Below are 280,492 nucleotides of genomic sequence, written 5' to 3'. Positions count from 1 at the left end.
GAGGTGGTAGTGTGTTTCCGGTTCAGTGTGAATAAATCCTCAATAAATCCTCTCCTTTGTGCTAACTGCTAACATCAACTGTTGTCTGTGTAGGGTTGTGGGGCTAGAGCCTATCCCAGCATGCACTGGTACAGCAGGTTTTACATCTTACATCTGGTGCAAAGCAACGCACAGTGCAGTACAGCTGTAATCACTATTGTCAGATTGCTGTAGTTGTCATTTGCATGGCTGGCACAAGCCGAATGTACTTCTGTGTGCCCATGGGCGTGTAGGTGTTAAAATGAGGTGTTGACAGATGCATTGTTCATAGATTGTTATTCTGAGGCAGCAGAAAGTGATTATACAATTGAACAATAAAAACCTCAAGTCAGAAAGGTGGAGCAAGATGGTGGATTCACAACATGCATATTCTGCTTGTTACAGATGATTGAAATAATTCATCATTAATGAGGAAAATATTAATTAGATTCTCTAAAACGTGAACATAGCAGAGAGCAGAGCAGAGCTGCTGAGCTTCTGTCCAGCTACCCATTAAAGTTATAGTTGGTAATCCTGTTCAGAAACACTTTTTGTTATACTGGGTGAAATGGTCCTTCCATCCTGAGAGTAGTCAATACATAATGTGTTCAGAAAAAGGAACGAAAAAAATCCGACCTCTGTGGCAGCTGCAGGCCTGTAAAAACTCTGACCAATCCCAGCCTCCCGGTGCGAGTGGAAAGAACCAATCAGATGCCTTCATGTCTCGTCCTTATATATTGCTCTGGTCCTGCCCACACCCCCCTCTGTCCCTCCCTCCTCCCTGCGTGCACTCATGTGTCACCGTTGCCGGAAATATTCAGCACACTCCTCAGCAGAAATACAGAGTTAGCAGGAGAATAAGTTTGCTTAACAATGGCAGAGAAAATGCAGCCAAAAGTACCACTTCCAGTGTTACTTGTAAAGGCTCGCCCCGCTATACAGGCTAAGAAAAGAAAGTCGGAGGCAGAAAAGGCTGCGACGAAAAAGGCTTTGGATAAAGCGAGAGGACAAACCAGAGTCAACATCGGTGCAGCTTTTGAACGGTGGAGACAACTGAAGGAGCTGAAGGGCCTGAAAAGTGATGCAGAGGTTGCTATCTTTCTGTTGGACAGGTAATTATTTGTTTTGCTTCGGGGGGATTTGTTATTTTCATGAAATATGTAACGTTAGCCAACTTAGCTACTTTTGTAGTTCGTATTAGCCCAATGCTAACATTAGCTTCTCTGTCGGTGTACTGCAGGATGCGCGTTCAAGTTTGTGGGGCTGTGGCTTTGCACGGAGCACTGACGGGAGGGGGAGGAGGGTGGTGGAGCTTAGAGGAGGTGCCACTTTCAAATCTTGCTAGCTCTCCAACATTACCAACTATAGCTTTAAGAGAGTAGCGTAACTTAATTCATTATTTCAGAAGCTAAACGTTTAGTTCTGTCAAGTTTATAACTGTAGCTTTAAGTTTTACTGCTTAAATATCCCACAATATTTGACATTGTTGTTCTTACTGCATTGCTCTCAGCGGGAAACTGCTTGCTTCTCCAATTTGCTGAATCCTCCCTGTAAATAGCAGTGTGTCAGTTGCAGACTTACCTGGCTTTTAAAGGGAAAGGGAGATGACACTGATTGATTGTATATTCATTATGCCCAAAACCCATCTGTAATTAATACTCTGCATCCAGATTATGCACCATTTAACTGGTAAAAGTGGAGTTGGACATGCCCAAACTGCACTGGTGCCATGCACTTTCGATCATGTGCTATAAATTGTTTAAATAGGCCTGTTAATGTTTAGAGACACAAAAGTCCCTCTGACATTATCATACACTGTATGGTCAATTTTATGTATCCTAGTCCCATTAAGTGCGTAGATTGTTAGAAACAATTTTTAAGTCCTGAACTCTGCACAGATAATCATAAAATGAAGTCACGCAAATGTCAGAGAAGCATTTGTTTTCTTTTCCAGGGAAACGATGCCAGACTGGATCCTAGTAAAAACAGCATGACTGAGTCATGGAGCCACTCCATGATCTGACCACACAGCTTACTGCCAACACTATTGTGTAAGATCATGCAGTTGGGGAAGCTTTTGACTGCTTCCCTTTTGGTGCAATAATGCAGCACCTGCATGCATTCCAGTCTGCTGCAGCTCCTGCTGCATGAAAAGGGACTGCACTGCTGAGGCATGACATTCAGTTTAAACTAATACTGGCCTTTCCTGACGAAGCCAAAGTAGCTCAAAGGCAACTGGAGAAAACCCTCTAAATTCATCCACTGGGGAACAGAGATATGCCATTATTATTTTTTCCCCAAAAGTCACTGCCCTGCTCAAATCAGCGAGGAGGACAATACCCAGAGTGTTTGGCTTTAGCTTCCTCTGAGCAACACAGAGGAGTGTGTTGAGCTCAGTAACTGCACTGTCTTTGGCAACACTTACCCTGTATAAGTTGTTAACATCGATCCCAGATGATGCACCTGCGTGTGGAACTTGCAGGGGATTATAATAGTATATCATAGTTAGAGGCAGTGTCTCAAAGGGGAATCTCATTACAATTTATCCATGAAAAAAGGCGGCAATGATAGATGAGCAAATAATGCACACATCCACTTTCAGTCTCTAAATTTGGCAACAAGGATGCTTTATCTTTATTTTCCTGCTGTACTCTAATATTCTCAATATATTTTTATGGTGGATAATCTGTTGTATATGATGTACGTTTTTTGCACTGAGCACATCAGTTAAAATACCAGCTGCTGCCCATTTATGGGGCAAATTAAATTTTGCTATTGAAATTATAGATGCCTGTATAATGCAGGTAGTATCCTTTTCTCACCACATTGACAGTGCACACACATGCAGCTATTCAATCAATGTTTTTCTTTTGCTCATCTGACAGTTGTGTCTGGGTTTATAAGCGTGAGTAAGAGTCTCCCACTGTGCTCCAAGGACTAGCTGACGTTTTGGAAAGTATTCAGGTTATCTTTGGTAGAAAGGGTAACATTTGCTGGTGCAGAACTCGAGGTACACTTAAATAAACGGTGTCAGTTTAAACAGCTACAGCGCACTTGAATATTCTGTCAGTCCATGAGTTTTTTTGCATGGGTTCAGATAACAGTGCAGATGCTCATTATTGTGTTTCTTTTGCATGACAGATCGGTGTCAAAGTATCTAATAAATAATCAAAAACAAACAATTTAACACCAATTATTATCCACAATGTGTTACATCATAGCGGCAAGATAAGAAAAGAAATCCAAAATGCTGTCCCACTTATATTTTTCCTGGAAAGCACGCATCCACCTACCATCGCATTTCTCATGCATTTTTTAGAGTCAACTGTTCTCATGCCAGGATGCACTTGAAAAAGCCTATCTGGTCTTTGTGAGAATCCATCTGCATGTCTTTAAAGTCCTCTATTAGAAAGTTAAATGAGCACATGAATATCCCTGGAGATCGTTTACCTGCATTGGAAAGAAAATAAGATTTTTATGGTGGAGCAGACATTACTGTGCAGCCACAAAGTAGAATGGATAGCCTTGGTCCAAAGCTTATTTAACACTTGATGTCATGCGGCTACATCATTTGTGCAGGCGGGATAACTCATTTGGAAAATGAAAAGTCCCTTGGAGTGATGTGCGAGATCTAATCAGCCGCAATATTGTATGGTTTGTAGATTACTTCCTTGTCAGCCACTTCACCGGGTGCAAAAATGGTTGGTTAATGTGTCAGGCTGGATTGTCTGAGGGACTAAGTATGGCTGTATAAGAGGCTGAAATGTGTTTTGAAAAAAAAACCCCATCTCATTACAAAGATATATTCTTCATCTGCCATAAAGCTACAAGAAATACAAAATACAGGGAAAAGCAGCAACTGTGAAACAGATGATAAGTCACTGCTGTTCACCACCCAGGCGTCTCGATACCATACAAAACCCCAACAAGCACATTTGTTGTTGCAGTTATGCATATTGGCCAAAGGATGGAGCCCAAAGACAGAGCTTTCCAGGGCTGTTGCTGGTCACTTCAAGGGATTCAGTCTGTGAGGTTTATGCATGGAGGCTGAATAAAACATGATGCTGCTCCTGTGCCTTAAGCAATGTAACAACATCAAGACTTCATTTCATCGCTGTCTGGCCAGAGTTGCATTTGATTATTATTTTGTTTTCTTTAAGCATTGCGCTTTTTCAAAGGCTACTCAGAGCAAGGTCTCAGATTTTGTTGTGAAAATTGAAAGCTCCAAGGCAGTCCCTATTAATATAGGTCAACAAGCTACTAATAGAAACAACAAGGGGGAAAACATTTACGGCAAATTTACTGGTCTCTTTCTTTGGTGAGTCATCACATTTATATCTGGAGGCAGCTGTGTTTTCATGTGGCTCAGGTCTTTCTGGAGCTGTCCGCCCACTCACTGCTCCCATGTAAATACAGTTGTTTGTTATGAGCTATAGTTCCAGCTAAAGGTCGGAGGCACTGACCTCAGTCCAGCTCTAATTAATCAACGGAGTGGTGCAGCGTCCCACACCATTAACCTTACAGGAGTGAGAGGTTCATAAATGGCCCGGCCCGACCCACAAGACGAAGCCCGCTAATTTCATAAAGTCTGTCTCTGTGTTTTCAGCTCAGCTGTTACATCAGAACTAATCTATATGTATCACAATTGAGAGCAATGTAGTCTGAGTTCTGCAAGACACTTGTCCTGTTTACATAATTTGAGACTATCCTCACCAGAAAAATGCTGGCATTAACTGTTTGTTTAAACGGCCCAAAATGGCTGATCTTTATATTTTGGTGTTTTGGTATTGTTTTGGTATTTTGGCCTATCTAGAAATATAACTCTGTCAGCAGATAGAAATGTTGATACTGGAGGATTTGGCAAAACCCTAGATTATGTTCAGTGATAATGTGTTATTCTAACATTCAGTGCCAATGTTTTTACAGTTAGTTTTCCAATATCGCTGCATGGCAACTGTAGTATGAGTTCAAAGTTCCCACAATATCAAAATAGATGTGTCAGTAGTTATTTTTAATCAGAATCGTCTTGCTCTGAACGTCACCTATATGCCATTATCTGGCGCAATTACAAAGAAGTCATTTTGTAGGTATTCTCAATGGTATTTTAGAGTTTTTAATTTCCTGAAAACAATAAAAAAATGTTGATGACTCATCCTGCACTCAGGGGCGTATACCCATTTTGCACAGTGATAATATAATGCTAATAATATAAATACAAGCCTACCACTGGGATTCATCAGCCGTTGTCTCTTTCACCAACAGCGCTACCGGCTTCCGATTTCAGCTGTAACATGTATGACCGCTCTCCATGACTGCTCTCTTTTGCCTTTGTTTCATCCCTGTCCGAATCAGCAGGCGGACGAGATAAAGGTAGCAACAAGTCCTTGACAACAGAGGGCACGCTGTCCTCATGGCTACTATCCATTTGAGGTAGTAGCTATTGTCAATCTGAAATGTTGCGCCAGGGCTATTGTTTAATGTAAACACTACTCTGCTAGCTCTTTCAGGAGAACTTTAAGGATAGGGAAAGATTGTGGTAAATAAAAAGTGCATGCAGAAATTGCCGGTCTGTGACAGGAAGTGAAGATACCACATGGCATTTACCACTCTGACCTGCACACCCTTGCTTTCCCCTTTGTTTGGTTGAAGACACATTTCTTCCAGCATTGGCACTAAACTTTGGCATTGGTTATAAATCATAAAGTGCAGAAACATCCAATATAGACAATACCAAGGGATTCTGGGCTGAGAGATGACAGCCTTGGTTGTTTGTTCAAGCAGGTTTAACTAACATAGAGAATGTTTTAGGTCAGTAGTAAAGCAGGAAGTAGAGTGATGTTCTTACACCAATCTAAAAGGTCTTGACCAAAATTCCCACTAACGGCTAAACATCATTATCCGTTCACTCCACATTATCTCCAATCTCCATTTTGAACTCACTGTCTGGGTGCTCAAAATGGTCTCAATGAGAAGTACATAAGAAGAAAACTGAAGGATGTAGTAAACAAAACATGTTCGTAATATATATAAAGTAGGTGATTTGCGTGATTTGAATGGCTTCCCTCTGAGGTCACATTTCACTTGGCAGAAAAATGGAATCTGTTGTGTGTCACATGCTCTTCTCAGAGTTGATTGATACATTTGTACACATGAAAGTGCATCTGTTCTGAGAGAAAGACAAATGATGGACGCCTAATATGATCCAGAAACCCTTAAAAATTGCTGGTGGTGTGGATTGCTCTTAAAAGAGGAGGTCGTGGTGGGTGGTTGGACGACCTGTCTCCTACCAACACTCACTGGTGGTTTCCTTTAACCATGACAATCTTTCCCTAATCTTAACCAAGTGTTTTTGGTTTCATAACCATAATTTTTTGGCCACGACCACAATCATATGTCTTCGTTTTCTGATCATGGTGCCAGATCAGCAAAATGCTCTTATGCGTCATTTTGGAACACGCTGACAAACTATTCTGTCATTTAGGTGTGAGGAATTGTCTGTTTTATGGAATCACATTAATAAGGGTGATGTAATTCTGTTATAACTAAGTGCACATAGAGGTGCTACGATGAACCATTTAGTTGATCAACAAAAAAACTGTTGGCAAATTTTTGATAAGTGATTAATTGTGTGTCAATTTTCAAGCAGAAATGACAAAAGAAAAGTAAATTGAATATTTTTTGTTTTTGACTGATGGTCGGAGAAAACAAGACATTTCAAGACAGACTCTGACCCCATCAGCTATCGGTCTGATGACTAAAAGCCTCTAGGGGCAGCAGCCAATACTTCAGGAGTTCAGGTGTGGCCAGCTGATATCAGGGCCAAGACTTCTCTTCTGCGCCGGTCATTTCAGCTAATCTCTATAAACACAGATCTGCGTGTGCAGAGATAAATAAAAAAGCTAAATTGTTATCAGACAATACCAGATAGGTTGTGAGATTGCCTTTCAGCCAATGAGTTCCACCTCTTTTGTTCTCCACACAGACTGTTTACCTGCCACTCAAACACAATTGGTCAATAGAACTTGGACTACAAATGGAAACCAGAATGCAAAATCTTGTATCAATGCCTAGATTCTGCATACATAAGCAGATATCTGTTTATAGAGATTGGACTTAATTGGATGTTTTTGTTCTCTATTTTCTGACATTTTATAGATAAAAACAAATAATCAAGGGAATAATTAGCTGATAAATCGCTTAAAATTAAGTTGTAGTTCCAGCCCTATAGATGCACGCATTTGAATCTGTGAGCTGCTGTTGAGCAGCTCCACCAGTTGGAGTTTGAGGCTTGTTGTCTTTCTCTTCAGCAGTTGAGCAGCACTTATGGTGAAATGGGAGACAATTTCACTTTGCAATCTGCTTCTGAATTCAAACATAGTCCTTCCAGTCACAAGTCTACTTTTCAAAGGTCAGAGAATATCTGGAAGAAATAACCATCTGTTTCACAGTTGTCTTGTGTACTCTGTTTGGGGATGTGGAGAAAGAGAAAATACAACTTGCCATGTGCAGAGCAGAGAAAGGTGCACTGTCAAGTTGAAAAAAAAAAAAAAAACTAAACCTGAAAATCAGTGAAGCATCAGCTTGTGCTCTACTTCACTTTTTGATGATGAGAAAACCCAGTTTTCCATCTTTGGCTGTGCGTGCTTATCTGCAAGAGCGTAGTTGTTGCTGATTTGAATTTGCTTCATGAAAACACTGTTTATGTATCAAGCAGTCATATGTTGTATATCAAAGTTTATAGAAGGTGAGAAAATGTGGGAGCAGATGGTTACATCTACCAGAGACTCTCAGAAATAAAGCAACAAATGTTAAACATAATAATGTTAAAGGGATATAATGGTATAAAGGGGTGGCTTGATATTTTTTAATTTCAAGCTGATACTTTTTCTTCATTAACTTCTCATCATTTCGGTTCTTATATATAATGGAAGTCAATGCTTGTGCAGCAGACCTGATTCAAATTCAATTTCAAACACTGATAATTCATTTTGTAACTCTCACAGGCTTCTTTGGTTGGGTCTCTGGTAAAGGTGCTTTAATCTACTTCAACCAGCACCACCGGCCACTAGCAAAGCCAGAAAATATACTGTGGGTCTGCAGAAGCACGTCCACTCCTACAGGGTTGCAGAATGTAAAATTATGCCCATATCCACAGTTAAACAAAGAGTGTAAATTTGATGTGCATGCCAGCACTAGTCCAATTTAGTTGTTTCTGTTTCAGGGAAAGCGTGAGTAAAGTTGTGTGTCACCACTGATGATCTGATGTTAGATTTTATCTGACCGACAGCTGAGCAGAGTGATATGACTGTACAGTTTGTCATCTGGGCTGTCCACAGGCTGTAGGACACCATTTATCTTTGGTAATATATCACCAGGGCATAACTCTGCGTTATTTTATCTGGAAGGTTTCATGCTCACAGGTTGATTTGTGACAAAATCAGCATCTGAATTTGTCTTACCGTCTGAGAAGGGAAGTATCATGGGTCACGGTTAGGGCTGACCCAGACGCTATGAATCTTGGTTTGCTGACATAGTAATTGACGGCCAAATTGGTAGTTGAATGGCTTGTTACTCCAAAAATCTCAAATAGCCCATAAATTAAGAAACAGTAATCCAACATTATTCATTATGCATCAACATTAACTATTATTAGTTATTCTCAGACAAAGACACTTAAACTTGGTGTTAGCTTTGTGACTCCAGCTTGTTCTCATCTCATGTCAGTCACCATATGTACAGCATTACTGAAACTTGAACGGTTTGACCACGTGATACACAACCAAGATATTGAAAAACTCAAGTATCTGGAATAGTTTCAAAATGAGCAAAGACAACACCTAAAAAGTTAAGTGCCAAATCTACAGTAAGCTTGCAAATTACCTGAAAACTTAAAGGAAGAGCTTAGCCGTCTTGCAAAGTATGATTTTATTTCCCCCTAGCTTTTATGGCTAATTTTACTGCAACTCGCATGCTAACAAAGTGGCTTATTGTTAACCTGGAAATCCAGATGCCCCGCCCCCAGCAAATTCATTTGCTCTGGATTATGCCCCGACAAGCAGAGCCTGGTGAATTGCCATCGGACCAATCAGATCAGTCTATCTGACAGAGGCAGGCTCTGGGCGGGCGTAACATGATGAAGACAGTGCTGTGCCGTAGGAGTCGAAAAGTGAACAGCCAAGATGGCAGCTGCCGAAGGACCGTGTCCATTCAATTTATCTTTGGAAGAAACGCTAAGCCAACTACACTTATCTTTTTCCTTGAGAGAGGAACAGAAGACTGCCCAAGAAGCCTTTGTTTCCAGGAAGGACATTTTTGCTGTTTTGCCGACGGGATAGGGCAAAAGCATAATATATCAATTAGCCCCACTGTTCAGCAAACCAATGGGGCTTAGTGCAGTGAATATGTCACCTTGTTTTTTGCTCTGATTGGCTATCGTACTATCAAATTCAAATTAATATGCCTAAATTAGCGCCACCCCTAGGGTAGGAAGGGTGTATCGGTGAGGGCCAGACTCAAAATCTTTCTAGATTTGAGTCTGGATTTCCAGCCTAGCTTAATGTGGCATCATTCTAGATGCACCTAGTGAAAACTGACATAAAAACTTTGACTTATGTCATGGTGAAGCTTTAAAGGGCCAGTGTGTAATATTTGGCATGGTTTATTGTCAAATCTGAATCTGAATTTGAATATTCTACCCATTAATATGTTTATATAAGTGTATAATCGCTATAAAATAAAATTCGTTTGGTTTTCGTAGCCTTATAATTATGTTTTTATATATATATATATAGCAAGGGCCTTGCTTTAGAGAGGTCGCCATCTTGCGCCGCCATGTATGTACGGCAGACCGAGTGGACAATCCAGCCAGCCAGAGAATGCGTTTCGCGTGTATAAATGAACCAACGAAGACAGCGGAAAGAAGGAAGAAGGAGGAGGAAACAGTAGAGAGTGTTAGTAGTTCGTTGACAGAGAGTAGTGAAAAGTTTTTTTAGTTATAAAGTTTGTGAATGGACCACACTTACCATGCAACAGGAGAGAATGAACCCGAACGTCATCTGCAAGGAAAAGAAGACACAACTTCACTCCTTGTGATGCACTCTCTGCGGCGCTTTTCCTCCTGATGATATAGCTCCCCAACGATGGTAGCAGAGCACCGAATCCCATTCTGTGCAGCCAAATGGGAGCGGAGGATTCAGCCTCTCTTCTCGCCCGCTCAGCATCCAAGTTCCTCATCTGTATGCTCCGGCTCAAACAGGTATGGCTCTGGGTCTGTGTCCGCTACAAGAAACTCTTCAAAATCGCATTCAAAGTCGTCCATTGCAGCTACTGTAGTCCGGAGATATTGCTAGGCTAAATAAACAGCTGAGCTCTGTTTACAGGCTACGCTGTCAGTCAGTGTGCGGGCTGGAGATTGGTGGAGCAGAGAGGGGAGGGGGTCCCCACTCGGTATTGTAAATGAGAATGTGTGTATGGAGTGTGTGTGTTACACCAGAAGAGTCAGAGTTTGGGATGGAGTCTTCTACCCCCTGGAGTGTTACCAGAGTTTTTGGAGTGCTCAAATAAACTGGCCTTTTTCCCGAACGCTACTCTGGTCTCCTGCTCGTGAGTGATTCCTTACAATATCGTAACATGGTTTAGATTTCTAAAAAAACATTCACCTTGTCGCTAGATAGACCTATTCCTGAAAAACTCATGTCTGCGCAAGGCTTTTTGTCCCTACGAGGCCACCGTCATTTACCCGACAGGAGGGGTGAGCGAGTGAGCCCTGCAATCTAGAATTTGACCACTGATGTCACTGTTTTCAACGGTTTTCAACCCATTTTACACAGTGGCCCTTTAAGTAGCATATCCAGACAAACGTTTAAAAAATTGTTACTGACTGTTATTCATTGATTTAAATTTGACCCCAATTTATGTTTAAAGCCCGTTGATTTGGTGGGCCTGTGGCTGATGACTACATGTATGCCACTCACAAAACCATGCACACAAACACACATAAAGTACTGTCAAGGTTAGTAATGAAGGACAACAGGAATTAGACCCAAATGCTGATTGTCGGAGACAGCAGGATGAAAAGTATAATAGAGAGGCGGGACGTGACACTACAGCAAATGCACACACAGACACACTAGATGCAATGGACGTGACTTTGATGCAAGAAAACAAACATCTAGCAGTAGGCCACGGAGGAGCCCTGTACTCATGGCTGGTCCCAGCATGTTGGCGACGTCGTTTTTGACATCAGATAATCTCTGCTGGTCCCCTGCTCTGCTGAGTGGCAGGTTTCATATGCGGGGGATGTTGCATAATGTGACAGGAGGTAACACCCTGGAACTAATTTATTCTCCTCTTAAGGGAAATTTCATTTCTTGTCTGCCTGTTGCGCACTCAATAGTACATATCGTGTCGTTAACAAATTATAGAAACGTCTCATCGGCTGACCAGTGTGAGAAATGAAGTGTTGCTCTGTATGTATTGAATCCGCTTTGGCGATGTAGCAATTATTTCAGTGTAACGAAAAATCTCACAGTGATACTTGGAGTAAAGCATGAGGTAGTAAGCTCATTCTCGCAGTGACTGCAAGCATAGGCTGATGGCACAACAGGTAAGCACGTGAATAAATGGATGTCACTTTAATAAATGTATCAGACTGTGAAATCAATTATAATTGATCCCCCATTTATGAAACTTGGCAGGGACATTTATTAAGCCTCTAAGGGGTTGGGGTTTGATTAAATGGGCTGTACGGCAGGGTCTGTTTTTTTCATGCCACAACAACATTTAGTTTGTAAAGTACTTTAATAATGTGTCACAGTAACATTTATTCGCCAGTTGTGTCTTGTCAGCTTGTTGACAGGTGTTGTCTGTTGTCTGGGTATAAATCAGTGTTGGCAGTCCTCACCTTTTGAGGTATGATCCTGTGGAGCTACAATATTGTTTCAGCTAATTATATTTAGAAAACAATACAAAAATGACAATTAACTGCGTATCGCGCTCATGCATTGTACGTGTGCACAGTTTGGATTACAAATAGATACAACCTCTTGTTTGTTCCAGCATCATAGCCCAGAGCTATTGTTTGTCACTACTTCTGTGTTTTTGCAGCTATTCTTCTGTGGCTTGTTTCTGTCACATGGGTGGCAATTTGACTATGCAAGTCAACAGCCTTTAGTCAGCTCAGCCAATCAGAAGTAACATATTAGTGAGCAATTCATGGGTGGTTACGTTATTTTGTTGGAAGCATTACTTATTTGAGACGATGTTAAACCCCAGACTGGATCAAATGTATTTTCTACAGTTTAGATTTAAAACATTACAGTCAAGATAAGCAATGAATCAGCCTTTAGTGGTATTAGATTTGCATTAGTGCATTAGATTGCATTTGAGTCTCCCTCACTTCCTTTCTCTCTCTCCCCCACACACGCTCGCACACACACACATACTACCTACAATTCAATTTCAGTAATCAGATTTATTTTCACCAAAGACAATGCTGTTTCCGCCAGAAGCCAATGCTGGGACCTTTCATCAACATCCTGACACAATCACAAGTCAGATGTCTAATTTACATTTGGCCACATGCCACTGAGCTAATTAAAGATTTAAATCCGTTTGGATGGAGAACACAAATCAATAGTTCTTCTCTGTAGACACTTTAGTGGAGTCATCAGTTGGAAAGTTTAGCACACAAGTTGGTTCGAGAGGCCTCAAATCTACAGTAAAGGCTTGCTATATTTGAATATCACTCCACCTTTCCCTGTGGCTTCCCCAACTCCCCATGACGCAATGGAAAGGATGAAAGGGGCAATTTATTTCCTCTCTCTTTCACTTTAATTGTCGATGAATGTGCTGTAATGACATCTCTGTAATTATGGCATCACTTGGTGTGATATGAAAAATGTCAGATGCAGACAAAATAAATTAAAGGAATGAATTCAGGTGGCGGCGTACTTTTATTAATTCATTTATCATTCACTCATTCACTCGGCGTTCTCTCTGTTTCAACTCCACTTTAATTTCTTGACATTTTAATTGCTGACATTGAGCAAAAGTTTTACGGATAAGGAAGCTGTAAATGCATAACATTTTCATCACAGTAAATCGAGGTTGTAAGGTTTGAAGAATTTAGGATTTTAAAACAAGCACCTTGAGAACAAGTGCTAAAATTCACTGATTACACGTTTGAGAAATGCTGAAATATTGGTGGGGAAGTAGCTGATTTTATTTCATTTTACAAGACTTTATAAAGCAATGGTTTAAAGCCCGAAAGTCTTCCATGCCGCTCTGCAGAACTTTGTTACCTGATCATTTCATGTCAAGTATGTCCAGCAGTTAGTATGAGAGCTAATGGATTTTATATTGTGACCCTCTCACCTGGGAATCGTCTCACTTCAGCTGTGCTCTCAGATATGGCTTTAGTTTCAGATGTTTGCCCTTTTCAACTCCCAGAGCAGGCTGCTCTGTGCTGCATTCTGAGCAATGGCAATGTGAGTGGAATCAGTGCGACCTCAGCAGCAGCAGTTATTGCATTGATTTGGATCATGTTGTCTTGTACAATATTGGGTCTTTGCACCAAAATAACATAGTGTAATAAATTTGTACCTCAACACCCCAGCAGAAAATTGTAGCCTGTAATGCCTGAATAAAACTGGAAATAGGAAAGGTAGAAAAAAAATATCCAACAAATGTCAACAAAACTTGTAAAAGCAAAGTGACTGTGTTACATTTAAGATGTTGAGATATCCTGCTGCTCGCAATGAATAAACATTTTAGTCTTGTCACTAAGATTTATTTGGCTTTCTGCTTTGGATTTTATCCCAGTGGATGATTTCCAAGTATAAATACAAGGCTAATCAATGTTAATTCATTCATCGATGCTTGAAATCTTGCAGACAAATGTATTTTCAACTTTGGGGGTGGACAAAAAGCAAACTACATATTTACTCCATTATTTGTCACTTTGTTCGAGCCTGAAAGAGTAAATTATTCTAACTGCAGGAGACTCTACAAACATGACAACAAAGAAAAATAAAGTCTTTCTTAGCTTTGTGTTCATTATGTCCATGATCTCATAATACAGTTTGGTGTTGCTTTGTTGAATGCTGTGATTTTGCAGTGTCTAATATGACAGTGCAAGTTCCAGTGTTTTATTGTATCAAATAAATATTCCCTTATTCCCAGAAACTGCCCTTCTTGCCGTCACTTTAAAAAAGAAGTCTTTGTTATTTTAGTCTCTAATGAGCAACTCAGTTTTTAAAGCCTGATGGCATCACAGGTTTGAGTCACACAGCTGGTTTCCAGCTTTGGGAGAGAATTCTTCATGGTTGCAATTAATATCTGGATGGTTTAAGGCAAAGCGAATAACGAGAGGATTCAGAAATGGACTTGAGTTCCCCTCCACTGGCTCCAGACTGGTTATGAAACAAACTTTTTGTGTGACATGTTGAGATGACGGCGCTGCGTAAATAAAGTGAAGCAAGATCTTAACTGTTGAACTAGTGTGGATGAAAACAGCAAAATAAGTAAGTTGATTGTCAGGACTTTAACCTCTGCTTCACTTTATCAGCTGGAATCCAAAGAGATAAGAGCGCAGAGCGGGGAAATTATGAAATGTGTCACTGTAAAACAACTTTTTGAGTAGACAAAAGTGGTTTCATGTCATTTGGACTTTACCCTTTAAAAGTTTTTGAGAGTACCACAAAATGGCAAAAGAGTAATTATGGAGCAAATACCATCCACAGACCCTCTACTCATGATAAATGACATTCATATCACTTACAGACTGTAGCTCACCCCAGATAACACATTAGGGTTTCAAAGAAAATAGCTCTTTGATATTTCTGTAACTGCTAGTTCAGGGGTTCCCATACTTTTATTTGTCAAAGACGTCCAAGTAGAAACATTTTAGATCAAGAGCCCTTAATGTTTTTTCACTGTGACCTAGGAAGAACCGATCAAAGTCACAAAGAACACGTTATTGAACGCACCTGAACTTTTATCTGTTGTTTTCAGGGGACTGCTTACTGCAGGTGCACCTTGCCTTCAAATTATGCAGCTCTAATTTGGGACACAGCACCGTATTCAGGTTTTAGATGAGACAATCAAACTTGAACAGACTCCTCATAAGAACAAGCACAGCAATCGCTTACTTTCCTTGTCCGTGTCCTTTTCAATGACATTAGCCTTTGTTACATGAGCCCAACTACCACTGCTAATCTAGTTGTAAAGCTATGACAATAATCTAAATGTTGCTTGTTTCTCTCATAAACCTCTTGCTCTTGCTGACAGTCACAGATGTGTGCTGTCTGATCACGGTCTTGCCATGCTCATGTCACACAGTATCCAAACCATAATTCCAAGCAGCCGAGTCGGAAAAAACATTTATGCGAGCCTCCAAGGTGAAATTCTGAGTCGAGATGTTGGAATTTCTGACAGCAGCCATGGGTCCAAGTGTATTTCCTACTGGAATGTTAATGCAGTAGCTGACACGGAAACTATTAAAGAGAGAGAGGTCATGATGTCAGTGAGATGTCGAATTTAGCATTGAAGCCAGAGTTTGGAGCCACTTCTCTTGAAGTTGGTGGGGGCAGGCACAACAAGTTCCAAATCATATCTGTGCTGTTTCACCTTTGACTAACAAATGCTTCCACCAGATCACAGGCCAGCTAATCACCATCTTCAAGTGTACCTGCCTTGTTGGTCCTGTGGTAACTTGCTTGCCTGCCACACAGGAAACCTGGGTTCAAATCCTGCCTGAATACTTGCTGCATAAGTGATTTACATTTTCGTTGATTATAGTGCCTCCTTTGGTCGAAGCGGTATGATACTCACAGCCTGGTGTCGTAAAATCTCAACTGCAACCGGCAATTACTGCATGCATTTGTTTTGGAGAGCGAGAGGAAAATCATAAATGTTCTGGTGTAGCTTTGAATTTCTTAGAAACTGAGGACAACTGCCTGCTGTATATTTGTGTTCATGGTCACAGTCACAGATAATTTTGTGGTGTTTGTTGTAATGTTACTAGACAAAAGCGGTTCACATCAGCTAACGTTACATTTAGCTTGCTTATAACTTCCATGTCGTCATATATTGAAGTGAAACAACATCTAACAAGTTGCAGTATATTCTCTAAATAAAAAACAAAAATTACATACCTGTCGATTAGGAAAAGGGCCAACTCGGGATCAGTTTTAAAACCTTTTAAATCTCTCATCTTCTCCTGTTCTTTTTCTTTTAGATGGTGCTCCTTCTTTATCCGCCATGACATCGAAAGTACAACCAAGTCCTTATAGATACATCTGGTAAAACTGTTATGTGTTCAGCAATGCCCGTTTCATACCGCTTACTCGAAGAACACTCTCTGTAAACACGGCTCTTCTTCTTCTCTCAATTTATTGGCGGATCGCAAACAACTTCCAGGTGCATACCACCACCTACTGTACAAGAGTGCGCAATGTGTCCGAAATCATTCACCACTCCCTACTACATGTCATTTAGTCTGTTTCTTAAATCCTACTTATAAACACGGCTCCTTCTTCTGTGGTTTAATGGCTGCGGGCTGCTGCGGGCGTGCAGACTTACTTCCACCTCCGGGTGCCGTATTCTGGTTTGCTGACTTCCGCTGTGTCCGACCCGACCGAGGCTACGCTAAATAGCCATATAGAGAAAAGCCTTTTTGTCACTGTTGGGTTCAAATAAGTATGCGGATCTTCAAGGGGGGGGGTGATACGAACTAGGGGCAGTTTTATAAATGGTAAAAAGTTCCGCACAGCTGCTTTAATAAAGACTGTTGCTACTGCTACTGGTGCATTTGGGTTGCATTTGCCATACACTGTGACAATGTGCACATTTTCCTTGTTATTAGTCTCCAAACAGATCATGGCTCTGTCCAACGATAAGACTCCGGGGGCAACTGCCAATATTAGGGGGGTTAGGGGGGCATATCTGGGCCAAGACCTCTTCTTCTGTGCACCCATCATTTTATTTATGCAAATAAATGCAGATAAATAACATGAAAAAGCTAATAAACGCTAAATTGTCATCAGACAGTAGATGATGAGTTCCAAGATTCCATTTTGGCCAATGCATTCCAACTCTCTCAATACTACTCAGATTACAAACAAGAACCAAAATACTTCTGATACAAAAATCTTGCTTTCAGATTCTGCATACATTTTGCATATTGTGCATACAGAGATTACAACTGATTACATTATATCCAATGTAAACACTTATACATTCACTTCAGCAAATTAAAAAGGAGCTATACATTGTGTATATACTCACTGGCCACTTTATTAGGTATTTATTTATTATTTATTAGGAACTCTAACTAATCAGTCATCACATCGTAACAACTCAATGCATTTAGGCATGTAGACATGGTCAAGGCAACCTGCTGAAGTTCAGAATTGAATGAGGAAGAAAGGTGATTTAAGTGGTTGTTGGTGCCAGACGGGCTGGTCTGAGTATTTCAGAAACTGCTAATCTACTGGGATTTTCACGCACGACCATCTCTAGGGTTTACAGAGGATAGTCTGAAAAAGAGGAAATAAACAGTGAGCGGGAGTTCTCTGGGCAAAAATGCCTTGTTGATGGCAGAGGTCAGAAGAGAATGACCAGACTGGTTCAAGATGATAGAAAGGCAACAGTAACTCAAATAACCACTCATGAAAACAAAGGTGTGCGGAAGACCATCTCTGAACCAGGGTGCCTCTCCTGTCAGAGAACTGAGGCTACAAACTGCACGAGCTAACAAAAATTGACCAGTAGAAGAATGGAAATGTGTTGCAAGCAAGGTGTCATTTTCCAGTGGGTAAGTCTAAACAACCAAGTGTTGACAATTAATTTTCTGTCAGCTGACAAATCGATTACTTGACTAGTAATTTCAAAATTCGCTAAACTGTCTTGCAGTGCTTTACATTCTGCACAGAATACTATCCCTAGAGCTTCAGTCTCTGTAGTCTGGGGAACCACTGGATGATTCAAGGTCAGGTTACCTCCGTGCATTGTTTCATCAAACCCTAGAGACACTGATATTCTGCCCTAGACGTTGTAAAATGATGGTAATTATCCTCCTGGGAATAAAAAAAAAGAAAGAAAAGCCATCACAAAGGAACGATTCCAACCCTCCATATTGTCTGTGCTCCTCTCCCTCAGTGAGATGGTGGACTGTTTCCTTTATCCAACACTCCTCTGCAAACTTTCCGTTGACATTGTTTGCCTTTTTCTACCTCATTAATGTAATTGGAGCGCACATAAATGCATTCATCTCATTTTCACAGCATTTGCATCTCTGAAAAGGATACCCTAACCCGAGCGGCGATGTTGTAGAATCCTGCAGAAGATAAGATGTGTTGTTATCTGAGTCCCCTTTAACACTCACAACCAAACATGGCTGTTTGCGCTGGTACAGGAAAAAAACAATAGACTTCAGATGAGCTTTTTAGTCTTGAATATAGTACTCAAGGTCAAAGTATACCTCAGCTTCCAGAGACCTTCAGAATAAAAACTTCCAATTTGTAAACATTTTCCTCATCCATGACCAGCATCATATTGATTTAGTTTTACTTTAGCAAACAGCAGCTGGCTGAGGCATGTGGAGTAAAACGTTACCTATGTAGTGTATAAAATGGTCAAACTCTTAAAGAGGCTACTTAAAAACAAAGCTTTTTTTTTAATCGCTTGGACTATGTGAGGCTCTTCATGGCACACGTACTAAATGTAGCATTTTATTAGGGCTCACATGTGACATTCTCATCTGTGGCCTCCTGCAGGGTTATATAACTCAAACATCCCTGCAGCCAGTGAGACAGAAAATGTCGTCTTCAGTTCACTGAGGCATACCAGCCCCTGACAACCATTACTGTGGCCCCGTGCTTCCTCTACATTGTGAGCATGAATACATTTCAATGACTCCCACATGCTCAATCTTTCATGACAGGGATGTGTGTGAAATCTTCCTACCTCCCCTACCTATAGTGTAGTGCCAGGTGCACAGCTAGCAGCTGCATCAGGATACTAAGCTGACTGGCAGAGGAAGAGGCATTTCATTTTTTACACACAGTTGCAGCTTTCTTCCCTAAAATCCTGCAGGATTGTTTAAAAGGAATAACCCATCTTTTATAGAAAAATTGTCAAAAAAAAAAAAACAAGCACAGGATAAAACCTTTGCAATGACAAAATCAAGAGCTGGGGATTTGGTTCCGTCCACATTAATAAGTACAGAAGATCTTTCTACTGATAATTGAATTTTTGGGGGGGGTTTAATAGTCAGATAAGAGCGGAAATTAACTGTAAAGAAAAGTATCACAGTCTGAGCACTAATCATCCCACTGTGCAGAATCAATTGTAATGCCATCTATTGCCACATGGATGGTGCCAGCACTAAATATGCAAGAAAGAGTGGAGGCTAATAATGCTTGCCAATGGGGGCTTGAGTTGATATTATAACAGATTGCACTTCAGTCAGGGTCTAGCCAGTGGGAGAAAGGAGCAGCTTCTTTATTCATGTAGAAAATTGCGAGCACAAAGAGGAGAGGTAAACGTCATGGATGGGAGAGAGTTGTTTACACTCTAAGGGAAATTTTACACTTCAAAGGATTAACTGTGTCTCAGTTTTGACAGTGAAAGATAAAGGTTATTTGAAATACATTTTTTTCCCCCTTTATAGTTTCCAATCCAGGAAGCCATTATTGGTCCTGTAAGTATCTCAGTCATATATATTTTTTTGGAAGGCTTATCAGAGCGCTCTTGTGATGAATTTGCAAATTTGAACAATAGTGTGTCCTCATCTGTGAATGTTAACTTTCCCTTTCAATCCTCACATCCTGCAAGCCCCACATACTGTGTGGCACATCAAACAGACAATGTGGATGTGGGATTCTTATTAAAAAGAATGACAAATGTGGAGGAAAGATTAAGTTCTGGGATATACAGTTGCTGGCATGAAGGATGGTGCAGTGGCTGACAGGAACAAATGAAAAGGATCTAGATTTATTATCAGAATGATACATACATATCATAAATTTCTCTAAAAAAAATGTTTGAAGCAGCACTTGCTGCACATTTTCCTCTGATGCAAGAGACTGTCACCTGTAACTTCGGCCAGAAATGTCCCCCCTCAGCCCATTTATTTCAAATGCTGGACTGGAAATTCATCAAAATATTACACAAATCAAAAAAGTTTAGGAAACTCTGCTGTCATCTGTCACAAAGATGAATTTGCCTCAAACGGATGATGTCTTGCAGCTACAGTGCTCGAGTCACTCAGCTCACAGAAAGAAAAAAAAACATACTCTTCGAATAATTATGACTCACGTTTGAAAGCGTGTATATTTGTATTCACACCACTTTCGCTCCGAAACTCAGTGCAGTTGCAAGCTGTTACTTGGATGATTCGTCAAATAAGTTGTCGTTTTCTTTCTTTTGATGTGCAGTGTTTTTACGTCTTTCTGTGGGAGCCCTTTTTTTAGATCTCGCTTTCAAAAATCTCCGTCTGAGCTAATAAGATGAAAAGTGGTTGGAGGCATAGCTAGCATAAACATCCTCTTTGCTGAGATTAAAGCACTGTTTCTATGATGAAAGTGCATACTTAGATGTTTTGCTAATTTTCATCTATTTTGTTCTCAGCACTGTCAGCTCCCATTGTTAGGATTGTGTTGGTGTGGCAAATTTGAATGTCTGGACCAAGTATGGTGCAGAATGAGCAGTTGCTAGATCTGCACAAATGCTCAAATGCTTTAATCTAAAAGTTAAATGGTAACATTGCATGACTTTGAGTAATTGAGTTTTATGACAGGGTACTTTAGGTGTGTGTTGCTGACTGGTGCTTTCATGTTCCAGAGTTGCTAATCTAATGTTGCCTCACTCTGATTAAAAAGCTTCATGAGAAAGCAATTGCAAAAGCACTCCACTTTTCCCACAGGGATGTCTTAAGTTCTGACCCTTTTTTGACCACTCACACTGATTTCCTCTGTGTTCTGCTAAAATGTTCATGTCCGACTTCATCTCTTACCTCTCAGTGTTTTTTTTCTTTTTTTCCCTTAAAACATCTTGGGCTTGTATATTTGACATAAGCAAATGGAGGTAGAAGGTAATGAGCATGTTACAGTTCAGTGTATCCCGAGTGTCTACAAGATCTCATTTTTTTATCCGGCTCTCTTTTTTTGTCCTTGAGCAATATCAGTGTGAGGCAATAAAACATCCAGGTACACCTCAGAGAAGTAAAAAGAAGAAAAGAAATTGCCTTGTGCTCAGTGGGCCATGGACAGGAAGGAAACAGAGGCTCATCGCTGCTGCCTCTTTGTACTAGTAATGTGTGTTTACATACACGTCCTCTCATCTTTGGGGGTCAATCCTCTCAACAACTAGAAAAGCTCATAGTAGAGCTCTGCCAGCACATTTTCCAACATGCTGCTATACACAAAGGCATCATCTTGTTCACTTGAACTATGTGGTCGACTGAATTCTTAACCTTGCAAACGTACCTTGAGATTCCATTCCTGTAGTTTCAGAGTTTAAGAATGTCAATTGATGTAACAGGTTTTGTTTTATGTGATCACGAAATAACCCCAGCCATCTTCTATCCAACTGTCTACAACCCAAACGACAAAATAAATGTTGGCATTCAGCACATCCAAGTATGGGGCCATTTTTCTCTGCCTCCTGTGGGTTGGTAAAGAGTTATAGCCCCAAGCGTAGGAATTCAAGTATTCCGAGGTTTTGTTCACGAGTGAGCTTAAAATGGAGCATGAGATGGATAGGTGGTTTGGCGCACCGTCAGCAGTGATGCGGTGCTACAACAGACTGTTGTGGTGACGAGGGAGCTGAACCAGAAGGCCTTGGCCTTTGCCTGTGCTGGTCCATCGATGTCCTAACCTTCTCCAATGGCCATGAGCTTAGGGTAGTAACTGAAAGAACGAGATGGTGGATACAAGCGGCCAAAGTGAGTTTCCTCCATAAGGTGTCAGCCTCATAGGGTAAGGAGTTCAGACACCTAGAGGGAGCTCAGAGTAGAGCCGCTGTTCCTTCACAAGGGCCCGGGAGCCGACCCAGAACGTGCTGGGTAATATGGGGATAATATATCTCATCTGGCCTGGGAACACCTCCGGATCCCCCAAGGGATGTTTGGAATACTTTGCTCAGCCTGCTGCCTACGCAACCCAGATGAAAATAGATGAAAGAATAGATTGTATATTTCTGCAAACCATGGATTTGTAAAATATGTACATTATTATGTAGTGGATCTGCTGACTTTTTGTTTCTTTACAGTTCAACAACGCTGTGGCCAATGTATGGTTAAGTATAGGCACAAAAAAAACACTTGGTTATGGTTTAGAAACAATTAAGTTTTGGCCCCCAGAACACTCTTTTTTTGGTGGCACAATTGCTGCTGGAAACACAGTGATGTGTCACTGAAAAAACTTTTTTTTTTTGTTTTTTTTTCACTGTCTCTCACAGTCGTCTGGAGTCTGCAGTTTGGCAGCGATCTCATCTAGGTGTCATGCCATCCTCCGTCTCCTCCACCTCCCAAAGATAAAGTCAGATAATACACATGTATTTAGAAGTCACTTAAGAAAACGTTGATATGATACATAAGCAATGTACAAATGGAACATATCTGTAGTTTGTAGAAATGTACAATGCCAACATTTACTTCTGGTGGCAAGGTTGTTTCCATAGTTTTGCAATTGATAGATAAACTGTTATGTTCATATTACAGAAAAAAAACATAAGAACTGTAATATTCCTATGGGGACTGATGGGTCCCATAGGAATATGGGCACTGTGGTAGTCAATTAAAAATATAGAGACCTTAAATTAGACATAAAGCTGACAGATTTTGGTGTAATCATAAGGAAATACAGCTGAAAATCTGTCAGTCATTCAACTTTCCTTTGAATAACACAACAGTTTTAACCCAAATCCTTTCATACATGAGGAGCTGTTACACTGGCAGAAATGTGATCCACACTGAACAAAAGTATAAATGCAAATCTTTTGCTTTTGCTCCCATTTTTCACCAGTTTAAATTAAAGATGTATGACTTTTTTTCTATGCAAACAAAAGAGTTATTTCTCTCAGATTTTGCTTTCAAAATTTGTTAAAATCCGTGTTGATGAGCCCTTCTCCTTTTCCAAGATAATCCATCCACCTGACAGGTGTGGAATATCAAGATGCAGATTAAACAGCATCATTACTACACAGGTGTGAGTTAGGATGGTCACAAGAACATACCACTCTAAAATGTGCCGTTCCATCCTGGAAAAATGTGTTATCTCACATTACAAGTGCTACAGAAATGCTTTCCTTTCATCACAGATAGCACAAAGAATCAGTATCTGGTGTGACCACCATTTGCCTCATGCAGTGCAACACATCTCCTTCACAGAGAGGTGATCAGGTTGTTGACTGTGGTTGGTGGAACGTTGGCTCGTTCCTCTTTAATGGCTGTGTGGAGCTGTTGAATGTTGGCAAAAATTGGAGCACGCTGTCCTACATGCCGATCTAGAGCTTCCCAGACATGCTCAATGGTTGACGTGTCTAGTAAGGACACAGGCCATGCAAGAACTGGGATGATTTAAGCTTCCAGGAATTGTGTAGGCTACAGATCTTTGCAAAATGGGACCGTGCATTATCATGCTGCAACGTGAGGTCATGGCAGCAGACAAATTACATGAAGTGGTTCTCAGGGTCTCGTCACAGAATCACTGTGCATTCAAGCTCTCATCAATAATATGCACTTGTGTTCGCTGTAGGTAGGTTATGCAAGCCCAAACCATATCCTCACTGCCACCATGGGGCACTCTGTTCACAGCGTATGCATTAGCAAACCACTTGCCCACACAGCGCATACACGCTATCTGCCCAGTACAGTGTAGACCAGGATTTATCTGTGAAGAGAACCTCTTTCCAAAGTGCATGAGCAGTTGTTCTCTCAAGTTGGTTATAATGACAAACTGCTGTCAGGTCAAGACCCTGGTGAGGACAGTGAGCACACAGAGGAGCTTCTCTGAGATGGTCTCCAACAGTTTGTCCAGAAATTCTTTGGTTGTGCAAACCAATTGTCACATCAGTTGTTCAGGTGGATTGTGTCAGACTGCAGGTGAAGAACGTGGGCGTGGGGGTCCTGAGCTGCCGTGGTTGCACTTGGTCTGCAGTTGTGTGGCCGGTTGGATGTACTAACAAATTAACAGAGACAACACTGGAGACGGCTTTTGGTGGTGAAATGAACATTCAGTTTACGAGCAACAGTTCTGGTGGATATTTCTGCAGTCAGCATGCCAATAGCACGCTTCATCAAAACTTGAACAGCCCAAGGCACAACTGTGTCAAAATCAATAGGTGATTTTAGGGGGGATGAGGAGGGATGTCATCTCCTAACAAGTCGCCTACTAGTAGTAATCATGAGAAGTGTTCACTACCATGGATTTTAACAATGACAGAAATAAGGCTTTTGTGTGCATAAAAAAAGTCCTAAACCTTAATCTAAATGCGTGAAAATGGAAGCAAAAACAAAGTGTTGCATTTATATATTTGTTTGATGTAACAGATGAAGGTAACCACAATATCAGAGATCCAAGCCTGATAAACAATGTTCCTACAAAAAACCTGTGTTGATAATGCCTCATGTATTTCATTATCATCATATCTAATCAGTCAGGAGTGCATGAAATTAGATTCTAATTAAGTCACTATTTTCTGTGGGTCCTCAAATGTCAGCGATATCAGAGAACACGGTGAAGGCTGTTAAATGTGATGTGAAAAGAGCGTCGACATACTGACGTATGCATCCCACAGAGATATTCAGAACACTCACACTTGCCTGTAGTTGGGCAATTATATGCAGTACTGTAAGCTTGCAGGAAGAGCTGGAGTGGAGCTGCCCACGCTCTGTAAACCAAAGAGGGAAGAAAGAGGAGAAGAAGTAAAAACATACATGCTGTAAGTCTTTCAAAGAGACTTCAGTCTGGAGTGACCATGAGAAGACACCAACAGCAGCCTGGAGTGTTTGTTGAAGAGCAAAAACCCTGCAATGGGACGAAAACTGAAAAGCACTTCATGGTTCTAGCAAGGCTGCACAAATTGGTTAGTTTTATATTTAAAAACAGTTAGATTTTTTTTAAATCTGCACTGTGATTTGCATCAAATACAAAGAGTGATGCAGGTTATCTGACTGCTGCCACCATTCTCACAGTATTTAAAATCTGACAGCATATAGTCATATTTTTGTACAAGGATGAATTGTACAACATTTCATCTCAAAGTCAAAGCAATGATAAATGAGATATGGCCATTTGAATTTATCACATTGCTGAAGCAACATCTACAGATGAATTTCTATTGCTTAGGTTACATGTGTGTACGTGTAATCAAAAATTTGATCACAAGTGCACAATGTGTTTAACACTGATGGCAGAGCATGTATTTATTATCATGAAAACCTGGCTGACATTCGTAGGAGGAGTGAAGAAAAATAACGTAAGACAATCTGTTATTTCAGAAATGTGTGAAGCCAGTATTGACGATCACATGGAAAGAATTAAAATCGGGCTATTCTGCCTGATACTGTTTACCAAACTCGTCATTATGTGCTTGGACATTTCTTCTCCACACCACTTTCACTTGGCTCCATCTTTTTTTCCTCAGACCAAAACAACCTGCTTAACAGTGAAGGTCCTCCAGTATTGAGTTCACCTTCAGTTACTAAAAGTTTGTTGTTAGAAAGATGTGCTATCAGTCTTTGATTCCTGGGTTGCTTATCAAGCTTTGTTAAATACGTAATAAAATGTGCTGCGTCCATGCGAATTTTCAAAATGACCTCATGATAAAAGTGCAGAAAATGTTTGTATTTAGTAGCATTATTAACACTATATGGAGTAAAGGGCTACCACTGCATACACATTAAAATACATTTATTGTGAAGCATATGCAGAAAGTGGGGAAGTATCAGTGGAAGCTTTAGGCAATATGTATTGCCTAAAGTGTATGGCTAATTTCCACGCTCATGATAACTGCAAAGGGGCTGAATTTTTATATAACCTGTCTATTTACATCAGGGGTGTGCCAAATCATTGCATTCATGATAATACCGGTCTAATTTATTTCTTATAATAATTCATATTGTGATACTCACGATAATTCAACATGTTGACATATTGACATTATACTGTTACCCATGGCAACAACAAGCATGGCTGAAAGCAAAATTATTACCGACTCTGCAGTGGTTCCAAAAAGAGGAGAAGCTTCAGTAGAAATCAATAAACTGTGGTGTCGTTTGGCCCGGGCGTCCTGAATGTTTCATGAACAGCCCCGGACTTCTCAGACTCTTTTAGCGACTTATCATTCAGAGGGAACTCCTTCAACGGCTCCTCCGGCAGCAGCACACATATAAGTCGGTGCCATCAAGTAATTTTGTCATAAACCTTTGATAATGTAAACCTACATGCTGCTAACGACAAAAAAACTACATATATGTGAATGTCACAACAGCCTGCCACAGCGTAATGATTGGAGGAGAAATGGCAGAGCATAAAGGTCCAGGTGAAAAAAACCAACAACTTAATCATTTATGATTTTGCTTAAAGAGCAGGAAATCACCTGTTGATTTATATGTATAGATCCATGGGTACATTTTTTGTATTTGGGAACTGCTTAAATGTGTAATTTGTGGTAGATTTTATTTTGTTGAGCTATTAATATTGTATACAGAATCTTAATCTCACTCAATATATATATATATATATATAATTTTTTTTTTTTTTACTAATTTGTCATATTGTCAAGAATATCATTATCGCAAAAATACCCTGAAATATTGTAATAGTATTTTAGGGCCATATCACCACCCCTAATTTGCATTTTCTGAAGGCTTAAAGTTATGCATAATTAAGTACAGTACAGGCCAAAAGTTTGGACACACCTTCTCATTCAATGCGTTTTCTTTATTTTCATGACTATTTACATTGTAGATTCTCACTGAAGGCATCAGAACTATGAATGAACACATGTGGAGTTATGTACTTAACAAAAAAAGGTGAAATAACTGAAAACATGTTTTATATTCTAGTTTCTTCAAAATAGCCACCCCTTGCTCTGATTACTGCTTTGCACACTCTTGGCATTCTTTCGATGAGCTTCAAGAGGTAGTCACCTGAAATGGTTTTCCAACAGTCTTGAAGGAGTTCCCAGAGGTGTTGAGCACTTGTTGGCCCCTTTGCCTCCACTCTGCGGTCCAGCTCACCCCAAACCATCTCGATTGGGTTCAGGTCCGGTGACTGTGGAGGCCAGGTCATCTGCCGCAGCACTCCATCACTCTCCTTCTTGGTCAAATAGCCCTTACACAGCCTGGAGGTGTGTTTGGGGTCATTGTCCTGTTGAAAAATAAATGATCGTCCAACTAAACGCAAACCGGATGGGATGGCATGTCGCTGCAGGATGCTGTGGTAGCCATGCTGGTTCAGTGTGCCTTCAATTTTGAATAAATCCCCAACAGTGTCACCAGCAAAACACCCCCACACCATCACACCTCCTCCTCCATGCTTCACAGTGGGAACCAGGCATGTGGAATCCATCCGTTCACCTTTTCTGCGTCTCACAAAGACACGGCGGTTGGAACCAAAGATCTCAAATTTGGACTCATCAGACCAAAGCACAGATTTCCATTGGTCTAATGTCCATTCCTTGTGTTTCTTGGCCCAAACAAATCTCTTCTGCTTGTTGCCTCTCCTTAGCAGTGGTTTCCTAGCAGCTATTTGACCACGAAGGCCTGATTCGCGCAGTCTCCTCTTAACAGTTGTTCTAGAGATGGGTCTGCTGCTAGAACTCTGTGTGGCATTCATCTGGTCTCTGATCTGAGCTGCTGTTAACTTGCGATTTCTGAGGCTGGTGACTTGGATGAACTTATCCTCAGAAGCAGAGGTGACTCTTGGTCTTCCTTTCCTGGGTCGGTCCTCATGTGTGCCAGTTTCGTTGTAAAGTAATGATGGCCACTCGTTTTTCTTTAGTTAGCTGATTGGTTCTTGCCATAATATGAATTTTAACAGTTGTCCAATAGGGCTGTCGGCTGTGTATTAACCTGACTACTGCACAACACAACTGATGGTCCCAACCCCATTGATAAAGCAAGAAATTCCAGTAATTAATCCTGATAAGGCACACCTGTGAAGTGGAAACCATTTCAGGTGACTACCTCTTGAAGCTCATGGAGAGAATGCCAAGAGTGTGCAAAACAGTAATCAGAGCAAAGGGTGGCTATTTTGAAGAAACTAGAATATAAAACATGTTTTCAGTTATTTCACCTTTTTTTGTTAAGTACATAACTCCACGTGTTCATTCATAGTTTTGATGCCTTCAGTGAGAATCTACAATGTAAATAGTCATGAAAATAAAGAAAACACATTGAATGAGAAGGTGTGTCCAAACTTTTGGCCTGTACTGTATGTGGCTGCTTTGAGTGGTAGGCTGTGTGCAGATACTGTCTCAGGTGGCTCTGGCTCTCAGATAGACCCGCCCTTCATTTCTCCACAGCTCCACCCTCTTGTATAAATCTGGTAACTCCTGGACAGGAGTCCACAAACCAGTGACTGATGTCATGGCGGCCACGTCCGTTATTTATACAGTCTATGAAATGAATGAAGGAACAGGAAACTCCATTTGATGTGGCTCTGTGTTGTTTGGCGGATACTAAATCCACTTAAGGCAAAGATACTAATCTACCCAAATTTAACTGTAGACTGTAAAGTGTTCTCTGAAATATCTTGTTAACCACTGCAACATACCCACCTTGGAGGTGTTAATAAAAAATGTAATCTCTTTGCTGGAATCTGCTGTGATTTCTAGCTGAAAGAGACAGACGGAAGGATCAGACGCGTTGTTCATTAATGCCACTGTACTGTTATTATGAGAGATGGGGAATACATTTATTTCACTTTTAAGATTCTTTCACATCAGCATACAGTAAATAGATTTTTAGGATGGAGGTGTTCATTTTAATATCCCAGGCCATTTATAACCACGAAAGCAAGAGCTGCTCATCAGCATTTTGAAAAATTATATAATCTTGCAGGAGAATATGAAGAGAAGGTGCTCACACTCTGTATATCACCCTCTAAAGCTTGAAGCATGCTCAGTGACACCTTGATTCCTTGATCATTTTCAGTGCTTCTTTACTTAGCAGCAGTTGACCCAGGAACATTTCAAAGGTAACAACAGGGAAAACAACTTCTCTGTGTGTCTTCTCCATCCTTCCTGTGAAGTCCTCTTACTGTGAGCTCATTGAGGACAAAGCTTGTTTAAATTGGCCCACAGATGTTTTGGCTTTTTATAATTCTTTGATGGGTCTGCTCTACTATGTAAATAAGATTAACATCCAAACATAGCTGTTTTTTAAGTGTAATTTACATATTGCATTTAAGTATTTGTAACCATGTGTGTAATTCCAGTGAAATTGTGGAATCTGTTTTTCTATGGTGAAATAGAGTATTTATGTTGTTTCAGGAAGCTTCTTCTGAAAAACTACCATGTAAAATAATGCAGTTCTGCTGTTAACATGTCCATAAATACCAATAGAGTGTGATGAGCACAACCTCTGGGTGATAGGCAGTTGTATAATTTAACGAGCTGCAATTACACAAAGACATGTCCTGCCAATTTGCAACTCCCACAGTTGTGCCATCTTTGGATTGTATAAGAGGAACAAGTTTTACATTTGAATTGATGTCAACCAATGAAGTTACTCCTATAATCAGGAAAGTCAATATGCTGTTTTGCTCAAATGCTAGCATTTAGCTGAGTTTATTGAATTCAGTCAAAAGACATTATGTAGTTATTCCGTGGAGAAATAATTTGTCTGCCTCCTCATTTTGTCGCCTTTGTTGAAGTTTTGCACATCAGCACAAATGATTTAAAACTGAGCTTATGGTGTGCTTTTCAACTTTATGTATTTGATGTTCATTTCAGGTATGTATTTATTAAAATATTACAGTGGCAAGAAAGCTTTGCATAAGGAAAGCCTTGTTAATGAGAAACGACAATGATGGCAGGACATTTAGACGTGGTTTTTGAATGCCAACTTTTGTGTTATGTGCAGCACAGCACGCCGCGGTCCCCTCATACATTTGCAAGGATGAATGTTTTCCATTACATCTATTGTGCATTGCTTATCCACAGGAAGCCACTCAAGGTCTGAATAGCATTGACCCGTGATACCAGAACCTGCTATCATGAAATTTCTTTATGAATCTTTCACCGGGTTGAAACAATATTTCAATGTCACGCCACGCAGTTTGGGAGTGAGGAGAGAATGGAAGCGTGGATACAGTCTAAAGGAATAGTTATTATCAAACTTTAAAAATGCTATGTATCGTAAGGTTCACTCACCACAGGGACAAACTGTTTTCCCTTGAGACACATACGCACACACACATACTGTAACTTGAATATTTTCACCAGATAAACACTGTTATTATTAGAGTTCGTACCACTATTATTGTTATTACTCAGATGGGCCTCTGTGCTAGGATCCAAGGATATTTACTCCCCTGTGCTTCTGGGCATGTTTGTCATAGAGTTTGTACCTTTTTCAGTTTTGACACCCTCTTAAGAGACAGGCAACATTTACAGTTCAACTAGATTCAATTGTATCATGAGAAAGTTCAAGTCAGTGAGCCCCATAGATTTACTGAGAGAGACATGATACAAATAGAGGGGGAAAATAGATTAAAACATATAATAAAATACTACTACTGCTACTAATAATTAATAAATAAATAAGCAAAAAAAGTAAAATTCAGTTAAAACTGCAGGCTAAGATAAGATAAAACAGCCATCAGTTAAACATACATTTCAGGAGAAAGCACTGCTTAGAAGATTTACCACCCAGAATGTAATTAAGGTCTAAGTTTACAATAACCAAAATTGGGAGGGAAAAAAAGAGCTGTCATCAGTGACCTACAGTTAGACACAATTTTGCCCAAATGTTGAATGTAACATAAAACATGACTTTTTGTGTTGTGATGGAGACCAGGGTAGAACAGAATTTGAAAGTACCTGGTGTTTGCTGGCATGTTTTCTTAGTCTTTTCTTGGTTATTTTGTGTTTCTGACACTGCATGTGATTCCACTGCCTTGATTCCCATTGTGCAGGATTTGAAAAACTTTTGCATAAAATACACAGAGCCTCATATGCAGTGCCTCGTACCGGTTTCAGCCACGCTGCAAAATCTTGGTTAAATAGCCAATTTTTGTTGAATTTTCACTTCCCCATGTTGTCTGCTGTTGGCTTCGTTATTCTGATCTGTGTGGTGTTATCCACGATTGCTAAGACAGGCTTAATGAAACTGGGATGCACTTGATCTTCATCATCACCTTCTTAGCACAGCAGAAGTCAGCGGAAGTCTTGCAATACGTTGACACATTTTCACTGGTTTCGCCCATTTTTCACAACCTTTTTCAAAACAGTTAATGCAGAGCTCATAGAAAGACCCAAACTCTATTAGATTAACCGTGTTTAACAAACTGAAAACAACTCCTCACAGCTGATAGAAATTACTTGCACAGCTGTAAATATCTAATGCACCTGTGTGAAACTCTTTTGCACAACTCCTCAAACAGCAATCAGTCAAACTCTGTGTTGGCACGTACAAATGAATAGTAACTGTGATTAAATTAACAAAGACAACTTTCATAAAAAAGTTTCCATGGGAAACTCAGATTTGATCATAGGCACGTGTGTATGTTCATGAATTCAGTCGTTAACTGACAGGGTGCTCCCACTTGTCAGCAATTAGCACATGTCCCCGCCCATGAATAGCCAGTGACCACCATATATGGAAGTGATAATTACTATGGATAGATACATCCTGTCGACCTGCGAACATGGCGCAAACAAAGAGAGAGAGAGAAAGAAATACTTCTCTGAAGCTGAGATTTCAGTTATTTTAGGTGTAGTGGGCTTGTGAGAAACATTTTATTTTCTTCTGTTCACAGTGGTGTGACAGGGACAGGTAAATTAAAGGCCTGGAAGGAGGTAATGGGTGCCATTAACTACATGTCCTCTGTTCTAAGAACCAGTGAAAATGGTTTGATATGAAACTTGATGATAAAATATACAGTACATACACACTTCTCTCTGCTGCAGATGAGTGCATTGCTTGCATCATCGGAGAGACCCCTCTGTCATGAGAAACAGCGCCATACTTCCATTGGACCAGTCCACAGCAAACTCAGAAGGTACGGTGATGGCACGTGCACAGATAGACCCCAGGTGGTGCTCAAGCACCTGCCCTCTGTCTAGATAAGTGGCCTCTTTGCAAGACATGCTTTTTTTCTATTTCTTTTAAATCATTTCTTATTTTTTGCCATACAACTGCATTTGAGTCGAATCTCTGCCTCTCCCCCTCCAGCTTCCCTTGTGGCAGCCACATGCAAATCAAGTGCCCTGCAGAGCAGCACTGCTGTCATGGACAGCCAGGCAACAGTTACTGCTGTAAGCCTTGGCATTCTTTGTCAATGTTGTGAAATTAAACCACAATAAAAACATCTTAATACAGGTAGTCTCATGTAGGCAACAAGCCGCCATTAAGTTTAACAACAAGTAAGCTAGTCTGGTGTAAAACCACACCGTCTCCCTTCAACTCTGACTGATTCTGGTTCACCAAGTGCCCAGTGTGAGCGGAGACAGACGCCAAATTGCTTTCACACGTCCACAAGTCTTTTTAAACCAAAACTCAATTTTAAATAATGTTCATGTCCGTCATGTCACGTCTCTGATAACTAAATTAAACAATAATGAGGACATGCAGTTTGGGGCTGCGCTGCATAAAGAGGCCAGAGGAGAATTACATGTAAATTTCCTGCTGCAAATAGTTTACACACAAATTTGTTCTGCTCATGTTTCATCAATGAGACCAGTTGTCTTTAGGTGTGAGAGGGTGTCAGACTTTTAAAAGTACTGTCAGTCTTTTAAAAGTATTGTCAAAGTATTCCAGTATGATAGGCATTAATCCCTTATGAAGCAGGATATGTTCTTTTAAATGCATGAAAATGCTTCACATTCACTAAGTATGTACTTAATGATAAGTTATGATACTTCGTGGACTATTATAACATACAATTTAAAGTGTATTTATTTAGTGTGGCTGCACAAGCATCCACACTAACAAGCAATGTTGTACTCTCTTCACTATGTAGCTCATTTTAACTGTTACCACATGCAGTGTGTGCCTACAGTAGCATGTGATTAAGAGAAAATACAATGCTTCAGTAGCCACTGAGCCAGACTGCTAAAATGTATAGAAACCTGATAATCCACCACTTTGAACACAGATCTGTTTAAACCAGTTAAAGCTCAGTTGAGTCTGTTTTCTGCTGATGTGTGTTAGACATACCTCTGCTCGCCTTGTTTTTCTTTTAATCCCTCCGACTTGCAAGAAAAATAAAACGCACGAAAACATAGATCCTTTTTAGTCAGTTTCTGCTGACGTACTGCATTACCTCTGAACACCGTGCACCTTCATCTCAGTGTTGGTTAGGACTACGGCACATGGAGAATTGAATTTGCAGTGTGAATGCCTCTAGCACATTAATTGGAAAACAGCGTAATCAAATCTAGATTACATTAATGTGACATGATTTATGCTGCTCTGCATTTTGGGCTGCAAGAAAGCATGGAAATACTGTTTTGACATCAGAAATATAAAATATCAAAACCTGCTTGTTTGTGCCAGCAGTTCTGCCAAATGCAAGCTGCTGTAGAATATGATTCTAGTTATCATTTATTGCCACAAACCCTTCAGTCTGAGAAGCACCAGAGGTCATATTATGTGAGGAAGGTGCCGTTTGGCACTACCACTCTTTTTAATGATTAAAAACACAGGCACATAAATCGTGTTTGCCTAGTTGTGCGGGGATTGGAAATTGAATATCCATTCCAATTACACAGAAACCAATTACACAATTTAATTCATTACCTTGATGTTTTTTATGACTCAACAGTTCATCACTAATATGATATCTTCAACGTTGCAGGTGTGAAACCAGAGGGGGGTTAACTTGTAGATAAAAAAAAAGAAAAGACACATAAATGGACTCACGTCAAGGTCAGACTTGGTGTATATAGGCCTTGATTTACATATGTACAAATAAACCTTGTACGTGCTTTTGATGGAACTGTAAACATTGAGGGTTGAGCTAGTTCATGGCAGCATGTAAAAGCTGACCGAGGCAGCAGCACTGTACGGCACATAAAGCAGCACTCCACAGTAGATATACTTTATATTTACACTAGAAGCCTGAATCATAAAATAGAGCTGCAATGGAGAAGAAAGTGTCATCTCTGTTAAAGAGAAACTTTGGTATTTTCAACCTGGACCGTATTTTCTCATGTCTTTATGTCTGAGTTGCTGATTGAGACAACAATTTTTGAGACTGGTCTAGTACTCAGAGAGAGCGCTGCAGGCACGGTGGTGGAACAGGCTGCAGTGTAATCCCTATGGGCAATTGTGCACTGTCAATTTACCTCCATTAAAAGTGCTTGTTTTTGCCACTGATAGGCTGAGATTGTTATAAGAAGTGTCTGACAACATTATGGAAAGGACCCTACAGAGACATGAAACATTTTTTCTTACCTTTTATTAGTCTGTTTGTTATTGTGACCAAGCTTGCGCAAGGAGTCTCATTCTGAAATCTCACGAGAGGGGTCTTGTAGGAAAAACAATGGTGGAAATGTTACTGAGAGTTGGAGGGAGGAGTGCTCAAAATATTGTGTTGTGTTGGAGTACAGCAAGCATAGCTTAGTGTTATTTAAAAGATTTTAGATGGCATGGCCTAACATTTCGATGATTTCAACAAGATGGAAAAGTTTGTGAGATTTCAGAATGAGACTTCTCTTTAAGTGAGACTTGGTTATACACAATAACAAACACACCAGATCAGTGAAAGGAAAAAAAAAATACATTTGTTTTTCTGTAGAGTCTTTTTTTTCATAACGTTGTCAGACACTCCTAATAACAAGCACTTTTAATAGATTTAAATTAACAGTGCACAATCGCCCGTAGGGATTACATTGCAGCCTGTTTCGCGGCTGTGGCTGCACCAATTGCAAAAATTGTCTCCATTAGTTACTTAGACACAAAAACAAAGGAAAATAGGGTCCGGGTTCAAATATACTGAAGTTTCTCATTAATTCAGACCCTTCAGATTTCCTTACATGAAGTTTTGGAGTATGATGTGACTTCCTCTCCACACACAGAACAAAAACAAAAACAAATCAAAACTCCAAATGAAATCCAAAACTGTTGCCTGGAGCTGTACTCAAGACTCTGTAATGCCGTCTCTTCTGCCTCCCGCGTCCGCTCAGTATCTTTTGGTATAAAGTGATCACAGACCAGCCAGGTTGGTAAACACAAGCATGCTGTGTGCAGTTTACTGTCAGGATTTTTGGATATTCAAGTTAGAATTTATTCAAAAATGTGCTTCCTGTTGCCATTCAGAGCCTGAAAAGTTGCCGAGTGCAGCTTTATGTCAAAGTCTAAATTGGCCCCTTAAGGAACGAATGAAGGGGACTGTACTTAAATAAGCTATTAAACCAATGCACACGTGTGAGAATATGAAATGGCATTTTCAAATCTGCGTGCCTCATTTTGAGTGGAGAACACACTCTGCAAAGACCATTTGGCCTGCGGGCACAGGTGGCAGAGCCTCCATTATACATTCATTTCTGTTTTTACTCAGGTTTCCGGATCACATAAAAAAACAGTGGGACATGACATAAAGCAAAACAAAGAGATGAGGAAAAGCTTCCTATGCTGCCACTGGATGATTGCACGTTATACAAATGTAAGAAAGCACTTACCCCTTATGTTGATTAAACCCATTAGATATTCAGACAAGCTACAAGGGATAATTGTAGTCATCATCTTGTCAGTGGTTCATTAAATGCTGTTCTAACCATTCTGTGCTGAGGTCCAGCATTTAAAAAAAAAAAAGTCACAGTTTCACCCATGACTGACTCTCTTGAGGTTGTAAAAGGCCCAACAACAGCTTAAATCACAGAGCAAACTTCCCTGGCGAGTAATTGCAACAAGTTATCTGATCAGCAGGATGCAGAATATATTTTCTGTTGGTTCTGCCTCATCACACTCATCTTTCTCATTGTTGTGGAGGTGATGTTGAAACAGAACCAGATTAGAGGGTCCTCTGATGAATGCTTAGGAGATACCACCTCACAGGTACCGCTTTACACAGAATTACAAATATGTCGAGGCAGCTTGTGACAGGGCAACAGTGTGGCTAGCGGTGTGCACCCGAGTGATACAAAATACAGCTAGATAGTAAATCACTGGCTATGGCTCCTGGGCTGAGAGCACCGGTGGCAGTCACACTGTTGAGCTGCATCGGGGATGAGGCACTGTATTGGCAGTGAGCTGAGGATGTGTTTGAAGTGATGAATAGTGGAACCCCAACACACAACATATCTGGGCACATCCTGTCTCGCTTAGTATACAGCCAGGGTTTGCTTTGCTAGATAAAACAGATTCATCTTCTCAGCCCAGAAGCAAAGCCCCTGTGTTTTCTTTGCGTCCTGTGTCTCTGCTCAAATGCGAACACTGTCTGTACCTTTTCAGATTTGAAAATCTTGTGTGCTGTAAATTCTGTATAGAAATGCAGTCCTTTAGTAGTGGCACTCAGAATGATTCTTGAGTGATACTTTGTACCCATTTTACAGTTTGGAATACCTCCCCATTCTTGGCACAATCCATATTTGTAGTCTACCATTTACTAAAACATCAAACAATCAAGAGGTAAAGCGAGAATCTGCCTAGTCTTACTCTGCCAAACCATGTTTCACTGCACCAGTGGAGATGAACCAGCTGCAACTTTTGTGATTGGTTAATGCCAAAAAAATCAAATGATGTTGTTCAGCGTCTTTGCCGGCGTGGGCCCTGACATGGTCACCATGTTGTTCCAAAGCAGTCTTGGAGAAAAATGTTGTTGTAGAATAGCATAGCAACAGCTTGCATGCCTGAGAAGAGTTAAGCCATCACCTGTATGTTGTAGTGGCCTTGGTGAGTGCTCAACCAAAGGGACAGAGGGACATTTGAAAAGGTAACGCAGCCAAAGAGGAAGGGGGCTGGGTCAGCAATGGAGACAGCCAACAGACTGAATCACAGTTTCATCACAGTTTCATCACATCACTGTTTGTTTATATAACTTCCAGGTAGAAAATCTCCACCTCACATACATACATACATCACATACATGAAACAACAACTGAACAAATGTTGCCTCAGTTGGTTTTAGCCACCTAAAAAAGCCCACCTGAAAAAATCAGCATCAGTTTTAATGTCCAGTGTGTAGGATATAAGAGGATATACTGACAGAAATGGAATATAATAGGTATGTTTTCTTTAGTGTCTAATCGCCTGAAAATAAAAGTCAAGCCAGTCCTTGTCTACAGAGATCACCATGTTGCACCACCGTGTTCCTACAGTAGCCCAGGATGGACAAACAAAACACTGACTCTAGATAGGGCCATTCGCATGTTTGTGTTGGCCAAGAGTGTCAGAAAAACACTTAATTTTTTAAAAGCAAAAGTGCTTTATTTAGTGTTTTACAAATAAACCCTCAAATACAAGGTTTATTTGCACTTAAAAAAAAAAAATCACTGGGTCCATTTGTTTTAAAAGGAAGAGACCTCTGTGGATAATCCAGCTCCGAGTATAAACCTCTTGAACATGTGGATCTTAAGTTATCAGACAAAAAAAGAAAGCACACATTACGGCCCGTCTCAGCCATGCTGAACAACATTGGAGAAACACTGATCTGTAACATGAAACTGCTTTTTTAGTGTTTTTTTCTGGTTGAAATCACCTGGTCTCTTTGTTTTGGAGAGGAAGAGACCTCTGTGGATAATTCAGCTCCCAGTTAAAACCTCCTGAATGTCTGGATCCAAAGTTATCAGAGATATAAAGGTGAGCACACATCACCAGTAAAACCTCCTGAACAATAAACACTGAAGGAGTTCTAACCTTGAGAAGTTTCAGCTGGTAGCAATCTATGATCCTCACTAAATCCCCCTAAATCTTACACACCGGACCTAAAAGTGCACTCTACATTGAGAATATTTTCACCGCCTTACCTTGCTGCCAGACAGCTCTTTTTCAGACACGGACTTGAAGCTGTTTTCTCAAAACCACCAGTCTTTATTGACAAAATCAGTAATTTTACTTCACAGAGCACTGGAGTTTCTGGTCTAGCACTGCATCGAGTGGCTGGTTTGTAAGATAAAATGGAGAAAATATTCTAAATATGTTATACATTTAAACTGATATTGATTTTTTTGCTGCGGCCCCCGATCACAGCTATACATTGCTTTGCTTCTGTGCCGGTAGAGCTGGTTTAACAAAGATGCTGCAAAAGCAACACAGTACATAAAGTAAGCACAGCAGAAACACCAGGTCAGATCAACATATTCAATTCTATATCTTTTAAACGTTACAGTTACGGCTGAAAATGACTGCAGAAATACACAAATTTGCCAATTTCACATATCTCCGCAACTGAAATCAAATCCAGTTGTCTACCTGTAAGTGGTTTTCGCTGTTAGCATGATGTCACTGTGATTGGATTGTCTATTGGAAGATCTGCCCAACACAATGCATAACTAAAGGCTTAAACTTTCCAGAAGCTGTCTGACACCCAACCTAAAAAGAAAAACAATCCTAAAAATGTGTTTTTCTGTTTGTAGTCTGAGTCTTTAAGTCTCTTGGCTACACTACAGCGAGAGGAATATTGTAGCTATAAATGAAAAAGAGCCCACATCCAATGTCAATACATGAGAGCCAGAGTTTGTGCTCCTTGCTCTCACTGTGCGCCTCTTTGAAGAAATAAGAGGGAATGTAAAAAAGTACATTTTGTAGACCTTGTCACAAGGGATTAAAGAGTATTGGAACATGATACACAAATATGACAAACTTGTGATAACAGTGACAGAATGGAATTGGATATGTTGTACCCAGTTTAGAAAATTCCTTTTATATCGCACCAATACCCACCCTGCTGTCAATGTAATACTTTCAGTGCTTGGCTGTGCTTGGGAATATTAGAAAAGAGTCCTAATTCCTCTTTAGGAAGTGAAGTAATTTCTCTGTCCTGGTATCCAAGTGGTACAATTCTATCTCCATCATATCACCACACCATATTCAATGACATGACATGCAGCTATTATCAGTTTAGTTCAGTGGACCAGCAACATCATCTGTGTCTTAGACACAATCATCCAAAACATTTAATGATAGTCTGCATGTGTTTTCTAAGGTCATGGTACAAATTGCCATCTGAATTCACATCTTCAAAACATTTCTTTCATCTTATTTGTAATTTATCTGTGTGACAGGTGAGTGTCACTGGAGGGCTCAGAAAAGTGGACAGGCACTGACTGGCAGGTGAAAAGATTTATATTCCAATAACAACGAACTTCTAAGAAAATCAAGTTGCCATACGGGTCGGTACATGTTCATCCATCTAAACAGCATGTCTCTCTGGGCGCACAGCTCTCCACTCTTTTGTCTTCCTACGCGGCATCTGCCTCTTGCCAGCCTGCATGTCATTAGTGTGTCAGACCCAGCTACATTGTGGTATTCAAGCATGTTATTGCAGTCTGCCTAGCAGATCAACAATCAGGCCTAATACTCAGAGGTGCTGCTGGCCCTCTCTTCACCTACAGCTGTTGCCCAACCACACCCACACTATTACAATCTGGTTTAGTGATGGACAGTTCAACCCAAAATCAAAAATATACATTTTTCCTCTTAGCTGTAGTGCTATTAATTAATCTAGATTATTTTAATGTAAGTTGCCGAGTGTCTGTAGTGATATAAAGAGTTAAAGTGTTTGTAAGGAGGCAGTGGATGGGTCAAACAACACAGTACTTTCCCCCAGGAGACTGGTGTTTGTTATTTTAAGATAAGTTGTCACCTTAACCTAATCATTTAACCTTACTTGCCTAAATGTAACTTAAATGTTAAGTCTGTAACTTTACGTCATGTACGTAACATGATGACAGCTATCCCGGGGCGCTTATTTGTATGAACTGTTGTAGGGGGATACGCTGAGCTATAATGTTAGCTAGCTCAGTGATGCTGGGTGAGTTAGTAACAAATGTAGGCCTCCTTTTGCTCAGTGATACGGTTAGTGAGTGTACTGCGGTAGGCAGAAAATAGTTCCTACATGAAACGGCTCAGAACAAGGTTTGTGGATTATTTACAGTAACCGGGTCATGATTTCTGATAAGACACATTACTACTGAGTTTTTCAAATGCATTTTGGTTCTTTGAGCACCACACGCTGAGTGCCATCGAGTTCCATTATGTTGGAGAGAAGGCAGACATCTCTATGGCTGATATCTCCAAACTTCACACCTCCAACCAAAGCAATCCAGATTGATAAATAGCACTACAAGTAAGAGAAAAAAATATGCATTTTTTTTATTTTTGGGTCAACTGTCTCTTTAACTATAATGTTCAGTATTTTTAATGATGTTATCATCAACGCAAGAAAAGACATAAACAAATATTCTGACCCAGTTATATACCGGACAGATAGGGTGTCATTAAATTAATATGGATTAATTAACATAATTATTTAAACACATTATAATATCAGCCCTAAATTCTGCTCACTTTTAATGGGATAATAGATTGTGTACTGGGTTGTAATTTTAAGAGCCATATGGCTGTCACTTATGAATTAATACATTTCCTTTATATCTTTGGAAAGGTGGGCCTACTCTAAATTGACATCAAAATACAGCATACACAGAGCTCTTGGATCACCCTGCTGTTCTCATTTCACTGCAGTTTACCATACTTCCTGTGCTACTGTCTCTGTAAACACATTTACATATTTTTTTAAGGTTGCACACACAATCACTATTCCAGCCTTGCTTATGGTTTGATACACAATTTATTCTGCTGCACATTTCCCTCAGGGTCGAAGAAGACAACATGTTTTCCACATATGTATCTTTTTCGCTCAGATATGTGCTGTATGATTGGCACAAGTTTATAATAATATGAACTACAGTTCAGAGATATATTATCAGCAATCAGCGAATACAAATAATAAATGCCTGCTTTATTGTTCCCTGATTAAAAAAAAAAGTTAAACACTTCCCACACGGGGCATGTGTGAAGGATGTACATTATCTTACTACTCTGCAGTCTGCTTTCTTGGCTGCCTCATCAAACAATGCCATTATCCCAGATCAGCATGTGCTACATGGGTAGATAAGAACTTGTAAATTATACAGCAGTTATATACTGCAAGAGGCAGACAGTAAATTCTCCCCAGCAGCTACATTAAATCAGCTCCCCTCAATAGAAAGGTGCCTCCTTTGGTGTGAACTCATGTATAAGTCTTTGCAGCATGGTGCCTCATCTCCCTTTTAAAACACCTCTCACTTGTCCTCTGTGGAGGTTTGCAATGTCCTGCAGCACGTATTACTAAACAGTGGAGTGCATGGATGGACTCCTTTGGAGATCCAAATTCTAATTATGTAAATGAACGGGACTTTATTTTAAGATTGAATGCTGATAGTGAACTTTCCATTTTTTGGTAAAACTTGATTCCGCTCGCCTGGAAGGTCAGCCTCTTTTTTTCATTAAATGTCCGGCCTTGAGGTATTGCCGACAAAGTATAATCACTATTCTGCATTAATATGCTGATCAAATCCTGGGTTCCAGGCATAGACATGGCTTTTCATCCTTGCCATCCTGCCCCCACATTTCCCATCAAATATTCAACATCAAATACGCATCATCAATGCAGTTTTGGGCACACTGTACCTGCTACAGGGTTACTTCCCGACATCACACAGAGGATTGTGCATCCTGACTGCCCATTTAAGCATGAAGGGACGGCTCTCGTGGCTACGCCTGGCTGCAGACATCATCTACAATCTGTTTGGGCCGGGGTGTTATGCATTCTAAATGCATTTTGCAGAGGGAAATCACCTCCCTCTGAAGAGTGCTTAACACACAATCCCTCATTCATTTTTCCTGTAAAATATGAAAATTCCCCATAATGTCCTTCTATTTCAAGTAAAGACAGTAATAGCTCCCTCCACCAGTTGATCTAATGCAGCTATAGTTTATGAGATCATTGCCAGGGTGTAATGGTAACCAGTTAGTTATCCGCCTTTCTGCAGGTTTTCTGTTGCCTTACTCCATTTTTCTGTAGGAGCATTGTAAAAACTTTTCAGCAAGTAACCTTGCATTGCTTTGCATGAAAAATTATATCTTTGTAGACGTCCAGTGATGCTGATGCAGTCAGAACAAGCACATCATACCTCGCAGCATCACTGTCATACCCATAATCACAGTAAAGATCGTCCTCTCTCCGCTATCATTCCTCATAAGAACTGTGTGAAGAAACGCCAGAATGGTTTTACATATGATCTACACTCCAACACAAAGAGCAATTACAGTTCATCTTGTGTATTGAAAAACAAGTTCTTTATGCCAGCATAAAAATCTGACTTATTTAGTAAATGTACAACATTTGGATTGGAAAATAAAGAAAGCCTCCACAAAGCCTTCAGAAAAATAATGCCAGTGGTGATTTTCATAATTCAAATATTCAGCCAAAACACCCGGTTTATCTGAATAATGTTGAACACAGTTACAAGCTTCAGTAAACCCTGCTGTGTTCCAAGATTTGTACTTCACAAACTCACAGTACACACAAATCTCTGAGCAGTGATAACTGTCATCCTGAAGGTCAAGATTTTCAATTTGGATTGAGATAGCCAAGGTATGAAGAGATGGAGATAGAGTAAGAAAATATGATTATAGTGGAATCTGGCATTTTCTGGATGAATGCACTTTGGCACTCAGAGACTGATTGTGAGTGACACTCTATGACCAGTCCAAGCCTTTCTGTGCATCTGTGCTGTCAGAGACAGAGAGGGGAGGTGGGGGATCTGGTTGTGTTATCATGTGGCTGTTATTCTCTTGTTGAATAACTTACAGCTAGAAGATTATATTCGACAACGGTATACAGAGAGAATAAGTAGTGTTGGCATTTCTTCCTTTTGCAGCAGAGGTCTGTCAGGTGATTTACACACCCCTGGCATCCATATTGGAGGTCCTTAGCTCTCAGCTTCAGTGGTTTTTAACAGCTGATTGTGTTTCTAAACAAAACGACAACTTTGTTGTCTCAACTAAATTTATTAGACATGGGAAACTGTTTTGCCCCTAATGAATTTGATTGATTTTTGGTCAGCTTGTTTGCTTGCAAACCATATTGTCTGCTAACATCACTGTCTCAGTCTTAACACATCGGGTTTTCACACCAGATAATTAGAGCTGCCAACACTCTGGGACTGGACAGAATGTTTCCCTTGCTGTCCTGGAAAGGAAAAATAATGATTCTAAGATTTTCTGATTTTTGAATCTCTTAAAAAGTCAATTGTTGATTGTTTTAAGAAACAACTGGGGTGTGTCAGCATGAAAGGGACATATTTCATGGTTGATATTTACTATGTGATGAACATTCACATTCGATGGTCATGTAAGCTAGTGAGGCCTTTTGGAAATTAAATGAAAATATATAAGCTGTGCCTCTGGCAAGAATATAGTGCAAATCATGTAGTTTATATTATTTTTCCATGTGTGTTTCCAGGTGAAAGAGAAAGATCAGCATTAAGGGCCCAAGGCTATAAAAAATAAATCACACTTTATTTATATTCCCCTACTTGTAGCTGCATTGAAATATCAGCTCTATGATAGCTTCAGCGCTGTAGCTTACACAGCAAGCATTATAATGCTAGTGTTAACATACAGGTAGCATCTATGGCTAGCTGTATGCTAACATTAACATACTAAATAGCTTGTCAGCCAGTTTGTAAATAAATATGTATTTATTCTTTTGCAAGGTTTTGTATTTGATTTTGAACAATCCTAAATTAAAACACCAAAAGTTTAACTTCTGGAATGTAGCAATGCACACTGCATGTCATGTGATGAGGAAAAACCAATCACAGCTGGTCGATATCTTCCCTTTCTCCCGTAATATCAGTCCGTGATAAATATAGAGAAGACGTTGACCATTGTAGTGCAGGGCTACTCAGAGTTTTACATAATTTTAGTTCTGATACAAACTTAAAAATACTTAATAAGATCAGATTACTGGTAAGTATGCTCTGATACAGTGCCGGTTATAGTTACTTACCAACTTGGGATGCAACCTGCTTCCGCGTCCTTGATATGCACAAGAGTAGCACCCAGCGCGGAACCTTGCATTTCCCAGCTGGTAAAAGATGGCCTAGCCCTTGCCCTAAAACCAACAGTGAACAAAATAAAACAACAATTAAAGCTACTATTACCTTTCTTGCATTTCACACAGCACTTTGAACTTTCAAACTTTTCAATTTGAACATCCACAACTCCCGCCTCCCTCCAAAGTCCCATCCCCCTCCTCCTGCAACTCCACCTCCCTTCAAAGGCCTACTACCCCCTCCTCCATTACGTCCTCATGACGTCTGATAGACGTAGGCGTTGGCAAGGTAACGTTAGATACATGGAAGAGGAACTGGATTATGGACATGGACATTAGCAACTGGATGATGTGTTGTCATATAGCGCAATATGTTATAGCAAACTAAACATAACGTTACCTGTCCTAGGTAAGTGTTGCTTTAAATGATTAATAAATAATATTGTCAACAGCATGCAGAATCTGTCCCTTTTAGCTAAATGCTATTGGAACCAAGAGTAAGTATTATGTGTAAACATTGGGATGGTATCAAATTACTTTGTATTTTATGGTCAATAATGATAAAAGCTATAAGGGACTACACAACAGACTACACAACATGTTGGCCACACGAGGACATAAAATACCACAAAAGTACATTTTTACTTTTCAAATATCCAAAAACCTACAAAGTGGCTTTCTGGAAAGATGAAAAATGATACTGTGTCGCACATGCTGATTCAATTTAAACACCATCTCTCTTTGCCTCCTCACAGCACTGGCTGTCTTTCATCTTTCACCAGTTGATAGAAAGAAATTCTACATGACAGCACTTTTTCTCAGGGACTTTTATTTTTCCTGATCTGGCTGTTTGGACAGTTTTTCAGCAGTCCTCTACGATGTTGACAGTCGTGGCTGCCTGGAGATTTATGATGCCATTGCACAGCATCTATAACAATATGAGTTTGGTAAACACTGAGGGCATCATTTAGTTTAAATTTCTGAGATCTTATGTGCCTATAAGGAAAAGTCATTGTTAAATGTTTGAATATATCACCCTTTTTGCTCATTAAAGAAATATCGATGTCCTCTGAAGCTTCATTGTGGTCGCGGGAGATAACATATTTGAAACCGTGATCTGATCGGAGTGCACATGAGCTGCAATTGTGGCCAGCTGCAAGAAACAAAGATTTTCTGTGGCTGAGGGAAGCAGTTAGGTTGCTTTTGTTCTCTCTGCAAAGCTCCTGTTGGCTTGACCTAAGTCAGGATGACATGTTCACCTCCTATCCTCAGTACCTATTTCTGGATGACTGTAACTTACTCTGACATTGCTAGGGGCAGCACTTCCTCTGTATTACTCACAATATAAAATCTCACTAATATATTTTGGCTGTTATTTATCTCAGGCAAAAAAAAATACAACCCATTTCTGAGGGGTAAAATGGAATAAAACATGTTTTTGGACCAACATAGCTAATATTATGATGTGCATAAACATTATATCTGCATTTCTGAAAGCTTTAAACAGGAAGCAGGTTATGAATTAATTTGTTTTGTTCACATTCAGCAGATGTCAGACTGAATTAAAGGACACAGCAGCAACAAAGCTAGCGCTCCAAAATATGTAAGAAAATCAGTTTTGTGTTTTAGGTGATTCACTGAGCTATGATTCAATATCTCTAAGACAAAAAAAAAATCCATCACAGAAGAGTAAAGGTTGTCTCATAAGCACAAACGCACAATAAAAATAGATGAGATTCTATCTGCAACAACCTGCAAGGAATACAATTCATGCCACAGTATGAGATGCACTGAAGGAGCAACCAGGATTTGCTTGTTTACAGAATGCATACAAGTCATGCACACACGCAGGGACATGTGTGCTTTATAAAACAAGGCTTCAAATGCTCAAGCATCTCTATCAAACATGGGTATGTGCAAGTACCCTTAACAATACAGGTCCATTGTTTTTATAGGATTACGAGCTTTTCCTCTCTCAGCCTAGTGAAGCATTTTATTTTTGTAATATGAAAGCGTTGTCTGCTATTCAGTCCTAGAGAAAGCACTACTTCTGCATTTTAAGTAGGAATAAATTGCCAAAAATGATTACAAATTTCCGATGACATTTCACAATGTTAGTGTCATTTCCAGTTGAAGTGAATCTGTAAATCAATAAACATTATCTTCAAGAACGTCCCAAAAGGTACTGTGAAGAATTTATATGATTGATTGGGTTGTACGTACTTCAATCATTGTGCTGTTTAGTGAATGATGTAGAAATATGAAGTGTATCTGCTACTCCCACAGGTCTAAGAGGGCCTCAGGGCAATATGCGGTCAGGCAAAGGGAGGTTAGAAAGAGGGAAGAAGAGTCAACTGGAAACTCATTTTAATCAACCTTTTCTCACCACACATAATAGGCTACATTTTGCTATCTAGTCCATCAGGATAATCACCTTTGGTTTCTCATGGTGCAATCAGTTTGACTCTGTATCAAAATTTAAATCGCAGAACGCAGCACAAAGAAGTCTTTCAAAGGTCTGATAGAGAAGGAGGCTTCTGGCGACACGACTGTTTTGAATAAGATATGCCTCATGATTAAAACCAGCTTTTGCCATTTAAAGTGAAACAGGGTGGAATTTCAATAGTCAAAGGTGCTCTTATGAATGGCCGTGTGCTTTGCTTCAGATTGGAGTTGGATTTTTATTTTATTTTTTCTAAGCAGTAGAGGAAAATTAGAGGGACACAGATAACGTGCATCAAAGGCAGTCACTTATACTCAACGCTGTGATGTTGTAGTGTTGCCTGCTGCACTGCCAACAGCATCCAGGACCATTTCATTTTTTAATGTTCTCCATCTCATCAACTAGAGCAACTAGAAAATATTGCCAATCAAGGTAGTTCAAACATAAACTCCAAGTCAATAAATCTGCCTTTAACAGTGAGCAAAGCAAACACTATTTCAGGGTTGTGAATCTCACAGCTTGTTGTCTAATATTGACTCGACTGTGGGAATGCAGGGATAACGAGCGAATTGTCAAATCAAATGTCATACCCCTGTGATTGAGACTAAAAGTAAACAAAACACATCCTATCATTTTTACGAAGCTATGTTTCTTTGTTCAGCGTATTGCTGCATTTCAGAGCTTAAACCTGTAGCAACTGCCACGATGCAGTCAGATCCTGAGCCCGGCTGAGAGCTCTGTTCTATTTATAATGCACAGAGCACTCGCCTGTCCTCATGAATAAACCTTACTGGGATGAATGCTTCCCATTGGGACTACAAAATGGGAGCGAATGGAAGGGTAATGTCCGTACTTCCATCACACCAAGACAGAATACATCAACAACTTCAGCAAGTAGGAAATTAATAGATTCAATCACAAGTGGAAGATACTGTGAGATTTTATACTATGCACTCTTGAAATAGACACTAACCTCTAAATGTTGAGGGTGTTGTATTCTTTTTTTTCCTAAATGATTTGGTGAATTAGGAAAAAGCATTTCTATACCAATCATATAATTCCAATACATTACTTTATTTTGCAAAAAACATCAAAAGAATTCAAAACTAAATATAGTAATGATATCAAAAAAACAACCCCACAACCTTCTGTGAAGTGGTTGAAGGGTTAGCGCTAGTTTTGCAGTGCTCCTACCTTGAAAAATGGTGTTTGTAATAATGCAACTTATCTTCATAAAACAGTTCATATGATATCCTACAAATTAGCCACCCATGAATGACATTACATCCTTAACGTAAAGTTAGTCTACGCAATTAATGTAAAGTTAGTTAGGTTTAGGTTAGTTTTATACAAGTGAAGTTACCGTGGTTAGGTTTAGAAAAAGAAATACGGTGGGGACGTATCTTAAAATTGCTCAAAGTTCATTCAAAGTTTCCACAGTTACGAACATGCATGTCATGGGGAAATCCTGGGGGTCAGCGCATTGGTAACATGATCGCAGCCTTCCAAAATACATGGGTTATGCACAAATTACTGGCTCATGACTACATGGGATATGCAAAACTGTGGGTGCATTACTTTAAACGCAGGAAAACATATGAATAGTTTATGACGCCAGCCTGAATAATAGCTTGTTATCAAAAATAGGCCCACATGTTGTGTCATTGATTTAATTATTTGAATAGGTGAACTATATGTTACTTCTGCATTTGGCAGGATTATTGAGAGCTCAACTAATTTGCTCTGAAAACAAATAGGTCATGAAAAAAAGAAGAAATTGAAATGTTGTTGTTGAATAGACAGTTTAAAATAGTTAGCTTACAGTAACAGATAAACCGTTAATAGTGTCACTGAAATAGTTAGCTTAAAACAACAGATATACTGTTTGAAATAGTTAGATTAAAACAACAGATATACTGTTTAAACTAGTTAGCTTAAAACAATAGATACATAGTTTAAAATAGTTATCTTAAAACAATATACTGTTTGAAGTAGTTAGCTTAAAACAATAGATACAGAGTTAAAATAGTTAGCTTAAAACAATAGATGTAGCTACTATTTGAAATAGCTTTAAATATACTGTTTGAAATAGTTCAAAACAATAGATGTACTGTTTGAAATAGTTAGTAGGGTTGGGAACGATTAACCAATACGACCAGATATCCGGTTTGACAAGCGAGAGATACGGCTGCGTCGGTAGCAGCCTCCTCAATCGATACGAATCAGGCATGAATCCTTAGATGAATCGATTGTAGAGTCATGGATTGGGTATCGCGAGACTAGCAATCGGTTGACTGGCTTTAACAGTTTGCATCTCTAAAACAACACGAGAGCCGGCGGCATGCTCCATGGCAGGCATTACTGACAACGATAATGGATGTAAACATCAGCGCCAGCTTGACCGGTGGAGCTGAGGAACAGAAGCTAATGCTGGTTGGATAAACCAGGGAGCAGCCAAGCCGCAGCAGAAACTAACGGCTGGGGTCCATCAGGCACGTCAGCGGCGTGACATGTCTGCAGCGCGAGTCCCGTAGCAGCTCGCCCCCGTTAATCAATTACAGCGGCTCCACCGGCAACGGGAGCGGTGCGAAAACCCCCGCCTGCCGCGCGACAACTCTCTATTTTACGCGGCTCTTCTATTTTTGTCGCGCTACGCTCCCCTACGCGACCCTCCAGCAGATAAAAACTACATGAAATAGTGTGCTAAACGAGCACAATGTGTTTTTAAATGAATAAACCATTATCAGAGGTGATATGTAATGATTTTTTCTCATGCATTTACCCATGTTTATCCGTGACATTGTGTAAATGTCCGTGGCGGACATTTGAAAGAGTAGATGACAAACAGTACAGTAAACTTGTAGATAACTCAAATACATGTAGGCCTAATAACTTAGGTGGAAAATGCTTTAACATTTCATGCAGCCTACATGCAGCCTCTCGGCTCAGCAAACGGTAAACAACCCCGCTGGCTTCTCTACGTGTTGCTTCAGTACGCAGTCAGTGGAGCCCAAATGAATATGCCGCAACGCTACGCTGACATGACGCTTACGTTTGGAGCCAGTGGAGCCCGGCTGTAAAGGCGAATCCTGCCAGTTGTGGGTTGAACGGGGGTCACAGACACAGACAGAAATACGTATTCCTGTCAAATACGGTGGCCATAGTGCTCCGCGGCGCAAGATAACGGCTTACCGGCAACCGAGAAGCCCGGCTCCAGGTCCAAGAAGTCTTCGTCGGTGTCATGACTGCCCAAAAATACCTGAACAGCCGAGCCGTGGCGGCACACAGGTATGTGACGTGTCAGTGGAGAAACGAGCTGTTCACATTTCCACAAACCTCACCGCACTTTAGGGACTGTTCTTTACTTGTCAGGGGAGGAGGGTGGCTGGTTGATTTTTATTTTATTTTTTTATTTTATTTTGATCCCCCCTATGTTAATCACTTATTGATGCTGTTTTTGAAGTATGAATAAGTCAATAAGTAATTTATTCCATTGAAATATCATTGATGTATTATAGAAAAGTTATTTATCTTTTTATAAATGACAAACACAGAGTGTAGCAAACACAGAGAAATAGTCTGACATGCTGTCAGTGATAAGCTGCTAGTCATCACAATCCATGATATCAGTCAGATTCTGCCCCTACATTGCATGTTATTATTTTATTCTGCTTTATGTTTATATTGTACAGCATTATGATAAACTTTATTCCAGACTCAAGTCCATATAAGATACATACAAAAACACAGACAATGTGTGATTTTGTTGTTGTTTGTCTTTTTATTTTATTTTTGCCAGTGCCATACAGCAACAGTGCTTGGGGATGTGGTCTTTTACAAATTTGAAAATACTGTAAGAATGTCACTTGTATAGAACTGGCTTCTTTATTTTATAATATATGATTAATGTCTACATCAACAAATGTTAACCATAGAATCATATCAAATCGTATTGAAACGTAACGTTCCTACACTGTATCGAATCATATCGAATTGTATCGTTCCTACACTGTATCGAATTGTATCGAATTGTTCTGTATTAAAAATATATCGTTTTTGAATCATATCGTAACCCGTGTATCTAGATACGTATCGAATCGTCTATCACAGAGAGATTCCCAACCCTAATAGTTAGCTTAAAACAATAGTTAGCTGAAAACAATAGCCTACTGTTTGAAATAGTTAGCTTAAAACAATAGATGTACTGTTTGAAATAGTTAGCTTAAAACAATATACGTACTGTTTGAAATAGTTAGCTTAAAACAATAGATACACTGAAATAGTTAGCTTAAAACAATGGATACACTCTTTAAAATAGTTAGCTTAAAACAATGGATACACTGTTTAAAATAGTTAGCTTAAAACAAAAATAGTTAGCTTAAAACAATAGGTAGGCTACAAAGTTTAAAATAGTTAGCTTAAAACAATAGATAATAGTTAGCTTAAAACATACAGAGTTTAAAACAGTTAGCCTAAAACAATATAGAGTTTAAAATCGTTAGCTTAAAACAATAGATATATGGTGTGTCTCAAATAACATACTTCCGTAGTACACTTCCATGTGGTATACTATGTGCACTATGTACTGGCGTAGTGCGCGAATTTCAACAGGTTAACTAGTGTTGTCTCAAACCAAACACGGCCGTTGTGCACTTACTGGAAATGGCGACCTCAAATTTCGACCTCTTCTTCTTCTTTTAATGCCAGCTGTTAGCTAGTTAGCAAACTAGCATTAGCATTTGGTTATCGTTCGTGATGCCAAATCATTACAGACTGCTAAATTAACCCAATAAACTGCTGGCTTATATCCGACAACAATATAGTGGTGCTTAGTGCAAAAAACACATGTATAACTTACATTTCTACAATGCAGTGACGTTCACGGCTATTTCCAGTTTGAAAAGTGGTCCCTCCCCTTCCGCTATGTAGCCAAGATGGTGACCATTGAGAGAGAGATAAGTGTCCATAGTTTCACACTCAAGTTCCTGACTGTTTTGAGTGCACCATCCGGGTACTCATAGTGCACTGCATTTTTACATACTTTTCAGTGTGAACACACTTATGCACTCAAAATATTAAGTGTAAGTACAGAAGTACGCGATTTGAGACACAGGAATACTGTTTAAAATAGTTAGCTTTAAACAAAAATAGTTAGCTTAAAACAATACCCTGTTTAAAATAGTCAGCTTAAAACAAAAATAGTTAGCTTAAAACAATAGACCCTTTTCAAAACAGTTATCTTAAAACAAAAATAGTTAGCTTAAAACAGTAGCTATAGAGTTTAAAAAAGCTTAAAACAAAAGGTAGAGTTTAAAATAGTTAGCTTTAAACAATTTGAAATAGTTTGCTAAAAACGATAGATAAACAGTTTAAAATAGAAAAAAAAATTGGCAAAAATTCTTAAACAATTAGCAAAAAACAATGGATAAACTGTTTGAAGTGGTTATAAAACAATAGATAAAAAGTTTGAAATAGTTGGCTTAATGGAACTCTTACCTTTCTTGCATTTCGCACAGCACTTCAAAAAAATTTGAACATCCACAACTCCCGTCTCCCTCCAAAGTCCCATCCTCCTCCTCCTGCAACTCCACCTCCCTCCAAAGGCCTACTCCCCCCTCCTCCATTACGTCCTCATTACGTCTATGGTAGACGTAGGCTTTGGCAAGGTAATGTTAGATACACGGAAGAGGAGAGTGAGTGTAATTTTACAAGACAGTCAAACGCAACCCCGGAGTTTTAAAACTCAACCGGAGTCAGTGATGACTGATGAGTTTTAGAATAAGGTTACAGTGCTAACGTTAGATAGTAGCGTTAACGTTAGTTAACGTTATGCACAAGGAAGAAAACATTAATGTTTCAGAGGCTACGCTAACGTTATGAGCTGAACTGAACTTCTTTATTTGTCATTTTTATGCAAAAAAACAAAAACGAAGTGACGTTTCGCATACCCCAAGCAAAAAGACATAAAACATATAAAAACAATTTGTGCAACATATAAGAAAGAACATATAGTGCAATAGTAAGATGAAAAGGGTCGATATTTCACAGTCAAAAACTCCTGAGAGCAGGACTGGGAGATCCTCTTCACATCACAGCACCATATTTGTTTGTGTAGGCTATACACCACAGAGCTTACCAGATGATGCAGCCTCCCTGTCTGCTCTATGTAGTGTTAGCCCCGTTAGCTCAATGTTGCTAAAGTTACTATTCATCCATGTCTCAGTGAACACAAGGACGCAGCAGTCCCTCACTCCTCGGTGAGTGGATCTCCACAGTCGGGAAGTCCACAGTTGCAACCCATTTTCGTGTCCAGCGAGCACATGGGCGCCTAACTTTGTGTAAAATGGGGGGGCAAAATATGACCTGAGTACGGATGTGCGAAAAACCAGAAACAAAACATTCCAATTACAAAGGCAGAAGTTACACATTTTTTTTCAACTGTCCAGAGCAACATAATGCTGGAGGGCTCTGCATTAACGCTGCATTGGTCACAACTGTAGGTAGGGTGACTAGGTCCCAATAAACCAAATGTGGGACAAGGAGTAGGTTTGTGAGGGACAATGTGGGACACCCGCCCCCAGCGCGAAGTTTAGTCATCAGAGACTAAATACATTCATCATAAACTATATGTAGTCTACTATATATTAACACTGGACTGTTGTGTTTATTTAAGTATTTAGCAACACAGAGACTTGTGGTCAGTGGGATTTGAGGATTCTTATAATAACATCTGTAGCCTACAGATGTGAAACTCTAACTGTATCTGACTGATCTTTAATGAAATCTGTTGTCTTGTATTTTTTTCCTGAAAATATGAACCTTACAGTCAAACACAGTTTATTTAGCTTGTGTAGCTGAGGGGACAGGTCAAACTGATATGATGCTGGAAATTGTCCAACTTCACCACAGCTTTTTATCACTGGCGCCGCTGTGGCCGCCTGCTCTCGTTTACTTTTCAGGCGAGGCGCAATTCATCTCCAACGAGCCTATTAGCTAACGAGTGTCACCTGTTGCGATCAAGGAGGTTGAAATAGTTGCTATATGGGGCGGGAGGGGCGAGCCCTAGGGCTTAAACGCACACGCGGTGTTACTATGACAATAAACAGAGAGCCTACGTGGGCCGGCCGCTGCATGCAGCTTCTACTCATTGAGGATGAATGCAAGCGCAGGTGACAACTAATCATGCTGGACATGGTCTCAATTTGCGTGATGCGTGAAAAGAGACAGAAATGCTGTGCAGTCCCACGCAATGCGGGACGTCTGGTCACCTCACATGTTTTTTTCCTTATCTTATTGTTCCATAAGTAATGGATAGTTAGCTGGCGCTTCATGGTTGGTTTTTCATGTACCCTACAGTCTGTGGCACACTGTACCATCAAATTCTGCTACAGAGACTGGAACACTTAATTGGCCTAAAAGGTTCTGCACTAAGCTGGTTTAAATCTTATTTATCTGATCGTTTTCAGTTTGTTGACGTTCATAATGAATCATCCTTACGTACTAAAGTTTGTTTTGGAGTTCCGCAAGGTTCTGTGCTCAGACCAATCCTATTTATTCTATATATGCGTCCTTTATGCAACATCATTTGAAGTCACTCTATAAATTTCCATTGTTATGCGGATGATACACAGTTGTATTTATCGATGAAGCCAGAAGAAAGTATTCAATTAACTATACTCCATAACTGCCTTAAAGACATAAATACCTGGATGAGCACCAATTTCCTGATGTTAAATTCAGACAAAACTGAAATTATTGTTCTTGGCCCCAAACAACTCAGAGACTCTTTATCTGATGACATAGTTTCTCTAGATGACATTGCTCTGGCCTCTAGCACTACCGTAAGAAACCTCGGAGTAACATTTGATCAAGATTTGTCTTTTAATTCTCATTTAAAACAAACCTCACGGACTGCATTTTTTCATCTGCGTAATATTGCGAAAATTAGGCCTATCCTGACCCGAAAAGATGCAGAAAAATTGGTCCACGCTTTTGTTACCTCAAGGCTGGATTACTGTCTAATGTATTAATGTGTAATGGATTACTGTCTAACTCTCTATTATCAGGTAGCTCTAGTAAGTCCTTAAAAACTCTCCAGCTAATTCAGAATGCAGCAGCACATGTACTAAGAAACGAGATCATATTTCTCCTGTTTTAGCTTCTCTGCACTGGCTCCCTGTAAAATCCAGAATTGAATTTAAAATCCTACTGTTAACTTATAAAGCTCTAAATGGTCAAGCTCCGTCATATCTTAGAGAGCTCATAGTGACTTATTATCCCACCAGAACTCTGCGCTCTGAGAACGCAGGGTTACTCGTGGTCCCTAAAGTCTCCAAAAGTAGATCAGGAGCCAGAGCCTTCAGCTATCAGGCTCCTCTCCTGTGAAATCATCTTCGTGTTGCGGTTCTGCCTCCAGGACCGTCTCCACATTTAAGACTAGACTTAAGACTTTCCTCTTTGATAAAGCTTATAGTTAGGGCTGGCTCAGGCTTGCCTTGTACCAGACCCTAGTTAGGCTGACTTAGGCCTAGTCTGCTGGAGGACCCCCATAATACACCGGGCACCTTCTCTCCTTCTCTCTCTCTCGTATCCTATTACTGCATCTTGCTAACTCGGCCATTCTGGATGTCACTAACTTGGCTTCTTCTCCGGAGCCTTTGTGCTCCACTGTCTCTCAGGTTAACTCATATCGCAGCGGTGCCTGGATAGCGTGACGTGTGTGGTTGTGCTGCTGCCGTGGTCCTGCCAGATGCCTCCTGCTGCTGCTGCTGCCATCATTAGTCATTAGTCATACTTCTACTGTTATTATACACATATGATTATTGTCACACATGTATACTGCCAGATACTAATATATACCTTCAACATATTGTACCACAGTAGCCAGAACTATAACTATAATATTATTACTTTCATTAATGTTGTTGTAAGCTACTGTCATTACCGTCTGTCCTGCATCTCTCTCTCTCTCTCTCTCTCTCTCTCTCTCTCTCCCTCCCTCTCTCTCTCTCTCTCTTTCTGTCTCATTGTGTCATACAGATTACTGTTAATTTATTATGCTAATCTGTTCTGTACGACATCTATTGCACATCTGTCCGTCCTGGAAGAGGAATCCCTCCTCAGTTGCTCTTCCTGAGGTTTCTACCGTTTTTTTCCCCGTCAAAGGGTTTTGTTTGGGGAGTTTTTCCTTATCCGCTGTGAGGGTCCAAAGGACAGAGGGATGTTGTATGCTGTAAAGCCCTGTGAGGCAAATTGTTATTTGTGATATTGGGCTTTATAAATAAAATTGATTGATTGATTGATTGATTGTACCGGACTGTACAGCTTCTGCTGCAGTATGCAGAGAGCAGCGCCAGATGTCCGGAGTGAAACATGCAATCAGACAGGCAACTGCCCATTGGTTTTACAGCCCATTGGTTCGACATCCCATTGTTCCGACCATATTAAACTCATTGTTTCGAAGTCTGTTCCGAAATCATCATGATGCCCTGTGGTTAAGGTCTGGTTAGGTTTAGGCACAAAAACCACTTGGTTAGGGTCAGGAAAAGATGGGTTAAAAGATGGGTTAAAATGAAAAAGAAAGTGACAAACACATAAGCTGTGAGCCTGCTCCGCCTCAAGCCGGTCGCGGCGCACCATACGCCCGCCGCAAGCCGTTCAGCACCGCGGACAGTCGGACTAATGGGATGTCGAACCAATGGGCTGTCTAACCAATGACAATGGACCCATCAGACAAGCTCCTTCTCCACATCTTTCCCGTTTTTATCATTAATGTGTCTCAAACTACAATGGCGAAAACGTGAAATGCATCCACAACTAAAACAGGCAAACTAACTACCAGTATTTGAAAGCAAATTTACAGAAATACAAAGAATCCAAACTCCTTCTAGTAAGCGGACATGGCAACCATGGTGCACTTGCTCCATACTGCCTGGAATATGCCACTTGGATTGAAAATGGGGTGCAGAATAATTCAAATACGATTATTTAAATGTAAATAAGATTAATTTATTTAATTTTTAATTACATTTTATATTGAAAATAGTCAGTTAAATATTATGCAACAACGTTTTGACTTAAAGAGTTGAAAAAAGTGTGGGGGGGGGGCAAAATATGAGTTTTGCCCCCCCCACCTTGAAAAGTGGAGGGGCATTTGCCTTACTTGCCTATAGGCATAGGCGCCAGTGAGCGAGCGGACATTCGCCAGAAGGACACTGGGAACAGCTGGTTTGATGGGGTTAGCTCTCAGCCTAGAGCTAACCCCTCCGCGCTTCCCCCGCTTCCACATCCTGTCACAGCGCTGCCGGCGTCTCCCCGTCAGCACAGCTCCAGGCGAAACCACGGTCATCTCAGGGCTAGCTCGACGTAGCAGGCCAAGCTTGCTATCCTGAGCTCTCTCGGTTGTAGCCATAGATCTCTGCAGCAGTTTCCAATGTTTGTTAGAAACTCGCGACTGTATTGCACTGAAGAATTTACCTCTTGTTGCACCGTGTTTACTTTGCAGGTGTACGCAGAGGCTGCCGCAAGCAATGGTTGCGCTGCCATGTTGATTCAAACTTAGAGGCAAATTAAAAATACCTGTACAGCAGAAGCTCTGCGACTGTCTCGTCCCTTTTTTATATCCACAAGCGTCCCTGTTACTAGTTTATGTCCACAAGCGTCCCTGTTACTATATCCACAAGCGTCCCTGTTTATGTCCACAAGATCCCTTTTACTAGACAGGAAAGGAGAAAAGTCCGACCAATCATTGCATTCGGTCCAAATGCAATGATTGGTCGGTTGGTACGGTGATGCCGTGATTAGCATTACTACCTCACAGCTAGAGGGTTTTTGGTTTCGAACCCGGGGTGGGGAGCCCCTCTGTGCGGAGTTTGCATGTTCTCCCAGTGTCAGCGTTGGTTTTCTCTGGGCTTCCTCCTACAGTCCAAAGACATGCAGGTTAATTGGTGACTCTAAATTGGCCATAGGTGTGAATGTGAGTGTGAATGGTTGTCTGCCTCTATGTGTCAGCCCTGTGATAGTGTGGCGACAGTCTGTCCAGGGTGTAACCCACCTCTCGCCCAATGTCAGATGGTATAGGCTTCAGCAGCTCCTAACAGGATAAGCAGTTATGTGGAAAAAAAATAAAAAAGGAACTGATAAAGAGTAAACTCAAAACAATGGATAAACAGTTAAACTAATGAGATAAAAACAATGGATAAACAGTTTTTAAATGGTTTAAAGAACAATGGATAAACGGTTTGAAATCGCTAGTTTAAAATACTGGATAAATTGTTTAAAAATAGTTATCTTAAAGCAATTAGATAAAGGGTTTCCAGTTTTACTACAAAGAAAACTTTATTAAAGCAACCTAAACATGCACAGTTCAGTCATAATATTACAACAATATCCACTTTTATGTAACTAGTTTTAAATAACATCTACTTTACTGCCAGCTCTGGACATAATTGTTCCAGATGAAGGGGAACTTGAGCCTGTCTGACAGGGCTGTGAGAGTACTCAGACAAATACAGGTTGGGAACCACTGATTTAAATGATTTAAAGTTCTGCACTTTGTGTTAAAGCATTTTATGTGTTTAGGATTTTGTCTTTTTGCATCTAGGTCTGACTCTGCGGAAAGAGTTTACTTGTATAGAACATACAAATAAACTGCTGTAATCTCAGTGAAAACAATAGCAGGATGCAGTTACATTTTGTTTGTGATGATAAATAAGCTTAGTGACCTTTGGATAGCGTCGTAGCAGAAAAGCGATGACTCAAATGTGCAAGCAGTGTGATTCAGGAGGATACTGTGACTCTAGCTATGAACTGAATATCCTGTCTTTGTATTGTTAGTTGATGATATGCGTGTCTCTTAGTGGCACCTAGAAAATTGCTCACCCTCAAATCACAGCCAGTATCCTGCTTAAATTGGCACGCATGCATTACATGTGTAAAAATACACCTCAGTAAATCACCATAAAGCCTGCATAAGAGTCTCCAAAATGTCTTTTAAAACAACAGAAAAGTCCAACGTAATTGATTGATACCAAAGCAAAGCAGCTTGTTATTCGGGCCGAGAAAATGCCAGTCAAATTTCACATACACGTCACCTCCTCTTCATATTTAATACCACAACAGCAGCCCCAATTTACTTTTTAATTCCCATCTCCGACAAAGAACAAAACAGGCAGCAGAATTTGTAAACAACTGTCTCGGTTTTTTCCAACTCAGTGCTTTGATGTGACCCTAAGGTGATGCCAATGGGATTGAGAACACGCTCCTGCAGGGCTTTTGGATTTGGAATAAATCACCGAGACAGGCCCTACCCTCTCGGTGTTGTGCTCCTGGACACTAATATATCTCCCATATAGCTCACTGCCCCAGTCACTTCGTTCAGATGAGAAAAACGACAAGGTGCCTTGGGGGAAATGAATTGCATGCATGCAATTTACTAATACATGGGAGAAATAACACCTCATAAATGTCGGTAGGTAAGGGGGAGACGCTGTAGATTTGACAGCGATTAATTTATTCCCAACAGCTCACTGCTTTAAATACAGAATGAAGGTGTGAGACATCCCAAACTTAAATCAAAGTAAATGAAGTCAAAACAGCAACAAATGAGAGACACAACAAAGAGAGAAGATGTCTGATATCATACTTTCAGATCAAAAGACCATGAACTACAAATGCAGAATAAGGTCAATGATGGGTTCCTCATATCACCTGGCAGAAAAATAACGAGCAGTTATAATTTCATATCATTTGGAGTATGGCTCTATAGTCTTATAACAGCTGTATAATTTAACAGTGTCAAATTTAAACAGCGACACTTTAAAGCCATATTTGGAGCCGTTCTTCAGCAAAGGTGCCTCTGGAATTTGTCATTCGAGCCGTCATGCATAAGAAAATGAACCCTTGATATTTTGTGTGTGTTTTGTTTGATTAGGTTTCACCAGAAACGGTCGCAGCAGGGGCTTGCATATTACATTACACCCAGATTAATGCAAAACCAGTTGGCAGATTATCCTATGGGTGCATCACATCTTATTTCACGGGTAAATAAAGGATCAAGAACACATTAGAGACTACTCGCGTATTTAATCAAGTTACAGCCGAACATTATTTGCAGACATGACATAATAAAATGTTTCATTTCAAGTGGTTGTTAAGCATTTATGCCACAAATCACATGACCTCTCAAAATATCTCTGCCTTTTTCATATTTTATGCCTCCTGCCTAATTTAAAGGAAGGAATTAGAGCATAAAATTACTTAGCTCTCAATGGGGGAGGAGCAGGGGACACACACATGACATTAGGCGCTATCCTTTTCCTCACCCCGAGCTGATGTCAACAAAAGAGATATTTCTTTTATTACAGGATGTAAAAGTCTTTAATTTCAAAACATCCAGTTTCTTAAGGAAGACGTGGCACTTCACTTTCATGTATTAAGATGTTCAGCAGCAACAGATGCAAACGCATTGATATTCAAACCCAAACATGCGGGGTTGGGGGGTGAAGGATTACATGTTTCAGAATCACAATAACCTGATTAATTCAGATGTAATCTGTTGCCAAAAATGGAGTAGATCACGCTCATAGTGGAATAACAAATTCCTCATTCAGGTCATTTAAAATGCAGAAATGGAATTTTTAATTACAGCACTTTGAGCACAAACAACGCCGTTCACGCTGCACTTTGTAATAAACTGTAAGAAGTTGTCCATCATATCTCCAGTTGAACTGACAACTTGTTGACCCGAAAGTGACAGAAATCAAATCATATGCCGAATTTGAGTTGTCCAGTGAATTATGTATATCAATTTAAAGAAGCTGCACTGCCTAAAACCAGATTAACTGCATCTGTGAGTCATTTTTAATTTGGATTATTTTCAGTCTTACACAATTAACAAAAAAACTCTGCTGTCTTTAATATTTAATAACACCACCAGTTTTTCTTCAACACTGAAATACTGTGTACCCTACTCTGCACCAAAATAGCATGGTGTTGATCAGAAAATGGTTCAAAGTTCAGACAAAGAGCAAAATCCTCTCTGACCACTCTGGCTGAAGATAATACAGTGAGCGCACACCAGGGATCAGTATCTCGGAGGATCCTGAGACGCATTAGTTAAGGCAGTTCTGACATTGCTTGTATACACACTAAGTCTGACACACAGCCTACTTTTAGTTCAGAACTACTCCAGATAACAAGCTACACTGTGTCTGTATCATTTCATTCACAACAAATAGAAATAGGGATCCCAGTGGCAGAAACATGTTGATGTCAATGTGTTAAAAATACAATACGGGCTCTAAAGGTTGCAATAAGAAATGTGTTTTTCCACCAGCTGTGCCAGTGACAAAACAACCAACCTAATTAATTTCCTAAATAAAGGATCAAACTCTGTGAATCGTCACCTCATTAGACATTTAATATCGGTGTGCTTTGTGACCCCTACTTAACCAGACAAGTTAAATGAGGACAGTTCTCTCTTCAGTGCAACGGCCCGCTTGGGGGAACAGTTGAAGGGAGATGCATTTGCACAGACAGACCCACCGAGCAGCGCATACAACCACACAAACAGTATACACACAGTGTACAATGACAGCCTTATATCCCCAATGACAAATGATACATTTGCTGCCTGATATGCTGTAGCCCTGTAATCGTAATCTTTCTCTTTCAGATTTCTTTAATGTCAGTACATGAGACATGACTGCAGCTGGCACACTGCGCGGAGTGTACATGAGGAAAGGAGCCTTTATTATGGATGTAGGGGAAAAACTACTGCCTCATCCCTACTTTCTTTTATTCAAAGCAAAACAGAGGTTCAGTATTTCTGAGAGTAACAGTGAAGCTGCAGTGTTATACTGAGTGGTGTGTATTTTTTCATCTTTTGCCAAGTATTTAATGTAAAACCCACTGAAGCTACATTTGCATCCACCGACACACACACACATGCTCGAGAGCGCGTTATTGTATGCATTGTACGATTTATTAAAAAGTAGAGCAAAGGCATTGACCTCTACAAGAGGCACCACTTCTCAGCCTCCAGAGGTTCTATAGCCCAATCTCACAGCAGCATAACAGGATGTAAAACATGCATGAGTAGCTCGTAGCATCATGGGGAGTGTTAGCTAAGCCAGCCTTGACATCTCTTATATAATGCTAATAGGGAATCCAACGGTGGGATCTAAGTAGTCTTTTGCTGTCTCATGGCGATTCCACTGCAGCTATTTCAACAACAAAAAAATTCCATTTCACCTCCCTTGTAATTCTGCCTCGTCTGTATTTCTTTTATTATTCTTTTTTCCTGCATAAATAAAATGAACGACCTGTGTGCCACAAATGGACTTAAATGCACTGCCTTGCTCACACCAGATGCACATAGTGCTCATTGCTCAGTCAGTCATTTCAGATGTAGAAAATTCATTACACATGCATCATTGATTTTAAGCTGCATTTGCATTGTGTGGAGCCTTAGGTGTTGACTGGGGAAAGGAACTGTTTTTACTGGCAAACAAAACTCCAGCTAAAGCAGACACTAAGCACTTTGTTTTCTACCTCTCTTTGAGGGTTTCATTATAACATCTTTCATGAGTTAATAAAAGCAGGAGCAGATGAAAAATGGCATTTCATACTATAGCTGCTTTGATTCTCTCAGACCAGCATGTTGGAGATTATTTGATTTAGTTCCAGAGCCAGAACATTACATGCACAGTGATAATCATTTCTAAAACTTTTAAGGAAATGCAGCAAATTTTGTCAGTTTCACAAATCAGGTCTTACACAGGGTCTTTCTTTTAAGCTCTGCAGTGTCTGTTGGGGTGCATGCACTGCTGGATCAACACTGTGATCACAGTGTCACATTGTGGGATGTACTGCATTCATTTAGAAGTCAAATGTGGCACAGCCTACAGCTGCACTTCTGAACCTGTCTGGCTGGAATCCTCCGAAATCAAAGCGACAGCCACACTTTGGTGCAGTGGAATGAATTAATTGTCTCGAACAGAGCTACTTCATTTAAAGAAAAGGTGGAATAAAATCTAAGGATTTGGTTTCTTTAACAGAAAGGGACTTTCATCACAGAGAGGTGAGACACCAATTATAAATGTGTTTTTTCTTTAAGTTCACAACTCGTGCTGTTGTTTTCAGAGCTGTTGTTGAGCTGGTGACAGGAGTTCCATTTCCTGATTGCATCCACATAAGATTTATTTGCATTTTGTTCACAGCAGACACTGACGATGTGACTCCAGTGACCGTGACATTGCCTCTCTGCAGGCTGGCGTAGTAGGAAGTTGGGAGACTATCCTTAAAATAGGCTCAAGTGACAGCAAGCATGCAAGCTACTGAAGTGCCCTTGAGCAAGACACTGCAACAGCTCCAGGCATGCTGTTCTGTTGCTGGAACAACACAGTGACCTCTGTGGATAAACAATTTCTCTTTCAGGAATCTGTAGCCTCTCATGCATAAAGAAAATCCAGACTGTGGCAGCTCTCCTCTTTGATTACATGAATAAAATACAAAATATACAGAAATATTTGCAACTGAGCTCAATTCATGGAAAAAAAGTCTCTCTTAAGATATGAAAAGGTTTCAGTAAATGCAAATTGCACTTGACTGTTGCAATGATTAGTCTAATCAATGCCAGCCGTAATTACAGAATGTTGCAATGTCTGTTGCTCTGTGGCTTGAGAAAATGTTTTCCTATTTCCCCCTACACCCATCACATTTTATTTTGTCTGTGGCTTTGGAGGACATAAAAAACTGGGCTGTTCCCTACCAGAGGGAGAGGACGGTCTCCGGGGAGAGTTTGCAACAGACATGATTATCATCCATCTGTTCAATTAACTGTCAGCTTTCCCAGAAATGAATGAAAAGGGCGCAAAAATAAAGTACATTGATAAAGTCAGAAGACAAATTGAAACAGTGGCCTCATGCATTTGAAAGCGTGAAATATGAAAATGGACACATAAAATGCAAACTGGGAAAAAAAAAGGGAGGATTTAGCTAATTTCCGAGAAGAGCCTCACAAAATATGCATAATATCGATATCTCGCCTCCCTGACAAGTGATAAGGATAATGAGCTTTTCTTCTTCCTCTGCTGGGTTCAAGGAAATCACATTCTCTCTGTTACAGATGTAAGTCTCATTATCTGACCTGAGTTTCTTCACTTCAATTCCCACAGTCTTTGCTCACTAAGCGCATCAGGCTGATTAAAGAACTTTTTCTAGGAGACTAAGCCTGTTTTATGCGTGGGTCCCGTGTTATCACACCACAAGCACAGCCCTGTGCTCTGGCGGCCAAACAGATAGTGTAGCCTACGCATCCCAAAGCTGGCTTTAACTCAGACGGCAGCTCATCACCTTCCTCGATTCCTCAGGTTCCCTCTCCTTCAAACAGCATCACACACACACACACACACACACACACATACACACACAAACATACACAGTGTGGGACCATCAAAGCATTCATGCAGTGAACTGTAGAGCACTTTTGCAAAGCTATACCAAACAGAATCACACAGCATCTTTCAGAATGTTTGGTTTGCTCAGGTTAACATTCACACACTTTTTTATATTCTTATTGGGAGCAATACAAGTTTATGTGCAGAAACCATAATAACTTATCTTAGCTGATCGACAGGAAATGAATTGTCAATGACAATTGATAATTGAATAATAACACTTCAAACAAAAAAAACTGCAAAACATTCATTGGCTCAAGCTCCTCAAATGGTCAACATGCTATTTTAATCTTAATCTTCACATTATATATTGATTCAATGATCATTGATCCAGTGTTGTTGATGCAGAATAAAAACATTGATATATTGTCATCTTTAAAGCCCTGTTTCCACCAAACACTTTCAGTATGGTACCTTTGGAACCAAAAGTAACCCTTCAGACATGGTACCTAGACCCTAGCTCTGCTTAGCGTTTCCACTGCAAACAGTAGCTACTCTTACAGTAAACGTAGGCGGTGTTGTTGTCACTCACTGCTCCATCCAGCACTCACTGTATTTCCTCATTACCGGTGACACGGATGGAAGTCTATGCCTCGTTTATCATCCACAGAACAAGGTTATGCACCGATATCTTCAGAACAAACTAGAACAGGCTGCAGAGTAAGCAAGGCAAGCTCAGGGATTTAGCGTTGTTAAGCCCACAGGAATGACGCTCCACAACGATTTTTTTTTTTTTTTTCCAAGTGAGGATTGGGATATATGCCTTGCCGAACAAAATTAGTTTATGTAAACGCTTGAAGATCCACTCATTACTAAAAGTCTCTAACTAATTGAATGGTGAAAGTTGTCAGTGAAATTTAAGGTGTGTTGACTGATTCATGTTGTCAGCTCATACATAGAGTAACATTACAAGTTGACGTTCCACCTTAAAAGTCGGTGGCAGTCAGCCAAATGAATTAAGTTATTTTTTTCTGACTACAGCTGCTCATGCATTTTATAGCTACAGTCTACCAATAAAACTCTCCACGGTATGAACAGTGGTTACATGAGCTTCAAAATCAGCCACAACTCAGCTCTGAGCAGAATGACCGTCCGCTATTGACCAATCAACAGACTGCAGTGTTCACAGCTCCACCTTTTAGTACCAGATCTGTGTGCTAGGTACCCCAACACCAGTGACCAAAATTGGTAAGGGTACGGAACAGTTCCATCCACAACATTTCATGGTGGAAACAGAAAACGCATACCAAACTGAAATGTACCATATTTTACTGCTCGGTGGAAAAAGGGCTTATGATATGCTTTTATTTTGAAATTACCACGGCATATTTGTGTCACCATTTCTGCCAAGCACGTCATAAACATCCAAATAGTGGCCTAGTGCCAGGTAGATAATGTCAAGCAGCCAAGAAAAAGACGGCGAGGGTATTTACTGATATTGTCTCATATTGATTGTAGGTACCTGAATTCAACAGAAACTGAAACTGTGTCTTGGAAGACTTTGTGATATCAGCAAATATTGTGTCATTGTCCAGAGAATCAATATAATATTGTATCATGATGAAATTTACACCCCAACTGAAAATCTTTCAAAACCACCAGCACTGGACATTTCATCATCCAAATATCAGTTGAAAATAATTAAAATAATTATCAGCTGCATCAACTACAGATTAGATGGTTTACACTGTACATGACATCCTGGGATATACATCCTGGTTATTCTATAAAGTGAACCTATTTATAACCTCAGAAACTTTTTGCCTCAGAGATCAATGTGAGGGCATCAATACTGATGCATTTTTAATATGCATTCATCAAATGAAAACACTGACAAGCTTCTTGTGCTCCCAACACACCTCTTGTGAAAGCTGTATGTGTCTATGATGTCTTTTATCACTTTAACCTTTATTCATACACAAACAATTCCAATGGGAATCAGTCTCTTGCAAGTGTGTACATGTTTACATCCATCTCAAGTGTTACCTTTGTATTCATATGTGGTACACTCTGCTTGAAACACACCGTTTAAACAGTTAGTTTTGCTATTACATTATCACCAAGCAAAAATTCAATAGATTTCTTAAGATATGAACATTAATTAATTAATTTCCATAGGATTTTGTATGATAACAAATTGTGTTAAACACCAAAATGGGGTTAATACTTTAAAATACTTTAAAAATATTGTAAATGTGTAACATAATGCGTCCTTTTATAGAGGTCTCTCTATTTGGAGAGGTCATTATGCAAATGTAAGTCTGACTTCTAAAGAGGACACTGTTCCTGGGTGAAATGATGTTTGAGATCCTGTTTGATCGAGCCAGTGTGATGGCTTCTTCCTCCTTCCATGGGGAAAGTAAAAATATTGTCAGGTCGACTTATCATCAAAAAGAGCCTCAGACTATGAGCGTCTGGCAGCCTTGTGGGACTGGCTATTTGGCTATGTTTCCATGACAACAAAAATGATATATAAATATATATATAAATATATATTTCTTTTATGAGTTGTGTAGTTAAGGGGGTTTGCTTTGTGGTCATTTCCATGCTGCATCCTTCAGTTACATAACTACTATCGCTTGGTGTACAGGCTGGGAAGAGTAATTTTCGGACAACACATTGATTTCAAGCCCATTAGTTCAGCCAGTTTCAAAGGCTGAGAGTTGTCTGCACAGAAACAACAACGCCTCCAAAAGTGAATTTAACTTTTTTCTCTTTTTTCAAACCCTTTTATTTGGTAAATCACATCAGATCTATTCCAATACATTTCATGGGCTTTTGAAAAGATGCTGCTACTTTTCCGATTTCCCCCAAGGACAATACGTTCACCTCTCTTCCATCAGGAGATATAATTATGTGTGTTTACGACAAAAGGACCCGGTTTCCTTTTATTATAACAATACCACCCATTCGGTGTGCATTTCTTTATAACAAGTTGAAAACACAGCATGACACTTTGTTACGATGATTTCTGCGGTGGTGGCAGGATGCCTCTTTTGACCATACAGGCCCAAATGCTTTTTGTTTTGACTCATCACTTAGTTTATGTATGCTGTGTTATTTATTTCACTCTCTCTAAGGACTTTGTATGTTTGAGCTGCCTGTCTCTGCATCTATGTACACTTAAATATATATATACTCTGTTTATCAAGATAATCTGCACGCCTATTATGTCTTGGCTGGTTTGGAGGAGTCCTGGTGGCAAGGCACCAGTCGTGGGTGGATCAGTGAGACAGGCTAGGCTTCAGCTAGGCCTGTCTGGCCCACGGAGAGGCAGGAATGGCTGAAATACTGTAATTATACTGCCACTTGTTTTGGGAAATAATGGTTTATTTCAGCCTAGTGTAGTTCTCATGTATGTGACTATTGTGACTCTATAAGTTGTGCTAACTTCGCCCTTTGTAGAGATTTGGAGAAGGCTTGCGTGAAACAATGTAAATCAGGGTAAGCTGCACAAGCCTCCTATTGGTCCAATTAAATGGGATTTTCACATTAATTCAAATGCTTGTGTTTGAGTCCAGCTGAAAGTAAACTCAAGAAAGTGGCCACCTGAAATAGGCATCAGGGCTAACTGCATTGGGCGCTACAGCCTAACTAATCTCTATAAATAGATTATACATATATATATATACAGGCAGCAGGACAAGATTTTGGTATCTAGTCTGATTGTAGTCCGAGTAGTGTTGACCAATCATGTTTGAACTTCAGATAAACAGTCCGTGATAGTGCAGATACCTGCTTACAGAGCTTAGTGGAAATGACCATCACATGGAGGAGAAAGGTAGAGCTCCAAGTGGAGCAGCTACGTGACCCGCCAACCATCAGTCCACGATCAGCTCCCTTCACCCCTAGGTCCGGAAGAGGAAGTCCTCAAGAAAATGCTAAGTTAGCGTGTAACTAGCTATGAAGTGTGAGGTTAAAAGAGAGGCGGCTCAAGTTAGTGTTATATCTTGTTTCTTGTAAGGTGAATCATGTCTTAACAAATAAAGCAAAGAATAGATGGGCTATTGCCATGTTTGGCCTTGTATTTATTCATGACAATGTTGCGCTGTATCAGAGAGTTCAAATACCCTTTGCATTAATGGGTTTATTTTGTACTGGTGGTGGGCGTGGTTTCTAGGGGTATGTCGTGTAGGCTTCAAATTGAATGTGGCTGCAGCTTGAATTGTTGGCTGCTGCCAACAGAGGCTTTATCATTCTGAGACGATAGCCGATGGGTTCCAAGATTGCATCCTCACCACAATGCATATTAATCCATGCATGTCTGTATGTCTGTGTTTGTTTACATATGTAAGACTTTCACTGTGGTTATGCTGTCTTCTAGGAAACTCTAAAAGCTAAATGTAATGCTGAGTTATCCCATAGACTATAAAAAGGCTAATGTGAGTCATTTCCCTTCGACAATGCTCATTTAAGCAATTTCTACAAGTATTATAATAGTGCCTGATACTGTTATAGCTTTATTGCCCCTTTATTGCTATTAGAGCATTTTGTATGTTTTACCTTTATAGCATCTAATATACGGAAGGTGCAAACTGAATCTTGTTATATAATGACAAGACAGATATTTTGTTCTATTCTATTTTATGACCAACCGTATCTCAAGATTTGGATTCTGTGATGTAGCTCGTAGGTCATTTTGTCCAGAGATGCAGTTCTTAACCTGCAGAAGCTGTTTGCAGTGAATTTGAATAGACTGCCAGATCTTGTCAGCCTCGGGGCTGAAGAGCACCAGCGTCCCAATCGTCACCAGCTTGTACACTCCTCCTAGGAGGGTAGAAGCCTGGGGGGATGTGCAGGGAGCAGCAGGGGATCATGCCTCATTTCTCCCATACATGTCAGACACATGCAAGGAGAGAAGTACAGTGATGGATCAGTCAAGGAAATCACTATCACTCTCCTGATCCTGCTCCAAACCTGTAGAGCCCTTTAGTGGGCATCCCTGTGACCGTAGAGCTTCAGCTACAACATGAAATTAAATGTTATTTTTATAGCAAAGTTAAATATTTAGAGTAAATGCTGAAAGGCGTGCAGTGATAGCTGAGTTTTGTCAACTGGCCCTCAGCTCCCATCACGTCCCAAAAGTGGCCCTTGAACTAAGCTATTTGATTATCACAGATACAGGATGTTATAAGTCAAAATCCATTCCTCTCTACTGTATTGTTCAGTAGATTTTGGTTAGATCAGCAAAATTCACATGCTGAGGAAAACAGGCTGTAATCAATTTCACCATCCTGAAGTCTTATCAGCTCCAGCAGATCCTCTTTTCTTTATTTATTTCAGTTATCTCCGTATTTTCAAATGTTGCTTCCTTGGCTGAAAAAAAAAAAACAAACACTTTTTCACAACAACTTTATAAGACAGGTTGTTACCAGGAGGTGATGCTGATAACCCCCTGGCATGCTCAGAGGGTATTATTCAAACTCATACAGGCAAAAAGACATCAGAGATAGGCTGGTGGACTGTTGGGGTTTCAAACAGGAACATGAGACCAACATGACAGGATCACGTTTTTTTCCGATTGATGGTGTGGATTTATTAATCCGTGGCTGTTGACTGGGTTTTATTTTCTGTTAGACGACTTATGTTCCTGCAGCACACTTGTTCCTTTTGAATCAGATTGCACCTTATCAGGAGAAACAGACCTCGCAGAGCTATCTTAAGATACTGCGGCAGGCTGAGCTCTCGATCCACGTGTCGCTCGATAGGCACATTAGCCACATCATTATTGCAGGCCCAGTGACACTGCCGCTACTTTGAGGTAACCCCCTGTTGTCGGGCTTGCTAAATATCTAATTGAAAACCAGATGTTTCTCTCACATAAGCATTAAAGAGGATTGATCCGGAGCTGATTCCATGCCCCTACTGTGATAATGCGAAAATAAACAAGATGCACTGGAGTACTCCAGATACAAACAGCTCTCCATCCTTCTGTCAAACAGAATGTGTGTTTTTCTTGGTCTTTTACAAAACAAAACATGTAACACCTGAATGTGTTACGTCTCTCTGCCTCAGACGAGAGATGATAATCCTTTAAGTTCCATGACTTATTTTTCCGGTGTTTCAGCCATAATAAAATGTGCGATGGGACTGGCTGTTGCCCGCAGCCAGAATTTATTCAGACGGAGGAGACGACAGAGTAATTTTGTCTTGTGTGCACCTCCAGAATGGTCTCTGTGATGAGCCCTGTGTCACTGCCCACCCATTTGCTGATAGCCCACTGGTCACTCACCAACTCTCTCATTTTCTCTCTGCAGGCCTTTGAAGCCTGAGACTGAAATTAAAGATCTCCTGATATAATCCTTTCCTTGCAGCTCTTGGGTCTCCTTTCCCCATCTTGCTCAGCAGTTTGCCACGCACATTAACATGTATTTTTGTGCAGCATCTGTATCTTGAATTGTGTTGTATGGTATACATGACGTTTAATTTACAAGCCTGAATCTGCCACCAATTTTTTTTAAACAATGGAACATTTTTACTTGAATACCTCAGTTTCAGTGGACACCTCCTACAGCACAGCCTTCCAGTGGTGAAATATTTAGAAACTAAAAGATGTACTTTGCTATTTTAAAACCAGCTTTGTATCATAATAATGTGAGTAGGTTGTTTAAATGAACTGTGGTAAACTTCCCTCCATCTATTTGAATATTGCAGGAGATGTGTCCCCTCCAACATACATTATAATTCCTGCCCATGGGTTTAACTTTTCTCAAATAGCCTCTCGTTTCAATAACACATTACATCATGCAGTCATAGATTTGCAATATGATTTTAGCTCCATATAACGATGAATTATAATTTTCCACTGTTCAAGTGATTGCAGTGTCCATTGTCTTTTTTAAATGAATGCATGGTATTCTGAGCTCTTAAACGTTTTGGCCTGCTGAGCCAAAAGTACCTTTTTGCTGTTGCTAAAACTTTTCTCATGCGCTGAGTTTGTGACTGCCAACCACAGATAATAATCCCACTCAAATGACAGAATAAAATATATCTCCTGCCTGCAGTGCATTTCCTGAAAGCTTAACATAAGAGCTATTGATTGAATTTGGATGCACATCTGATGGCTTTTATAATTGTTAATATTGATGGCAGTGCAGAATGTTACAATGAAATTTGCAAGAACACAAGCAGTGAAATTACTTTCTGTCTGCTGCCATGCTGTTAAAAGCATTAAAGTGTATTTATGGAGTGCAGACATTGTCTGTCATCCTTATTATGTGTATGAATCAGCAGACAGTCTCCTCTAAAAAGTCAAATGCTGCATTGACTGATTAACCTTTTTTCTGCTCTGAGTTTCCTATTGTTGTAAAATGAGACAAATTAGGACATTTTCCTTTGTTGCGATGATGTCAGGCAGCTATAGCAAATATATATATCGTCAAACTTTATAACACCAACTCTAAATGCAATCCAACTTATCATACAAACAAAACTTTGAATACAAAACACATACAGGTATACAGTGACTCAGCACTGTGACATCTGTTCCATGATCCCTATTAAATTTTTGGAGCATGATGGCGACCAGCCTTAAAGTTTATTTTCACACTCTGCTGCTCCTGTTTCCAAATGCCAGCGTATTTAACTCTTTTTTTTTGGCATCAATGCAAAACCAAGAGTGGCCTTTTGTGTCACTCCTTCCTGATAAATTTATGCTAATAACCTGCTGGTAAATAAATCATGAAATATAAATAGAAGTTAACAGGCACCAACAGAAAGCATGTGTCTCTCTGCAAACACTTTTAATGATGTATTTCTTTGAAATAAAGAAATGAAATCACCCGCCTCGGGCAATAGTCTGGAATAGCCTGAGCATGATGCAGTCAGCATTTCAAAATGTCCAATCAAGGTTTTTGTACATTTACTTTGCATTCATTTACATAGTCCAAGAAGAACAACATTTCCTATAAATCAATTTCTTTCTGTCATCACCCAGTGTTTGTTGGTTGGTTGGTTTGGATTACTTGCAGTCAAAAGCACAGAAATGGCAATCTGTGATAAATATAACGGTAAACAAAGCCTCTTACTGCAATAACTGTTATTTGTTGTTTACAAACAGCACATTGGGGGTGTGCTGTGTTGTGGAAACATTCACTCATCGAGGGGTTGGATTTAATGATCATGTCGTAGGTGACACAGCAGATGATAGACAATATAATTACAAACAAGCAATTTGGTTAACTTATTGCTGAGTCATCAAGCATCCCAACTGGAGGATTGAGACTCTGATAGTAACATAGCAGCTGTGCCACCTTTGGGTGTCCTTCTTGGAGTCTGACAGATGGAGATTTTGTTTCCTGTTATTACTTTGTAAAACTGCTGATGTAGTCTATATGTTGACAATGCTGTGGAAGTTTTTTCTACATTGCTTTTCGACCTTGTAGATATTTGCATCGCCTCTTTGCTCTCTAGATACTGGAGGCTAGAGGTGTGGTTGGTGGGTGTAGCCGACTTTAAATTGTCCTTAAATATTCCTGTAGTGTCCTGGAGCCAAGGTAACGGAGAGTCTTTATTTTCTACAAGGAGTCGTGCAGCACTGCTGGGGTTGTTTTCCAGCGTGCTAAATCCTTGTTGTATAGGACCAGGAAGGATGTCAATTATATTAGGCATTTTATCAGACAGGACAGGCCTGGAACATTTTCTGCAAATTTGTGAAGCACATGTGCTAAACCGTGGCTTTGAATGTTGGCACAAAAGCTGGATTCAATTCGTTCTCCATTCAGCAATCAATTCAGCAAAGTGGATATTCTTCAAAATTCAAAACAGTGAAAAGCTTTTGGCATGAAAAGGTTGTCATACCAAACCAGGAGATATCTGAGTGAATACTCGACCATTAGCAAATGAGGCAGTTTCTATTTACAATTTGAACTGATTGGATTGAAAGCGAATCAACCCCGGCTGGCACACATGGACACTAGTGACAGTAACCTGCCTTCCACAGCTTTACAAGGAACAGTTATGCTCAACCTCGTCTATTTTTAGCACTGATGAGTGAAATAAATGTGGCTTATTGCCATCAGGAAGGTACTGTGATTATGAATCCGTGAGTGATTTAGGGATGGCTGATAGCACCCTCAGAATAATAATTCATTTTTCATGTGGGGGGGTGAGTCTGGTCGCTTTTGTATGAGAGCAGAAACATCCACATTTTAACAAGACAGCCAGTCAAAGTGGAGACAGCCTAGCCAGGCTATAGGAGGTTGAAGTGGCTTGAAAATGAGCCCGTTGATAGATAGTTAAAACCATGTAACTTAGCAAGTGCTGCCATGCATGTGATCCATCTCATTATCCTCCGAGCAGAGATTTTATCCTGCTGCCACTGCAAAAGCGCCTCCGTGCTGAGATGTAGCTGTTGGATCCACAGTTTGCAAAGATTGCAATCACAACACTTCTGCACAGATTCACCTCGAGCTGAGAGCCGCAAAAATCAAGGGTGAATGGATTAGTATAGCTTTAAATATGGGAAAACATAAACAATCGGAAATGTGAGGGAGTAAATTTCTACTCGAGAAATGGTGGGGCAGATTCTAGTGCCAAAGAACATCAGTTACACTCATATTTCAAAGTAATAATTTGGTTTTAAATCCTAAAGATGAAATTCTAAAGTCAAAAACACATTAAGTTCCCACTTTATTGTGATAGTTTGTCAGATATATTGTTGATGAGCCAAAGAGAAATGTCTTTTCTGTCAACTCAGCATTCTGCCACAATAGCTCTCTCTTTGTTTACTGGCACATAAGGCTAATGCTCACTCATTAGTGGCAGCTAGCTAGCAGATAGAGGTCAATTGTATCTCTGCAGATGTAACTGTGGCAATGCAGTACACTGTGAGCTGTTATTCCCTCATTTGCCAGCTTCCTAGTTATCTCATCTACTGTAGTAGGTAAGTAACAAGATGTGACTTCAGCTACTTTATTAGAGATTGATTTCCTCTTTAAATTGAAAAACTGGCATTTTCCTAAATGTTCCCTGAAGGAAAGAATCATCCAAAGTCTGTCTCTCACATTCGCATACGCACACACACACCCACATGCACAAGTACATCATCCTTCCTTGTCTTGTAACTGAAACACAGGCTTCATGAATAAAAGACTGAATACCTGCTCAGTACGTGCAGTATGAAATGCTGCAGGCTACAGTACATCGTCTGTGTTTCTCTGGTTAGCCATCATCTTTGTGTTTTAAAACAAAAAAAGCACAACAGCACTAAACTATGGAAGCATATTGCGTTGGGCTTGACAAAGAAAAATCACCGGGCTTTCTTGCTGTAACAAGGTCTTTTGTTATGATTAGGAGATATTTTCTTTTTATTACAAAATCTGTTTCCATTCTTATGAAAAAATGATCTAGTATTATCAAGGTTTTCTCTCTCATTATTAAGCATCTATTTGAACCCTTGTCATACCTTATTAAACAGTGCTCATCTCTTTAACCATGTATTTCAGTGAAATCTACTAATTGTCAATAACGGTGACATGCTGGTGATAATAGTAATCATTTTTGTTAAAGACCTGATCAGTGAAACTATCAGTTTTAAAGGTCAAGTGTGTCGGATGTACTGGCAGAAGTGGATTCAAATATAATGAGCATGTTTTCTTAAGTGTATAATTACTTGAAAATACACACTCTTGCGTTTTTGTTTCATTAGAATGAGCCATTTATATCAACACAGAGAGCAGGTCCTCATCCACGGAGCCCACCATGTTGCATGCCGAAAAGCGTTGGAGAATGTGGACAATCAGCTCCCAGCAAAAACCTCCTAAACGTCTGGATCAGAAACAGGTGAGCACATGAGCAGGTACTGGGCTAACGGCCCCTCTGTGGCGTGTTGAACAGCGGAGAGAAACACTGATTTGTAAAGTGAAACTGCTTTATTCAGTGTTTCTACTAGCCTGATCTGTGATCTAGCAAAAGCATCCTAAAAATTAACGCCGAAGGAATCCTAAGCGGGAAAAGTTTCAGCTGGTTGCAATCTGCAATCCTAACCACTAGATGTCACTAAATCCCCCTGAATCTTACACACTGTTCCTTTAAGCTGATATTTTTTTAATTTTCTGCATAGTGATGCAGTGGTTAGCACTGCTGCCTCACAGCAAGAGGATTTGCGGGTTCGAACCCAGCAGCCTTCTGGGGTCCTTCTGTGTGGAGTTTTGTTGTGTCCAGGTTCTCCAGCTTCTTCCCACAGTCAAAAGACATGCAGTTAAAGTTAATTGGCGAGTGTTAAATTGCCAGTGAGCATGAATGGTTGTCTGTCTCTATCTGTGTGTTCCATACTACCATACTATATAGTGTCCAAGAAAAAGAATTTATTATGTCCCAGTACATAGTATGTTAAATGCATTATGCCAAATATAACAAGATTTTCTACTACATCTGGTCCATTTTTGCAGTATGCAAGCCTGCATGCTTTTCTGGCTATTCTGACCCATAATCCTCTGCACAGCGGACGATACTTCACATTAACTGAGCTACAAACAGATGAGAGTTTGACAGGTCATTGACAGCTGATTGACAGCTGTCAGAAGTCGCAATGATGGATGACAGCGCATTAAAGTAACTGATGACCATTTGCAAAGTACTAATAGGTTAATTGATTGTTTAAGTGAACAAAATAATCATATATAATACAAACAACAACAGCAACATTTCCCTGTTGCAGATATAATATGTTAGAATCTACAATATATGCAGTTATAACTTTAAAGTTAATATACATAGATTGCAAAGCAACAACAGCAGAGCTCTCCGGGTTGGTCATATCCTCGGGGAACTCAGTAATTGGAGTTGTTTTTATCTCCGAGGTAATGGATATATAAGCAAGAGGGTCAAAGGTCAGGGTGTAATGTTATGAGAAAGTAGTATGTCCTGATTGTGTGCGTACTGCATGCAACAGTACATATTATTAAGGGCAGCTGCAGTACCTACTATAAGTAAAAAGAAATGGTATGCGAGTGAGGTGTACCCCGCCCATTGTCAACTGGGATAGGCTCCAGTCCACCCCCACGATAAGTGGTCACAGATAATGAATGAATTTATATAAGAACTCAGATTTTTTTTTTCTTTGGGGGGTGAAAACTACAGGCTATATTTTGTGGAAAATGCCTTCCTTAATATAGACAGAAACAGTAGTCCAAGTATAAATACCTTTTTCTATGTTGAATGTATTGTATAATGCTACTTATTCTAAAATGTCAAGACTGAATGTGGAGACCATAGATGCCATATGAGGGTGTTAAATAGTATCAACTTCATTCTTACATGCCAGTACAAACACAGAGATCTGTTAAAGGTGAAATTTACATACATGTACATTTCCATCAAATATGCAACATTAAACATCTCATATGACAGACAGCAGAGTCCAGATGTTTCCATTTGCATATTTGTCCATTTGAAGCGCAGACCGTAGACAAAGGTCAGATATCAAATGTATATATGCATATTTAATATACCACATCATTGTCCACTGTTAGAAACCTCATAAAACATTCATCATTGGCCACAGAGGTATTTTCCCTTCAATTTGTCCGACACCGAGGCACCAGAGGTGAGAGGAGCATCAATGACTTGTCATGTAATGTTTTCTTGGCTTTTCCTGGGCCCCCGCTGAGAGTTAAACTCTCTAAGACTTCTTCTTTTCTTCTTCCAGTGATTTTGGAGCACATGCTGCTAATGCCAGAGAGCCAATTTCTGTCCCTTTGATTGGTATTTGAAGAAAAAAAGATAATACTTTGTCAATGAAAACACTGTAACAGGTTGATAAGACCTTTCCGTTCACTCTAAAGGAGATTAGCTGCCTCATACAGTGCAGTGTTGGCTTTTCTCTGCTATGCTGTGTTTGTGTGTATTCGGAAACATGTTACCAAACATCTTCATGGTATGTCCAGCATAAATTAAGTCTCCTACAGCGAGTCATTTGTTTCACATGTCTTTCATGTTTTAGCTCTGCTGGCTGCATTGGTGGCAAATTATCTCTTAGCTGGTTACCACTGTGGTCCAGTTTAAGTAGGAGCTGCAGGCTGTTATAATGTTTGTCCCTTAATTATGTCTATAAATGATCCATAATCATCTGTGTACCTGTCTATCAACAGCTGGGAGATTGGACAACACTTGAAAATTAATCATTCAGTAGTTCAAGTTGTTGCTTCTAGAGAATTGAAGACATTACCAGCCTAAGTCTCTTGGGTGAAACAATTACTACCCACTGTATCAAGTCATTACTTTATGGTCAGTAATTTGTTTGCAATATAATTGCACTATATTAAATGATGAGGCAAATCAGTTAACAGCAGCCCTGCAGGGGTGTTTCCACATGTTAATATGAGAATCATCTTTGGTATCACATGACTTCCATGTTCAGAGATAAACAATTATTTCATTTAATTGAACTGTGTAGATGTGTCTCTGTTCAGAACAAATACAGTTTCTATAGGACACAGATTTCTCTATCACATGTTTTCCAGGCCAGGGAAACTAACAGTTTTGGATCAAAAAGGGTTGTCTGCTCTCCAGGGAGGCAGACTTGGGTCAGGCCCAATGCAGATTTCATGCTATTCTGGACTGCTAAAAACCTGGATTGTGCTTTGCTCATCAGCACGTTGCCAAACTTCTGCCATCATTTTTATGCTCGCAATTGCAAGTTTGTGACAGCTTACATTAGGTCACCAATATGACAGATGCCGTGTTCTATAAATCAATGTTTGCATCACTGACAGAGGTGATGACAGAATGTGGGACAGAGGCAGATTAGACTCAAACCCTACTTCACACTTACAGATAGATGACATAATGTAGCTATTATTGATTGAACTATCATCGATATATGACATATTGTAACTGAACTGGGGTGTTGTTGATGTCTAGTAAATGTGCCCATTACGTTTTATGGGATTGTAATAAATAAGATTTTATTAATTTTTTTTCACTCAAATTGAAACAAGATGCCATAATCTGATTCAACACGTTATCTGCTTCTGTATTTGTTGTGCTAAGATTCAAGCAGGCACTTTATTTCGTATCCTTCCCACTATATTTCTTTAAGGTCCACTGTGTAGGATTTAAGGGCATCTATACTGGCAGAAAATAATATTCATAACTATGTTTTTATCTGTTTATAATCATCCAAAAATAAGAATCATTGCGTTTTTGTTATCTTGGAATGAGCTGTTTATATCTATAAATGAAATGGGCCGTGTTCCAGAGTCACCACTTGTCCTACAGTAGCCCAGAATGGACAAATCAAACACTGGCTCTAGAGAGGGCCATTTGCATTTTTGTTTCACCCTCCATACAGTAGTTCTCCCTTAAGCTCGGCACAAGTGAGAAAGTTTCAGTTCTGCAACTTCACCACTAGATGTCACTAAATCCTACACACTGGACCTTTAAATAAATACATTTGCAATACTGGCATGAGCAAAATATCACTACTTTCTCTCTGTTTGAAAATAATCATCACCATTTATACGACAATGACGTATTAATCAGAAACCTTTCATCTATACTGGGTCTACAATTTAGCCACTGCTATTTTTCTCCTTCATCTCCAAATATTCTTTATGCAGAACACTTCCTGTATCTCCACATTGGCTCGCGCCCGGCCTAGAGCTCTGGCACAAGCTGTAGTTCAGAAAGAGTGTATCAGATTTCATCAGCCTGCCTGTAAATCAATCATAACCTCAGCTGCTCAATGAAGGGGGCCCTGGAGTTAATGCATCAAAGGCAAGGGTCACACCTGGAGTTTTTTAGCTATTAAGTGTCACAAGAAGTTTGGCCGAGCGTGGGAGCTTTTTGTCAGGAGATTTCAACTCAGACAGCTTCATACGCTTTCTGTTTGAGACCACTGCTGACCAATGAACTCCTGCCACTGGAGCAAATACTTGTTAAGTGCCTTGCTCAAGGGCACACTTAAGGTAGTTGCCCTTGAAGAGAGGATTTTATACTCCCTTCCTCCCTTCCAAATTTTCCATCAGATTAAGACTGCTACCCATCTCTTAATAGCCCCAGGCTGCTGCTGCTCTGACCTTTCAGGGTTTATGAAGTAAAGTGATTATCCTCTGAATGGTAAAACGTAGTGTAAAATTGGCATTGTTAATTCATACTGTATACTTTATTCATAGCCCTGGAAATACTCCTGCTATCTAGCGTGATACCCGTGAGTTTTCTCTTTCTATGTGTGCCTTGTCAGTCTATAGTAATTCAGTTCAGCTGCAAATGACAGAGTACATCAGAGTTTAAGCTAAACATCATTTAGCTTAAACCGCTACTTTGGGTTAAGCATGAAGAATTTCAAGCAGCAGCCACTTCATTTTTCTTCACAGCTTTTATTTGACAAAACAAAATGTCAGGTCTTACAGAGTTTATCTGTATCCTCCCAGTCACTACCGATGCACTAGTCTGGTTTCATTGCGTTTAACAGGATTGTAGGCATGTTTATTAACTGCACATCCTTCACTTAGAAAGGATAGCGTATGCCGCGTGTAGTTTCCCACTTTAAACAGCATGATTTATGTCGCTGTGTCCCAAACACTACACTGACCCTAATAACCAATTGGCCCTGTGCTGTTTTGTCATGCCAGGTAATTTCTCTTGCTGTTCAGCAGATAATTCTGCAGCGCTGATAGTGAATCATGACCAAAGACTGGACTTTGAACACGCGCAAGCCTGCAAACTCCAAACAACACAATCGACTCAGTGATATTAAGCATGGTCTGTTGTAATTATCTGCAGAACTACTGTCCACAAGAGGGAAGTGTTATCACATTCATCCTCCCATTCATTTCCAGGCAGTGCCTTCACAGGCCTGATCCTGTTTGGTCACTTCTGGGGAAAAGGATGAACTGGCTCAGGAGTGACGAGGAAGGAAGGAAGGAAGGAAGGAAGGAAAAAGGGGGGCAGGGTATGGTTAGTTAGCTTTCACAGCTGGTTCATGAGGTGATATAGATCCCTCTCTCCCACGCATATACACTCATGTATTGTTGAAGATGTAACGACCATCTTTCAGTGACTTTGTTTTCCCCTCTAAGATCATCATCCAGTGTTGCTCCCCTTATTTTTGATTTACAAAAAGTTACCTCACTATGAGAATATGTTGGGATGACTGTTTGGATCATATTTTAGCATTCACTGCCCCACCCTGACATGTTTGTTATTAGATTTGTGGTTAACATGAGGTCTGGGGTGCTTCAGGGGCCATTGAGAGGATCTCTAGTGGCGCCTTGCATTTACCTAATTTGAAATATAATAACTGGTAAATGTCTGTTTCTTGGGGGTAGGCTATATCAATGTAAAATGTGACATGCTCTTGTGGTCACTGGACATCAGTGAGATTAGTTTATTTCAATTATAATTTAATTCAATTATGAGCTTTTATTTGGGAAACATTTTGAGAAAACTGACATGAAAAGATCAAAATCTAGAATTATTTAGTCACTGATTGCTTCTCGCCTGTGGACCTGTCAGTGCCTGTCAAAGTGAGGCTCAGGCAGCTTCCTCAACATAAGTGAGGTAGTGTTTTTTAAATATAGCAATTTCTCTAAGTGCCAGTTTTGGTTTTGCCTCTCACTTCCCTCCAGTCTCAAAGGTTTCGGTGTCTCAGTGGGGGCCTGTGGGGTTTCAGCATATGACTGGTGTTTCACAATGCATTATTTCACTTCAGCATGACTGTACACGCTGTTATTGTCCTCGTCCCCCACATCCCCACCCTGCCTCTTCGACGGATCTATCTCAATCCTTCCAAAATTGTTTTTCCTTTGCGCACAATGTGATCACCATCTGCTCCAAACTACTCATTTTAAACACCCTGTACGTGCTCGAAAAGTTTGAGAGTCACTTCCTAGGGGGCTATAGGCTACTGTAGCTTTCTGTTTTTTTTTCTCCCAGGCGATGCTTTTGCTTTTTGCAGGACAATCCAGGCTCCTCCCTTGCACAACGTCACCGATCCCGATCTCTCCCAAAGCGTCAGCGATAGTCAGCAACACACTGTGGTGGCAGATCAGCGGGGCGGTGCGCATAGTGGGATAAAGAAACACTGTTTCATCCACAGGAAAGAAAAACGAGGAAAAGAGGGGGGACATCCCACCATTTCCAGAGTTGCAACAACTTCACCTGCCTGGTGTGCTGATCTCCGGCTGGCCGTGGCTGCAGACAGGGACAACCGGGAACTTAAGGAACTAACGCCGGGACGGTGCCAGCAGAATATCTGTTAGGTGCTGTGTCAGTTTTTGCGGACGGAAGACAACATTTCCCCGGCGGAACTCTCCAAGTGTTGGAAACTTCCCAGCGCAGCATCGATCGAGGACCTCCCGCCCACTTTACCTCTGATCCACAACCCTGGAAGGAGGGAGAGAGTTGTGCAGCCGCTGCGGTGGATGGAGAAACAAAGGCTCCATGGTTAAACTAGAAGAGCTGCTTTGATAACTCTCCTTCTTCTCTATATTTGCCTGCTGTTTCCCAACAGACTCCATCATCCACACGGCACATCTGCAGCCGCTTGGATCTCATTTTGGGGACCCCGGCCAGGCTCGACTTAGTGCAAACTCTCCGCCAGAGCAAAGAAACGCCGCAGACGTGCCATTGATGCTTTGGTACGGAGAAGCGCAACACCGATCCTCTAGTTTTACGAAAGTCTCCTACTGCTCAGTGAGGGAGTTAGACTAGTTCGGATCCGAAGTGGGATTTGCAGAAGTTGCATGCTTGGTCTTTGTCGTCTCGAGTGATCCCCGTTCATCCACTCTCAGGTTATCAGACGAGATCCGGATAGTTGAGGTGCCATGGCGATGTGTGTGGGGATATGGATACTCCTGTTAGCGCTGCACGTCCAAGGTAAGCTGCAGGGAATCATCTGAGACGTATGTGCTTTATTTTATCATCACATCCCTGCTCCCCACTCTGTGTGTGTGTGTATGTGTGTGCTGCTTGATGTTTTTGCAAGACTTGATTAATGCATGAATGGGTGGATCGATTTGATGGCGCGGTTTGTGTTTTGGAACAAGATGTGCAAATGAGTGAGAGAAAATTGGAAAGTGTTTTCAGTCCTAGAGTCAAACCCACGGAAAACGGCTGCAGAATAATTATTGGGCTGCAAAAATAATGAAGTTACCCGAGCAGCAGGCAGATGGCGATATGTGCGAACCGTGCAGGGCCAGCAGACTCCCAAGTTTTCCAATATCTCATTGTAATGGCAACTCGGAGCCACACAGTGCTCCTGAATGATAATTGAAACCTGTGGCCTGTTCTGCTCAGCTCCTGTCTGCTAGGTAAATATTGTAGAATTACTTGAAGGACTCATGATGTCTGAATCCTTCATTTTAAACTGTTCATCAAATCCACAGGCCTTTGCTGCTTTTCATATTCACTCATGATGTTTCCTGAGGAAGAGTGACTCAGGACGTGGTGACATTTGTCTTCAACCTCTGTCATACTTTGAGACACTGTCCTGAATACATAATAGATCACAGAGAAAGAGAGGTGGTGTGTGTGTGTGTGTGTGTGTGTGTGTGTTTTGGGTGGAGGATTGGAGCACTGGTGGTTGATAAATGGAGTGATAATTTGACATTGATCATCCTGGCATTAAAGCTTCCTTGAGTGGGTCTAATCATTCAAACACATGCTTAATAAGTGTATTTGACTGCTATCGGATGGAGCATCATTATTCTGGTTATATTGACAACTGTCTAATTGGGAAACAAAACGAGCTAGTTTTGTGTGCCTACGCCTGTGTTTGTGTGTGATCCATTATCCGGGGGGGGGGGGATTTAAGGCTTAGCTGAAAGTTTACTGGTTTGTTTACATCACGGACAAGTAAATTCTGTCTGGCGCCCCTATTTTAAGAAAGGAATGGACGAGGGTCAAGTGTGGTCAAGGAATGTCCGATGATGTTTTGAATGGGACTGGGATCCTCATTTTCTCCGACAGACTGCAGCTTGTACACTCTAATCTTATGTTTTGGTGGTCTTTTTCTCGTCTAATGCATCTGTACAGGCGCATATTTTATGTCACATCTGAGTTGTTTTTCTCCCACCTCCCTTTGAGCTCAAGAACAACCAAGATGTTGACCTTGTTCGCAGTGAGGCTCCTTGTGGCGTCATGTGTTTAAGACTGATTGAATACTTTGATCAAAAGCCCTGTCTGATTTACATTGAGATGATCCCTTTGCTTGTGGAGAAGATCAGGATTAACTGGTTCCCTTGGGATTCACGGTGGAAATCTTTTGAAGCTGTTCAATCAAGGGAGTGGAGAAATGTCTCAAAAATTGCTCTTAAAGCGTCCTGGAAACGTCTTATTTGAGTAAAGCAGGAGGTGTTTTCTAAGCCTAATTAGACACCGTATGAATAACTTGGCTCTTCTGTCTCTTTTTTTTTTTTTTTTTTTTTTTTTTATTAGTGTAGTTTATTTAACCAAAGTGACTGCACAATTTGTGCTTTCAGACATCACTGTGAAGGGAAGGGCTTGGAAAATGTTTTATTTCAGCATCTGTTTGGACCCGTTTCTTTTGACATGCAAAAACAAGAATCTGGTCTTTCACCCTGAGGTTAAAGGGTGTTGCCATAAATGCCCACTGTCTTTGATGGCCTAATTGATATACAACATGTTCCAGACTCTCTCCTCATTACAGAAGCACAAACAAGTCGGAGAATGGCCCTAACAAATGCAAGTAGCAGCAAACCCTGTTGCAGTTATCCATCAGGGAAAGCCATTTGTGCTTGTCATGGTAATAACCATTTGTAGAAAACACAAGAGTGCCAAATTCATAAACAGAAAATATTCCGAGCCGCTCGCCAAATAGATTATCAAATAAAAGGAACATTGAGAATAATGCATCTGTGAATAAAAACGGCAGCTCTGTTCCTGCTTTCTTATATTAACACTCAGTCTCTCCAGTCTGATATTTAATTGAGTGTGGATTGAGTTAGCAACCAGGTGGTTGTTTATGGCTTGGCTCCATCCTCGGGTCCTGGTGCTGTTCGAGCCCATATAGATATCACTCTCAGTGGTGGGATAAAGAGATTTTCCAGCTCTAATTCCACATCTTAGTTGGATTAAACATTGGGGAAATGAATGCTGAATGGTGGACGAGCATCAACTTTGAATGTACAATTATTCAGGAAGGGAAATTGTGCAGTCGTGAATTATAATCTTTGTAATGACTTGGCAGCGTGCGGGCGAAAATCACTCTGCTGGAGACCCCTGTTGTTCGGTTCTGTCAGTCATTTCATAGCAGTCAGTCAGAATAGTTTCATCTGAATGTTTGCTGGTAAGTTTCTCTGCTATACAACACAGCTGCATTATTTTGCGTGTCACTGCCCTTTAATTGTGTTTATTTGCTGTGTGAGTCTCACATGACATTTCCTGAAGGATGCGAACCACGGGTGATGTTTCCTGTTTGCTTTTGATAGACAGCTTTATTGTTTGACTCTTTAGGGTTAATTGCGAAGCCAACAGCCTGATTTCTATGCACAGGCTTGTCACCGAAGTCTGACGCACAACAGTTCATTTTGACTCATGACAACTGGTCACATGCTGTGCTGCTGGAGTGTGTATTTATTTTCCAAACGCATTCTGCACACTGAAGTCTACCTTTGTGTATGAAATGTCACGTACTTCAGTTGGATTGATTGACTGAACAGTCGGGGGGTCTGAGCACAATTGCAGGCATGTTCATGAAATGTGTTGAAATAGATGTTTGATGTTGAGCGCTGAAACAGGCAGGAAAATGTTTCCTCAGATGGGTCATGGAACAAATACTGCTGGAACATTGCAATTAGCATTTTGACTTTCCCTCTTTTTGAAGAAAATCTGTAATTGCTATTCCGTGGCATTTTACATTTCATTTGGATGACAGTTGTGATATAGTGTAATGGAGAGCGTCACTATGGGATTGTTGGGCCTTGATGGTTCGAGTGTGAATGCAAATTGCTCTGATCCTCATTCCTTTGGGGAGTCTCCCTTTGGTCCCTGCTGAGGTGATGGATGGGAGAGAGAGCAGCGAGTCCTGGGAGACTAGCTTGAGGGGAGCTGACAGGAGATTAAGCTTCGTTTTTGCCATAGAAACTAATGGAGGTACTTGGCCACTCAAACTTCATCTCTTAGAGCATTTAGCTCATTGTACTTGTGCTGTCAGCTCTTTAGCAAATCCTTCTCCAATGACTGCATGAAATGTCTCTGTAAAATGTAGTTTCTCCTTTTTTTATGTGTCTGCTTTGATTGTGTAAATGGAGTTGCCCTTCATTAATTTCAGTGATTTCTCTTTTCTTTGGTGAAGTATTTGAATTAACTAAGTTTTGTTCCCACACCACAGCAGTTAATGTAAAAAGCACATTCTCAGTTTTCTTTTGTTAGTTCACGATGCACATTACCAGCCCCTTGGTCTCTGCATAAATGCTGCAGTATCACAAAATAGATTAATAAAACATGACAATAAGCGCTGAACCTAAATAATGGAAAGGTTATGCCAAAATGGAGTGTTCTCTGCGTGCAGACGACGGCACAAATACTATTAAAGGCTGAATGAATTAGCTCTGCAACTAACAGTTATTTTCATTATTGATTAATCCGCCCATTATTCTCTCAGATAATCGTTTTGTCGATAAAATGTCAGAAAACAGTAAGATATGCCCTGTTTAATTTTTCCAGAGCCAAAGGTGACGTCTACAAACAGTGTATTATATCCAGCCTATAGTCTGGCATTGTATGTTTCTGCAAACCACAGACAGTGGTTACATTTGTATGTTTCATACAGATCATATCAACGATTCTAAAGCGATGTAGTTCTGATTGTCCGTATATGAGCTGACTTTTACATCAGGAGGTGGAAGGGATGGTGGACGGCGTGGCACCTGGGCGAGATGGTTTCCATCCATAGACCACTGTTCTAGACCGGAGAACAACAAAACCAGTGCTTTTTAGCGAGACATTGGCTACATTTTCATTGATGCCACCATAACTGGATGTTTAAGCCAAAGCTTGATCTTTTCCTAATCATAACCTTATGGCTAAACTTGACCACACATTAGCCACAGTGTTGTTGAAATGTAAAGTTTACACATATCTGCAAAAAAAAAGCATGAAACCAGCAATTTTTTTGCTTACTTACTCAACTTACTACCACAGTTATTTGGTTATCAAAAAAGTCACCAATGACTTTTCGGTCAATTGACTAATCGATTAATAAACTAGACCTAATTGTTGCAGCTTCAGAATGACTGTTTAGCTGTTTTCTCATATGAACTCTAGAAAATGTCCAGAGAATCGGGTCTGGACATTGTTCAGAGTTCAGAGTTTCCCTTTCACACATGCAGGAGATTGTCTGTGTCAGAAGCTCTCTCACCTTCATGAAGTACTTTGTTTATCTTAAGCGAGGGGTGTTACCTTGGTAGAGCATGCAGGAAGCAGGACATAATGCAGATTACACAGCAGTCACATACCCGATTCGTAATTCGCTCATAAACAACCGAATGTCTTGCCGTTCCTCGAACTTGTCTGACGATTCCAGCTTTAGCCCTTGCGGACGGAAGTTTGCGAATCTCATCATCGCCCCAGCTAGACATTTTTATTGCCATCTTTGTGTAAATTACTCTACTTCTTTATCCTTGGATGTTTGTTGTCTTCCAGCTTCGTGTGAGCTGCATGATAGAAACATCATCAGTGCGCCCACTCGTTCATTGTGAATTCGCCAGACAGCAATATATAAATCCGTTTACTGTCCGATCCAACTGATTGAGACATTTGCATTCTCACATACAGCTCCTTTGGGTAATGTCTAGATAATTTCAGGTTTGCAGTGCATGTGTTAGAGGGGCTTTAAATGAAGTTAACCTTTTTGATGGTTTGGAGTCGGTAGTTTACATGCAGGGTTTTAGTCTTGATAAGGAATTAATGAATGTGTCAAGGCCTCGAGTGAGGAGCTTACAGCTGCATGTCTCTGTGATGATGAAACACTTTGGATCACTGGATGAAGCTATTTTAGGGGATATGGAAGGATAGTCAAATATCACAAGTAATGTTTGTCCCAGACACCGGCTGTCTAAGGTTACCAGACAGCTTGTTTTGTCAGAACATGCAGTTCGGTATCATATGCAGTGTTTTGATTTGGTTGTTATTTTGGTGTATAGTGTCTGTTAGGTGTCCTCTCCTGCTCCTTTGCTTTCTTCACACCAGACAGTCACCATGTTGGATCAGGACGGAAAAGACGTTTATCAGGAAACTGCAGCTGCAATTTTCTGCTTTAAATCCTTGAAATTCGTCTCTGTTTCAGCTCGAATCGCAGAATCAGCAAAGTAAGGAAAAAGGAAATCAATAAAGGGGATCAAATCTCGCCCTGAGCTTTTCTGATTTGGCATTAATCTGTCGAGTCGTTTTCTTTCTATTTAGCCGATCCTTGTCAAGGGATTAAATGGTTAAATTCCTGCTCTGCTCTTGAGAATGAGAATGGCATTGACTGACTACACTTGTTCCATATTTTCCTTGCAGTTTGTCAGATAGCTGTTCCAGCATCAGAGGATAGGCTTATTATGGTTCCTGAGTTGATGTAAATCTTCTCTGAAGAAAAAACAAATAATCTCACATGTTGGAGGGATTCTGACAGTCTGCACTGTTTTTATGTGCCTGCGTCTTGGCTCGCCAATAGCTTGGAGAGTTTCTTTGCAGTATTTCTCCCTTAGAGCTCAGTTACTATAGTTACTACCTGTAATCAGTCATTTCAGTAACGGCAAATCATATTTATTTCTTCACAGGAACTGCATCCATTTCTGTGTTTTTTCGAGCTGCTGTGCAAAGGAAGCGCTGCCTTTTAAATGCATCATTTTTATTTTTTTTGTGCAGTCGTCTTGTATTTTCTGCTTCACTGGTTAAAAAACAAGAAATCATAAGGGAATACCATGCTTTGCTCATTGTGTCTGGCTTTACAACTGGGACATTTAGTCACAGGCTGATCTGGGATTGAGAGAGTGGATAATTCCTGGTCTTCCCACAAAGGCTGTATGCCTTTAAAATAAAGCAGATCTGATCAGGGCAGCCCCCACCCCCCCGTGACTGCCTGAACAAGTCAATTTACAACAGGCAGCTGGGCTGATGTGCCTCCATTAAGGAGCACAGGAGTCCTGATAACCAGTCAGTGAACAACCTGCTGAGTTTGAAGATGAAGGGGAAAATGGAAGCTGTAATGTAAAAAGACAAAGTCTGTCAATAGCAGAATTTTGACCTGACACCAGTGTTAAAGAAAAACCATCAAGCAGTGTCTCAAAAACAAATAAATAAATAAAAAAACTGTGTATTTTCTGTCACCTGTTTGGCTTGATTAGCTCTGAGGTTTTGTTCCATTGGCTGTGTATTGCACTCATGGCTCTTCTCTGAACTAGTTGAGGTGGACTGGGATTCAATTTAAAACTTGATGGACTAGTTGTTGCTGTTGCCATGTTTTTTTTGTTGTTTGACTCAGTTGAATTTTGTGCTGACTTGTGCAGTCTGTTGACAGGAGCTGGCCTGCAGCTCTGCCTCTTCCTGTCCTGGGTCAGACCGATGTATCAGTTTGCTGATGTATTGCGCCAATAAGGGCCTTAAATTAGGGATTTAATCGAAGTTTCTCCTTGACAACAGTGTCAGTCTGATGTTGTTCTTTGCCACTATTTTAGACAATTCCACTGCTGAGATCTAATATTTCCAGGTTCAGTATGTAAGATTTAGGGGCATTTAGGGGCATCTAGCAATGAGGATTGCAGATTGCAACCAGCTGAAACTTCTCCCAGTTAGATTTCCTTCAGTGTCATTTAGGAGGGTTTAACTGCATGATAAATTATCTGCAGAGGTCTCTTCCTCTCCAAAAGAAACACCTGGTTGTTTTTAAACCAGTTAAAACACTGAATAAAGCAATTTCGAATTTAAAGAATCAGTGTTTTGCAGATGCCGCAGAGGGGCTGCTAATGACAGTGGCAGACACTGAAATGCATTTATCCTTATCTAGAGATAGTGTTTGGTTTGTCCATTCTGGGCTTCTGTAGAAACATGGAGGTGCAACATGGCGGACTCCATGGACGAGGACCTGCTCTCTGTGTAGATATTACTGGCTCATTCTAAGGAAATGAAAACACAATTCTTATCATGTTCCATTTCTGCCAATATAAATCCTTCACGCTGGACCTTTAATTGTTTTATAATTTAAGTATAATACATTTTTCATAGCCAACAATGCCTTTCCTTGTCTAAGTTTCTTCCATCCTGCCCTAAATATTTGAAAGAGCCATTTTATTCTCGATTTTATTGGAGATTTCTTATGCCTTTGACACCCGCCTGCTGAATAAGAGGCTTTTCTATCCTTTGAAAGCAAATTCTGCTGAAAATTCCGACACTTTTCTGAATTTGTGACCTCAAGCAGGTCAATTTTATAAGACACTGAATATTTACACAAACTGCCTCCAACTTCTGACTGCAAACATCTGTACCACCTTCAAAAACCATATCTGTCAATCCCATTACAAGCCTTCCAGCTCACCCACTGCACATGCCATCCACTGATAAATACCCTCCAGGGGTGAATCTGAAATGGAACATTAGCTTGCCGAGCACATCCGAATGAAGATATCGAGCATTTCTGAAAATTTAGCAGTGGTTTCAATCCTTAGTTGTGGAAATGTTCAGAATCAAAGTGGTATCGAAATTTCCGTCATTGTTACAGAGCACCCGGGGTTTCGCGAGGCTCAGAGCTGATTTCCTGCCAGAACTTTACATTTTTCTCTTTTACTTTCTACAAACTTGGGTGCACCCCCCCTTCCCCTCTATCCCTCTTCTCCCCTTTCCCCCTGTCTCCTCGCTCTGCCTTTGAGGACGGTGCTTGCTGAGAGTCGGCTTGGTTAGCACTTGATACAAAAGGGGGTTTGTTTCATGAAATGTTTCCCTTTTTAATGAGTGATGGTGTTCGCTCATTTAATATTCCGCACTGATATCTCTCCGGGAGCTGACTGTGCTTCAAAGCAACAGCGTGGTTGTAAATGGGAGTGGGTGAAGGGGGGGCAGCAGCAGCAGCGGTGGTGTTGGTGTTAAAAGAGAAGGGGTGGGGGGGGCTGCGTAGAAAACACAAACACAGGTTTATTTATTCTCCCTGACATATAGCTAAGCTTCCCGTGTGCTGCAGCTTTTTGCAAAGCTCCTTAGTGCCCTCGTCCTGTGCAGACAGACTAGCAGAATATGACTGATAACAGGTCAGCTCTGTGTCTGTCATATTTCTCTCCATGTGCACCTTTCATTCATGTTTGCACCTTTCCCTGCTGTGATCGACTTAAGAGATAATTGCTCAGTTCAAAAGGATTTCAATTGCTTATATGCCATCATTTCTCAGAATATATTAGCTATAATTTTTCACTTCGCCTACAGCAAAATGGACACCATATAGTTTAACAGCGCTGGCTATTATACTGAGATTGAGGTCAGCCTACACGAGTGGTAGAAATTCTTCATATTGCCTGTTTGTTAGCGCACATGTTTCAACTTTGCTGTGAATGAGATAAAGATAAACACAGAGATGGCCTGCAGTTTGGCATCGATCCTTCCGTTTTGTTAGTAGGGTCTATTCCAAAGCAACTAATGTAGTCTGCTATTGATTCCCCAGTTTCAAGCCTGGCTGAATTTGACTTCAGTTTTGCATTGTTTTTAGAAAGCCAGGTGTGCCAAATGGCCTCCTTCCTGTGTGCCCTGTCTGTTTTTTTTTAAAAAAATTGGCATGGCACTGGCTGTGGCTGTCAGTAGATTTTATATTTAAATGTGTGTGAAAAAGAGGTGGGCGAGTGAGTAATGGAATCACTAGTCCCACCCCAAAGCAGGGAAAGGGGTTGTGTTTATCCCTTTATCTCGAGCTGTACCAGACGGAGTCTGCGTCAGCACTGGAACTACTTAAACTATTGACTTGTATGCAGAAAAGCAAAGCTGTAGAGTCTGGCTTTGTTGTGATTTACCTATATTTCCTGCTCTGTAGGCAGCACACTGTGTCACAAATTCAGTACGTCATATGCCGGTAAAAGGAAAAAAACAAGGGGAACATGCATTAAGATCTTTTCAGTTGAGACTTTGATTCTATGAACATGAACCAAAGGGACTTCCTTGCACATCCCCTTCACATTTGAGGTCTCCATCACAGGGAGTGAGCACAGGGCTGCTGCACTATCCCTAATGTATTATTTCAGGGACTGACAGGCTGGAAAGCAGGTTTCCCCCATGAGGTCCTGCTGATGCACCTGTCTGTCCTCTTCCACCCTTTGTCTCTTCTTACGAGGTCCATGTTTATATTTGAAAATATGTGACACAGTTCTTTAGGGATATATCAGCTGACATTTGCTGCTTGTTTACATGAATATGACATAAGCTTAAGATTTTGGCAAGGGTGCATCAAAATAATTTTGAATTGCAGTAATGATATGTCTAAGACAGGACATTGTAGAGTTGCAGAAGAAGTGCTAGTGCGAAATATGACAGCAGATATAAAATAAAAGCACATTTTGAACAGTAAGCCATTAAAATTTTATGCAAAAAAACTTAATTTGCCAAACATTAGGGCGAAATATAAATAAAAATGGATCCCACTAAACTTTATGGCTTACATCAGTTTCTTTTTGTCTGCCAACATACAGTATTTCTGTGATGCCTGTCTCTTATCTTCTATAGATTATGTCTATTGGCAGCTACTTTGCATTTACCCAACTTGATATTTTTAGTATCAGACAGAGGGATCACATTTCCAGATCTGCAAAATGTTCAGTGATAATGTCTTTGATTTGATATTTGTGTTACAGCAGCTCATGGCAACTAAAATACAGAGTTTAGGTTAGGAGAAAACCACCAAGGCAACTGAAGTAAGGTTAAACCATGGTTAAGTTTAGGCAAGGAAAAAACTAGAAATTCATTGCTTGCGGTTATAGAATGTTCCAGATCATAGATGCCCTGGATTTGACTACTAGTCGGCATTGACTTTTTGTCTGGGTTACTTTTTACTATTTGCCCTAAAGGTAATCCTTTCTAATGGAGAATAGTTGCATATAAAATGCCTGCTGTACCCCCCATCCACCTCTCTCCTCCTCCTCACTTCTTCTTACCTCCTCCAGCTTAATAACTTTGCCAGGGGTTTCCACATGGGAGCTTCCACTCTGGCAGCACACGTCTTGCTTGGCTACAGGTTTGCAAGTGGAATTAACCAGTCAGGAATCTGGAAAAGGGCTTTGATACCAGTAAAGGACTCACGCAGGGCCATTTTGTAGTTTACAGCAATTGTCAGCTGAGCCGTGACGATGCCAAATGTCACTTCAGGACAGAGAAACAGACGGTTTGGGGGTCAAGGCCCCCCCCCCCCCCCCCGCCCCATCTCCCACCCACGTGCCAAACATATGAGTTGTAACATTTATATGATGGTAAGTTATGCAGATATAAGTGGCCACAAGAACACCCACTCACTGACCCTGCACCCACGTAGTCCATAGTCTCACAGAGTGAGAGTGAACAGTGCAGTTTCCTGCCTTTATTGATGCATCTAAGTTCCTTTGCCACTTTAACCATATGTTCTGTTTACATTGTGCACAAGCATAGAAAATATTTATTTGAGATGGATACAGGGGCTTGTGATTGTTTCCGGGGCTTGTACCTCCTTCGTCAGCATTATAAAACTGAAAATAGACGCTAAAGAGGAACAAATGTTGGAACTAGAAATTTGATATAGAGGCTGTTTAATACCGCAGCAAAACCGTTAAAATACCTCCCCTCCTCTGGCCCCGCAGACTCATACCTCTCACGATGCCAAGTTTCAAATTGTTCTGCAGAATGGGTCTAAGGATTGTACCTTCATTTATAAGTCGTGGAAGAAAATTTGCAAGGGAAAATAACTGCCTACATGTAAAGAGGAAAAGGGGAAATGGAGATTTACATGTAGACCCTGCGGGGGATGAGAGTGTGCACAGGGTCATGCTGTTCCTGAATGAGACTATGTTCCAAGGGTGATTCTTGTTTGCCTTTAAATAGTGTTCTTGGCTGTAGTTGTATTTAGGCTCATTGGGGCTGCTCGCTAGAAGAAAAGACTTGAGCAAATAAAAGTTCATTCAATTTTTTCCAGCTCATTAGGCCTTTTTTCTTTTCCTATGCGGGAACCCCCCCCCCCCGACACACACACACACACACACACACACCCCAACTCATATTCTCCATTAAAGCTATCTTCAAACAAATGCCTGTTGCATAATTGTAAGAATATAATGACACATAAAACAGTAAATTAAATTAAAAGCTCCATGATGTGCTAAAGATCATATTGTCCGCTGAATTAGTTTAATTAAAGCCTCTCTTAATTTGAGTAATGAGTGATTCAGAAGCTCAATCAGATCTTTCAGAACAAGTGGGTTCAAGTCAAGATTAAATTGAAGTCCTATGTTTCAATAGAGTGCTCAATATGCTATGAAAGTAGTCACGGGTTGAAACTGATTGGATTTACCCCACATTGCCATGGGTGTGTTTCATCCCTGCTGTTTGTGAAATTTTGGTGAGGCTGAAAAAATAAGAAGCAATTCCTGCCAGAGTGAGTGGCGCTCCAGTGGAAGTAATCCAAATAACAGGGGGCTTATTCTGTATGGCATGTGGGATTTATAGGGTTAATCCTATTGATTGGGTTGTGGGATTTGCCAGTGTAATTCTGGTGGAAGTTTTTCTGACTTCTTGCCGTTGGAGGGATTCGGTGTGTGAGATTCAGATGCCCTAACCCCTCTTTTGCACAATTGACGTTTCCTGACTGGCGTGGGGTGGGTGTTTGTTTTTCCTGGGAATACCCGGGAAGGGGTTCACCGAGGCATGAACATGTGTGTGTGTCTCTGTGTGTGTCTCTGTGTGTGCGTGTGCTCCGTAGAATGCGCAAATGCATACGTCTGTGCGCAGGCCTGCGGCAGAGGCAGCTTCACGTTGCCGGCCCTGCTCCCCCCTGATCCTGACCCACTTTCTTTTCCCCGCTCGGCACTCCCTCTTTAATTGCCGCGCGGCACACTGAGGCCATCTGCTCGACTGAGGCCCGTCGCCATGGAGATGCTGGGAGGCTTTTCGGATTTGCTGTGGACTGACCAACAGGGAAAATAGAGGTCAGGGAATGGGGGTAGGGTGTTGGGCAGTCATAGGGGCACCAGATCTGTGTTATCAAATACTGACAGTGCAATAGTACACCTTTATGATACATCTGAAACTGATTCTGTCACGTCCTCTCAGTGCTTTTTTTTTAAATGATATGTTGCTGGGCAAAATCAGCTTTTCAGGATGTTTGGTCCAATGGATTCAATGGGGCCTGAGGGGCTCTCCTAAATCTGAGGGGAATGGAACATTTTAATCCCCCAATTTAGGCTGAAACATGAAAATAATGACATTTTGAATTACATGGATTTGATCCGACACCAATAGCAAGCTACAATGTCCCAAACCGTAAAAAAACAAAAAGTTTATCTGAAACTTTTTCACATGCAGTTGTATTTATTGAATCCAGAGGGGGAAAAGTTTCTGAATATTACAAATTACACATTTCACTTTTGCTATGAGGGCATTTTTTTAACAAAGGGCTATTCATCTGTGTTAAGATTACTGCGTTGCCCCAGTCAGATGTGTATTTAGCGGCGTCTCATCTGCCTGCTCCGATCATATTGAGTTGTGTTCCTTTATCCTCATGAGTGTCTTTGTATATTTTGCTGCTCCTGCTTATTTCCTTTCCAATGACACGCTTCAGTGAGGAAGCAGTTGTGCTGTGTTTCCAATTAACACTCAGGCATATTTCAGAGCCGTGGTCGGCGCGGCTAGGCTGCCTCTTGCTCCTCAGTCTGTCAGCTACACTTGCGTCAAGCCTGCCCCGCGTGTTGTTTAAACATTCAGGTATTCCATGCTGGTTCCACGGGATCATTCGGCCAAATAGCCAGGCTTTTTATTCCAGGAGAATGTTTTACTTAAATGGCTCTAATGGAGTCTTGGTATTGACCTCTGGCACATGCACAGTGCTGAGCTTTGGGAGACACTCTTTATATTTACTCCTCTTTTAAAGGTCAATATTGGTAGCTGTCATTTCTGAAGTGCCATTTATAGGTCAATACCTCATTAGTAATCTGGGGGAGTTTGGATCAAATGCAGCTGCTGTCTTGTCTGCAACCATTTCCACTTTGCAGTTCAGAGCAAAGCCACAGAATTATTTTGCACAGATGCAGAACCCAACATGTTTAATTTAGTTAAGATAATGGGGCTTATTTCATTCTGGAGCTGGATTTAACAATTATTTACCCTATTTTTAGCACAGGAATGTTTTAATTATTTTTCAAACTGTTTGATCTATTAAATGGAAGAAAATAATGAGAAGCTGGAATGTTTTTTGGTAGTTTTGCTTGATGAATGACTTAAATTAGGGGTGCACCAATTGTGAAATTCTGGGCCCATACCAGTGTTTAAAGCAACAATTTGGCTGATAGCCGATATTGATGTTTTTGTTGTTGTTGTTCTTATTTATTTCCCCCTTTGTGCAATGGTAACAAAGAAATCGTCATTATAAAAAAAACAACAGTTTTAAAGTCATTCAACCCTTCATTATGCTCTGTTTGAAGGAACAGAAATTCAGTCCCACAAATCTTTGAAACTGCCTTTAATTTGACCTTTCTTTCACCTGAAAATGTGTTTTTAAAAACTGCTTCAAAATACTTCTCACTTATACAGTACAGGCCAAAAGTTTGGACACACCTTCTCATTCAATGCGTTTTCTTTATTTTCATGACTATTTACATTGTAGATTCTCACTGAAGGCATCAAAACTATGAATGAACACATGTGGAGTTATGTACTTAACAAAAAAAGGTGAAATAACTGAAAACATGTTTTATATTCTAGTTTCTTCAAAATAGCCACCCTTTGCTCTGATTACTGCTTTGCACACTCTTGGCATTCTCTCCATGAGCTTCAAGAGGTAGTCACCTGAAATGGTTTTCCAACAGTCTTGAAGGAGTTCCCAGAGGTGTTTAGCACTTGTTGGCCCCTTTGCCTTCACTCTGCGGTCCAGCTCACCCCAAACCATCTCGATTGGGTTCAGGTCCGGTAACTGTGGAGGCCAGGTCATCTGCCGCAGCACTCCATCAGTCTCCTTCTTGGTCAAATAGCCCTTACACAGCCTGGAGGTGTGTTTGGGGTCATTGTCCTGTTGAAAAATAAATGATCGTCCAACTAAACGCAAACCGGATGGGATGGCATGTCGCTGCAGGATGCTGTGGTAGCCATGCTGGTTCAGTGTGCCTTCAATTTTGAATAAATCCCCAACAGTGTCACCAGCAAAACACCCCCACACCATCACACCTCCTCCTCAATGCTTCACAGTGGGAACTAGGCATGTGGAATCCATCTGTTCACCTTTTCTGCGTCTCACAAAGACACGGCGGTTGGAACCAAAGATCTCAAATTTGGACTCATCAGACCAAAGCACAGATTTCCACTGATCTAATGTCCATTCCTTGTGTTTCTTGGCCCAAACAAATCTCTTCTGCTTGTTGCCTCTCCTTAGCAGTGGTTTCCTAGCAGCTATTTGACCATGAAGGCCTGATTCGCGCAGTCTCCTCTTAACAGTTGTTCTAGAGATGGGTCTGCTGCTAGAACTCTGTGTGGCATTCATCTGGTCTCTGATCTGAGCTGCTGTTAACTTGCGATTTCTGAGGCTGGTGACTCGGATGAACTTATCCTCAGAAGCAGAGGTGACTCTTGGTCTTCCTTTCCTGGGTCGGTCCTCATGTGTGCCAGTTTGGTAGTAGCGCTTGATGGTTTTTGCGACTCCACTTGGGGACACATTTAAAGTTTTTGCAATTTTCCGGACTGACTGACCTTCATTTCTTAAAGTAATGATGGCCACTTGTTTTTCTTTAGTTAGCTGATTGGTTCTTGCCATAATATGAATTTTAACAGTTGTCCAATAGGGCTGTCGGCTGTGTATTAACCTGACTTCTGCACAACACAACTGATGGTCCCAACCCCATTGATAAAGCAAGAAATTCCACTAATTAACCCTGATAAGGCACACCTGTGAAGTGGAAACCATTTCAGGTGACTACCTCTTGAAGCTCATGGAGAGAATGCCAAGAGTGTGCAAAGCAGTAATCAGAGCAAAGGGTGGCTATTTTGAAGAAACTAGAATATAAAACATGTTTTCAGTTATTTCACCTTTTTTTGTTAAGTACATAACTCCACATGTGTTCATTCATAGTTTTGATGCCTTCAGTGAGAATCTACAATGTAAATAGTCATGAAAATAAAGAAAACGCATTGAATGAGAAGGTGTGTCCAAACTTTTGGCCTGTACTGTATATGATATCATAATTCCCTTTAACTTCGATTTTATGTTGCTGTGAAAACCTCAATGAATTTCTCCTTCAAACAGCTGGGTTTATTCAAGTTTCTCAGCAAAAACTAAATTTTACAAAAGTACATTTGAATATATTATAACGTTAAAATTTACCTTCGCCTAAAAGTAATTTTTACTGAATAGAGCTTGAACGCATCATAATGTAACTCAACGTAACCTCTGTTAGCGGCTACCTCCAGCCACAGGCAGCTAACAGCTAATGTTAACTAGCTCTCCTCATGCCAATACAACACATATTGTTATTCCCAATGTAGCATTATCAGGGAAACAATAGGGTGCGTCATCTGACGCATTGATAGGGAGTTAACTGCACCCTTTCGTCCTCAAGGCGTCCCCAGGGAAGATCTCTGTTTGTCCCAAATATGTTTTCTATTGTCCTCGGTTGATTGGATGCCGTTAATCTTGAGCCCTGCTTTTTTGCCTGCGCAAAATTGATTTGGCGCAACGCAAAAACATTGGCCACTGCTATCACTGAATATTATCTTATTTGCCAGTAGGCCGATGGTAGTCAACAAGGCAAATATCTGGCGATATCAATGTTTGACCAGTAAATCAGTCCATCACTTACGGATTAATAAATTAACATAAATGTTGTCAATTAATTTTTTATAACCAACCTGCATTAATTGACTCATTGTTCCAGCACTATTACAACCATTAGGCTACAGTCATGCTGTTGCTGTAGGATACAATAGCTTTAGTAGGTGTTTATGCGATCAGTAATGTGTGTTGTGTGTGTAGTCAGCATGTCACGGCAGACATACTTTACCGAGAAGGCAAGTGTGCACCTCTTCCATGAAATTCTACTACATTGTGGTGTCTGAGTAACAGTGTGTTCCTACCAGATTGCTTAACAAGAGTCAGACCTCCTACGAAGGCTGTCAGAATACGCCGACTTTGATGTCGTCACTATCTGCATAGATGCCTCAGACAGCTTATTTTGCTCCTCCATCACCTGCCAGTGACAGAGTAACACTGGAGGCTGTGACAGCGGAAAAGGTAGCTCTGTCAATTTAAACTCCAGTGAGCGCTTGATCTCTGAGCTGCCCAAATGTACAGTCGAGCTGAAGTTAACAAGACAATGTACCCAGTGCCTGTAATTGGACCAGGCCCTTTTCAGAAGTCTGGAGAAGATAGAGAGACCGTCAGTCAGCCTGCTCTCCAGTCAAGGTCACGATGTCGAGCGCTGGATGTGTTGTATTTGCTACCATGCCCTTCGTCCTATCACAGCTTATCTAGCTGCTGCTGTGCAGAGGTGGGGTGAGAACTGCTGCGCTCTGTGGGCAGCACCCTAGATTATGTGCTCAGAGAGATTAATCAAATCGTATGATGTTATGCTATGAAAGAGTGACCAAGTAAAGTTTCATCCAGCTAGTTTTACCCACATTTACCCCTTAAGCTGCATTGAATGTTGTTTTGTTTGTCCGTCCTGCCTTTGCCAAAGGGGCACTACATTTATAGCTTGACATAAACTGCTGCAGTGATGAGAAATAAACTGTCTTTCCAAAGGATTATGTCACGGCCGTGCACTGTGGACAGACCTAGTTAGCTGGAGCGATTTTCATAGTCCTTGTTGTGCCAAACTCCTGATTGCAGTTTGAATGGGGGCCACGCTAAAGGAGGACTCTAATTACCCCTCCTCAAGTGCACATGCTGACTGCGCAGTGGTGCCTTTTTGATTTGTTTAACAAGGGCCGCCTGCCTCCTCTCTCCTTACTTGAACTGAGCTTTACCGCTACTTTTAGTACCATCCGACTCTGAACTGTCCTCTGCAACCGTGTCTGTGGCTGCTTATGCTCAGAAGCCTATACTAAAAAGAATTTTATTCCCTTTTTATGGACAGCAGGAGGAAGAAAGGTTGTTCACTATTCAACAGTATGCAATCCACTCCACCACTCAACGGAATATTTATTTATTTACCCTCCCGATGCCATTTTGGTCTGCAGAATCCCTGGAGAGGAAAATGCATTAAGCCACTCACTGTATTTACTTGTGTTGGATTGATGCTGATGTGTGAGGGCAGGCCAGAGGATGGAGGATGGGAAATTGATCATCGGTGAATGAGTGTCAGGGGAATCTTGACATCCACAACTGCTTTTCACGCTTTGAGCTCGGAGAATCCATCAAGCAGAAACTCCGCGCCATCTGAGAATACATCTACTTACCAAATAGATTAAGACATTGGTGTTTGTCGAGGCATACACACTAGTGATGCGCTTATTTGATTGTATGAGATAATTGACTCGCTGTGCTTGTTTGCACCTTCCAGGTCATTATGGTAAACCCAAACACACACACACGTCATGGTACTGAGCCCCGGTACATTTGTTAATGTGTTTCCGCTCACTTATAGTGACGATATGCTCATGCAGTGTGAAAATAAGACCATTTTCCATAGTTACACTTTCTCTAAAAATATAAATAAATGGATGGATTGCAGACTTACAAATCCCTCCAGGAGTTTATGGCATTGATCTTGAAACACAAAGAAAAACTTGACACAAAAAAATACCACCAAAAATCAGCAATATTTGCACCGGTCTTATGAACATCCCAGTGGTTTGCAGCAACGGTGTTTGCCTGCATAGAAGCTGTCGATTTTATAATTCCTCTGCAGTACATCAACGCCAAATCAACAAAACACTGGCCTTTGACTCACTGTCGGTTGCTGCTCTTGTGCCAAGGATAAACACAGAAAATGTCTTGATACATTTCACAACAATCTGCAGCACAATTAGCATCTTCAGTCACAATCACCACAAGATCAAGATAATCATAACAATCACAGCAGGAGGAACTGGTTAAGTACAGCCGGCTGTGAAGATGGCCACAGTGGTATTATGTTTGAAAGAAAGTGAGCTGTTAGATAACTGAAGGCTTGTGGTATTATTTTGTTAAAAAAATGTCCAAGTGATGGGTGGATTAGCAGTTTTTTGCACTCAAATCGAAGAGCGCCGAACAAAATGCTCTGTGTAATAGTTTGGGCCTTTTGTGGAGGATCTCTCTATTGAGTATGGGAATGACAGTCATGCATTTGAAAGGTAATCCCTGGAGCAAAGGTCTGGTTTATTTAACATTTACACAAAGAGCACCTCCAAACTAAGCACAGCTAAGAGTCTGTATTCTGCAAATACAGTTTGAATAATGAATGATATCCTTTTAAAATTCCCTGCGAGATAAACAAAAGCCAGGAATGAAAGGCTTATCTATGTGCCTTTGAGGTTTGCCTTCCCACACACCTTGAACAGAGTTCTCATCTGACAAATCTTTTTTTTTTTGTTTTAATTTGAAAGGCCTGGAGAAATTTAAGAGGGGAACCAATGAAAACTACCATTAAAGGCTGTGTTATATTTTGAATTAAAGGCATTTCAAGGATGGGTAGGAAGATCTCCTAGTCATGAATGAGCCCTTTGTGCTGCATGTGTAGACTCATTTGTTTAGCTCGTCTGGATGTAGACAGTAGTGATTTTCATGCGGTGGATGAGAAATTAGACTTCATGAATAACGAGAGGATTACAGGCATTACTGTTTCATGATAATGCAAGTTTACTTGAATCCACATAATTGTCGATTATTTCATGATCTTTGCGGGGAGAGTAAAACTTGCTCCCACAGGTTTTTTGATGCCTGAGCATATTTCGGCGGTATTTGCTGAAATTACCAAGTCATTATTGTAAATCAAATTTTGTTCTGAGCTGATTTCCCTGGCTAAACAAAGGTGTAATTAAAAACTAAAAGCTGCACTGAATTAATGTACATATTGTGATGCAGTTACTTTCACACAAGTTGGGACTGAAACATCATCATGCCCATTCTCTCACTCAGGTGATGTAGCCAGGGGCGGGGGAGACAACTTCCTGTACTAGTTTATTCAGAGGATTAATTAAATTTAGTTAATTAATATTCTTGACTGGTTATGTATTTCAGATTATTCACCACCATGCCTTGAACCTTAGATTTATGATTAATATTTATAAGAGACTGTCAGGAGCTGTCAGCCTCCTATGAATCAACAAGGCTTCGAAACTCAAGAGCAAGTTGATGTGCTATAAATCAAAGGTTGAGAGGGGAAAAATCCCACCAAGATGAATAAAAAGGATCCATTAAGAAATGTGTAACCTTTCTGCAGTGAGACTTACTCTCTGATTTATTAGTACAAAGCTGTTTGCTCCTCCTCCTTCTATTATATGTTTTAAGTATTGGAGGAAATGAATATGTTGGAGAGACTGAATGAGTTCCGGCAGCATGACTGCAACTCATGCATCACAATGGAGTGTGTAGGCTTCTCTTTCATGCAAAGTCGCCTCACACACAAGCACACTCACACAGTGCTGAGGTACAACTATACTATCCAATCCCTCCGGAGCTTGCTTGCATGTGTGTAAGTATTTTTAGCAGCACACATGCACACACAGCGGTCTGTGTTTCCAACGCGATGTGTCAGGGCGGCATCTTGTTAAGGATTCAGTCAGATGGTCCTTAACGCTTCGCCCAGAGCTCTGCAGAAGGGATGTGTTTGTACCCAGCACTGGAGGGGGGTCACGTGCTGACCTCATTGTGTGCACGAGTAAGTGCACTCTGCAGCATCACTGTGCAGCTCCCCTCCACATAATGAGAAAGCGACTTATTTCAGCGCTTTTAGCTAATAGATTGATTTCCTTGGCACAAATATCCTAGACAGAAACATTTTTTTACCCTCTCAAGTCGGCGAGAAAGGCAAAGGCGGCAGTGAGAAATGAAAATGGACCCCTTCTCTGAAAACGGAAAGATTTAATATTTTTATCCCTAGAAAGGAACTGACACGCTTTATTACTCTTTGCCTCACCACCCCCGCCCATCCCTCATAGGGAGCTGTGTGCTACAGTAGTGCCGCACTGCTATGGAAAAGCACTTTGCAATGAAAAAAACACATTGCTCCTTTCGTAAACACAGAGGTTAATGTCTTATTTACAAGCTGCAGCCCCCACGGTTGACGTGTTGGCACAAATGTCTCGCTGTCTTCTTGAAACAGCGCAGGCAAAGGTGATCCAAGACAGACAGATCCATCTTCCGCCATCCTCTTCCTGGTGTCTTGGCCTCACGGAAGTCCCATATCCCCCCTCCTGGACCTTCAAAGATTGCAGCTGGCCGGCTTTCTTTCACCGGTACATTAACTCCTGCAGCCTGCGTTACTTCACTGGAGCAGATGCAGCCAAAAGAAAACAAAGCTAGCAGGCCAGGGGGTTAATCACACTCATCTAGAGGTCTGTCGCGCCATTGCCAGGTGTGTCACACTCAAAGTACACTTGGCTTCCTTTTGTTGCTGCTCTTTGACCTCTGCCTTTCACACCAAGTGCAGGATGTGTTTGTGAGCTCGTAAAAAAAAGCAGGATCTATTCAGGATCCTGAGCCTATGGATTTTGTTACAGCCTATATGTCAAGTTTACATGCAAGAATGGGCAGGAAGTGAATTAAGCAAGGATGCTAAAACCTCTCAGTGGTGTTGTATATTTGGAAAAATGTAGAATTTAATTGCTGGAAAGTAAAAAAGTACAGTGGTCAGGAAACACTTGGAATATTTTTTTCTCTGGTTTTCACTGAGGCTCATCAAACAGCCCTGAATTCTAGTCTCTGAGGGCCGAATCGTGTGAGCTGACAACAACAAAATACCACTGTAACCAAAGAAACACGAAACACCTTCAATTTGTTTCACATATCTGCATTAGTGCTTGGTGGCAAAATTTGCGGTTGGTTTCAGCTATTATGTTTTCCGTTACGACTTTATGACATTTGATTTCACACAGTGTTCCAGTTTTTATTCCATCTCCCATACATTGTCATACAATACACCAGGGCTGCCTACATAGAAAATAGTTATTCCTTCTCCTTCACTGATTTGTGGCATTCACATTGTAACTCAGATTGTATTGCTTGTGACAGATTGTATTTGAGTAAGGCCAGAGTTGTATATCAGTATGCTAGTGAGATTTCTATTATGTTGGCTCTTGGCAGCATATTAACTTTGTTTGCATTTGTAACCTGCAGGGAAAAGACATTTCTTTAAAAGAAGGACCTGTGAACGGCTATTGTTGGCATACTGAATCATTTGAGAATGAGGTTGATACCTAAAGAACATCAAGGTTGTCTCTTAGCCTTGTATTGTCTCAAAACATAATGTGGAATTTTCCAAGCTGGTGTTGCTGCGGTTGAATTCTTGCTAAGTCTGTTACATGCTTATCATTTCTCTCAGTTCCCAGTGATGCATTTGTGTGGTAAAATGCCAATTCCCTCTTTTGAATGCCTCTCCTAAGACACAGCTGCCTACTTAGATAGCTAATGGCTGTGTTTTGTGCTGCAGCGCTGTGAGCCGAGTGTGGCGTGATGGCATTTGTTCTGTCTGCCCAAGGCCTGGTCTGTCATGGCGGATCAGGCCGGCCAGTGGCCATGACTCACACATGAACCCTCTGGGTGCTGAAGCTCACCAAGAAGACACAGGAGTTTAATGTTCAGCACCCGGAAATACATTTGTCGGTGTTTGGGGAGGGGAGGGGAGGGGTTGCAGGGGCAGTGCTGATGAGGAGGTGTTAGTGAATATTTTCTCATCATAACAGCTGGGCCTGCACAGGTATTCTCACTGCTGAAGGTGTTCCTTTTTTTCTCCGCATCTTGATCTCAACAAAACGGTCAGGATTTTGCTCTGCATTTGCTGGAGTTCCCTCTGCAAGCAAACAGCGTGTCCAGCTCTGTGGCATCTGCTTCCTTGGATTTTCTGTTGATTTAGTTGATCTGTTTAGGCATTGGCCTTTTCTTTGTCTGCTCAGTCACAGTGCTGCTCATGCTAACCCCCCCAGCTCTCCTGTTTATTCTCAACAAACTATTGTTTTCTGCTTTTACAAACTTAAACCACATTACTTCCTGCCCGCTTCCCCAGGAGTGACACGGCATTTAGCACGGCAAATGTAAAATCTTTCACAACCTTGAATGGATTGCTTTAGTTTCTTCATGAGTTAATGACAGAGAACAGCAAAACAAACAATAAAAAACATGTAAAATGTCACAGATAATTACTTTAACCCGGGTCCCTGAGATGTTTGCTGATATCGCCAGGTTTCTGTTTTCGTTCCCTTTGCCTGCCTTGCTGCTTCCTCTGATGGCTTCATCTCACAAGCTGACGTATTTTCAGAATCATATCCATCAATGGATGTCAGTGAGCGGCCCCCCGTTCACTGACAAAAACAGTGGCCGTTGTATAACATCATCTATCATCCTGGGGCCTTTGTTCAGCATCCTGTCTCATATGGGGGCTAGCAGCCAGTGCGAGGGTGGCATTCTATTTGACAGGCCAGTGCAGATGCTAAATGACAGTGACACAAAGAGGGGGCCCACCATGCAGGTCCTGACAGGGCTGTTTTCCATAGAGAAGAGGCTTGACTTGACTTAAAGGCCCAACCCAAAATCAGATTACAGCACCGCTCTTGACACCTCTTTGGCCCGGTTTTGATGTTTGTAATTTCCCTCGATAGGAAACACTTTTCATGTGAGCGCTGAACATCAGATTGAAATGTACTTTGAAGCTCTTGGTGGTTTCTTTGCCTTTGTGTTGCTTGGAAATTATATTCATCAAGTGTCTTTGTGTATACTTATGATTGAAATGGGTTAATAGAAATGTCAATTCAGCTTTTAAGGATTAACTTTAGTTTCAAAGTTGGGAGTTGAACCATTAACTTGACACGATTCTACTACAACTTCTCCAACATGTAACATTAACTTGTATCCTGTTGAAGTGTCCTAGAGCTAGAAACTGAACCGCTGTCAATTCTCTTATTGTAGTCATCCTGGATTAGAGCGTTTGCCAAATGCCTCAAGAGGAAATGTAACGATAGTATTCATTATAGTGTTTCAGTTTACCTTGTATCCATTTTCTCTGATGCCCTGTAGGAGAACTGCTGCTCTGAAAACTTTTGTTAGAATGCAGGATAAAGTGCATCCATATCTGTGGTCATATCTTTTGTTGGGATATGGGTAGAGAAACATTGCCCTACTGTAGTCAGATTACACAGAGTTGCCATTTGCAAAGTTGTCTTTCTTGACTAGGTGTGTCAAGGCTGGTCTTGGATTCACAACAGTTTTGTTACTGTACCAGCTGAAGGCTGTAATCTTCTAGGATTAGTGCCTTGTAAAATAATTATTGTCCCCTGTATTGTTATTTTCACTGTAGCTGTCATGTGACACTGGCTCTCATGTGTACAAAATGCATTGCAAATTACGGCAAGTTTACTTTTCTGGATATTAAAGGTATCTGCAGAGCGCTAATGAAGAAAAGTTATTTTGGATGATCAGAAATGTACAAATTTACCATCACAATGTGTTGCAAACATGTATCCAGAACCAGAAAGAGAATAATTACATTAATGGGCTGATTTCAAAGCTCTTTCTATGCAACTTTGATGTCCAGTCAGTCTCATTGTGTGGGATCCATTAGGGAGAAGGAAAGATTGCCTTGATTTGCCTCTAGTGAAATAAATGAAATATAAATGCAGGGTATTTATAGATCTGAGGTGGCTCTGCGAGGATGTGGCTCTTTGAACGCGACAGTGACGAGAATACAGATAAAAGCACAGGACATGCTGTGTTACATGTTCACAGGTGACTGATTGTCCACCTGGAACCAACACGTTGGTACATGCGTAAGACTAACAGACGGTTGTTACTCATGTTTGTGCTGTGTGGTGGTTGCAGGCATTCTGTGGAGCTGAAGTCACAGTATCTGTCAGCAGGATATGTTTCAGATGTAGCTAAAGGTTAGATCATAGGCTAAGGACTAATTGTTAGTTTTGGGTGCAGATCCAAATCTGTTTGAATCCAAGGATTTCAAAAAAGGTCTTTAAAGGGGACCTATTATGCTCACTTTTAGGTTCATACTTGTGTTTTGGCTTTCTCCTAGAACATGCTGATGTGCTTTAATGTTCAGAAAACACTATTTTCCTCATATTGTCTGAGCTGAAACACCTGTAGTCATTCTCTGTCTGAGAGGGCTCCATTTATATACCCGTCTCCGGAAAAGGCCCAGTCTGCTCTGATTGGTCAGCGTGTCTGGGTCTTCTGTATCTTGGCGTCTCTGCACTGTCGTTGCAGCTGGGGAATGACTATTACGGAGAAAAGTTGCACTTTCTACTGTTCAAAAATTCCCCATTAAAGTTTCTAACACAACTGGCCATGTTCCAGCAGGACTGTGATCTGAAATCGGGGAGAAATTAAAAACTTTGACAACCATATTTATGTGTTTCCCTGATGTTAGCATGTAGCTTCATGTAGCAGTGTAGGCTACCTAATGTGAGCGCGCCAGAAGCAGACGACCATGTAAAGAATTCATCATGAGCTGACATCATATTGTAGACAAAGTATAAAAACCACTGAAAGCAGAGTGTTTAGAACGTACTGTATGCTGAGGTTTTTGCTCACAGGGTCACTCCCTCATACGTTAACCTTGTTATTCGAAAATTTGGCTGCATTTAATGTGTACATCCTTCATTGTAATAATATTATGCAACAGAAGATAAGGAAAAGCATAATTGGTCCCCTTCAAACACTATGAAATGGGTTATTTTTAACACCGGTGCTATTTTCTAAAGAACTCCTGCCCTTGTTTAAATGGAAATATTAGTAAAGGATTGTGCAGCCTTGGTGGTAGTATGCGCACTTTGAGTGCTCTCTAGGTAAAAATGCATTAGGTAATTTGTGACCTTTATTTACTTTATTAAAGGACATGCATTACATCTATATAAGACCTTGTATTTTCTACAAGCCTCTTTATCAGGTAACCTGAAGTAGGTTTAAGGACCTGAATGTTGTATCTTCAATTAAGTTTATTGCAAGTAAAAGGACATAGTGGGAGACTTCTCTCTACTCTTGCCTGTGGGTATTTTTCCCTTTGCACCTGTTGACAAGAAACTGGAAGTGTGCACGAGGCTTTACAGTCAAAAATTGAGGAACTGTAAGAGAAACATTTTCTAAAGGCCCATGATTAAACACACCTGGAAAAATACAGCTTGCTTTGCACACAGTTTTGTGGCCTTGATTGCATGTAATGGAATTGTTGGTCTGACCTAGCTTTGGAAAAACGGGGTTGAAATAATTCAAATGAATTGTCCACCTGTTTAGTCTGTGAGTGACCACTTTTATGATGCACACTGCCAAAAACCATTTGCAAAGGAGTGGCACTGAGCTTTTGAAGCTGGAGGTCCAAACAGACGACACAGAGACACTGATGGCTTGTAAAGCTGTCATTATCTAAAGGGTTAAAGGGACACCATGAGAAGGGGAGGGGGCTGCATTCACAGAACATGTTGTTTTAACTCAGTGCAGCTAGAAGGACGCCTTTTATTTAGTTTTGAATGGGTTTACCCATGTCTTAAAAGGCAGACTCGTGGGTTGGTGGAATATCTGACTACATTGTCTGTCTCCTTTCCGTTGGTAAAAAAAAAAAGAAACTTGCCTTTAACTGGCCTATTTAATGGCAGCATTTCAGACACCATCTTCGGGTATGACACAGCCAAGTTTCTTTTCAAAAGGGTACTTCACACTTGCCATTATAAAAAGATATGGATTTAGTGCGCAACCTAGCGATTCACTATCTAGGAAAAAGCCTCAGTATCTCCAGAGGAGTGCAGGAATTGCAAGTGTCAGCTTGAGCTTTTAGTAGCCTAAATGCCTGACATTTGCTTCAGCATTAGCCTCTTCTGTGTAGCAGTGTGGACTACAGGGATAATGCACCAGAGAGTTGAATGCTACAGGTCCTGCCATGATGTGAACTTACTATAGAAATGCTGAGAAACTAAACACTCTTCATATCCTGTTCACCACAGGGAAGGCTGACTCATCGAAAGACGGCTCAGTTTCCTCCTTGGGGTAGAAGTTAACAATTTTGTTCGTCCGGCCTTCTGTCGTTTATTTATAGTAATAACCTGGGGAGACTTTGTAGTCTAGCTTTGTGTCAGTGCGCATCACCTGATCCTTAAACTGTAACAGCATCCCTCTCTACACCTTGCCATTCTTTGCTGCAGAGCTGAAATTCCACCCTGCTTTCTTTCTGAGAGCTCTCTGCTGCAACCGTTTTTTATACGTCACTGCACACTTCATCTTCTACATAAATAAGACACTGAGCAAGCAGTAAATGTTATTTTTAGAGCAAAACTATAGGTAATTAAGGAGGCATCTTAAATAAAATGCTAACAAGCTAGCTTTTTTATTTCAGGAAATGAGGATTTAGCAAATTCCTGTCACAAGGCTCTAATAGGCGACAGGCGAGAAGCGTCTGAGAAGCCTGCTGCCGAATGCAAGCTGTTTCCTGTGACAGCTTCATCTGTGAAACCATATTCTCCAAGGGCTCAAAGCCTGCCCAGGGATCACTGAGACCATTTAAGATTACATGTCTGCTGGCAGGGAGCAGCAGATAGGTGAAAATAATTGGCTTCGTCACTATCCGCCCCTCCACCTCCCCTCCCCTTTTACTCCTCGCGGTGACGACAAACGGAGTGACACGGCGAGGTAAAGGGAGCCCAACCTCCCAACACCTACCTGAGCTGCTCGTCTTGTGTGCACTGAAGCCGTTACCCGGTTCCTGTGGCATATAATCAAGAGAGGGAACCCTCCTGCCCCCCACTGATTGGGTGTAAAAGAGGTTGCAGACCTAGTTTCATGCAATTAGTGGAGGAATGCCAGACGCTAATGGAACACAGAAGTGTTGGCAAAGCATTATGATGGGATTGTTGGGGCCACGGGAAGTAAAAAAAAGAGGACATTTGCCCAGAGGAAGAGTAGCACTGTACAGTATATGAAACAATAAACTGGAATGGACTTGGGGGAAATTATCCACACACAGCATGCTTTTGGGTCCGGGGCTTATTAAGGAGGGGCATTGTGGGAAAGCGAGGCTGCTCAGTATAACATGATAAATATTATTGAAGTACTGCAGATGGTTAGGCGCAGGGGAGCGCTCTTGAGGGAAACAATAGTGAATGGGTATTTCTGTAGTAATTAAGCTCTAATTTGTGTTGACGGTGGATGCGCCGTTGATGCTTTTGCGAGACTCTCAGCCAAATCTGATTGGTGACAGCAGAGGGGAGGAGACCTTTTGTGTTGACACAAAGCACCTCAGAGGGGAAAGAAGTAGAACATCAGAACTTGGGGATTTATCCTGAATGCTTTAAATGTCACGCTTTGAATGTGCATCAGAAAAATAGTGATGCTTAAGATAGGTTGAATGTTAATGCTCTACTTCAGAGTCTTAACAAGACCGGGCAGGTTTCCAGATTGTGTAAAATTAGTGCCGAAATACTCATGTGCAAGTAATTTGGCTTGTTTATGTACTTTAGCATTAACAAGGCACCCTGTTGAGTCAGCTAGGCAATCAGTTTGTTATATGTTGGAGGTAACTTTGGAGTTGAATTTGAAAGGATAAAAACAAGGGCTGCATCATTTTCTTTATTGATTAATCTGTCAGCTATTTTACAATGAGTGGATTAATCTTTTAGTCCATAAAGTGTCAAACAAAAGTGAAAAGACCCATTACAAAGTCTCAGAGCCTTTAAAATGTCTTGTTTTGCCCAACAAACAGTCCAGAATCCAAATATATTCTTTTTACAGTGATATGAAACATAAAAAGCAACAGAACCAGCAAATGTTGAGCATTTCTTAAAGGAGCAGTGTGTAGGATTTAGTGGCATCTACCGGTGATGATTGCAGATTGCAACCATCTGAAACCACTCCTGTGTGCCAAGTTCGAACTCCAGATTAGAATTACTTCAGTGTTCATCGTTCAGGTTTTTACCAGGAGCTGAATTATCTGCAGAGTTCTCCTCCTCTCCAAAACAAACAGGCCAGGTAATTACAACTGGTAAAACACTAAATAAAGCAGTTTCACATTACAAATAGGTGTTTTCCCCGACACTGTTAGGCTCATTGGACACGGGCTGCTAGCCCAACACCTGCTGTTGTTGTGCTCACCTTTTGTCACTGATAACTTAAGATCCAGACGTTCAGGAGGTTTTTACTGGAAGCTGAATTATCCGCAGAGGTCTCTTCCTGTCCAAAACAAATGGACCTGCTGATTAAACTGGTAAAAAGACTGAGTAAAGCACTTTGATGTTAAAAATCAGTGTTCTTGCGATGCTGTTTGGCTGCTAAATACAGTAGCTGGCCCAAAAAAGGCTGGCCCTATCTAGAGCCAGTGTTTGGTTTGTCCGTTCTGGGCTATCGTAGCAACATGGTGGGCTCTGCGGAAGAGGATCCGCTCCCTATGTAGATATAAAAGGCTCATTCTAAGGTAGCAAAAACAAGTCAATAACAATTCTTGTTTTTAGGAGATACACAATACAGGAAACATACTTATTCTATTATATTCCATATCTGCCAGTATATCCCCCTAAACCCTTCATATTGGACCTTTAAACGCTAAATTGCATATCAGAAATGTTGGCAATTGATTTTCTGTCGAATGACTTTAGCCTCAGCACTAATATAAACCTTTGAGATACAGGGTGGGGATTTCAGACAAGAAGAGAAAGCAGACAGAAAGCCATCTTTCAGCTTGATTGTGAAAAGTGTTACTGCTGTGTGAGGTTGATACCTTCTTAAACCTCCAATGTTTTATTCAGGTCATGTCTATCAACAAGAAGTCATACAATGAGCAGGCGTTGCAGAAATAAAGATGCACCCTGGGACAAAAGTGGAACAGTGCTAGTTCAGCAGTAGTCGGGTCGAGGAATGCATCTTGGTTGGCTCGGTGGCATCCCTGTTAGCGAACCAATTAGAAGACACAAACCATGACGGATCACATGAAAGCAGCACAGATAAATTGGGAGATTTCTGTAAGTGCAGCAGATGCTCGGAGTTAGAGGGGATTGTAATGTCACCACCCCCGAGTCAGTTTGCAGCTACGGGGAGATCTGAACAATTTCTCCGGCAGTCTCTCGGGTTTTCTTCTACTTTTTTTTTTTTTTCTTTGTTTGCCCTTCACCCTCAAGAATGTTGCGCTGCCAAAGTGTCACTGGGGGTTTTTAAATAAATAATCACAATATGCACTTATCAGATGACAGCTCTGCATTCTGTGCACCAGCCACACTCATCTCCTGGAAGTTCAGGTTTGAGCTGTGACAGGAAGGACAAGTCCCTGCCTGCACCTACAACGCCAAACCAACTGTCTCTGTTGAAACAATTACTCATAATACCAGGGGCTCAGCCCACTGAATAAGGCTGTTGTTTAGCTGTTGCCATGTGAACATTCCTCACATGAATCATTCTTGATATTTCCGAACCTACACAGTTTACACAGACCTTGACATGTTGTCAGTTCATAGATATTGAAGGAAAAAGGTTGGATCCAACATAGCTGTCACCTTGTGGAGGCCCTAAGAAAAACGCACAATAAAGCCATTTGCTTGGAAGAAAAGGAGCAAACAGATGGGCGAGTGAGGGAAGAGGAAGGTGCTTCCCCCACAGTATGGCTCTGTTATAGCCTGCACTGTTTTTCCTCCAGAGGCACAGTGTCCTTGGTACAGATGTTGGGGATTTCATGTGTGGTTAGATCACTTTCATAGCCTTTCAGACACACTGCTCCTTGTGGACAATGGCAGGAGACGGGCACAGAGTGGCTGTCAAACCTTGGAGCTTGTTTGCACAAAGCACGGGGTGAGGCCTGTTTGGCTGGTGACGGCGTTCGCTGGGGTTTCAAACGTCTCATGTTGGCCATGTCGTGGTTTGGGAAATGTGTAGAAATTACATGTGACTCTGGCCAGAGAGTAAGCTGCGGCAGAGGCGGCCACACCCGGCTCGCCCACATGTCTGCGCCAAACTGAAGGAGGAAAAAAAAAAAAGAAGCAGCATGGTTGACATCAGCTGTGGACCGAGCTGTTTAACCGGTCTGTGGAAGGGAGTCGTAATCTAGAAAAGCCGTTAAACTCACCCTCAGGTGGTTTGGACTGGTGTGTATATGTGTACGTTTGCTAAAGAGGGAGTGTTTGTATAGTGTGTATTTCCATTAGGGATTTGTTTGAGTTTGGGAGTAGTGTATTGAGTGTGTTATTTAGACACTGTGAAAGCTGGGGATTAGTGTGGTCGAGTTTGCACAAGTGGACCCTGCCATTGCTAAATAGGGTCACATACATATGAAGGGGAGGTAATCTCTGTTTCTGATTCACCGTCATGCATGCAAGCAGGAAATGCTCTGAATAGTAATACTGCTACTACTGTATGTCCTTAAGATCATCCCGGGTGGAGGAGGTTTAAGGAAACAAGAAAAGGACATTTTAGAGCACAACTCCCCAGAGGTGTGGATTTGAGTCACATGACTTACACTAGTCAGACTTCAAAAAAGACCTGGAACTTGTCTTGGACTTTAACACTTTAACACCAATGACTCATGACTTCACTTGTACTTGAAACTTTTGACTTGAAAATATTTGATACCTTCCCCCAAGCCCAAATATTAAAAAGTAAGTTATTTAAAAACTGTGCCACTAATCAGTTCATTTCCTGAAACAACCAAGGCTAATCATTCCCAGCAGGTCAGCGCTCAATGATCCACTTTATTTGAACCAATCTGACGCATCCAATCAAATTGCAGGAGAGAACTATGAAGAACTGTGACGACTTGAATCTTGTTTCAACAACTGAAGTTGCACTAAGAAAGAGGGAAGAAGTTGAGGCTTAGATTAGCATAGTTAGCGAGCTAATGTGGGTGCTATGAGCTAATAGTGGTACTAATTAATAGTTCTATATGCTCTGAAAGTACAACGTCATCACTCCTTTTTATGATTAAGTGGGGCAGGGCAATTAACCGAAGCCAACATTCAGAACTTGTAACCGACGTAATCTTGCCCATGTCAGTATTATTTTTTTGATTTTTATTTGTTTTTAAATTTTGTTAATACTTTCCCCACTGTGTGTTTTCCTGTACTGTCCCCCTCAAAACGTACCACTGTGTGTGTAGTCACGTGACTCCGCCCCATCCAGTCCCCCAACCTGGAAGCAACATAGAGGAGAACTCAAACAGCGAGCCAACTGAGCAACATGAGCAGCTTGTACCAAAGAGAAATGCTGTGTCCGTCCTTTGGACACATTTGGGTTTTGTAAAGACAACACTGTACTGAAAAAAATCAAATGTAAACCCTGCAGGCAATCCATTACAAAATATCTAAATTCAGTAAATAACAATAAAGTGTTGTTCTGTGTGTGTTTCCTTTAATTAATAAAAATCCCAAAGATAGGATATGCACTCTTTAATTAGAAAAAATATCCCAGCTTTAATAGTTGAGCATATTTACAGTACTAAGCTTGTCAGTGAACTATGAAGGCAAAATACAAAAACAAAATAATCATTCATTAATCCTAATTGAGGTCAAATGTTCAATTAATCGCAATACTATTTTGAGTTCATATCACCCAGTCCTGTGATTAAGGTCAGTTGCACTTGTTTTAACAAATAAATACAAATTTTTAGAAAGCATTCATGATTTTTGGCATTTTGGTGAAGAGCACATTGTGACTAGTTTAGGACTGGAAACTCAAAGTTTAGCACTTGGGAACTGACTTGGGGATTGTCAGTCTTCACTTGTGACTTGAATTGGTTATCAACTGCCTTGACTTGAGTGCACTGACTTGAGACTTACTTGTGACTTGCAAAAACAATGACTTGGTACCACTCTGCAACACCCTGAATAAGACGATTTTTCCTTAAAGATTTGATCGACAAGTGCAAATTTCAGTGACTACATTAAACTGTGTGGTTAGAACCTGCTTCACTCTGCATATAGGCAGTGAAATGCTGTGAAAGTGACAGTTATATGTACCCCAGAGGTCTAAAAATCACTCACTTTCATCCAAATTTAGCCCAGTTTTAACCTAGACACCCAGACATCTTTTGACCTGCCAATCATCGCGAATTTCTGGGTTTCCTCTTACTCCCATTTGAATCCGCCGACTTACAAAGCTGCGATGTGCAGCTTTGATTATACAAGAAACATTACCCATTTACCCCCATTAAAGAAGAAGTAAAATTAATATTTTACATGTCGTACATGACACCAATAACAATGCATGTTTTTTTTTTCCCAGCTTGCAGTACTGTGTCAATGCCAGGCTGACTGCTGTGAACAAATATGTCTTATTATGGGAGTAAGAGGATCAGGGACGAAAGACTGCATTTTAATAGAATCATTGAGGTAGAGCCAAAGGCAACATGGACACATTTATGCACTTCATTATATCCAGTCATAGTGCTGATATGTTTACCTGAAACATTCATTTGGGAAACGTGGCAAGAAAACACAATGCATTTCCCTCAGCTTTGACGGGTATTCATGTCAGGACTGAATACATATTTTTAGTGTCTTATTATTATTATTGATATCACTTGCCTTAAACCTGAAAGATATAGATGCTTTTTCTTCACAGATCTTCAAAATGAAATATTCACAGAACTCAAATTTGGTGCTTAATGGGAATTTCACTACAAAATCATGTGGCTTTTGAAAGTGTGATCGGTTCCGACTCAATTACCTTACCGTTCTGAAATATCACAATTTCACACTACAGACCATGAAACAGCCTTATCACACCAGCCAGCCCTCGCGTCTGCTGCTGTTAGGTGTGCACTGCTCTCCTGTCTCATCCATAGTCCAAGGATTTTTTTTTCTACTTCAAATTTATTGATCTTAATAGAAACTTTAGGAATTTACATTTGATGTATCATGCTTTCTGTATTGCATGTCCTGAGCTTTTGCTCTATAGCCTCTTTCCCTGTCAAGCAGCCCTCAGTGTATTGCTTTATTGACCTGCGCTGAACCAAAGGCTGCCTCGTCTTGGAGTTATTGAACAAGGGGAGAATGAAAGGAAAAAAAAAGGAGTGGACATGCCTCCTTGCTGTTCTTGCACCGAGTGCTGGTTGTTCACACATTTTATTGGAGCAAATTATTAAGCATCCTGCCTACAATTTAATAAACTTGTTTTATGTCTGTGATTATTGTAATCCTGTGGGCTGTTTATTCATTCTTTTTACACCCACATTACAGAGCGCTATTTCTTCTCAATGGCACATCTGCTAACTGCATCTGTGAAGTGGGCGCCAAGGCTGGAAACCAGGTGTGCTGCCGAACAAGACCCGAGTATTGCACGGAGACACCTCATTTCTCAGGCAGAGCGTTCTTCCCTCCCTCACTTATGGCTGCAGACTCTCTCAGATATGCACTGCAATCTGGAAACGCTCTGCCAGGTTAACGTGTTGGCCTTGTTTTTGAAAAGGACTCGGATGCATATATTTTGTTGGATCAACGTTTCACCTTTTTTTTTTTTCCTTTTTTTTTTTTATTTCTTGACAAGGCTGTCTTTATCAAACTCCAGCGAAGACAGCCTTGTCAGAAAGGATGACAAACGCTTGTCAAATGTCAGTTTAACCTTCTACTTATTTGTTTATTTCACATTTGTTGCCAGCGTGCTCCTTTCACCAGGTGCATTTTCACATCATTCATGGTTTTTTTTTTCCCATTTGAAAAAGACTCTGCAACATTTTCTATGTACCTCAAGTATAAATAAACGCAGTCACAATGCCAAGGAGAGCATGCTAACAATGTCCTTGGAAGATTGGACTCCAAAGAGAGACTTGGGTGAACCTAACAAGCCACCTTCATTTATAAAACTGGCTGAAGCTTTGTGGTTTGTTGCAGTAAACTCACCTCGTACATACATACATGCTTAAGTTGCCAGGTGTGCCAGATAACTTCATATGATGCAACCATCATGGCTTTATCTGTAGCAGTGACCCATGTGCGAAAAGCAAAAGTTATTACTTTCTAGGTAGTAGATAAACACAGTTACAGTTCATGCCTAAAAGGGAATATATATCCTTTTTGCAGTGTATGAAGTGTGTCGACACATATGCTTCTGTCATGAACATAAGACCTGCAACTAATAATCAATTTATAGATAAGTTGTCAGCAACAAGGAATGCACCGCATGTAATATTCTGGACCAGTTCTAAATTGTTATTACTAAAAATAACAATTTGGGTGATAGCTGATACTGACACTGATGTTTTTTTTTCTTTCTTTTTACTGTTATTTTATTTTTGTTGTTATTTATTTACCCTTTTGTGCCTTAGAAACAAAGAAGTCTTTATAACTGAAATAACTGAATTGTTTTAGTCATTCAGCCCTTTATTACACTATCTTTGCATGAGCACAAATTCAGTCATACACACATATGACCTTTAATATAATCTATGTCATATGAAAAACATCTTTTACTGAATCATAGTTCTCTCACTCTCTACTATCTATTTTTATTGCTGTGAAAACACCAACAATAGCATCATAATGTTACTCAAGACAACCTTGGTTAGCTGTTAGTTACAGCAACCGGCTGCAAACAGGCTAATGCTAACTAGCTTTCCTACTGCTGATTTCAACACGGATTTGTAGCTCACAATGTAGCATTTTAGAGGACTATAGGGTGCGTTCCCTGATGCGATGATAGCGAGTTAACTGCAACCTTTCATACTGATGGACTCTGGGGGAAGATCTCCCAAATACATTTTCTGTTGTCCCTGGGAAGACGGGATGCCATTAGTCTTAAGCCCAACTTTTTACCCTGCACAAATATGATGTGACACAACAGAAAAACATTGGCCACTGCCATTGCTGATAGGTTGATGGCAGTCAACAAGGCGAATATCGGCCATTACAGGTGTTCAGATGATAAATCAGTGCATCCTCATCGGCAGCTAATTTGATAACTGATTAATCGGTTTGAGAATTTTTTTTATTATGAAAGCACCATCTTGTGAATATTTTCTTCTTTCTCCATCCTCTTTGACAGTAAACTGAATATCTTTGCGTTCTGTACAAATCAAGATATTTGAGGGCGTCATCTTGGGCTTCAAACACTTTTCACCATTTTCTAAACAACTAATCAGTTAATTGAGAAAATACTCAACAGATTAATGGACAATGAAAGTAATAGTTGTCTGCAGCCCTTGTGAGCACTGAAAACATCCTCCAAGATTTTTTTTCTGATCATACCCAGGAGGACCACACGTACACGTCTGTGAATACGGGCCTTGTTTACAATCAACACTTCCAGCTCTGACATGTTGGTTTGTGTGAGCATTTTGGCAATGATCTCCATGGAGACATTCCAGCACATGTTTGCTCAACAAAAAAGTATAAACAACACACAACACTGGAATAAGACTCGCACTTAAAACTGTGCATGGGCGTATTGATTTGTGCCTCGCTCAGTTATTGTTAATGTGTGCATAGAAATGGATGACATGTAGGTATAGATTGAAATATAATGTGGCACATTCCGGAATAATTGCACGCACATTACAATCTAAATACATATTTTGCTCGATGGCCCTTCACTGTCCTTTAATTAGCTTAATTAAATCATTCAACTGTGTTCTCATCATGGTCTATAAATATGCCGCATTTTTATTCAGCTGTTCCTCAAGGATATTTTCTGCTGCTTTGGTTCCATAATGCAGTTCTAAGCTGTGCACTGATGCTCGTATGAAAATTTGATGCACTACACGCTTGGTTCTCCCTCATCGCTGCACAGGGGCAAAACAAGCCTCTCCCTCGCTCATTCCCATTTGATCTGGCACCCCAGCTGTTTCTCTGCTCTCTGTCCTCTCCATCTACCTCCTGGTCCTTCGTCCTTTTCCATTCTGCTCGCCGCTTCAAATGTGGAGAAATTGAAAATTTCTGTGACATCGGTGCGGCACTGTCGGATTTCAGAAAGGAGCCAGTGAGAAGCTTATGTGTGCTGTTCATGAAGAATTCACCCTTGGCTGACCTTTTAGGTGTCAGGAATCATAGAAGCGCAGGAACATGGCTTCTGGGTGCTTTTAAGAAACTACCTGGGGAAAACTTCTGTGCTGTCCTAAAGCCCACTTAGTGTGGTCACTTTGTGTGGCTTAACCATCGATTCCCAAAGCAAAACTGAAATCAAAATAGAGTGACGTAAATAAATAGCAAACAAACACTCCTAATTCCCCTTTTAAACTGTCGGTGAGGTGTCTTTGAAATGACTTTGTAGTCCTTCCTAGAATAGTCCCTCACAATTTCTCTCTCCCAAACACCAATTCCTTCATCAGGAACTTCACTGTTTACAGTGTGGGCGTCGCACGTTCACAAGGTAGAGTGCAGTATCTTGCTAAACACATAAAAGGAGACAAAGGAGACAGAGCAAATGGAAGCGCCGTCTGATAAAATGAATCTCTGAGGAGTGAAAGTGCTCATCTCTGTCTTTCGCTTTCTCATCCCACTGTTTGTCTATTTTCGTGTCTCCCCCTGCCTTCTTATAAAACTCCCCTGCCTCCTTTCATTCTCAAAGTATTCTATAATAGTAGTAGGTTACTCTCACCCTTGGATGTGACAGTGTTTTGGACGTGTGAATGAAAATTAAAACAAAGATCTTCTTCTCTGTCATCTTTTGGAAAGAAAACAGTTGGGTTTTTCACAGCTGGAGATGGCCTTTTTGTTTATCTGTATTTTTCGGTTTCTGTGTTCACTCGTCCTCCTGTCAGCGGCCCCTCTGAGGATCTGCTACATGACTCTCTGAGCCATACAGAGCAGGCCATATAGTAAGTGTAAACATGTCAGCACCAAGTCTCAGGGTGATAGCCTCAGCAAGGTCAGTCAAGGGCGGTGTTGTCTCAAGGAGAGGACACACGAACACACCGCGCAATAATGCTGAACTGCTATTTTATTCATGCTCTCACTGAGTTGAACATATTGAATATTTGGACAAGATGAAATTTAAATGTATCCCTGCTGTTGTTTTTATTCATTAGGGGCTCAAGGTTTAGAAGCAGGCCATTTCAGGTCAATGAATTCTAAATAGAGTAGAACCTTATTTTCCCCGACTTTAATCCTGTCTGTAGGCGTTTGAATCTAAATGACTCTTTCACTGAATCATGAACTGCATGTAAAATATTCGACTAATTTCTGAATTAAGTGCAGTTAATCTGTAGCAGCACTGAGAGTACTACCTGAAATCTGAACACTCTGTTCTTGAAAAGTCTGGATTAATGTGGTGGGTTTTTTTTTAGACAGCAGCAGCTTCAAGGGCATCTCAGCGAGATCTTCAAAGAAGAATCGAAACAACTCTTCAAGAAAGAATAGAAATAATAATCAGTTCTTAGTTCGTGGCATACTGTTGTGATAAGGCAAGAGTTAAAGTGTCAAGCAAGTGACAGCAACATGTCTGATTACTTTAACCATCAGCGTGGCTAAAATAGAAATGTCAGCTTCACTTGTTAAAGTGCTCGGGCTCTCGCAGTAGAAAACTCTTCAGACTTGGCTCACTAACTCAGGACTCCCAGCACTTAGGGACAGACCGAGGCTCATTTTGCCTTTGTAATCATCAGTACATTTAATACGGAAAGCTTTCATATTTTATGTGGTAGAAATTATATTCTTGTGAGTTAATTTATCTCTCTGGCATTTGGAGACTGCAGACAATGTAGCTCCCATAGATTGCAGGAGTAGGTGGCTTTTTAAAATAAATGCAGCAATTTTTTTATTGCCAAATTATTTTTATGCGCTTGTATTCCTCAACAATATAACACCATTTCTGTGTGTATTTTAGCTTTGTATTAATGCAGTTTTACTTTTAGTAAGTGGTTCTCCTTTTATAATGGCAGCTCTATTTCTGCGTAATAGAGGTGTAAATCACAGGTTTCATTTTGATACAATATTTTAATACTATTCTTATGCGCTGTACATATACCTAGGAAAGGAAAAGCACCGCAATTCATATATAACCCATGTAATCATGAGCCACTAAGTGGTGTAAACACACGTCGGGAGGCTGCAATATTGTGACCAGTGTGCTGACAGAAGTAAAGAAGGAAGTAGTACACCAAGCCAAAGTCCACATAACGAGGCAGGTGGTAGATGGGTCAAACAAACATGTGACAGTCCTGTACAGGATTGGTGTTCAGGACCGTGTGAAACCAAGTGAGCTATGAGTTCTTTTAGGTACATTGTCACTGTTTCTTTTCCTAGACTTAACCTACAAAACTTTACTTGCCTAAACCTTAGCTACGTAACATTATGTCAAGCAGGCCTACAGAACGTTACGTTAAATGCGTAACTTGACGACGCCCAACCATCTTTTCCCAAACCTAACCTACATAACTTATGTGAAGTACATAATGTGATGATGCCATTGGTGGGGTATTAATTCGTTAGATAGCATACGAACCATTGTACCACCAACGTACGAGGAAACGTTATATTGATTATTTGGGTAACAATAGGATATTTGCTGAATCTGGTATCACAAATTCTGCCACAATATGATTTTTGATTCAATTCAGGGGCCTGTTAGGAGACAATATCAGTGACCTCATTGTCTTTTTCTTGGCTGCTTGCCATTGTCTGCCTGGTGCTAGGTTGCTAGCACTGTTTGAATGTTAAGGAAGGAGGCATGCTAGGAAGGAAATGGTGACACACAATTTCAAAATGCAGGTGAATCTTAAAGATATGATATGCATCAATGTTTGCACTTAGTATTGATAATATTGGATATTTCTGGGGGCTTTTTACCTTTATTTGATATGACAGAAATAGCGTGAAGGGGGGAGAGGGAGGGGGGATGACATGCAGCAAAGGGCTTTTTTTGTGCATGGGGCACCTGCTCTGTCAGGTGAGCCAGTGGGCGCTCTATAATATCAATCACTGAATTGATATATTGATCCAGATTGATGTTGTGACACCCCTACTGTTTATCACACTCAGTTGTAGCTAGAACACAATGCAGACCACGCGTCAGTGCTTTGAAACATCACTGATTTTCATCATTTTTAACAACATGCTGCTCTGTTACAGTCTAGACTGTATTTGGCCAGTCACATCAATGCAATGCAACACTCAAGAAGAAGAAAAAGAGGACACGCTTTTGTTTTCCTGCCACAAGCAACTCAGAGCAGCTGAGATTTACAAGGCTGCATGGAAAATGTGATATTTTTAGATTTCAAATGAAAGTCAATGAGAGTTAGTGCTTTCTCTTGGACTTTGAAAAGCATTCCAGCCACAGATGTGTGCACCTACATTTATGAAATACTGCCTGTGTAAGCCCTGGTCTTGTAAAATACATTGACTCTAGTATATTTGAGGATTTTTGTACAGGAAGGTGCCACTTAACACCCAGTGTTAAAGCAAGGCCATATAATCCTCACTGTAAGATGGCCACTGCAGCCACGAGTGACAATTACAGGATGATGGTAAAAGGTAAAATGTAGTGTAACAGTCGCACAAAAAGAGAAGAGTCATAAAGTCAGTGAACTGACTTAATAACATCAGTTTTGCAGCAATATAAAGATTGCGAACATTAGCTACCATAAAGCACTCATCACAGCAGAGCAAGTGAGACTGCAGCACCTTTCTCAAGCTACACAGTCCCACTTTAACAAGGCCAAGAGCAGTTTTCTTAAATGGGCTTTAAGTTTTTTTTGCATCTTACAGTCATTCAAAAAAATATTGATGTATCTATTTCAACATTTCACAGATTATTACGTAAATTACGGCCTCTTGCCTCTGTCAGACACTTGTATAATCACACAAATGAATAGGCTCCTTTTTTGTACACAGATAGCAGCCGTCCAACTGTTATCCGATCCAATTATACTGCCATCCACCCTACGGCTAATCAAACTTTTAATTCTCTCATGGTGCCTCATTCTGTAATTGGTTTACGTAGGGAAACCAACAAACAGTGCACATCTTGACTAGTAATCCCCTGATAGCTACACATGCTGACTCTGCTAAATTAGCTCTTAACAAATCAACAAAAAAAACTTGAGAAAAGTTTAAGGAAATCCGACCCTTGTTAGTTGGATGTAGAGGGCCAGCAGGGACCTGTCAGGGAGTGTTTGGAGAGGGGTTAACGGTAACTCTGAAGGATGAAGTACTAAGCCAGGAGAACCATTATACAGTAAAATGGTAGATTGCAACATAATTGCTTTACTTGGTGCTTTTCTTACCGTCTGTCTGCCTAGTTTGAGTTTTACAACCTGCCATCACAGAGGAATTAGTCATTTTCTTTGTTTTGAAGTGAAGGAGTGATAATGTTAGTTATTTGAACATGAATGGCTGCCTCCTGTAATCACTTGGATTAACTGCAGTTGTGTGCTGAACTTTGAATGCGTGAATATAAACCTGTCTCCATGGACATCGACTACTTAAAGATCCAAATGGTTGCTGTTTTGAGATGGTCCCTGCGGTTGGCTTTGTGCAGTTTACCTGTTGTTTTAGAGCGCAGTAATAACACAGTGGGTGTAAGCAAGGTCTTGGATTTAAATACTAGGTGTTTTATCCCTTTAAAATGGTTAAAAGCAAGAACAACAAGGGAGTTGTTTGCATGAATTTCACTCTTCAAGAGGCAGCTACTGAAAAAAACATGTTCGACATAGACAGAAATATGTTCTCCGTGCCGTAACATGAACAAGAATTCATCTTGTGGGAATTCATCTCACCATTTTAAGAGGGCTCTTTGTATAATAAGCATGCAGAGGTTTTGGCTGCCTCTCCCACTATGGGATTTTCTCAAGCTCCCTGCAGAAATGTACAATGGCCTCACCGATTGCTTTTGCAGCAGCCCCTTCATGACCCCCGGCAGGGTGAGCGTTTATGGTGCTGCTGGATTCTATTCCAGCCAGTGTGAAGGAGATCTCGAAGTATACTGACATGAGGTGTTGTATGTTTCTGACTTGCAGAGAGTTGGAAGAGCACTACAAAATAACAACCACCCCAACACACAGGGCCTTTTGTAACACCTTTTAAGTTGTGAGGGGAGAATTATCACAAAACTACCAGCGGAAAGCTCCACAGTGTGCTTTGAGACCCATAAATGATGGTGATAGGCTCTCTGGCTGAGGTAGAGATGGCCTGTAGAAGTGATCTGAATAATGATTTTAAAAAAAACAGCAATCTCTTCACACACACTCACTCAGAAACTGTTGTTTAGACTTGTGAAGCAAGTTCCCTGGAGTTTGAGTACTCCATTGTCTGCGATCACAGGACTGACTCATTTTAAGTTGTGCAATGTAAATCATGTCTGGGCAGGTTTGTGGCGTTGTTTATGCTCTTCTTCTTGTATTGAAACATAAGCAGCTGGCTGTACGGCCCGCAACTCTTACATCCTGACAGTGAGGATCCTTCAGGTGTTCACTGGAGTGTGTCACGGGTGCAGCCGAGCCAGCTGATACGAAGGTTGAGAGCCATCAGCAGAGTTCAACAATGTTTCACACTCTTGCTCTGACTGGCTTGCCTGGTGAAAGGAAGAAAAAAAAGCAGCACAAACAACCTTGGAGTTGTGTCCCGTCACAGTTCATCAGCCAAGCAAAGTCAAGCTGGCTGAGCTGTGGGAAAGAGGGGAGCGTCACCTCAGCCTGTCCAGGCCTGCTCACCCTGCAGGGGAGTGGCAGCACATTAACAAAGCGCCTCAGCCTCCTGCAACGAAGAGCCGGAGCAGCCAGGGTCTGTCCTTCACCCACCTAATCAGCCAAGGAGTAGGACACAGACCTGGCTGCCCCGCACCCTGCTAACAAACTGTCGATAAGGATCCCCGTGCAAAATATCATGCTCGGCGCGGCCGTTTCTGCATGGCTAGTCTCACGTACAGAGGGCGAGCCCGGCTTTGTCATGTGGCATTCTTCTAACTAGGTCACAACAAGTTTCATTTTAGTGCAGCCAAGCGAGATCCGCTTGTAGCTAGAAAATGGCTATATAAATATTAAAGTTTTTTTTATTCAGGCTTTTTTTTTTTTCCTCTCTCCTCACAATAACAGGATTAAAAAAAGGGGACGAGACATTTGTATTCATAAAGTAAATTCCATTTCAAAACTATAGCAAAATTATGGTGTGCATGATAATTGCTAAATAACTAACTGTTTGGGGAGTAGGAACACAACGCAGAGTTAATTGCTTCGCACCATCGATGTTCCCACCTCCCAGGAATCTAATGTCTTTGATCATTGCTGGAATAAAAAAGATATGCAGTTAAATCTAAATGCATCTGCTGTTAATGCTAGTTTGTTGGTTAATCCACTTTCATTAGGAACAATAAGCTGACATATTAATAAGCTACTGTTGCTCTACTGACTCACAATGGCTCAAGTGGAAAGTCAGGATTGATAGATCTGCAATATTTAGGATCATTTTTTTTTTTCATTTTTTGCAGCAACAAGCTTTCCATCAGTTAAAATCTTTGATCCTAACAGTCACCATTCAAGAAAAACATTAACTCAACTAAATTCACATTAGCAAGTGAGTGATACTTAACCAGTGAGATACAATATCAGCAATCATTCTTTCAGATGTTGTCTGATGCAAAATGGCGTCATCATTCGCCACTTTATTAGCATGACAAATGTAACCTGCGTCACTGGAGAGGCTGCTGATTGGTATAAAGCACTCAGGCCTGGCAAAACATTCAGAAAAAAAAATATCTCTTATTGTCTCGGCCATGCATCAACCCCTTAGCCTCTAGCTTGTGCAGCTCCATGGACACCAGCACATGTATTATGTATGAAGAGTCGACTGTGTCACTGTACAGCATGTGAGCATACATTGCAGCTGAGCTGGAGCAGATAAAAACAGCTTTAAGAGCCCAGTTTCTGTAGAAATCCTTCAGCCCACCACTAGCCTTCATCAGTCAGCGATTTATTGGATTTTCTTCCAAGACAGTGACAGTGTGTGATGGGTTAGCATACATTTTGGGGCTGTAAAAGGTTTTTTATTGCAATCCTCTGTGTCAAATCTAGCTGTGTTTGTATTAACAGTGTCCCCTTGCTATTTGAGCCAGGATTAGCAAAGCTACACTTCAGCTGTTTTATTGTAACTTAGTTGCCTCTGTGGCTGTTGTATCTGCATAGCTGTCACAAATAGCTCAAGTCTACCCCGAGATAAAGTGATTAATGTGATTATTTGCCCCGTTTTCTTTTCTTATCCTAAACATATCCATCATTCTGAAATTAATACGAGCTGTAATTACCACCCTGGTATGCATGACGGAATAATGCACAACACAATCTAAAATTATAAATAACTTTTAACAAGATTAAACACAAGATTATGCCCACAAGGAATACCCCTGTCACAGCTCACTGCCCTTTATTTCACTCTGGCCTGCATTAGCCCATATGTCGAGCCTTGTTCCAGCATCCATTCACAACACTTACGTGTGTGTTGCAGTGTGAGCATCACCAACTTTGAATGCACAAACGCACGTTTTGTCAGTCGTCGAGACACTCAGCTCATTTCGGCTCAGATGTTTTCTCGCATCTCGGTGAGGTTGGGATTGCAGGTGAGTGAGTGCGGGAGCCCAGGGTACACATGCAATCTGTGAAGGGCACAGAGAAGATGAGACATTTTCACCCAAGATACTGTCATTTGTAGGCAACAGATATGTGCACTATCTAATGCACTGTGGCTAAAAAACACCGACATTTATAATCCTGGTGGCAGGAAGTGTTCCCAAGGTGTCTATAAAACTACCCAGGCTGCAAGGCAAAGCTGTGATCCTTAACTAATGACAAACTATCTAAATCTCATTCTTCTGATTGTCACTGGTGCTCAATGATTACGCTGAATGCCACAAGTAACGATAGAGAGAGGATGAATTACTGCATGGTTTTATTTGTTGAAAAATGCAGTGTTTTCTTATAAAGATTTTATTTTCTTCACGCATCATGCAAAATGTCAAAATTGCAGCACTGTTTTTTGACAGCAGAATGATTGTGAAATATTGTGCCGTACGTCTAAGGCTGGGTATAATTTGAATCTCAGTTCATATCAGTGCGATATTTGGGTTCCATTAACAAGATATGTATGTGTTGTTTTGAAGAATACAAACATAGTTTTCTTCAAACCCCTTTTATTTGGCATAAAGGAAAATAAAATTGTGCTTTGAATCAGTAAATGTCTGAATAAAGAATAAGTAAATACGAATAAAAATCTGAGCATGCATTCAGTACCATTTTGCAATATAATACACATTTCAGTACCAAGAAAGTCGTGAGGTTTGATACCCAGTCATAAAGTGTCTTTCAAACATTCACCACAAATACCATATAGATTTGTAGCACCTAAACATTACAACTCGTCTTCCCTCTTGTCCCTCTGACCTTGTCTGAGACCATCGCTTTAGAATAAAAGGAAAAACATTCATACATAAGAAAGGGCAAAGGAGCAGCTGCAAATGGAGATGTGACCTCGCACTTCACCAACACCTTCACCCTTTCCTCCTGCAAACCCACTTTCACACCTACTTGGGAACACTACTAGAGAAGTGTGAACTCTTTCACCTTGCGCTTGTGCTACATCTTCATCAAATATCTAAATGTGGAAACACATAGTGTTAAAGTGTGGTTCCCCAGATCAGTCGTGTATTGTTGCTCCTTATGTGGTGTAAAAAGTCATTAAGCACTTTATAAATAACCCCAAACAGCGCTGTGTCTTTGTAGTCCAGCTTTGTAGGCAAACACTGAAGCGTTTACAGTTAATCTATTTTTATCAAGTTAACAGTTTCTTATCTTTTGCGCTCATTAGTGAGATGATAACGATGAAATTATGACATTAAAGGCTCGAGTAATGATTCCCTACAGAGGGACAGATGAGGAAATGAGCAGGTCTGATGCTTTGATAATGTTTGTTTGGCAGTGTCTTAAAACATCTCTTTGTTATGCAAGTCAGTTTAGTCAGCGACTTTATTTTCTCACAGCAAACAGAAACACGATTACAAACCATATTAATGTGATAGAAAAAAAAACTGCTGCACAATGCACCTCTGTGTTCAGCCACTGAATCATATCAAGAAAGACCAGCTAGGTCACTTTGTGGGTGAGGGATCCAGAAACCTGGGAAACTCAAGTACTCTGGAGATGAAAGTAGTGATGAGTGGTGTGTGGGACACGCTTCGAGATATCTTTTTGGTGAAAGTCACCCATCCCTTGAAGTCTTATCCCATGGCTAAAGCTATGGTATTAGGTTTCATTTTATAGATTACTGTGAGATACAATGTCAAAAGAAGAACATTTTCTCTTCTCTGAGTGGAAAGCCTACCAGAGGGGATGAAACCAGTAAGGTATCCAGGAGCAGGTATCTTAATTCACTGTCATCCAAACTCAGGCTCAAGTAAATTGAAATGTCCATTTCTGGATTATGACTCCAGAGAGCATGACCAGCTGTTGCAGTGTGTGAAACCATCTTTTTTTTGAAAGAAAACTGGTTACAGCGAGTGAGAAAACGTGTGGCCAAGGCACAATAAACCGTGTGATTCAAGAAACTTATTTGGAGGGACTTCAAATGAACTTGAAACATCTCTTTAATGATCTATAATCCCTTGGCAAATCTTCAGTGGGCAGCCAGGCTTTCAAAGTTATTTTTACCAGGATGTGGAAATCCATGATGAAATTAAGTCTGAAGCTGGGAAAAAAAATAAATACATCGCAGTGTGTGCTTGTTGCTCTACATTTTATTCTGGAGAGTTTCTTTTTTTATATATAGCAAAGGCTACTTGATGCCCTTGGTTGTACAAAAATATGTTCATCTCCAACTAAAAACAGCACTTTCCCTTTCTCATATGACGAGAAGCAGAGGGAAGGAGGAAAGAGGAAGAGCCAGGTGAAAGGTTCTTTGCAAGCCAAAATAGCGCTGTCAGAAAAAAAAGAAAAAAGAAAAACGTTGGGTCTTAATGGAGCCATTGATCCTGCGCCAATGGAGGACACACCCAGTAGGGGACTGGCTCACAGTGAGGAGACAGGTGTTCGCTCGATATCTGTCCCACTTCTCTGACCTTAAAGCTTTTAATCAGCTCTGCCAGGGAGCTTGTCAATCCTGTCAAACAATGAGCAGCCCACAGTATAGACACAGTAAGGGAGGGCAACGCGAGGGTAAGAACTCCAAATAATACTCCTGCAGCCCCGAGGAAAAAGCCTGTACATGCAGTGTACAGCTATTTTGTCCAGGCTCCCACTGGACGGGCCGCGGTGTCTTTCAGCCAGCTACAGTGGTAGTCTGAACCATGTCAGCAGATTTCAAAGGCTATTAATGTCAAAGTATAGGCGTTCATGTGAGTGATTTCATCTGGGATGAAGTTTGTTTGTGGCTACAAAAAGCTTTGGGTTGACTTCCATACCATCACTTAGAGAGACGCTGGCACCATGGGAGATGGGTCCCTCGCCTGCTCACAAGCCTAGCATGCTAACCAGACTTTTTTTTTCTCCTCGCAAAAATCATTTCATTGCTCCATTGGTTGAGTGAGTGACAGGGATTTCAATATGGCCTAATTGAGTTGTTGAATCTCCTCGTGACTGCCTGCTTCACTTTCCCTGCGTCTGATCAATAGTAATACACTATCAGGATTTGTCAGCGATACTTTTTTTTTGTGTTTCATCAAAGCCCTACGAGCCAGAAGCCGTCCCATTCTCACATGCTCATTTCACTGCATCCTTCTGCATTTCGAGTCCGAATTGGCACGCGGTGAAGTTTAACTACAGAATATCTCTTAACACGGAGGGTAATTATTGTGCTGGTTTGATTGCAGTTAATAGCACAAGCTGTCAGCAGAGCAGTCACACAGCAGTCACACAGTTACAATTTGGCCACACTGAAATTGCATTGAACCGCACAATTATCTCCAGTCACTGGCAGCTCTCTTCGCCATTGTTCATTTTTATCTGGATGCTTCTTCGTATCAAGTTTTAAATGTTGAGATCAGTAGCGAGTGATTGTTGATCCCACTGCTTGTATTCTGGGTTCAGTTTTCTTGAGGGCTGAACGCGTTGAATCCCACTCCTTGATTTCCAACAGCAGCAGCCACACATAGAAAAAAAAAACTATGAGTTCATTTCCTGACTTTTTTTTTTTTTTGTATGCCCACAGCCCACCCACTGCGGTGTTTTCTCATGAAACTGAGAGAGACCCAGAGTCACTGTGTGATTTTTGATTCCTATGATTGATTGCTGCTCCATTCTCTCTCTTCCCTGTCACATTTCAGAAGTGCCTGTTCTCTTTTTCTATCCGTGTACATCTTTGAGAATACACCAAATGCTTTTTTTTGTGTCCTGGGTCTCTGTGTCAATACACATTGTTAGACATCCAGCGACCAGTGGAGACTGGAGTAACTCATACCACCCGACTCAGCTTTCAGGCTGTTCCTTTCCCCTTGCTGTGGCTTTGTGGTTCCCTGCTCATGTCTCCAAGCCAGTTGCTTTTCTCTTGAAAGGCCAGTTGTGAAATGTGCAGACATTTAAGTGCTGTTATTTCATGGGTTCTTTTAAAGCGCTCCATCAAAAATAATGTCACAATATGAACAATGAAAGGCACGGATACCCTGAAAAATAAATATCCAGAAAATTGTTTCCCTTGATATTATCATTAAGTCTTTAAAAGTAGCTCAGTTTGCCAATATTGTGTATTCTGCCGACAAGTTGGCACACAAGAGAAATGGGTGTAGTGTCACAATGACATATAAGCTGAGATCCAAGATATTTCTCAATATCCCACATACTGGTGTAGAGCCTGATGTACTGAAAGCCCCGCATGGAAACATACTGAGCTGTGAGAGAGTAATGTATATGGTGAGGCTTGGAGACGGGTGGGAAAGACAATACTCGATCACAGCTGGAAAGCACATGCAGCAGAATATGAACATGGTCCTGAGATGTGGTGAGCATTCCAACGGTTGTATGTATGTGGAACATGGAGCCCTGCTCGCCTTGGAAAGATAGCCTGTGGTCGTGGTTTAGGAAATGGTTCAGTCCCGGTCTCGGAGTTCTGCCGAGAACCGCTGGATTTCGCAGAGGTTTATGATCAAAACACACATGAAAAAGGGGAATTTGGCGAAGGCCAGAAGCCAACATTTATGCTGAGACCCTGCGTGTTCCCATGTAGCCATCTCTGCCACATGTTAGCATCAATCTTGTCATTTTGTTTACATGTCATACTCGCTGTTGGTGCTTCTACTGTAATTTCTGTGGCAGTTTTTACAAGGAGCTGGTTCAGAGTCAAGGTTACAGAGATTTCAGGGCAGAATGATGCTGAACAAAAAGCCTGGCAATTGTGCAGTGTGTGTTAAACCAGAGCAAGGAATACCTGATAAAAAATGTACATGCATTACCAACGTGAAAAATTATTTAAATAACAAGATAAGATAACATGTTCAGGCATGGAATAAGTGTAGCATATCTAACTTTATCAGCTTAAGTAACTGAGCACATTCATTTCTCCAGTGATGAAAACAGGATACTAATCCATGCCTAAATGATGTGACTGCAAGGCAAAATTCATAATCGTGTTTATTTGTACTTAATTCCTTCCACACGTGTACAGAGATGCCTGCTTCGTTACAGTATTAGGTCGATGCTACTGGTGAGCTGATTTTATTGCCTTCAGTTCGCATGAGATGTTCCATGTGATGCGAGGGCTGGTAATCAGCTAAAGATTTGCCATTGTGAAAACACTTGTTTTGAGCAAATGCATGGCATTTGTCAGAGTCCCATGGTGATCATGACTCAGACACATACTAAGTGCGCTTGTTAATTGATAGCAGACTGGGGCTTCAGCCCACTGCCCACTCCAGCTGGAGTGTGAATTCCCTCTCCTATATGTTAATGGATCCGCTGTATAAATGGCCTGCGCCAGCAATGCTGGTGAAAAATAGCTCTGTGCGACACACCAACAAGCTGTGTGCACATTGCCCCTGCTGTCCTGTTTATGTCCCTACGACAATTAGAGATGCACTTTGATGACAGCCGGTTCTTCTGTTTTTTTCCCCACGTCTTTAAAAATGCATGATATGCACAACATTAATTTATTTCAAGAAATCTTCGGAGGCTGCTCCATCATAAGGCAGGGTGGAAATGTTTGAAAAAAAAAAAATCACAAGTGACTCTAATCAAATATTGATTGCATGTTCTATTTTCTTGGTTTAATAAGCCACTGGTCATGCAACAGTGCTTCCTGCTATACTGAAGCTATTTACCCCCCACAGGCGTCCTCCCTCCTGCAGGACTGTAAGATATCAGCTGGCCTTTGTCAAAAAAAGGCATAAAAAACTCCACCAGTAAAGGTCGATACAGGTCAGATGCCAAAAACGATATTGCTTGCTTTCACTGAGTATTTCTAAAGGTCACCTTGCATGGGGTGTATGGATTTACACCCATCTGATGTGTTTTCACTGAGCGTGCTAAGCAGAGGGTCTCCACATCACGTTCATTTCTGTACGTACAACAATTGATCATCCAATTTCAGCCGTAGAGTGGTTCGATTTTTGAAATCTTAATGTTTTATAATGTATCCAACACAAGTGCTTGGCATTATCACATGGAAGTATTCAGTGTTTGTACTCTATGCAAGACTTATCTTTACTTGTGGACAATGGAACAGATGGTGTGAGAGAAGGATTTGTCATGCATGGTTGTCCAGGGCCAGACTCTTTCTCAGCACTTTTTGGCAGGACTTTATATGTGTTTCATGCTGTATTTGCTGAGTGCTTAACAGAGGTATAGGGTACTGCTGTGGTGCTGGCTCACACTGAGCCACCCCCATCCTATACGTCCCACTCCAAAGCCATTCTTATAGATAATCCTGGGTGCTTCATTGTCCAATGCATATTCAGTGAAGATATTTGTGGTTCATACTTTGATAAAAAAGCATTAACACTGACTCATGGAAGCAAAACGAACAACCATCACTACCAGCAGGGATTAGGGGGGCAAAAAAATATTATTTTTATTACCAATTACTCTCTCAGATATTTTTCATATGAATTTTGTAATATATAAAATGTCATAAAATGGTGAAAAATGTCCAGTACAAGTATGCATGCCCAAGAGGCTGTCTTCCAACCAACAATCCCAAACTCAAAGGCATTCAATGCTATGAAAAGCAACGAATCCTCACACTAGGGAGGTGGATTAGCAAATGTTGTCTTGAACTGCATCCGCACTTTAAGATTTTTGTTTTGCTGTGTTTATGCCATGCATCCACACTACTCTGGCATTTCCAAACCCCTAAATTGGAGATCTTTGAAACACTGCTGACCTCTTTTTAGTTTGATTGCCTTTTGGACTGGACAGGCAGAAACAGAGTATTTTGAAAACAATGATACAGCCGCCAGCATTCACTTCCTGGTTCTTATCTGTGACAACATCTCAAGCCAAAAAATTAAAGCTAGGCCTACATACTTTTGGTGGTTTCATCTTTCTTGTAAGGGTATTTCATTTTACATTGCCATGGCTTCATCCAGAGATGGATAAATGCTCCTGATGCCGCTCTAAAATGTTGCTGTATTTCCTTTACAATGTCTGTTCTCTGCTGCTTGACCTCCTTATACTCATGTGTTACTTTCAATAACACCTCCACCTTATCGTCGGTCCAGGCAAAGAAATCTCTGGTCTTACTTCTCCTCTGTTGTATTTTCTTTAACTAAACAACCAACTGCAGAGTAGACAATCTATTTCCTGTTTACATTGGTACGGGAATGATCATGTGATAAGCATTTTCAGGGGTGTTAGTGTGGACAGAGATCGTTTGCATTTGAAAAGGCTGTTTTTAAATGTAAACATATTAGTGTGGATTTACCCCAATAAACAAGTCATCGATAACCCAAATTTGTGATTTTTTTCTTTACCCATTGATTGACTCTTTCAGCAGATTTGTGCAAGTGAGCAGGTGTCAACTGGTACAGTCAGGGTGTTTACAGCTCCTTAAAATGTCGTAAAATGTCCTAAATTCAATTCTATAAATATTAGGCCATAAAATAGTTTTGAATTTAAAGTTGTGAGGTTTTAGTTGCCACAAACTTTTATCTAATTCAGTTTATCAATCTTTTAGTGTCTTTTTGTCAAACCCTACCTCTGCTTGGGATCATTTATATACTTATCCCTATACTTACCTACAAGTCCTTATAATGACAAGATTATTCGTCCAAAAATCAGTCTTAATTTGGATAAAATAAGGTCTTTAAAAGCATTAAATTTAAGTTTCTGCTACCTGTAGACACCTGAGGCACAGCAGACCAAGGTTTGACTGTGTGGTAAATAAGGGAGCCTCAGCCCACCTTTAAGCATCAAATTACTGTAGATCTAAATTAATTTTCCTTGTAATATTCCATTAAGAAGATTTCAGTCTAATCCTCTCTGACCTTTCCCACGAGGGTTGCATCCTAACCTCAGGCCATGAGGCGAAGCATGCTCCTGCAGCAGTTGTGTTGTTGTAGCTTTATGTTGACTGTGTCAAAAGAAATGTGCACATAGCCCCTGTGTCACCCTGCGCTAATACTGAGATTTCCACGGGAGGTGTGTTGCCTGCAGCATCGTCTCTCCTCCACTTTAATATCCTGAGTGCTATAATCTGCTCACCACGTCTGACCCGCTGCATGTCACTCTCACTGCTTACCCTCCCCCGTAACTCCCCAAAATCCTCTACATCACATTTATGTAACCCCACCCCACCCCTCAACTGCTCTGCGCTTTGAGCCTGTACCTGCAGCCCCCAGGGTTTGGCCTGTCTCAGACCATAATGCATCACTTTGCAGCGTGCCGGTGGCCCCCTTTTTATTTATTGATCAGCTCTTTCCTATTAAGACGTGCAACAGCTGCCCCCGTTTGAAAGCCTAGGAAAACTTTTGCATTATTGAAAAACAACCATCATGGTGTGCTCGGAGCCCATTCTGTGGATGAGATGCTTTGTTGACTAATTGTCTGGTCTGTGTAAGTGCTCCACAGTGTCTTGGCTTGAGATCTGTCTCATAAAGCATATTATTATCTCGCTGTTATTGCTCTCGCACCACAACATTACATTTCTGATCCCACACTCGCAGTACCTGGATCTGTGCCCTGTTTTCCCCCAGGTTTCAGTCAAACAAGCACAACTGTAACTTTTACAGTCATTCATTTACCAGGTGGGGTGGAGGGGGGGGCTCTCCCTCCCTCCTTCCGCTTTTGTTTACTGACAGTTGCTTGTTATCTGGTATCAGTGGGTGATGTCATCTCGCCATTTGGTCAGGTAACGTCAGTGCTGTTTATTTTGTGTCGTAAAACCGAAACCGTGGTGGCCTTGTTTAGTTAAGCTGCAGGGGGAGGGAGGAGGGTCAGAGCTCTCTGATACTGTGTTTACACTTGGTACGTGCTATACTCTACTCTCTCTCTCTCTCTCTCTCTCTCTCTCTCTCTCCCTCTCTCTCCCTCTCTCTCTCTCTCTCTCTCTCTCTCTCTCTCTCTCTCTCTCTCTCTCACTAGGGTAAAAGCCTTATTTTATTTTTGGCCCAGCTTTATTTGTCATTGCCGCGGTCAAAGACAACTAAAATCCCAGATTACTGCTAGCATGTTTCCTGTTAGACTAGAATAAAAAAGAGGCATTAATTACAGGAGATCCACAGGCACAGTTACCCACTGTATGTAATAAATTCAAAGAATTATAGGTAGAGGTTCTCAAAAAGGGCATGATATACTCCACTGTGTCATCTCTGTTTGGTTCTTTGAAATAGTCTGATAACAAAATGGAGTAGCGGTGTTTTCCAGTGTTTTATTCATGGATGAATCATTATCACGCTGAACTAAGATGAGAAGCTCTGTTGCAGGCGAACTGATGCATCCCCTTGACATTTGAAACGCCTTAAAGCTGCTCGAGGGGCGTATGTGTGTGTATGTGTGTGTGTGTGTGTGTGTGTGGGCTCGTGCTCTGAACCTCTCGTTGCCTCAGAAACGATGGATGCAGCTACATTAGGTGAGAATTGGTGCGTACGGTTGACTGGCCTATGCTACGCGCCGTCAACCCGAAAGTTGTAATTTTATAACCCATGTGGAAAACACACGACTACTGTGCCGCGGCGCTCAGTCATTACGCCTCTCTCTCTCCCCCCCAAACAAAAGGCCGTAGGGAATAGTTAAAATGAAATGCACAGCGCAGTTCATGGAGCAATCCCAGATTGGGAAGTTGCCTAACATAATAAATATTCCCGATAATCATTAACATTTACAGAGCAGCAGATGTTACATTGTCCTCAATGAACGAGTGTGTTGTACAAAGACTATTTCAAATTTGAAGCAGATAGTGGAAAATTAGGAACAGGTCTACTAACCATCTGTTCCAGCGAGGTTTCGCTTGCCTCTGCAGTTGAATGTTTGCTAGGGGAGACAGAGGGTAAAGAGAGCTGGTTTGGCAGGTACACCATTGTTTACCCAAGAGACCCAGCTGATGCACCATCAAATAGTGTCTGAGTGAAGATTAAAACAAATTGTCTGACACATACTGCTCCCATCTCAACAGGCTGAACGGCCACGCTCAACAAAAAGCAACATTAAATATAGGATATGGCTTCTCCTGCTAAATGAAGTGCCCTATCTGGATGTATTAAAGCCTCCATCAGAGTGAGGGAGCTCCCAGTTATGCCTAAGAGTAATACCATCGCTTATTCCATAAAGCATTTTGAAAAGCACTTGTGTCTGTTGATAACATGAGGAAAATGCCACTGGTTGAGCTCCAAAATACTGACTGACGACAAAAAGAATATAAAATGTTCCACCAGGGGAATAAACAAGCAACTAATGGGTGGTTGTTGTGTGTGTGTATGAGACAGAAGATTTGGACTCCCCCCTTTGAACACCCCATGTGTGGTCATGAATAGGGGAGCACAGAGGCCTGTGCCATTGCCGTGGGAACTGGGACTACATTAAACAGTCATTATCCCGAGTGGCTCAGGCCATGTTTTATCTCTCAGCATCCCACTTAAGGAACAATGGGGCAACCAAAGCATATGAAGCATGAGGAGATGATGTGTCTTCATGTGATGAGCTTTTGAAGCTGCTTTTGGCAAGAAGTTTATACCAAAATACGCTGCTTTAATCACAAAGTGCAGCTGCAGTTGACAAGACTGTCGCATCTCTACAAACTCAGATGTCATAGATTTGACCTATTTGCCTAAATTAAATTTCAGAAGCAGGAGCTCTGCCCTTTCTACTGGAAGAACCTAGAGAGTGGTCGGCCCAGTGAAAATGGAAACTCTTCCCTCTCTCCTCCTCTCGAAACCACTGAGAAGTCGACATTTAGGTCCAAGACGGGTGCAGTTTAATGACATCACATTACACATTTTCTGGGGTTTTGAAGTCTTCTTCAAACTTCAAACAGAGACATCTCGCTGCCATTTGGGACTGACAGTGTGCCAAGTTGCCTTGTGCAGCTTTAAATAGAAGACATTAATGAGTGCCTCTTCTAAAATATGCATTGAGTCCCATTTAATCTTTGCCTTCCTCACATTGCTGCAGCTAGAGGTGAATTATTCTGAACTTTATTTGACTCAGGCACAAATGGATTTCTCTTGGATGAGCTTGGCCCAAGCATTGGTAAATGAGCCAATAATTGTCTTTTGAAATATTGTTGGTTGTGGGCCAGTTCAGCTAAGAAAAAAAAAACAAAACAACAGACAATAGTGTTACATATCCATTGCGAGATGAGTTGCCAAGTAGCAGTTGTTTTATGGAAAAGAAGCTTCCTAGGCTTTTAGGGAGGCGCCCTGGTTTTCAATTTAGGGTTTTATGGTGTTGTTATTGTTTTATATGTAGAGCGAGGTCTGGTTCTACATTGTGCTGAAGAATATCTGGGATTAAACAGATGGATGAATGTAGTATATTTGGCGTTGAAACTTTAATTTGATTTTTTTGTCTCTCCGCAGCACAGACAAAAAAGCAAATATTAAATGTTAATGTCGTGTTTCTCATTCATTTTTGATTTGTTACAGAAAGGAATCAAGCTTCTTTTTTTTCATATTTGTGTTTGCTTTCCCACATGGGTAATAAAATGTCTGCTTGATTTAAAAACATTCAACCCTCAGCTTTTGTGTTTAAAACCCTTTGCAGTGGAGATAGCCCTGCAGGTTTGTATTTTCCTGGATATTGTCCACACACCAGAGGAAGCCCATTTGACTGAGGGCTGTTATTTGGTGCAGCATGCCCTGTGCATTGTCCAATGTGCCATATGCAAACAACACAAAGCACATGCTTTTCCTTGCTGCCTGAACGGCCAGATCTTATTACAGTTGAATGTTCCTGTGCACAGCTCTGTGCCGCGGCCTTGGGAGTCTCTTGCTATCAGTGCAGGGCCAGACGGTACAGCAGCTGTTTTAATAGGGCCCCTTATGTCCCCCTTGATCCAAGTCAGCTCACCTGGTGTGAATCAGACCACTTTTTTTTAAATATTTTGCCAGCTTGGGCATACTTTGTTTGTTTGTCCTATTGCTTTTCCTTCCAGAAATAGGACTCCTCTCTCCACTGGCAACTCTCAAGGCAGTGTCTAGCCTCAGGTGTATTAGAGCATGACTACCCCCCCCATCCAAGTCACCCTCTTCAGTGTGAGAACAAAGCAGCAGCAGCATAAGCCACAATGCCAGCCAACCTCAAACCCGCAGCACACCTACAAATCTCCCCTAAGCTCCGCCTTCCTCTTTGTCTCCCTCTCACCAGTTCTGCATCTCCACTACTTTGCCTATCTTTTTTTCCTCTCCCTCCTCCGTTTCTGCACCACTGGCTCTCATAACTCCCACAAAATCCACCTTCTTAATGCCTCTTGCATCTATATGGCTCTGCTCTTCTACAGCTTTGCCGCTCTGTGGTGTAGTCTGTAATTACAGCTCTACTGTGAGCTCAGCCAAGGACTCCACCAGTCCTTGAGTGAAAGGGGTCCCCGTGGGCGCCCCCGGTCCTTTACGGAGGGGATTTGGGCTCTGTGGCTGTGTAATTATGCCTATTCCTCTGGTTTCCATTTGCGTGAGCTGCTGTTTATTTGGTTCAATCTGAGTGGGGAGCATCGGACTCAAAGGAGGAAGGGCAGAGGGAGGGAGGGAGGGAGGGGCTGCAGCTTTCCACACAGCCAGCCCCTGCCAGTATTGTTTTAGCATTCAAGTGGATGAGGTCTGGCCAGGTACATATTTATGAGTTTTTACAGCCCTCCTGAACACACACACACACACACACACACACACACACCCACTTCGCTCCAACTTAAGATTAAACTTTAACTAGTGTTGTCACACAGTAAATTGTGTTTGCTATTTCAAAAAATATCATACTATAGCTGCCACAACTGGTAATCTAAGCTGTGATAAAATGGAGTTAAGCATTGCCCTGAGGTGCACAAGGACACAGGTGTTTCTGAAGGTACAGATGACAAGGTTGCCAGTCCTCCCTGTCAAACTGTATTAGTAAATCAATCTGTCATCGTCAAATCCCCCAAGTTTAAATCTCTATAGAGAGGGTCTTGCTGATGTGGTCCGAAGGAAATGAAAGATGATGTGCACTCAGTAACTTCAAAAGGTTGTCACTTTGTTTTTTTATATGATTTGATGTAGGCGGTGGAGGCTGTACTTGAGTGAGAGTATATAACAATGGATAGAAATTGCCTTTCTCTGGTAATGCGCTGCTTTCCAGCATAAGCCATTCAACCAGAGAGTTGTGTGCCCGCCGTTCAAGATGGAGAGAAATACAATGTTCATTGTAATGGTCTTCTAGCCAGAGTCTGCACCAACTATTTCTTTATTTTCGTGCATGTATTGTGCCCCGGTGTCCACCGGCTGACTACCTACACTTTTCATAAGAAACATCTTCATAGCAGTCGCTGTCGCTGCTTAGACAGTTTGACAGCCCTGAGGCACATCTCCCCCTCCTCACTGCTTCACATTCATGTATAGTTGAAGATAGAGTACATCAGATATTTTATTCAGTGGGTGTATACGTAAGTGGATCTCTCTCTCACGTATTCTTACACATTTTAAAGCCCCCTGTGGAAACTTTATCTCTGAGCACGGCGATTATCCATCATTGTGATGCAGTTACTCAGCGCTAAAGAGCTGCTCTGTTTGTGGGGCATGCGTGTAGGCCCCAGTCCTCCACTTGAGGCCACAACATATTTTCTCTCCGTTTATGACTTTATTCACTGGTGGCTTTATGAGTCCAGTGTGATTAACGGAGGAATTTCACTCTTTCTTCCTGTGGGTCTCCGTCTATCCATAGAAGATAATTATAGTTGTGACTGGTTGTAAATACAGGCCCCAGCCAGGGGTTGTCGGACCGGGAAATGGGACATCATCAGACTTCACCTGGAAAGGAACATAAATCAGAGCCGGAGATAACAAAGATGTGTCGGAGACAACAGGATGCTGGAGCCCTGCAGCAGTTCAATGACGTATCTGTTCAGACTGCAGTCATTCCAGAGCCCAGATCAGGTGTAAATGAAAGTCGTTGTTTTTCTGCACTCTTGACTAGAGCTGCACTATTATTGCCAAGACGATAATCAAGACTATTTTGATCAGTATTGAGATCACAGTTATTCATTGATTTTAGGGACAAAATGTTTGTGTTGCTCTTTCATATTTAAATAAATAGAGCCTTGCTTTCACTTCCCTGTTGTGCTGCGTTCCTGCTAATTTGCAACCCTTGTACAAATCAAAATAAGACTGGCTTTATTCACAGTGCATCTCCTAAAAGCAAAATATAAGTATTTAAAATGAAAGTATTTATTGGACCCATATCTTTGGCCAAATTGAATGTGATTGCATTGGTTATTACAGTCTGTGTTTGGAAGCTGGATGGATACAGTAATATGCTGCATGGCATCACTGCGATGGATGTCTGAGTTGACACTGCAGCCGGGATTCAGTGAGGTAACATTAGTGACATTAGTCTTCTTGCCCTTCATGTATTCATTGTACTGCAGAATTTGGTGGGTTTTTTATAGGTGGTTTAACAAGTTAGAGGTATTGCCCTGTGGTGCAGTCACAAGACTCATGTACTTTTTGCATACGATTTGTCTTGGCTTAACATCACTTGCTCTCAACCAGATACGCCGAAACAATGGATGATGATGCGTTTAGAGGGACTAGCTCTCTGCCTTCTGCCCGAGACATTTTATTTTTGGTTTTGCCGGTCTGCAGCTGCAACACTCACAGTGTTTCACAGGCTGCTGCTGTAGGGCGCACGTGCAGCGGCATGTCAGCTCCCCAGAAGCATCCGCCTATTAGTTTAGGAGTCGCTTGATTTGATGTTTAGCAGAGTTTTCCATGATCGGAGCACACGTTTTAAACGTTAATACTCAATTATGTTAATTTGATTAATTGTGCAGATCTACTTAAGACTCGGATTAAAGGAACAATGAAGGATGAGAGATGGGAGAAGAGCTGCAACAATTGTTTTCAATATTGATCCATCTGTTGGTCTATGTTTTGATGCATCATTTAATTATTTAATCCATAAAATATCATAAGAGAGACAAGATATTCAGTTTACAGTGATACAAAAGCAGCAAATTCTCATTTTTGAGAGGCTGGAATTGGCAAATGATTGGCATATTTGCTTATTAAATGACTAAAATGAAAAACTGATCATCAGAATTGTTCAGTTAATTTTTGTCAATCAGTTAAATGCCCCTGCACATGATGAAAGCAGGCAGGCTGAAAGGGACAGGCTGCAGACATATGATGCAGTAAGTAGAAAGGTGAAGGCCATGAGAAAGGAGGGAGTTTAGTAATAGGTCAACATATGCATGAAAGATTAAACCACAGGCGAGTTTACAGAAGGTCTGTCCTTTGTAATTGACTTTTTTTTTTTTTTTTTTTTTACCAAATTCCCCACAGGCTAAGATAGTAGAGGAGAGGGGCATAATTGCTGTTTTTTTATATAGCTAATGTGTGTGTTCTCATTGTTTTGAGCGCTTACACAGGACTCCACATTGTTTCTTTTAATAGGAGCTCCGGGCAGTCATTGAAGTATTTGTGAGTAAAAAGTAATTAAAATTACAATGGGCTAGCCAGTGTGTTGCTGGGGAGGTGGACGGGGAGCGCAGCAGACGATGACTTGGCTCCAACTTGCTGCCCTTGTACTCATTCATTAGTGATGCATTGGTTCTCGCCTGGCCCTTCCATCTCATCAGAAACCGTACCCTCGTGCACAAAGACGGGTGTATAGATCTGCCCATTATGTTAATAACTCCCCCGGCTTTTACACACAACCACCACCATGTACCAGCTCCATACAGACGTTGCTTCTGTAGGATATGGGGAGTGAGTGGCTGAATCCACAAGGTTGACTGTGGGTGTTGTGCGTGCATGTACTGCCTAGGAGGCTGAATGGACTCCTTGACTTTCAGTGCATGTACTTGCTATTGACTAGAGTGCTTTGCTTGGCCTTGGAGACTTGTTAATCGTAATTAAATGTTTTCTTTTTTTTTTCTCCTCTCTCTTTCTTTCTGTCTCTTACTTCTAGCTGGCAACGGGCAGATGGTACAGATGGACTCCAGTAAGTCCGGCTTTGTGGGTTCACAAGTGGAACTGCGCTGCATTTTCATCAACAGTAACCCGCCAGTCAAGATCTCTCAGGTCACCTGGCAGAAGCTCCTCAACAGCACCAAACAGAACGTGGCCATAGCCAACCCGGCCCTCGGTGTGTCCGTCCTGCCGCCCTTTAAGGAGCGGGTCAGCTTCAAGCAGGCAGCGGTCCGTCATCGTACGCCCTCGCTGGAGGACACCACCATCGTGTTCTCCAACCTGCAGCTGTCTGATGAAGCTGCCTACATCTGCGAGTATACAACATTTCCTGCAGGAAACCGGGAGAACATGGTCAACCTCACTGTATTTGGTAAGAACAAGTACAGAACACAAGTTACATTTTTGGAGATTATCACTAATATGAAAGATAAAACTGGCAAACTCTTGTATTTCAGCGGAAACAAAGCCTCCACCTCTTCAGACCTGAATCTTTTTAATCTAAACTTTGTTCTCTTTGGTAGTCATGCAGTTTGTTTACTTCTTTATCTACATCTGATTTGTCTCAATAGGAACAGTAGTTGCAGATACAGCATAGGGTTTGAATGTATAAACATAAATTTCTGCCTCGTCAATTCAAGAGGTTACAAACTTTAAAGGCTGCACCCTTTAAAAGTAGCATCAGCATTTTTCAGAACTTTAACGGGTGTCTTTTATATTGACAAAATGTTGTTTGCCTGTGAAAAGCACAGTTGTCTCAAACATCAACTGTTGATGAGCCAAGGCAACGGCCCAACGGCCTGTTGTAACTTTGTGACAGTGATTTATTTTCCAAAAAAAGATATTAAAGAAGTAGGAGGATTTTCTTAGCCCATTCATAATCCTTAAGTTTGTTTTAGATACGTACTTTTTGCTGGAAATCTTAAAATGCATTAATATTTAGTGCCACAACCTGATTGACTTTGATACCTGGGTTTTTTGTCAGCGCTGATGCCGTTTCTCAATTGTTCCTAACGAGGAGAGAGTGTATGTGGCCACTATTTGGCCACTTTGAGAGTTTTTTCAGAGCTCTCCGGCTTTTTTGTGCGGCCACTCGGAGCGCCTCTTGTGGAACACTTTTGAACTTTTCACAAAGGCGCTGGTGATGTCACTGCAACTTCTAGCCACCATCTATTATGAGCTGTGCAATTTGTCAGTCAGGAACTATGACTATAAGCACAGAAAAGCCCATTTGTGGGAGCAGGTCAGCCGGACACTGAATGCTGCTGGTGGGTGTTGTTACCTGTGTAGTTAAACCCTCTGTTCTTGGAGTGTTACGTTAGGTACCTTGCTAACGTTAATGTCAAGATACTGTTGTCATAGAAACAAAACCCCCATGCAGCACCCTGCCACTGCTTTTCTGCCAAAGAAAATCACAATGTGGACACACACCCTTCATATGCAACTGGGTATTTTCAAGCTTCCACATGTTGTAGAACAAAGATGGATCGGACAGAAGAGAGTGTGTAATTGTTGCAGTGAATCAAGTATATATCAGAATGTTTTGAGCCAAAAAAGCAGAATAGAAATCAGATTGTAAATCTTAGACTCAGTTAGGAGTTCTTTCCTCGAACAAGTTATTGCTGGCCTGAAGAGAAGTCAGAGGGCTGTAAAACCTGTCACCTGAAGTTGGTTTGTCTTTGACTTTAGGCGGAGAAAAAAACCCCATCTTTCTAAATCAGATAGCACAGGGTCAAACTGACATCCCCCTTTTTAGTATAAGGCTTAAAGACAATACTTTTACAGCTCTGCTCCTCAACATTACATTGCCACAGGCTTTGTTGTAAAGTAGGCTGAGTATCTTTAGAGCACCTCGAACCAGATGTTGTTTCTCTCTGCTGGAACTGCTGCTGTAATCACGTTGTTTACAGTTCAGACTCTCAGTCTGTGATTGGTGAACAGCACCGCCATCCACGGTTGACTCTACAAGGCTATCATCCCACTGCATGTTCAACGCTGAAGTGAAAATAATTTTGACATATTCATGATGTGATGATTGGGGCGACGTGTCATTTAACTCCAGTCCCAGATCGGCCCATGTGGCTTTTATAAAAAAGGAAACCGCCGCAGAGAGCAGTCAATAAAAATGGCAGGTGGGACATAAATCAATAAGGCCACTTCAGAGTGTGTAATTTGGCTTGAATAATCTCATCTTGTGGAAAAAAACGCGGCGCCTGAGATGCTATTTATTTTGGCAAGAGGCAGCTTTGAAAAGGTTGTGCGCTGACTCTGATTAGATATCTAATTAGAAATTAAGTGTTGGTGTGTTTTCCATTAAGTCTCAGTAAAAGAAAGAGCACTTGGCTTAAGTAGTCCCCGTTGCCAGAGCTTCTTGTCAGCTCTGAGTCCCCATTTTGTGTCACTGAGCCTCCCAGGTCTTTTTAGGCTTCTGCGGCTCAGTGAACGTCAGGAACCTGTGCGCAGATAACCAACCGGCAACATTCAAAGAGGCCTCTTCATGGCCTATCTCTTTCACTTGTGCATTCGCTCAGGCTCAAGCCCGCCTTTTGATGTACTAAGGGTAGATTGCTAATTGGCAATTCACAAAGGATTCAAATTGGATGACTGTGCATTTGGGTAGGCAAGTGGGTTCTACATCTGTAAGAGCTTTGACAACTGCTTTAGGTTTGAGGAAAGGAAGAGGCAAAACTTTGCCTGATTTGAGTTACATTACTGTTTTCATCTCACATCCCTTTTAGGTTAATTTACTTCGAATAGCTGATTGTGAAGTAGACAAAATTAGACACTATAATGAGATGGAAACTGGAAGAAAAATCACAAGATCTCTGTTTAACAAGCACTAATTAAGTTTCTTTGTCCTCTCTTCTCCACAGCTCGGCCTATGACACGTATGACCCTGACAACGCCCACGATTGTAGCCAGGGCCCAGAAACGCAAGATGACTGTTGCAACTTGTGTATCAGCTAATGGGAAACCCCCAAGTGTGATCAAATGGGAGACCAGATTGAAGGGTGAAGCCACTTTCCAGGAGACTCGCAACCAAAACGGGACGGTGACGGTACGGAGCAACTACGTGGTGGTGCCCAGCCGCGAGACCCACAAACAGAGGCTTACGTGTATTGTGACGTACCGGAATGAAAAGATCACAGACAGCGTGGTGCTCAATGTGCAATGTAAGAACTCCTGTATCTCTGGTATTAAGGCTTTTCTTTTTTAAAAGTGCTGTTTGTAACTCGGGAGAAAATAGTTGATCATTGAGTCTCATTCCTAGATCTTCAAATACTGACACTTTAGATTGATGGTTTGGTCCAACCACCAACCAAAATCATCTTTATTTGAAGACCTGGGATTGAGGCTTAACAATCAACTACCTTTTATAACATACAAAAGCCTTAAATATTCACAAAAAAAATCACTTTTTCTTTCTCCCTCTTTTGTTTTTTTTAAATGAGCAGTTGGTTTAAACTTAGCTTCACCTGGATTTCATGTTCCCATGCACCCAAATATTTTCTGCTGCAAGAGTAAACCAATCACCACAGTTTACAGTAAACATCATCCTCTTGCAAACGAAGCTCAGAAACTTTCCCAGTTGTACAAAGCAAAAAAAGCAAAAAAGCAAATGAGCTGCTGAGTATGCACCAGACTTCCACTGAGAAAATGTTATTGCAACAAAACCAAATTTCCACAAAGAATGTTTTCACGACTCTACTTTTTTTTTAATCACAAAAAAATATAATGCATAAACAAAGCCTCTTTAATCAGCTGAGAAGATGTAGCAGCTCATTGCTTTATTGTTAGATATCATTCTCGTGGGTACCTACAGTGTCTTACGGGTGTGTTAGATGATACGTGGGGCACGGTCACACATGAGCTAATTTAACACTGGTGAAACACTGGTGAATATTTGGCTCCCATTAGCTTCTATTCAGTGCAAGGAGAAGGGCAAATAAAACATAAGTTTCAGCCTGTCACATTCACTTTGTTGAACTTTGACCAGATAAGTCACAGCCTCAACCAAGAGCAAAGAAGTGTGTGTGGCGTAGACACTGATTGTTGCCATGTTTAAGCAGCCAATGTTGTATGATACTGGCCATGAAAAATACAGACCCACATGAGCGTTGCTGCCTGGCTGGCTGGTCGGGGGACAGGGATGAAAAATATACCAATAACATTATATTTGTTTATACCTTACATTAGCTAACAAGCTAGCTTTCCGTACCTGGCTTTGAAGCCAATTTTACATGGCTAAAAGTGGAATTGCACCGCCTGGTTCTGTCACCTATTTCCATTAGAGATGCACCGATCCAGCTTTTTCAGTTTCGATACCGATCCCGATGCTGTGGCTTTGAGTATCAGCCGATACCCGATACCGATCCAATACCATGGTTGACCTAAAAAGCTATATACCTTTACATGTAGAACAGAAAAGACTAGAAGCATCAGGCATTGATGACTACACTGTTCTTTCCTAAGATAAAATGAAACAAGATGAAACAGATCAATGCAATGATGACCTATTTATTTTTAACAAAAATAAACAATTGTGCAACAGCAGCAATAAAGAATTATCTATCAGCATTTTAATTCAAGTAAATTAGGAGGATACAAATCTTTTAAGAAACTAAAATACAAATGTTCCAGCCTAAACTGCACTATGGGGTAATGTAGGAATAGTGATCAAGAACATTAATGGTCAAGATCAGGAACATTAATGCAATGAATGAACTACTTACTGACGTAGCTTGCGTCAAAATAGATTTAAAGGGAAAGGATCGCCTCAGGTATAGGTTGCATTTTCTGATACCCGATCCATCTGTTTTGATGATATCGGGGCCGATATTCGATCCAGATATCGGATCGGTGCGTCCCTAATTTCCATGGGACCCTAAAAAGACGTTTTGCCATTTTACCAATATTCCAGTCCAGAAGGGCTGCATGATTAAAATTTTTTTTTCCCCATTCAAGTTAGCAGAGCGCTTAACCGAAAGCTAGCCATTCGGCTAACTCGGAAGTCAGGTACTCCACCAGCTGCTGTAAGTCTCCAGTGCTCTTGCCCTATGGGCCCCCAATGCAGAAGATCCAGGTTATTTCATACCACGGATATTGAGCTTCCTTCGCTTCATGCACCACTGAGTAGTTTTGATAGAAATGAACAAGGGCCTGCTTTCAACGCTGTACCCAGTTCTCTTTATACATCCATGGTCACATCAGGGGCTGCCCACATTTAACAGGAATATTGTCTCAGCAGGCGATGGTCACTCTCCTGCATTCGCTCATGTGTAACAGTGCCCATATATTGTACTTTGTCTTCACGTGAAAACAGTATTAACCTCTGACACCTGTAATATCAAAACGTAGTAAGCAGTGGCGAGTAAAAAAATGTGAAGAAATGTTCATGAGTTTTTAGCAATAGTTGCATTGCTTCAACAGAGGTATAGTAATACAGTGTTTTTGGATTATGTTATGAAGGGATGGACTGACTTCAGTGTGCCTTCCTTGCAGATGAACCTGAGGTGAAGATCGAGGGCTTCGATGGAAACTGGTACCTGAACCGTCAGAATGTTCAGCTGACCTGCAGGGCTGATGCTAACCCCCCTGTCACGATCTACCAGTGGAAACTGTGAGTCTGACTAAACCCTAACAAAACCCCTTAAGGCTCCAAAGACAAGACAGCATTGCTACGTGTTGTTTCTCTCACGTTAGGTTTCTGACTGGGAAAAAAAAATAGGTGTTTTTGTGGAGGGCTTACTAAAGCAGAGGAAGGCAGTTTTACAGAACAGCCCACTGGAATGGAGTCTGCTCTTCTCCAACATTTGTTTCAAGGCGTATGTATATATAGGAGAAAGTAATCTTCAAAGATAAAAACACACCAGCTCCCTTCATCCTTTCCAGAAATGTGTCTCCGCTTATTTGTTTGTTTATAAAACGTGTAATGAAGATAAGACCTGGACCCGAGGCGGAGCACAATGGTCCTATTACGGCTGCAACACACACCCCTATCTGCCTGATGGTCATAGATACTGGGAGATAAATGCAAACAGAACATGTTTTTGCTTTGCACTTGGGGCTTTTGCTTTGAAGTCTGAGGACCAGCATGCAGGTAGAGAGGGTAAGAAAGTGTCGTTGTTAGTGCTGTTGTGTTCTGTGGATGGCAGCAGTTTGTCCCCTACATGCCGAGCAGGGGGCTGAAACTGAGAGCTGGAGTAGGAGACGTGGATTAGGTCGGCATACCGCTGGGCTGACATCAGTGTTTCTGCCTCAGACTATCACTGCAAATACATGAGCAAGAAGAGATACAAACATGTTTTCAAGGCCTCAGGGGAATCGCCAAATAACCTCGGGTTTGATCCGCTGTGAGTAATTGCATGAAAGTTGGTCATGCGGAAATGATGTAGTTTGAATATAAGCATTGAGACATGGAAGGGATACAACTCGAGTGCAGGATTGTTTGTTGTGATTTGCACTGATCGAACTCTGCATTTTGATGCCGGATGCAAAAAAAAAAAAAAAAAAGTTATACATAGAGGAACTGTTGCAGCTGTTTGAATATAACTCAACTTTTCTGAGCGTATTACAGTTTTAAATGAAAGTATTATATGTAAAATTGAGAGATAAATGTAGCAATTTGTCGTGCCATTGCTCGGTGAAGGCTAGGTTGAGAAATATGTCACTAGACTTGAGTGGATGTGGATTAATAGACCATTGTGCCCTCATTGTATCTACTCTACGGGCCACTGTTGGATTTTAATGAGACATGGGGAGTTTTTTCCCTTTTTTTTTCTCCTACGCATAGATTTAGTTCTCAGGGCAGAAACACTGATAAACACAGCAGCAGCAAAAGAAGACGACAAGATAGAGAAGATTTGACCTGCTTGGAGTTTTTTCTTTTTATTCAGAGGCAAAGGGAGATTTAGGGAGATAGGGGAAGATAGCGAGAGAAGAGGAGGAGGGTGAAGAGATGTGATCTAGAAAGACGAGGGCACTGTGCTGACGGATAGGAGGGGACGGCCATTGCTGCACTGAAAATGAGATGCCAAATCTGTTGTGAAGGTTCCCCTGGGCTCCACTGTGGAGGTCAGCACAAGGCTGTGATGGAAGGATCCAGAACAGGCCGGCAGGGTTGCGTCACCACAAACACACAGACACATGAGGTGTAGCCAAATCCAATAAATATTTATGTCTTTGATACAGATCAACATTATTTCCACAGACGATCAATCGTGCAGTATTTATCTTACTGAATGAGATCCAAGGTTCGCATTGTTTTTTTTTTCTAATTCATTTGGCGTATTGTAGCAGCCATAATGATAAAAATAAATATATTTATTTTCTACTATCGGACTTTTTCTTTGTTCCCCTGCATTTTGTGGAGTGTGCAGAAAGCCTCGGCACACACACACACACACACACACACACACACAGTCCTTGAAAAAAGCATCCGAGCATCTTTGATTCTTTTTTTTTTTTTCCTTTTTCTTAGAGCACAATGCCGGAGCTATTTCTCAAAATGGGTTAATGGGAAGCTGTAGCGAAATAACAGAGAGTCGACTAAAAAAAGGACACACCCTATTTGAACTTTATTGTTTGTTTTTGAAATGTTTGTTTGTAGGGCATTCTTCGCTCGCCATGCTCATTTGTTGAGTCTGTTTTAAGTGCATAATGGAGTTTTCAGTGAGCGCAATAATACTAAGTGGGGGAAGGGGAGGCTGTGGAGTTGTTTATGATCACAAAGAACTCAATTACTTGTGTGCTGCAATTTCAGACTTTTTTTCTTCTTTCTCTGAAAAGCAGTACTCCAGCACGCACGCACATCCTCTCCATCCACGATGCGTTGTCAGTTACTCAAAGATAATATGGGATTCTGTAAACAAGAAAGCAGTGTTATTGTTATCACGACATGTTGCAGTGCGATTACTTCAAATTCAGCGCTAATTAGCCAACTTACTTATCTTTATTGTGCAAATGTGATTCTATTATTCATGTCCATTAAAGGCCACCGTAAAGGAAGCGTCGTCTCAATTCTGTCAATTCAATGGCAGCGGCTAAAACACAGAGTTTACTTAGTGTGCTTTTGAATTATCTTTAAGTCAGGTTTATGGCCCTTGTATTTAACATAAGCAGTTAGTAAATATCCCTAATGTTGTCTGCGGCTCCTCAAAGACACATCAAATATTAAACATGAATGTAAGAACACTTTCAGGCCAACTAAACAGATGGATGTTTGATTAAAGATGCTGTCATGTAATGCTACTTATTTGTTAGTTTGAAGTCCAGAACAAAAAGTCTCAGATTCTTCTTTTAATAGAGTGTTTTAATCTCCTCTAATCAGTTGCCTGTCGCCAATGTGAATTGTCATATTTTTAAACCTGATTACAAAGAACAAAAACATTTTACATTTAGTCCTTTAAGCACGTAAGGTCTATTTTTCTGTATTCAAGTTTAAAGCCACCTCCACACGATCGTGCACTTAATATGGCGGGTGGATGGAAATAGTGTCCTGGAGTCCCCTCACCCAACCCTCCATGCACACTCATCTGCACACGCACACGTCACATATATGCATGCACATAAGCACGCCAGTCATCAAAGAATCTGCATCACTCTCAAGCTGTTTGTTAGCCTTTTATTTCGCTGGCCCTCAGGCTCAACACACACACACACACACACACACACACACACATTCAGATGTCTCATACAAATGCAGACATCTCTGGTCGCCACAGAATCTGTGGTGAATCGCAGTTTGCCAGCCTTTCATTTCTGCAGCAAATCAATTGGGCTTTGCGGAACTCAGCATTTGATAGAGGCTCACAAGGCAACTGATTGTTGAATCGTGACATACTGTATTGAAGGGTTTTTGCAGCTCCATTGCAAATGCGTCGCCACGGTGGCCAATGAAAAACAACTGGACCATAGGCTTTCTCTGTTGCTTTTGTTCTGAACTAAGGAGGCTTTAAAGAAAAAGAAATCTCTGTGCTTTTCATTCTGACTCGTACTAAACGCCCACTCCACAATATGCATTTGACCACGTATGGATCAGCTGTTTGTAAATGACATTTCATGATAGATTAATTAACAAATAGCTCATCACTGTGTCTCGTCCCCCGTCCTTGGAGAGCCTTGTTGAAAGCTTGTTTAGTGCAGCTCAAGTGCTTGATGTGTGGCCATTGTTAGCGTGAGACCTAATTTTGCTCCCTCTCTGTAATGTCATTTTGTTTTTCTCCGGCTGTAATAAATGGAGCATTACATTGTTTTTAATGTGCTCGCACACCAGCAGATCTCAAAGTGTCTCTCAGACGGAGAGCAAGTCCAGGAGTGAAGGAGTCTTTGTAGTGTCCTTATTGTTTAAACAAAGCAATGTCACTCACACCCAGCAGCTCAACACAGTCTGGACAGACTGGAGAGCTATTTAATATTATCACAGTCCTGTTTGTAGCTCCACTTAAGCTCAATCCATTCAGAGCAGCTGATGAAGCTGATCGAGGGGAAGGCAACAGGAAACGGCTAATTGTCACGAAATTTGATACTTTTTTTTCTACAGCCTCCAGGCTTCATAAAAGGGGTCCAGATAATAGAATGGAGGGTTGGTGTGCTCGTGATCCGTGACCTCAAAGTGTGCTGACCTGATCAAAGGACACGAGCATGTCTGAATGCGGTAGAGATAGCGAACCATGAAGACAAACACCTCAGGCAGGAGAGACGGGCTCCAGTTCTCATTGACAGCCCGGCATTTGGTAGATTCTGCATTTATCGCTTGATCAGCTGCCTCTCTTGACAGTTCCCCTGAGTTTTGAGTCCAGCCATGTGAGCTGCGCCATAGTTGAGGAAAGAAGCAGCTCCCTTTCACCACCACCCCCACCCTCCTTCTACCACTGTCTGTTTTGTATTCCACATGCCAAAAAAGCCTGTGTCCTCAGGCATCAGCTATGTCTTACCTGTTTGGACCTGCTGGGATTCCCTGTCCTCATAATTTTGTTTGGACTTGATGGATGATGGCTGAAATATAGCGCTGTCAAATATTTCTGGTATTTATCTCACCCTCACACACACATCCAGGTTTGTTTGGCACTAGAGACTGTATTTTTCATGCGCCTTGAATTGCTTTGCTGCTCCTGGGAGAGGGATTTTTTTTTCTGCTGTGGTCTGGTGTAATTCTGCCTTTTTATGGTGTCTGTATTATTGCCTCTCTCTCTCACCACAGCTTGAACGGCTCCCTGCCCAGTAATGTGGAGATCAAGAACAACACCCTGTTCTTCAAGGGGCCAGTGACCTACGACCTGGCTGGTACGTACGTCTGTGACGCGACCAACGGCATCGGGACTCGCACTGGCATTGTGGACGTCAACATCACAGGTAGGTTGGTAAAGGCGGTCGCTTCCGTTCTCCGTCTCCTCAGTAACTCTGGCATGGCTTGCATCGATACAGTACCCTGCTAAAAATTTAGTCAGGGAACCATCAGACCCCCGTCTGCACAAGTGAACACAAATATCCATGCATGCGCACAGACCAGCTGATTGTAGCAGATTGCCTGACTGTTCTCGATGCTGTTCCCCCCTGCCCCGGCTGTGCGGGTCCCTGCTGCACTGTGTGGCAGGTTAGAAGAGGAGAAAAAAAAAAACCTCTGTGTTTGTGTATCAGAGCTCCACACACACTGTGAGAACACAACAGCCGCCCCCTTCCACCTTGCCCTGTTCCGCACCCCAGTGCATGTGTGGGAGCGATATAAAGCAGGTCTATTAACAGCGCCTAAAATAACATCAAGGAAAATGGGGGTTTGAGGTGAGGGTACTGTATTGATCATAGTTTGCTCGCATCACGCTCACATTTCTCCGAACAGCCCGTGCCTCTTTTGTAGTTGAGCTCTGCGTTCGTTTCTTTTGTCTCTTCTGTCTTCTGGGGAAAACAAAATGCTGAACAAAACTGATTCAGTTCCCTTGCCTTCCACATAATCCTTGGCACACACGCACTGTGGTTCCTCTGGGTTCTTATCCATAGGAGACTGTATTTTGCAGTCAAAGCCCTTGCTGCAATATATACCAGATCTAACTTTTGCTATACGTACTACTAATGTGGGGACCTTCTATTGGTCCCAGCTGTGTGTGCGGTATTGGGAGACTGTCACAGTTTTGCTCTGGTCCAACTGGAAAGACTTTTTCCCTTTACTCTTTGTGCTGCTTGGTTTCTGGGAAGTGGGGGTGTTCTAACTTGCATTGCTTTGCATGTTGACTCATGTTGTGTCTCTGGGAACGCTGCGCTTGGTGTGAAGTGAACAGCTGTGCCTTACAGTATCATCACCTTTTTTGTTTTCCTGTTTCCTCTCTTCCAATGTGTTCTTCTCTGCTGGTGAGGGTAAGGCAGGGACAATGCAGCTTTGTAGGGACATGATGTCATTACCTGCATTGTGAGAAGTTGCTCATCCAAAGTAGGCGGGTTAGTAGTGCGATAATAGAAATCTCTAAGGAGCATGAACAGCCCTTACTTATCAAGCAGGAAAGTGAGGAAGTAATCTACTGTCAGGAAATCACCCTGCACCAGCTTGTATTGAGTAATTGTGTTCCAGGGAGATTGTACTGTTTGGCATAAAGTACTGTATCCCTTTGGAAAGGCAAAACAAAGGCACCAAAGTCATTTTCTATTTCTGCTTTTTCATTGATTGCTTAAATTAACAACCGCATTGCTATTGTCCCTGAAGTCTTTCTGTTTATTCTCATCATTTGTCCGTATAATTTTATTGAGTGAGTGAGGTGAACAATGTGCGGGTACATAATTTGAGCACATTCAATTCAATTTGTCTAAATGTAAAATTTGAATCTGAGCCTCTTTTTTCTGTTGTTTTTTTTTTAAATATCGAAAACCATATAAAAGTTTGAAGGGTCGTTCAGCAGCAGGTCAAAAGAAATGTAATGAATGAATTTAAAGCTGTGAAAACACTCTCAGCAGGAGGTAGTCATTACCTACTATCACTCTGCATATTTACAGTAATTAATACACTTAGTTATTTCAGGTCATTCAGAGACCAGGAATTACACATTTGAGAAAATGGTTTTCACATTTTCTACTTGACAACTTGATTGTCACTTTTCCGTCAGCTGAAAGAACTCCATCCTTGACATCTGGAGTTATACTAAGTACCATCATGCCGACACATACAGTTCCCTCCAAAAGTATTGGAACAGTGAGTCCAATTTGTTTACTTTTGTTGTAGACTGAAAATATTTGGGTTTGACATCAAAAGATGAATAAGGGACAAGAGATCAACATTTCAGCTTTTATTTCCAGGTATTTACATCTGGATCTGATACACAACTTAGAAGATAGCACCTTTTTTTTGAACCCACCCATTTTTCATGAGAGCAAAAGTATTGGAACATGTGACTGACAGTTGTGTTTTGTTGCCCAGGTGTCTCCCAGTTACACTGATTATTCAAACAATAAATAGCACTGAATGTCTGAGCTCAGTTTCAGATTGGGTACGATAGGTTTTGCCTGTGCAGACTGCATTTAGAGGTGGAACCAACATGAAAACCAGAGAGCTGTCTATGGGTGAAAAAGAAGCAATTGTGAATCTGAGAGAAGATGGACAATCAATCAGAGCCATTGCACAAACATTGCCCATAGCCAGTACAACCATTTGGAATGTCCTGAAGAAGAAAGAAACCACTGGTGTACTAAGCAACAGACGTCGAACAGGTAGACCAAGGAAAACATCAGCAGTTGATGACAGAAACATTGTGAGAGCTGTAAAGAAAGACCCTAAAACAACTGTTAGTGACATCAGCAACAACCTCCAGAGGGCAGGAGCGAAGGTATCACAATCTACTGTTTGCACAAAACTTCATGAACAAAAGTACAGAGGCTACACCAGATGATGCAAACCACTCATTAGCAAGAAGAATATGGACTGATGAGACAAAGATTAACTTTTTCCAAAGTGATGGAAAGGCGAGAGTTTGGAGAAAGAAAGGATCTGCTCATGATCCCAAACATACAAGCTCATCTGTGAAACACGGTGGAGGGAATGTCATGGCTTGGGCTTGCATGGCTTCTTCTGGGACGGGCTCTTTCATCTTCATTGATGATGTAACACATGATGGCAGCAGCAAAATCAACTCAGAAGTCTACAGAAACATTTTGTCTGCTAATTTAAAGAAAGATCCAACCAAACTGATTGGGAGATCCTTCATCATGCAGCAAGATAACAACCCAAAACACACTGCCAAAACAACAAAGGAGTTCATCAGGGGCAAGAAGTGGAAGATTTTAGACTGGCCAAGTCAGTCTCCAGACTTAAACCCAATAGAGCATGCATTTTACCTGCTGAAGAGGAGACTGAAGGGAGTAACCCCCCAAAACAAACAACAACTGAAAGAGGCTGCGGTGAAAGCCTGGAACAGCATCACAAAAGAAGAATGCAAAAGTTTGGTGATGTCAATGGGTCACAGGCTTGATGCAGTTATTGTAAGCAAAGGATTTGCAACTAAATATTAAGTCTCATTCACTTTAATCTATTTTAAGTTTATATGTTCCAATACTTTTGCTCACCTAAAAATTTTGTGTTCCATTACAAATAATGCTATCTTCTAAGTTGTGTATCAGATCCAGATGTAAATACCTGGAAATAAAAGCTGAAATGTTGATCTCTTGTCTCATATTCATCTTTTGATGTCAAACCCAAATGTTTTCAGTCTACAACAAAAGTAAACGAATTGGACTCACTGTTCCAATACTTTTGGAGGGCACTGTATCCTGAATATTAAATGAAACAAGGCACTTGGTGGTCTGTTTGTATCCTCCATCGTAAGAAACTGGCTGGATTCTAGCTGCAAGTGGTGTTCTATATTGTTGGATGGCAAAAGTCCTGAATCTGTTTAGGGTACGTTCCCGAAGGGTCCCATACGAGCTTTAAAAGCATGTTGCCAGTTCCCATAGTAACAGTGACAAGCTAGAGGGAAAAGAGCCAGCTAAAGGGCAGTTCGGAGCTCCAACAAACACCCAGTCAAATTGCAGATGCTTGCAAACAGCTGAAGTTGTCTGTTACACATTAGTATGGTTTGATGCTTGAGGTTGCAGAGACGAGTGCAGCAGCATGTACAGACAGGGACAGAGCTGTTCTGCCCTTGTGTCTCATGCAGCTCCAACATGGATATGTTACAGTGGGATCATACAATGCTCTTTGCTGATGTTGTGAAATGCTAGCCCATTCCAGTCATAATGTAGGCTTGTCAGCATAATATCCACTACCACGGAACATCATTATGCTTCAAGGGCATGAAAAGAAGAAATGTTTCTCCTTAGGAGACATTTCTGTGAATGTCGATCAGCTCGTGGAAGACTTGGTATCAGTTATGAGGATGTGAATAAAAGACTGTTTGAGGTGAACTTGAGGGTGGGCATGGCGTTTCCTTCTAATTCTTTGAAGTGCTCTGTGCAGCCTTGACATTGGGTCTGTGCATAATGACCCGGTGGCGGAGGTAAAGAAGTATGCTGATGCTTCATTAACTTCAAAGAGCATCTTTGTGCCTCCCAACAGCCTCAGACAGGCCCAGCTGAGACATGGCAGGTGAGAGAGCCCACTGCTGGCTGCTGTTCAAGGCTGCAGCATCGGGCCTCGGTAATGCTAGCTAAGTGTTCTCTGCAGAAAAGGAAGGTGACCAAGCTGATAGATGCAGTACATTTGTTCAACAGCTCACAGAGCCAGCGCAGCTGACTATTTCTAGACGAGTGCTTCGCATGAAATTATTATTTCTTTTCCCTGTTAAAGGGCACAGTTTAATGGTTTTGGATTTTCGAGGCACTTCGGAGAGTCCTGTGCTTCTAGAGTCAATAACTGGCCTTTTTTAGCCCGCTGTAAACTGTATCCGAGTAATGACAAATATGACACTTAAACAGTTTATCAAGCACTTCATACAACCATTGTCTATAGTGTTGTCACTATCAAGACCTAGATTTATCCAAATGCAGTACTGCTAGCTGCATTATGCATGGGTTTGGCAGAAGCGCTTTTTGTTTTCATTTTGAAGTTGATTTTTAGATTGACACTGCAATATACACCTGCCAGGGAGACAACCCTGCTTCCAGTGTCAGGAAGACAAAAATATCCATGACAACTTGTTTGTATCACAGAAAAGCTATTTTCTCACACTGGGAAACAACACTGATGGAGCACTTAAGGAAGGCGCATTTTAATCAAGCTCCTCAGTTTTCATGGACGGATTTGTGGGAGCTGCATAACTGTCACCTCGGCAGATAGCGAGGCCACAGAGCACCTTGTTTCAATTAGTTTGGGGATAGTGTTTGCTGTGGAGATGGCATTGACTATGGTAAGTCACATGGGCTAAGACGGCTTTCTCCAAGGACATATGTTCTGCAGATATGGTGTCGCTTGTCAGAATCTAATGAACCACTCTCCTGTTTTAATCAATCCTCGCTCTCAGGGAAAAAAAGAGGTGAAAGAGGGAGTCTGAGGGAAAAAGGATAGGGGAGAGAGAAGAGAAGATGGGAGGGGATCTATGGTGAGAGAGATGAGCTTCATGTAATGGGCCTCCTCTAAGCAAACACCTCTCTCATTCACATTCAGTTCAGAAATCTCCCTAGGGAAAGTTGACAAGTCGTCAGATCTGATTAATCAGCGAATTACCAACGGGCATCAGAGGCCATGTTAAAAAATAGAGACAATTAAACAGCCTCACAATGAAAGTTATTTTTGACGATTGGATCTCAGCAGCATCTAATAGGAGTGCCAGTCAACCAGCGACTCCTGTGAAATATTGCAGCTGAGAAAGCCGCAGGAAGAGAACTGAATAATGTGGTTAAACCTCAAAGATCCTCCCCAACTTAAGAGAGTGAAATCAGTCTTTCATTAAGATAATCAGCTTTTCCACCATCACACTCGAAACAAATCGATGCTGCCATCTTAAATTTCTTTCCCGGCGCATAATAAGACGTGATGAATGGCCATTTTGTCAGGATGGCCTTACAATTATGTCATTATCACCCCTGAGAAAGTAGATGTGTGTGGTTTTTTTCCTTGGCGATGCACAGTTATGTGACTTGTGGGAACACTTCTTTTAGTGAAGCCGCACATTCACTACAGATTTAATTTGTTTACTCACTTGAATAATCTTTTAAACTTGATTAGATATGTTTTAACCTTGACTCTCCCACACAACGGCGCTAATCTTTGTGAGTCGGGGGCCGGACTGAGTCAAAGACAATGCATAATTCCTGCCACATTAGCAGGATCAGCTGTGAAGGATAATATCAGATCAGCTCGGGGTCAGCCAGAATGTGAACCTTACTGTGATTCCACTTATGGCCCAGCAGCACTAACTTTCTTCCCCCTTTTGTCAGAGCTGCGGCGGCGAGTTGCTTTTGAGAGCAGAGGTGCAGTCAGCTTTGCTACAGGGGCTTTTACCACTCGGGTTAAACTGGATGGAGTGAGAGCGTTCTCATCAATTTAGCAAGAAAGCGTAAGGATGGATCCTTCTGTAAGCACAGGCAACCGGTGCAGACATCTGTTCACGCTCGCCTGAACAAGCAATAGTTCGCTCCCGTGTGAGAAAATGAAGTTGAGAGAGAAGAGGTGGGGGAAATATCTTACCCACATGGAGAAAATGAGATGAATAAAACATAGACAGTCCAATGGAAATATAAATAAATAAAGATATCCATGTGACCGAAGGAAATGCTTCAGTGGGTCTGATTTTTTTGGAATTTAGTTGAAGAGGTAAAGTGGATTCCAGAAATGGGCTCCCAGGAAAACAGAAACTGGAAGCGGTGCAGAGGCAGAGGTGGAAGAGGGTGCAGGATGCTGTTTACATGACTCCATGTAACAGCCTGTGTCAACTCGTGGTGTTCACTGCTTGTCACTTCCTCTATCCTCCAAGTCCTACATTACGATGACGAGCAAAGACAGTTAGATGCAGAGGTAGTGAAAGGGACTGACATTCTTAAAAAAGTACCAGTGTGGACTTTTTCACTGTTTATTTACCAATCTTACTTTAATTTTTTTGGCTCCACATAACCAGTGCAAGCAAATGAGGCCATTGCCGAGAACATTAGCTGTGTCTATATAATGATTCCAAATGCTTGCCACCAGGTTGGCAGGAAAGCAGTAGCGGGTTGTTGGCAGTGGCAAAGGGAGCTTTCTCAGCATAAATTTAAATTACTGAGCAGGAGATGTTACTCTGAGCCGGCATTAGATGTTTTAATTGTCCGAAAAACTTATTGCGACTTGAACTGGATGACATTTATTAGACCTGTATCCTTTACGAGACAGGTATGGGTCTCATTAGTATACGTGTTGCAAGATATTTTTCTAAAAATGACTCTCTGGTTTCCTTTCTTTTCTAAAGAATTGAACAGCTGGGACATGGAGGGTTTGAAGAGCCCATGAAATGGACACTTTCTGGAAAACATTGAAAAACAGTCATGCCTTTCTTCCCGCCCTATCAAATTAAATTTCCTCTCCCTCCGTAGCTGGTACTTATGATTGATTCCTCACTGTCTTGTTTCAGTGAAAAATATATCACATTAAAGGTCCAGTATGTAGGATTTAGTGGGATATATTGGCAGAAATGGCATGAAATATGATAAGTATATTTTCTTTACAGTATAATCACCTGTGAGTGAGCTATTTATATCTACATAGGGTGTGATCCTCATCCATATAAATCTTTACTGCTTTAAATCAATGGGTCTGTGTGTTGTGGAGAGGAAGAGACCTCCGATAATTCCACTCCCAGTAAAAACCTCTCAAATGTCTGGATCTTAAGTCGTCAGAGAAAAAAAGGGTAAGCACACATTAACAGGTGCTAGGCTAGCAGGACTTCTCTGACAAGCCAAAAAACATAGGGAAAACACTGGTAAAATCCTCCTAAACAATTAACACTGAGGGAATTCTAACCATGTGAAGTTTCAGCTGGTTGCAGTCTGCAATTCTCACCACTAGATGCAGCTAAATCCCACTAAATCTTACACACCATACCTTTAAGAATATGTAACTGTTTAATTGGACTTGAAAAAGTCCTAAAAATGCTTCAACAATTTCTTGCAGGAGCTGCCAAACCCAAAAACAGTTAGTAGTAGCTTTATAAAGTGACCTAACTGGTTCCAGCAAACTATAAATAATTGTAGGTGTTGACGGTATATTTTGTTTTTATCAGCTGAGAAACAGACATGTTGCTCTTTCCATCACTGTGAGGTCTGTCAGTTCTCTCACCGTGATGGCTCCATGTGATAAAACTTGCGAGACGGCGGCGAGAATATCCTTGACTAAAACAAGTATCGCACCATATATTACTGACATCTAACAGCAGAACGGCTCCGTGCAGCCATTTGTCTCTTTTCTTTTCTCTGACAGAGACAAGAGACATTATGATGTCAGCTTTGCAGAGGCTCCCCCAGCAATGTGAAATTTGTTTGTCTTCGCCTGTCATGGTGGAGTCTGTCTCAATCTGTGCGCTATAGCACATTGCAGTGTCGCCTTCTCACATCGCCGCCTGCATTATTCATAAATTCAAAGGCCACACGCGCATATCTTGTATATCATTGCACCCTCACTTCAAGTAGACACATGCTGTCAGGCAGGTTGAGGAGCGTACTCAGTGTCCTGTCTCCTGCTCTCCCCGCTAGCTTCTCATCACCCTTGAACTTCCCAATCAGGCGTCTACAAACTTAAAATGATTTGGGTCTTCAGGCTGATAGAGCGACCGACTCGTCCCCACGTCCTCACTACAGGAGGGGCTGCTTGCTGCTCACATCCTGCCAAGAATACACCTCATTATCCAAATGAGACATTAGCATGAGCCGCTCCCTTGCTCGCACACCATAGGCCGCCCCATAAAGCCTCTGCTGTGCTGCGCTGTGCCATGGAGAGCACTGAGGGGGAAGACATTGTGGCTGCAGCTCATTTTGCATAAAATGGAGGAGGGGGGTGTTCAGCGTGTAAAGGGGTCTTTTTTATTTGGAGAAAAAGAGATAGCCCGGCTGTGGGAGTGAAATGGAAATGTCACCAGGGGAGAGCATGTGAGAGCAGAGCAGCTGAGATCGTAGTGATTTATCTCAACATTTGTTTCTGCATGGCTAGCTGTTTCTGCTCTCCGGAGGATATGCAGAGGAGAGGGATGTGGCAGACAGATGGAGCAGGGGGATTGGCTGAGCCCCTTCGGCCCAGCTCTGCTCCTCTGTCCTCCTCCTCCTCTTCCTCCTCACTGTCCACCCGTGTGGTGTTGGATCTGTCACGCCTCCCTGAGAGCCTGATGAAGTAGGTCAGACGCTGTCCCAGGGTCTGACCACTGGCTCCAGAGCTGCTGCTGCTGCTGCTGCTGCTGCTGCTGATGCTGATGTTGTGTGGTGATTCACTCATTACACACACAGCTCCAAAATAACAACAAGGAGACGAAAAAACAACAAGGAAAAAAGCCGGCAGAGGAGAGGCTGAGGGTAGGACTGTGCAGTGAACAAACATTGCCCCGACCTCTCCTGGCTTATCGCCTACTAACATGCAGATTTGTTTGCTGCATGTCTGCTGACCCAATAACTCGTCCTCACGGCGCTTCCACTTAGCACTGCAGCCACATGCAGGCTTGTAGGGAAATGTAGTGATGCATTAATAATACAACCTTATGAGCAAACATGATTGTTAAAAGAGCATTGGTGTTTAGATCTCAGTGTAAATATTCATTGCTCATTAAAGGTATGTTAGGAATGATTATTACAACCCCCGCAGCACAAAATGACCATATTACATCAACAAGGGCACAAAACACGCTCTCTTAAATCACAAAGTATTTTCCAGTGCTTTCAATCACAGTATTGATGTAGAATCTCTAATTTGTCATCTAAGTCACTGGTTCCCAACCTAGGGGTCCCAACCCCACTAAGGGCCACCAAAGCTTCACAGGGGGTCGCTTGCCCTTCTTAATTTAATTTGTTGTAAGAAAAAATATACAAAATAAATACAGTATGCCCATATCTCTGTGAAGAAAACCAACTGGAATGGTTATTATTGAAGTTTAGATTATTATCCAAGATATAAACTTCTCACAAAATCTCACATGCTGAAGGACCCAACACAAGCCATATTCACAGAGCCTTCACTCTGCTACACAGCCTCAGCGTTAGAAAAGAATGCAGTTAAAACAAAAATGTGGGCAAAATGGCAAAATGTCAGGGAGAGGAAAACACTGAATTTGTGAAACAAGAAGCCTATCAAGGCCACGATCACACAGAAAGCGCTTTGCAGGTTGCAAAATGGGAGGCGCACCACACTGCCTTTTTTTAATTGAATGCCACCAGTAAAAAACAATACTTGCTGTGGCTTTTTATTGTTGCCAGGCAACCAACCCATCACCTCCTTACCCTAACCTTCCTGTGTAATCAATCTACCATTGGTTTTCTTAAAGGGAAATTTCTGTTCATTTCAACCCGTCTCCTATCGTCCTAAATTGTTTCAAGTGACTAGTGACATACAAATAATAGTTAAAACGTAAGTCAACGGGCAACCTTCAAGTGCAAAGTTTGTCCACTAAACAAGCCTTTTTTCCACAAAGACCGCCTCATATCGTTAGGATAAATGTCAGAGAACATATAGAAAACAACATGTAAACGTGTTGTCTTACCTTACCAGTGTTTAATTTTATTTATTTGACAGTAATTAGTAGCTAACTCCTAAAATGTTGAGGCAGAGGGTACTTGCTGTATCTCTGGTTGAGGGTGAGAGCCTGTCAACAAATGGTTTGTTAGGCACGAGGAAACGCAGATTTGTGTGGGTACATGAGACCCTGATGAAGAGGGTGGAAGATGGTGAGTACCCCCAGGTGGTCCAGGAGCTTCGCCTCAATGATGGTCGTTTCCAGGCATATTTTAGGATGACTCTGTGGCAGTTTGATAACCTGCTGTCTTATCGTCGGGCCGTATAGCTCTGGGTACCCAGCAACTGCTACCACAAATTTCTCCTCCTTTGTTTACCAACTGTAAACTTCTTGTCGTGACCACCAGGGAAGGCCCACCTCTCGAATCATCTGATTGGACAGTAGGGAAAAAAGATGACAAAAAACAGGTTTTTCTGCCTTGATCAGAGTGTCCCAGCAAAAACGTCAGGCGCCTGGAGCACAGAAACACCATGTGGGTCACAACACAAAAAACGCAAGCAAAAAGCATCACTCTCATTTGAAACAATTAAATTATTGCCCTAAACTGTTAAATAAGCTGCTTAAACGCTTTCTGTGTGATCAGGGCCTAAGCATGTATGGTTGTTAAAAATAAGAATACACAATACTGAGAACTGTATAAGAAGGTACTCCAGATACCAGGAAAACTCATCTCTGCTGTAATATTCACAGGAAATAATCCTGCTGTTATTGAGGTCACTATTTGGGTTCATTTTAAAGTCTGTCAGCTGTTCTGTACTGTTAATGTTAAGCACTGAATAGGATATAAAATGTGCATAAATATGTCAACTTAGTCAGGTGTTGTCAGTTTACTCATTGATAAAAAAAATGGGTTCTGTAAGGAAAAAGGTTGGGAACCACTGACCTAAGTCCTGCTTCTCATTGAAATGACTTTTATTTCAACTACAAACCACCACAAACATTATTCAGTGACTGTCAGTGTTGTGAGTCCTTGGTCATCAGTTTAGCCCAAAAAAGTCAGAGCTTATGTGCTGCTTCTGCTCTAGAGAGATGAAAACATGAAGCAGTTTCTGCTCTCTCTCTGACAGGACCGTCCCGCGAGTCGTTGCATGTTCACAACACGCCCCAAATGACGTCACCAGCGTTTTGATGCCAGTATTTCACAGCGTTATCTCCTCCGGCACATCCCATGCCTCTTATCCATCCGCTTTTTAACAGGGAACTGAATTTGCATTACCAGTCTGAAGGGTTTAATGGTGTGTGTGGCATTTACCTACATACGAGGTGAGCTTATGCCTCTGTAAAATCAGTGATAGCCAGAAAGAAAATGTGTTGACAAACAGAAAGAAATGGTAGATATTGGAAGGCGAGTGTGCAATAGTGGGGGAAAGAGCTTTGCCTTGGTGTCGGCTCCCCGGGCAGCATGTTAAATTCCTGTCAGTGATGAGCTTTTATTCGTTGTGGCAGCATTACATTTCCATGACTTCACAACCACTGGCAAATTCAGACAGGGGAGTAATGAGGATCGTTGGAATTACCGAATTAATGCGTCCTCCCCGATTGTCCCCATCCTCACTCACTCATGATGCCATTCTTTATTTAACGTTGTCACTCCCCGGCTTCTCAAAGGCACTCGCTCCATCTTCTTTTTTCCTCCTTGTTGCCACTCCTCAGACTCTCAGAGTAGCCCTCTGTTTTCTTTTTATCTTCTGTTGTCTGCAGTTTGTTCCTCATTTAGTCATATTAAAACACCACTCCCTGTACCGCTCTTTGAAATCCTCTCTCATTTTCCCAGCCCCTGTCATAACACCTTGTCCGAGTGATTGCGCTAAGACTCAGGAATGTTTTGTACCTGTCTCTCTCCTCCTTTTTTTCATGTGCAGACATGACTGGAGCACACCCAGAAACTGTACCTGCAGGACAGAGTTGTGATACAGTTTCTTTCACTTTAAAGCCCCTTCTGCTTCACACATTCCTCTCCTTCACTGTCTTTGAACATTTGCTGCTGCTGGTTGTTTTGTACTATAGCCTACACTGAAATACAAAACCCTAAATGTGCGTTGTTTCTGAAGCCACAAATCTACCGAGGACCTGATGTGTCATTCCCACAACAAGATGTCAGGCTTTCTTTTTTTTTTTCCCCCCCGAGTGTGCCACATTTGTTTACCGTTTGTTTCTCTTAAAGACTCACTTCTGTTTTACACAAATGACTCAGAGGGAGAACACTCATCGAGTTCTGAAGGAAACGGATTTCGCCACTAAAATGTTTAGAGGTTGTAAATCATCCACTCGATCAAGTCAGATCTGAGTGTTCAAAATAGTATGATTAATGCAATACAAAACAGCATGGTTGCGGCGTTTAAATAGCTGCAGTATTTCATGTTATTCATTACTTGTATAAATCTACCATGCCTTTGGATTGAATTATAGCCTTTCATAGCACATCTTGGCACCTATTAATCTCAATAGTACATTTTAGTTGTCGCAACTCAAGGTTACGCAGCTATCTGCATATTTCCAGCGCGGTGTTAATAGACACTGCCTTTTGTTGCCTTGAACAGTATCAGGGCTGTTGTTGTGCTGCTTTGAGGTCTTTTTTATCTATCTGTTGGCAGGTGTTGCCGGTAGCGACGGCGTGCTGGTGGAACGCCTCCTCCCTCCTCCGTGCTGTCAAACTACCCTACATACCCCGACCATTTCAAATGTGTTTTATTATTAGTGTTTCTGTAATGTGATTAGTTTGCACCATAGCCACTCTCATTCCTCATACCCACATTCACGGAGAACACGGACGAAACAAAGCCGCCGCGCTGGAGAGATTGAGAAATCTTTTAGCCACATTTGTTATCTTCGTGGATGCGCAAGGCCAGTGGGCTGAATGGGAGGTGGTGTTCTGATGTGACCTTGCGGAGGGATAAGCACAGAGCAGAAGTGTGCCTGATAAAGCAGTGAGAACAGGCCCTTCTCTTTGCCAACGCACCTCTTTGAGTTGCAAAATAAAAGTAGTGTGCACCTCCACGGCACTGAAGTGATCCGCTGAACGTTTCTCGGTGTTTCTGAGCGTCTTTCTCTGCTTTTAAAGTACCCCCATTTACAGAGGCAGAACCATCTGAACACTTCAATACACCTCCGCTCCGTTCCTCTGGTAAAAACATCTTAATAACTCCTTTAGAAACTCTTCTTTTCAATATGGCGACTTCTGAGGCTGTCTTGAAGGTGGATTTGCCGGCCAAAGACCCACAAAAATACCTTAATGTTTACAACTGCTTTCATGTCTGGTTTGTTTGGACTGTAGCACATTCTACAATCACTGGTATTGACGTTCTTCAAATATAGATGTCAAGAGGTGGTGTCACTTGATCCTCTGTCAAACTGGAGGTGATGGGGGCGCCTTTGAAGGCTCGCTGCTTCTTCTTTTACTGCCACCATTCTGTAGCTTAAATGGTCTTGCCTTGTGTTTCTCACCTCCCTAAGTGGTAAACATTGAGTCTTGGCAACCTTAGAAATGCAAAGCAAAGGGCTGCCTAATTAAGATTGAATAAGGGGACTGATGAGAGGGAAGACATATCCTAGCAGAGGAAGGCAGTTAATGGCAGAGGAGAGGATTATAGGAGAACGTTCTCCCTTTTCTCTCTACTCCTTCAATCCTTTGGATTTTCACCCCTCTTTGGACTTGGTGGGAGGATGTGTTCTCGAGCAGGGGTGACCTGGCTCTGCTCTCTCATTCATGTGTGTAATGAAGGCCTGTGTCTGAATAATCCCATTAGGTGGTCAGATTAAAACCTGAGCTGATATTTGAGACTGTGCCCGGCAACGCTTTAGAAATTGGAGAGCTTTGCTGTCGTCCCTGGGAGAGAGGGTGCAGAGGAAGAGCAGCTGGGGAGAGTGAATGTGTTTGGGAGGTCGCTCCTTTGGATTGATAGGGTGCCATTGTAATTAAAGGAGAAAGAAAGGCTTCAGCAGCTTCTTTACCATCCTGTACCATCCTTTTTTACCAGACGTATGCAGAGGTTTATCTTTTCCACTAAAAAGCCATACTAATCGAGTGTAATAGATGTGATTTAACAGTTTAGGGCAATAATTTAAATAATCATTTTCTGCGTATGTGGGGAAATGTCTTTTTTTTGTCTGGCATGATGAGGATGGCAGAGGTTGTCGGATTGGCTGGTTTTTGCAGCGATGTTTTGATTTGAGTCTATCTGACTTCCTGCAAGGCAGCACAGAGAATTTCATATCTCCAAGGAACTTTAAGGATTGCTTAACATGGGACCTTCATTTTGGCTCAATTATGATCAGTTTCCAATGAACATCAACCATAATTGTATACACTGAATTTAATAGTTTGCTGTTTGGGGTGATACTGATGCATCCGTGTTATCTGCCAGTTGTTGCCTTTTCATGACACCAGCTCACACGTCTCTGTAGATAATCTGTGCATATATATTCCCTGTTAATTGTGTTGTATTGAAGGTGTGACATGTTGGTGTTTATTGGCATGAATGGGTGTTCAAAAACAATTTAAAAAAAATTTTTTTATACGTACAGTACAGGCCAAAAGTTTGGACACACCTTCTCATTCAATGCGTTTTCTTTATTTTCATGACTATTTACATTGTAGATTCTCACTGAAGGCATCAAAACTACGAATGAACACATGTGGAGTTATGTACTTAACAAAAAAAGGTGAAATAACTGAAAACATGTTTTATATTCTAGTTTCTTCAAAATAGCCACCCTTTGCTCTGATTACTGCTTTGCACACTCTTGGCATTCTCTCAATGAGCTTCAAGAGGTAGTCACCTGAAATGGTTTTCCAACAGTCTTGAAGGAGTTCCCAGAGGTGTTTAGCACTTGTTGGCCCCTTTGCCTTCACTCTGCGGTCCAGCTCACCCCAAACCATCTCGATTGGGTTCAGGTCCAGTGACTGTGGAGGCCAGGTCATCTGCCGCAGCACTCCATCACTCTCCTTCTTGGTCAAATAGCCCTTACACAGCCTGGAGGTGTGTTTGGGGTCATTGTCCTGTTGAAAAATAAATGATCGTCCAACTAAACGCAAACCGGATGGGATGGCATGTCGCTGCAGGATGCTGTGGTAGCCATGCTGGTTCAGTGTGCCTTCAATTTTGAATAAATCCCCAACAGTGTCACCAGCAAAACACCCCCACACCATCACACCTCCTCCTCCATGCTTCACAGTGGGAACCAGGCATGTGGAATCCATCCGTTCACCTTTTCTGCGTCTCACAAAGACACGGCGGTTGGAACCAAAGATCTCAAATTTGGACTCATCAGACCAAAGCACAGATTTCCACTGATCTAATGTCCATTCCTTGTGTTTCTTGGCCCAAACAAATCTCTTCTGCTTGTTGCCTCTCCTTAGCAGTGGTTTCCTAGCAGCTATTTGACCATGAAGGCCTGATTCGCGCAGTCTCCTCTTAACAGTTGTTCTAGAGATGGGTCTGCTGCTAGAACTCTGTGTGGCATTCATCTGGTCTCTGATCTGAGCTGCTGTTAACTTGCGATTTCTGAGGCTGGTGACTCGGATGAACTTATCCTCAGAAGCAGAGGTGACTCTTGGTCTTCCTTTCCTGGGTCGGTCCTCATGTGTGCCAGTTTCGTTGTAGCACTTGATGGTTTTTGCGACTCCACTTGGGGACACATTTAAAGTTTTTGCAATTTTCCGGACTGACTGACCTTCATTTCTTAAAGTAATGATGGCCACTCGTTTTTCTTTAGTTAGCTAATTGGTTCTTGCCATAATATGAATTTTAACAGTTGTCCAATAGGGCTGTCAGCTGTGTATTAACCTGACTTCTGCACAACACAACTGATGGTCCCAACCCCACTGATAAAGCAAGAAATTCCACTAATTAACCCTGATAAGACCCACCTGTGAAGTGGAAACCATTTCAGGTGACTACCTCTTGAAGCTCATGGAGAGAATGCCAAGAGTGTGCAAAGCAGTAATCAGAGCAAAGGGTGGCTATTTTGAAGAAACTAGAATATAAAACATGTTTTCAGTTATTTCACCTTTTTTTGTTAAGTATATAACTCCACATGTGTTCATTCATAGTTTTGATGCCTTCAGTGAGAATCTACAATGTAAATAGTCATGAAAATAAAGAAAACGCATTGAATGAGAAGGTGTGTCCAAACTTTTGGCCTGTACTGTATATATAAATCTAACTTGTTTGCTTCACTACTTGTCGGATCCAGATATTTTCTTTGAGAAGACAGCACATGTTCAGATCTGTGCGTACTACATTTTGATGTGTCATAATAGGATTATAATAAATCAGTAGGACAGTGGGCAGAAATAGCATCAAAAGCAGTAAATCTTCTGTATCTTGTCTGACTCGTCGTTTCTGTGGTTTGCCCTGCGTGAACAGGAAGCTCCCTCCCTTCTTCCTCGCTGTTTGGCTCTCCTTTTTTTTCCAGGCTTCTCCCACACCATTTGTTTTGGTAGATGGTTTAACTCTTTGTTGCAAACCACCATCACCACCACCTCTCTGCTGAGGATGCAGCATTTGCCATTGAAGTTAAACATACCTCTGCTGTGCAGGTTTAGACAAGCACTACCTGTGCGCCTTCAGGCTTTGATCACGTTTCAGATAGATGTGTCTTCTGTCTCTGCGTTTCAAGGAGCTTTGCACAGTTTATTTTTTTAAGTGAAGACATGTATGTAAGGGACTTTGTTTTCAACGCTTAGATTTACTGTAAGCAGCAACCGTGCTTGTCATGAGCATTGTTATCTTCCTGCGAAGAGGCTCTCTAAAATGGTGGAATGAATGTAATGTTTCAGTTTAGCTGCAGATATGCTGCCATCATGGCCACTTTGAATCTAAAACAAGGTATCTGTTTTTGTACTTGCAAGGCAAAATCCCAGCCTTCAGACTCTGGCATATTAGTTATTGTTTGTCTCTAGCACACCATTAGTCATTGTCACTCTGTTCTCTAGATTAGAGCACATCTTTGACGCATTTGATACTTTTCTCTTCACTGAATAATATAGATTTTTCTCTGGAAGCATATTCAGTTTTTTTGCTGTCTGCTCTGCTGCCTGAATGTTTATCAGCTCTCTTGATGCATCGTGCCTGTGTATGCTTGGCTGCTGATAATCTTCTCTGGCAGTGCTCTTTCATTTCATTACCGCTACACTGATGATGAAGATGGTTATATGTCATGTTGTGCTTTTTTATGCTGGACTTTACAACAGTATATCATTCGATATGCTTACTTTGACTGTCGATATGCTGACTTTGAATGTATTAACTGAAAGGCCATGTGAATTAATTCTTCCACAGTTGGTTTATTAAATTGTGTCATTTTCTTCCGCCTTCTAAACAGAAAAGAAATGATGGTTAATGCATGCTGACAAACTTCATTCACTTTAATCTCTTCAGTCATTTTACTCTCTGATGGTGTTGTGCACTGGACTGACTGTTTATTTCATAATTCTGTCTGAAACTGCATGTGACTGTTAATGACTGAGCCACACTCGCTATGGCTCCTCAGGGGTGGGGTAGGCGGGGTTGTCATGGGGCTGGGGGTCCTTCCTTTTCCCTTTGCTTTTCCGTCCTTGTCTCCCTGACTTCATCTTTCCTAAAAAAAAACAAAAAAACTGCACCTGCACAAATGCACCTCCTCCCACCAGAGCACTGACACACTCCCTTCCATCTGTCTTTTCCTACCCAGAATTCCCTAACAACCCGACACCTAGGGGCCATGAGATCCCGCAGGAGCAGCACAATGCAGGTGCCGCCATCGGGGGCGCTGTGGGGGGAGTCGTCCTGTTGGGTGTGGCGGCCATACTGCTCTTCGTATTCCTGCGCCGCCGCCAGCGCACCTTCAAAGGAGACTACAGCACCAAGAAACACGTGTTTGGTAACGGGTACAGTAAGGCCGGCGGCCTGCCCGCCCACCCTCCCATCCCCAAGAACCTTCAGTACCCGGACGACTCGGACGACGAGAAGAAACCCTCACAGATCGGTGGCCCCGGAGGGTTTGAGGCGAGCGAGCGCGATTTTGACGCAGAGCAAGAGGACCTGAAGAGGCCCTATTTCACTGTGGACGAAGGGGAGAGCCGAGATTATGACGAGCGGACTCTGGCTTTCCAGTATGACCCTGAACCTGAGATAGCCGATGATATGATCTCTCAAACCGACGGCTCTGTCATTTCTAAGAAAGAGTGGTATGTGTAGTGGCATGCAACAACCAAACCAAACCCTTTGTCCCCCACCTGCATTCCACTGCACCCTTCACCTCCATCACAACCCCGCCCTCCCATTCATCACACTGCACCTTTCACTGTCCCACTCCTCTTTTGGTCAACCTAGTACCCCCTTCCCCCTGACTCCCCCCACATCAGACCCCATCCAACTAATCTCAATTAGAAAATCAAGCGTCTATTTAAAGTGCTAGCAACACCAACTTCTCAACATGACAACATTGGTATCAGTTCCATCAGGTGAATGGGCAAAGAATACAAACTAAGGTATGTAAATGGACTCGTTGTCACTGACGTACGAGTCCAGGGAGGTGATCGGTTGATTAATACTGGTGTAATATTCTTTTTTGTGTATTTTTTCATGTTCTAAATGTATTAAATGTATAAAAAGAGACTGCAGGTTGAGGTTTTGCTGAGCACACTTGTGAAAGTCCTACACTGGATGTGCGATTTGTTTTTGTTTTTTAATACCATTGCCGTTTTGTTATTTTTATAATGTCTTTTTGTATGATTTTTAAGTGACCAGAGAATTGAGAGTTAAATGTTTGACATAATCGCAGGTGGAGTTGTAAGTGTTTGTAATTCTGTGGTCAAATGTTTCAGAGAAAGGAAAAAAAAAAGACATACAGCACCTGTATCATTTCTCCTGTTTCTCACTGGGGTTAGTGTCCATGAAATTACTCATTTTTGTATATTTACAGCATTAAAAGCAGATGTGTTATTGCTGTTTTCCAAAGACATGCTTAGTATTTCTTGACCCCCCCTCCTGTATTTATAGGCTTGGTTTGTTTCTTCACCGAGAGGGAGTCAGTCTACTGAGCCATGTGGCAGATAAATATTAAGTGTTTCCTCTTTTTTTTTTGCCCAAAATTTCAATTACATTAAATTAGCTTCCACATCAGTAAATCAGAATAACAGGGGAGAGAAGGGCTGCAACAATTTCTACTTTTCAGTGGTGCATCACAATCACGTCCAGAGAAGGTTCGGTGAGTCTCAGTGTCCACAGAAACCTTCAGTCATGCTCTGAAATGTCATGATTGTCACTCGACTTGAACAGGTTGACCTGTGTACGCGAGCTCTCAATCTTACCACTATAATGAAATGTCTGTTTTTTTGTGTTGAGTTGTCATAATTATGTTTTGTTCTAACCTGTCTTTTATCAAATGGATGTCAGAGAAAAGTGTCCGGGGAGTTTCCCAATAATGACTCTGTCTCTCCTTATAATTATGTGACTGTGTACTGAAGAATTGGCCTAAGCCTCCCTCGCTTACACCAACAGCATTTTCTATGAGGAGTCGTCCATGGACACAAAGGACACGAATAGGAGGAAAATGTCAACAGAAGCTTTTAGACAACATTTTAACATGTAAAGGGAATTGAAAATATGATGGTGGCCATGCTGGAGTATAAAAAGTCACCTGCTGCTTTCATGATGTGTTTTTTTTTTTTTTTCATCTTTTCTTTTAAAAATGAATTTCGGTAGCTGTTTGGGGGATTTTAAAGGAATGAATGGTTGTCCTTCTCTTAATGTTAGCATCAGAATCTGCCAGTAGGACTGTCAGAAGGCATTATATATACCTGGCTTTTTGAATCACTGTTAATAAGTGCCAGTGGATGCTAGCATAGCAAGTGACTTGTTTCTCTCCTCAGCGTTGAGGTCCATTGCACAATCCGCAAAATGCATTTGCTTCGAACAAAAAAAAAAAGTTCAATGTGAAATATCAGATAAAACAAAAGCAAAGGAGTAAATCCGTGGATACAAACGACACATCTGACTGGCTCTGAACAATATAAATACTATATTAACCCTTATTTTATGCATGTTTTTTGTGTTGGGAGTGAATGTGCGTACGATGCTTTTTTTCCTGTATCAATTCCAGTGCATATGTCCTCATTTGCAGCTCAAAAGGCGACACTTTGTCAGTGTTGTCAGTATTGACAGAGGTTTGAGTTTATGGGCACACAGTACCCAGGAACAACGTTGCAGTTAACACACACAAAAAAAGTATATAAATATCTATATAAATATATAAATAAAGATGAAAAAATAGCATCTCTAGGAGAGCAGATCTCTCTTTCAGCTGAGATGTGAATGTTTTACAGTCCATGCTTGTCTACTGTATGTTTTTAGATGAGCATGTTAATCATGAGCCTCAATTTATATATTGCATTTTCAAGACAAACTGACATTACAAAGTGGGGGATATCATGTTCTTATTAAAAGTCCGTTGATTTTCAGTTTAGTTTCATTTTTCGTTGATTTCAGTTTAATTCAGTTTTACTTCTTACAGCCTTATTTCTGTTTTTTCTTCAGTGTATCTATAACCGTTTGAGAACACACCTGAGGTTGCAACAGATAGTGTGAAAACTAAATGACAGTCACAGGGTTGCTAAAATTGCAAAAGCAAATCACACTTTATTGCCTTTAGTTTATTGTTCACCTGCAGGTGAACTGCTTTGCTGTAACTTTTTTTAAATCCACAGTTTGCATAATAGAAACATGTGAAAAATATATTTCTGTCTTTTCTTCTCGCATTCAGTGCCTATCAGAGTCGGGAGACATGAGGTAGTCTGAACAGTTGCTGCTCCATAGTTTAAGTTATTTATGCCTAGAATAACATAATGAGTAATATTGAAATATGACATGGACTGCAAACTTCATATCAGACAAATGCTGGTTCTTCACTTGCAGTGAATCGTAGTTAGTATAGTGGGCATGTGATTCCATCTGAGCTCCAGCACAATACTACCAATGTGTCTGTACTTGATCTTTAAATCAATTGATCTCTTAAAAGCTGCATTCATTACCATTTGAAAGTTTAATGATGGCTTAATGGTGACACAGCACTTTTTTTCCCAGTCAATACTGGGTAGTTTTAAGTCCTTAAGAGATGAAACTTTTGCAACTTAGTCGCACATCGCTGACTTTTCAAAGCACAACAATTGAAACGCTCATCTTGTGAGAAGAGATTAAATTTAAATTAAAAAATGTAACTTTGGCCCAAAGCAAAGATCAACCCTACCCCCCTTTTTAAAGCACAACTTTGAGGTTTCATTTCACTTTATTTCTGCATCCATTATGAAACCACTGCCACACTTGCTTCTCAGTCACGTTGGAGAAAGAAAAACCTTTCAGATCGGAGTCGACATTCTGTATACTGGTAGATGTAAACATTGTCTTCATGTTGTCGGGGTGTTATGAGTTTCTGTTTTGTAATACTGACTGTAACTTCATTCCATCCTAATCTACTTTTTGTATTCAGTATGTTCAACATTCCACTGTAAATACTGTACATACGGTTGAGATTATAGTTGGGATTTATTTAGGGACAACTGCGTAGGGACCCTGTTCATGTAAAATATACCTATTTTGATCGCAAACATAGAGACTCGATGATGGGTAGATGAAGTTGATGCATAGCTTATTTCCAAAGTCCCACATAGAAATGCTCCTCCGGTACATTTTTGATATGCCACTAGCGGCTTCACTGTCATACAAAGGGGTGATGCATACAGTTTGTCGATTTAATGTTATTGAAAGAAAAATCAAAAGAGAGAAATTGTCTGTATGCAGCCATGTGAATGTATATTTCTGAGGGTGTTACAAATATGAAAAAAAAAATCTCTTGTTCAATTGTGATGACCCAGTGAAGTAACTTGTATTTGTTTTAAGCATTAAATGAGTTCAATAGTCAACAATGTTCTGTCCCAGTTCACTGATTGGATAGATGGGTGTTATCTGATTGAATATGGTTGTAGTCTGCAACACATTTCTTAGCACTGTGTATTGATTTTGGTAATTGCAGCACTTGCCCAATAGCTTTGATCAGTAATGTATCGCTGTCGCCTCGTGCAGGTGCTTATTTGCTTTTCAGCTTCATCACTTCCTCTGAGCCTCAAGTGTAAGACTCAAGAGGTTTTTTCTGCGAATAAACTTCTCCTTAACAAGTGCAGATCATGTTAGGTCAATATTTCCCATCCAGCTATTAGACAGTGCCGCAGTTTAAGACAGAGCAACAGCCAATTTTCTCTTCATTGTCGATCTGGTTTTCAGAATTAAAAGGCTACATAAGCAGCTGAAGTGCTAACACAGGATGAATATCTCTTGGGATGCATCCACGCTTCCTTCCATTGTTTGCTCTGGTCTTCATGTCTGAGCATCATGCCTGAGCATGAGATGAATCTGATGAGCAAAAGTAAAGCAATACAATGAGACAGTATATATATATTGCAGGTGTGGAAGGTATTTTAAAAGATTTACAACATTTTCGTTGCCAAAACAGTCTCCGTCACTGAGAGAAGGTCATTTAAAAACGCCGAAAGGGTCACAGTGTAGTAATCGTTTGTCATGAGGTAAACCCAACATAGATAAAGGGATGTATGCAGTATAAAACAAGGGTCTACCATGGTTATTACTGTACCTTTTAGTGTTTTTTCTTCTTTTAATTGGAGAGCAAAAACTGTCAGGCAGATGTTGGTACTGAGTTCAGTGCTTAATGAAGCTACAGTGATATGATGAGAGAGGCCCAGTGTAGAGCCAGACAGATCTGTCTCAGACTGTGGGACTCAAGTGCAGACATCTGCACCGTGCACATTAAGAACAGCCCAGAGTTTGCAGCTGTTGCCATCCATTTGCTAAAAGAGCCCTTTGTAGCCCAAGGGGCTTTGATGGCACATAGGCTTTTAACATGCATGGCCATCAGTTTTTTCCCCCTCCTAACAGAGCCGCGAGTGGAATTCTACAACATTTCCTCTATCAAAGTACTCTCAGGATGAAATATGGCTGGATTTTTGTTTTAAAATATGTTCCTCCATGGGCCATAAATTCAAAAGTGGGTTTGTTAAAGCGCCTCTTATGTGATGCCACTCCATTCAACACAGTGTAAAATCACAGAATACAAATTGCAGCTACGCAGCATTAAAGACAACAATCACTGTGGAGAATATTGAGAAATGATCTCACTGTGCCTGCTATGATTTTTTTTATTTTAGATCACTAAGTTTTAAGGCTTATAATTCTCATATTTCTTGGTGCTAATAAGTTCAGACGAGCATTGTATTTGGAGTGGAGTAGGCCTCCAGTAGTCACAATGCAGCCCCATGAGTTGATGAGTTTCATAACACTTTTCTTTTGAATCACATTGCTATTCAAATACAAGTTCCTTTTAACAGTCGCTTTGATTTTATAGGCCACAATTGCTCACTAACCTCTGGATTGGTAGCTTGCGTTGGAAGAAACTCTTTGCCACTGTGAATAGTCGAGCTGTCGATAAGCTAGGAATTGGAAAAAATGTATCAATCCAAATGGCTTCAAGGAAAGCACACAGACAGCCAATACCACGAGTCATTAAACTACAGCGATTAAATGGTTAATGGACATACTGTATATGCATGAGCAATTCATTGGGCTGGATACAGAGGGAGAGTTTTACTCATTGATCAGTGAGATGGCTTTTTGCTGCACTAGTTTGTAGCTTTGAGGCCGGTTTGTATACAGAACCACATACTGATATAAAAGAGGGGAAAACATCAGATGACTGGTGTTGAAAATTTCAGATCTCTATTCAGTGGACTGTCCTGTGTACGTTACATTATGAAATGTTCGCTCAGTAAGTATTGTTGTTGTTGTCAAAAGAGACCCAGCAACCTAACCTGTGTCACAGCCTGCAGAAAAACTAAAAAGTGCTTTGTTTTGTCACCATGGTATGTTAATGCATAGTTATTTCTAATAACCTTTTTTTGATAAACAGATTGTTCATGGCTTCAATGGCTTAAATATGTATTCCTTTGCTCTTGTTTTCTATCTGTTTTCAATGTGTACAGTTTGAGGTCACATGGGGTTGTCCATAATAAAAAATGTGTTACTGTAAATGACGCTCTTACTCTTATGTTAAGCATCCTCAGAGGTGTAATGACGACAATTTTAATTTTACACTCCACCAAGGCGCCGATAATACAGTCGCTCCTGCAGCCCTCAGCCCTGCAAAGTATTTAAGATGCATTTTATCAGCTCAGGTTAATCAACTACACCATCAGGAAAATGTTTTAAAGATGTCTAATTACATTTTTTTTTACAAGTGCTTCCAAAAGTTAATGTACTTTAGATATGTTAAAAGATAAAATATGGGTTTTAAGGAATAAGTGAAAAGATAATGTGCCCAGAGGTGACTTGTTGTTTAACAAGACTAAGGCCCAATCCCATTTCTTATTTTTACTGCTGCCCTTGGTGTGTGAGTGCCACTTGGCCCCTCAGAGAATAATAATGAGGGGCAGTTGTTAACGTCTTTCCCTATGAAATGGGACAGCACTTTACCATCCTGATTTGTCTTCAGTGGCGTTAACCTAAACAGATGCAATTATGGTATTATCACAATGACAGCCATTTATCTGATGTAGATAGAAACGCATGGACGCTCACGATTCATTCACAATTTAGGTTTCACACTATCCATCGATCACACAAATTAAAAAGAGTATTGCTTCATCACCAGGCCACTATCAGTGCTTTGTAGGCTCACGTTAGCAACCTTTGTTCCTACCTACTCTGCCAGTCTGAGGCCCCCAGGAAGTGTGCCAGTCTTTGAATCCAGTTTTCATAGTGGCCAGACAGTGGAATTACAACCTCTGAGTCCGTCACGTGGTGCAATGGGTCCCAGAAAGACTTTTTCCAATGGACTGACACTGTTTTAAAGAGACATCTGTAAATCAGCCCCCTTTAAATGTTGTTTCACAAGCAGAATTCCATTCTGTCCGATAACAATTGGAAATTCTTGCAAAGATGAATGATTGAATCATTTTATCCCCATTTAAGTAAGAGTAGCCCTCAACCAGAGCTACCAGAAGTCTCTAGTATTGTTGCTCCTAGACCCAAGGATGTGGAAAAGGTGCCGAACATCCGGGTAGATATATGATGCCGCTGAACATTTCTGGCTTCATGTGCTTTCTTTTTATACATTTATGGCCAGTCTGCACTGATATTAGAGGAGTGTTAACAAATGCAGCAACCTTACTGCTGGACTTTAGTTAAATTTCTGGACATCACCTGCCATTAAAGACAGGAATGTGACATGGAAATATCAGCAACAACAATGTAACGTTGGCTAGCTAGCTAGCTAGTTAGCCATCCAGATTTTTTTAATGGTTGCATAAAGAAAAGGACCAAAACATTAAAATGACATTAAACCAAGATAATTCAATGCTTATCATATTTTCTTTACATCTATTAATAACAAAAATACATTTGTTGGTTTCTTTTGTTGCTTCTGCCTCTGAAAAACATCCATTCAGAGGGCCACATAGCCTGTACACATTGCCCTATTCCTCTATTTAAACAGTAACTGGGGCACCCTACCCCTAAACATGAATACACAAAATGGAAGCATAAGGGTTAAGTTGTAGGGAAAGCGGTGTATTGGGATTTGGCCGTAGAGTCTGCAGTCTTGTTAGTGGCTTTGTTAGGCTGTACAACTGTATAACCTTTCTTTTAAATATGAGTTCAGTTTGAAAGTTGACCACAAACCTATTATTAACTAGCCAAGTTAGAAGACATAACTTTTAAGTATTTTTATAGGGTTCCAGCCACTGTTGGAACACAATTATGTGTTTTTTGGCCTACCTGTCACTGAGTTCATGTGACACTTCATTTCTCAGGAGTGTGCAACTGTGAGTCCTACTCATGAAACGTTTCACCATTTATGCAAAACACATTATCATCGTTTAACTTAGAAATTGTAATGTCTGCCATTCCATACTGCTACTTTGTCCTGAGTCCTGATGCCACTCCAAATAAAACTGCAGCTCCATGATAATGATCAGGAAAGTGGCTACAGATATTTTCCCCCTCACTTGCGGTATTTTTATAGGTCCTCTGATCAAAGTCCTGAAACTCCATTTTCTGCATTTTCACTCTCAGTTTTTTTATTCATGTCCTCTCAGATTTTGTCTCTCAGGCAACAAGTGGCGCGACTAAAGTTGACACATGTTTCACTTGGAGCACCATCCAAAAAGCAAGGCACATAATTTGGAGAAATCTTCCTGCCATGACCAAACCAGTGAAATGAACTAAGAAAAATGCACATTCACAGCGCGGGGCAAGATCTGTTCTTTTCATTCCCCTTAAATTGCTCTCAACAATGAGCTGCTTTTGCTCCATGGTGCTGCAGCTGACTTAATGCACACAATAAAACAATGACTATTTTAAATTAATAGATCACAAGTATTATTGAAACACTAACGGCAACACCTGGCTGAGTGTTGCTGCCCTGTTCAGAGCTGATTAGGTATTTGTCATCTGTTTAGGCCCTTTTCAGTGCCTGTGTATGCTTCACATATGGCCTGTGAATACAGCGTGTACACCTGACTCCTGAGCCTATAGACTGCTCAGGGAAATGAAAACAATGACAAACACAAGACATTTAGCATTCAAAACAGACTTTGGCTTTTTGTGTTATTGTGTTGGCCTCCCTTTCATTATGTGTGCCACTGTCCTTACCAACCTTGTGTTAAAGGGACAGTTCACCACAAAATCAAAAGACATATTTTTCCTCTTACCTGTAGTGCTACTTATCGATCTAGATTGTTTTGGTGTGAGATGCCAAGTATTGGAGATATCGGCCGTAAGTGGCATTTGGCTTGTGGTGCTCAAACCACCAAAAAATGGATAATTGAAAAAACCTAACAACAATGTCTCTTTACAGAAACCATGATCCAGGTACTCAAGATAATCCACAGACCTTGTTGTGAGCAGTTTCATTTCGGAACTAGTTTCTTCCTATTAAACTACACCAGCGAGCCATATCATGGTGCAGAGGGAAGTGTTGATCGACTGCTAGCTCACCTAGCACCACTGAGCTAGCTAATGTTACAGCTTAGCCGAGAAGGACGCCAATCATCTCGTGCTGTTGCAGGAGCTTCTTATCCATGACTGCATGATTGGTCCCTTCTGTGCAGTGATATGATTAGCGGGTGTAGTTTGGTAGAAAGAGAATAGTTCCTACATTAAACTGCAACAAGGTCTGTGGATTATCTTGAATAACCGGGTCATGGTATCTGGAAAGAGACGTTGCTGCTGAGTTTTTCAAATGTATTCGTCTGCCTCTTTGTGCACCACAAGCTGAGTGCTATTGAGTTCCATTATGCTGAGGAGAAGGCAGACATCTCTATGGCTCGTATCTCCAACACTCGGCAACTCACACCGTAATGATCTAGACTGATAAATAGCAGGTAAGGTTTTGGGGTGAACTGTCCCTTTACCACAGGGTAAGCAAGGGCAGTGGAACACATGAAGAAAGGTGTCTGTCATGAATGCTACGTATCTTGTGTTTATCATTTCATTCAGGAAAAGTTTTGTTTTGTTTTTGTTTTTTTGTGGTGAGCTGCCCCTTTAACTACCACATATCTCTGATGCTCATAAAGTCTCTGTGGCAGCTTACAAAGTCTTTTCGCAGGAGAACATGCTGCATATGGAAGTTCATGTCATCTGAACTGACCTACCAGCAGGCTTGCTCAGCAACAAGGACATCCCCCCGCTCCCCCTCCTCCTCCTCCTCCTCCTCCTCCTCCTAAACTAAAGACACTTCTACTGGGACTTAACCTGAGTCCCAGGAGTGTTGTACCTCTGCTCTCCACTGTGACGCACCATCCCTGGGAGCTTAAAGGTGGAGGAAGCTTTTAAACCACTCCAGACTTGAAACAAAAACAGATTCAAAGGATGTTTAAAAAAGTATCTTTAGTGTTTAAATTTTAACCTTTATGTTCATTACTCTCTCTTAACAGCATTATCATAATACCAACCTGGTACAAAGCTGAAACAAGGCTCTACATGTCTACACAACCATCATATTTATTACTGTACTTAGTGTGAACCAGAGATTTCCTGTTTTTTATGGAAACGATCTAAAACAGTAGGGTGATGAAAATCCATTAAAAATAGAGTGCGTGTTTTTCTTGCTGTGGTTTCCAATGAAAATGGCACTGAAATACAGACTGACTCTTCATCACAAATCATGTACGATAGTAAATTCAAGCCAAACAGTCTCCATGACAGGCACAGATTCTTTGTGTTTCAAAACTTTCTTTGCAATTATAGAATGAAAGCAATCTGTCTGAAGAGTTGAGTAATATAAACATAGATCAATGAATTGCTTTTCTCTTCGGTGAGTCTGTCAGAACTAATCTCTTTAATAATTGGTCCATAAAATAGTGAAAACAGTCATAAAACACAAAAACACATTAGACTCCATGGACCATCTACTAACTGAAAGAAAGTTGTTTATAGGAGCAACCCAGAAATAATTAATTCCCAGATAGAGCTTTTATGTTGTATATTGACTCGTCCTGACACACTGTTATTTATACCATTTTAATTCTTTAGAGTCCTCTCCCAGCATTTAAATGTGACACAGTCATGCAGTGAGATAGTTACACGTTTTCCAATTTGTTTTCCATTGTGCAGAATATTTTCCGACATTGTTTGCTCTGTTTTGCGTCTGTTTGATAAAACACGTTTCGTATATAACCTGATCGATTGGGCATGCAGTTTACACCCTGCTGATAGACAGAACAAGTCAATTCTATTTCCAGAAAATGTGAAATTATAATGAATTGGCAATTATTTGGATTAACCCAGGATCAATCTGCTGAAATTATTATTGCCTATTATTTTGTAAATGAGACGGCTCATAAACAAACTGCTCGGATCCCATGAATAAATTTGTTGGCATCTTGAGGAATGCCTGCAATAGCTGGTGCAGACACACACACACACAGACACACACCAGCCCCTGCTTTCACGCCTTCCCATTTTCAGAGCCAGTCATGGCATGAGCAGCTCTGCTATCCAGCTGCGCATTAGCGTTCTCCAATTAAACTCAGCCATCCCAGAGCAGAACGAAAGGCCTAAACCCTCTGGTGAGAAAAGTGCTGACAACCCTCATCTACAAAGTCCTGCTGGGAATACTCTGTCCCTGTGACCATTTACCCAGCGTCAAAGAAGTTGTGTGTGTGTCTGTGTGTGTGTGTGTGTTAAGTGTATAAGTATGTCTGTGTGTGGGTTTAAGAGGCACAGAGAGAAAGTTAGTGTGCATACCCTTCATCCCTTTGTTGACCAATGCTTTTTCTGCACTGAGCCTGCCTGACCTCAGATGCACAATAACTCTTGAATAACAGTATGACTGCTCATTTTTTATTTCAGTAAGAACATAAATGAATGAATTTGCAGCACTTGCTGTGCATATTTGTGGTAAAAAGGTTACTGAAAATTCTTCGTCCGAGGCAAAGTCCTGTCTTGTCTCGGGCTAAAATTAAAATCTCTTTGAATACTAATTCCTGAAGGAGCAGGATGATAAAACAGATTGGGACTGACAGTCTCCCTGAAATCCTCAATTACACAGAGACTAGGCGTGGCCGCAGGAACAGAAAGATAGATTTCAAGGACGTGATTTAACCTTCTAATTTTAGTCCCCATGATGTTAATGCACACAGGCACCATATACTGTTCGTCATGTGCCCAGCTATAATAAAGTACAGGCACAGAATGTTCCTTTTTCTCTGATTTGTGACATAATTTTTGATCATTTTGGTGCAAATTCAGACCATTGTGTTAATAAACGCATTAAAAAATAATTATAATAATTTTAATTTTAAAAAAGAAATTGCCTCCAGTTGACCTCCGCAAAAATAATTTCCTGTGATGATGTACGTCATTAGCCTGATCATTTTTAAGTGAAGATACTGTGATTTTCTGAGGGCACACTACATGTATTTATTGATTTAATTTTACTTCAGTTTAAGGTCAAGGGTGTAAGATTTAGGGGGAATTTAGTGTTCTATGTTGTGGAGGTTTTTACCAGGAGCAGAATTATCCAAATTATCCAGAATTCACCAGAATCATGATTTAAACCAATAAAAAAACACAAAAGAAAGCAGTGTCACATTAAAAGCTTTGTGTTTTGGGGGTGCCAATCAGCTCACCTGGTGGAAAAGGCACCCCATGTACAAAGGCCTTGCAGCGGCTGTGGGTTTGAGTCCGCCCTGTGGCACTTTGTTGCATGTCATCCCTTTCCCTCTGTCACACTAACAACTGTCCTATCGATTAAAGGCAAAAAGCTCTCAAAATATCTTTTGAAAAAATGTGTTTTTCTGAGGCTCCTGATGCAGAGGGGCTTTATGCGAAAACACGAATGGCCCCATCTAGAGCCGTTGTTTGGCGCATTTCTTCTGGGCTACTGCAGAAACATGGCGGTGCAATATGGCGATCTCTATAGACAAGGAACTGTTCCCTGTGTTGATATAAACAGCTCATTTGAAAAACAAGATTATTATTTTCAGGTGATTATACACTAAAGAAAACATACTTGTTATACTATATTCCATTTCTGCTAATATATCCCACTAAATCCTTCACACTGGACCATTAAAAAATAATTGGGGTGAAATATGAAGCTATACATACTGATTTGCCATTGGCGTTATTATAAGTCAGATATATTCATATCTAATGGGTTCCAATGCGATGCAGATTGTTAAGATGATGAGGAATAGCATTCAACATGCTCTTTAACACCAATGAATGCACTGTTTTTTTATTCAAGGATTTTGTAAATTAACAATACCACTTTTCCCCTTCAACAGAAGGATTAATTATGTCCTTCACAGCCTGTATTGACAAGTCTCTATAAGAAATACTGTCCCTGGGCTAAACCCACATATTAGCCAGTGTCCTTGCTTGGTGATCATCATGCATGAATCCGCTGCTCTCACTGGGAGAGAAAATGCATCACAGGGTGAGTCAAATCTCACTCAGCATCATTATGTCAGTTGAAATTAAAGTTTCCCTGGCCCCCAGACATTAAGCTTGCCATGAAATGAACCTTCACCTGTTAAGAATCACTGAACCAGCTGACTGTATGGAGAGCTCTCCCGTCCACATTCACAATGTGAGTTCCAGCGCCTGACAAATGGGACAAATGGGGTAAATTAAGAATCCACTGTCTCCCACCCCCACACTCTCTTCCCTGACTATTGACTCTCACAGCTTTATCAGTGTACATTAGTGTCAGTGCCAGTCTACATTTAGACTAACAGTGCCAGAGGAGGCAGCCCATCAGCACATACAGGCATGTCAGTCGTCATGCAGAGCCAATGACCCTTTGTCAGAAACAATCCTCATCAGCAGAGCCACCAGGCAGAGGCTGCACTGTCCAGTCATTACAGCACTGAGTCCTCAACTCAAAACAAATAATGCTAGAGCGTAGTATAGAGATTCAAACTGGTAAACTGCACTATGCAAGATTTTTAAGTCTAAACACACCTGCGTTATCTGTCCAATTCACGGTAAAGTGACCTTTATGTCCAAATTAAATTGGACTCTGGGGAGAAATATCACAGAGTGAGATTATTCAATACTAAAGAGTCTAAACTAAAGAATATAAATGATCTACTTAACAGCAGAGATAGAGAAAACTTGACACGTCAGTATTAGATCGCTTGCCTCACTACTTCTGGTATTCTTTGTTTTAGTGCACCACACAATGCTGTGCACACTTCACACGGTTTTTCACTTTTGATGTTCGCAAAATCCACAGTCACCTCTGACTGTCAATGTTTGACACTGCAGGCTACACCCCCCTCAAAAATGTGAACTGTGCCAATTAAAATTTAAATGTGATTAGTTGTTAAAAGAGCAGCGGTTTTTAGACTGGATAATTTTTTTTACCACAGTTGGAAATGAGACAGGCAGACAGAGATGTGGAGGCAGTTGAGAAAAAGAAGCAGTGGGATCTGATTATACGCCAGGAGGGACACACACAGGTAGCTGCAGCAGCGGCTGACTTAACCACTCAATTATCTTTGGGCACCAGAGGTCATCAGAGAATATTTAATTGAGTCCAAAGTTCCACATCTTACACCGCTTCATGTCTCAGGGAATCTGTAGCTGTGGACTTCAGGGCTTTGACCCCCAAACTCTGGACTTTGAAGGTTCGGCATTACTGCTAACAAAAATAAATCTCCTAATCGGCTACAAATGCATACGCAGCGCCAGCCATTGATTAGATTACAGTGCTATTTGCAACTCCATCCTTGAAAAGCTGATGTATGCAAAAATGCAAACAAACTAACTAATCCTCATAACATAGCCAGTCGGGACTAATTCCCCTGAAGTCTTGTGGCTGGCCGCCATGACGAGTCGCAACCAATTAGTTGCCTCAGGAGGACTGGCTTTCTCCAGCAGCAGGTTTCAATACCCAAACCTGAGGTCAGTCACAGAGCCCACATCAACAGAGTTGATATTGCTTTGTTCTGCGAATGTATCAGTGGTATTTAATATCCATTTGAAAAAGAAAGCCTGTCGACTTGATCTATGTTAGATGTTAAATATGTAAAAAAGATGGAGGAAAGATACATTTCTACAAAAACATAAATCATAAAATAATCAGACCACCCAGAGAGGAAGAGGGAGAGATGTTGTACATTGTACTGACATGCCATTGGTCCGTCTTGGTGAAACAACTCCTCATGCCTAATTGAGAAAATAGCTTGCCTGTCTGCATCTTCGTAAACAACTTAAATGACCATTACAGAAATATCTCATATTACCATTTCTGATCTGCCATCTTTATGGTTACAGTCTGATTGAGTTTAGGCAACAAGAACAACAGGATTAAAAGTAGCAGAGACTCATGGTCATGGTTATGGGTTAGAAATACATCACTGTCATGATATAAAGAAACCAGTGTTGACTATTGGCACGAGCCAGGACATGAACTGTGTTAAAGGAGATTGATACGATATTCAGAGCATTAATATGGCACAAACAACTATTTGTTATTTAAAGACATAGCGGAGTAATGGCGCCCTGAGCAGAGAATGAAGTCACACTCCCCTTGTGTGTGTTGTTATCCAAGCTTTTCTGTTCACTGTTGTGGTAGACGGTCCATCTACATGTGCATGTTAGCGCATGTGAGTCCCCACTGACTAGCCAACTGCTGCCACTCTGTACTGTGCTCAAATGGTGCTTGCCACCATTGGATGGGATGGTGTCGTCACAGAAACGTGGTGCCCATCCTCTGGTTGACCCCCACCACCCTACCCCCCAGTTAGTAACATTAGCCCTATGAGCACTTTTGCTGTCCTTAGCACTGTTAGTAGAATTTGCATGTAACCCATGTAATCATGAGGGATGCGATCACTTGGCCAATGTAGAGTAACGAGAATGAAGGAAGTACTATTAAGATCGAAAGTTTGTGTAAGCAGGTTGGTTGGGGTGGTGGATTGGTCAAACAAACACAGAGCTTTCCCCCAGGAGACCAGTGTTCGTTTCCTAAGTGAAACCAAGTGAACTCTGAGTTATTTTAATGTAGGTTGTCATATTACATTGTACCTAACTTAACATTAAGTACGTAACGTGACATGGCCCAACCATCTTTCATTTCCTAAACTGAACTTACGTTGCTTTACTTTTATAAAATGTACCTACGTCAATTAACAGTAGGGATATAACGTGACAACCCCCAACCATGGATCTTTTCCTGAACCTCACCTAACTGATAGGGGCGCTAATTTGTGGGGTGCTGCTGTGTTCGTGAGATCATACAAAGAGGTGTTTGTACATTTTTATAAGATACTATAAGAACTATTGTATGAGGATATATTGCATTCATTGGCAGACAAAAAAGTGAAACCTTACATTGCTAGTGAGGGGCTTTATACGTTTTATACACCATTGTAAATGAGACTTGTTTGCTTCCACAGACAAGAGACACAACTTGGTACATACAAGCTGAACAGCTGACAGTTGTGGAATCTAAGAGGTGGCTGTATATTCGAAAGGCCAAGATGATTGGTACAAAACCAGAACTTGTCCAGAGCTCAATATTGTATATAAAATCAAGTTATAAGCCAAGTAGTTAGTGAAATACCGGTTTTCAGGCTCTCCATCTCACCTGGTATGGCCCATTAGGACTGTAATCTGTGCCAGACTAAATTACATCAAGTCATTGTTGATAGAGAGTAAATCAAGTGTCTTTTTCTTGATGCTGGAGACTGAGCCCTGGTGTGCATTGCCCCCAGCAGTTCCCAAGGCCACTTCTATAATTGAACTGAAAAAAAAAGTCTGTGGGGATATTGGATTTAAATGTTGGTGTTCACCCTGGGCAACATTTATCACTTTAAGCAGACTACAGAATCTGTGAGATATCCAAAGCACCTTTGCACAATAGCAGGTAAAAATAATAATGTTTAGATTTTTGCCCTTATGTTGTAGTTGGGATGCGACCAAATCATGGAGTAATGTACAGTGTAATCACAGAAGGAGCTTACTTAATGAATTTCTGCCATTACTTTTGAAAAATGTTTGATGTTTTAATCTCACCAGCAACTTCTGCTGAACTTCATCGTCCATGTTGCAGGAGTTGTGCCACTGTATCAGAAACCAGTTTGGCTTAAGGAGGAAGCAATTTTGGAAAACATGAATAATTCCCTGTCACATACCGTACTTACTTAAGTAAATTTATGTTTTCTGGTTGATGTACCATGGGATTCTCACATATTTTTGAGCTTTAATTTGCTAATCAAAGTTGGAAATGTATTAGCATAATTTAATGCTCGCTATGACTGATGACATGTTTATTTATGTCTGTCTCTCGCTGAAGATGATGAAGGCGTACAAGCTGATAATCACTCTGGCCCTTTTTCTAAAGAGCTTTGTCATCTTGTTTTGCTGAGAAGATGGCAGAAGCCGTGGCCTTCGGAAGCATTTCTGATTACTTTTACTACTTGTTGATCTTTATTCATTACTTGGAATGTGCATATTGTGGTGTTTGCTTTGCATTAGCCACCCTCTGTGTACTCAATCATCAAACCGCTTTTATTGCTGTTGTGCTTTGCCATGACATGAACATTTTATACAATCAGGATGCGTAGGGTTTGAATTTGTTGCCATAAATTCGACTCATTTAAATCTGCGAGTGGTTTATCAAACACTCTCTGTGATACTTGTTTTCCAGTAGTTTGATTGTTTGCATCTGTGACATGACATAGCTGATACTCAGCAGCTTATATGAATACAGTAGTACAGTCACGTCTCAGTGCAATAATGTGTGGAAACATGTTGTGTATTCACTTATTGGTTTTGGGTCCCTGATGACTACCTCTATTAGCGGGACAAAAAAAGAGGAATGACTCACACTACATGCACAGGTATCGACAGCAGGACTTCCTGCCATGAGGCATCTTGTCAAAACGAAACATAATACATGAGTGTTGATTTAACAGGTTTCTTTTCTTCCAATGAATAGCCTTGTGGGGTAAAAGCTTCCTGTTGAAGGAGAAGGTATTCAGCAGCAGCAACTGGATGCTTGGCTGATTGCTTCATGAGTAACTTGGCATAATGTGGCTCTTGACAAGAAAATACATGAGAACACAAAGCTCCACTTTAAACCTCAAATTAAACAGCACCACCACAAAGCTTAACACACACTGAGGGATCCGGTTGCTTCACACCGCTGCCAGCTGTGTCAGATCTGCCTCTAATAATAAATATGATATTCCCCAGAATCAAAGAATGTAGTCAGCCTCTGTAATGCCTCACTGTATATATTTGTATGTCGGTCTGTGAGTATTTGTGACCTTCACTTACTCACAAAGTGTGCGCAGTGCCTAGCTGTGTGCTGTCTCCACTATTTCAGTGACAGAGTTGAAGAATGTTTTCTTGTGAGTGACCCTGGGGCTTGAACTGCAGCACTACATGTGCTCATGCCACTGAAAAAAAATCTAAAGTACACCCCCAACAAAACCCATCTATCAGCCTGCTGCAGTGCAAGAGAAGTATGTTGAAACACAATTTACGTGGCCTTGATTTTTTTTCTTTATGTCAGAATCACAGTTGAATGATGACCAACACGACCACTCATGGAGTGCTGTCGTCAGAGGACATCTCTCTAAACACAATGTTTTATCTGAAGGGACTGAGTGCTATTACACATCGGAGATGGTGGCCTGTTTGCGAAATATCTACCATTACAATGATTTAATGAAACATAAACAAAGGAGATGGAAGTGAAACTGCAGTTTAGTTAAAATTATCGCTTCTAGCTATAAAGCTTACTGATAATTTGGTAAATCTTTATTTTTTTATTTTATGATTCTCATAGAATTTCACATAAAGAAATGAAAAGAGGCCCTGTATAATATCATTACTGTACCTCACAACACTTCAAACATCCTCTTGAGGAAATAAATTAAAGGAATAGTTCAGTGTTTTGGGTATATATGCTTATTTGCTTTCTGTCTACTAGAAATTGCATTTATGCACAACTAATATGAAACAGGTGGTGCAGTGGTTTGCACTGTTGCCTCACAGCAAGAGGGTTCCTGGTTCAAACCCTGGGGTGGGGTAGGCCCTGTGTGCAGAGTTTGCATGTTCTCCCTGTGTCAGCGTGGGTTTTCTCCAGGTACTCCGGCTTCCTCCCACTATCTAAAGACATACAGGTTAGGTTAACTGATGACTTTAAATTGGCCATAGGTGTGAATAGTTGTCCGTCTTTATGTGTCAGCCCTGTGAAAATCTGGCGACCTGTCCAGGGTGTACCCCGCATCTCGCCCAGTGTCAGCTGGGATAGGCTCCAGACCCCCAATGACCCTTGACAGGATAAGTGGCTATGGGTGATTAATAAATGAATAATTTGCCAATAGGCCTACGCTTTTGAGGGAAATGTAATCAGAATTTTTCCGTAACCTTAACCAAAGTGCCTTTATTGCTTAAATGTAAGCACAGAGGAGTCCAGACAGCCCATTGTTATTTGGAGGTTGTTTAAAACCGACACTATTATTATAAGTTTCACATGCGACACTAATTGACCACTGTTCATGTTGCATGTGAAACCAAAAGTCAGGGCTGGTTTAATACAAAGTCTACACTATTTTTACATGATGTTACTTCATGTGACATATTTACAACATGTGACATACTTATTTTAAGGCAAAACATGATGTTGTTTTCTAAACCCAACCAAATAATTTTGATGCCTAAACCTAACTGCGACTGTCTGACAACTTTCACCACCACCACCACCATGTTACAATGAATTTCACCCAGGAGACAGCTGCGCGTCAGATACAGATGCTTAAGGGTGCATCGTATCACACTCGAGGGGCTTGACAAAGCTTTGGTTTTTGATGTTGAATGTTAACCCAGAATTCTGGTGTCACAGTCCTTCACTTGTGTTCACCATCCACCACCCTGAGAATCCAGCAGGGTATATAAATGTAGCACATCATTAACTCAAAGAAACATCTGAAAATAAACCAGGTAGTGATTACGTTGCCACTACAGTGTAATAACTACAGGGTTGCAAATAAGTGTATTTCTTTTTTTTTTTTTTTTTAATTCCACTGCTGAGACGACCAGATATGTCCAAGGTCCGAGATCCAAGATCCGTTCAATATTAGATGAACGGGAAAAACAGGCTGAAGTGGTCTAGATTGCAACCCCCAGCAAATAGAGAAAAACAGTTGAGTTCAATAAACTTTATTCATCCCCACGGGCACAAAAGCAACAAATACATGCTACAGTATATAACGCTGCATCAGCTGTACACAATATCCACAGATACTGATACATAAAAACTGCCCTAAACAGGGTGTTGTGGGATGTTAAGAAATAGACTTCAGTTACATTTATTGTTGTTAAATGGAGTTTCAGCACTTGGGAGTGATTTTATATTACAATACATGAGGCAAGGTTTTTTTAGTGCTGGTTAGATTGCTAAATCTGATTAAATGTTGCTGTGTTATATGTTGTAGTGCAGAAAGGCAAGGGAAGTGGGATTGGTTTTCTACCTTAACATTGGACGGCTAATTTCGACTCCAGTGCTGTAGCTGTCGCTATGACAGTGCTTGCTTGTGTGTTGTGTGGGTGTGTTTGTGTGTCTGCTTTGAACAATGGGCAAGTGCTAATAATAAGTTGTTTAATTAAAAGCTCTTTTTCCCCTCCTTATTAACAACTTTTTTTCTCAAAGGGATTGGTGTTGGCATTATTGAGTCGGCAAATTAAATTTTTAAGACTGTCCAGACAACCACGGACAGGCCTGTGACCGTCAGACTCACCCTGAAATGCTTGCTGTTTTGACACATCATCCCCATCCCTCACTTGTCATGACTGACGTGAAGTCAAGCCCATCCTCAGACCTGCGTACTTAGCCCTGTTTTTCCAAATACTGCAGAAGCTTTTAACTGTCTCAAAGGTCAAACAATTCAGCCAAGTGGCTTCACTGCAGGGTACCTTGCCCTGGAGCAACCAGAAGGTCAATTAAGTAAAGAGCAGTCAAATATCAGCATTACTAAGATGAGTAACACGACAGCGTCAGCAGTGGCTGCACAGTAGCGTTTGATAAAATACTACAGACAATCAAGTCAAATATAATCAAATCTTATTTGAGGGTAGACCCATTATGTAGTTATGTATCAATTACATTGTGCAGTTGTACCATTAGACCTACAGTATCACCCGACTCTTCCAAAATGCGTCTGTTGGCTACCTGACCACAGAGCAGCTAATTTAGTCCTCAACACTTGTCTCTAACAGGAGCCTGTGAGATGTATTTACTTAAGCGTGGGTGACATGCTTTAATTAAAATAAAAATCATGCTGCTTTATTCGGTTTATAAAATAGTGACAACACAAGCTACTGTGACAGCTCATGAACAGAGCTGCAGGGCAGGATGAAAATACCTGCAGGGCTCACAAAGAAAGGCTCCACAAGAGAGATTAACAAAAAAAACCAACTGGATGAAATGAAATGAAAGACAGGGAGAAGAGCATTCACACACACGCACGCACACACACACACACACACCTTAGATATGATTTCAGAGGCAAAATTTCCTGTCCAATCTAGTAAACTATTCCAGTTTTTTTGTTCTAAAACAAATTAGTGTTTTGGCATCTTCTCAGGAAAGTGTGTCTGTGTCCAGGGCCGTGCAAAGACCTTTAGAGGGGCAGGTCCTAGAAGTTAAAAAGGGGCACATGGAATAATATTTTAAAACACCATACACCAACATAAATTACAGCATAACCATTTGAGTTGTAGCGACTGATATTCAAACAGAAAGTAACAAAGCTTACAACCAGCTGCCTCATACATTTACTTGTCCCCCACCTGATGAAATCAGAGGGGGATTTTAATAAATAAAATTATAATGTCATTTGAATTGACTTTCCCTTTACATTTCTCAAAAGCTCTACAGTATAATCACATAAAATTTGACATGACTATATCGTAAAACTTCACTTAGTAGCCCGGGCTATTATTTGCTGAAATCACTGAGGTCAATAGGCCTTTAACTGGGACAGGAGGCTATATGGGGGAGGCCTTTCATTCCTTTTACACAAAACTGTTGCTCAGCAAAGATGGGGAACCACTATGAAGATTACTTGTATAAAAATTAGGCTTCAAATAGCATATCAATTACAAATCATTCATTTAATCTAGCTCCGACAGACTTCCCTTGAGGTTTAGGGTACCTGGCATACTGACCCAATGCCACTTTATCCTGTTAGAACAATATTCACAACTTGGATTAATTCTTATGAAAAACCCTTTTCATTCTTTTCATCAGTGGACCCTTACGGACTAAAGGAATATGAATAGCTTACAGGGTAATCAAGGAATGGGCACATATTCTGACTTTATAACAGCTGTAGAGGAAGGGAGTCACCTTTTTTTCCTCATGCCAGTAAATCTGAATGGATTTTGATCTTCTCTGCTGCTCATGGTTTCAGTAAAATGAACTGTACGATTGAATTGCAGAGAATCTAACCGAGCTAACGATGTGTAGCATCTCCATACTGACCAGAGTTTAACCATTTATATTTGTATGTGCAAGCTAACTTAGCACAAGTGGGCAGCCAGCAATCTGGTTTTATACATCCAAAGAACTTCTATAAAAATTAACTACTTAGCAACCAGGCTGGCCTTTATTTGTCATAATGTGTAGCCACAATAGGCTGGTTAATGGGACTGTGCGTTTAATTGAGACTGGGCTTTTATTTCATCATTCATTTTACAGTCAGGGTTATCCTGGACAGAAATCATTTTACAATTTCATATAATCCATTACTGAATTGTTTTAAATGAAAAATGAAAGTAAATTATAAATGTGTCATAGTGTAATTTGAGGTGCATTTACCTTTATATTTCTCACAAATTGAGCTTCTGTGTGATCATCGTCAGGGTTATCCTTTTAGCTAACCCATTAAGGAAAGGCTTGTCTGACAGGTCAAAGACGATTAGGCTACTTGATGACAATTTTAACTTTGAAGCTCCCTTTTTAAAATCTACAATTATTATTGTCATTGGAATTCATATAATGTGCTAGTGTGCTGCTGTGTCATTTTACTTGGTATAGCAAATGTGAGAAATTATTGCTGAAATATGGATCCTTCTTCATGCTTTTTGACCGCTCCAAGCACCAGAACCTTAATAAAGAAGCATCAGTATCCAAGCAGCGGCTGGCTTCACCGTTAATCTCAAAACAATGGCTCACTTGACCGCAGTAAGAACCAGCAGTCAGGACCACTATTAAATTAATGTTGCATAACTGATGTATGATTTGAATGTGGTGCTGTTGAACACCCATACTTTAAATATAACAAGATTATCAATCAAACAAATGAAACTCACCATCTAAACGTCACCACTGCTGAGTGTCTGACTGCAGCTTCCTGTGTTGCAACGGCGGGCATGTCAAGGATGACCTTTCACCTGCTGCAAGAGAAGGGTCATCATCTGATGTCAACTGACTGACGGCAGCCAGGTCATTTTATTCATAGCTAAATTATTAGCCTAATTGTTAAATGTTGTGCTTGATAAAGGCCACAGGCAGACCTTCACAAAAAGCCTTGACAAAAGGGCACCTCAGACACGAATGGGGAAAGGGGCAGGCGCTCGAGCACCCTCAGCCCCCTCCTCTGCATGTGCAGCAAATTGAAAAAAAAAGAAGAATTTCAAATTGGCAGACAATGATGTGTTATTATGGAGGGGAGAGTGCCATTAAAGAAAATTATTCTTAAGAATCTTGTTTCTGATACTGGCTGCTTCTGCCAAAAACAGTGATCTTACAGAATGTTACAAAACAAAAATGAGCTTCTGCTGAAACTTAAATAACACAATACACAAAGCCTAATTAAGAAAAGGTGTCAACAGGAAGTGAATGCAGTTCAATTAAAAAAAAGTGAAGTGAACCTAATGAGCTTCATGTGCTGTATGTTGTATTAGTTTTAGTGCTGTTGTGTGAGATTTAATAATTTTGCACATTTGCATGTTACTGTGTCCACCCTCTGTAATCATATGCTGTTATTAATCTGACTGACGAAGATATATACCAGAGCAGATGTGCCTATTTAAACGACGACAACTCTCAGAATGTTTTTGAGCAACTAGAGGAGCTTGATATGATTTTGCGTGCCTTGTAATTAAGTGCTTGTTCATCCATCAGGTGATGTCTCTTTAGGTTTGCCGGGCTGAGCTGCAGTTCGTGTTGTAGCAGCCCTCTCCCGTCATCTATTTTCAGGCCAGAATGAATCAGCTTCTCCTCTCTTTTTTGTTCATTTTGACACCCGACAAAACTCATCGCCTCTAAGGGAATTGGAGTAGAGGGTCTTGTTTTGTTCTGGCAGTTCTTTCAGGAATGGCCATCAATCAGGTGATCTATTGTGTTAGTGAGGGACCTTTCTCTATTGAATTCATCACTTGCTGCAAAAAGCAGATGCTACAAAGGTATTGAAAGTTTGCAGGGTACATTACAATCTGACGTGAAAGAGCCGCAGTGAAAGACGAGGGGCAGTGCTTCATAATGATTTCACTGCCAGTTTATATGTCAGGACGAGGTGACCCCATTGGATGGTGCCTCGGCTTTGACAGAATTTGTATTACATTGATATTCTCTCATGATTATCCTCCGTGGACCATGTTCTGGTACAGTGATTCAGAAACACACAGAACAAAAGGGGCAGCTCAGATTATTTGGCATTTTCCAGTAATTGAAAATAAAGCCAAGATTGTGATGAAGCACCACAATAAAAAACTGACTTGAACTCCTTTTATAATTGGCCTTTTCTCATTGAAAAAAAAAACCCCAACATAATAATCTTTTTGATTGCAGCTGTTTAATCAGCCTGACATTGAGGTTTTTGAATATGTTTTCTTTAGTCATGACAGACTGTCGAAAAATGAGCAGTCTTTTTCCATGCAGCGACCAAATGTTGAAGGATTTGGTAAAATGTCAGCAGGCTGGAACAAAGAGAGAAATCAGAGGACAGGAGTTGGTTTGGATTTGTCCATTTCGCCTGATGCTCCAGCTGATCGATGAGAGGGTCTGTGGTGAGCTATTGTGAACACACTTACTTGTTGTTTCAAAGAGTGCAGAGTAACTGGGGAGAGAGTACTTTTTAAGTCTTAATTTGCTGGCATTGTCAGTCAATGCCTGTGTTCTTCAGGCTGGAACTGCCAAGACGAAGGATAAACAAAGTGTAGGCTCTGTTTAGAGAGCCTTGGATGGAGGGGAACCAGAAACAAAACAAGGATCCTGGTGAAATTCTGACTCTGTGCTACATTTTCTGCAGATGAGGACTTTGGGAACAATGCACATTTGTTTTGGGTTAAGAAAGAAAAAATATGAGATTATTCTGACGGGTCTCCAGGTTAGTGATTCCCAAAACCATTTTTCTGAGTACCACACTGATGTCAGAGCTTGTTTCGCAGCAATTCACAGCATTTGCAACACAATTTCAGGACCCAGCAGAGCTAATGCAGCCTTTTCAGACACTCATACGGAATTGTTTATCTCTACAACTTGCAAATGCCCACAGCAAAAACAACTACTTTTTTTATTAGGAATCCAGACACACAGAATGAACCTTGCGAATTACTTTCCTCTTATCTAAACAATCTACCCTTTCAGTTGTCTCTGAACAGCTGGTTTTGTTGCAACTTTATGCACAATCTCATAATGACAGTGATTCATTATCATTTTTGCAGATTTGATGGTAGTTACACAATGTCTTCATTTGCAAGAGTGCTTTTAAAGGAGATGTTTCAGCATCATGTGGCCCTTGGGATGCCAGTGACAAACACTCCAAGTAGCACTTTCACGAATACTTTTTAAACAGCTTTTATGCTCTGTGAATTAATCATCATTCTCACAAGAAGTTATTGATTCTTCGCTCTGCATTTTCTTTCACACATTTGTTTGATCAACCGCACACTTATCTCTTTCTCAGGTTTTCTTTTTAATGAAATTCTATTGGAGTTCTCTGCCTTGTGGTTTTCACACTGCACCATAATTATCCAGGGCCCTCATAATGTCGGCAGCCTGTGTCTCCGGTGCCGTGGTGCTTGTTAGGCTGACTTTCAAAAATGGTTCAGGCTCAGTCCTTCTCAGATACTCTGGTGGAGCTTTCAATTGTCACTGCGTTTGAATGTTAAAAAAGTAATGTGGCGTTCCCACCCTCTGGTAGCCCGGACCAACATGGCTCCCACACAGTGTCGGTTCTGAGGTCTGCTGTGGAACAGTTTTGTCAGCTGTGTGGTTTAGGTGTGGGTAATGACATGCCTACTACAGATGTCTCTAATGAGTCATGACAGGCAAACATTGGAACCCAGCCGTGGTTATTAATTTCACTGGATAAGGCTTGATTTGAATAGTTGTACACCAGATCACCCGGTGAACTTGGTTTCATAATAATAATAATAATAATAATAATAATAACAGAAGAAAATGGTGCTTGTAACTGCAGAGGGAACATTATATTAGAGTGAACACAATATTATATGTTACACTTAATAAAGACCACAACCCCTTCATTTTGACTTCCTAATCAGACAGCAGTTCATCAAATCAAAATTTAGTCCTTTGCAAATAGCTGTTTGTGATTTTGGCCAAATTTACAGGACACTTCTTACTGAATATCCTTTCTGAAGCTGTCACAGCAACCTGGTCTCACTTCAAAGTCTTCGAAAACCAGTGTTTGGACGTTGACTTCTGGCATCAGACACAAAAAAAGCTGTCCTTTCATGTCGGTATGATACGTGGCAGGTCGCTGTCATTGTTTAACAGTGCCCAGCAGCATCAGGGGGACACGCAGCAGGACAAACATAAAAGTTAAGGTAGCGGAGGTCAGAATATGGTGGGCGGAAGGGGTGGTGGTTTAGTCCAACAACCAACAACTTTCACCAGGGAGGCTGGTGTTTACTTCCTGTAAGATTGTAAAGCTAAACCTGTTCTTTTTTCCTAAACCCAACCACGTACTTCTGTTGCCTAAATCACTTGTGTTTGTTGTTGAAGGAAAAAAACCTAAATCTGTGTAGCGTGTTTATTTTGAAAGAGACTGTATGCAAACTGTACATTGCCTGTGAAAACGGAAGAGCATTTTGAAAACAGGCAATGCATGTAACAGGCAGAAGTTGGCATGGCATTCTAGAACATCAACAACCAATGCACCCAGGGCACCTTGCATGTCATGTGCGGATGTGGAAAGTCCATGACCAAATGGCGAGATCAGGGTGAGAATTAATTGGTTACAGACACAGTATTAATCAGACATGGGGGAAAGTCACACATGTGCAAGTCGCAAGCAAGTCTCAAGTCCTTCAAGTATCAAGCAAGTCCCAAGTTAGTTGTGGTGAGAATCAAGCAAGTCAAGTCAAGTCCCTGCTATAAGTCAAGCAAGTCAAGTCGAGTCATTGCTCAGGTCAAGCAAGTCACAAGTCAAGTCATATGTCACATACAGCAAACATCTCCTGACGATCCGCTAGCTACATGTCCTCTGAATATGCTGTGAAAAAGTCCGGTCTCTGTAGGCAGCCCAGGCTCCGCAAATGGCAACAAAAACATTTGGGTCCAGGCTGTACCAACCAGCCAGCGTGAGACCAGCGAAAGCAAGCACACACACATGAACACAGTACCCATGTACCACGGTCTCGCGCAAGCGCACACACGTGAACGCGGTGCCCAGAGAGGCAGTTAGAGCTACAGGCTACAATGAGGCTAAAAATAGAGTTCAAATGACGTTTTTCCAAACAACTGTTTATGTCGGGGCTTCAGCACTTGGATCACTACGGACGCACAGTATGGAGATATTTTGTGGTTTCACTTATGTGTTTTTGGACGTTTGAATCATAATACACTTTCCTGCAGTCTGTAAAATACTGTAAATATAAAAAATAAAAAGATAAAAACTTGCAACCCTAATGTTCAACAGAATGTTGATTTAACACAATTCTGCAAAACCCAGCATTATGTTCATTGTTCGTTTTGCAATGGTGAAAGGAATAGTTTGACATTTGGGGAAAATTGCAGAGCAATGTTTTGTGTATATGCCACATTGTGTATAAAAACTGCACAGTCTTTCCTTTGCTGTGTTTGTGGCTGCAGTTACACTGTGGAGTGTATAATCCTGCATTCTGCCTTTTGGTTTTATAGAAAGTCTCAGGGTTTTTAATTTGAGAGGCAAATTTCCTTTTTATTCTTAAAAATAAAAGGCTACAGCCAGCAGCTGGTTACCCTTGCTTAGCACAAAGACTACAAACGGGTGGAAACGGGGTCATCCCTATATTCCCCGGGTTCTATGTTCCCTGAGTTCTATGTTCCCCGATCGGGGAACATAGGACCCTTTAAAAAAAAAAGGGTCCTATGTTCCCCACTTTCCCCAAAAGGAAATATGTTCCCCACTTTGTATGGGACCGAGGAACATAGAACCCTTTTTAAGAAAAAGGGTCCTATGTTCCCCACTGTTGCCGGGGAACATAGGACCCTTTTGAGAAAAAGGGGTTAGGGTTAGGGGTTAGGGGTTAGGGGTTAGGACCCTTTTTTAAAAAAAAAGGGCCTATGTTCCCCGGGTCCTTTTGGGGACAAGCGGGGAACATAGAACCCTTATTATTAAAAAGGGTTCTATGTTCCCCAGTCCCATACAAAGCGGGGAACATAGGACACTTTTGGGGTCCCATACAAAGCGGGGAACATAGGACCCGGGGAACATAGAACCCGGGGAACATAGGTACGCTCCCGGTGGAAACAGCTAGCCTGACTCTGTCCAGCGACAACAACTGTGCCTACCAGCACCACTGCAGCTTGCTAATTAACACGTTAACTTCTTGTTTGTATAATCCGTACACAAATAGATGCACAAAAATGCCAATGTGCCATTTTTCGGGGACTTCCAGACTATGTTTTGGCTCCAAGCTGTTGCCAGACAACCAGCGGAGACTTCGGGAAGTTAATGGTCCAAGCCAAAAAAGAATGCTCTACTTGAACTCAAGCCAAAAAGTCAAGTGAATGTGCATCAGTCCCATTCCACTGTTTCCTACTCAAATGGATGTGATTTGTTTCTCAAAATTCAAAGGAATACATTGTTGCTAAGACGTCAGGACATGGGTAGTTAATTCCCCTTAGTACTGTGTGTCTCATGGTAATTTAAGGTTATATTAAGGCTTCAAGAGGAACATGCTTTGAGGCATGATTGACAGGTGTCTATGCCAATAACAATCAGCTGCCTGCTCTTCTCATTTCAGCTCAATTTTGTTTCCTCTCTTATGACTAAATTTGGATTTTTCATTTGCTTCAGCGGTTGCCAAGATGTCAATGAAGGATAAAATCGAACTTCGAAACCATTTCCTCATCAATCTGCGGTTGACGTCAGAGACACTACCTCCCCGCTTTTCTATAACCGGGGAGAAATACTTGATGGACTAAAAAGAGGAAGATTGGTGGCCACCATTATAATGCCCTTCTCTTTGAATCCAGAGTGAGATTAAGGGAAAGGTTCTCCTTTGAGACTTGTGAGATAAAGAGTTCGTCACTCCCAATGGCCTTGAGAGACTCTGCAGAAATGATTAGGTTCATGTGCCACTCAATTATCTGTTCCCTTAAAGCATTCTCTTTGAGGATGCAATTATACAGGATGGATGTGAGTGAGAATGTTGGACACTGTGATGTGGAGGCTGGCCACTAGTGGAGTTTTAAATTTGGTCGGCTTAATAGATCACACATGTCTTGGCAATGTTTGTGTTTTCATTCACTAGACAAGAGTCATATTCTTTACGGGAAAAAAAAATTAGGGGGAAAAAAAGAGGGGACAGCATGCAGAGAGAATGACGTTTCCCTTTTCCATCTGTTCAATTAATTTGCCATGAAAAGTGCTCCTGATGCTTTTCTAAACTTTTATTGTTATTTTGCCACTTTCTGCTGATTCCATGCCACCGACCAAAAGCAAGTCGGACACTGTTTTTCTGTTAAAACTATCATGATGGCGTTGTTATGGCCTGGCTCCTGGGTCTTTATGGAGAGGTTTAACTGTACGCTGCCTGCCTCACCAGATCAGATTTCCACCGTTCCCCCACTGAATCTCCCTCAGGCCCAGCTGCCTGGCAAAGCATTCATGATTAAATGTGAGACACGAGCCATCCTGCCAAGAGAAAGCTGGAGGAGGGGCTGCTGGCTTAGGACGACCACAGTTTGGAATTTCTTCGCTGTTTGTCATACACACACAGAAAAATGAAAGCAGATGTAGGAGCAGAGGGAGAGGGGAGAGAGGGGAGAGAAGGGAGAGAGGCAATCATCAAAGACAAGAGGTCTCTCAGGCAATAGATACTGTAGGAATAAATCTAAAGCAATATTTGCAAAGCGGTGTATGCTGTATAGAAGAACAACCAGCCAAATGGGGTTTTAATTATACAATAATTTCTCACGAGATGCAAATAATCTCATTGGCTGAGCTAAACCACAGTGGGAGGGGCCAAAGAACCACTGTTTTTTCTGGCTAACATGCTAAGATACAGTAAAGCTCCACTAATATTATAATTACATGGGAAGAAGAGGAACAAATCTTTTTTTATATGGGCAATGAATGAAATGATTGTGGGTAGTGTGAGAAGGATTGCTTGCATTATGATTTCACAGAGAATTATTTCTCAATGTTGCAGCTCTTTGAAACCTCTTAGCCTCTTTTCGCACGTCGCTTTTGTTTTACAGCCTTCAAATGCACTCTTCATTTCAGTCTTACCACCCGCACAAATCCTATTTCCGCCACCAGGTACACCACCTTCCCAGAAAAAGTTAGCGCTCTAAGCTAGCTGGTTAATTACGCAGAATTAAGCACATAACACCATACAAATGTGCTGTTCTGCGCCCAAGCATGAAAAAAATCAAATACTTATGCACTACTGTATGTGAATTAAAAAAAAAACTCAGGAGCTGACAAAAGATACTATTATGTTCTTGTTAGTTGTTACTTATAAAAAACCCCACTTATGCTGTGTCTTCAAACTGTGCATACTAAGCTACAGTAGCTTTCTAGTTTAGCCAGTTCCTCTCAAAATAATTAATGCTGAGGTCTCCAATAAATGTTAAAAGGACAGTTCATCCCCAAATCAAAAATACATATTTTTCTCTTACGTGTAGGGCTTTTTATTAACCTATATTATTTTGATTTCAGTTGCCAAGTGTTGGAGATATCAGCCAAAGAGACGTCTGCCTTCTCTCCAATGTAATGGAACTAGATGGCACTTGGCTTGTGGTGCTTAAAGCTCCAAAAAATCCATTTTAAAAGCTCAATATTTCAGCAACAGTAATATCTATTTCCAGAAACCATGGCCCAGTTACTCAAGATAATCCACAGACCTTGTGGTGAGCAGTTGCATGTAGGAACTATTTTCTTTTTTACCAAACTACACCCATCAACCGTATCACTGCACAGAAGGAAGTGTGCATCTACTGCTAACTCACCTAGCACCACTAAGCTGGCTAATGTTACAGTTCAGCTGAGGAAGACACCATTCAAATTTACACCTAGCACTGGGACGAGCACGAGCCTCTTGGCCATCAGAAGATGCACGTGTCCTTTTGTGTGGTGGTACAGTTGATGGTTGTAGTTTGGTAGAAAGAAAATAGTTCCTAAATGAAACTGCTCACAACAGGGTCTGTAAATAATTGCAAGTAACTGGGTCATGATTTCTGGTGTATTGTAGATTTTTTTTTATATTATTCATTTATTGATTCATTTATTTATTTAAGCACCACAAGGGTGCCATCTAGTTCCATTATATTAGAGAGATGGCAGACATTTCTACCGCTGATAACTTCAACACTCAGCGACCAAATCAATCTCGATTGCTAAATAGCACTACAGGTAATAGAAAAAAAGTATTCTTGATTTTGGGTTGAACTGTCACCTTAAAAAGTTAGAGTTTATTTCCTCCTTTTTTCTTTTTTACTTGCAAGGTGGCTGATTTATTCTTTTTAACTCCTGACACTGAGGTTAAAGTCAAAAGACAGTGTTTATTCAACCTCCACAGCTCTCTGTGAGTCAGGAGGGTGGAGTTAAGGGTCGTTAGGGAAAATTTGTCTTACCTGGCCAGACTTTCCACAACATCATTAAAGCCAGTGTCAGTCAGCCACTCTGTCTTCCTTCCTGGGCTTTCACTGTTTGTTTGGTTATATTTGGATTCTCTCTCTGCACCAACTACAAATGCAGTGACATGGCCATCACAACTTCATTCAACTTATATTCACCGAATTCTTACTCATCTCCAGTTCTCTTCACACTATTTTTTATTATTATTAAGTATTTTTGAGGCAGCTATCACATGAACTTTCAGTTGGAAAAGTTCACTCAAACTCTGTCTCAATTAGCATGAATCAGCTGCAGCTGTGCTGGCTCACTCACTGTGTGTGTGTGTGTGTGTGTGTGTGTGTGTGTAAACATGCAGTGACAGGAAACTGTTCATTTGATAAGCAGTATAAAGTCAAATGTGAAGGGTCGCGTGCTGGTTGGTTTTGTCCAAAAGTAAAAGGAGCAGAGTGTGAATGTAAAGGTGGGAGATGTCTGCAGGGGCAACACCCTTTAATTTGCTGCTGTATGACGGGACAGTGTAAGACTCAGAGGAATATCAATGATTTATCTTTCACTATGCTCCCCTTCAATTCATGAGGATTATTTTCAGGCTCTGGAATACTAACATAAATCTCATGTCTATAGGTCGCTGGTTGGATTAGTCACACATTTCTTTCTTAACCCAGATGTCATGTCAGGAAGAACAATAGGTGTAATGTGAATGAACTGAGGATCAAACTTTTGTTGATTTTATGTCCATGTTTTGCATCCCTGCTAAAAGATTTTCTGTCCTTTGCTGCCTTTCATGTGGAGGTTTTTATTACATTATTGTCTTTTTAATCTCTTTTGTGATTTTGGTAACCAATTTGAGAACATAATTACATTTTCAGCATGAATTGTGCTATTTTGCCAGAGCCCTGTGTTTTCATTACCTGTGTTCTTTCTATAAATGCATCAGAACAATGACAGAAAACCTAATTAAAAATCCCTTCGGGTAAATTTGACATGACATCTATAGTCACTGTTTTCACACTGAACATTTCGGTTATTATGTGCATTGTGTGACCTGGAATATGGTCAAATATCTCATGGCGCTGTTGTCAAGAGTTAGTGGAAGAGGAAGACTAAGAGGATTGTCAGAGAGACAAAGGGAGAGAAAGAGAGAACACGCCGTGGTGTCTGATTGAGGTGTTTGATCCAGGTCATGCTGCGGTCTAATCATTGGAGCTGTGGATAGCCACTGTCTGTGGGTTGTTTTATAAAGGAGAGATGGTTGTGCCGGCCTTCTCTCTAGGACCTAATTCAATTGAAGAATAAATGAGTTCTGTTGGTAATTTGGAGATAACCTGTGCAGTGGCCGAGCTTAAAGGAAGATAAGGAACGACACAGAAATGAAGACAAGAAAACGAGACAATTTTTCACCCTGCCTTTGCTAAATTAAACTTTTCCCAGTCCTCCTCAAACTTTAATTAAAACACACACTTGCATGCACATTGTGCGCACAGGTTCACACAGTCGCGCTCATGTGGTCGCGCATCCACCAGATAATCCAATAGGAGCAATCAAGTTGTTTGAAAGAGATCAGTAGACAGTGAGCGGTGAGCCTAACTGGAACATACTGAAGCTTCTGTATCTGTCCCTCTGTTGTTAAGATTAATCAGGGAGGTGCACTTTGAAAGTCAATGGTCCTTTGAGTTGTAAAACACAGAGGTGTAGTGGGCATTTTTAAAGGGTCAGTTCACCCAAACACAAAAAAACCCATCTCCCTTACTCCTACTGGCATCTTTCAAAGAAGATAGTGTTAAGTATTTCTGCAGATTTAAATGGTATATTTTTTGCGATTACTGCTGCTGACCCAACACAGTGGAAGTAAATAGAAGCTGTGATTGGTTTTCTATCAGAGAAATAAAAAGTCCATTACAGCAATCCAGTGTAATGTCAGCAGAGTAATGAGATCACTGTTTCAAGAAAGACACACGTTTTTGAGATGTCTTCTTTTTAAACCATTTGAATAGAAAATAAGGATCATTTACCTCCATTGTTTTTGGACGGCTACTATAACAACCAGGGGTAAGTAAAGGGGCAAAGGTGAATGTGTGTTCAGACTTAAAGGAACAGTGTTTAAGTTTTAGGGGGATTTAGTGACTTCTAGCAGAGAGGATTGCAAGTTGCAACCAGCTGAAATGTCTACTTTTTAGGACTCCTTCGGGGTTCACTGTGTTCAATGAGTTTTTTTACCCAGAGCCAAATTATCTGCAGAGGTCTCTTCCTTCCCAAAACAAATGGACCAGGTGATTAAAGCCAGTAAAAACACTAAATAAAGCAGTCTCACGTCACAAATCAGTGTTTTTCTGATGCCGTTCAGCTCATCGGAGACACAATGCTATCCCAGCACCTGCAATTGTACGCTCACCCAATTTCTCTGATACTGTAACTTAAGATTCAGATGTTCAGGAGGGTTTTTTTTTGCCGGAAGCCAAATTATTTTCAGAGGTCCCTTCCTCTCCAAAACAAATGGACCAGGTGATTTAAGCCGGTATGGTTTGGTTCCACTAAAAAAAAAAAACAATCAGTGTTTTTTTGATGCTGCTCAGTGTCACTGAGGGGCTGCTAACTATGGTGGCTGAGAGTCAAAAACATGAAATGCGAAAACATGAAAATGTGAATGGACCTATCAAGAGCCAGTGTTTGGTTTGTCTACTCTGGGATACTGTAGAGACATGGCAGTGCAACATGGTGGACTCTGTGAACGAGGACCTGCTCTCTGTGTAGATTTAAACAGCTCATTCTAAGGCAACAAAAACCAACCTGATCTCACTCCAAAGTCGCCAAAATCTGGTGCGTCAGACACTGACAAAAAAAAGCTGTCTTTCATGTTGAGACATTATAGTTTAATGGCACCTGGCGGCTTCACAGGAAAACACAGTGGTGTAACAGTAAAAGTTGAGGTGGTGGAAGTCTGAATAGGGCAGGTGGGAGCGGTGGTGGATGGGTCCAAGAACCACCAACTTTCACCTGGGAGGCCGGTGATCGCCTCCCATAAGATTGCGAAGTCAAAGCCTGTTCTTTTTGTCTAAACCCAACTGTGTGTGTTGGCAAAACATCACTACGTCGATTTGTTGTTTAAGGAAATAATGTCAATTTGTGGTGTACTGATGTAGAGCATCCATTTGCAAGAGACTGTATGCAAATGGTACATTTTCTGTGAAAACAGAAGTGTATTTTGAAAACAGACAATGCATGTGACAGGCTGACGACCAATGCACCCTGGGTACCTTGCCCGTTATATTTCAGTGTGGAAAGTCCATGACCAAACATGGATATGACACAAGGTTGGAGTGAGAATCTGCTGCAGAAACACAATGATTCTTTTCTTTGAGTGATTATACACTACAGAAAACATATTATCTTCCACTTCTGCCAGTATATCCCCCAAAATCCTACACACTGGACCTTAAACATTCACAAAATTTTTGAGACAGTAGCATTGCATATACAATGAATGAAAAATACAAAATTGAGTTGCGAATGGAGGGCAAAGACCCATCCCTGTGAGTTAAAATAGTTTAAACTTAAGTGCTTATCCCAGTGCTGTTTGACTGCACTTCATGAACAAACTGAGATAAGAGGAAATAGAGGAGAGGCTGGATGTAAATAACAGAAAGAACCAGTTCAGGGTGAGCTTTACGATCAGCATGAGCACAATGCAAGCTAACTACAACACCTGTGCAGTTGCTACATTGGCAGTTTTCAGCGGAAAAACACAGACTGCAAAAAATGCCACAGTGGTTGAATTGGCACAAATGATGTGAGGCTATCTGACCTCACCTCAAGTAAAGATGTTTCTGTGATTTGGTCGACCAGAACCTTCAAAGAGAAGGAAGTCATTTCAGATGTCTAACATGGACTATTTCAGCCAATAACACAAATAAGCTTTCAGATGTGTGGCACAACAGATGATGTGGATAGTCCACAACACAAGATCAACAATCCAAACAAGCTATTGCCACAGCGCACACTCACACATAGTCAATACAACAGCAACCAGTCGGCCATGAATAACGCCTCATCCCTGTTTGTCTTTCACAGCGTGATTTTGATTGCTCTTAAATTGTCGGGGATTAATGCAATATTTCAAGAGGCATTGTTGCCTCTCATCACTGCTTTCACCAGGTCAATATGATATTTTGGCCGGTTAAACCTGCTGAAAAGACAATGATGGAAGATCATACTACAGTTGGGCAAAACCTCAACTTCTCAAAAGCAAATATTCATCCAGACTGAATAGATCCTCTGTGCATCTGGTGTTTGAAACAAGTTGCCCACCAGGGTCCCTGCTTCCAGTCCTCCTTGAAATTACACTGTTGCAGCTCCACTGAAACTGAACAAAGAAACATGTGGTTGTAAATGCCACTACGGACCTCCACATGGTAGCACTTTGTGGATGGGACCATTTAGCGACTTGTCTCCAGAGCAGTTCCCCTGATTCTCACATGATTACCAGTCAAAGACCCACTTTGCACTCTGTGTTTATCATCTTCTCTCACAGCGTAGTGTGATGTTTGGTGGCAACACTCTGATCTTCAATTAATGTCGAGGCATAACAAGTTGTGAGACATGTACAAGCCCAGGCTTTACAAACCAGCACACAAAGTGGGGCTCTTCACTCTGTCAGCTTTGAGTTCAGCCTTTGTCTTTAGTCTCTGAGGTGTTTCATTGCACATAATTTAATCATTTATGCCGTTTTCAAATAAGACTCACTATTGTTTTCAGCTGTCAAACACTCTGACAATGTTGTGATTTGAAACACAGCATGAATTTTGAATCCAGACACTCAACAATACATACAGCATCATCAAAACTTGCTTATTCAAGTGGCACATTTTTCAAACTGCACAAGCAGTAGGACAAAAAAAAAGTTTCTTGTTTTCCTTGAATTGAAATATGAAGCTGTGACACGAGGAATCATCACACTTCTAAATCTTTATTCAGTCTTGATGGACTTAACCGAACTGTGTCGCTGTTGTCAAGGTAGGGTTAAGGTTAGCTGTGTTTGCTTTGGATTCTGAGAGGAACTGTGTGTGTTTCCTGAGCTCTTGGAGAATAATAAACTATGTTTTTACAGCGTCGTATTGACTTTTTTCTTCTCTTTTTTTCTTTTGCCACAGCTGAGCCGTTTCCAAAAGTAACAAACTGAGCCATAAGAAGGCAAGTGTGTAAATGTTTAAACCTGGTAGCTTTTCAGTGTCCTGTACAATGGAAAATCTTATTTTTCAAAAACACTGCATGCATGTTTGGGCACAGTTTTGTATTTGTATCTAAAAAAGGACAAATCCATCCTCTATAGTGCATTCACACTTCTCCTCAGCTAGAGGTAACTGCAACAGTAATGCTCAAAAAGAGGTGTTTTTCTTTGTTTGAACCGATTTTGTCTCAAAGGACTTGCACAACTTTAATTTCTTTGGAGGGTCTTTTCTCTCTCCGTCTTCTGCCTGTGCTCTTTCCCCTCACAGATTTCCCACCACAGATAATTTTCAGTGACCGCAGCAGAGTCTTGAGATTCCCCGGCAGTATTTAGTGGTGGAAGTAAGTAGCTTCAGCAGCTCGATGAAATGCCTTTGAAACTCTGGTGTCTGTCTAAGCAGTGTGTGCTCGGAGCAGAGCTGCACTCGGCTGAGGTGAGGGGGTGATGGTATGCGTGCAGAATCACAATAGTCACCCCTGTAACGCGGTGTGAAGCAGATCTGAGTTCAGGCGGCTTCTGTGAGTGATAAGAGAAATTTCTCTCTTGTCTGTCGTGACGAGGACATACCTCCTTCTTTTAACTTAAAGCAGTGTGCCAGATTTTAGAAGGCAGGGCAGGTTTATATTAGCCTACTGCCCCTAAAAATCAGGCTGTCAGTGGAAAATATGCATAGCAAGACCGTGCATATAGTACATCTGGGTGAAAAATATTCTAAAACACTCAACTTTGTGGACTCTTTTTTCCTTTAAATACCATCTCAATTCCAACAAGCATACTCTGAGACTTGAAGCCTCTGTTGAGATTGCTCAAAGATTTCTTTGGCTGACCTTCATGGCACAGATCTCAAATAGCTCTCCTCCTCATTGACTGTAATAGCCTTAAAATTGCAGTTTGAGGTGATGGGTCATATTTGTCCCAGTGGTCATTCTTTGCAGCGTCAGCACAGTTTTAAAAGTGTTATAACCTGTCAGAGACACTTGTGTTCCTTTTTTTCAAACCAGAGTACAGATTTCAGCTTCATGTGGGGATTTGATTTTTGAGACAATAACAGATTGGCGACACAAATATTTTCTCTCAGCAGTGGAGGTGGGGATTGTTGAGATCCAGAGAATCCCCTGTGTGAATTTTAAGGGGTTTATTTCCACCTGGAAAATTCAGTATGCACCCATACTGTGTTATTCTCTTTACCTTCCTCCTCTGTGGGAGCAAGGAATCCAGGATGAAAGCGTTTCATCCATCCATCGATTGCTCCCTCCACCATGAGTGCCGCATCATGTTTTCACTGAAGTGTTTGCCTGAAATCTCAAGCACTGTGGAAACAGCCAATTGTGGAGTTCTTATAGCAACCTGGCTTTCCATAAACCACAATGAACTGCACATTAGTGCCAGTCTGTGGAATCTGCATTCCAGTCAAGCAGTAGGGAGGCTGTGCCTACAGTGTAATTGTTCTGGCTCACTTACAGCCATTATAGTCACTGCTTATTGATTGTTTTTCCATAGGTCAATATGAATAGAAATAAAAGGTTTCAAGCTTCACCCTACATTTATTCTATATATGCACAGTATGTGAGCCGGAACATGTCCCCCCTACAAACAGGAAACTCCAACATGTGATGTCATTTAATAGCCTTGTGTGACTCATCAACGGGGAGGAACATATGTGTTGGCAGAGAGCATTCACAGAGTTGAATTCTATGTGGTGCTATTATTTATGATTAAATGTTTCTTTTATACCTTTTTTTATATAACCTCATCCACCATCTTCTGTTTCAGTGCTTTCTTCTTGTAATTTATTTTTAGTTTGGAAACTGAGAGGCTGACACAACATGACTCACACCAGGGTTTTAACATTTCTCTGTCTCGTATCAGGCAAACACAGACCTAAAATCTGTTTTGTGAGTCATAATGGATCGTTTTAACCAATATTAATTGTGAAATCCCTGGAATTGTTGTTATTTCTAAAGCATAATAATTCTATAAAATCATCTCCCAACAAAAAGAGCAACAAGAGGCTTAGATATGTCAACTGTTGTGGTGTTTGACTTGATCTACTCGGTTTAGCTATTCACCTCATGTGTTCTGTTTGAGCAGTCTGTAGATTTGTTTGCCACATTTAGGCTAACATGACACAGTAACAAGCTCAAATCGTGACTAGGATTAGGATAAAACATTAAAATGGGAACATATCCTTTTAATTCCTCTTGGAATATATTATTGATACGCAAATATCAATATTTTTTCTTTAACATGCAGGCACCCAAAATGGATGGCCCTGCCAATCTGACTTACCAGCGTCATTACTTCATGACTCCTTTTATTGGTGCATCAAATGAACAAAGTGAATGGAGTTAACTAACTTGGGGTGAAGGAGAAACTCACAGGGGGAAAATGGCAGACAGTGTGGACAGCAGGCGAACATAAATCAGAGAGGCACCATCATCTTTCAAGTCAAAAGTCTGGGCCCACTTTGGCTTTTACAACACAGATGGGACAAAAAATCAGTTAAGACTATGCAATACTCAAGAACAAAATAAGGGTTAGCTTTGTACGGTACTGCTAACCACAGATATGTAGTATTTGCACGTTATGTTGAGGATGTGTTAAAACTTCCCTTAAGTTTAAACAGCACTGTGGTTAATGTATGGTTATGTTCAGACACAAAAAACACTTAGTTATGGTTAGGAAAACATCATGTTTAGGCTTAAAATACCCGCTTTTGGTTGCACAATCACAGTTGGAGAAGCTGCCAAAAAAAATAGTGGCACCATCGTCGCTGAAAATGCCACTGATTTTTTGCTAAAAACAATTGGTTTTGTTGTTTGTCTCAAACAGTGGTCTGCAACCAAGCAGCCATCCACCACCATCCCCTCCTTCTCCTGAAGACAGTCAGCTCATACACATGTAATCAGAAGCTCTCACTTGAAACGTTGATATGATACATATGAAAATTTAACATGTGTGGTTTGCAGAAATGTACAATGTGAAAATTTTCTTCTGGTGACTGGGCTGGAGCAATAAAATCAACATGCAAAGCCACTTGATTTATTATTTTCATCTTGTTGGAGAAAAGATTAACACTACCAAAACTGTAAGTTGGCCTTGTTAAGTCAGCCAATTACAGTTGTCAAATCCTGTGAAAGTGACACCATGATCCTGTGAATAGACACAGAATTCCTAAGTTTTGCCTTTGTAGAGGTATCTTTTCTTCTTCTGTTACACAGACAATGTGATGTATCACAGAATCACTGCACTGTCTTACCATCATTATGGTGCACAACATATTGCACATATTATATAGTATTGTATGGTGATTCCCACCCCATCATGATAAAGCAATAAGACACTAGATCACCTATATTTGTTTTACTAATCAACATTAAAACCACCAATCTACATGTAATTACTAGTCACTGCAATTAATTGGTGTCTACTAGATATGCTCGCTGTGTGAATGAAATATTTTTACTTTACATGTTACTTAGCTGATATGTGAACACCACTTATTTTCCTGTTTTCTTGTCCTGAGTGCACTTATGTCCTCTGAGAGACTTTCTGCACTATATTTGAATCTGAAATGAAACAAGCTTCTGAACAGATAGCAGATAATGTGAAATTATAAAAATATATAAATGGGGTGAAATAAGGGTTCTTAGTACAACATCATTAATATGTTAGATTACAGTTGGCCTATAAATCATTTGAGGAAATACGCTGCATTTCATTTCTTGTGCTGTTTCCACAGCCGTTATGAGTTCTTGTGAGGATGCTATTTTTGTTCCTAAATTGGAGATGAGACATCTGTTTGGCTTGAGGAAGACATCATTTCAGAAAACATGAATGGTTCACAGTTACATACTCATTACTTTTTGTATTCGTGTCCAAAGATTTTCATATTTTAAAGAATATCTAACTTCCAACCCAAACTTGGAGAAGTACCAGCAGACAAGTCTTGCCGTGTTGGAGGGCATGTTTGTTTACTTCTGTCCCTGCTCTCAGTTGATGAGGACAGACGTGATGGTTATCTCTGAGATGGTCATCTCTTGAGTCTTTACAAGGACTTTTGTCTGTTTTGTCTTATTTTCTGAAAGTAGGAAGAGGTCGTGGCCTTAGGACATGGTTTGTTTGTAGGTTGCAATTTACTATGCATTAGTCAATCCAGGATTTCTGTAAGGATGTTTGTAGTGACATTATTGCTGAGTACATTGTGAGTGTTGCAACCACGGGTGCAGTTTGCGTTGGTTCAGGGGGCCCACTGAACCCCCTGGTGGCCATAGTCAAAAGTGCATGTAAAGCTTTAGATATCATTTATAGTTTTTACAACACAGAGCTAATAATTACAGGCAAGCAGTCTGAAACACTGCCTCTGATTGGTCGACAGACTTAACCCAAGGCATCACGGGCGCTACGCTAGTAGAAGATAAGTGTTGGATTTATCAGAATCGATTCATTTTACAAAGTCTGGATTACAAAGCTTCTGAAAGGGATATGATCGCACCGGAGTCCTCGTTGGAACGGCATGACTGCTAGCTTCTGGGCAACAAATTGTCAGTCTCACCTGCAGCAGTTCAGGGATATTTAATGTTAGTAACATTTATTTTGTACGTGACAGCATCAACCCCAGAGTTGAGTTCTGTAGTGTCCGGTAGGTCAGATTTTTTTCTTATCAGTCCTGTTTAACACTTGGTGGTGAGACAGATGTCTGCAGCTCAGCTGGAAAAACTTACCATTTATTTTTTTATTTGCCTGATCAGTGAGACACTGCATGAGACATTTCACTTGCCGAAACATAAAGTTAACTTTCCCTGGACAAGTGTTGATGTCAGTCCTGACATTAAAGGCTGGGATCTGTATGTGGTGTACTGTCAGATTTTGCAGTTTGTACATATCTGGTGTTCTATGGTAGTTCTCGCAACACTCCATCACCCATTGGGCATATCAGTGTGGATATGAAACTGCATCTTTCAGTAAAGTTTATGATGTTTCTTTCTTTTTTTTACCCTAAACTTTACAGTTCATCTTTTACAGTTAGATAATCTCTTCAGCTACAGACTGTAATTTAGGCTGTTTATCTTGAGGCTGTGATGTTACATACCATATGGCATGTACAGTACTGCAAATAGAATAGTATAGAAAATAACAACTGTAATTAACAGCGTTCGGATGAGAAAATGTCTTACATTCTTATACAGACTAATCTTATTTTGAATTAAATATAGCTTACTGTAATGAGAATTAATTTCACCTTTGGCAATGTTAATTATCTGCTCTTCGTATATGATGAATCTGAAAATACCAAGACAGCAGAGATGTACTCAGACTGCTAACCAGCAGCTTCTGTTGACTATAGAATATGAAGGAGTGTCAGCATCGGAGTTATTCCTGGAAATCAATGATTGATTGTGATGACTGTTTGTCACCTACTTTTGATGAAACTTTTTAACATATTGTGCAATACACTTGTATGTAATCAATCACAACATTTGGGTGATTTCTAATTAAGATTTGGATAATGATTTTGAGTGATGATTAAGTTGACTTTATGTGTCTGTGCAGATGACAATAACCCTGTCAACAATTCATCTATCAGTTATAAAGAGATTCAAACTAATGTCAGCTGCATGACAAAGTATTCCTAATCACCAGGTGTTATTAGAATCTAATCTTCATCAAGAGATGCTCATTCATTATTTGACATCCAGGTAGAATAGACAGAGCATCACACCTCAGATTTGCAGTTTAACAATCTCTTACAACAAACTTTTTTACTTGAAGCATATTTAAGCAATTTTTGGATTTTTAGCATTCTCTTTATCATCTCAGGGGGCAATCACATGGCAACAGTGACCATGTTACAATGATACACTTTATTCAATTTACCTTTTGGCATACTGAAACTGAAAATGTCAAACCTGCAGAGATCGAGGCTTCTCACCGAGCAAACTGTCACAACTGAACCTGAAAACTGAATAGATGTCTTCACACTATTATAGGAAAGCTGATTCCCGTAGTCTCAGTCACTGTAGGTGTTATGTGCCTTTTTGTTAAATGGGTTAAATAGTAAAAGTACTAAAAAAGGCATGGTTTAAAAGCAAGGGTAAAGGGTAAGGGTAAATAGCACAGCTGATGACAGATACCCTGAGACAAAGACTCATGGAGAGGAAATATAATAATAACTTGTCAGACAGCAGAGAGCTTCTTCACAAATGAATATTCAAGAGTGAATTCACATTCTTGTGCTTAAATCTGGCGCTCTGCCAGTGTGTATGAAGGAATCAATGGTAATTTTCCAGCGAGTTCACAAACAGTCCAGTCCAGGAATATAAATACATTGTATTTCAGTTCTACTACGTGACCCCACAGAGGTTATTTGAATTCATTTGTGTGTGTATGGTGTCCAAGATGACACACTTGCTTAGCAGTGGGGGCAGCAAAAGGGGCTGGCCTTTGGGATGGGATCTGCAGGCTCACCAGCCCAAGTGTTGCTAAATTGAAAACCTGCTCTCGAACATATCCAGACTGACTGGGTCCGTTACTCTGTCAGCTTTTAACCAGGCAAAGGAAATTACAGCCGTGACCTCATGGCGCTTGCCAGAGAGAGACACTGAGAAGTAATTTTGCTTACACGGAGAAGAAGGTAGTAGAGGGAGGACAAGGTGGAGACGAGGGTACAGATCTGTATAAGCACTGCGGTACCTCCAGTTTAGAGCTGGGAGCAGCCATTAAATTAACATTCAACACATAGAGGAGTTCAGCTGGGGCATGAAAGGGCTCGAAAGCGAGAGAGTGCCTGCTAAAGCAGACTGGGAGCCCTATCACCAATGCTGCGTGGCCAGCTCTTTTTATGGGGCCAAAGCTAGTTTTCAGATTAGCGGTGATGCACGGCAGAGGAAACTGCAGCAGATTTACTGTACACTTCAAACCTCCCTGTCATAAAACAGCAGCCTATTTGACACTCTACTGTATATGTTACTGCTATATGTTTATATTTTTTTCTAATTAAATCCTGGAGTGAACGGGCCAGTGGGCAGAATGGATAGAAAGTTATGTAGCTTTTAAAGTAAGCTATTACATCTTGACAGCAGCTACCGGCTTCCTGAAGTTAATAAATGAGTGCAATTCACTTCCTGGAGCGATGTTGCGGTTTATTCCCCCATTAGGAGGCAGTGGTCCACCCATTCCAATCATTCTTTAATTAGAACTGTTGTTATTTAGGCTGTCACAGGAGGTAATACCTCATGACAGCGTCAGCATCAGCATGGCAGCCTGCAATCTCATATTCATTGACAGGGGCTTTGGTGCCTCTTGTCGTCGCTTCATGTACCCCGTCGGACTCAGCGGTGCACCAGACAGTTCCAGCTGATGTCTGCGTGGTTACATGGAGATCTCCAGCTTGCCTTGCTGACGTTGAGTGTCGTCTGTTTGAGCGTGGAAACATGCTAAGTGTTTTTTTTTTATTATTGAAGGCTTGTGATTACTTCCCCAGATTGTCTTAACGTACCATTGAGTCACAAAATGTTTACACAGAAATGGGAGAGGCTATAAAGTGAAACAGAATGGCTCAGCAGGTATTTACTCAGCCATGCAGTGACATTCATCCATTAGTTTACATTTGGTCTGCAAGTAGCTGTCTGGGAAAATAAAAATGTAAATAAAACAAAATAAAAAATGCTATTATGACATCGTGTTATACTCTGGCCTCAGGTGTTTCTCATCGTGGCCCAGCAGGTCCAAGACAGTTAAGTCCATAATGGGCTTGGTTTCATCTTATTAAACACATCCCATGTGTTAACAATTTGTACTTAATGAAGTGCTGCCCTCTGTGGAGCGATGTAGAACAGCAATCACAGACCATCACAATCCCCCTGCCCCCATCGCCTCCGGCCCCTATCTCTGTTTTGACACGTCGGGTCAGCAGGTGGTGCAGAGACAGACCATCAGTGTGAATCTAGGTGAAATAGGATGCAGACCTCTCCAGAGGGCAAACTACTGTGGAAAAGAGGATGACATCAGGAACACCAGCTCCCAGAGGAGACAGCTCTGGAAACATTGAACTTTAACAAGATTACCAACTCAGGGAGGGGGTGGGAGAAGGAGACGAAACAGCATGTGCCGCTTGGAGTAGGCAGCATGAAATACAGATTTATGAACTCCATTAAACCACATTTCTTTCTCTTTATTGGGGCCTGCAGCATTTACCCAACGTGGAAAAGAGGGTAGAGAAAAAATCTCCTCCAGATAAATTACTAACAGCCTGAGCACTTACTTCCACATAAGGTAGCTGTACAACTCATGAATAGAGAGCTAAAAGCAACTAGACACCTTGACTGTTTCATTCTGCTGGTCGACTGGCCACTTGTGCAAGGCGAGCTAGAAAACCAGTCACTGTGGTCTTTGGAACAGGTGGCCATCTCAGACTGGCATTGGTGGTGTGGAGCTGGCGTGGGTTAGTAGCCAGACTCTCAATCTGTCCACTTGAAAACTCCCCAGTATTGCTGGAAAGTATTATGGCCCCTGTGGAGGAGATAGCAATTACAATTTCTGATGGGAGAGAGGGAGAGCGCCAGGAGCCACATCCATTCTTGGAATATGATCAGACTTATGACTGGAACATTTTTACAAAGCGCCACTACACAATTGTCCTCTTAATACCATCAGTGTGATTTCTTATAGTTTCAGGCTTTCTATACACTTCCTTTTTACTGTCTGCTGTCAAACTGCCAGGGGTGACTATACATTTAAAGACATCATTAAGCTGTGAATTGTCTTCTCTATGCCAGTGTTTGATGAACCACACTAGGCCTCAGCAGGTAACATGGCAGCAATCTGTTAGGAAAAAAAAAAGAGGAAACCTGCTTCCATTTAAATCCTGCATTGCTGCATTCTGTGACAGATTGGATTTGGAGTGGGCAAAGCCTGCTCCAGCTGGAGACTGCTCACCCCTTGGCCTCTCACCTGAACTCTTCCTGCTCTGGTATGTGTGACTAACATGTTCTATGGGAGACTGGTAACACTAGAGCCCACATGTTTTGGCTATTGAGTACAGCTGGCACTAGAGATTACACTGTTTTCACACATTTGGATGGTCCAGACGCTGAATTGCTGTGTCACTCTGCATGTGGGTCACATTTGCTCAAAAAGGGCCACAAGCAGCAGTTCGGATGTAATCAATTTTCAGGCCACAGCTTCAGCTGATCAGTTGCTTTTGGGCCATAAAAAATGTTGCCAGATCTTCTCTAAGTAGTAACCGCCTCCCTGTTGGGAGTATGCATATGAATCTGTAGGCTTTGCCTGAGGAATGAATAAGTAATAATCACATGCAAAGCACTTATTCACTGTGTCCCCGAATCCCATGAGACCTCTGGCTGGCTGCGTGTCTGAACTCTGCAGCAAACAGAGGAACCTGCTGGGTAGAAGTTGCACTCAGCCAATGATGCCTTCTTGATGGATTGTTGGGGAAATTTGATTCTCCGTGGGCGACCAGCTGACATAAACGTAATGCCACAAAGCCTATCAAAGCTGAAGGAGGACTGTGTGCAGGCCTGTGACTGTTCTCTATGTTTGGATGTACTGTGCAGTGGAGAAAAACAACAATAGCTCATACATCTGGCGCAGCTCAATGAACTCTGGGGAGTAGATGTGACAAGACTGAAGATTGCCGCCACCTCAGAGGGAGCTGCAGCCACAAAAAGCCAAGGTCAACTCTGTCAGCTCAAATGTGCCACAGTGGTGGACTGACAGCCCTGAGAGAGCCGCTGCATGGATGGGTGCATTACACTTATTGAAAATCAATAGCAATCTTTCAGTGGCAGCTACAAGACATATTTGAACAACCTTTACTCAGTAGAGTTTAGTCAGATTTTTTGCAGGTTTTCCACTTGTAAAAAATCAAAGGAGGTCAAAAGGGTTGTTGGACTTCATACTTTATAGGTATTCTAAAGGGTTCTTGTGTTCTTATGGTTTTGGTGATGCCTGTATGGTAAGAGCTAAATGCTTTGCTTTATAGAAGTATTTCACTGCTGGAAAGATGGTGTTTTCATTAAACTGGGCTGTCGATGCAGAAGGATGCAACACTTTTGAAACTGGTGCTCTACCAGAGAAAACAGAGGACAAGGGCACATTGAGGTAGAAAACCTACAACTACCAGAGTGCACTATGCCACACCAGACTAATAAATGCACAATACAAGCTTAACCTTTTTTCCCAAGAAACAAGCACTTACAAGGTAATATCAATTAAATCAGTGAGAGTTCAGGGTTTAGACCTTAGGGTGGAGACTGGGATTGGGCTGATCTTTCCAGAAAAAGCACAGAGTCAATGGGAAAGCCCCACTTGCTGGCAGCAGAAAAAAAGAGTGGTTTTAGCAGTACTGAGTAATTTAGAAAATAATTTAATTCTTGATTAATTCATGACATACATTTTAAGGTCAGCGGCTGATATTAAAGTTTTAAAATGGTGTTTTAATTGCGCTTGGCTTGAGAGGCCACAATGTTAACTGCCCCCATTGTGGGATAGCAACAATTCAAAAGCCCAATAGCAAATTTGAGGTCATGTGAAGCTGATTGGATGTTGCCATGCTGCAATCTGATTTGCTGTTTGCCAAGTAATGCTGTCGTTATTGGCTGATAGCTGGCAGAAGTTAAAAATATTAAATGTAAAAAATATTAAACACAGCCTCTCTTCAAATATAGCATCCATTTTGGTTTTCCAGCACATGCACAGTTGGTGCCCTTGTAGTGTACCCCCAAGAAACTGGGAGTAGCTATATGGACATCTGCACAGTGCCTATGCGTACACCCTTACACGGACCCTTGTGAGTTTGTGGATGCAGAAAGAATAAATTGGGGTGTAATCTCAATGGGAAATGTGAGTTAGCACATTATGTCAGATTGCCGAATTGTGTAATTTTCTACATGCAGTATATCTGGGGTATTTCATCATATGAAAGTTGTGGTTTATTGTTTTGACCAGTTGACATGTTTGGCACCTTTCTAGGCAGTGAGTTGAGAGACGGATTTTCCTCTTCCTGCAAACAGCACGGTGATAATTTTTCTGCTGTATTATGATGACGCTGAAGGTGTAGATAATGATAGAGCTGGTGTTGGCACTGGCACTGTTGGTGGTAGTGAAAGCAGGAAGCAGAGACATGTTGCATACAGTAACTCAGTCCCCATGCTTATTACTGTTGGCAAACCACTGTTTATTCTACAACAAGGACAAAGCCCTTTCCATGTAGTACTGCCTGTTGTGTGCAGCGTGGGGGGATTTCCAAACGATTACTTTCACAGGACTAAGTCATGGGCATCAGAGAATACTAACACAACAGAAATATGAGTCTCTGCTAAAGATTAAAGCCACAGTACAGAGGCTGAGCACAATCCAGGGTTAGGCATTAGGGATGCCCGATACCAGTTTTTAAATTCGGTATGATACAGAGACTTTTTCTTATAATTCTAACAATACCAGTAGTGATCATTTCTTAAATGGGTTTTTCAAAATAATGGTCATTAAAAGAAGAAGAAAAAAAAATTGTTACACTTACACATTAATACCAAATGTATTACAAAGCAAATATGAGAACAAGTAAAAAGAAAATGCTTGTGGTGAAGTGAAGAAATATATTCTATAAATTTAAGGCTGTGTTGTTTCTAAATGATTGAAGAGGTTACTCCTGTTGCTGCACTGTGGCCCTTTCTTGTCACAAATAGTGCTTCCTGTTGTATTTTTATCTACAGGTGGGAAGTCCCCCCCCTTACCCTCCTGCCACATTATTTTTAAGCCGAATCAAAGGTCCCTATATTCCATTACTTACAGTAAAAAAGACTTTCACTCTTCACTTCCACTCATACGTTAGGTAAAATACAGAGAGGGGCCATAGAGAGAAAGATACAGCCTCCAGCAGGCACTCAATTGTGTGCATGGACTCCTTCCTGCCTGTTACTGCCTCACCAGCCCGGTAAAGCCTCGAGCATCCTCGGCAGGCTCCGGGTAGACTCTCAGCCGTCTGGCTCCTAGCAGTAATCCCCACTAACCCTGGCACCGTATTGTAAGACCTCCCCAGTTATAAAAAATAGAAATAAATCAAAAAGCGAGCCAAATTGTAGGCCTATCTGGTTCGCAATCAAACATTTCTAGCGCTGGTGTGTTTTATTTTTTCTCAGTGGCCCCTCCGCGACTCCGTAGTACACAAACATAAACCAAAAAATAAAGAATCTGAATTTAAACTCAATTTGTCTGATTTACATTTATCTCTTTCATATCATGAATGCATAGATCTATGCTTTTGATGTGATATGTCTGACAATATAGGCTACAGAGGCCCTGGACCTGCTGCACTTTTGATCACGTTTTGATCAGGAGGGACTCCACGTAGCTGCAGGGCGAGAGCAGGCAGTTCTTGACGCGGCTCAGGGGAAACGAGAGTGGCTAACAGAGCTTAGATTGGGCCCAGAAAATCCAGCCCGACCTGGCCCGAGCCTGTGCACGTTATGTCCGTGACGGGATTTTAATTATGACGGGATTTTAATTATGATTTAAACCCGTCATTTTTCAATAAGTTGGCTGTTATAATTAAGAGTATTAAACCACAATTCTTGTTATTTGAATGACAGAAATATAGGATCTTAATGAATGGCGCAACACGGAAGCATGATTATGTAATAAAACAGGTGTTTATTTTAGGATCCAGGTGGTGAAGGGCTGTGCGCGCACAATGTTCCAACAGGAGACAGTCCTCAATTCCGAAACACACCGTTCCGAACCAGCCCCACTCCGAAATTGATTTTCAATCAAGTTTGAGAATTGTATTGCGGAGTTTTGCACAGCGGCAACTGGATCTTTGCTCTCAAACCACAAAAAAATGTGATGGCACAACAGTCTCCTTCAGTACATTATTCTATGCTTTCTTTTGATTTTCACATTGGCTAGTCATCCTGTTTAATTTGTCTTCTGATTAAATCGGAACCGTTGAAACAAGTTGGAGGAAGCCTCTGCAAGTAATTGGTTGCTGGCAGACACTCTGTGCTGCAATAAAATGGTAAATCAGCAGTGCCGTGCACTGTAGAGCCAATGTGCTGCTGGTTCTGCCAGCCTGAATAGAATATAATGTCTATAGCCTTACTGTTGTGTGTACAGCCTTATAGACTGAGCTGAGTAGTGATGCGCGGGTCGACCCCTAACCTGCGGGACCCGCAAATGGAACTGCGGGTCGGGCAGCAGTGATCGTCTGGTAAATCGGTCTGTAAATGATATTTTGACATTATTATTATTATAATCATTAGGCTATTACTGTCACGGCATCCAAAGGTACTGATGCGTTGAGCAGGTGACAGTCCGCGGTCGTTTTCAAAACACACTTGTGTCACGCACTCCAGAAACTTGTTGAAACTTTAAACAATAATTTATTGTACAAAACGGGGGAAACAAACATTGACAAAAACGGTTCCATAATTCATATTAAGTAGTACAGTTGTACTATCTTACTTGGACTAATTGAATTTGAAGGTGTGTTGTTGTACTGTAGAGGGCTTGGCTTCTGTAGAGGGTAGCTCTCGCTTTTGTGATAACATTATCCCAGCTCAGCATTATCATATACAGCGGTGGAGTAATGTTGCATTTTGCTACTTCATCTACACTTGTAACAGTAACATTTAGCTAAAACATTTTGCCAGAGCAATGATACAGTATATGTAATGATTGGTGATGATAAGGGTGTTTTAATGTACAACTCATGTACTGATAATGAAAGCTTTAATTTTTGATGATTCTCCAGCCCTATAAGAAGCAGACAAAGCACTCAGAGTGCATGCCAGATGGCTCACCCTACCTTTATGTGTTAGGAGGTGACAGTCTAAATCCTGTGTGCAGAGTGCCTAGGGCTCCACAATAGGGAAATTGCATTCTGATCCAGTCCACTCCTCTGTGTGCTAGTGTTATACAACAGACTATTGTGTCTGGCATTTGCATTAGGGCCATGAAATTCAGCCCACTGGCTTTCACTATGTAGCGCGATGAGACAACAGTAGGAGTTCTAGCTTATCTGTTGCCATGCTACAGCAAGATCACATTCATGCCAGCTCTTCAAAGCTACTCCACAGCCTTTTTTATTGAAATGCATCACAAGAAAGAAGTGTATGTGGTCACAAGAAAACCTATTTACTTTCCTTTGGTGTGTAGATTTGACACGATGTGACTTTTAAGTACCAGAAGACAGAAAATTAAAGCTGCGGTAACAAGTGCAACGTGACACGACAACCTGATGGACATGATATGTAAGCGCTGACTTTGAGGCAGCGGGTGTTGGGTACAAGGTGGGGTAATGTGGCTGCTATTGTGTGGCCGCATGTGAAGTAGTCCTCTGTGTATCCATCATTATGGGCGGTGAATCAAGCAAGCAGGCAGGGGCTGTTGAGAAGAGGCCCCCTGGGAGTGAGGCCTTGTCCTGTCACTACCAGGAGGGATGGCCAGATAATAATGGAGACATCATGAGGGCAGGAGATAGGCTTTCCTTTTCAAAGTGGAAGATGGGTAGAATTTGCAGTGTCCCATCACAACAGGCTCACAGCCACTGATTGGTCCCTGGCCTGTCTTAAAAAGGACAGCTTTAACTGCTCCTGTTGAAGAAAACAGATGCCAGTGCTGTTTGCCTTCAAAAAAATAGCTCCATTATGCTTCTAAAAAGAGATGACTGTCCTATTTTAGTATTACCTGACATCAGTTGGGACACAGTAGAAGAGGTTCACATGGGAACTGCAGTAATTTAGCTTTTTATCTATGTGACAACAGATGAATTACATCCTGATACATTCTGATCTCATACAGGATGATTCATTGTTGATATCAAATGTAAAAGCATAAAATCAGCAGGGCCCTAAGCAACGAAGTGGCAGTGATTTCAAAGCATGTCCCATTTCTTGCAATGTATCGAGCTAAAACAATTATATGCTGGCATCAAAAAGTATTTATTTTCCAATATTTCCTCTAGCTTCAGATGTTCTCTCTGGCGCTGGTCGCAGATTGCTTTTGACAGTCACTTCAAAAACTCTCAGAGACACTTACAGAGATTGGCTCTCAAAGATATTTCCAAAAATTAAGTTTTAAAAAAATGATCATAGCCTGGTGAGGCTCTTAAAAAAATAGGTTACATCAGTGTCTTAAATTTTTGCTTCCCACTGCTATCCCTGTGCCTTTTTAAAAGTTAATAGCCTTGGCTTGAGAGGTGAGTGGACTATTGAACACAGAGCACAGAGGGTATCATCAACAATCTGAAATGTTTACTGTGTTAGACCTGTCATTGCGTTTCAGCTCAAAGTTGTGAACTAACTTTCCCATGTTTTGCTTTCAACAGAATTAGGGTTTCTTTTAAAAACTTTGGAAACCACACACAGTCTTTCTGCAATGCTTAAAATATATTTTGCATTCATTACCCCCTGCTGGCAAGGACTTTAAAATATAATAGCTTTGTCGTGCTCTTAAGAGTGCATTTGGGTTTGCTGTCAAATCCAAGCCAATTTGGGCTCATTTGGAACAGTTGACGGAGAACGCATTAGAAATTCAGCAGCAGCTGCTGAGTGACCACAACTGTGTGGTATTCATGCAGTGCCAGGGTGAGCAGGACAATGGTCTCATCCTGAAATATGTCTCTGAATAAAGCATTTGGGTGTGTTTTATGACAGAAAGCCTCGAGCCTGACAAATGCCATGTCAAATGGCTTGTGAAGATTTTTGTTTTACAATAGTCTATTGTTTTCTCCTTCTTTTTTGGCTGCTTTCGGTTTGAAATATTTTCAACCAATTGCTGAAGTATGTCCAGATTTTTTGCGATTTATTGCTCTCCTGCCATAGACTTGGAAAATGTTGTGTCATGGAGATGTAACATGTGTTTGTTTGTCCTCACCGCTGTTAGATTTTTTTTTTTTTTCCAAGTTCAACCCAGCAGCATCAATTACTCAAAGAGCACCTATCCTGACACTGTTATTTCTCCTCTTGTCTGCAGAGAAGCCGATGGCGCAGGGTCCCCCAGGTGGTGTTATCGGGATCCTTGGAGGTGTCGTTGCCATTGGACTCATCATTGGCGTGGCTGTTACTGTTTTCATGGTCCATCGGCGGCAGCAGAAGACCCGCACTGAGACAGATAATGACCTGTGAGTACCAAGCCTCTGCCAGAGAATATTGTAGGGGGTTGGACAGGTGGTAAGATTAGGTGTGCACTCTTGTCAGCCCAAGAGAGAGAAACACTTTGAAATGGACAAAACACTTTTTTGGGAGAGTTAATGTGTTCAGAGACAGACGAACACACTGCAGACATGTCTCTGTCTCCTTGTCTTAATTCTGAAAGCTAATAATCTCCTTCCTCATAGGTCACTTTATAAAAAATAATTTAATTACACCCAGACTTTTAAAAAGTTTATTGTTGTTTACTATTGCAGATGCAATCGATGATTATCATTGAAGCGGCACTTATTAAGTAGTTGCTTGATTGCAATGTGGGCTGTAGTGAGCCCAGTTCCCATTAAAATACTATTGTTTTAATCAGGACTGATTGCAGGAGCATGTGCTGCAGTGTCTTCTTGGGAAAGCCTCACCTCTGTTGGATTGTTACGATATCATCAGGAAGTAAAGGAGATTTTCCCTGAGATTCTGAGTAGGCAGCAGGTCCAGAGGTTAGGCTGTGTCTTAATGTTATTTGGAGAAAGTGTTGTGGAGTTACGAAAATGTATTTTATTTGAAACAGCAACTAGCAGTTCAAAGATTTGATGATTGGCTTTGGAAACATGTAAACCTAAAATCCCATGCAGCTCAGCACAGAAAGATGATGAAAATAGGATTCAAATATTGATCTACTTCCACAAACCTGACACCGTGGTGGTAGTTAAAGTCTGAACCCTGCAAAGGCAATGTTTGTAGGTCACTTAAATTGAATTCAGAAAGAAAATAAGACTTCTGTGGTTGCATCAATTAAGCCAGTCAGACCGCTGTTAAAGATAGATTTAAGAATCCTGTATCTCTCCGGCTTTATTTACTTCTGCTTTCCCTCCTCCGGCCAACCAGGTAATTTTGTTCTGCTTGCAAACCAGGGGCCATGACAATTTTGAACATTGCCAGCTGCTGCCCATACACAGAGGGGAAAACAGAAGTTGCAGAGGATGCAGCTGAGAGAACAACAAGCAACAGAGCTTTGTGAATCTAAAATATCTTCATGTGTTATACCGAACGTGATAAAAGTCCCTGCCATCTGTTTTGGAAGAATTGTAAGAAATCTGTTGTCGACAAAGCAGGAAACAAGCTTTCGAGCTGAATTTTGCTAATTGCCTTTGTCTAAAACACCTGGTTGCCAGGGTTTCCATGAAGCTCTTGGCTATACTGGATAGACAAGATGCAAACCATATTCCCATGGGAAATGGTGCTGCTGTGTGCAGGGGTTGGCTATCTCTCTCTCTGGGAATATTACCAAAACAACTGAGGTTGGGGGTGTGCAGAATCTGGCTGAGGGTGCACATGAGCCTTTAATCAACTTGCATGATGAGATTACAGTGCTTATTTTAGAGGTCCCCCTCCAGAATCTTGTAATTGATTTGATATTCAAAGCAGTGATGCTAACATCAAGCGCTGACAAGACGCTCTGCCAGGTTTTCTGGCCTCCACGACTCCTCCTGCTGCTCGCCTCAACGCTTGGCGACTGCTTCAGTCCACCGCCGAGCCCATGGAGACCCAGATAGCAAACTGCCTCTACCTCTCAGGAATGCTTTTTAAGACAAATGAAGCACACAGACTCTTACCTCTCCCATTTCTTTCTGTCTCTTTCTCCCTCCCTGCTAATCTATCTTTCTCTCTCACTCTGATGCCAAAGTAACTACTCTCTGTTTCCCACTCCCCTCCCTCAGCATTGCTGTTGCTGCTGTTGCTGATAGTTGTGTGACACAGGCTCCAGAGAAGCCAGAGTCCCCCACAAGGAAAGTAGAGGCACCTGACCCCAGTCTATCCCCCGCTGAACCCTGTCCTCCTGGATCCTCTATTCTGTTGCCTGCATGTAATGGTGGCTTACAAGTGACATACTTGAGCACACCATTGTGAGTGCTTGAAAGCAGCAAACGTTCATCGACACGATCATTTACTAGACATTCACACTGGACTTGACACCTGCAAAAGAAAAAAACTCAAACTTGGAGTTGAAGGAATTTCTATTTTTCGTTTGAGAACACTCAACAAATTGAGATGTTTGAAGTGAAATTAAAACATCTCCATTTGGTGCGTGACCGAAAAAAGAAGAAACATCCAGCTCGATAAACAACTATGAATGGAAATTAAACTTGATGAAAACAGTGCCAAGATAAATCAAACTTAAGTAAAAGTCTTAAGATAAAATACCCAGCTCCACTTGGAGTTTATCAGATCGAAGGAGCTTGGACAGAACACAACACTTTTTGACGAGATTGAACATTCATATCAAATTGTTAATCAGAGGGAAATCTGTTAGCTTATAGCGGCTTTGTTTTACATAAGCTAAAAACTCTGATAATGTCTTTGGGAAACGACCACATTGTGCAACCTCCCTCCTCTGCCTCCTGCTCTCTTCCCCTCCTTTTGTGTGCATGATTGTCGTCAAATATGCATGACAAGAGTTATAGTCGTGTCAGTGCTGTGTAGCTGTTGTTATTGTTTCCTACTTGTAGCTCGGCATGTAATGCTTAATGTAGTGAGATGTGATACAAAGCTTTAATTGTCCAGATGAATATTTGTGTCCATTTTCCTGTGGCATGTCATCAAACATGTTCAGTGTCTTATGAAGAAACTGTTTACTTTTTTTTTTTTTTTTGAAATGTCTAACTATGTGAATGCAGATAAGTTGCAAGTGAATGTGCGGGGTTTATTTAAATGTAGAGAATCACTGCGAGAGATTCATAGTTTTATATGAGTGTCTGATGTCAGGGTAAAGGGGAAGCATTTAGCCAGACTGTTTAATTCTGCATGTTGATGAGACGTTAATCAAGCCTGGGCATTTGATAACATGCCTGACTGCACCGCCAGTCACGCCTCTGTTTGCCCTCACAAAGCAGCACATGATATGACTCAAAATTGGTCAATCCTAATAAATCACTGGCCCTTCAGAGGGCTGCACTGGCACAATAGTCAACTGATTATCAAAATAGATGGGCATTGTCAAAAGCGATGTTCTCAGAATAATGTGTTCATCGCTCTGTCTTTTGCCCGAGCATGATGTATGACCTCCAAAATGCCGAAAAGCACCGCCAGTCGTGGCACTGCTAGGCTGCAAAATGAATGCACTCGCTAGTGTTCCTGACGTGCAGCTGGTGTTGACACAGTTGCAAATACTCGCTGGTGTAAATCACTTTGATGCCAACTTTCTGGCTGTGTTTACTACAATATCTGAAAAGAATCACATGCAGAATGTTAAAAGGATGATGAATTTTAAACGGGATGTCACTGTCACCAAACGACATCAACTCTGTTTTTTCAACATAGATACAAATACTTCCACCTCAGCGGCTGGAAATGGTTTGTTCCGGACTGAAATGTAGCACCATTGTGATTTTGGAGGACACTTGAGATTACTGATAGACTCTACAATGAAAAAGTCAAGGTGAAAAAAATGGGATGTTGAAGCTATAAAAATAGATGTCAGGTTTTAGGCCCAGACACACCAAACTGACATCAAGGAACATGTGGTGACGGAGGCTGACTGTTGTGTCACCTCACATTGCCTGTGTGTCAGCCAAAAAGTTATACATCAACACACCATAAAGGCTACAACCAACGGCCAACTAGCACATATGTTCTGCACCTGTGTGAGAGGAAATAACTCTGCATACCAGCAGGCAGCATTTGTCTGTACTAATAATTCAAGTTAGCCGGTTAGCATATTAACAATACAACCTGATGCTGAAGCATATTTACCGTGCCCTAGTGAACGATACCACATACAATTACCACCTGTTTCTGCTAAAGAGCTCAGTGGCTAAAAACAATAATCCTACCTCATATAACAAGTTTGTTTTGATTTCACACCCTCTTGACTTTAGCAGTTAGCTGTTTCCTCACCTCCGCTTCTCGTTACACCACAAAAACTACCGTAACTGATGATCACCGACGGCCAACAGTCAGCTGTCAGCTTGGTGTGTCGGGGCCTTTAGAAGCACAATTTGAAGATGATACTGGGAAAAGGGATTCATAGAGATATTTATACTTGTGTATACCCTTTGATTTATAAATCGGTTACCAGTGCTTTTCACCATTGCTGTGTGGAGACCTTTAAAATGTGATAACTCAATGTTGGACACCTTCTAGCTTTAAGCTGTAACCAAAGTAGGATTGTCTTTCTTGTCTTTCTGAGTCATTCAACATGGACTGTTACTGTACTGGTGTGAATTCGAATCACTCACTGTTGTTGTTCATGAGTAAAAAATGGTGCTTGGTTTCTCTGTACAGAATGTTATCCATGCAGTGCAACTGTCTATAACAAGTACCTTTATTTTCATGTTATTTTTGTATAGCAGTGTATGTCATCTAGCATCGATGCCTAAGGTGTTGAAAAAGGTTTGGAAACTGGCCGTGTGTGTATACTTGTAAAGTTAAATGTTCTAAAAGGCAAAACCTTCCACCAACAACAGAAATAATTTTTGATAAACATGTCAAAGAACAAATACAGAAGTCATTTTGTTTTATTCTTGTTTTTATTCTTTCTTCTCTTGTGAGAAAAGAAAAAAAAAAAGCTGAGCTCTGCAGGGTGATTGTTGTCCGCCTTTTGAAAAGATCGGAGCCAGACAAAGCATGAAAGTAATTGCCTCCTAAAGATCAAATCACATTTATCCCGTCTTGCAATTAAAAGTATCATTAGCATTTAAATTGCCAAATAAGATTGTGATCAACAGAAATCAATGAGAGCACTGAGGATCAGCTCAAACACTTCACATTGTTTTCCGCAAGCGGGGCTGTGGTCATATGGCGGCTCTTTAATCCAAATGCTTCTGGGGATGCAACACTTCACTTTCTCTCACATGCAGCAGACAGCGAGGAGGGTTTTCTAACTGTCACACTGAGGGACATCTTAACTCTGATTATCTGCAGCTCAAAAACTGCCTCATTGTTGCAAAAATTCCGAATAGAAAGGTCACTTTTTTTGTGAGTGCATTGTAAAAGTCATTTTCTTTGCTGTAAATCTTCCCTCACAGATTACTCTTCTCAGTTTAAGGATTAGTTTGTTTTCTCCTCGCTATCCCCCTTAAATCTCCCCTTAAGCTGCCCTGAGCCTTTTGTAGCCAACAGAGCGAGAAGGAGCGAGGTCTTCCAGGTGGATGTCTGAGTAGGAAACACTGCAAACTTGAATGTAGCTTATGTTTCCCTGCCCGGTGCTTTCTGCTCCCCACAGGCTTGTGGTGGTTGTCAGCTTTCATTAGTGTCTGTGTCTCACAAAGCCAACGCCCACATGCTGCCTGCATCACATTCAGCTCTGAGGAAGCCTGTGTGTAATCACACAGCTGAGATGCACATGAGGTGGTCAAGCTGAGATGAGCATTATCGTGCTACATCTGACTAATGACGGATCGGGCAAGCATTAAGTGCAAACCGCAGAATTGGTTAGATTGTAATGCACTGGGTTTGGGAGGGGGTGTGCACAATATTATACACAAATCTGAAGTGCTGAATATTTTACTCACCATATGGCAAAGTATACATCATGGCAGAAGCAACCTTAATAAATATTTAATGTTACACAGCCTATCTAACCCTTACTTTTGCCCTTATTCTTAATTACTCTTTATTTCAGTTGATTTTATCTTCGTTTTAACTTTGTACTTAAAGTTAAAACTATCCTTTTATTCTCAGTGGTAATTTCGGTCAGTCAAAAGGTTACATCTCTGCAGTTGGTTGCTCAGAAATGTTACAACAAAAAAAAGGCTGCATATATTAATCAACAGCATTCGCAAGAAGAGAGAAGAAAGGGAAAAAATATATATATATATTTAACATCAAAGGCTAATCTTCTTTAGCTTGAAAGCGAGCACTGAGTGGGAAAGAAGTCATTAAATTATTTAGCTGGCGCTTGCTGTTGTACAGTATTACTGTATTGTGAAGAAAAAATGCATTCACCTGTGAAACAAATATTCCCTGAGTGATCCCACAGCTGACACTGTGAAGGTTTTTCTAATGAATTATTCAAACAATAAACACTTACAATCAAACTTCAGTTAGTTTGTCAAGTGCATTTGAGTTTATCCTGCAAAACTAGATTCTCAGTTTGCACTTGTAGCTCATTCTGTGTCCAAATGCTACATGCTAATTCAAAGCTAGATTTGCACATGTAGGGAGTGTGCTCACACTGGTTAAATGGCAAAATGAAAATACTCTAAGATGTCCACTTAAAGTTGCGTAATTTTCAGTGCTGTGTCGAACTTTTATTCCCCCTGTTAATCACTGCACAGGAAATTGAGAAGCTGCTCACAGCTGGGAAACATAATGAGGACAATATTCAAGTTCAGGATCATCTTAAAAAAATGCTTACCTTTCTCTTTGGGCTGTTTGTCATGGTTTTAGTCATCCTTCCAGTAAAACCTAGTTTTCTGCTGAAATGTAATGATCGCGCAACATCATTAAAACATTAGATGGGGCAAAAAACCCAAGCCAAACTTATTGTTAGGAAGGAGAATAGTAAAATGATATACCAAACTGTCCTTTGTAAACATTCATTGCAGTTTACATATTGACTTCCTGGTTCAGTTTTCTGCTCACACACAGATATTTATATCACTTTAGGTTCTGCCTCCAAGTTAAAGGTCCAGTGTGTATGATTTGGGAGGATATATTAGTAGAAAGTGAACATAATATTCATATCTATGTTTTCATGAATGTTTTAATAGTGCCCTAGAGTAGACAAACCAAACAGTGGCTCACCTCGGCCACCAAAGTTCTCCTACATGCTTGGCCCATGGGAGAATTTTCAGTTGGTTACAATCTGCAACCTCACCACTAGATGCCACTAAACCCTACACCCTAGACCATCAAAGTGGTTTGGTTAAACTTTTGACTTGTGTAATACCTACTACTAGGGTGACCATATTTTGATTTCCAAAAAAGAGGACACTCGGCCGGCCACAACATAGCCTACTTAAATGATACTCGCAGTTTACTCAAAGATGCCTTATAATTTTAATATATTTAAAATTTGTATGTATGGATAGAAAATTCAGTTATATTACAAAATAATATCTCTCAAAGACAGAAATTCAGATAGGCCCCAATAGGGACACATACACGCACTAGAGTGTGGCGATCTCAGCCCGACGGGTCGGCCGGGTTTGGTCAAAAATGTAGCTATAAATTGTATTCGGGCTCGGGTCGGATTCGGTCAGCTTTCAGTGAAAATGTAGTGTAAAAATAAATAAGGTCCTATTGTCTGTCCTGTTTATTGCTTGGGCACTGTTATTTACGTGACAACACCTGAACATAACACAGACAGACACACATTGGCTGTTTGTTTCTACCTCTCTCCTCGCTGGAAGTCTCGGACCTCCAGCCGCCCGCCTCCGCCTTGATTAAACGCTGAAAATAAAATAAAAGAGGGAGACAGGTTTTTCCTATTTTATCTTATTTTGTTATATGTCTCCCTCTCTTCTCGCTAGAAGCGTCGGACCTCCCGCCTCCCGCTCCCGTCTCAAACACAGAGGTCTCCCTCTCCGCAGCTGAGCACCCACGGCGCACGCCCGGCCTGTTAAATACCCTGTAACCATAACAACTGTGTGACACAAACTCAGTGCTTTGGTCATTAAATAATGTCGGGCTCGGTTCGGGTCCGGACAGAATTGCTACTTGTCAAATACCACCTTTTTGTCAGTGATTTTGTCGTCAGAGAGCAAAAAATAGAGGCAGCTTTTGCAGTATTATGGTGCGCACCAGGCAGCGACTATTTCTGGCGCCACCAGCCAGAACTGAGCTTGTCAAATACCACTGCTTTGTCAGTGATTGTCAGTGTCAGTCACAGATGCACTGAGATATTATTCACGGCAGTATGATGCACACTGGGCGGTGCTATTTCGGACGCCACCACAAACTACTGTAGTACAAAGGGCGAGAACCAGACCGAGAGCTTGCTGTCCATTTCCCGTGTGAAACTTACTTATTCAGGCCAAACCATGGTATTTCTTTTTCTAAATGTAACCACAATCTTATGCAGTCTAAACCTAACTATGGACGTCTGTTGCCTGAAGTTAAGTGTTAAGTTTTACCTGTGTATTAAGTTTATTTTGAAAAAGACTGTGTGTATGTAACGAGCAGAAACTGAACATTTCCTGTAAAAACGAAAATGTATTTAGACACAATGCATGTAACGTGTCAATTGAGATGCTATTCGAGAACGTCCAAAACCGAAGCAGGCAGTTACCTAGAGTGTCATATTTTGATGTTTAGGTACACTGATAAAGCCGGATGAGGTTGGGTTGCATGTTTGTAGCAATGTTACTGTATAAGCAGAACTCAGCACTCACTTATAGGTGAGTTTAACATTATCCTAACTGATATAAATGATGGCCCAAACTAAGAAAATCTGACCTAAATTGGAATAAAGTGGATTTATCCTCTAGATACTCTAAAAGATGTCAGTGTGCAATCCTTACTGGAAAGAAAGGAGCTGCTCACAGCTGGAAAAAAAACATTTTGGACAGATAGTTTCACTAACATCTTAACAAACAAAAAAATGCTTAGTTTTCTTTTAGGTGTGTTTGTCATGGCTTTAGTCATCCTTCCAGTAAAGCCTAGTCTGCTGCGGAAATCGGTTAATGTGGTGATGTAACTGAAAAAGTATTAGATGAGGCTAAAAGCACAAGCAGACAGACCATCACACAGGTTTTGAAAAAAACTTCCAGGTTAGCCAAACTCAGTGTGAAAAAGAACTGTACTGTAAACTGACCTTTGTGAACATTCACCACAGTCTACAGACTGACTTCCTTGCTCAGTTTTGACCTACTGTGCTTGCCCTAATTGTGATTTAAACACAAAATCTATGTTTTCATTAGTGTACAATCACCTGAAAATAAGAATCTTGGCTCTAGATAGAGCCATTCACATTTTTCTGTCGGTCACTATAGTTCTCCTACACACTTGGCACATGGGAGATATTTCAGTTGGTTACAATCTGCAGCCTCACTGCTAGATTCCCCTAAATCCTACACACCAGACCTTTAAAGTGGTTTGATGACACTGTTGGTTTGTTTAAAATCTGACTCGTCATCTAACCTCTGTATTTTTGGCTTATTGTATTTGTAGTGATGTTACTGTGTTAGCAGATCTCAGCAATCATTTATATGTGAGTTTACCATTATAGTAGTTGAGGTAAATGATGGCAAATAGTAGGAAAATCAGACCTAAACTGAGAATTATCCTTTAGATATTCTCAAAGATGTCAGCATGCAACACTCACAGTAAAGAAAGGAGCTTCTCACAACTGGAAAAAAATGAAAACAAACTGTGGATAGAGATGAGACAGCTGAGGGAGCATCTTCAAAAACAAAACGTGAAGTATAAATTGTTTGGAAAAACATTTAGCCTCTCTTTTTTAAGGTTAAATAGCAATAGGTGTTCTTCTTTTATAACTTCCTGCCAGAAAGGTGCATTCATTTCAGGTATACCAACAGAAACAGTTTAAAGATTAGTGTTTTACAGTATGAATCCGTAATCAGCTTGAGTGACTGTGCACTCTTGTACTGTATGTTTGTCCTGGCACATTCGTGCCTGAGCACACAGCCATACTGTATGTTTGTGCACTCCGCGCACACGCCACTTCATTAAACACTGATTGTACTTTTCTCTGTGTTTTCCTACTGTTGTGTCAACCAGTAGTGACACTGATAGTCTCCTGAGGCTGCTGTTTGTGCGTAACACAATTACAAATGTAGCTGAATTCAATCAAGAAAGCGAGGACAGGGAGGAAGGGGTAGCTGTTGGGTGCTAGTCCTGAGATGAGGGAGTTTTTTCATGTTTGGTCAGATTTAATAAACCCACTCTGCATATGGGACCCCAGCACACTACTTATTTAAACACGCTCCTTCACATAATGTGCAATGAAATGCAATCATCAGGGGCTCTATGGGATCAAAATGTAAGTAGCAAAATGCAGCAGGATCTGAATGCAAATGCTGCATCATACATGAGCGCGGTATGAATTCATCCTGCTGGAATAATTTCAACATGAAGATGTGCAACTGATTTGTCTCAGAATATAGTAAATATTGTATCAGATGTCGAATGATGCTGCATTTCTTTTTAAAAAAATGAAAATTAGGTCAGTGCATGAGGTATTCATCAGCTTTTTGTTTCAGCTGATTGAAGGAATGTGATGATTCGGTGTCTCAGTGTATGCACAGGCCAGGCAGAGCAGAGGCTGAAAATTACATTTTGTCTCATACATTTCTTGAAAGCAAATGATCTTGTCAGCTGTTACAGCTTTTTTTTTAAGTTCTCACCTGTATAGGATCCAGTCAATCATAAGCAATGGATTACAATACTTTATAATGAGCACTGCTGTACCTGCGGAAACCACATTTCCACAAGACTCATAATAATCTGTCCCAGAGAAAATGGATGCTTCTCCTCTGAAGGCTCTGCGATGGAAGAGGTTATTGTAGACGGGAGAGTGTGCTGCGCGCTGCCTTTCTGTGTGTTTGCTGTGCCTCTGTGCTGCAGGCAGGCTGAAGAGGGTGCCACATGAATCTGGCAGTGGCACGGCAGCCCTGTCTGGAGACAAGGTGATACGGACTGGAAATAATGAGCGTGAAAGAAAGAGTTAAGAGGTGCACTCATGCACAAATTTTCTGCACATTAAAACGCCAGCTTGGCCTTGTGGAAAGGTCATGTTATTCAATAAGGACGTGAACCAGTGCGAATGGGAGGCGGGAGGAGCCGGAGATAATACATGTAGGTACACAGCTCAGTGTCTGTGCTCCACTTCATTATCTTTGATCACTCCTGATATCATGTCAGAATGCCGCAGATGACATCTGACTTCCAGCATGTTTGAGGGAAGGGGTTTTCTTTTGTAACAATTTGCAACAACCCCTCTGCTTCCTTGTCTGAAATAATTATCGGGATGCACTTCAAACAATTTCAACATCAAGCTTTCAATTACTGCTGTCTTTCCTGATCACAATTTAATTTTCCTTTTTATTATCATATCCACGACTGTGTGCCGGGGTGGCCTTTATCTCCAGTGAAAACTTCATTGTTGATTTGAAGAAAACAGTTGTTTGCTGTTCTGTTAATGGTTGCATGTAAATGGGTACAGGTGTTCAGTAGTTGAGGCTTTGTTCTTCCCCAGGTGTGTCAACAGAGGGGTGGGGTGAGCGCCTTGGGACTAGGGGATATTAGTGCCAGGGATGCAGGGAAAAGGTGGAGAACAGAAGCTGCCTGCTGAGCTCTCTGAGTCACAGCTCAGGACAACATGTCAAACAAACGGTCGCCGCACAGTAGGCAGGGTGTTTGTCCGCGTGGCACTCTGGATGAGGCTCAATCCACCCTGAGGACTTGACTCACACATGCCCTTCTCCCTGCCCCCTATACTCCCTCCATCCCTATCTCCTCACCTCAGTGTCCAATTACAGCCCACTCTCATTAGCACAGTGTCTCTCCAGCGAGAGCCTTTGAAAGGGCAGGGGGAATGGCTGCCGCCGCAACAAAGCCACCAACACGAGATCTATCAAAATCCAAGGAAAGAATGAAAAAGGCAAGTGCAGGCAGGACTTCTCATTATAGAGTGCTGTAGAAGGTGAGGGACGTAAAGAGTGGCGATCCCTTACTGTGCTGAGTGTCATGTTATCTTTTTACTCTCTTAACAGGACCGACCTCCCTCCCGCCCACAAACCAGCCCCTCCTCCGCCCAAAAAGAAGAACAGTGACATGAAGGGACACTTGACATCTGATGACATCCAGGTAAGAGCCTCCTGCTCCTCCTCCTCTCTTCTTACTCTTGTCCTCTCTGGCTGATCTGACATATGCTCTGCAAACTTTTTCGATTTCTGTCTCACATTTCTGCCACTGTGTCACATTTGTGAGTGAGATATTGTCAATCACAAAACCAGATCTATTTAAATCATGTGCACAAACCAAGTCAGAACATGTACAATTATGTTCACAACACAGCACAAATAATAATATATGTGGCGGGAGATTTTTTCTTCTTGAGAAGTGACTTCTTCTTTTATCACTTCATGGTTGGTGTTCAAAGGGCATTTGTATGGGAATCCAGCAAAATGTCAGTTTAGTGACAGGAGGCTATTTTTTCCTCATGTTTTACAGTATTTCTCATGTCACAAAACTGTCCAAGTGTTTCTCGTCCACTTCTCTGGATTGACGCTTGTCACAGAGTTCCTTCACTTTTCAGTTACAGTACAATTAGCGGAAAGCGCTCTAATATCTAAAAATAGGAATGTCTTCTTCTCCAAGTGAAGCCAGTGAACATGTAACATAATTACCAATCTGACACTAATTAATTTCCCTCTTTAAAAGTGAAGACATGGTAAGTGAATCATTTCTGACACAAAATACTGACCTCACACTGCAGCATCAGTATTAAAAGTAGCTTATTGTTGTGCTGGGAGGCAGTTTTTTATTTCTGGGCTGAATGCTCTGTGCAGGAGGCATTATTATAGTCAGCCCCTGTATTTCTTATATGTAACATATTTCTAAGACGTGATCACTTTGCACGTTGCAAATGCATTCTATTTTATTTGGACCTCATTAAATGACTGGTATAGATAATTAAGTATCACTCAAGTCTGATGAACAGCTTCATTTCACAGCACTGTTTGGTTTATTTACCCCCAATATATGTTTTCATAATTTGAATGAGCAACTTTATTATTAGTCAGAGACAAACTGAAATGTCAACACCAAGTGGATTAGTGAGGGGAATCAACTGATATAACAATTTTCTCAGATCACTGATCTGGGGCGAAGAGGCAAAAAACACTCACCACCGCTGCAAAGACCCGTGTGCTATCCTCGGCTGTGGTGCTGCTTTGATGTACAGACATGCAGAGGATGGGGCATTTGCATGAAGAACACACGTTATGCCCTCCTGGTGAAGTTTTTCCCCGGCAGGTTAAAAGAAGCAGGCAACACCATCGGCATGTCCCAGGGTCCATATACACACTCATTCTAAGCTGGTCTGTAGTGTGTGTAGAGTGTTCACACTGGAAAAGTGTCAGGATTGACGATAAATGAACCAGATGGCATATATACGCTAAATATAGTCATTTTTCAGTGCGCTCACAGCTGGAAAATCTTAAACTAATTGTGGATTCTGGTGAAACAGCTCACAGAACAGCTGAAAATAAGAAAATAAAAAATCTCTGAGAATAAAAAAAAAAATAACAGCTGCATTTTTAAAACAAAACATTTTGCTGTCTCGGCTGCGTTTGATTGGCAGTCTCATTGTACAGGCGCAGTCTGATTGCCTTTGCGTGCCGGGGATGTTACATCATTACTTGTTAGTATAAAAATATGTGGATTTCTTCTATGCTGCAAAAAAGAATACTATTAAGAATAGTGTGTGTACAGATTTAATCTGTAGCATGGAATTGGGACACAGGCTATGTTTCTTTGAGGAGACACATGGCTCTCTACAGTGGAGTTAAAGGTATACTATGAAGGATTGAAAACAGTATCACTAGTAAAAGGAAAGCGGAAGCCAACCCCAGATTCACGTTTGTTTGCTATATTTACAGTGCTGTGTCCACAACGTTTGAAATTTCCTCTTTAATGCTTGCTGCTTATGGTCTGGCACCTGTTCACTGCGCTTTATAAAAGTGCCATGCCATTGTTCTGACGGCCCAAAATTCTGAAGCCCCATTGATACAAAAAATGTCTCACTGGACCGAAAGTCTATGCCTCTGACAGCCTGTTATCCAAAAAAACAAAATAAACACTCCTTGCAGTTAGGCTCACTTTCCAAGTCGCTTTTGAGCCACCGATCCTGGGTGTTTTTACAGACCCTTCATATAGTTTGGTGATGCAGTGGCTGGCATTGTTGCCTCACAGCTTGAGGGTTTTTGGTTCGGACCCGGGATGGGGGAGCCCTTCTGGAGTTTGCATGTTCTCCCCATGTCAGCGTAGGTTTTCTCCAGGTACTCCGGCTTCCTCCCACAGTCCAAAGACATGCAGGTTAATTGGTGACTCTGAATTGACAGTAGGTGTGAATGTGAGTGTGAATGGTTGTCTGCCTCTATGTGTTAACCCTGTGACAGTCTGGCGACCTGTCCAGGGTGTACCCCGCCTCTCACCCAGTGTCAGCTGGGATAGGCTCCAACCCCCCCCACTACCCTTAACTACCCTTAACGGGATAAGCAGTCACAGAATATGAATGAATAAATGTTGAGCCACCAAACATGAGTCTTTTAAAGCCAAAACAGGATCTTTTCCCAACCACAACCAAGTGGTTTTTGTGCCTAAACCTAACCACACATTCACCACAGTGCTGCTGACAAATTTAACATATCTGTGGTTTACAGAAATGATGCCAACAATGCAATTCAAACAACAGCAGTTGGATTGTCTATCTGCATAGAGTGTGTATTTCTGTAGGAACTGGACTTTGGAGCAGTGGGCGTATGTTTTCGGGATAACAGGCTTTTGAAGAAGTGGACTTTTGGTCCTGTGGGACATTTTTTGGGCTGACAGAGCTTCAGAAGTTTGAACCTGTCAGAACAATGGGAAGCCCCCTTTATTAAGACCTGACCTTACCTACATGCTGTGCCCAGGAATGTCCCAAACACAGCAAAATAAGAAGAAAGTACAGGCAGAGGGCAGAGTCTCTGCAGATAAATTCACCGCCACACACCTCTAGTGGGTCATAAATGAAGAATGAAAAGGGTTACTTTTGTGTCAGTCCATACATTGTTTTCAAATCCTGCATAGTATACCTTTAAGGCTGCTTCATTGCTTTTGCACCATTCTACTTGTGCACACCACAGCAATTACAAAACTGCAACTTAATCTCGCACATGCCCCTTGAAGTAGGTTTAAAAAAATTCCCATCACCTCTCTCAGAATTTGAAGAATCACTTCGATGGTCACACTGACTTTGCACAGGTCCTTTGATGACTGGCTCCTAGTCTTACCAACAGTAACCAGCAGTTTTAATCAGCTGCTGGCCACATTCAGAGTCAGAGAACATGATCTTTATATTGCATTAAGTTATCTAAATAGCACAGAATCAATACTGTATAAAGGAGCCCCCAGGTTTCCTGGTTTTTGCATCAATCTTCCCAGTGTCTTCCCAGCATGCCTGCTGTAGTTTTGTCCATAGCAAAATCGAACCACAGTGCATTAAATGTACATATCAACGTTGGTTAAAGTGCACAGAGTCCGCAGAGGTCGCAGTAGGTCTGCTGGGACCTTTAGTGTTGTACAAAATAATTGGCCATTCCAAATTGGGGAGATAAAGTGGAAAAAAAGAATTATTAGAATCTGAATAATTGAAGATTCACCTATCCTCCGAATTGGCCACTGCGTATCAGCACTGCTAAGATTTTAAATCCAACTTTATGATACTCTTTATAACTCCAAGGTCAAAGTCCTGGACATCTGAGCAGAGAAGGTAATGAAGAGAGGGGAAAGTAATGTGCTCTCCTCCTAACACAACTACTGCAAAGCAGTACTTGAGCAAGGCACCTAATGCCACACTCACTGGTGATTAGTGGGCAGATGAGGCTGTAATAGACACTTTACAGGGTTTAATGTGTTCCATTTTATGGCTTTAGTTGCTTTAAAAGAAGCTGCACGCTCAGCAAGCTCGCATCCGGAAAGAAAAAAGTAAGCAAAAGGAAGAAATATCACAGCAGGTTCATGACATCATGGGTAAAGTATGCATGAATAAACAATAATCACTGATGCATAAACAATAATCATCACTGCTGTACAAGTGGGCATGTGCAGAACAAAACAAAAGTATTAACTGAAACCAAAACCTTTTTAAGGTTCAAGCTTTCAGGCTTCTGTGGCTGTAATTCATTCTGCACAGCAGGTCATGACATAAAGGCTGCATCTTTGATATTCATTCAACATCTGCTTCAAGGAAAGAACAGTTTCCAAATGATCCAAAATGAAAATGAATTATTAATGGATAATCTTAGATACAATTTTAAATCTGGACGAGAAATCAGTGTCTTCTTGTCTCGCCTTCCTCCCTTCAGCTGGACAAGGTTCTGCCCCAAAACCTGTCAATCATCTTAAAATGACACTGAGATAATTAGCATGTGTCGAGCCACCAGGCAATTTGTAAGACACACACTTACCATACCAGCTTTGCTCAGACGCTTGGGAGAGTAACTGTAGTCTTTAATGACAAATCTTTATCATAATGTAGGCCTATGTAGAAGAAAAATGAGTTGTTTAAAGCAAAGAAAAAGAAGCAAAGATAATTCAATAACTTTAAATTTAAAAACCAAAAACAACTCAATATTCTTCTCTTCCTGTTTTTTGATGTGGCTGCTTCCCCCCTAGCTCAGTTCTGACCACGGTCCTCAGTCCAAATCACCCAAATTTAGAAAAATGTTTGAATTTTAAATAGCCACATGGACACAGACAGGTGATGGGTAATGCAGTATATCTTTTTATTGAAATTGGAACCTGAGAAGTTGGCGATACAGCTTTATTTCAGGACAGGTTGATAGGTGACTCGGCTGGCCTGAAGAAATTGGCAGCGTCATGGTTTCATCCTTGCCCAATGCACAGAGCAAAACTGGCAACGCAGCCAAAGTATCAACATCTGCGCTCACTACATCACAACACTGGAGATGGACTCCAAGAGCCAAGCAGACGACAAGCATCCAGAAGGCCGATGTCTTTATGCTCCGAGCACACGTTCCCTCCAGCTAATTGCGTATAGAGTCTGGTGCTCGGCTCACCGTTCGACCACTTAGCTAATAAATTCTTTGGCTTTTGATGTAATATGAATGAAAATCTCACACCAACCAGGTTCATATTGACTGAAATTCAACAGCTATTTTTGAGTGTAAGAAAAATGGCGATCAGACGGCATTTGGCAGCCTTTTGATCCCTCAAATTTAACAGCACAGAGGTGTGGAAAGGAAACACATTGTTCAACATCTATTATATGAATCTCACATTTATTACGTTGATAACTTCATTGTTCTGGACGACTTTGATTTCTTTCACTCACTTTTATTTCTTTTCATTGTCCGCTGCTCAGGTCTGACAAATGTTTAATGAAGGTTTTGTGAGTGTTCATTTGCCGTTACAAAATTAATTGATTCCTTCACATTGTGAAAAGTGTCTCGAGTCTGTTGTGAATATCTCACCTTAAAAAGCCTTGAAAGGTTCTTCACTGTCAGCGGCGTCAAACTTTGCATTGTGATTATGACAGAGTGTGACAGATCAATTAGGAGCCTGCTGCGCGGAAAGTTTAAAACTGGCGACCTGTTGAAGGAACACCATGGAGGAGCACTTTGCCCCCCCTCGCTCTTCTGATATGCTGCTTCTATTATGCTGCAGAAAACCTAATAGTTGCACCTTGAATTCAGAGTGAGAACCTTAGATATACGGCTTAGCCCCCAACTAGTCTGCTGAACTGTACAAAAAAAAAAAATAATTTTTTAAAAAGGGCAGCTGTCATGAATGTTGTCACCTCTTTTATTTTCATGCCTCTTTCATAAAAAGAGCCTTGGGTTGCAAAAATTGTGTAAGTGGAGTTTCATGGTGTGACTCATGTTGTTTTGAGATATGTCTACATATATAAAGTGAAACAGGATTGGTTCCATCATCTTCACCCTTCTTTCTGATGTGCTCTGCTGTCTTCTAACAGGAATTTCCAGCTGAATTTTCTTTTGAAAAATTCTTCCAACCTCACTGTAGGGTAACAAAATAACATCTTTAGCTGTTAAAGACATTTATACAAAATGATATGTGTTAACCTCATCACTAGGCAATGAAGTTAAAGTTAAATGAATGTAAATATGATTACCATCCTCTGCAAATCTAATATACAGTAGCACAAAGTTGACTCAAGGTGTCATTTCTGTTTTAAATTTCAAAGTATTAAATAAGAAGTTTGTTGGTTGTAATGTTCCACACTTTGAAAATGTTTTGACTGAAACAGTGCCTATGTATCTTTTATGAGCATATCACTTAGTTTTGCACAGAGAGCACAAAATACACATTTGACACATTAAAGACTTGGAGTCTTTTTTGCTTTTTAAATGTAAAAGTTCTATGTCTCAGACTCTCTTCAGTCCAGTTTTAAATCCTCAAACACTGAGCAGATATTCCTCTGGAATATGACAAAGCCGAGGCACAATTGTGGAGAAGCTCCATTCAAAGGCGTCTTTGCTGGTGGATGAGTCCAAATTCAAACATTTCAATTCAGAGGCATCAAACCATTAAAAGAGACCTGCATAGTAAACTGGTATTTTACACCAAGATGGTGCATCCAGTTTGTGATGCCACTGAATATAGTGTCTATTTTTATGTTTTGTTTTCATTGTAAAAAGGAAACAGGATATTATTTGAATAAAACATTAACATATAAAGGTGATTTCAAGGAGCTTCATCCATTTATTGACATCATGTGTTTGCCAAGCTGTAATTAATCTGCAGCGTATCTGTTTTGTAATCACATGTCACCTTCATGTATGAATTAAATTCCCTCCAGCTCTTCCCTTTGGTGACTGTGGAGCACAGCTAGCTCCTGCAGCTTTACATTTCTGCTCCACTATTTCAGAAGTTTGCATCATACCTTTTGTGTGATATGGAAGTGATTAATTTGACAAAAAATAACTTTGATGCACATGAAGAGTTCAGCAGAGCGAGTAAGGTTCAAACTGCTGTCAAGCTGTATTCCTTGTCAGATTTCAGATGCTGCTTCTGCTCATTACAACCGAAAAACAAATGTGAGCAAATGAAGAAAGAAAAAAAAGTGTTCAGCATAATAACTTGCTGCTGGAGTGTTGTAGCTCTGAACTAATGTTTATGCAACAAAGGTAGCCGTTTTCAGCTATGGGCTAATTGCAAATTTAACCTTGGTGAGAATTGCGGAGCAGCTTCAGTATAAACTGGTTGACCTGCCTGGTTTGTGGACTTCTGGAGCTAATTATGAGTCTTTCTGAGCTCTCGGTGTTTCCTGTAGGTGGTTCATCTCGACAAGGAGGAGGAAATGCAGAAGCTTCCTCTCCAGCCTCCTTATTACGACATGGCACCCTCTGAGTCGACCCCCTTCACTGATAAACCGGTGAGTAGTGATGCCATGAGCGGGTTCAACGGAGCTTCTCTATGAAGGGGTCACCCACAGCTGTCAGTAGTAATTGCTGGTAAAAGGCCAAACTTTCTGTGCCATTATGCTTGGAGGTGTTTGAGAATTGATTTACAATCGAAATGCAGTGCTGTGATGCTTCCTGAATGTCACTGAGGATCTTTAATGTTGATGCTTATTTCTTTGCTTGGTGTCGCTGACCAGTAAATCCAGTGGATGCTCTGACTAAGCTCCTTATCCTTATATCAGCACCACTCACCTCCCATCTGAACCTGGGCCAGACAACATCGTGTTTCTCTTTGTGTGTGTGGACTATTTTACGTATTGACCCCAGCACTCATCACCCACTCTGCCCTCTGCCTCACCTCCCCTCCACTTCCTCTAATCCCTGGTAATTACGTGTGTGTTTGCATGGCAACCGTGTGCAGATAAATTGCGAAGCTTGTGAAGCTCTACAGTATATCATCGCCCCTGAGTGTTAACTGTTGACTATGAAGTGTTTGCCTTGTTGTATCAGATGCCTCTTCTAACTGTGGTGAGCCTCCCTCAGTGGAGCAGATGCTTGTTTTGGGGGGCTTTATTTGCTCGGGCTTGAGTCTCGGCTTTGAGTTAAAGAAAATAAAACTCTCTTGGACTTTTAGACAATGTCTTAGCATGTGTTAGCCTGTGTGTGTTGTGTGTGCGAGCAGAGAGAAAATATTCCAACTGTGAGCGCTTGCTGTAGCAGTCATCTAATACAGTATCAAATAGAAACAGTTGCTTTTAAATTCTCTTACCATTGCTACCTGCTTTGCTAATGAAGGTAAAAAGTGTCATGTTGCCTGTAGCAACCAAACACCTGCTGTTTGTGTAGACAGAAAAATGCAACTTCCAGAAAGCTGATGTGCAGAAACTGATGATAATAATATGTGGGTGCTGATCTGGATTACAGCATTTGCTATCAACACCTTGCTCTTTCATACACTGTGAAAATTGTATTTTGTGTAAGTCAGTCAGTGCAATAAGATATATCTGTCAAATGTCAAATCAATACTAAATTTTTAAATAACACATTTTAAACCATTTAAGAAGTGACAGTCATGAGTCTTATATTTAAATATATATATATGTATGTACAGTACAGGCCAAAAGTTTGGACACACCTTCTCATTCAATGCGTTTTCTTTATTTTCATGACTATTTACATTGTAGATTCTCACTGAAGGCATCAAAACTATGAATGAACACATGTGGAGTTATGTACTTAAGAAAAAAAGGTGAAATAACTGAAAACATGTTTTATATTCTAGTTTCTTCAAAATAGCCACCCTTTGCTCTGATTACTGCTTTGCACACTCTTGGCATTCTCTCCATGAGCTTCAAGAGGTAGTCACCTGAAATGGTTTTCCAACAGTCTTGAAGGAGTTCCCAGAGGTGTTTAGCACTTGTTGGCCCCTTTGCCTTCACTCTGCGGTCCAGCTCACCCCAAACCATCTCGATTGGGTTCAGGTCCGGTGACTGTGGAGGCCAGGTCATCTGCCGCAGCACTCCATCACTCTCCTTCTTGGTCAAATAGTCCTTACACAGCCTGGAGGTGTGTTTGGGGTCATTGTCCTGTTGAAAAATAAATGATCGTCCAACTAAACGCAAACCGGATGGGATGGCATGTCGCTGCAGGATGCTGTGGTAGCCATGCTGGTTCAGTGTGCCTTCAATTTTGAATAAATCCCCAACAGTGTCACCAGCAAAACACCCCCACACCATCACACCTCCTCCTCCATGCTTCACAGTGGGAACCAGGCATGTGGAATCCATCCGTTCACCTTTTCTGCGTCTCACAAAGACACGGCGGTTGGAACCAAAGATCTCAAATTTGGACTCATCAGACCAAAGCACAGATTTCCACTGGTCTAATGTCCATTCCTTGTGTTTCTTGGCCCAAACAAATCTCTTCTGCTTGTTGCCTCTCCTTAGCAGTGGTTTCCTAGCAGCTATTTGACCATGAAGGCCTGATTGGCGCAGTCTCCTCTTAATAGTTGTTCTAGAGATGGGTCTGCTGCTAGAACTCTGTGTGGCATTCATCTGGTCTCTGATCTGAGCTGCTGTTAACTTGCGATTTCTGAGGCTGGTGACTCGGATGAACTTATCCTCAGAAGCAGAGGTGACTCTTGGTCTTCCTTTCCTGGGTCGGTCCTCATGTGTGCCAGTTTGGTTGTAGCGCTTGATGGTTTTTGCGACTCCACTTGGGGACACATTTAAAGTTTTTGCAATTTTCCAGACTGACTGACCTTCATTTCTTAAAGTAATGATGGCCACTGGTTTTTCTTTAGTTAGCTGATTGGTTCTTGCCATAATATGAATTTTAACAGTTGTCCAATAGGGCTGTCAGCTGTGTATTAACCTGACTTCTGCACAACACAACTGATGGTCCCAACCCCATTGATAAAGCAAGAAATTCCACTAATTAACCCTGATAAGGCACACCTGTGAAGTGGAAACCATTTCAGGTGACTACCTCTTGAAGCTCATGGAGAGAATGCCAAGAGTGTGCAAAGCAGTAATCAGAGCAAAGGGTGGCTATTTTGAAGAAACTAGAATATAAAACATGTTTTCAGTTATTTCACCTTTTTTTGTTAAGTACATAACTCCACATGTGTTCATTCATAGTTTTGATGCCTTCAGTGAGAATCTACAATGTAAATAGTCATGAAAATAAAGAAAACGCATTGAATGAGAAGGTGTGTCCAAACTTTTGGCCTGTACTGTATTTGTCAACAAATCCCGTGAAAAGACAAACACCAATGCAATGGATCAATTCAAGTACACTTTTGTCTGTGTATCCAAAGTCAGATTTAACATATGCATCTATGACATACAGCTCCATTGTTGTCAAAGTCTGGATAAAGATTAGACCATCAGATGAGCAGTTATGGGCTACTAAAAAAAGTCCCCAGCAAATTTCCCTTACCTCCCCACTATGACCTGGTCACATATCAACATTTGGTCATGAACTTTTCACGTCGACACGCTAACTGTATGTTCAAGGTACCCTGGGTGTGCTGGTTGCTGACATTCTGGGACACCCTGTTTTCACAAGAAATGTATAGTTTGCATGCAGTCTCTTTCAAATTTAACGCACGAGGTTAGTGCGCACCGCAAATTGACATCTTTTTTTCCTTCAACAACAAACGCATGTGGTTACATTTAGCCAACACACGCACATGATTGGGTTTAGGCAACAAAAGAACAGGGTTTTGCTTCACACTCTTAGGGAAGGGAACACTGGCTCCCTGGGTGAAAGTCTGTGGTTGTTGGACCCGTCCATCACTCCACCTGCTTGCCCTACTCGGAATTCCACCACCTCAACTTTTGTTGTTGTCCTGCTGCATTTCCCCTTGACACCGCCGGGCACCATTTAACAATAATAGTGACCTGCAGCATACCATGCCGACATGAAAGGGCTTTTTTTCATCGGTGTCTGATGCCAGAAGTCACTGACCAAGTGCTTAATTTCGACTTCGTAGTGAGACCAGGTTGCCTCCTCATTGAGTAGCTTAAAATCAGGCTGTTCTCTTGCGCTGTTCATATGTTCTCCATTGATCTCCTGCGATCATGTGACCATAAGCTTAGGGACTAGATAAAGAAGCAGTCCACGTAAAGAGGCAGGCAAGGGTATCGCATGGGACACAAATCAAGCAAACTTTGAGTAATTTTAAGGTATTTTGTCACCATGTTTTTTTCTGTCTAAATCTAACCAAAGTAACTTTACTTGCCTTAACCTAACCTACATAACTGTATGTTTAGTATGTAACTTTACGTGAAGTACACAACATCATTTATTTGATATCATGCAAACCGTCATATCATATGAAACTTACTCTGAGGATGCACTAAAGACCTACAGTGTTTTTAAATTATATATTTATGACCTGTCTTTGAAGATCTTCTGTAGGAAGCAATGGGTATAGGAATGAAAGCCACTCATACCCCTTTTCCACCAACTTGAGACAAGTTCTGTTTCAGTTCTCACACCTAATTTTGAAGTCTTTGGAGCACTTTGCCCAAAAATTGATTGGTTCAATCTGATAAATATGGTTTCCAGCTGGCACCAAGGTTCCAAGAATCCTGAAAAGAATCTGTTCAAGAACTGGAGCTAATTTGTGGGAAAGGTATAAGAAAGGGTAGGGAGGACAGAGAGTATTATGAGACAGAATAACACATTGCTGGTTTTAGTATTTTCATGGGATTTGTTGACTATCTTTATCTTTTGTCCTTTAAGTTTATCAAATTTATTTTTTGAGAAAGATGGTTGATTGCTGACGACTTAAGGTTGGTAGTCGGACTAACCAAAGAGATACCTGACAACCTGGGAATGAGACTCAACAACCAACTATCTTTCTTCAGAATTACTGTACCTACATCAGAACAAGTGATCAAAAAAATTAACCAACTAGTACATTTAAATTACAAAGCAGCATGGACACTCACATTTTTAAATTAAATGAAATGGCTTCTTTTTTTCAGTGTATGATTGACATTGTAGAAAATAGTGTGATTCATATTTCTCAGAGATGCCTTTCTGTTGAATAACTTAAACTGGCCTCTTGCTAATTGCTGTCTGTTGTGTTTAGCAAAAGTAACTTTTCTATAATATGAAACTGATGCACACAACTCTGGATAAACTTCCTATTTAACATCACATAACTGTTGTGGTTTACTGATGCTCTTGATGAATGGCATGCTTTGCATTTTCATAAATTCGCCTCTCAGCCAAGCTTTTTAAAGTCACTGCTTTGCATTTATGGTGTGCTTTTTAAACGACTTATCTTGTCTCAAACCAAATTTGCAGGGATAACTCAATTACTATCACTCTTTTCCCCGGACGAATTGATTTTGATTTTCTGTGTAGTTATTCAAGGATATTAAACTATCATCTTCAATTCTATTCTCAAAGGAACAGGATGTTTAATTCTGATAATCCTTGGACACAGAGGGTAGATTTTTCTAAGATTTATTTCTTATCTCTGATGACATTCCACTTAAATTGAAGTTTAGGGCTGCTCTTAAGATGAACAGGGTATCAGTGAGGTTTTCAAAACACTATTTGTGAGAGACATGCATTGACTGCTGAGCGTCGAGTGTTACTAATGATGATTCTCTAGGGGCAAAACACTATCTGCCAATTTTGAATGCGATGTGGCTGTAATTTTCCCCCTGATTGCACTCTGGTCATGACAAATATTCCAGATATTTAAATATCCAGCGAGTGCAGGGTGTGAGTGGTGGGGAAATATGTGATGGTGGAGAGATTGCACAGTAGATTTAAATGATTAACGTGAAATTCTGTAAAAGCTTCAATCATTCCTATGTAATTCTTTATCAGATGGAAATAAGGTACACTGATGCAATGGGGGGGTGGGCGGGGGACAACAGGTATCATCCCATTGCATTTCTTCCGTCACGCCCTCTTCACCCTCCATCCTGAGATGTTGTTTAGGTAGATATAGGACAGCTGACATCTCTGCTTTGCATTTACTTAGCCGCATAACTCCCTCTCTTTTGCTCCATTGATTTCATTACCAGAAACAAGCAGTCAGACTAAAAGCAGAGACACTACCATTTGATCCAATCACTGACTTTCTCATGCAGCCATTTTTTATTCTTAGGAGAGAAAAGAACCCAGCAAAGTAGATTCTTTTTTACTCCTCCAAATGTTGCCGGTTGAATTGGGGTTTGACTATTATCTTTTGACTCCTGTCCTCATTCATCACTAATTTCAGTTTGTTGGTACATTAATACAAACATCAGTGCAGTCTGACTCCCATTTGTCCTCCTCTGCGCTGAAAGAACTACTTTGTTTTGCTTCTCGTAAATGACACTCCATCACCGTGTTAACATCCATCTTCGCTCAGTTTATTCAAAACAAAGACAGAATGAATTCTCAGATCAGACTAAATGAGAAAAAAGTCATTATGACCTTTGAGGAAAAGGAAATCAAAATGCCTTGTTTGTTTTAATGTTGTCCTGTAACTTTGTCTTTCAAGCCCCCTGTCAACACTTCCTGTTTAGTTGCTGCAGCAAATACAATACAATGTATTTTCCATGCATACTTGTCTTGTCAGTGAGTGTTAAGATTCATTGTTTTTCAGACTAAAAAAAATCTAGGAGGTATTTTTGGAATTGGATAAACAGCGCTGAAAACTGTCATTGTCATTTATTGATTACTCCATTAAGGTCATTTACTCAATCATCCACTTGGCCAATTGCTCATCGAGTCAATCAGTCGGTCAGTCATTGGTGTTTGTGCACAGTGGTCAGATGCCGGCTGAATGAAGTCTTTGTCTGTGTTTACATGCACGCTGATATCCCGTTTTTATAGCAACCTTTCCAGCGTTGTTGTGTAAATACCTCCATGTGCAGCTCAGTAACTGTGGTTACAGCCATAATCAGTGAATTCATGCAGTGAACAGAACACATAAATTACTGTCTTCATAGTTATAGTTTATTTGAATGACTGTGTGGATGTATGCTGACCATAATCCAAGCATCAGAGTTGCAACACATGCCCGGTGTGTGTTTGGTTTGTTTAGTTAACAGCGATTGTTTTTGTTTAAATCTGGTTTGCGTGCCCATAGACTCTGAGCCGTGCATAAAAAAAAGAGAAATGCACACGAGCAACAGAATCATAAAAACAAATCTGAAATAAACACACTGTTACTGAATCAAAGTGTCTCTCTGTCGCAAGCATTTGCTATTTTCTGAATCTGAATAATAGGATGACAGCGACGTCATCATGTGCATATAAACAAAGTCTGAGCTCTTCTTCATCTCTAATCTTTTGTTCATGGTCTTATTTTAATTTCTGTCTGACTGTTACTGTTTTCTGTGCAACACCTCCATCTGTTCGTGAGCTTGTCACATTCAGTCTTAATCTGACATTTTATTTATGTGCTTTCACATTTGCCTTCATCTCTAACGCCGCTGCTCACGAAATGTCCCCATGACCATCACATCTTCGTTTTTTATTTTTTCTCACCTGTCTGTCAGCCACACTCTCTCTCTCTCTCTCTCTCTCTCTCTCTCTCTCTCTCTCTCTCTCTCCCTCTCAGTCAGTCTGTCAATCTGTCTTTCTCACTCTCTCTCATATTTTTGGCTGCCTCACGCCTCACACACCTTTCGCCTCTCTTGTCTCCAGAACTCTGGCCACAAGGACTGTGATGTCCAGTATGCGGAGCTGGATACTGCAGCTTTGGCCTCTTCTCCCAGCCCACGAAGCTCTGCTCTCACTGGCCCTGGGGACCTTGTCGAGTATGCAACCATCCAGCCTAGCTCACACTAGCGCATGCCATTTTAGGCCTTTCCCCTCAGACTTTGGCCTCAAGGTACACAGACTGATGCACTCCTTCCCTTCGTTCATCCCCCTCTCACATGCACTGACCTTCCTTTATATGCTCTACATGGTTCCCTTGTCTGCCTTCCTCTTGAGTCTTGGCCATCTTTTGATTTCCCTCTTGCAGCTCTGCAGAGAGTTTGATTGAGGCAGAGGTATTTTCAGGCTATTATTTCTACAGACTATAGCACTCGTGGCAGAGGCATGCAGTTCTTTGGCGCAACAGAGACACAATGAAACCTACATCTAGCCTCCCCATTATTGCTATATAAGTGCTGTATTATTTTTTTATAAAATGCCATGTAAATAGGACTCACTGGCACACAAACTATTTTTTTCATCCTCTTCTCATCTTTCAGTCTTTGTATGCATGAATCCTGATCACAGAGAGATCTGTAGAGATAGTGTCTGCCATGTAAACATTCAACATTCCCTACTAATGTCAGTATGAGCGATTGTGCTGCATGAATCTTTTGCATGAACATCTTGGAGGAATGTACTTTCCATGCAATTGCATTCACAGTGCTTCAGGATGTTTTCATGTAATGCTGATTCTTAACAACAACGACGGTGTAAAATATTAAAGGTATCTCATGTGAAATATATTTTCTGAACTGTCACAAACAAAATGTGTTTCTCAAGTGATTATGCCACACTTGACAACCCTGATTGGAAGCGGAGCAAAGCAAGCTCTTATGTACAAGATGCTGCTCTGATATCTCATCTGAACCCCACAGGAGAGAAATCCTTCCATCACACACAAATACAGTGCCCTGCACTACTTAAAAAATGTCATTATAGACATACAGCAGAGTAGGATATAATAGGGCACAAATCGTCATGTTGCTAGACTGGTTGGAATGGTTTCTATGGCAATTCCTAAAGCGAGTAATTCAGTTCAGGTGGCTTTCTTGACACAATTATTGAGGCATGCTGAGGCACACTGCAAAGTGCATATTATTGAAATACTGTAGCAGTACTTCGCCTCTCATTTAGAAACAAGTTCTTCCCAGGGAGTAAATATAGATGTAAAATGCATCACTGCACATGAAGCCTTTAAAAAATCAAATCTATAACAGGAATGAGTTGTTTGTATTTTTAAAGATCGATGAGGGTGATACACCATTGTACACAAAAGAACAGATTATTACCATTTGTCACCCTGAACATCTTCAATCTTACAGTTTCGGATGCACTATTAAGGTGTGTTTGCAGCTGTAACATCACCAGGCAGCAAGAATTTGAAGCAACAAAAGGTGCTCATTGACAGCCCCAGATGAAAACAGGAGATACTGTATGAATTTTGCTCAGTTAAGAAGTCAGAAATCATGGGATGTGATGTCAGTAAAAGTTTGTCAATAGAGCAAATCTGTGATGCTTTATGCACTAAAATAAAGAAGAAGAGTCCAGCTTTCTCTGGACAAACAGCCTGGTTGCCAGGAGACAGTTTGTATCCCACTTAGTTTTAATTATTCGCTTCATGATGATTGGTTGACCCAATGTGACAGTAATGATAAATGAGAAATTATCAATGAACCATTACAGACTTACATATACCAGTCAGTTCAATTAAGAATTCTTTGACGTGCATGGTGAATAATTACGACATCTGTTGTTGTTAACAAGCCGGTCAGTGATTTAGCAGATAGACATGACAATAAAAACATAAACACAACACAACACAGAAAATGCATCTCAGTCAGTCAACTTGCATTAAACAGGTTTATTTACAAAATGCTGAGTTTCACTTTACCAAACTTCATTAAACACCACACTCAGCACAGAAGTGACAACAGTAAATATTCCCCACAACCCTGTTTCCTAGAAATCATGCTTATGTCTGTAGCACTAATTTGTTTTAACACTTATGTTGTGGAAAAAAAAAAAAAAGAGGCTACAATTTTGCACCACACAGAAGTAAGAGGCGGGAAGTCTGGGCTGATTGTCAGTTAAACAGTGAGGTAAGGTTTGGACTAAAAAACACTGACTACAGTTTGGGATAAATTGTGATTTTGATTGTGTTTTAAGCACATTAAATCTTGTGCTTCATGTCACTGTTAAAATTTCCAATATTTACCCATGACCACGATCTTTCCCTAACCATACCCAAGTGCTGTTAGCACTTAAACATAACCTTTTAAAAGTGTATCATCCTTAGCTGCCGTGAGTGGAATCTGCAGGTAAAACAAATGAAATACCTTGCCAGTGAATTTTTTTAGACATACCAGGTAAGTGAAGTCAATTAACACCATATCATTATTATGTTAGTGGGAAAGAAAATTGCATTTATTTTAAAATGTATGAGCAAACATGATGTAGCTACAGCACATGTTTAAGTCTTTATATTTTTACACAACAGTTACAGAGAAGAAGTCACAGTGGCAGGCTGCCTTTAAGAATGCTAACACAAATAGGTATGTACAAAAAGAAAACATCACATATGTGAAAATATGAATCTAAGACAAACAAATACAGACATGAAAATATAGGGCTAAAATATAACAGATATGGAAAAAAAAACATGATAAACAGCAGGAGGAATGACAGTAAATAACAGCAGAGCCTGCAGGTGGATGCTGAGTGGAGGTAGGCCTTGTCAGGTTTTGTCCAAGAAACCCTTTCTGACAGAAATCTATTCATTTTAACCCAAACCGGGACCATTTTCCTAACCTTAACCAAGAGATCTCTATCTGTGAAAGAGCCCTTGAATAAAATCTCTCCCATCTGCTCAGAAGTAGCGGCAAATTTTTGTAGCACTTTTACAAATTAGCAGATGAGCAGTGCAGCAGTAGCAGCAGCAGTAGCAGCAGCAGGAGCACTGACAGCTTAAATGTACCACCTTGTTGCAAGAATGCACTTAACAATCTCATGGTAGTCAATTTATCTGCGTAATGTAGCAGTGCACTACAGAGCTATTAGAATAATAAAATCCATTATGGAGTCAGCACGGAAAAGTCTTCTTTGTGTGAGAGGCTGGACTCTGTCAGAATGTCTGTAGATTTATTTAGGCCTTATTTAGGATTCAATACAACTATTAAGGATGGTGACTAATGAACAGACAGACAGAGAGAGCATAGACTAATAATCTAACCTTCCCTGGTCCTAATATAACCTTTACTCCATCATGCAAATCAGCAGATTAAAATATTCTGGCATACATAGCTTTAATTCAAAATCATGTGCATACAGTTCACATAACATCCCAGACTTATCTTTGGTATTAAATCTTTGGCGGCAGCATGTGGGAGGAAGCTCCTCAAAGTCTTCCAAAAATATCCATAGTAAAACATAATTTATTCTGGCTATGGCTCTTAAAAAAATTTCATTACAATATCTTCACTTTTCTTAAAACAAGAGTAAAAGTAGCCATTATCTGTAGTGGAGCGAGTAAGAGCTTCCTCTCAAAATATCATTATGTTTTTAGGACATCATTGAAACAGGTAAAAGTGAATTAAAACAAGAGATATTATCTACGTGTAATAGCCTTTTAAAAACCTCTTTTTAAGAATATTAAACTTTTTCGAGATGAACGGCAGTCATATAGTGAAATAATGATGTCTTTTATCGAGTATAAGGCATTAACTTATCTCATACACTTGATGTGTAAATCTACATTACAAGACCTTTGTATTATGCATATTTCTTTTATATATGTGTACTAGTCCATGCCCATTGAGTGCACAGTTGCCCACGTACAGTTTCACATGGTGTGTGTTTGGGATACAGGTCATAGGAAATTACAGATTAAATAGTCAACTGAACCCATTAAGAAGAGCAATGTGGGACAGACAGAATGACTGACTGACAGAATGACACACTGACAGTTTCCGTGATTATGTACAGCATACCATACCATGACTTAGTCATACCAAAAATTAGAAAAAAACAAACAAACATTCGGCCACAGGGGGAGCCACAGCGATCGGTTGCATTTTAGCCATTTTTAAGCATTTTTCTGTTGTTATAGCGCCACCCAGTTGCCAATTAGAGTTAAATTTCTCCCGTCACCTTGAGGCATCCTGTTCTACATATCTACCAAGTTTAGTAAAAATCGATATGACAGTTAGGCCTAGATAAGAAATTAGCTCTCTAGCGCCCCCATTTTGTTTAATGGGGTCAATAATGGAGGGGTCCCCTCAGATTATGTGTGGTCATATGCCTACAAAGTTGCGTGGTGATCGGTGAAACCCTTGAGATGTTATACACCTTTATGTGATGAGCCACGCCCTCTGCAATATTCATTGCCTTATAGAAGCTCAGTTTTAGTAAGTTTTCCAACTTTTGCCAAGAGGGAACTTTAGATACTGGTCCCTAGATTATGTTCACCGAGTTTCATGCAGATTGGTCAAACTTCCTAGGAAGAGATCGATTTGAAGTGTTTTTCAAAAAATTCAAAATGGTGGAAAATCTATATATCTGGAAGTTATGGGTTCTTGAGGCAAATTTGTTCCTCATGAGGAGAAGCATCTCTGTGCAAAGTTTCATGTCTCTACGACACACGGGACATGAGATATGCCCATTCAAAGTTTGCACTTTCAATCGGTTGCTATAGCGCCCCCCTTTGGCCAATGGATGTAATATTGCTTCATTCACATCCTCCCATGACCCTCTACCACTGTGCCAAATTTCACATGGATTGACCAAGTCAGTGAGGAGAAAAACGTGGAACAGAGACACACCCACACCCACAGACACACAGACAGAGTTTTCGTCATTATATAGTTAGACAGTAAGATGGTAAAATCATTTTTTATACTGACAGGACACAAGGAATGGTTGAAATCTTACCTGAAACATGTTAATCCATCAGAAGAGGCATTTCTGAGACAGATTAATGAATATTGATTCAATTCCTATGTCAGCTTTCACAAGGTGTTCAGTCAGCAGCTCTGTTATTGATGGTACAATGTAGCAGCACAAGTGTTTCAACATCAAAGTCCTCCAGGGAATTGCCTGTTGACACTCCCTACTGGTAATAAAGCATTAAGCTTCGTCTTGACCGGCTCCAGTCATAAGGTTACACCATTCAATAAAAATCTTTGTTTGATGAGCTAAAGTCTGAACTACTGGTTCATATCCAGGGTGACCAAATCCTCATTTTATCCTTTGAGAAGAAAAAAGAAGAAGGTTTTTTTTTTTTTTTTTTTTTTTAAATTCACCTTTGGTCAGTGGCTTAAAAGTAATCAGTGAAATAAATCAGCAGACTCTTAATCACAGCCTGATTGTATTTTTCGAGCATCCATTTGCTATGACAGAGTTATTACATTATCAGATATGAAAAGTTATTTGTGCCAAACTTCTCCAAGGTTATGCTATCTACTCAATATACTGGTGCTTAAAAACGATTTCAAGGTGAGCCAGATTTCATTTAGATTAACCCTCAGTTTTAAATTTATGCATTTGAGAGCATTCTTCTTCCTGTCCTCTTTTGCTCTATATTTGCACACAGTTGGACATAAATCCCAGAGCTTTTATTTCAGTGAGAAGAGGAAGTCAGTCCTGACAGAAACTGTAATAGTGTTAAGATGAACTTCAATGTTAGGTCCTAACTGACATCGTCACCTGATTTTTTTGCCACTTACAATTTAGCACCACAGTAGAAAAGCCACAGGTGCTGGTGCATCAATGATAAAACAACTTTAGATCACATAAAGCGAAGCACCTGTAGCCTTCTGTTGCATTTGTTGTTTGAATAATTGTCGAATCTTCATACAAGGATTTTGAAGCTGTTGTCTTTTCTGTACTTGCTGCTGTGTAAACAGCTGGGGAAGCTGAATGGACGTGCTGAAGCATGTTTTGTCTCATGTTTGATTCTTGATGTTTGCAGACTTTTGTTTGGCAGAATAAACAACAAGACTGAAGACAGACATAAGGTAGTAAAATGGTATCAAAGTGAAGTCATCCATCTATTTTGAGTAGACCTCTCTGTTGTTACATTTCCCCCCTTTTTCATTTCCTGTTGCAGTTTTTGTTTATTAGGTAGAAACAGACTCGGATGGAACCCAAGATGCTGTTTACTTTTATTGTTTTTAGGACTTTTTGTTGAGATGAGATATTGTTGAGATATGCATTCATTTGCATATCATTATTCCCTGCTCCCCAATGGAAATAAATGGAAATGCATTCATATTATCACTGAATGAAAGTAAGATTATAAGCAAATGAAGGTTTTTTTTTTCAGTTTTATTAATTAGTTTAGTTTTTGACACAACTTTTGATGACATTTGGGCGGATGTGGCTTGTAGCTGACATTGACCATCGTGGGAATAAATCAAACCAGCATGGTCAATAAGTCCAATTATTGTCCAACCTAATGTTGGAGCACACGTAATTTATGAAACACTGGATCAATGGTGATCAGTGGTTCCATTGACTGTAAAGCAAACACAGAACCAAAGAATGTAGAGTTTACATTTACAACAGCTTCTTAAGAATAGAGCAAAACACAGTCATGTATAGAGCAACAGTAAGGATATTAAGATACCACAGACTATGACATGCTCAAAACAAAAAGCCCATGTCAGCTTACAAAAAAAATTAGGACCTTCTAGATTTAAAAGATGAAATGAAGAGTTGGTATCTTTGATGACACACAAATGAAAGGGTGAGAATTGGGCCTAACATAACTGAAGAGTCATGTAATGAAATAATGAATGCTACATTATAAATGGCCCCGACAGATGCTGTGCAAAGTCTATCTAATAACCACAAGATTGGTAAAAGAAGTGAACTTAAAATTAATTATGATATTAATTTGGGAAGAAGAGGAGACATCAAACATGGAGTGTCTTTTCATGGACATGAATAACCCGTTTATGAGGCCTATCCCAGTTGTGATTATATTCGGGATATGGTGTTTACAAGATCACAGAGAAATCAGGTTATTCATTTTCCTCATATACACATAAAAGTACTAATAACCCAGTCACTGATTACTGCAGTTTAATGGAGCAGGCACTGTGATGTTTACAAAAACAAACTGACAATGGGAGAAAAGAGCAAAAGGAAATATCAAACACTACACTGTACATTTACTACCACTTGAAAACTAAAATGCTCTGCTTCAATCGCCAACAGCTGCACCAGTGTTCTTCTGTCCCTCTATTAACTGCAGTAACTACAGTGTTGTTACTCACCTAATGTTATGTCACTGCTTATATGACAGCGGAGCAGTGGGTGAAGATACGCAGCCACTTTTATTACAGAAAGACATCGCTCCAGAGCTAAGACACTGTCGCTGCCGCAGTTTGTTTGTATTTCTATTACGTCACTTCGCTAAAGCAACGCCTGTGCAGGTAGTCGGCGGCTCTTGATACCCAGGATAAGGTGTGTACATGCATGCATCCTGGATTGTTTCGGAGTTCTCCAGGTAGCATATTCAGGTATCTCACAAATGGGATAAAGGCTTAATCGGATTTCTGAAAAAAATGCTCAAACACAAAAACAGAATGCTCCAAAGACCCGATCATGTACGGGTTATTCATGGCCATATAAACAAACTCAGTGACACCAGATCATAATCTCAGTTCAGGATAGCATCCTGTAATCGGAAAGCTAAGTTTCAGCTCCAGATGTTACTGAACATCTCTTTGTCAGCAGATGTTGCATGTTTCTGTCAAGTGTTAAACAACAGGAGAAATATCGAGTGACAGCTGTAGAGTTAACAGCCGATGCTTTCAATGAACTTCTATCATCACTTCAGTTTGCGTTCAGTTTTAGCGTTTGAACCAGACAGTGACCGCGAGTCAGTGTGTAAGAGCATTCCAGTGAGACACTGCTTAAGGCTCAATCAGTCATTTCTCTTCGGGGATTTTGTTTTTTTTAACGTTCTGTCTTCAGATAAGCCATTATTCTAAATCATTGAAACCCTGGGCCCACTGCCCAGGGTTTGATGTTAAAACTATGGAAATGCCATAGAAACAGAAAAAGAAACATTTCAGCTTGACTCCCGCTGTAGATCACCCTAACGTGATGTATTCTACGTTCATAAAAAATGTATTGATTAACAAAAGTTAAGGTCAAACTCCAGCAGTTGCCAACTGGCACTCAGGCATATGAAGGCATCCGATTTTAATGAAATGCATGAATAAAAGCATATTTTAAAATTCTTTCTGTCTAAGAAGCCAAGAAATGCTAAATAGGCTGAACTTTTTTGTAAAAGTTACAGACAGTCATCTAAGGCCTAGGATGTGCTAAGAGAAATTCAAAGCTCCAATGTGTAGGATTTGAAAAGGTCCAACTTTGATGCCCTGAGTGGTAGCAAAACTGAAAAGCAAAGATGGCTAAAAGCAATGCAGATTTTTTTTTTTAAATCTGACAACACGCAGTTGTAAGTTTTATTTATTGTAGAAACTACTCTGTACGCTGCTCTCACGTAAATGTAAAACTAAGTGTGGGTGTGCTGTCAGTGTAGCTGTGATTTTGCTTGCAGCAGTTATAGAAATGTGATTCTCTGCAGCTCAGACTGTACTATGGTGCCTCCTGGAAATGTATTTGACCTTATCCACTGTACCTCTCTGATGGAAGGAGCCCACCTGATAATCCTAAACACCCCTCGCATCCTGCATTGTATCCACATAAGTTTGATGCATACAGTATATAGAAGGTGCACATCCTTTTTTAATAAAAAAGGAGGCACTTACATCAGATTTGGTGAACCTAATAAATCAATTATCATGAAGTGGATAAATAACAAAACAAACTTTCTGTGTAAAGTTATTATGTTTGTTGGATCTATCTGTCCATTGTAGGCTGTCTGTTGCTAACTGCAATAGTCATTTCTGTGCAATCATGTTTCTCCGATTTGTCAACCACTCTGGAATAATGATAGAAGAGCCTTATAACCTTGGCGCACACTTAATTTATTTAAAGGAATAGTGTGACATTTTGGGATATATGCTGTTACGTCCCTGCTAGAGGTCTAGGGGATGGGGGAGTAACATCATGAAATAGAGGGATCCTTCAAAAAAGAAAGAGGCAAGCCAAACAAATAGTAGGTTAAAAGGAAGTTTATTTACAACGAAAATGTGACAAAATGGACCACCAACGAAAAATGGGCTCCAAAAGGGAACCGGGTCGCCTGTGGCAGGGAAACTTGACTTAAGAAAACAATTAATTTGCTATTCTTTCTAAGAGTTTGATAAGAAAACAGATCTCTCTCATCTGTGTGCACTAAATAGGCAGCTACAGCTAGCAGCAGCTGCTTAGCTTAGCATAAGACGAGAAACAGGGCCAACAGCTAGCTTGAAGATAAACTGTCGAAAAATAAAATCTGCCTAACAGCACATTTAAAGATCGAAAGAGAGACGTAACAACAGTTGGCTTTAAAGTATTTACTGTTACAAGAGCCAGACAAGCTGTTTCCCCCTTTTTCCAGCCTCATGCTAAGCTAAGCTAACTGGCTGCTAGCTCCAGCTTTATATATCACAGACAGATACTTTTGGCAAAAAGGTTACTTTCCCAATATATCACCTTAAATAATCAAACTAGTTTTGATTTTAAAAATGACCAAACTTCAGTCGTCTGAGGGGCGTTTCATTGAACTATTTCTTACAGGTAGGTCTGACAGGTTTTTGTTTTGCTTTATTTTTTTATCTTCAGTGACACTATACCTCTAACATTATCTGCAGCAGTAACTAAGTTTCAGATCTGAATCCCAAATGTCTTGAGACAAACCTATAAGTTGGGATAAATGTGCTCTTCAGACTGTTGCTTTTAATTTTGCTTAAAATCACCAAGGTCTTCTCCCATAAATTAATAACCTGACAAAGTGGAAAGTTTTATTCAGCTGCTTGAGCGGCCTTTGATACTGACCTGAAGTGAATAAGCTTTTCAGACGCTTCTGTCTCCAGCATGTGTGTCAGGAGAGGTTTACTTGCATGTCTTCTGCTGTGAAAACACCAATTCACCTTCACACACCATCACCGCTCACCCTTTTGTCTCCCTGAGAACCGCTGTGCTTATCTCACCATTCATCCCTCACAATGTCATTTTAAATCAGAGTCTTTGCTTTTGGGCACTGTTTCAGTCCTCGTTGCACTCAAACTACATGTTGTTCATATCCCTGTTAAAATAATTAAGGGCAATTGATTTAAATAAAGATATAATTTCATGTTGAGACAAATTGTTTTAAGCTTTATTTATAGGTTACAACATACATGTTGGGTTTTAATGAGGTGAACTTATGTTTGTTTATGGCCTGCTGCTTATCGAAAAATCCCTTGTTTTATTCACCATGTTTTACCCATCAAACTAGTACGAGGATGTAATTATTACGTTAGAAAGATATTTTGTTTGAAATGTGCAACAATTTATAGGCAGATTTAAGTCTGTTTGTGGTTTTGTTGCCCCATCAAAACATTTTCAGAGTTGGGATCATCGTTCTCGTAGATGTAGAGATGCTTGAGGAATATTCGTAAGTTCCATTTTCATTTTCACTATCATCCTTTTTTCTTTATTTTTGCATGTCTGCTATTCATTATTGTCATTCCATAATCATGTTTAATTCATATTTCTCCTTAACTCCTTAAAAGGCTCATATGGTTATTATGTGTGATTATTATGATGATGATTATTAGTAGTAGTAGTAGTTGTACAGTCATGTTGTTGTGTCTTACCTCTTCTCACTAATATGTACTTTTCATAAGAAGGAAACTGCGGATAATGACACCAGGCTAATTAATTTTCTGGTAGTGATTTTAATTTTGGGGTGAGGGACAGGAGATTTAGCCTAATTCTGGTCAGATTTGGCGCCAATTGATTGACCCTGGAACTATATAGAAATAATCCTACTGTCCCTTGCTCAGAGCAGCCATTGTGTGTCCGGACTATAAAACGGCAGAATCATAATTTTGACAAAAGGCCAAACCCTGAAATCAACCCATAAAACAGTTATGGGTTAAGATACTACATTCAGATGATCTTGTTTCTGTTCCTGCAATTTGTGGTGATTTCACATCCCGCTATTGTCATGCTATAATATCATTTACTCTATGTTGGAATGTGCAGGGAGCATTGTGGATAGCTGTGTCGATACAAATTCAATAGCAAGATACATTGTGGTGTTTGAAACTTGACTCTCCACCTACTCAAAACACATGTTGGAGCATCATTTCAGTTCAGTAAAGGCATTCGTGTCAATAAGTATTCATTAAGTCAACTCGTACATTTCACCCACAAGTGGGATGTGTTATTGCCTTTTCTTTCAGTGGATTAAATCTTTAGTATGTAGCAATTTGAGTGTGATGTGCACTCACAATGCACAACAGAGTTTTGCATGCCTCATCCAGTGCCAGTGCCTTGATTAAAATTCTTGCACAGCTAGCACTGAACGATGCAAAATAAATACATGAACCTCTGCAGTTTTCTAGACTTGTTGACTCTAAGTCAGAACTCCGAGCTGGGTAACCAGATTCCAAGTTTACACAAGGACATGAGCATGATGGCTGACATCCTGAGGACACAGAGTACACAGCTCCATTAAAGATCTTAAAGCCATTACAAACTTTCAAGTAGCACTAGAGGCATTGTGTTTTGAATTCTGATAAAGACGATAGATGCTTCAAACAACGTGATGTAACACAAATACAGCAGAAAAATGGCTGCAGTTGTTTTGGTTAAATCTGACAGAGGCAGGAAAGAAAAAGTACATTTTGCAGTCATGTTTTAAAGTCTTCTCATTCAGTCTGGATATCTGATATTCAATCAAGTAAATATGAAAATTACAACAAGGTATTACTTCAAATCATGCAAACAGCTTAGAGGGGCACCCCAACAATTTTACTTGTCATGAAGAGTTTTACTCAAATTGGAAATACAGTTGTATAATGTCTTTGTGGGCTTTCTATAGCATGAGGAAATTACCCCTAAGATGTCATCAGGGTCATTTCTGATTTAGCTTGAGAGTAAAGCCCCTTGCACACATGCACTACAAACCTGAAAATAATATAGACATTAGGCTACTCGGAGGAGCTGTATGTGAAAATGTAAATATCCAAATCAGTTGGATCGGACATTACACAGAATTTATCCTGCCTGCTCCCTCATATGAAGTCCATGTGAGGTCACTGTGGAGCAAATTCACAGTGAGAGAGTGGAAGAAGTTTCTATTATGCGGATTGTGCAAAACCCAAAGAAGACATCAACATCTGAGGGTGAAAAAGGTGGCTCAGTCACATGAAGATGGCACAAAAATGTTTTACGGCAGTAAGGGCCAAGGCCGAAATCTTCAGACACTTTCAAGGAACAGCTAGAGACTCAGTTCTTTATCATATTATGCACCGACTCAACCTGGTCTCACCCTGAAGTCTCTGAAATGATGATAAATGATGTGCGGCGTCAGACACTGGCGATAAAAACTGTCCTTTAAAGTCAGCATGATACGTGGCAGGTCGCGGTTATAGTTTAAAATCGTCTGGCAGCAGCAGGGGGAACAAGAACAAAACTTAAAGGAGAAGTCCGGTATTTTGCACTTTGAGCCCCATTTCTGGGTTTATGATAAAATAGAGCGGTTAAGACCAAAATAGGGACAATTGCTCATTTTCGGAGAACTTGGCTTTCCCCTGCCTGGCTTAACACTGCTGCCTATGGCCATGTGTGAACCTGTCCTAAAACCACCCTAAACATTAGGTTTCAAAGCCATGAAACTCACCGAGTGTTCAGTGGTGTTCCTTGATGTTCTGACATAAAAATCGTAGCAAACTGTGTTCCATCCGTGTTTTCGCTATTCATCTCGATTGTGGAACTATTTTTTCAGCTACCTCACACCCGTGTGTAAACTTCCGCTTGATCGTTCGTTTGACCCTGAGGCGTTACACACTCCAGCCCACTTGATGGCGATAATGCTCCTTTACGTGGGTGTCATCAACCGGCAGGAAACCATTGCAATGTAATGGGACACAGAAAAGAAGAAAAGAGAGGAAGGTGGTGTTCAAAGGCATCGTACTGCGAAGGTTGTTTACAAGTAAGTAATCCATTGTGCAGCTGTTTAGACTTATTACAAAACTTCTTCGTTTGTTCTCGTTCTTCCTCCAGGAGCGCACACAGCACTGTCAGCCGGCATTTTCGTTGAGCTAAAAGACTACAATGACTACAACCTTGTCGTAAACAACCCCCTTTCCGTCTTCGGTGGCGGATTACTACCAACGGACAATGAGGCTTCCTATAGAAAACCAATGGATTAGACAAAATGTCAGTTTTTACGATTTATGATTTTTAGACAGAACAGCAACGAACGGCACTGACCACTCGGTGAGTTTCATGGCTTTGAAAACAAAGGGTGGTTTTAGGACAGATTCACACATGGCCATGAGCAATCGTCACTATTTGGTCTTAACCACTCTATTTCATCATAAACCATCCAGAAATGGGGCTCAAAGTGCAAAATACTGGACTTCTCCTTTAAGGTGGCGAAAGTCCAAGTGAGGCCGGTGATAGGGGTGGTGGATAGGCCCAACAAACACTAAGTTTTACCCGGGAGAGCGGTGTTCCCATCCCATAAGATTAAAAAGGCAAACCCTGTTCTTTTTGCTTAAACCCAGCCATGTACTTTTGTTGCCTAAACCCAATTGCATGTGTTAGTTGTTGAATAAAAGTCGTGTTGTACCGATATAGTGAGTGTATTTTGTGTATTTTGTGTATTTTGAAAGAGTATGTGTATGTATGTAAACAGTAAATGTCCTGTGAAAATGGAAGTGTATTTTTGAAAAGACACAATGCATGTAACTACTTGACACTGCGTCCCAGAATGTGAATGACCAACACACCCAGGGTACCTTGCATGTTGTATTTGGAAGTGGAAAGTTCGTCATTATGTGACGAGGTCGGAGTTACAATGTGTTGACCGGCTATGTGACCACGGTTTAATATGCGTTATGTCCTGCCTCCTGCACGCCCTACCTAGGCGCCAACCTTTGTCTAAATCAAAAGGAATATTTTCAAAAGCTTCTGACACGTAAGTGTTACATGTGTGAAAGCAAAACTCTGGACAATGTCTGGCCTGTTTCTGTAGACATTGTTCAGGCTTAAAAATGATCAGAAAGCCTATGTTAGAAAGTTGGGGCATGGGGTTTGATAGATGTGGGCATATGCCAGAGAGTGTCAAATGAAAAATGCTGTTGGGTTGCAATATGGGAATATGAGAACGGTTGGATCCAGTGTTTTTGGAGCTTGATCCACATTAGGGAGTAAAGGTCAGGGCCTCTGCTGCATCGATTTTAATCATTCGTTTTTGAACCCATCTCCTGTGAGTCCACCAAGGTAAATGCTAAATTGATGGGGTGCCCCTTTGAATAGACACTGTTTTACTCCAAGTATTGGCATCATTGTAGGCATGTAAGTATAAGCAAACTGAGTGCAATAATTTAAATCAGTTCAGTTAAACAAATACTGGCAACTGATTAAAGTGTTTTTTTATGCTTGTTGTTTGACAACATTGGTTCTTAAGTCCAGACTCAAATCCAGACTGAGAGGGCTGATTTGATGCATGATAACTGGCACAAGCCCCAAACGAAATACATCCACTATTTTCTCTATCTGTATCCAGTCGCTCTCATCACTGTGAAGCCACATTACCAAACCTCCAGCTGGCCTAAACCAGTTTGCACCACCATCTGTATCTGCACCTCTCTGACTCATGAAAAAAGGCCCTCAGTGTAAAGAGTTAGTGACTGGTTATACACATATGGCATATTTAATACCACATCTGGTCCTGTAATAAATGGACTGCTCCTACAATTTTCCTTTACTGTAAACATAAAAGTAAAAAGTCTGTTACATAAATCCCACATTTTTTACAATCTGACAAGTTAATACAGATGTTAGCACAAAGACAGACAGGAACACTGTTATCTGAAGAAGTCAGAGCAGTATAAAAAGACATGAATACAAGCCTTTTAGGATCATAAGCGTAGAGAAACAGAGGTATAAACATGGCTTAAAATGATGGTTAAATTTGAGTTTTATACAATAAATGAATTGGAATAAACTGCCGAAGTGTGACATTGACAAATAGTGGTTCTAATGTCTGTTTAGTTAACCGCACTGTAGTTAAAATAAGTGTAATGCTGTGCTCTGTAATGTACTGATGTGATGACGCTCTATTTTGGGCTCAGTCAACCTCCCTCAGAAAAAGAAAACCCTGTGACCCTGCAGTATTGTCTTCTTTCTTCTTCTTTTGTCCTCTCCTCGCAGGACTCTGGGAGGCGTCCAGAAGAGCTGTTGAACCCAGCTGAATACATGGGCTACCAGCGCGTCTGCAACATGGAACACTTCCCTGAGTCTCAGCCCGCTCCTGCCTATCCTCCCGTTACCTTCCTACCTCAGCATCCCTACACGCAGCAGCCACCCAACGAGCCTACGTACTCCAACACGAGCTTCCCCGCCCCTGGCCCTCGAGCTCCGTTCACGTTCCCCAAGGAGCAATCCGTGTGACATGCCACATAACTCTTCAGCTCTGCAAGAGGCAAACATGATAGTGCTTCATGATAACGCTTCATGGAAAACAAAGCTCTGCTGAACGGATGTGCATCCATTCCCACCTTGCTTCTGTTTGTTCTATAAGCTTAAAACACGTGTGGGCGTCCCCCTGCCATGATGAAAATAATTTGTGGCTCTGAATCCCCTGTGTATTGTGCACTGCTTGCTCCACTGAGGCTGTCTGTAGGACCCTGCTCACCTTGTGATGTTAGCGTAGCCGACACCAACTACCCTCTTCCACCACCCTTCACCCCTCACGAGTGCCCACTCATCCTGTTCGGTTTCGATTGCTTCCTCACCTTTGAATATTTTGCTTATATTTGCCAACCGTCTAAACCGTGTACAGAGTATACCATTGTATCACTCAAGATGTTATTTTTCTTTTCTTTCTTTCTTTTTTTTTTTTTTTTTACATTTCCCACAGTGGTAGTGACCTTTTCTAGCAACGTGCTTCTTTTGTTTGCTTTCTGTTTGTCTGTCAATCATATGCTTGCTTCTTTGAAAGTCATATACTGTACTGTATGTGTGATCGAGTGTGTTCTGGTGATAAAAGAAAAACAAATGCCATTTGATTTGTAATGCTAATTATCAATCTATAATGACATGGACTACCCCTTTAATGACAGTTAGTAACAGGGTTATTATGTGAAGATGTGAATTGGCAGTCTCTCAACTGAATCCTTCATTACTCTTTATAATAGCTTCTGCTGTTATGGAGTTAGACTGAATATTTCGGACTATTAGAAGCGAATGTTATCCTCATTAGCTACGAAGAAAAGGGCTTGAGATCCAACAGTATCTGCTTTCTTCTCTCTCTCTCTCCATGTATTATTATCAATCCATCCAGGTTATTATTTTTATTTTCATTATTATCTAACAGTAGTTGCCAAAGAAATATAGTTTAATTCTGTTTTTGTCCATTTGCTTTCGTGCCAGAGTTTACATTAACACTATCTTGTTTGGTGGGAAATAAACATAGTTGATTGGCAATGTGCTACACGTTCCCAGTTTACATCATCATTTGCCATATGCTGTATTTCCCCATCTGTATGTGAAAATCCGGGTTCCTCACAGAGGTTGGTTTGAGGTTCATTGCATTGTAGGTCCTTTGTGTTTGTGCGGAGTTATCAACCAACAGGAGTTGTGCTTTATGCAGGTAAAATAGGTGAAGACAATCACATACCTGGGTTGTCCTGAGAAAAAAAACCTGTTAAAACAGTTTTTAAGTTGCTCTACTCATACCTAAAGGGAAAACTTTTTCAAGGACAGCCCACTCGTTTAACATATTTAAATATCTTTTTGAATATGATTTGTACTAATATAGCCTAAATAGTTTCAAATCAGTCTAAGAGACGCTGAAGAGAAAAGCTTGCTACTGTATTTTTTTATAGAATGCTTAGTTATGTATGATAGCACTCCACTTATTTTCAGAGTCCATTTTACACTGTGACTGTTAATTTCAAACCATACATAAGCTAATGTGCTTGATGAGCCAATTTCAGGATACTGCCTCCTACACACAAGCCCTATAGACACAGCAAATTTGCATAAACTGAAAGTTCACATTTTTTGCCATGTCAAATGCTGTTTGGAAAAAACGAAAAAATACTTGTGTTTGTGCTCAATGTGAAAAAAAAAATCCTTGAGATGTTGAAGGTAATTTAGTGTCTACTCTTAATGGTTGGTTATTGGGATAGAGTAAAACTTGTGAGACTTTCTCCTGTGCTCACCTTGTTGTCTTGCGATGGCTCGATATGTGTGCTAGCATTTAGTTAAAGCAGTGGTCTCTGGTGCAACCGCTGAAGGAGTTTGATATTGCTGTACCTGCTGTGTGAAAAAACACTGAAACACTACTTGTCTTTTTGTGACACATTTATTCATGAGATCCTTCCTTTTCATTATTATTATCATCGTTATTATTATTATCATTATGATTATAATTATGTGTAAGTGCTACTATTTGCGGCAAAGTATGCTTAAAATAGCATTTACATGTATTCATTTACACTTTCAAATCCTTATGTTTTCAGTCACATTTAATTATTTCGAATGTCCTGAAGATAATTGCCATGTTTGTTTTCACCCTTGTTGTTTTGTGTTTTGTAAGACCGTAACATTTAGGTTTTTTTTAATTTTTTTAAACATATACATATATATAGATCTATAGCACACTTCTTTTGACATTTATTGTACATTTGTGGAAGGATTATACCTGAATAATTATTATTAGGGTCATGAGGTATTTTTGTTGCTGAAATAATGAAAAGATGTGAAACAGTTTAACCTTTTTGTTTTTTAATTTGGAGTTATGTTTGATGTAAATATTAACAATGTATCTGATGTGTGAAAAAAAATACAAGTCATGCAGTTTAACAATAAACTTCACAAACTACCCATGTTAGAGTTGTTGTAATTCTATCGTCAACATTTTTATGCATGCCACATACTTAGTTTAAATTTGCATTTATTTAATTATTCATTTATTCATTTATTTTGGCCACTTGGGGGCAGCAGTTTAAAACATAACATTTATGTATTACCCTATAAAGTTGATATGGCTAACATGTTAGCAAACAGCTGCCCATTTACACATCCAGCAGACACAGCGTAACATTAGCAGTTGAGTCATGGTTCTGTCCACATGATGAGTCATGTTACATCATGTTGTAAGATCAATATTCACTCTCCTTTTTAGCTTGGCTTTGGTCTCCACCAATTCTTCAGAGAAATATTTGCTGTCTTTATCTTTAGCTGGTAAATGCCCCCCTATGTTCACCTGCTAGTTGCTAACTTTGTCTGTCTGATGATGAAATCTGTCAAATGTAATGTGGATTTGATTTAAGTCAATATGCTGCATATTTACCTTAGTTGTAATAAAATATGGAGCTGCAGGAGTTAGCGACTAGCCACTTAACAGTTACCTTTTTCAAAACTAGAAATATATTTCTGTTAGCATCTATCATTATATTGCTCAATTTGCTAATAAATCCCACGCCATTTTGAATGTCAGTGTGCATTTGAATGCAGCCTCATAGATATGGGTTAGAAGGGGCCTGCTTCATCTAGTAGGTTTAGAATACTGTTATAAGCCCATTAAATGGGTGTTTTCAGTTGTCATCAGGCGTGGTTTTATAGGTTTCACTTTCAGTTTTATTTAGATTAGGTGCTAAGACTACATGGTAAGGTTTAGAAAAAAGATTATGGTTTTGGCTAATATACATGTGACGTACGTGAGTAAGTTTAAATAAGTCAATGTGGATTTATTGCTGTTTGTACTACATCAGTAGAGGCCGCTGCCTAACAATAAACTTGGCTATTTAATGGTCTGATAATGGCTCTCTGAACCTACTGCTATGATAGCTGTATTGGTAGTTTAATGAGTGTCGTGGAAATGTGGGTGTGGTTTCAGCAGGTGGTAGGAGGCAGGGTCAGCGCTGACATCACACTTGAGGGTTGGTGGTATTGACTCACTAGCCGCTATTAGCCACACCTGGAGGGAGAGCTGGAGAGGCCTTTGAGCTGAATGGGCACGCTACGAGGGAGACGGCAGAGGCAAGACATTCTGAAGACAAAAGAGACTGAGAAAGCTTTTGACACGCCACCACGAATTATTCACGTAAATACACATTTACCCTAAACAACCACGCTGAAGAGTGAGCTGGCCGACTGGTCCGACGGAACGCGGAATCGTCCAGTCTAAGCTAGCTGGTCGCGAGGAGCAAGAGCTGTGGCCTGGCAGAGTCAGCTACATCCCTGTTTTTTTGTTTGTGTCTGCTGTTTGGTGGTAAGCAGATCATGTATGATAGAATGTCTTAAAATAATGGTGTAATAATGAATTTAATTATTTCAATATAAAGTAAACTTGTACTTTGACACTACAAAATATGCATCTGCAGACATATGTCAACAACCTTGTGTATCTCTCTGTTAGCTTGCCAATTAATCACACATTAGCATAAAATCAGCACTAAATCAGTCATATCAAATCCTTACTATCACTCTAACAGTGTAATCAGCTCTACCCAGTTGTTGCTGGCCAAGGCCAGAGGAGATGTAGTTCGGCTGCCAGAATGTGTAGCCTACAGCAAGCCCCGACGAGCAGAGCTGGACGCAGTCAAACCTGCATGTCCAACACTTCATGCCCAAAAAGATTTTTTTTGCTGTGAACATCTGTTACAAAAGTTAAAGAACATTTCCTGAGCAACCCACACAAATTAAAAAAAAAGATTCTAGATTTATTCTTAATTTAATCGACAGGATCTTTCTATAAAAATGACCTTTTAGATTGGGACATTTTCACACAACATTGTTTTCAATAGATAGTACATTGAAACCCGTTGGCCCTTTTTATACCACTGAAAGCTGATTTCTGTAAAGAAGAGTTTTAGAAAAACTCTCTGCTGCTTCTTGCCTTTGGTACCCATAATGCATGCGTATTAGTGTCTCACTCTGGCTGACTCCCTGCACACATGAATGACACTAGAATAATATATATCAGTCTTGATGAGACTCGTGGTGGCTTTTGGACCTCATGGTTCAAACTGTGATACATCTATGTAATATTTGAATGTGTGTGGTGCTCAGGAGAATTTTAATTTCAGCTTTTCAGCCTTTTCTGTAGTGTGAGGGGCAAAAACTCTTTTTGGGTCCCAGGGTGTCACATGGCTTCCAGTTGCAAATGCAGCCACAAAACCAAACTCCCAGCCCAGCATTGTTTGGGGGGATTGGGTAAACTCTTTGCCTTCAAGTCTGCAAACTGCTGAATTGAACATGCTGTTTTTGTCTTATTGTGAATTCTTGGCCATAGGCAGCATGCCACTTAGTGTGCATGTTATTATAACTAAGTATTGTCTTTAAGGAAGTAAATTGGCCTTATTATGCTACGGTTGCTACCAGATCTGGCCCTATTTGTGCCCCTACAGTTTCACTCTGGAGAGCCAGTCTAGTGAGCTTTAATACAGGAATGTCCTTTATACCCAAACTACTAAATGTCCATAAATCTATCAGAGTTTTTTAGAATTTGGACCTTCTTTTCTTTTTGAACCATGAAATAAAGTCAGTGCTGTTACAGTCCATTATCATTAATCAGTGGCTGACTGGAAGAAGTTCATTAAGAAACAAGAATGCTTTGGATTTTCTGTAGTAAGTTTGAATATGTGAAATACATACAGTATAAACTAGTCCATACCCACTGAGTGCACAGTTGCCCACGTACAGTTTCACATGGTGTGTGTTTGGGATACAGGTCATAGGAAATTACAGATTAAATAGTCAACTGAACCCATTAAGAAGAGAAATGTATTCAGACAGAGTTTTTGTGAATTTGATAGTACGATTGCTTTATTGAAGGTACAGTAGTACCATTGCCAATAGTGGGATAGTTAGTGGGCTAAAACTGTACATTAGTAGTTGAGGTAGCACGTTGAATGGCAGATAGTTAAAGTGTTTATATGTTGTATTGACTTAAGAGTGGGACGCACTGGTAGAATGACTGACTGACTGACTGACAGAATGACACACTGACAGTTTTTGTGATTATGTACAGCATACCATACCATGACTTAGTCATACCAAAAATTAGAAAAAAACAACAACATTCGGCCACAGGGGGAGCCACAGCGATCGGTCGCATTTTAGCCATTTTTAAGCATTTTTCTATTGTTATAGCGCCACCCAGTTGCCAATTAGAGTTAAATTTCTCCAGTCACCTTAAGGCGTCCTGTTCTACATATCTACCAAGTTTAGTAAAAATTGATATGACAGTTAGGCCTAGATAAGAAATTAGCTCTCTAGCGCCCCCACTTTGTTTGATCGGGTCAATAATGGAGGGGTCCCCTCAGATTATGTGTGGTCATATGCCTACAAAGTTGTGTAGAGGGTTTGGAAAAGCCCCTATGAAAAGTAAATAAAACACCCTTATTTTTTTATAAATCAGAAAACACTAAATGGCTATTATAAATTAGTCTCAGATACACTTGGTGTGAATGTAGTCATTTTATTTTGTAACAGCAGGTGTCGCTGTGAGACCAGATTCAGTAGGAAACAACCAACTTAAGCCGTTCTGGGTGAGGCAGCTTCAGAATAAAATGGCGACAAGTTGGATAAACACTGATATGTTTGTGTCTGTTTCCTACTGCTCCACAGGTATGTAAAAGTGGTGTAAAACAACTTAAACTGGTTGGAAATACGACCGATAGGTTACTTAAACATCCAGCCGTATTTTGTGGGCGAGATAAGTGCTTAATGACCGAGTTTTAATGACCGAGTAAAGTATAAGTGTATAAGTATAAAGTATAAGTGACATTGTATTGTATGAGATCATTTTGATGCATTTAACATTGCACTTACGCAATTTAATTGTTTTGCTACCCTATTTTCATGTATTAGAAATGCAGTTATGCATTAGTGTTTCATTTATATAAGAGTAGTATAAATACAAAGGTGATTATATATGAACACAATAACAGAAGATACAGAAGACAGTATCAGTTATGTTTATTTTTGACAGAAATATGTTGTTAACAGTGATGATGTCAGAATAAAATGGCGACAAGTTGGATAAACACTGATACGCTCGTGTCTGTTTCTTACTGCTCCTCAGCCATTCAGGACTGTGCAGCAAAATAGCTACTGGCCCAAGCACCCCTAGACTTGAGGCCGGTAACAGTTGCGTGGTGATGGGTGAAACCCTTGAGATGTTATACACCTTTATGTGATGAGCCACGCCCTCCGCAATATTCATTGCCTTATATAGAAGCTCAGTTTTAGTAAGTTTTCCAACTTTTGCCAAGAGGGAACTTTAGGTATTGGTCCCTAGATTATGTTCACCGAGTTTCATGCAGATTGGTCAAACTTCCTAGGAAGAGATCAATTTTAAGTGTTTTTCAAAAAATTCAAGATGCAGGAAAATCTATATAACTGGAAGTTATGGGTTCTTGAGGCAAATTTGTTCCTCATGAGGAGAGGCATCTCTGTGCAAAGTTTCATGTCTCTACGACATACGGGGCATGAGATATGCCCATTCAAAGTTTGCAATTTCAATCGGTTGCTATAGCGCCCCCCTTTGGCCAATTGATGTAATATTGCTTCATTCGCATCCTCCCATGACCCTCTACCACTGTGCCAAATTTCACATGGATTGACCAAGTCAGTGAGGAGAAAAACGTGGAACAGACACACCCCCACACACACACACACACACACACACACACACAGTTTTCATCATTATATAGTAAGAAAGGTTTAAACATGCAAAAAGAACCAAAACACCCATTAATGTAATATAGCCAATTAGACAATCTAGAGACAACTGACACATTAAAATCTTTAGCTGATAATTTAGTAGCACTGTATTAGTAGTAATGTTTTTGTTATTGTTGTGATGAAGCTAAGGTTGGGGTTCACTTTTGTTGGTGATTCTGTTTCCAAATTGTAGCCAACAATTTATGCATAGTATATATTCAACTGTTTATAAACAATTTTTCTATTATAAGGCTTTCTTGCATTTTGTGTGTTTTCATGAAAGATTATTTAGTTGCATTTTGTGCCTGAATTATGATAGTTGGTAGATGTTTGTCCAAAGCATCATTATATGTTTATAGACTGTATATCATAGCTGGTCTTAACAAACCAAATTTGTTTTTCATAGTGTGGTTTTAGAAAATGTAGCCTTCGTGGAGGCTGAAAGGAAAATATATTCAAACAATCGGCCTCTGGGGAATGCTTGAAGAAACTGATATAGTAGCATATATTATATAGCCATGAGTTGTGAGTGCTGAGGTCGTTTTATCACAAGTGAATTCATTGAGTAGGAATTCAGAGAGTCAGTGAGTCAGCAGAGGTGCTCTGTCAGTTACACCTACACAGCTGATCCAAATAAAACAGTACCAGAGAATCTGAACACTGAATCCGCTGGTAACTTTTACAAAAGCACTTTCAGTCTGAACCGCATTCTCCAACATACTGAATACTTGACATAGTTTTACTTTCTAATTTATTCAGACAGCTCACTTTATTGACATAAGAATGAGACGGCTGTAAGTTCGGTGGTTTGTTCAATTTGTTGCTCACCACTGGGTGCAGTGTGGAGCAAAGTGTGAAACAATATGCTCCTGCTATGTCTCCCTGACAAACACTCAGACACATCAAGACGGTGTGCAGCGTTTCCTGTCACTGTAGTCGAAGGTATAACACGTGGAATAATTGAGACAAGAACCATGATTATTCACAAATTGTCAGTGGCTGTTTACATGTTGTTTGTCTATGGCCTCTAAAACAGCACATAGAGGCATTTTCCGATCAGACCTCTCTACATGTACGATGATGTCATTTGTCTGTGCCCTCCAAAACTGAAAAGAAAAAAAATATGTTTAAGGATGTGACTGTTTTCTAAGGTTTAGGCACAAACATGACTTGGGAAGGGTGAGAAAGTGATCATTGTTTGGCTTAGAATAACTGCTTTGTTAAGGTTTGGTTATTATCATGGTTACAATAATAAACACAGACTTAAGTTTAGGGAACAATCATGGCGATGGTCTAAAAAGACAACACTGACTGTCAGCTTGAATCAGAAAATGTACAGTATTAAGGGTGTGTTTTGTAACTCAGGGAGACAAACCAAAACTCAAATACATATGGTGATAAAAAAGGGGAAATAAAAGAGTAAACATGACCTGCTCTAAAAGAACCACACTAACAATGATATGACAATGTTTAGTTTCATTATCATCAGGCAAATGTGTGAGTTTCCAGTGGGTAGCTGTCATGTAATAGCTCACAGTGTAGGTCTAAGATAAACTTTACCCCTTTTAGTTTAGATTTTTTTTTTTTTTACCTTTTTTTTACAAATGGTAGCTAGTAGTAAAAAAAATAAATAAAAAAATAAAAAGCTGAAGAAATAAAAGGATAAGAGGTTCACATCAACATGTAATAACACAGTGCTCCATATGGTACTTTAAAGCCTAATGCTGTTATAAAACAAAGGTTTCTGTTAAGTGCATGGCAAAGAATAAAAGACTCTGGTTATGTTCGACAAAACAAGTTTCATTTTAGCTGCTCTCTGGGCTGTAATTTATGTTCAGTGTCTGAATTTCCAGGATAATTTCAAACATGTTGTTATAAATTTCACTGATTAAATCATTCTTCTTTTTTTCTTACGTTTCCAACAAGCAGCTACACATAGTAGTTTTCTAACAAGCATATACCGATTTGGTAGCACTTGACTTGAAGGTATCTACAAAAGAGTGACATGACACGGTCATGAACCTGTCATGAACATTATGTACATGTCATAAACGTTTATGACTGCTGTCATTAAGAGTCATTCGGTTTTTGTAATGACAAGTTGCCATTGTTTGGATTGTCTTGATTATGACAACGTTACATTAATCAAAGTGACATTAGCAGAAGGTGTCTTTGTCATGACACGTTGACATTAAATTTGTTTGGGATGTCCTTATAATGACAACTTGACATTAACCAGGATGACATTACCAGAAGATGTCTTTATATTAATGTCAAGTTGTCATTATAAGGACATCCCAAACACATTTAATGTCAACTTGTCATGACAAAGAAAACTTCTGGTAATGTCACTGTAATTAATGGCAACTTGTCATTACAGAAACCTAATGACACTTAATAACAGCAGTCATAAATGTTTATGACATGTACATAATGTTCATGACAGGTTCATGACCGTGTCATGTCACTCTTTTGTAGATACCTTCAAGTCAAGTGCTACCAAAAGTTCATGACAGTGCCATGTCATAGTTATGACAGTGTCATGTCACCCTTATGTAGGCCTAGATACCTTCACGTAAAGTAATTTAAACAATGATGTAACTGTAAAGTTAGCACCTATTGCTCCATTTTCATTTGTAAATTCAGTTTTTCTTATATGGGAAATGTTAGGCAGAAAAAATATTCACACTTAATAAAGATTAACAAAGATTACTTAATAAAATGAACAACTGTACAATATAGTTAAATGCAATTTGATACAATTTACAGCCTAAAAAATAGCCATGCAGCTGAGCATTAGATGCATGTTGTATTTTATTGAGAGGTGATTCTTTTACACAGAAAGTCAGGCAAATCTTCCAATTAGTCACTCACATGTTTGTGTTCTCCTTCCCACCTGAATAACACGAAACCTTGTGAAATATGGGTGCATGTCATTGGTTCGACAGCCCATTGGTTTGACATCCCATTAGTCCGACTGTCCGCGGTGCTGAACGGCTCGCGGCGAGCGTATGGTGCGCCGCGACCGGCTTGAGGCGAAGCAGGCTTACGGCTTATGTGTTTGTCACTTTCTTTTTCATTTTAACCCACACCATGATCTTTTCCTGACCCTAATCGAGTGTTTTTTGTGCCTAAACCTAACCAGACCTTAACCACAGGGCATCATGATGATTTCGGAACAGATTTCGGACAAATAAGTTTAATATGGTCGGAACAATGGGATGACGAACCAATGGGCAGTTCCCGTGAAATATGTGCACCAAACGCCTGTGTCTGAAATTTGAGCTATTTTTGCTTTGACATGCTCAGATTGAAGGATCTCTGCAAGGGATGACTAACACAGTCAACTTTTCAATATTCTCTGAGAACGAACAATAGCATGACATCATGACACATGATGATCACCTCTCTCCTATATTCTATTAAAACCACTCAGTCGGTGCTGTTGTTGTAAGTCCGTCTGTGTGGGCAGTAAAAGCCACTGCAATCCTGCAGAATATCAAACTTGTAACAAAAAAATAAAGCTCATTTCCTCATTAATGAAGGACAGGTTAACTTGAGTGCTTTCTCCTGAGAGATGCAAGAATCGCTTGAGAACTCATCCAGAAAAGCCCACTTGATTGGATTGGATGAAGTCTCCTGGAACAAATCCTCTGTGTCACTTTTATGTAACGTGTCACTCTGCTCCTCTTTTGCTCTTCCCTAATTTGCCTTGTCTTTCTAATATCAGTGTAACAGACATTGCAGTAACACAGACTTCAGTGATACCAATTACAGTATGACATCAGAACAGAGTTTTCGTTGTGCAGGTAGATTAGCTTTTGTGTGTCGTAGATAAAGGTCTACGGAAAATGCAAGTTTAAAATCTGGACTCCCCAGTGGCTTGAGATGAAAACAATGCAGGTGGCTTGCTTAAAAATATCTTCAAAGTAATAACTGGACACAATAGCAGGGACAAATGTACGATATCATGCAATCTGATACAACAGCTTCACAAAGTACAGCCTCAGATGTGACTTCAGAACGGATTCAGCACCCTGACGACACACTACAAGAGACATGTCATAAAGCATATGTGCACAGACTATAGTAACATCGTACAAAAAAAGCACACACAACAGTTGATATGGTATCCTTAATATTAGTGCCTCATGAGTTATGGTACGTACCTAACAGAAAGTCATATAATTAACATAAGATTACAGAGGTTAGGTTTAGGTAAGTAAAGTTACCATGCTTCGGTTTAGGAACAGAAACATGGTGTCGACGTACCTTAAAATGAAGCTCACATGATTCTGAACACTGGTCTCCTGACGTGTGATCCACCACCCCAACGTGCCTCCTCATTCTACCCTTTGAGAATTCTACTCCTGTCAGTGCATTAGTCATGTGATTGCAGCCTTCTAAGAAACGTGGGATGTGCAGCAATCACTGACTCATGCTTATGAGGGATATGGACAAATTTTGGTGCATTACTTTTCAAAGGAAAACATATGAGCAATGCGTGTGAACACAGTTTTTTGCTGCAGCATCCCTTTTGATAGGAATAAGGCTGTTTTTCAGTGCCTTTTAGAATACATATGACATGTTATGATCCGCTGCCTGATTAAAAGTCTACCACCTATTCAGCCCTTTGGCTCTACAGCCAGAGATAATGTCTTTTCATTCCATGCATTCCTCTTCCTTGGTAAAACCTGGCACCTACATTACCCCAACTGTAACGTAACTGCAGACAGCTGAATTGGGGATTCGGGTGTGTTATGGTAGCAGCAGCTAATGTAGCCTTGAGGTGCTAGCCTCAAGCAGATACAGTAAGGAGTGGGCTCCAGAGGTCTGGTGAGCTCACTTCTTTCTAACTACACACACTCAAGTGACATCACAGACTTCATGCACCTCCCATAGGAGACACAAAAGGCTTCATACAACTTTGTTCACATACGCAGTAGTACTCTTCAAGACTGACTTTTATGTGTAAAATCAGCGCACTTCCCCTTTAATGTTAAGGCAGCTAAAGCTGTTGGGAGGAGATTGGATGTAAACAGCGGTCCTCAGTGGCAAAGTCAGATGCTTTCAATGCCCAACCACTCACCACTGACCTTCACTCAAAATTGCATCCAACACCCCGCTGTGCAGTCATTTGCTTGTACTACACACTATAGAAGCGTCATACAGACAGGAGGGGCAAGTTGCCAAGATGTTCTTGTTCAGGGGTCAAATGTGATAAAATGATTGCTTATATAGGGTGAAGGCAGGACATTTCTGACATCAGGAAAAATCAGACAAATGATGTTCTACATCTTCGGCTCTTCAAATATTAGTATCCAAACGTGTTAGTGCATTGTTTCTACAAATGAAACAATCATTTTGACTGGTCTGAGATAACAAGGATGCAGCAAAGATTAAAGAAAATCACTTATCCCAGAACTTGCAAGGTAATTACCTGGCCATGTGGCATGTTTAAACTCTGTTATTGGTGATAAGAGTACTGCAGCTAAAGCAATAGGGCTTAGACAAAAAAATGGTTGTAGGATGCTGCAGTAAGTGTTTGACTTTTAATCCAAATATTTTCCCAATACACTTTTAGTTTTTTATGGGAAAAGGCTTTTTAGTGAGTCTTTAATGTATTCAGGTAAAATGGGATGAAAAAATTAAGCTAAACTGGGACATTTTTCTGAAGTGTAACCAGCATGTTTTTAGGCAAATTATGACTTATGCTAGACTTATGCTACCGTGCATCACCCTGTAATATTAGCAACATTTTTAGTGTCCGTTTCAGTTTAAAAAAAAAATAAAAAGATCGGTGTGTCCATGTCAGCCACAATAATGCAGAATTAGCCATCAGTGTTACATGCACATATGTTCATTGTAGACAATATGGCACCGAGCCAACAAGCACCAAAGAACAGGGAGCGCATGAGAGCAAAGTTGGAGAATCTTTTCAATGAAAAGATAGGTTACATAAATGATTTATTGAATACATGAACTGATAATTAATTTTACCATTTAAAAAACAAACATGTCCCATTTTACCCAAAGTGTCAGCGTGACACAGGTTTTTTTGATGTGTTTGAAGGTCCAAAGTTTCAGAATTACTTTATATAAATATAGCAGAGATACATAACACATTCTAAAAATAACACTTAAGGTACTCTTCATAATTTTAGGTGTTTTTTTTTTTTGTTTTTGTTTTTTGGTAATCAAAAATTACCTGACTTCATCCTACTGTATTATAAAACCTTCATGAGTGTCAACCTGCTTTGATACACAGTAAGACTTGTTGTTTTTAAATATGAAAAACAGTGGGTGGGGATGTTTCAAAGAATGTTGTTGCCTGTAAGAGAATCACACACTACTTCTGACTTGACCTCTGAGTCATTATTTGTGAAACCAGAGGAGGTTGCTTTTCCGGTAAACATGGTTCATTTTATTCATTTGAATATATGACAGGTATCTTCTTCCTGGCAACGACAGTTTAGATACAATAAAATACAACCCCATACAACAATAAAACACAATCGCCTCAGAAATATATGTACTGCAGAGCTGATGCAACACCTCTGTGACACATTATAAGCTTCACAAAGAGTGGATATTGCAGACCTATTGTATTGGATTGTATAATATTGAACACCTTCTTGCTATGTTGTCCACCTCCCGTACTTCAGTTTGCTAACAAGCTCCCTGGTTACCACACAGAGTGGCATAGCAACGAGGGAAGCTAAGCTCTGGCATGCTCTATGGGAATTATCTGTACACCTGCAACATGTCTGTGACTGTGACCAATTACACTGCCGGGCTCCAATCACAGAGTGTGTATACGGGCTTTAAAGAGATCTCTGTCACAGCCGGAATCAACGAATGAGTGACCAGGAGCATATTAAAGGAGCCTGAAGTGATTTCTCATTTTCTGTTATGCATTAGAATAACCAGGGAAAAAGCATCAATTGTGACAAGTGTTTAGTTGATGCATAAACAATTCCATCTCATTACATTCTCCAATAAGTTGGACGAGGCAATTTCCTTTGAACATTTGACCTTTCAGACAAGCATATTAAATGCATCTGTTTTGCCCTGTGTGTCTATGTGTGTGTGTGTGTGTGTTGTGTGACTGTTAATGCACCTTACTGTAGATGTGTTTCTGCTTTTACTAAAATTCTAGCAGTCAGAATCGATGCAGCTCATCCGTGGATGCAGGAAACAGGGACAGACAGTAGAGGCAGCAGCTCAGATAGGCATTATGCTCATTTTTTCTCATCGGCTGTGTGCCATATTTTAATATTGTGTTAAGCTCATTGGGATGCATAGAAGAGAAAAGGGAAACAGAGATGAAATTGATTGATTCGCTGCCTTGCACAAATGGAAACAAATTCCATGTGACACTCCTCAGCAGAGGGAGATGGGCTCCTTTCCTCATGTTGGCCACAACCAATAAGCATTATCCCTCCTGCTATACATCATACCCAATCCCTATGGTAAACCCCTTTTCCTTTTTCCAATCACACATTGTTGGGAGAGCGGCTCTGACTGGACGATTTTGGCTGAAGTTTATTGATACTGTGACTCAAGTTTTGCAAACTGATTCATATTATTGGAAGTGGCTCTCTTGTCTGGTAACTCATATGATGACAAGCCAAATAATGAATAGGAGATAATACTTTTGGCCTGGAGGGAGGAGGCACAGAGGCGGAACAGTTAAATATCTAGTCTCTTTTTCACATCAGTGCAGCGAGGGCTCATCATGGAGAAATTAAAGTTACTCCTGAGGATCACACAAAAACTTTTCT

The 280,492-nt window shown here is 40.8% G+C and overlaps 1 protein-coding gene and 1 long non-coding RNA gene across 5 annotated transcripts; one reads left to right on the top strand and one right to left on the bottom strand.

The window, feature by feature from the left end:
• Window positions 1-44,270: 44,270 nt before the first annotated feature.
• On the bottom strand, window positions 44,271-135,748 carry LOC144462731 (uncharacterized). The gene is made up of 3 exons (XR_013490950.1): window positions 135,703-135,748; window positions 125,798-125,958; window positions 44,271-44,357 (listed from the first exon to the last, which is right to left on the bottom strand). It is a non-coding gene; the product is annotated as an uncharacterized LOC144462731 (long non-coding RNA).
• nectin1b (nectin cell adhesion molecule 1b) lies at window positions 80,925-267,860 on the top strand. Of its 4 annotated transcripts, none has more exons than XM_078166939.1 (10): window positions 80,933-82,019; window positions 141,872-142,243; window positions 144,744-145,043; window positions 147,373-147,490; window positions 152,072-152,223; window positions 223,349-223,496; window positions 235,194-235,287; window positions 242,501-242,602; window positions 249,798-249,910; window positions 265,182-265,342. In XM_078166939.1, exons 1-10 carry the CDS (start codon window positions 81,968-81,970, stop codon window positions 265,210-265,212), a joined length of 1,482 nt encoding a protein of 493 aa, XP_078023065.1. In that variant the 5' UTR covers window positions 80,933-81,967; the 3' UTR covers window positions 265,213-265,342. The 4 variants fall into 4 exon arrangements, with proteins under 4 accessions (XP_033488267.2, XP_078023065.1, XP_078023064.1 ...); XM_078166938.1 differs by having other exon boundaries at window positions 249,798-249,984; window positions 265,182-265,285; XM_033632376.2 differs by lacking the exon at window positions 249,798-249,910 and having other exon boundaries at window positions 80,925-82,019; window positions 265,182-267,860.
• The last annotated feature ends 12,632 nt before the right edge of the window (window positions 267,861-280,492 follow it).

This window comes from Epinephelus lanceolatus, chromosome 4 (assembly GCF_041903045.1).
Source record: "Epinephelus lanceolatus isolate andai-2023 chromosome 4, ASM4190304v1, whole genome shotgun sequence".
Taxonomy (NCBI): domain Eukaryota; kingdom Metazoa; phylum Chordata; class Actinopteri; order Perciformes; family Serranidae; genus Epinephelus; species Epinephelus lanceolatus.
The sequence above is the reverse complement of the archived record's forward strand: the minus strand, read 5'-3'. Positions and strand labels throughout refer to the sequence as shown.

Excerpts from the sequence above, each read along its gene's own strand:
- nectin1b (XM_033632376.2), top strand. The coding sequence starts at position 81,968 with ATGGCGATGTGTGTGGGGATATGGATACTCCTGTTAGCGCTGCACGTC. Across the intron at positions 82,020-141,871 it reads GTTAGCGCTGCACGTCCAAG|CTGGCAACGGGCAGATGGTA; the intron begins GTAAGCTGCAGG and ends TCTTACTTCTAG. Across the intron at positions 242,603-265,181 it reads CCCCCTTCACTGATAAACCG|GACTCTGGGAGGCGTCCAGA; the intron begins GTGAGTAGTGAT and ends CTCTCCTCGCAG.